Raw genomic sequence first — 217,806 nt, 5'->3', positions numbered from 1 at the left:
ACTGACTAGCACTTCGTCCAGGCTTTGGACCACTTCTTGCAAGGAAAAATATTCAGTTCTCAACAAGCTGTGGAAAACACCTTTCACAATTTCATGGCCACTCGCTCTCCAGGCTTCTTCGCTGCAGACATAAACAAGCTACTGTTAAGATGGCAAAACTGTGTCAATCGTTTAGGTACATACTTTGATTAATTGTACTGCTTCTTGTTTGAGATATAATAAACTAAAATTCTGATTCGAAATCAGACATTTCATATTTAATGACCTAATAATTTACTTCCCATCAGCGGTGCAGGAGAGTTAGTGGGGTTTCAGTTGTTCCACACCTTTGCTAACACTTTGTGCTCTTGACTTACAACTCTCAGTTGTAAAGATGAGTGTGTACATGTTGCAGAGTGCACCAGGGAGTGTTGGCTCTGTGAGCCAACAGAAGAAAGCTGGGACAATGGGTTTTGGCATCAACCTTTCTCCCTGACACCTCCAGTTAAGAGGCCAGAATTTAAAAATACAATCGCATATGTATATAATGTCCTATATTTTACATACTACTTTCACAATCATAATCTCATCTGAGCCTTCCAATAAAATAAGACTCTCACATAGGCAATGTGGAGATTACTGCCTCTGTTCTACAGAGAAGAAAAGTGACTTGCCCAAAGTCACACAGCATGTGTTGGAGCCCAGATGGGAGCTCAGGTCTTTGGACATGCAGACTGGCTCTTCCCACCAAGGCCCTCTCCTTTCAATGGCATTGTCCTGGTGGTAGTGGGCACAGAGACTGAGGGGACAGCGGCAGGTAGGAGGTGTTTGTTCCCATGGAATAAATGATATAGGTTTAAACAGCACAGACAGAAGGAACATACAACCCATTCCCACACGTTATCGCTCCAGGGTCGGCAACACAGCATCCTGCCCATTTAAATTAAGGTTCTGCACACAGCAAATTGAAAAGCCCAGCTTTGGGTGATGGAGGTTGGTGTCGGCTGGCACTGCATGTCCAGATACTGGACTCAGTTCATCTGGAAATAGGTTTTTGGTAACTGGCTAACTTCACCTGACTGATAACCGTGTAGATGTCTAAAATGAGACTACATGGAATGTTACCCTAGATTCACCCTAAGTGAAAAACACAGGTAACAAAACACCGCCATACAGCACAGTCCCATTTTCGTAAAAATATATCCATACGTATGTCTGTACATTCATACCAAAAGGCAAAAATACTGACAGCGTTATATCTGGGTATTGAGTTTAAAGATGAATTTATTTCCTACTTTATGCCTTTCTATATTGTTTGATTTTTTTCCAATAGGGATATATGAGTTTCATTTTTAAACTTATTTTTGAAATAGATAATACATTTACATAGCCACGATCAAGAGGACAAAGGTTATACAATAAAAATTCTCCCTCTCATCCCTGTCTGCCTTCCTCGGGCTCCCTCTACAGGTTACCAGCGTGACCAGCAACTAGTGTATCCTCCTAGAGCCATTTTATGCATACGTAAGCAAATATCTGTTTTTTCCTCCTATCACTTTTACAATCAAAAGACAATAAGGCTACGTTCATTTTGAAGAAAAGGCTGTAGAAGACTATTTTATGGTGTAGAAAGATGATAAGTGAAAAAAAGAGGCTATAAAACAGTACATAGAGTATGACATATTTTATAACTTATGAAAAATATATTTTTCTATATTTAAAATATAAAGAGACAGAAAAGTTATACATCCAAATGTGCGGGTGATTGTGTCTGTGTATAGGATTTCAGGTGAGTTTATTTTCTCCGTATAGGTAGCAGTGTGGCTTGGTGGTTGAAGGACTCTGGCACCAGGCTGCCTGGTTCAAATCCCACACTGCCACTGTGACCTTGGGCAAATGACTTAACCTCCGTGTGGCTTAGTGCCCTCATTTATAAAGTGGAGAAGATGACGACGGCACCTACCCCCAGAGCTGCCATCAAGGCTAAATTATAAAATTCAGGTGGAGCCCCCAGGATGGTTCCTACCATTGTTTCTAAGTGTCAGGAATTATTATATTCATCTGCATTTCCTAATTTTCCTATGTTGGACATGTATTATACCAAAAGTTAAAGAGTAAGCTCCCCTGAGGGGAGAGAAGCTGTAAAGATAGAGAGAGGGCACAGAGGAGAGGGGGAGTGTGGCCACAGAGAAAGGGAGAGAGCAGGAGGCCCGAGGGGGAATAGAATGAGTCTGCAGACCCAGAGAGGAGGGAGGTCTCTGGCTTCCTGATGTAGGCATTATAAAAGCCCTGGGAGAGTGTCCCTTTGCCACCGTTGCCAGCCAAGCATGACAAGAGCAGATGGACCCTGGCCCAGTAGCCTTCTCTCCTATCATTTGGAGAAGAACTTTGAGGCCTTCCTGAAAACTCCCTGGAACTTCCTTGTACAAACAGCCCCAGCCTATTCTTTGCCAATGTCTTCCCGGCAGAGCTCACCGGGAGAAAGGCTTCAGGATAAGTGTGGGCACCCACCTGACTGTGCCTGGGCCAACTCACACCCAGAACCTTCTGGGGGCCGGTTCCTGCCACCCTCATCTGGCTGGAAGTCTGGAGGGTTGAAAGACCAGATGCTTCATTTACAGACCAGCTGGAGAAAGCGCTGGCCAATTTCAGTTCCGTGTTTCTAAACATAGCAGCCGGCATGTGCAGAAGGTACTTTATCGTTCTCCCTTCAGCCCGTCCCCTGCAGACATGCACGGTAGCTGAGAGGGCCCAAGAGCTCACACACACTGTCCTCAGGGAAGGGGTGAGGAAGGCACTGGACCAGGGGTTCCAGCCTCAGCTCTGACATGTAGCCTCCATGTTAGCTAGGATAAACAGCTTAACTTTGCCAAAATTCAGCTGTTCCTCAAACAACTGTTTGAGTTGAGCTGAGAATAACTATGCTAGATGTGACCTGGTTCATAAGATAAAGTATGTGAGCTACATTACATTTGAAGAATATCTAGATCTTGCAGTTCCTGCTAAGTTTGAGGTTAACAAGGCTGGGAAATAGTACTGTAGCAGTGTTTCTAACTTTATGCAGTTGACACATTCTAAAAGTAAAATAATAAAATAGTCCATAACCCTTATCCACAATTCTATAACCCTTATCCACAATTCTAAAAGCCCCACACTCTAAAACCCAACATTTTTCACTAAATTGGTGCCACAATGTACCTGATTTTATGGTGTTTATTACTTTGGGTATCAGTGTGCACAATAAACTGCAGAATAGTAATGCATTTGATTATAGGGTGCTGCCCCAGATCTCATGGGGGGAGTCACTTAATATATGGTTATTACATCATCTCACCTTCCTAAAATATGGAAATTTCTGAATTCTGAAGCAAGTTTGGCCCCAAAGGTTTTGCATAAGGGATAGTGACTTACAAAACAAATTCAGATGACGCACAAAGCACAGTCAGGGGACGCCCGTTCCCAGGTTGGGATCCGCTGAGCCCTGTCTGGGGTGTCAGGTCCTTGGGAAGCCTTCAGGAATCCAAAGATGAATATATTCAGGATGAGTCAAAGAGCATGGAGTGGAGATATTTCTCCTAAGCCAGCACTCCTCACATTTTAATGTGTCTCCGATCTCCTAGGGATCTTATAAAAGTGTAAATTCTGCCTCAGTGGATCTGGAGTGGGTCTGAGCGTCTGCATTGTGAACAATGTCCATGTGATTCCTTCTGGAACTGTCCTAAACTCTGGACAGGCCTCCACAAGGCTCTGAGGGATGACAATCTGGTGTCCCTCCCAGGGAGAGTTGCCCCTGCCCTTGGCTAGGGCTGGCTAAACACTGACTTTCCCCTTCTCTGTATCCTTCTGCCTTCTGCTCTCTCTCCCTTCCCAGATGGGCCAACACCCTCCTGTGCCTCCGCTGCAGACCTTGGCCGGGTGCCACCAAGTCTCATGACTCTCCACTCACCCAGTTCCAAGGTACTGCTTAGGTGAGGTGCTTTTCCAGCTGGCTGACCTCGCCCCCTGAGCACGAACAAAATTAGTTTAACTCTCAAGTTCCCGAGAAGCCGCACTATCTTTTCTGGACACCTCCCAGAAAAGTTTTCCACTGTTTGCAAACTACTCCTTAGCCATGACCACCCACAGGCACTGTGATAATACATTTACTCACCAGACAATTAGCAACCCCAAAAAGGGCCATGGCTGATTTTATTTTTATTTCAATGCTTGCAATGCCCCGACTGAGTTTCTACCTGCCGTATCTGCAACTTACTTTCCAAGTGAACTTTCTGAATGCAAAAGTCATACTTATTTGAGAATTTAGAAAATATAGATGAGCAAGAAAAAAATAAAAATGCTAGTGGCCATCACCCAGAGATGACCACTGTAACATTTTGACTCATGGCCCTTCAGTCCTTATATATTAACTTTGCTTAACAAAATCTGGCTCATACTACATACACCGCTTCAAACCGCTTCTCCCTGCCTCCATTTGCAGTATTAATATTTCTGACCATTTTTATAAGTGAAAAAAATTCTTTCACAACATCATTTTAAATGATTATGCCCATTTAATTGATGGGCTTTTGGGATGTTTCCAATCATTTGTGGTTAAAATAAAACTGCAATGAACATCCTCATTCAACTAAAAGCTATCTTTTGATACTTCTTGGGAATTACATTATTAGTACATTAGTACATTACATCAAAGTATATGAACTTCTTCATGGTTTGCACTACTATTGCCAAAGCAGAAAGCATGACTTCTAAACTATCAAACATGGCTGGGCGCGGTGGCTCACGCCTGTAATCCTAGCACTCTGGGAGGCCGAGGCGGGCGGATTGTTTGAGCTCAGGAGTTCGAGACCAGCCTGAGCAAGAGTGAGACCCCCGTCTCTACTAAAAATAGAAAGAAATTATCTGGCCAACTAAAAAATATATGTAGAAAAAAATTAGCCAGGCATGGTGGCGCATGCCTGTAGTCCCAGCTACTCAGGAGGCTGAGCCAAGAGGATTGCTTGAGCTCAGGAGTTTGAGGTTGCTGTGAGCTAGGCTGACACCACGGCACTCACTCTAGCCCGGGCAACAAAGTGAGACTCTGTCTCAAAAAATAAATAAATAAATAAATAAATAAAATAAATAAACAAACTATCAAACATGAACTCACCCCACAGATCATTCATGAGGAAATTCCTCGCTGGCCTCCCATAGGCAAGGACATGCAAGTTGTAACTGTGCAGGCTAAGGCTAGCTCCTAAAACTAGTCTGTTTGATTCCACACGAATAATGAATTATAAGTTTATTTTCCCGGCTGCAGAACAGAGACAAGATAGGATCAAATATTCTTCCACCTACCCAGGGACAACCGCATAATTGGTGCTTCCTTCTCTCCCTTTTTCTCTTCTGACATTCCCCTTGTCTTATGTAAAAGGCCTCACAAGAATGTAACCATTTTGCCTCACTGCCCACTCCCCTTTTTCTTTCTTTCTGTGTGCCCCATTCCCCTTAAATACTGAAGCTCCCAAATTCCCCTTCAGAAAAACAGCCACAAGTTTGTTTGTGGTTTGTTTTTCCCAGACATGTTCTCAAACTTTGGCTAATAAACCTTCACTGATTGAGACCTTTGCCTGGGTCACTTATTTTGGGTTGCCATACCTATTTAAAAATATTTTTAAAAACTATTTTTCTTTTGCCCCTCTAGAACTTCACATCAAAAATAAATTAAATGTAAAAAACCATAAAATGAGAGAATTGGGGCATTTGATTACATCACCAATCAGATACACGTATTTGTTTATTCTCCAAATGCTGTTGAAAAGGTCAGTAAAGAATAAAAGGAGGGGACCATAAGTACAAAGAATGCGAGAGGGAACAAAGATGGGCCATGTGAACACAACTGATCATATAATAATAATTCTAGCTAACATTTACTGTGTTCCTATATGCCAGTCTCTACATATATCATCTCATTTAACCTGCAGTCAAGTAGAGAGATTGTTGTCCCCATTTTCAGGTGAGAAAACTGAGGCTTGCAGAAATTAACTAACTTGCTCAAGTTTCCATCTCTAATAGGTAGAGTCTGGATTCTGAGCGAGGACTTGACTCTGACCTAGAAGTCTGACTTGCTTGGGACTTCATGCATACAATTACCTGTTTCTCCCCTATTTTTCTGCTGGATTATTGCCCCTTTTCTTAGTATTGTGCAAGAGCTCTTTGTATTTTGTTTGTAGGGGCTCAGAGCAGGGAAGGATCTATCTGGGCAGAAGTGGCATCAGACATGCCCTGCCTTCCCACCGAAGTTAGGCTGTGCATGAGTCCAGGCGGGTCAGCACTCGGAGGCGAGTGCAATCTCAGATGGTGGCAGGAGATCAACCCGGTACACACAGAGGCTGCCAAGGATGAGTGGATTTTGACCCTCTCAGAGAAAAAGCAAGAGTGACTCATAGGAAGAAGACGAAACCAAAGCTTCCACTGTGTGCAGACAGTCCAAAGTCACCAGAAGGAAGAAGAAAACCTGAAACAGAGAGAGCTGGCCAAGAGCGAAGACCTATGCAAATGAGACCTGCCCACTCTGCCAGGAACCAGACGTCTAGAAGCAGAGATCAGAGCACATGCGTGCAGCCCTGCACTCGGAAGGGAGAAGGAGGAGGCTCTGAGGGAGCAGGTAAGGAGCCGGAGAGGGTCACGGAGGGGCTGTGGAGTCCCGAGAGGCAGCATCGCCCTGCACTCTGGCCTGGGAGGCTGGCTTCTGGGATCATCTCTCAAACTCCGCCACTCTTTACCATTCTGAGCCTTGGCTTCCCCGTCTAACAAATAGGTATAAAATAATCATGCTAACTATGTACTGAGCATGTGCTGTGTTCTGCTGGGCACATCACAGACTATTCCTTCCCCACAGCAACCCTGAGAGTGGGATTGTTAGCCTCTCTTACAGAGGAAAAGGAAGTTCAGAGAGGTTAAGCCATTTGTCCAAGATCAGCAAATAAGTCTGGTTCCAAAGCCAGCACACTTTCTACTCCCCATTCAGCCTGCTTCACTGGGTGGTTTTAGATGATCAAACATCCTTATACAAACAGGAAAAAAATGGTAAAAGGCAATTATACTATCTAGATGTATCACCATACCTTAGATCCTAGCAAGGGTCAGGGCCCTTTGTAAACTGTGACGTGCTATGAAAATGCCAGTTCTTCATCTTTATCATCTTGAGGTTGAAAACATTGGGGTGATGTTACAGACAATATTTAGTGATGACTTGTTCATCGACCAAGGTGATAACTTCGGGGTGGCATTTAGGCCCTACGGTAGCTGAGAAGTCCTGGCTTGGAGTGGGGTCAGTACAGAGCCAGAGTCTCTCACCGGCTGATCCTGAAATAACAATGGGCCCCCGCAGGGAGCACCCTGGATAAATGTCCAGGCAATAGAGATCGTTCCTCCTCTTTAACAGCCTTTTCCAGCTTTGGCCATGGAACTTCAGAGAATGTAGGTCTGATTTGGGTGGAAATGGGAGCTCTTTAAGGATAGTAATACAAGCTTATTACAGTTAGAATTTTCAGATAAGAGAATTAAAAAAAATTATAATCTTGCCCCCAGAGATAACCACAGCTGACATTTGGTTGTTTATCTTTCCAGACATATTTTCCATTGCGCACATATTTTTGAAAATTGGATTATATTGTAATATGGTTTTATTACTGGTTCTTTTTCACTTAATGACATTATATCACAGAAGTATTTCCATATCAATAGATGTTTTATCACATAATTTTAAAGGCTGCAGAGTGTCTCTTCGTATGGACGGAGCAGAGTTTACTGAGTCAGTTTCCTGTTACTGGGTAATGAGGTAGTTCTCCATACTTCACTGTTAGACCAGCGCCTCGGCGAGCAGCTCTGTAATCAAATCAACTCTTTGCAGAGGTCCTTGATTATTTCCGTGAGACTGATTCCCAATGGGGGAACTGAGGAGTCAAGGCCATATATATCTTAAGGCTTTTGATAAGTATTAAATGTCTGCTTCTGACACACCCTGGAATTCAGGGGCTCCTCAAAGTTTGATGCAGAAAATTTTATCATGGTCTTGAAGTCAACCTTGAACCTTCCTCTCTCAGATCCATTCGCAGCAACAATGCTAACTACCTCATATACAGTGATGCATCACATAATGATGTTTTGGTCAATGATGGACCACACATACGACAGTGGTTCCATAAGATTATAATACTGTATTTTTCCTGTACCTTTTTTATGGTTAGATATGTTTAGATACACAAATGCCTACCCTCGTGTTAGTTGCCTACAGTATTCAGTACAGCAACCTGCTGTGCAGGTTTGCAGCCCAAGAGCAACGGGCTGTACCGTACAGCTCAGCCGTGTAGTAGGCTGTGCCATCTGGGTTCGCACTCTATGATGTTCACACAACGACGAAATTGCCTAAAGTGATGAATTTCTCAGAATATATCCCCATTGTTAAGCAACGCATGACTGTATATTCTCTTTACTGGGTGCTGGGCTCTACCTAAAAGCTTTATTACGTCTGGCTTCTTTCACAAGGGGAAACTGAGGCACAGAGAGGTTAAGCAATTCAACTGAAATCACAGCCCTAAGAAGCAGTGATCTGGAGTCATGAGCCTCGACAATCTGATTCCAGAATGTATAACCTGGATCCCAAGAAGTCCACAGCTTCTTGGGAAGTGGCTTTGATTGTGTCCCCAGAGATATCTCCCAACACATCCCCTTTATCTTCTCCAGCGCCGCCTGACCTGCACTGACACCACCGTCACATGCCTGGGCCCCTACCTGGTCCTCCCTTTCCACTCTCATCCCTCTGCCTGTCCTCTGCTCTGCAGCTGGAAGAGTGTTTTTCAAATGGAAATAAGATCAGGTCACCCTGACCCCCAACTCACCCCTGGAATAAAATCCAGATGAGTTCCTGAGCCTGTGGCTCCCACCTCCTACTCCCCCTTCATCCTGAGCCACTTGCCCACCCAGCCACACCAATGATACCCTGGTCACCCTGGCCTCTTTTCACTTCCTCAAATAGGCAGAGCTTGTCTCACCTCCGGGCTTTGACACGGGCTGTTTCCCTGGGCCTGCAATGTTCTTCCTCAGCTCTGCATGGCTGGATTCTTCATCCTTCAGTCTCAGCTCTCATATCCCTTCTTTGGAGAAACTGTCCCTGGTGGTCTCATTGGAAGCTCTCAGCCCCCTAAGCCCATTTTCCTCTTTGTCCATTAAAATTGTGCATTTAGTTATCACCCGTTACTCACTTAATGTCTCTCTGCCTCACTAGACTCCAAATATCACGAGGACAAAGATGATATCTATTTTGCTCACCATTATTTACCCGATGCCTAGCACAGAGCCTGGCATACAGTAGGCACTTACTAACTACTGGATAGATGAATGGGCACAGAATATAAGGCATTGGTAGGGATCCTTGGTAAACTATCCTAGTTTTGGTTAGGGCTACTCAAGGGTCTAGAAGGAAACAGGAAGCCAGGGGTGAAAGGGCAGAAGCAAGTTTTGCTTCAGGTGTCAACTCAGTCGGGGTAGATGATGTAATATCAGGGGCCCAAGGGAGACTCTCTGTCTCAAATCCCCCTTTGTGCAGTTCCTGGACTCCTACCGCGAGAGTCTGATGGCCATGAGGGATTCCTGATGAAATGTGAGCACGTACTGTCTAGCTAATGACACGCATTCAGCAGGCGGACTGCACAGACGCAGCGTTCTGTCTTTATGACAGCAGCGTGAAGGTGGATTGGGAATCCAAAAACATGGGTCCCAGTGTCACCATTAACTAGCTGGGTGACTTTAGGTGAGTCACTTACTGTCTCCCTTCTGCAAAGTGAGGGGTTCTGACTGAGAATTCTTTTGAGACAGTCTCACTCTGTTGCCCGGGCTAGAGTGAGTGCCGTGGCGTCAGCATAGTTCACAGCAACCTCAAACTCCTGGGCTCAAGCAATCCTCCTGCCTCAGCCTCCCGAGTAGCTGGGACTACAGGCACGTGCCACCATGCCTGGCTAATCTTTTCTATATATTATTTTCAGTTGTCCAGCTAATTTCTTTCTATTTTTAGTAGAGACGGGGGTCTCGCTCTTGCTCAGGCTGGTCTTGAACTCCTGAGCTCAAACGATCCACCGGTCTCGGCCTCCCAGAGTGCTAGGATTACAGGCGTGAGCCACCACGCCCCTGACCGAGAATTCTTAAACATTTTCCCCCCTAGCAGCTTGACTCAATTCAAATGACCAATATGAGGAACAGACAAAAGCCAAGTGTTTCTGGTGGAAGCCAGGCTGGAGCGCTCCTCCCTCTTAACTTCCCCCTTAAATCCCCAAGGTTGGTGGGATGGCCAACTCTCAGACTCTAGGATCTGGGCAGGCTGGCCATCTGCGTTCTAAGAACAAAGCAGAAGGCAGCAAGGTTTGCACACTCTGGGAGCAGTTGCTTAAAGATCAGCAGGGGGCCAGGGAAGACTTGCTGGATCTGATATTCAGAGCTTTTAGGCTGCGAAGTAAGTGAATTTCACAGCAACTAAAGCACAGGGCAGGCAGCCCTTTCGTGCAAGAAGGTGGTTCCGGCCATTTTTAGAAAAAAAATGAGGGCCCAGGAGAGAGGAAACTCATAAAACTCATTTATGTTCTTCACATCTAGAATGAGGAAATTGCCACCCCTATTTTTGCCCCCAGCCAGGCCAGGGATTATGGGTCTTAAAGGGACTGCCCATCATCTTGCAAATACCTGGCTTCCGGGTTCCATGGGTTGCCACGCCCTGCCAGGGGATTGGGGGGAACTCAGGTCCCCACCCCACCACCCAGGAAGCTCTGGCCTTGGCTCCAGGCAGGTGTGCTCAAGAGGCTGCAGCCTGGGCCACCTGGCAGCTCCAGGTGCTACGTGCACGGCTGCCATGGAGACAGGCCCCAGGGCTGGTGGTGAGAAGGCAGTCTCTCAAAGCATTGCGGATTCAGGGGAGGGAGAGACTGGAGCCTCAGGCCCTTCAGACTAGTCTGCCTAACTACCCTAGAGCCCACAGAAACCAAGGTGGGTACCCTGAAGGTTTCCTGGGACAAAAGGAGGGAGGAGGAGCCAGGGGAGGCCGAGTATTATTGGGAAGAGGCTCTGGAAGGGCTGATCTGGGAACCTGGGCAGGGGAGTGTCTCTAGGGCTTCCAGGTCAGGGAGAAAAGCCTTACCAGGGGCCCCCTTGCCAGGCCAAGGACTGGGTGAGTAGGCTCTGGAAGGTTGGCCCTCTAGCCCAAGGGGAGGAGGAAAGAGGGCCTGGCATTTGTCCCCAGAGGAGAGGTAGAAAAGGGAATTCTCAAAGTCCATCTCTGGGATGGGACTCTGGGAGTCAGGGATTTGAGGTAGTAGAGAAGGAATTACTTGTCCTCTAGCAAAAACCACTGACTGTGGCTTACCACCCCCTGCCACCCCTGCCCGAGTCAGGGCAGCCAAGGGCAAACACACTGAGCGTAAGGAGCATTTTTATCTGTCTCCAAAGCCCAGTGTGTGGTTCCCTCCAATGCCAGCTCACTCAGGTGCTGTTGGGAGGGGTGGCCCAGGCCTTCGCCCTGGTACAGGGGAGGCTGTGGGAACATTAGATCTAACTCAATGGCTTAGGAACTGGGTGATCTGGAACAAAGCACTTTTGAACCTAAGTTTCTTCCTCTGTAAAACGTGGGTGATAATACCTTTTAACACCCACAGAACCCTTAGCCTCAGACCAGGCACAGGCACAGGGCTTAATGGGTGTTTCTTTGCTCCTTCCCCCTCTCTGCCAGGACATCTCCTGTGAGCCCCCAGCGCACAGCGTGAGGATGGCGGAGCAGCAGGGCCGGCAGCTCGAGGCCGAGTGCCCTGTCTGCTGGAACCCCTTCAACAACACGTTCCACACCCCCAAAGTGCTGGACTGCTGCCACTCCTTCTGCGTGGAATGCCTGGCCCACCTCAGCCTGGTGACTCCTGCCCGGCGCCGTTTGCTGTGCCCACTCTGTCGCCAGCCCACCGTGCTGGCCTCAGGGCAGCCCGTCACCGACTTGCCCACGGACACTGCCATGCTCACCCTGCTCCGCCTGGAGCCGCACCACGTCATCCTGGAAGGCCGTCAGCTCTGTCTCAAGGACCAGCCCAAGAGCCGCTACTTCCTGCGCCAGCCCCGGGTCTACACGCTGGACCTGGGCCCCGAGCCTGGAAGCCAGGCTGAGCACCCCCAGAACACAGCCCCTGCCACCGTGCCGATGCCCATCCCTATCCCCAGCCACTACTCTCTGAGGGAGTGTTTCCGCAACCCCCAGTTCCGGATCTTTGCCTACCTGATGGCTGTCATCCTCAGTGTTGCTCTGTTGCTCATCTTCTCCATCTTCTGGACCAAGCAGTTCCTTTGGGGTGTGGGATGAGCACTCTGCGCCCTGACGAGGAACCAAGCCTTTCTCAGTTGCTGCTGGGTTTGGGGACTGTCATCTTCCTTTGTTGTATTGTTCATTTACAATCCAGGGATCGGTTGGGCCATGTGTTCGCTTCTGGGACCAGAGAAGGGCCTAATACAACGAGGAAACAACGAAAGCTGAAGGGCTGGGGGATGTGGAGAGACCTCTGGGTGTGAAACGTGGGGTCGTGGAAGGGCAGAGAAGCAGTTCTATGACTACAGAGCTACACAGCAAGCTGTGCCAAAGGGCTGGACAACAGTATCCAGGAACCTAACCTAAACAGCAAGTTGTGTTTCTCACTGGAGCTGCTTTGGACTCAGTACACATTTTTTTTTTGAGTTGTGATTTTTACTATGGGCTGCTAAAAATTTTGGAAAGTGAGCTTCAACTCTGTGGGCGAATGTGTTTGTTTTCCCCTTTTCCCGTTTCTCTTTGGATGTTTTGCCACCAGTCACAGTAAAAATGTTCTGCATTCATGAATGCGTTCACTTGTTCATTCTACAACCATTTCCTGGGCTGGTGCCGAGTGCCAGGACTAAGGGAAGAGAAAAGTGAGATTTTCCAGGGGTGGCAGATGGCCCTTAACAGCAGGGAAGGCATGTTCATTCAGCTGCTTCTCATACAAGACCTCTTGCCAGCATGCGGTTCATGGAGTGTTAGGAGTATAAAAATCTAAAGGCAAAAGAAGCCAAAATCAGTGGATTAGGAGAAATCTGGGATTTGGAGGAATAGGTTATTCCTCCTGGCAGGGGCAAAGGCCATTATTAGAAAGGATAAGGTGGGCGCTCTGACTCCCCTCCCCCAAGCACGGTAATTCTGTTCTCAAGAAGGAAGACAAAAACCCTGGATAGAGGCGAAGCCTTAGTTCCCATCCCAGGCCATAGTCGGGAGAGGGGACCTTGGTTTTCACTTTACACGATAAAATTCAGGAACCAAGGAAATGAGATAGAATTTGGAGGCTCAGGCTGTTGCTTGACAAGTTGCCACCTTGCAGTGTCTAAAACCTGATTTCTGCTTCCCTAGTTTTAACTTTGCCTGGTGGCTCAGGGCTCTGAAACAATCTCAAAGTGGATAAAACACCATCAAAATTATGAAAAGATAATATTTTGAGTTTTTTTTTAATTTGTAGAATAAACTTTCAGAGGATAGAACCTGAGTTCATTTTATTTGGTGTAGATAACATCATGAGTTTAATGGAACTAGCTTCTATCAATTCCCTTTAGGGGTCTTAATATACAAGATATTCTAATAGAGCCAAGACATATTTCACATTTAATAAAACCAAACAGTTTTAAGCCCCAATGTGAAGAAAAATTCTCCATTACCAAATTGGAAAGCTGCCTACATTTCCCGCCAGGGGACAAGCAACTACCTCTACATTTGCGCCATCAAAGATAATTACCCTGAAGCTGGGACTCCACCTCTCCCCACTGACTTCATTTCTTTACACATCTTTGTTCCCTAACCTTGGAGCAGGTAAGTTAGGCAATGATCTCACCATGTTCTCCGAGCTGTGGAGAAGAGAAGGGACAGGGAGAGGAGTCGGGGGAAGCCCAGGAAGAAACACTCAGAGAAGGCACTAAGGCCTAATTTAGCTACTTTGTTCAAGGTCACCCATTGAGTAAGTGGCGGAGTCCTTTCAGTCAAAACAGAATGTATATTCTTGGAGTGGTTGATGCACCATCCAAATAAGAAAAGACATAGGTTTGTCATTTTCTGGATAGGGTATACGGTCGTCCCTCGGTATCCATGGGGGATTGGTGGACCCAGGATCTCCCTTGGATACCAAAATCTGAGGATGCTCAAGTCCCTGATATAAAATGGTGCAGTATTTGCCTATGATCTATGCAATCCTCCCAGGTACTTTAAATCATCTCTAGACTACTTATAATACCTAATACAATGTAAATGATATGTAGTTACACTGTATTGTTTAGGAAGTAATGACAAGAAAGGTCTGTAAAGGTTCAGTACAGCCCGATTTTTTTGAGTAGTTTTGACCTGTGGTTGGTCGACTCCAAGGATGCAGAACCTGTGGACATGGAGGGACAAACTGTACTTAATATTAGTGTCTTCTATTTTCCACATTCAGTTGTTCCTACCTTGGGCCACTCCCATCCTCCTAGAGGGCATTTGGCATTTCCCATGGGAGCATCTTTAGTTCTCAGCAAAGGGGGTGAGTTGTGCAGCCGGCATTTAGTGTCCAGAGGTCTGGGATGCTTAGACCTGCTGCGATGCTTCAGTTCCACACGATGAAATATCACCTAGCCCAGAATGCAAATAGTTACCCTACTGAATAGCACAATAGGCTCCTCTGAGTTCATGAATAAGTGGGAAGTTATCTTAACTCCATTTGACATGAAGTCAGAGCTGAAGTGACTTGTCAAAAGGGCAGTACACAAAGTGGAGTGGTTAAAAAGCTCAGACTGTGCAAGATACAGGCCATGCTGGCTGCAGTGTGGCCAACATACTCAATAAAGCCCTGTGAAATCTCTTTATATATAAGGTCACAAATGGTCAGACCAACCAGGGTTTAAATTCAGGCTCCACCACTTACTAGCTGGAAAACTTAAGCAAGCTACTTAACTTCTTTGAGCCACAGTTTTATTTATAAAAAGGGAATAATAAACTCGTAAGATAGTGAGGATTAAACAAGCTGTCTGAATATGCCTGGTACACTGCCTAGGCAGACTATGGTGGTGGCTATGATGTTTACTTTGTCATTATCATGAAAGGCCACCCCTGGCTTTGTGCTTAACCACCTTCTTACAATGACATTTATTTCCTGTGAAGAAATGGACATTCCACAAGATATTTGTTCTGCCAATGTCTTAGATGAAATGCTTTTACCTAACTGCTACCTCTTCCAACCACCAAAAAACAAACAAAAAAACAAGTCTAAGGGAACTAATAGTAAAATTTAAATTTGAGAAACTGAAACCTGTTAGCACACTATATCCAAACTGTATGCTAATACACCAACGTTCTTCATTATTTTACACATGTTCCAAAGGTGGTAATGAAAAATACTTTCTATCCTCTTTTGCAACCCAGAACTCATTGTTCAGTATGAGTTTTGATACATATAAGAAGGAATATTACGAGACAGTTTAAAGTGAGGGGTTGGCTGGGCACGGTGGCTCATGCCTATAATCCCAGCACTGTTGAGAGGCCTAGTTGGAAGAATCACTTGAGGCCAGGAGCTAGAGACCAATCTGGTCAACATAGCCATACACTCTGTCTCCACAGGAAAAAAAAAAAAAAAAAAAATATATATATATACACTTTCTTTTCATGGCAAACTATTAAGGAAATAGAACTCATTAATACTAAACAAAAGTGAAGTGCCCCAAAGAGGGGAGCCTTGACAATTCAGAAGCTTAACAACTACATGGGAAATGTAACTATTTGGTTATAATTGAAGTCAGACTAAAAACAGTATGTTTAGCTATATGTCACACATTCAGTTTACAGAAGAGTGCTGAACAAAGCCATTCTCCACCTCTCTGGAATAGCAAATGAAAAGAATTCTGAACATTCAAGGGGAAGCTATTATATAAGACTTTCTTTAATGTTTCCTCTGTCGAAAACCCTTCTTCTTCCAAATTCCTATCTTTTTGTGTGAATTGGATTTACTGTGTAATTTTAGAGCTCAGAGATGCATGACCAGTAAGAATTACAGAGTCAAGATACAGCTCACAGGTAGTCTGGCTCACAATGCATATAGTCCTCTATTTTAAAAAAATTGTTAACAGTGCTTACTAAGGAGACACAAATTGAAGTAATCTGTATTTGAGATCATCTGTCATATTCTAAACCAAAAGAAAGGACTTCTACGGATCAACAGCTGAGGTTCAGAAAATGCTTAACTACAGAAAATAATTCTTTAAAGGATAGTTTTTATAATAGGATTTTACTCTTAGCAAGTGTGTAATGAAGAAAAAAAGAAAAGGTTTATGCTTAGGAATACCTATTAGGGATTTTTTCCAGTTACCTGAAGATGAAGTACCCTTTAATACATGAAATACATTAAACAACCAACAGAAAAGAAAGTTGTACAACAGAGACATCATGTTCACTTTCTAAAAATTTCTTTGACTCCTGACACAATGGCCTTGCTTTAGGGTAACACAAAGGATGCCAAACTTCCAAGCAAAATGGAAGACATTTTCTGACAAGGCAAAGGTTCAGTTCTGAGTTTCCCGATGCTTCCTGATACAGTTAGCATTCCAACTGAAATCAACAGCAAGAAGTAGAATCTTCTTCACTGCACAACCATCAGCATAGCTGTGGTCTACTGCTTCATCTCCCATTCTCGAAGGAGAGGAAAGCGCTCGCTGTCAGGCACTGTTGAACCAATGAGTGCTGATATGTGTCTCTTTACCTGACGGCTTCAAGAATATAGTCCAGCCACCTGGCTCTGTGGGTCACATGTAGTCCTTCCCGAAGCATGTACCACGTTACAGAAAGCCAAGTTTTAAGAATTAAAAACAGAAAGAGTAAGTCCCAATCCTGAGTGCTGTGAGGAGGGAGGCTATAGGGCATTCAAACAAAAGATTAATAAAAACAATGTCTACACAGTTTGTGGCAAGGCCTGAAGAGGAGAATTAAATTTTCAACCATGAAAGGGGTTCCCCATCACCTAGAGACTGGGCTGTCCGCCTGCAGTGGGGACTGACATGGAAATCCAATTGTATTGTGGGTCTATACATGGTAATTGGCAGAAAACATGATAGAATTAAACAATTCAATTCTTTTCTTTTGAGGAAAAATGGCTCCTAAGGGAGTGTGTGAAGTCAGAGTCCTTTTTCCACGGTCTTGCCTATTCAGCCATCCAGAGCTTGAAGGTCCTGTCATATGAGCAAGTGGCTATGAGCTGCCCATCGGAAGAAATGTCTAAGCCCATCACTTTGCCTTCGTGGCCAGCCAGGGTCTTCAGTGGGGACCAGCCTGGGTGGGTCCAGATCTTGGCTGTATTATCGTAGGCACCAGTGAGCAAGAAGTTCCCATGGATGGCTACAGGAGAAGAGAAGGGGAATGGCTTCAGGAATTCAAATATTCAAAAAAGTGTAAGAAAACAAAAGCATGAAAATCTGCAAAAACATATTTCAAAAAAGAGTATTTCTACATTCAGAAAAACCCAGCACTCTGATTCTATATTCCTACTAGGCCTCCAGGAAAAGGTGACAACCACAGGTGACTTAAGGGAACAAGTAACATTGTTAAGGTCTTTTGGCTCTTTCCCTGATAGACAATCTGTTCAGAATATTAAGGATTCAGTGCTTAGAAAGTCCATGGAGGAAAGACTGAAGCAAAACATTCACGGAAGTCTTCTTTACTTCCTGGCAACAAGCTGCATGCTTTACCATGGTTCTCTCTAGGAGCATGGCAAAGGGAAGGAAATTATAATTCGCTCCTTTAATAGAGGTCAAATTCTCTCCTCTTCCACTTCTCAGTAAAACTAAAGCTTGGCCTCCATTTCCTGGAAGCACAATCCTTGTGTGTCTGTTACTTAGGGCCTAAAACAGAAGGAAAGCTTACGCTCAAACTTGACACCGGTCACTAAGTTCTGATGGGCAGGGATGGTATAGATGCAACGCCGCTGTCGAAGGTCCCACACTTTGCAGGTGTTGTCACCACTGCCAGTTGCAATGTGGTAGCTGTGGATTAGATGCATTATCGAAGTTAGAAATGAAGTACTTTCTTACCAAGAACTCTTTCCACCTCTCATTCAGTGAATTTATTTTACCCATTGGGGGAGAAATTTATTCCATAGATTTCCTTCAGGTGGCCTTCTAGGAACATGATACAACGTCCTGTGCGTAGGTCCCAAACTCGACCAAATGCATCCAGTCCCCTGATAAAATAATTTATAAATGAACACTTTGAATCCAGTTCTCTATGAGAGCAAAAATACATAAGAGGTGAGACTATTGAGCTACCGGGCTATGCAGAAGAAGCCTTACCCGGTGCCAGCCAAAGAGCCATCCTGATGGAAGGCAATGTCATACACACCCATGCTGTGGCCTTCCTGATGCAGGATCTCCTCCTGAGCCTCCAAATCCCACAAGCGCCATGAACGGTCATAGCTAAAAACAAATCACACTAATAATCAACCATCAGGTATTTATTCAGTTTCTAAAATGTATTAGGTACTACAAATAATTGTAGCTGAAGTTAATATGATTGATTCATACAATCACATTAACAGGAAATTCCTTTCTGGCATAAACAATGCCTCAACAACTAAACGTATCTATCTTAGGTGCTAAGCAGGAAACCATGGACTTGCTGTAAACCTTCCCAGTGGCTATTTTAAGAACAGAATTCCTAAGAATGGCCCAGCAATGATTCTATTGCCATCTTTCTTCCTCCATTCCACTGTTATGTCCCCGCATTCATTGAGCATTTATACTTTTACTGAGGCCTAAATTAGATGTTGGGGATATAAAAATCAATCACAGATCAATGGTACAGAACAGAGAGCACAGAAACAGACCCACACATATACAGTCAAATGATTTTCAACAAGGGCACTAAAGCAATTTCAACAGGGAAAGGAAAGTCTCTTCAATACACGGTGGTGGAACTGGTTATGCATGTAGAAATAAAGACAAAAGAGAAACTAAAAAAAAAAAAAAATGGGCAAAGCACATGGACATTGCACAAAGAGGACATGCAAACAGTCAATATGCATACGACAAAGTACTCAATATCAACGATCATCAGGGTAATAAGAATTAAAACTATGAGCTATCACTACACACCTGCTAGACTGGACAAAACAATAAGACTGACACCACCAAATGTTAACAAGGATGTGAAGTAACCACAACTCTAGGAATGTAAAATGGTACAAACACTTTGGAAAATTGCTTGGAAGTTTAAAAGGGGGGAAAAAATGGCCAGGTGCGGTGGCTCACTCCTGTAATCCTAGCACTCTGGGAGGCTGAGGCAGGAGGATCACTTGAGGTCAGGAGTTTGAGACCAGACTGAGCAAGAAGGAGATCCTGTCTCTGAAAAAACAGAAAACTTAGCCAGGAGTGTGGTGCGTGCCTGTAGTCCCATAGTCCCAGCTACACGGGAGACTAAGGCAGGAGGATTGCTTGAGCCCAGGAGTTTGAGGATGCAGTGAGCTATGATAGTGCCACTGCACTCTAGCCAGGGCAGTGAGACTCTGTCTCAAAAACGAACAAACATATGTCCACAAAGAGCCCTGTACAAGAATATTTATAGCAGCTTTAGTCTGACTAGCCAAAACCTGGAAACAGCCAAAGTGTATGTCAACAGGAGAATGGATAAACTGTGGCATAGTCATACAATCAAATAATCCTCAGCACTAAAAAGGAACTACTGACATATGCAACAACATGAATGAATCTTAAAATGTTATGCACAGTAAGCGAAGCCAGATGCAAATGAATTCATACAGTATGAACAGACAGAATGAAATTATGGTGATAGAAATCAGATTAGTGATTGCTTTAGCAGGGGGAGTTGAGTGGGAAGGGGCATGCAGGAACTTTCTGGGGTGACAGAAATGTTCTCTGTATTGACAGGGGTGTGGGTCACATGGTGTTATACATTTGTAAAGAATGACAGAATTGTACACTTAAGTAAATCCATTCCACTGTATGTAAATTAGACCTCAATGAAAAAGTTCTTTAACAGATTTTGGCTTCAATGAACTTACAGAACCAGAAAGGGAGACTGATTTGTTGGCAGAGAGATTATAATACAATGTATAGCAAAAATCTACACACTGGTCAAGAAAGAGAAGAAACAGTAAAAATCCTAGTTTTCTGGCAATTAGTGACTTTGAAATTTCAAATTAATTGCAATTTAAAAGCAAATACACGTAGCCCTAACTATATTAAATACTCTCCTCTGATTCCAATTCACTGCAGGCCAAGAAAATCCTACTTGAAGATCTCTGCTCTACAACTTTACCTGGCAGATAGTCATAAAGGGTTAACAAGATGCCACAGGCCTGTACAGATAAAACAACAACAGGATGGCTTACCAGGTGGTGCCCAGGAAACGCCCTGATGGATGCCACATTACCCGGGCCACACGCACTGTATGGCCTTCAATATCTGCCACCGGTTCATCACTGAAAAGGAACCGAACACATGCAAGTAAATGATTCTATAGAGACATAAATATTCATTAAGTTTATTAACTGTTGTGCAGACATACTCATTCTGTACAATATGAAGAGCTAAATTGTAACTATACTTGGAATTTGTTAAAACTTTAGGACTAACAATAATCTAAGCCACTTCCTAAGGTTTTAAAAGATTTGAGACTAGTACATGTGCTCACAGTGCACAACTGCCCACAGCACTTTGATAAACACTGGCTTTCTACCTTAATCCATTTCATTAATAAACTCTTAATCTTAATGGCACACCATTTAGGATTAGAGATAAACAAAAAATACGTTAGCCTGATAAGCAAATTGTCACTCTGCACCAAAGAAGTGCTTGGCTTCTAGAAAGAAAATATACTTTGGTAGAGATGTGAGCATATAGAAATCAGACAGTTTTGGTACAAGTGGATTACAGCTAAATCTTTCTTAAATTTAGGCCTGTTCAAAAATTCAAATGGAAAAAGGGACTTCTAAATAGATAGAGGCTTTGTCTCATTTTGGTGGCCATTAAATTCTGCTAACCATCAACCACAGAAAGAAGATCTGAAACTGTTTTAACAAAAAGGAAATAAACATGAACCCTAAAGAGGGCAATTAAAAAGGGAACTTTGTCAATGTGCATACATGGAACCAAAGCCCCAGGGGAATAAATATTGCTAAGTATTACCAAAGCCAATTAAAACTTGCTGTGCTCATATGTGAGACCCTGTCTGGCAAAGAGTGTAGACACTAATTAGCTCTTTAAAAAATTTTAGGAATAAAAACCTTTATATGTTTTCCCAAAGAAAGAAAACTAAGCAATTAAATTCAGATGTCTTTTAGCCAACAAGGTGCTTCTAAAATTTTCAGAAAACAATAATCATAACCACATTAAAAAAACTGCTGTAGTTAGGAAATATATTCTTAGGTAAAAGATGACGCTACTGGGAGGAGACATCACTTCCTTGGCAATAGTGCTAGACAGAAACTTGCTTTCTTCTCCCCTGTGGCTGTTTACCAAAACCCAACAGGCTGCCAAGAATATTATCTTCAGATAATCTACCTCTATTGTGTAGGAGGTAGGTTAGATCTTTTTGGAATAAATGAAGCTGAGAAACAGTGGCCACTAGGCTGGAGGCAAAAATCAAGGTCCAAAGTTAACAGTTAAGAAAAACATGGCACAACTCCTCTGGTGAGAAAAGGTCTAAGAAAGAAATCCTCCACTTTATTTTCACATGAAGTTACCTTGACTCTTAAAGCATCTCTCACGTTAACCCTGAGGTCCTGAAAGCTAACCAATCCACTAACTACTTTAGTGACAGCAGTATGGACCAGAGAACAGTAATATTCACCTGTCAAGACTCCAAAGCTTCACAGAGCCATCAGCAGCACAAGAAGCCAGGTTGACATCTTTTTGGTCCAAGGAGACAGTGGATTTGGGATGGAATACAATAGCTCCTACATTTGTGTTATGGCCTAAAGGAGTGTAAAAGATGAAAATTAAAGGGCTCCCACCTCCTTATAACCTTTGTACAAATACAGACTATGATGTATAACATAGATGAATATACATTAGGAAACATGTGGACATACAGAGAATTAAAGTGACCATTCAACTATTAAAAAATAAACTGTTTCAATGTAAACTATTTAAATTACATTAAAAAAAGCAAAACAGAAATAAACTTTTTGTTTTATGGATTATAAAGGGCCAGAGTGTGACTGGACATGAGAGAAAAGCGAATGCGTATGAAAGTCATTATATTCCAGCCTTGCAGCCAGAGAAAACCAAGTCAAATCAAATCAAGAATTAATGCGTGTACTCAGTCTGAGTATCAGGCAGAGTTTGCGGCGTAACAGAGCTCACCCTGGGAAAAAGACTGAGATGTACACAAAACTCTCACTTACCTCGAAGAGTGTGAAGGAGGTTGCAATCAGGAACAGACCAGAGCTTGCAAAGCCCACTCCTATCAAATACAAAGGAAATCATCTCAGCCAGGGTTGGTCTGGGAAGGAAAAGGTATCTTGGTAACATTACTAAAAGACAATCTTTTCTCACCCCCAATAAACGTTACAGTGGCCGACAGAAAGAAATAAATAAAAGCCTTTAATTTGAAGGGTTATAGAAGAAAAAGTTATAGTCAGGCTGCAAGCAATCAGAGGCCTCTACTGTACCATAATTAACATCATACAAGTTGCCATTCTCCTTAACTTTTAGACCAATTTGTGAGGGAGGGTAGGACAAATTAAACTATCCAGTAAGAATAATATTGATACCATCTCCTTAACTATGAATAGCATTTTGCCACTTATAAAGAACTTAAATTCTTTAAAGACCTTTTATTCTGGAAATTTTCCAACAAATTACTTTTTTATCTATTTCTCAAATGATCTTTATAACAGACCTGTGAAATAGATAGGCAGGAATTTCTACTTCATAGTTAAAGTAACTGAGGTATAGTTTCTTGGCCTTGTCCTGAACCAGTCTCAATTTCTGCATAGTCAAATAGTTTCTGTGCATTCAATGTAAGCCTTCTCTCTCACTCAACAGCCACGTCCCACAAAAAAAACAGAACCAAAATAAACAACAAAGTTACCCCATCCTAAGAGTTTTCTGCATATGCGGTAGTAAGCAGAAAACAAAATAAAGATAAAGCAGTAATTATTGTTTATTGGGTGCTTGCCACAATACTATCAAGGCAAAATGCTTTACAAACACTACCTCACCCTATCTTACAGGGATTAAGTATCTTAGCTAGGTCACATCACTGAAAAGGAAAAGCTATATTGAGGTATCGATACTAGTTGGGTCTATAACTAACTATGACCTGCTCCAAAACACTAGTATCAAGAACAAGACAGACTGATACATGTCATGGATCTCTGGAGTCTGTGTTAAACAGTAAGAATGGTTAACACATTGACTGCCACACCAGAAAAAAAAATTTTTCCTTGGGGCCACAGTGTTTTATTACGAAAATAGAATAAAAACTTTGAAAACCAAACGATCCTTTCTAACTGAATAAAAAATTTGTTATTTTTTATTGTCTTCTGCATGTGAGTTATACGCAACTTGAAAAATAGTTCTTGTGGCTCCCAAGGTGAAGAGACAAGAGTTACATATGCTGCACGAGGCTCTGGGCTCAAAACTCTTATGAGTTAAATACAACTCACATGGCAGTTAATGTGTTAAACAAAGGCTATACTGTATCATACAGCAGATAGTACACTAGCATTTGTGATCATGAGAAGTGGAGGAAAAGGACGTAGAAATAGACATCTAAAACAAATGCTAATTTTTTCCTGAACTTATCCCCCATTTAGGAAAAAATGTCACCTTAAAATGGAACTTACCAACAAGCTGTGGCCAGCATCTTGGAATTGGGACTAAAGTGACAGTAGGAGATAGGCCGATCATCCCCAATCTGACTGCAGAAATTATTCAAAGACTTCAAAAAAGAAAAAAGGACAGATGGTGATCATTGATAGTAATAGGTTAATCCAAGTGTTCTGAGGCTTTTCCATCATTAAAAAAAAAAAAAAAAAGCAACTTCCATTTTAAACCACCCCAAGATTCTTCTAGTTTTTTTTGTTGCTGTTAGGAGACAATTATATAAATAAATGGAGTCAAGGCCTATCTGAAACTCCAGCATACTGTTTTCTATAGCTTTAGTATCACTAGCTTCTGTGTCACCTAAATATAAACAGAACAGCCTGGAGAAATCTAAAGCACACCTTTGACATATTAAAAGGGATAATTAAGGGGTAGAACCCTTGGCCTCTGCTGACTACAAAGCACAGTAGGTTCCTGCTACCTTAGCTGATGGCTCCTTCCTATCACAACAGCTCAAGCAGGGGGAACAATAATAGCTGCCTTTACCTTCCAGAAGTGCCCAAACAGGAAAATCTAATAAATATTAAGAAACTTTAAATATTGTGCAATCACTGAGAGCATCTTACCCGCAGAGATTTGTGCAGCTCCTGCATCTGGGAGGTTCTAGTTGTCTCAGGAATCTCTTTATGAAGACGAGCCTCTTCCAAGCGCTTCATTGCCCTGTGACACAGAAAAAAACACTACTGTAAGTAAATGGGTTGTAAACAAGGACCCACACATGTATCTCCCTCAATTTCATTTAACAGCCAGTCATTATAAAGCAGACCCTCAGTCCCTGAGATGAAACAAAAAATATGCTTCTTTCTTCTCCTTACCTGGGCAGTGAATAATTAGCAATCCACAGTCTAGCCACCTTCAAGCTGTTTGGTCCTTCATGGTACCAGGTTTGCTGATACTGAAAGGAAAATTAAGAGCAGAAATGTTAAGTCTGAAGCAGTTCTGCCTCTCCCACAGCTGACAATTCTCTAGGATAACTGCCCAGAGAGAAGGTGAATTAGTCTGGTAATAGGATAATATCAGGCATATGTGCTTTCTACTGTATTTTTTTCTATGATGTCTTTTAGACAGTTTCTGGTTCCTTGTTAAGTTACACCAGGAATGTGATGATTCTTTCCTGACTGAAAAGCTTCCTTAGCTCCATTCATACCTACACAAGAAGCACTAGCTATTGCCAACAACTATTCCTGAACAGTAGAGCCTTCAAAGGCATTTTTCCCCTGATCCTACCTAAACAAATCATTGAAAGCAGAAAACGAGAGAACTATCCCCTCATTTCCTTCATGTTTATACTGTGAAGCCAAAGACATATTCTACCTCTTCTTTGGACTTCTTAGATTTCTCATCATCCTTCTTGGTCTTTTTTAAGGCATCAGTACCAACTACTGAGAGGATATTTCTTAACCTGTAACAAAAAAACAATTTAAACACTGTTGAGATAAGACTGTAAAAAAGTACATCTTAAATGGGAGCATGCCTCCACTATTCTCTCACCAAACCCTTAGCAAACTTCTTTAAGAATCAAGTAGGCATGTTTAAATTTCCAATGTGATTTCTTTTACTCAATCTTTTTTATTTGAAAATCCCTTAAATTGAACTACAAGCAATTACCCTTTTCAGTTTAGAGTCAGCTAGCCCCCACACTGCTACCACCTGGTCTGGAAAGACAGCCAACCTTCACTCAATGCCACGATGTGCTGGATACTGACTCAGGTACTAAGTATACCACAATGACTAAGAATCAGTTCTTGATTTCAAGTATATTAGTCTTGGGGGGAAGACAGAAAGTACTAGGGAACTATAGCGCATTATAGTAAGTGTCATGGTAGCAGTAAGCACAGAGTGCTAGAGGATCAGGGAAAGGTTCACAGAAAAAGTGTTAACTAAATTGAGTCCTCAATTAGTCAGTCCAAGAGGTCAAGAATGGGAAAATGACAGTCAAGGCAGAGCATTAAACAAACGTAAAGGTCCGGAGGTTAGAAAAACATGTTGAACTTGGAATCATAAATAGCTCAGTATGGCTAGAGCATGGAGTACAAGAGGAAGACTGGAGAGGAATAAGGCTGGAAATCTAAGAAGGGGACAGGTCACCAAGAGTTGCTAATGCCATGCTAAGGAGGGTTTACATTTGAAAAATATCTCTGAGAAAGTACAGAGAACAGATTGAAAAGGGAAGAATAAAGCCATGGAAATCAGACAGTATACTGTTGTAGGAATCCTGAGTCATAATGGTAGACTTCAATTAACACAGTGGCAGTAGTGATTCAAAATATTCACCTAAGGGGCATATTAAGGAATCAAATAGACTTTGCTGATGGAAAAAGCAAAAAATAAACAACAATAAAAAAGTATAAGAAAATAACATACTATGACAGAAAATAATGGAGGAGCTTACTTTGCAAGAGATCAGGTGTAAGGAAAGGCTTCTTTGAATAGGTGGCATTTATGCTGAAACAAAAGAATATAAAAGTTCTAAAAGACAAGAGAGAGCAAAAAAAAAGAGAACAATTATGTGGAAAGACATACAAAGAGCTACAGTATTCCAGAAGGACCAATGTAGCTAGTCTAGTAAACTGAGGAAGACTGGTACAAGGTAAGGCTGAAGAACTTAAAGGCCATGATTTGAAGTTTTTTACTCCAAGTATAATAAGACACTCTAGGATTTTAAGCAAGCAATGAACACAACACGTTTAGGGCTATCACAACAGTCTAGAAGTGAAAGCAATGGAGACAGAGCAAAGAAGACAGACTGGAGGTATATTTCAGAAGTAGAATAGACTATATTTTGCTGATGGATTATAAAGGAGGTGAGGAATGTTTTCAACTTAGAATTGTGCAAGGAGAATAGGAAAGGGGTGGGGAACAGATTTCAATTTAGATGTCTCAAGTTTGAAGTATCTATGGGATATTTAGGCTACAAAGAGAGATTCGGGAGTCATCAGAATATAACAATACATGGCAAATGATACCATGGGAAAAGATCTGATCGCCCAGGGTGAGTAAAGGATAAAAGGTTAGGCAAGAGAAAAGGTTTAGAAGTGAGAAGAAATTAGCCAGATAGATAGGAGGAAAATCAAGAGCATTTGGTCTTATGAGAGCGAAGGAAAGGGAGTATTTCAAGGAGGGGTGGTTTGCAGTGTATTAGGGCTATTCTTAGTAAAGATGGGTTGTTGATCTTAACAAAGAACAAATTCAATGTGGTAGGGGTCAATCAGTTTGCAGCAGGTTGAAGAGTAATTGCAGGTAAGGACTTCAAGAGAGTAAATATAAACCCTTCCAAGAAGCTTGATGATGAAGGGGCAAGATGGGGCAGTGGATAGACAGCCAAGAGGGGCTCCTCATAATTGTATACAACTAGCCCATCACTAAGAGACTTTGCAACCTCAAAATCACAAGAGGAGCATTATCTGAGGGCAGTACTCCTCTTCAATAATATCCAAAAACCATTTATCATTATGTCTTATGCCACTGACATGGAATGCATTTGATGTCTAAATTTTCAAAGCTCAACAAGAAATGTTTATCTAACTCAAAACTTCATGTTGGGGAGGGGAGGGAAGGGAGCATGTCAACAGTCTATAAAGAAAAATCAACAGTGGAATAAAAATTGGCCTAAGACTTAGAGTATGGGCTAAACAATATAAACATACCTTAAGATATTGTTAATACTATCTGAAACATTCTATTAAAGTTTCAACTGAAAGATCAACTGGAATTTGGACGAGAACTCTGTGATTAATAAAGAAAAAGTAAGTACTTAGAAAGGGCACCTTTCTCTTCTTTCAGCAGGGCCCTCTCCAAAAAGTGTGATGGGTTCCCCCAAGGCTCTAAGGCAAGCCTTGACCTCTGAGTCATCTGTGGAAACATTGATTTGCCGGGCTCGCTTCCTTCTTTCAAACTCAGCCAATACTTCTGCCTGTCGCTCACTGATGTGTTCCTCAATTTCAAACACTTCTCCTATTAAAAAAAAAAAAAAAAAAAAAATCAGATTTTTTCAAATGGAGGAAAGAAATAATTTCTAACAATTGGAGTCTGTGTATGCTCCTAGGGAAAGGTTACTGCCTAATAACACACTTTATAGATACAGTTTACTAAATTATGCCAAACACATGAATGTAAATGACACAGCTTTAAAAGGCAGAAGAATGGTTCAAGCCACCTCTTGTTTCATTTGGCAATCTTACACCTATATAAAAACACAGCTTAAATGAGATCAGAAAGAGTACAGAATATCTTTAACAAATACGTTAGCTAGGCTTTCTATCCAGAAGATAAAATAGAAATGTCATTTTAACAATTGCCAAAGCTATTCTCTAAACAGTCCCACTATAGGAACACTTATAAACATTAACTAGTAAACTTGAAGTAATTACTATGAAAATGAGATTTCTATGACCCTAAGGCTTTTGGACAATTTAGCAACTAGTTTTAAAACCCACACCAAATATAAGCCTTTGGATTAAAAATTGGAGGTATGGTGATGATGTGGTTATATTTAAAAACAGCATAAATGGACTCAGGCAGGGCAAAAGCAATATATGTAACCTAAACATTTGTACCCCCGTAATATTCTGGGGGGAAAAAAAAAACCAGCATAAAAAGTTTAAAAGAAAATGATGTGTGGGAAGATTAATAAGAAACCTGACAGATGTTCTTTCTGCAGAGGAGTCTTTCATTTTATATCCTTCCATGTTGCTTAAATTTTTTATTATAAACAGGTACAATTATATTTAAAAAATACAATGGACCTCTCACGACAGACATGGAAAGATATCCTCAACAGTGCATAAAGTGGCCAGGTGTGGTGGCTCACGCCTATAATCCTAGCACTCTGGGAGGCCGAGGTGGGAGGAAAGATATCCTCAACAGTGCATAAAGTGGCCAGGTGTGGTGGCTCACGCCTATAATCCTAGCACTCTGGGAGGCCGAGGTGGGAGGATCGCTCAAAGTCAGGAGTTTGAGACCAGCCTGAGCAAGAGCGAGACCCCGTCTCTACTAAAAAATAGAAAGAAATTAACCAGACAACTAAAAATATATAGAAAAAATTAGCTGGGCATGGTGGCGCATGCCTGTAGTCCCAGCTACTCAGGAGGCTGAGGCAGAAGGATCTCTTGAGCCCAGGAGTTTGAGGTTGCTGTGAGCTAGGCTGACACCACAGCACTCTAGCCCAGGCAACAGAGTAAGACTCTGTCTCAAAAAAACAAAACAAAACAAAACAGTGCATAGGGTGAAAATGCAGGTTACAAAACAATTTATATATCATGGTTTCATTTATGGAAAAAATTACATATTTTTATAGCTTCATTAAAAATTGTCAGAAAGACACACACCCAATTAATAATACAGGATTTTCTACTTTACACAATCATATAGTGTTAGATCTTTTAAAATAAAAATTACCATTACTTTTATAACATGAAAAGATATCTCATTGTGAGTAAAAAATAACTGGAAACTTCAAAAGGGAGAATATTGTGAACCACTCTAGCTCCAAACCAATGCCAGAACAATGTTAGTTCCCCAGAAGACAAATGGAATCAATTTGAATCCAAATGCATACTGAACTTCTGGTTAAATCACTAATTCATGGAAGAAAAACTGTATAAAAAGTTGTAAGAAAAAGACTCTTTGGATGATTCTACAGATCTAAAGATGCAAGTTTAAGAAGTGAATTTTTTTTTTTTTTTTCTTTTGAGACAGGGTCTCCCTCTGTCACCCAGGCTGGAGTGCGTATGTAGCTCACTGTAGCCTCAAACTCCTGGGCTCAAGTAATCCTCCCTCCTCAACCTCCCACAGTGCTAGGATTACAGGTGTGAGCCATTGTGCCTGGCCTGCAAAATTTTTTGACATTACAAAAAAGGTGATATTTAAGTTTAGGAAGGTATTCATTACAGAAAACTGGAGCATCAAATGTAAAGATGGGCTCACAATTTATATCTTACCAGAGGTTATATTAATATTTCCTGCTTCGATTCCCGCTTTAAGTCCTTCTTTTCCTAAAATCCCAGACTCTCCTTTGGCCAGACGCTCCCTCTCCTTCTCTTCCAAACTTCCATAATAGATGTGTGGTTTCTTCACAACAGGAGCGACTAAGTCATCAGGTGCTTTAGTTTTGGCTGCCTGCTAAATATCAAAGACCTGGATTAACCTAAGGCTTAATCTTAGCAAATTTACTGGGCTTCCCCAAAGGATGAAGCTCATTCCGAGCTTCAATTCTATTTCCTCCCCAAGTGAAAGGACAAGTTAGACACCAGTTAAGATGTTTTTCACTGATTTGTGGGGTTGCGGGGGAGGATGTTTCAATCCCTCAATCACCTAAGTTTGGTAGATAGGAAGTAAGAGATTGATAAAACTAGTATCATTCTCTTGGTTATTTTTATATCAAAGGTTTCCTTTCAAACACGTTTACTCCATTCTTTTGGAAGTGCAGCCTCTTCCTATGTTTTATGATACTTCCAGGGTTATTGCTCATCACTGGGAAATACCAAAGATAACTGAATAACCAAAGCGGTGCTAAGGGGGAACAAATTACAAAGTTACTGGTCTATACATTTCAAACATTTTCAGACGTGAGGCAGTAAAATTTAGGAGGCCTCATTGTAATTCCGAGCTCTGACAAAGACATCAATTTTGGCTAAGGCATTTCCCATTTCAGGGCACTGTTTTTGGACCAGTAGGAAGAGGTGTTTACCGTTCGGGGCAGTAGTGGGAGAGGTGCAAATGAGCTACATCACAGGCAGGGGTTTAGGGATAAGGAAAACGCTGCTAGGCTCTGTAGGACAGACACTACCGAGTACCGTAGCCTTCCTCCTGAGTCCTCCACCGCCTTAGCCCGTTCTCTAACGGCCCCTACCCGCAGGGACACCCAACCCTTCCGCGCTCCCTGCCAGAGTGAGCTGAGACCCCGAGCTCTGTACCGTGGAGGAGGCCCGTGAGGAAGCCATGCTGAGATCTGGAGCCGCCAAGCCCTGGCAGAAGCGGAGCTTTCAGACCATCCACCGCGCGCCCAGCAAAGCGGAACTGCGTCACCGACCGGAAGTGAGCTCAGAGCCGTCGCTGCGCCCGGGGCGGTGCAGAGCATGATGGGAGTTGTAGTAAGAAAGAGAGTCTGGTCGTATGGAGAGGCATGTCCCGAAGAGCCTCCAAGTAAAGCTCGCGGTAGACGAGGTTCTGCAAAGAGAGAGGCTCAGAGCAGTCTGGGAAGTGTAGTCCAGTTGCCTTGGCAATAGCTACGTGGTGGGAGCCGAGGTTCCAGGAAGGGGCTGAGCAAGCTTGAAAAGAGGTAAGTGCCTGGTTCCGGGCTTGGCTCCGGGCTGAAGTCTGGAGTAAATCAAGGGCTTTGTGGGCCTCCTTTCCGCCGTGAGTCTACGGGAGCCTTTACCTGAGCTGAGGATCGTGTTGCCATGGAAACCCTCGCCCGGGACTGAGGTGGCGGCCTGGAGCTGGGGGAGGAGGGCTGTTCTTGCGGTCCGGAGGCCTCCCGGGGGCTCCCTCTGAGCTGGGTGCATTTGCAGTGGATTTGGGCAGCGGCGAGAGATTAAGCTCGAAGAGCCCTCTAGCGCCAAAGTACGGTAAAGACCCGGCGGAGGAGGCGGCCTGATTTTGTTGCTGTTCGTTTTGTTTTGTTGTTTTCAGCTCGGTCTTTGTAACAGATTGAGAGGCAGGTGAGGGATCGGAAGGTGTCAGGTACCTCTCTGCACGGCCCTGTGCTCTGCTGGGTGCTGGGTCGTCAGAGATGAACAGGACAGGGTTTTTGCCCCCATGTGGGTGTGGGAGATTCTCAAAATGTTGGTGTTTCCCGAGATGGCCAGACTCCCACTCAACCCCCCAAAACAATTACAATAATAATACATGTTATTTATTGAGCGTTTATTAAATGCCAATTTATATTCCAGGGCTTACTGTGCATTGCGTCATTCAGTCCATATATCAACAGAGTACAGATAAGGAAAGTAAGGTCTAGTGAGCAATGAAATTATAACAGGTGTGCAAGATCAGTGGTGTAGTGGGATTAAACCTCTGTCCTTTCTCCTCCAGAGCCAGCACTTTTAACCGTTACTCTATACTGCTTCGTAGTAGTGAGGTTTTCACAGTTTGCAGAAAAATTAAAATGTATAGAAGATTTTTTTTTTTTCTCTTTCAAGTATGCCTCCCTTACCCCGTTTAGAACTTTGGCTTTCTCTACCATTTGTCTACATTGGAATCTGGTAGATAGTATAAGATGTAGTACAGAGCAGGTTGAAATGTAATATGCCAGTGTTTTGTATGTTTTCTTTTTTTCAGTGTTTTATATTGATAATATCACCTGTGTCTGTCCCAAGCTTCATGGGAGAAGGAAATATTTCTTCCTTTGTATACTTCCCACTCCCTATTTTCATCCTAGAAACTGTAATAATAATTTATATTTGCACATAATTTTAAAAAGCTTTCACTTACATCATTCTCATTTAATCTTCACCATGTTGACCTATGTATAATTTTTATAGGAGTCTGACAGTATTATCAAAACTGAGATAGCTGGGCTTGACTTCTTTATCTGTAAAATAGTGATAATTTTGCCAGCTTCACAGGGTTTTTGTGTTAAAATAAGAATGTAAAGAATAAGAATGGAAAATCCTAGCACAGTGCTCAAGAAAAGTTCATTGTACTGTCTATATTTGGATCTCTCATTCAACAGACATTTATTGACTGCTTATTATAGATACACTCTACTGGATGCTGCAGAAAATATAAAGATGGTGCCTACACAACTCAATATGGGGAGCTGTGTTTTCTCAAAAAAATGGTTTTTATTAACACAGTATTACCTTGGGATTTCAGACTGTAGAGTACTCTGTTGGGCTCTTTTTGCATTTGTTCTTCATGCCTATCTTTTAGAAGTCAACTAAGACATCATTTCCTCCAGGAAGCCTTGCCTGACATTCCTGTCTACCTTATACTCAGCCCAGACTGGATTTGGTGCCTGTGTAATGCCAGTGTATTACCCTCATCAGAGTTCTTATTACACTATATCACAATTTTCTCTTTGTCTGTTTTCCCCACAGATTGTGACTGTACCTTTTAACTCTAGCTGGAGCATGAGAAGTATTTGTCTAATGAATGACTTATCCGTCTAGGACTTATTTTGACCCTCAGGATAATCCTGTGAACTGGTGAGTTAGAGGGAGTTTTCATGAGATTTAGCAAACTGATTTTAGCATTCAGGAGTGATCACAAATCTCTGACAAATTCTCATGTATACATGAGTAGATTAAATTTAATGGTTTGCCTATTATCCCCCTAACTATACTGAATTAAGATGTGATAATTAACTTTATTCTTTTAGCTAGAATGTCTCTTTGAATGTGACTAGAGTATGAGGTTAAAGTGATTGTTGCCTAGAATTCTCTCTTACAGGCACCTGGCTATTTTAAGTTCTTACAGAAAGAGTTTTTTGAACTTACAGAGTTGTGGATCTCCATCATATAATAAAATGTAATAATCATATACCTAAAGACTTTAGAAGCCTATATGTAAATCCAAATGAGTTTTTTATACTGCCATTCACTTTAGTGTGCATGCTTATTAATGGATCTTATGTTTGTAGCTGAAACTTATCACGTCCAGTTTTTTCTCCTCTATGCCATTTTTAACAGCTAATAGTTCACTGGGTGTGGCCCTTAGTGTTGATTTCAGCATGCTGCGAAGAAAACCAACACGCCTAGAACTAAAGCTTGATGACATTGAAGAGTTTGAGAGCATTCGAAAAGACCTAGAGGTAAGAATACAACCCTTCGAACCCTTAGGAATATTTAAAACAAAACTCTAACTTCTTTTTTCTTTCTCTCTCTCTCTCTCTCTCTTTTTTTTTTTTTTTTATTTACTATCAGCTGAAAGAATTAACTCTAACTTCTGACTCTTAAACCAACAGTTTATTTGAAATTGCTATTTGGATGCTTTACAGGCATCTCATACTTATGTGTTAGTTTCCTATGGCTGCCATGACAAAGTGCCACAAACTTGGTGGCTTAAGACAACAGAAATTTATTCTTTCACAGTTTTATAGGCCAGAAATCTGAAATCAGTATCACTGGGCTGAAATCAAGGTGTCAGCAGGGTGACACTCCCTCTGGAGGCTCCAGAGAATCTATTCCTTGGCTCTTCTAGCTTCTGGTGGCTGTGGGCATTCTTGGCTTGTGAAGATGTCACTCCATACATCCATGGTCAAGTTGCCTTCTCTTCTTCTGTCTGTAAAATCTTCTCTGCCTCCTTCTTATACGTGGGATTGCTTTTAGGGCCTACCTGGATAATCCTCCTATCTCAAGACCCTTAATTTGATCATATCTACAAAGACCCTTTTTGCATATAAGGCAACATTTATAGATTCCAGAAATTAGGAACTGATAGCTTTGGGTGCCAATATCCAGCCTACTATACTTTAACATGTTAAAAAAGAAAACAAAACAAAAACTCATGATTTCCCCCTCAAACCAGACATCCCCCCATTTTCCTCTAGTGTCCCCATCTCGGTATCTACCCAGTTGCTCAGGCCAGAAACTTGGCAGTCATTCTTCAGTCTGCCCTTTCCCTCCCCCTCTGTGTTCAATCTGTCTGTGAATCCTTTGCTTTTACCACCAGACTGTGTCTAGAATCTCCCCATCCCTTTTCATCTCCACTGTTACAGCCCTACTTCAAGTAACCATCTCTCCCTGTTAATTTCTGTATCTTCAATTCATTCTCCATCAGGTATCTAGAATGATCTTTGAAAATTTTCAGATCATGTCATTGCCCTGTTTAAAACTCCTCATTGGCTTCCTGCACTTAGAATAAAATCTGAATTCCTTAGCATGGCCTATAAGATTTTAGATATTCTAGCCTCTGTCCAGTTTCACCTCATGCCACCCTTTGCTTTGCCTTTTATACCACAGCCACACTGGCTTCCTTTCATTTCCTTGAACATACCAAAATATTCATCACTTCCTTGGCCTTTGCACATGTTATTTCTTTCTATCTAGAATGCTCCCCCTTTCTTCCAGTCTTATTTAAATGTCACCTCCTCAGTCTGAGAGGCCTCCTTTGACCCTGTCCAAGTTAGGTGTGTCATTCCTATCCATGCTGCATCCATCTCATTAGCCTCTCACAAAGCACCATATTTTTTTAACAGCATTTATTATAATTTACAATTATTTATTATAAAATCATTTACATTAGGAACCTTGATTGCAGAAACCATATCTGTCATCTTCACCATTGAATTCCCAGTATCTAGCATGTAGTAATGTAGTAGGAGCCCAATATGTTTTTTGTTTTTTTTTTAAGAGACAAGGTCTCACTTTCTTACCTAGGCTGGAGTGCAGTGGTACAATCATAGCTCACGGCAGCCTGGAACTCCTGGGCTCAAGCGATCCTGCCTCAGCCTCCTGAGTAGCTAGGACTACAGGTGTGCACCACCATGCCTGGCTAATCTTTTTAAAAAAAATTTTTTGTAGAGACAAGGTCTTACTGTATTGTCCAGGCTGGTCTCAAACTGCTGGCTTCGAGTGATCCTCCCTCCTTGTCCTCCCAGAGTGCTGAGATTACAGGAATGACCCACTGCACCTATACGTATTTTTAAGTGTGGCCTTACCACATAGTATAGATATCTATTACTAAGACTTATATTCTTCAGTGGCCTTCAGAACAAATTCCAAATTCCCTAGCATAGCATTTGAGGCCCTTTGCGACCTGGTTCTTGCTTATCTCTCCACTTTATCTTCTGTTGCCGAGTTGTCTTTAACTTTAACCTCAGTTACCGTACACACTATGTTCCATTTGCCCGAAAAGCCCTTTCCCTATCTTTGCCAGGCTAACTGTTACTCATCTTTTCACTCAGCTCCTTCCAGTCTCCAGTGGGGCTGAATTCAACCTCCTCCTGTGCTGTCACTCTCTGTTATAATTGTCTGTTTTTCTGTTTTCCCCTGCTGGGCCTGAAGCTCCTAGAAGGCAGGGGTGGGTGTATTCATCCTGCATCTGTTCCCTGAGATACGAGGCCCAAAGGAGGACGCAGTACAAGTCTGTTTTCATTTGCTGTTCTAGTAGATGTTTTGTACCAGATGGCAGAGGACATTACATTTTGCATGCATTCATGAACATGATGGTTTTACTAGGTATTGTATCTGCTTCATGATAAGACCAATAGCTTAGATTTCTTTCCCCCCTTCTTCATCCCAGTAGAGTTTAGTGTTCTCTAAGCATCATCATTTTTTGCTTCTTAAAAACGCACATTGAGGCTGGGTGCAGTGGCTCACGCCTGTAATCCTAGCACTCTGGGGGGCCGAAGTGGGAGGGATCACTTGAGGTCATTAGTTCAACACCAGCCTGAGCAAGAGCGAGACCCTGTCTTTACCAAAAATAGAAAAAATCAGCTGAGCCCAGGGGTAGACGCCTATAGTCCCAGCTACTGGAGAGGCTGAGGCAGGAAAATCACTTGAGCCCAGGAGTTTGAGGTTGCAGTGAGCTATGCTGACACCACTGCACTCTACCCGGGGCGACACAGTGAGACTCTGTCTCAGAAAAAAACAAAAACAAAAACAAAACCACATATTGATAGTGTGTTTTTAAGGATGAGCTTTAAGTATGGTTTAAACTTCACTTGTAACCAGCCTCACAAAAGTTTGCATACTGAACTTAGGTCAGCTCGCCATTGAGTTAGTCTGTCCACAAAAAGCAGTTATCTAGTGGGTTTGACCTGTTGTAGAGTAACTTAGGAAGGAAGGAAAGTCATACCCTACACTAAAATGAAACCAGTAGAAAACTGGTATATTTCATTTTTTACTGAAATTAGTTTGATTAGACTACCATGACTAGATTCTGAAACAGTCAGCACTTGCTCATAGTGGGAAGCCTTTTAAATGATTTCATTCCATTTGGATATTCTCAGAATGATAAGAGTCCTTTGCCTTGTAGAACTTATTTTCACAAAGGTGTTTGGGTAGAACTTTCTAATGTCACGTATTGGTAGTGTAGACTAACTAGAGAGTAATCAGGAAGGTCATTATATTTGTAACATAAAAGGTAATACCTGATTTGATTCACTGTAGTACTTTGATGTTGGCATTTAAATGCTTGCAGTTCAGCAGTAAGTGATGAGGAATGGTGGTAATTTCAGTGATTAGAATAGTTGAGCCATTCTAATAAAGGAACAATAGTTAAAATAACTGTTCATTCTCTTCGAGAAAGTTATCTTTATAGTCAGGTAATGGTCATTATAGGATAAGTGTTAGTCTCTTTTTGAAAATAAACTAAGACATACTTTGTGAATTCTACAGTCACTGTCATGGAAAACAAAAAGAAGCCCTAAAACTCAGACCTTTTGATAGCATAAAACCTTCTAGTATTACTTTCAATCTCATGGGATCAGTCAGGTTATAGATTTTTAATGGTTATTGTTTTACCACTCACTTGATTTTTTCATTTACTCTTTTGAATAATACATTTGCTAAAATATCCTTAGCTTCCCCTTGTCACTAACTCTTATGTATCTTTCTAGTTGCAGCTTCCTGCTTTGAACCTCCACCACCACTCTCCCACCTCCTCTTCTTTGTGTCTCTCTGGCAGTGTGGGCTTCTCTCTGTCATAGCCCTAATCACCCTATAATTGTCTATTTGCCTAGTTCCCTATTAGACCGTGACATCCTGGAAGGTAGGGATTATACCTTTATCTTCGTTGTGCCCCTAACTATCCTAAACCTCAGATTTCAGTTTATTGTTCTTTAGACTCTAACCCTATCTTTTACCCCATGCCTAGTACATGATAGGTGCTAAATAAACATTTGCTAATTGAAAGAATTTTGCCTTAATCCTAAAACTTTTATACTTTCAGACCCGAAAGAAACAGAAGGAAGATGTGGAAGTTGTAGGAGGCAGTGATGGAGAAGGAGCCGCTGGGGTCAGCAGTGACCCCAAGAGCCGGGAACAAATGATTAATGATCGAATTGGTTATAAACCCCAACCCAAGCCCAACGATCGCTCATCTCAATTTGGAAGTTTTGAATTTTAGAGATGGATTATCTTGCATGTCAGAGCCCTGGAATGGAATCAATTGATGGCAGAAGTACAAACCAGATTTAGAGAAGTGAGTGCTCACAGACAAGCAGAATGTTTTACCTCCTGCAGAAATACTTTTGCATGGGATTACGGATGCTTAACTTTCACTCTAAGCTGGAATCCAAACTCTGGTTTGTCTCTGAAAAATTTAACTCTGTAAAACTTATCTGATTTTTGTTTTTAAAAATAAATATATTTTTGGAAAAATGTGAGGCATTGTTAATGAAGTATAATAACACTCTTAACCCCCAGACTTTAAAAGGCAATTGTTACAGAAGTAATATCATTCTTCCCATCTTCATTAAAAGACCCTAAGCACAGAACACTTCCAGTTGATCCCTGTCACTTTCATTCAACAAGCATTTATAGGGTGCCTACCACTGCCAATCAACAAAGATCCCTGCCCTTGTGGAGATTAAATTCTAGTGATTTTGTGTAAACCTGAAGAAGTTATAGGTGCCAGATGTTTACCGAATGGCTTTATAGCTAGTTTGGGTACAACTTTGGGAGGACAAGCAATGGAAGGAAACAAGAATGCTCTTAACAGTATTACCATCATTCCAATTTTTCTTCCTTTCTCAATTTATCTAAGAAGTTTTCCTAGCAGGAACCAATCTGAGAGGCAGTTTAGAGGATAATTTTTGAATCATATCCTATTGCTTTCACTGTTTAATTCAACTGTAGGGAACCACCAGCTGTGGTAGTAAGAACTTCTTGAATCATTGGTTCTAGAGACCTCTTAGCAGGATTTTACCTAGGCTTTTTGGAGTAGTTGAAGTCTGAATAAAAAGAATGTGGGAAAGGCAGGGATAGAAGGGAATAGTTTCCCTTCTTGCTCCAGACATTCTCAGAAAACCTTTGTTCTTCCAGTTTAATCTGGGACCTTCAACTCTGTTACTATCTTAAAAAAAACCTGAGTCAGACTCCAGATAGGGAAATCAAGTTATATTATCTTGAAGCCGGCAAAGGCCTTATGGAAGAGCTAACAGTCTGATTTGTGAATCCATGCTACTAAACTTTCTTACTACATTGCTTTCTTAGTCTTCCACAGCTAAGTCTAAGAAAGTAGAGGTAGAGGATAGAGTGAGAAGTTGCTGTTTTCAGGAAATTTCCATGCTATTTTATTTATAGAGAAGAGACAATTACTAGATCAGTAGAAAAGAGCTTAATTGCATCTGTAAACCTTTTTTGGCACAACTGAAATCACATGCATTGATTCTGTATTTCTTAGGTACTACTGTTCATTTCTGGATTACCCAAACTCAGGAAGTTGGTTCAGGTGCTTGTAAAGAGATACTAACTTTATCCAGAAGAATGTACTTTTCATTTTCCTGAAAGCTAGAGTAATAATAACCAGTATATAATAATACAAAAACCACTATAGCTTGGATGCCTATTTTGTGCTGGCTGCCTTATACATATTGCTCTTAATTCAAATATGTGCTATATTGCCCTTTTATAAATGAGAAAACTAAGGTGTGTTTTAAAAAAATTTTTTTTCTTTAAAAATTCTTTTATTTTTAATTATGGGTACATAATAGTTGTATATATTTATAGGGTACATGTGATATTTTGATACAGGTATACAATGTGAATTAATCAAATCAGGGTAATTAGGATATCTATCACCTCAGGCATTTAACTTTTTCTGTGTTAGGAACATTCCAATTCCACTTTTAGTTATATTAAAGTATACCCTACCTTGTTGACTATATTCACTTTGTTGTGCTATCAAGTATTGTTCATTCTAACTATATTTTTGCACCCATTAAACATCCCCACTTTATCCTCCCCCACGGCCCCAGCCTCTGGTAGCTGTCGTTCTACTTTGTATCTCCATGAGATCAATTGTTTTTAATATTTTGCTCCCATATATGAGTGAGAACATGCGAGATTTGTCTTTCTGTCATTGGCTTATTTCACTTAACATAATGTTCTCCAGTTCCATCCATGTTGTTGCAAATGGCAGGATTTCATTCTTTTTTGTGGCTATATAATATTCCCTTGCATATATGTACCACAATTTATCAATTCATCTGTTGATGGACACTTAGGTTGATTCTATATCTTGGCCATTGTGAATAGTGCTGCAAAAAACATGGGAGTGCAGATACATTTTGGATATACTGAATTCCCATCCTTTGGCTATACGCTCAGCAGTGGGATTGCTGGGTCACATGGTAGTTCTGTAATATTTTCAGTTTCTGAGGAACTTCCGTACTGTTTTCCATAACGTTCTCACCAACAGTGTACTAGGTTCTCCTTTCTCCACATCCTTGCCAGCATTGATTATTGGGCTTAGGGATTTTTAGAATAACTTTTCCTAAGGTCACACTGCTAGTAAGTAGTAGAGCCAGGATTCAAACCCATGGACTTCAAAGGCCATGCTCAACATATTACACTAAAGAAGAGACTAGCAGCGGTGTTAACTGGCAAGATGCCCACTGGGGGCTGGCGGGAAGAGCAAGTGACACCAGCACTCTGGCATTACCAAAGGGGTAGGCAGGGTCCGGTCTCCAGGTTTGCCAGTGAACTTCCTAGAGGCCTGACTCAGAATCTCTTGCCTAACAGAATAAACACAGGGAAGGGATTATGATGTGACAAAAAAATAGCTTTAAAATTCAGGAATCTCCAGCCAGATGAGGTCCACAGGAGGAAAAAAAATAAATTTCAAGAATCTTTGGTATACTGAAATGTCTGCAGCTCCACAAAGACTCTGACTCCTATGCAAAAGTTCACATGGATCTTCTGGTATGTATTAGCTCATCATTTTGAGCAGAGTAGGAGGAGAGTGAGAGGAAAACATAAAGGGATCAGACCACCTAAAAGACTTTGACATTTTAAAAACTGATGGTAATGGCTGGACTGTATGCAGACTATGAGGAGACTAGTTTATTCTGACATCACTCTGGGTGGAAAAATATGCATAGAATCACAAAATCAAAATATTTTGTTCTTTTGCACATGACACTGTTAAAACATTCCTACTACAGCAATACTGCTCTCCAGGAGCTTACAATCTATAATAGTCAACATTAATTATAGACCCAGTGATTAAGGCATTACATCAAATGCAGTCTTTGTATCTTTAGATACATCTTCTGAAGAAGCAGCTGGAGAGGGCAGGTTCAAAATTAAGTGGCCTGAAAGTGTACCCCCCATCACTCCCTCCCTCCCAGCTCCTTATAATGAACCCCTTGTGACTAGAACTCAAGACCAGTACCCATAGCCTGAAAGGGAATTCCAGACAACCCTATCATAGAAGTAGTGAAGAAACCTTAATTTCTAATCCCCTGGTGGACACAGTGAGGATTCCCTGTTTGTGGGCAATGGGGGTGCTGAGTGTTCCTCCATCATAGACTGGAGACGGCACTTAAGATTGATTCTACAATTCTGAGGAGGGTACTAGGTTTCCCTTTACCCAGCCTTATACAAGTTCCAGTGGGGCGATTGCTTCTTCTGTTTTTCTTTTTGAGTAAAAGTCTCACTCTCTTGTCCTGGGTAGAGTGCAGTGGCGTCATCACAGCTAATGGCAACCTCAAACTCCTGGGCTCAAGTGATTCTCCTACCTCAGCCTCCCGAGTAGCTGGGACTACAGGCGCATGCTACCATGCCTGGCTAATTTTTGCTATTTTTGGTAGAGGCCAATTTTTTTCTATTTTTTACTTTTTTGGTAGAGATAGGGTCTCACTCTTACTCAGGCTGGTCTCGAACTCCTGACCTCAAGTGATCCTTCCACCTCAGCCTCCCAGAGTTCTAGAATTACAGGCGTGAGCCACCACGCCCAGCTGGGGCAATTGCTTCTTGAAGCATGCTTAAGGTCTCCAATAGGTTCATAAATACCAACTTTTGGTTGGTATTTATATCCACAGCATAGCAATGTCCACTGCATCAGGATGGCTAGGGAGATTTAATAAACTAGACATATCAGATAAAAGACTGAAAGATAGGGACAGCAGAGTAAGAGACCAAAGAGATGGGGGTACAGTCTTCCAATAGATGTGAACAGGGAAGGAGGAAATGAGAAGTTTGAATCCAAAAGGAACAAAGAAGTCAGGAATTAAATAACAGGGAAACAGAAATGAAAGTTAATGATATCATGATAGTATCATAATCCCAGAGCTCAAGTAAGATGGAATTTAAGCTTTAATTTTTTTTCTCCTTCACTGGCTTCATCCTTAGCAATCTAGTCCCAAGAATCCCTGAAATTCAGGTTTTTCAGGAAATTATCTCTATCCTGAATACCTAAAGACCTATCGCAAACTGATGTTTCTCTCTGAGTTTCAAATTCATAGCACTTTGTCTTAACTGGCCTTGATTTTATCTTACTGATAAGGTCCTGTTCCTGGAAGGATACTCTATAGCATGCTGAGATTTCTAGAGAGCATCAGAGTCATTACTAAACACTGATTCTTATTTATGTCTCATGGTTTTATTATTCCTTGGCTTCTGAGACAACAGGCTATTTTTAAAAAAAATTTTTTTGTGGAGATGAGGTCTCAATATGTTGCCCAGGCTAGTCTCAAACTCCTGGCCTCAAGTGATACTCTCGCTTTGGCCTCCCAAAGTGCTGGGATTACAGGCGTGAGCCACTGTGCCTGGCCAACAACGGGCAATTTATAACTCAACACTGGACTCTGTCAGTACCTGTCATTCACTCTGCTCATGCTAAGTATCATTGCAAAGGGATGAAATGAGAGAAAAGCACAAAGCTCTAAATGTTGGTTCATGGATTTTAACCTCTACCACTAGGCTCATAACCCTCTCTTGGTTCAAAGCCATACAAGTACACATTCCTTGCTCTCCAATATTTAACTGGCACCCATAGAGAAAGTACAAACTTCAACAGGATAGTACTGTTTTGTGTCCTCCACCCTGACGCAGAACCGGATCTAGCACCAAGGAGGGCAAGATTTAACAGACCAGCAAAGGAAGACTCCCTTTACAGAGGTAGTTTGGACAGCCGTGTAGACAGACTAACAACTGAACAGAATAAATCCAATGTGATTCTTCATTGAGAAAAGAGGTTTTGGCCACTTGTGATCTAATTAAGCCCCCCCAGAGTAACAAAGACGGTCACGTGGAGGATGAGGGTCTGCCTGGGATGGGAATGGATGTGAGGAAAATCTGGCCATCAGCAAACCACACCCTCAGTCTCTCCAAAGAGAAAGCTGGACTTTTGCCCCTCTGGACCATGACTGGTGGATTTACACTGAAGATCAAAGGTTTCTCTCAACATTCAAACTACTTCCAAGAAACCACAGGTCTTTAAAAATAAGGACTAGTGATTTCATCTAGGCTAGTGAAAATATTCTGGCTACAGCCCTTCGTGCATGTGCGCGTGGGTACACATATACACAGCTGGAGCTGAATAAATATGGAATGATTAAGTATTGATCAGCAGCATTTACTAAGTGAGTTAAGCCCAGACATACCACCCATCAGTCAGCAATTCAAATGCCCAAGCCCAATATCAGGTAACCCACCCTGCCAGGTGACACTTTCTTAGTTTAAAGCACAGATTCCCAAACTGTGGTCCCCTGACCATCAGCAGGAGCATCACCTAGGAACTTAGAAATGCCAGTTTTGGCACTCTGCGGTTGAGGCCCAGCAACTAGTGTTTTAAAAAGCCCTCCAGGTGATTGTGATAATGCTAAAATTTGAAAATCACTGGCATAGAGGCAGACGTGAAAACAATAATGAGAAAAAATAATTCAAACTCTTTTGCTTCATTCAGCTGGGACAAACCAAGGTACCAAGTCAAAGTAAAATGCCAATGATTTTATTTTAAAATATCCATTTCTATATTCTCAAATTGATTGTCTTTTTTTTTTTTGACTGGCAAGTTCATTCTAATCAAAATGTTAAGTGGGAACACAAGTTGATGAGTTAATCATCCAAGAATACACACTCTGCAAGCTCTAGACCTGTATTTAGTCTCAAACCACCGCTCTGCACACTACAAAGATTTCGGTGCAATACATCACACCTAAAGAAAGGCACAATGTATTTCCCACTCATTAAGTCCAAAGACAGGACCTTATTTTCTAATGTTAAGTTTGAGTTCTGGGTTTAGTTGGGCAAGAATTTCCCTCAGCTGCCATTAATCTTGGCTGAAATTAATCCCTTTCCATCACTGACCCAGGGAAAATACCACCAAATTCACTTACTGTCTGTTTAAAAAAATCCAGAAGATTAAAAAAGGAAGCAGATGATCAAGTCATTGAATAGAAAGCTACCTGGATTAGACAAGAACACATAACTTAGATCTAGAATGATGGGGGAGGAAAAGACATCTCATGGGTGGCTTCTCCTCAAGAGAAATGGGAATCTCAGCTTATTAGAAAAAAGTTTGGGAGGTTACCACTTTAGCTCAGAGACTGTAAACTAAACCTCTGTTGAGCAGGGGTGTGTGTGTGTGTGTGTGTGTGTGTGTGTAAAGAGACAGGAGCAAGAAGGGATGATTGGAGCAGGAATCACACCTTCCAGTCTCGAACTGCTTCCCACTGCAACCGGTAAGGCCACGCCATGGAGTTTGACGTTAATGGCAATGTTCTGTGATGTCCACTACCACTGCCTTCTTCCAGCTGAAGAGAAAGTATCCCGTACCAGCCCCTGCTGCTACGGCAATGCAGAGGTACCCATTGTAGGTCATGAAGATGAGCATGAGGAAGTAGCTGATGACCACCTGGATGATATGCAGCACTGTTTGCAGGAGGTGGGGAAAGCTCAGCATCTGTTGCCTGGAGAGTAAACAGGGACACAACAATTAGGGACTCCAAGGAGCTCTGCAGATCAGGAGAAAGGGGATACAGCTGTAGCCACGAGCTCAGCTGAAACTGGACTGTGTCAAAGACACTCTGGCAACTCATGGGTACTTGTGTATATGTATATTGTCTATCGGTCCCTGGAAATGAAACAGCATAAGGCTGTCAGGTTTATAAGCACTGGCCAGATAGGGTTATGTGCTAGTAGGAGGAGCCCTCTTCCAGAGGAGAAAGGGATGAGGAGTAATCCCAACTTATCACCTCCTTAGATCCTGAAAGCGAGCCTTAAACTCTCCCACACTCATTTGCCTGAGCATTTACAAGCCTTCCACCTTTGCAAAGTTCACATTCTACGAAAATGGAAATAGAATTGAGGGTTGGGTGACGTAGTAGAAATGACTTAATTAGGCACCAGGAGACCTGGCTACCCATCCCCAGATAGGTCACGAGTTTTTGGAGCCTCAACAGGCTCCTCAGTACAATGGGAATAATACTGTTTGCTTGAAAGCAGGATGTTGGTCTATAGGAGTTCTTTAGGTCCAATCTAGTTTTGAGACCTACATTTTAATTAAAACCGAATCTCAAAAGGCTTTTGCCTACCTATGGGAAAAACCAATAATCATCCAGATACTTTCTTAGAACACAGAAATCTTTACAGTCTTACACTGTAAACAAAATAAGGATAGAATGGGCTAGGTACAACTTTTTATAGAAAGGAATTCATTGCACTCTGTCATTCTTTTATACTTTGACCTGACTTTCTTGTTTGTTATTATTTTGGCAAATATTTTAAAACACAGATCCCTCACTTACCTTCTTCCAAAGTGACCAATACTCACAAATCAGAACATTCACATTTGTAGAAGAGTTCCTATCACTCCTCCTTTGGCCTGCTTATGACTCACGACCCCAAACCTCCAAAGACAGTTTTGATCAAGGTCATAGAGAATCACCAACTCAGGAAGAAGGCTGCTGCTAATAAAATAGCTGCTTTGCTGCTTAATTAATCCAACTCTCTAGAATTTCATCTGAATTTGTTAAATCTTCTTACCCAACAGTTTTGTGAGTCTCCATAAGGATGGTGCCATTTGGTCCTGGGACAGGCATGGAATTGTACCGAATGCTGACTTGTGACTTACGCAGCAGGCTCTCTCGGGCTATCTTGAGTCCTTCATAGAACATTGCTAGTAAAAACACTGCCACAAAAGCTCCAGCCATTTCTAAGTAAGGAAGGAAAAGATGGTGTGCTGTCAAACGTGCAAACTCATTAGCCAGTGTGCTGTCCAGCTAGAAAGACACATAGAGAAAATGCTGCTCTCAATTTCTGAAGACATTATATTATTACCTCTTCATTTGCCCAGGTAGGAGAAGAACAGCTAAGATAGTGAAAACCATTGCCTCTGCTGAAGAACATATTTACTTTCTGATTAAGATAAGAAAAATCATCTGAACAACAATAACGTTTTGGTCTGACAGCTTGATGTCATTAAATTAGCTTTGTTATGTTGAAACAATGTAGAGTATGGAAAAAGGGGAATAAGAACAACTTAGTTTTAAAAAGGGGAATAAGAACAACTTAGTTTTAAAAGTGCTGACTACATTTCTTGAATAGGTATTTCATTTCTGAGTCTTTTACACTGTGAAGTATTGGTAATACTTGACATAAATTCAGATCGCTAATTTAACACACTACCTGAACTACATGCTCTCCTTCTTCCCAAAACTAACTTTGTGGATCTAAAGATACATCTAGTACCTAAAGCAGTCCAACTGACTACTGAGCTTGGGCAATTGGAATTTAAAGTATACCAATACAAGATAATAGGCACAAAGAGATGGGTGAACAGGTGCCCCAAAACTAGGAGTGACTCTAAGATGGCCATGACAAGAATTGGGAAGGATGTGGGCCATAGTCTGGTACACCAAAAAAGAACACTGTTTCAGGCAGCTCTACAAGGTCTGGGTCCCTGTCATACTCCTGGCAGACTAATTCTTTGTGACTTAGGGCAAGTCATTTCACTATTTGAGGCTTAATTTATCTTTAAAATAGAAGGATTGTACTAGATCAAAAGTTTTTAACCAAGGGTTATTTTGTGGCATTTGAACTTGACTGTAGTCTTTGTCCAGGACCAATAACTTACTGAACAAGGAAACACTCTGGAAAAGGATGAAAGGAAATGGATTGCAAAATATTTCTATCTGATATATAAACTATTTTTCAGAGTGCCAAAACATACACATTATTTAACAGAGGTTCACCAGAGGACCAAAAAAAGTATTGTGTATCCTACCTTCTGGGTAGGAACTAGGAACCAAAAAGGTTATATATCATGACCATATTGATTTAGTAACTAGGATGGAAAGAGGTGCTGGGTTTCTAAATTCTTTGTCACTGTCTCTCATGTGACTGTCACCTTCAAACAACACCTGATAGCTTACTCACCTCCAGCTGTATTGATCACCAAACCGGAAAACAAGAGTTCCACATTTTTAATGCCAAAGTAGAAGGTCATAGGCTGCCAGAAAACCAAAAGTCAGTTAGGAATGAATGAAAATTCTAAATGAGAATTTCAAGCAAAGCAGCTGAGAACATTTAAAAGTTCTGGATAATAAGTTAAGAAGAGACATTCTCTGAGGCCTTCACCCTCACTCTAGCATTACTACCACAGGTACCAAGCATGAGTACTCTCCTAGACCCCCACCATCAACTTTTGTCTTTTTCTCTTTTCCACACAAAGCATAAAGACCAGAACTTAATTCAGAAAAGAGTCAATTTTAAAAGAAGGGACTACAGAAGGAAAAACCCTAGAATCCTGGTTCTGGTATGATTTCTGTAAATAACTTGCCATATGATTTTGGGCAAATCATTTGACTTGTTTGGGTCTGCTTTAGTTTTCCTCATTGGTAAACTGATTTTTAAAGATAATAACCTTCTAGTACTAAAATTCCATATTCTATTCATTCCTTTATTTTTTAGAGACAGGGACCGGCTCTGTCACCCAGGCTAGAGTACAGTGGCATGATCACAGCTCACTGCAACCTTGAAATCCTGGGTTCAAGCAATCCTCCCACCTGAGCCTCCTGAGTAGCTAGGACTATAGGCATGGACACCACACCAGGCTAATTTTTAAATTTTTTTGTAGAGACGAGGTCTTGCTATGTTGCCCAGGCTGGTCTCAAACTCCTGGCCTTAAGCAATCCTCTCAACTCAGCTTCCCAAATTTCTGGGATTATAGGCATGAGCCACCATGCCTGGCCTAAAACTCCAATATTTCTATTACCCAAGGGGTCAGAAAGGGCATGCGCTGCTGCTTCTTTGGCACTCACCATCATCATCATCATGTTGTTGTCTCCTCCACCATGGGAGTGTGAGGCTGCAGTTGTCGGGTGATGGTGAGAATGATTCATTTTTCCAGGCAAAGTTGAGTGTCAGCAGAAGATTCTTTTAAGAAAAAGAATTATACATAATAACTTAAGGACATAAAAATCTTCTCAGTAAATACTCTGTCTATATGGAATTCATCCAATAAATCAATGCTCTCCTGGCATCTTTACTCGGAACTAGTTTTCATAATCCACAGATGGAGAGAGAAGTAATTAGTGCTAATATGGATCACATTTGGAGATTGTAGCAGAAAGGATTTGCACCTAGGGCTTCAGACACCTAACCCTTCCTTACTCTGCAGGATTGTTCCTTTAATAAACATGCTAAATATATGTTCAACTTTATATATATGAGATAAGGAGAAGAAAGCAGCTTCTTTGGGTTGCAGGAAAACAGAAAATTTGTAATAATGTATAAATGGATGCCACTAATGAAATTTAACTGCTTTAAGGCTTTCTGATCATAATTGTCAGTAGATAAAAAGCAAGAAGTTCAGACAATTCATCTAATTGGGATGGCCTGTGTTTAACCAGGATATTAAGATTACATTTTCACATATAGAACAACCAGCTTTCAGCTAATTTAAATTTGAAGAAAGGTCTATTACCGCCCTAGGCAAGTAGTGTGCTCAGACTCTGGACATTAGAGTGAAGAACATGAAAAACAAGGTATAAATTGAATATTCTATATTAAATTAAGTCTAGACAAGTGCATATTCAGCCCTGTATCTTTACAACCACATCACTGCTTTACTGCAAAAAGTCAGTCTGGGATGTAAACCAAGGAGCAATAACCCCTACAGCTGGAGGTGGGGTGGCAAAGTAGGAAGTTGGAGTGTGTGTGGAGGGGGAGGTGTTTGTGGGTTCTCTTTATGTGTCTCTCAAATCCAGTTTGTGGAAGAAAGAGTGGCGTTAGAAATTCCAAGCAGGTGTTCACGTTCATGAGCCTGAGTATGCATCTCATGATTCATTCATTCAATCAATATTTATCAAGCTCCTAGTACGTGCCAAACTCCAAAGTAAGTGCCAGTAATTCAACAGTGAATAAGACAAACAAGGTATGTGATAGGGAAAGAAACAATAGGGCAAACAGAACAATTTCATGCTGTGAAAGAAATAAACAGGGTAATGTGACAGAATTACTAAGAGGTAAAAAAGAAATAGACTTTAGATAGAAAATTTATATAGATTCAGGGAGCCATGTGTGTCTAGCTCAAAAACACCAACACTGATCCATCTATTTTCCTGTCAACTCCCACTCCATGATTCTATGACAGTAGGCTTAAGAAACAGGTTCTTATTTCTAGTGAAGGATAAGGCAAAACATCAGATACGTATAATCAAAGTTCCACTTTGAATTTAAATAACTTTCTTGCCAGATACGATATTATTTTATAATTACAGAGCTTGACAATCTGGTATTATTAATACCACTGACTAGATTAGAGGTACAAAGAGATATACAACAGGGTCTTTGTCTACAAAGTTTTAATAGTAAACACTAAAAAACAGAATACACAAAAAATAGAGCATGCAAAAAGTATCAGTGATGGGACAAATGGTAAGGGGCAACAGTTTTCAGATAAAGCGGTAATCACGGTAGTATGGAGACACCACTCATATCTGAATGATCATAAATTATGATTTTGAACCAAGTAAATAAAATAAGAATGAAAAGACTTTTGCCAGCCAGGGAGACTGATAACACATCCTTATAAAGAGACTGAGGTAGAAGGCACAAATTTTCTTCTCTTCCAATATAAGTCTAGAAAATGATTACAGCATAAGAAAACCCTAAGCGATTATTTCATTCCATATTATCAGCATGAATCCTGGCCATGAAGAGGCAGTGAATATTTGCAAGAGTGCTTTCTGTTGTAGGAGACTAAGGGAGATATAGAAATTAACAAGACATAGAGTTTTTCCTTAAGGAACTTCAAGGCTAAAAGCTAGCAAGGGAAATTGAACAGTTATCATTTTCATTTTGCAATGTAAGATAACACATAAAGGACTGTTAGAAAAGCAAAAATGCAGAACCACAAAGTAATTAAGAGTTGTTACCCTTAATTTCCTTGACGAACCTTTACATTATTACCATTAACAATTTTTGAAGACTCAAAGGTTCCTAATTTTTCAGGGCCCTCATTACCAGAGAAACGTCATCAAATCTCTTCCAACTTAATCAGTTACTCAGGAATTCATGTGTTCAAATCTCAAGAAAACCTTTCAAAGTGTGCACCTGTTTTGAAGTGTCCTCTGTGCAAGATACATTTCACATTCAAATATACTAGGAAATAGAGCAGAAACAGACTCTACTTGCTTGCATTGTCAGTGGACAATGCATTTCTTGTAACACAATCCTATGCAAGGCTTACCCAGTGGTCTATGAATAGGAAGGTACAAATATGATGAGAAGTAACCAAAAAAGTAGGCTCAAACTCAACCCAATACTGGTTAAGTCCTTATGCTCATTAAAAGCCTTATTCTAAAAAAAAAACCCATAGGGATAGGCCAAACCTAAATGACATCAAAAAGGGAAAAACTTAGAAATTATTAAAGCATAGCAAATAAAAGTGACTCTTTTTCTCTTCCCACTTGACTTTTCAGTGATGTGCCATATGTATTTGGATAACTCCTCTTCAAAAGCAATCGAACACACCCAACCCATTCTCTCTAGAATAGAAATTTTACTTATAGGAGATTAACTACTTGCTCTTTAAGAACTGTTCTCTCTAATTTAGCTCCATTCTCACTGTCTCTTTCTAAGAACTGGGTTCTTAGAAACCCAGTTTGTAGCTGGACTGTACTTTATGGAATCAAGGTTCTTAATTTGTAAAGCAATTACAATTAATTGAACTTATGGAAGAGTTAGTAATGAGGAGTGAAGATGGAACTTTAGCAAAATCCTTGTAAAATGGTATTTATCGAGTCACTGGGTCTCTGGTTTTAGGACAATACTATGTGCATATGTTAGCTCTAGGCTAAAACTCCTGTTCTTGTTTTAAGCCTCTGGTATTCACTTTTCTTTTATCATTATTCTATCATTCCATCAAATTTACAAATTATTTATAAAGAAGAATATTGTTTTTGTTTGTTTAGTGTTGTTATACCAGAATACCCGAGGCTGAGTAATTTATAAAGAAAAGAGCATGGCACCAGCATGGCATTCAGCTTCCAGCAGAGAAGCAGAAAGGTGAGCGGGCAAGAGCAAAGAGACACAGCTATGTTCGCTTTATAACAACCCGATCTTGTGGAAACTCCTGAGAGTGGACATTAATTTATTCATGAGGGTGGATCCCTCATGACCCAAATGCCTCTTAAAGATCCCACCAGCTCTTACCACCATTACACATACCAACCAAAAAATCTGCATTATAACTCAGGGATAGAACAGAAAAACAAACAACAAAAAAACCCTTAGGATTCCTAACTTACAATCTATGATAAATCCACCCACAATATTTTATTTGCCACATTGAGCTTATAACTAGGTTAAAAGATTAGAAATACTGTACTGTACTTTCATTTACATTTTTGCTAATTCAGGTAAGCTACTTTTCTTTAACAGAATTCAAGAGAGATCCATACTGGACAATCACCTTTACATTAGATAATGGAGTGACAGAACTTAACTATATAACTGGAAAATACCTGCCAAAGAATTTGGAAGGTGCTCTGATTGTATGACCTAGGATAAAGTTACTTAGCCTTTCTGGAGCAGGTTTTCAGCCTGTAGAACTTGGATGGCTGCTGGGAGGATTAAATGAGGTAACATACACAAAGCATCTAGCCAAGTGCCTGACCAAAGGGAGCTATTTCCATTCTGCGGAATTTTAGGGGATAAAAGACCTTGAATAGAGAAAACCCAATGAGTGAACTTCGTGGGAGAAGGCATTAATTAAAATATTAGCCTTTGTTAGTTTATCTCCTACAAAATATGCTAGCAAGCCCACTTTCAAGTCCCTTTCTGCCTATTCTGACTCCTAATTGAAACCATAAAGTGGCTATCAACACTCATGTGGATAGTTCATTAAGAGCTCCTTCTTCTAGCACAGAAAACTTGGAACTTTAAGGAAATATAAGAGAAATGACCTAGAAATTGACTATTAAAAAATTAAGCACGAGTTTATGTGGAACTTAGCTCATATAAAATAGTTAAGGAAAGAAGTTTCTTTCTCAGGGAAGCTTTATTACTATTCAGTTTCTAGGAAACACTTATCTTCAGTTAGGTAGCTCAAATTGGCTATATGCCAACTTTTTTCTATTACCCTGCATACTATTAAATATTGGAAGTGGAACATTCTACACTGAATGTCAAAGAGCTTTGCATTTCTTTCTGCTTCCCTCTTTCCCCCATTCAATAAGTATGGTACATTATTTATACAAATAGTTTTCAAAGTTCCCTTGTATTCAAGGGTCTTTCACAGTCTACCACTGAAGATTATCAAAGTTTTCCCTATTCCTGCCCTGTCACCCCCAACACAGACACAACATACAGCTTAACTGGAGGCCAGAGTCTGCAAAATCTAGTACCTTTAGCAAAATAAACATGAATTTATGGACAGAATTCACGAAATTAGCAAAAAGGCTAAATTTCGGTGCCCATTCTGAGTCTTAGCATTGACCTTACTTCTAATAGGTTTAGTCTAAACTTCAAATTCTCTTTTATTTTCCTTGTATTGCACAATGGTGGATAAAAACCAATAATCCATACGGACTATGGAGATTAGACTGCACAAAAAGCCTTCACGGAAGTGGTCATACATCTGCCACATCACGTCTCTTCTGTAGCTCAGACGGATGTAATCTGGAGCCTCAGATAATTCTCCTGGAGACTGCCTACAGTTCTTTCCTGATTTCCATGATAAGGAAGAAAGTTTTTATTCCTAAAACGATTAGGGTCATGTTCCTTTTTAGATTTGTAAAAATATTAAACAAAGAGAAATAGTTGCTCTTCTGCTTTCTGCAGTCATTACTTAGGCCTGCTGACTTAAAAGATTTTGGCAAGCACAGATATAGGAAATTCAAGGTCAAAGACAGTACACTATCATAAACAGGAATTCATGCTTATGGACTATGTCCACATGATCAAGCAACCAGTTTAACTGGGCTAACAGACTGTTCCCCTTGAAGGCTATAATGTTGTTCCACTCATCCCTTGGGTCCCGGCCTTGCATTCCTAATCCAAATTGACTGACAGAAATGTGACCATAATTGTATGAATATATCCATACAACCTCTTTGATATTTTAGCTGCCTTTCCTTGGCCTGTGTCTGTCTTGGTGTGCAATGATCATAAGTATATTTAATTTTATCAATTTCTCTTACAAAGGATAATTAGACTTGAGTAAAACATAAGTCTCAGCCAGAAACGGGAAAAACCTAAGACTCCTGAAGTTCTACAATACCAATGTATTAAAGACAGTAAGTAAAAGGATCAGTGGTGGCAGCAAGAAAATAGGTCAGGTCAACAAGAAAAAAAGAAATGTAAAATGCCTTAAAATTATATACATTCAAATACAAATTGTTCCCCCCAGATTAAGTTTGGCGTGTGATAGGAGTCAATATGGCACTTGCTACGAAAGTAGGCTTACAAGGACAATCAGCACTGAGTACATATCCCAAATCCACCACTAACATTACCTCTAAAACACACACACACACACACACACACACAGAAACATAGATTTTATCCTTTTAAAAATTCTCCAATAAAACAATGGCTACTGTTTTCCCTTCTGACTTTTTATCTTTGTTGATAATAATTGCAAGGGGCCATCTACAACAAATTCTCACTTGCCTTCCTTCATAGAAAGGTTGGGCTGATAAAGATGTTAAAAGAATTGGCCAAGAATTAATTTAGTGATTATCTGCAGATTTCAATAATCATTATCATAATATCATCTCTTTCTTTACCATATACCAAAGTGAGCTCTATTACTTCAGATAATCTGTACAGGATTCCCTGAAAGCACTTTTCATGTAGAAAAACCAAAGTATGCCGCACTGAAGTGATGGCAGAATTTATGTGGCTGAATTACTCATACATCTGACTAAAGGGCTACATCTAAAGTAACCAACTGCCAGACACATAAAAGGGAAAACTACTTTAATAATTACACTTAAAACTTAATGTACCTTCATTTATGAGTGGCCAATGATCCAGGCAAACAAGAAATGCTGCATGGATTGACAAGTTTTTGAAAGAATAAAACTGAAGCTAGGAATTAGTAGGAATATTTGCTCCTTTACTAAGAATCTCTTGGCTAAAAATATCTATTTTAGCAAAAAAGAACAATAACTCAGGAGGTACTCTGAGAATCTTATTCTACCTGTATGTATGGAAAGATAGAAAGAAAACCTGTGATTTGATTCTAATCAGAATAAGACAAAGAAACACTTTATTTCCAGATACTGGTTCAAGGTCATCCCCTTCTATCATAAATTTAATCTTTCTATATCACTCCACCTTATTAAACTGCTCAAACTGAGCAAAGAAAATGAGAAACCTGTTAGGGCAAGACAGATCCTGGGGGAACTGATTACATGATGAATTATACAGCCATTGAGGCTATCATTTTCAAGAGATGGCCAGGCATGATGGCTCACATCCATAATCTCAGTGTTTTGGGAGGACAAGACAGGAGGATTGCTTGAGGCCAGGAGTTCAAGACCAGCCTGGGCAACACAGGGAAATACCATCTCTACAAAAAAATTTAAAAATTAGCATGGTGGCATGCGCCTATAGTTCCAGCTACTTCGGGGGCTGAGGTGGGAGTTTGAGGCTGCAGTGAGCTATGATTGGGCTGCTGCACTCCAGCCTGGATGACAAAACAAGACTGTCTCTAAAAATAAAATAAAATAAAAATACCCATTGTCCAATCCCGACATCACCCATGTCTTCGGAGCAAACATGAATGGACCATGCAATTATCATATAAGCAACAAAATATAAAGGAAAAAGAACTAGTTTAAATGTAAGAGACACAAGTGATAAATTCTATATTGGGCAAGTTATTTTATATTTTAGACCTTCATTTCCTTAACTGTAAAACCACCAAACTATATCATTAATAAAGTTCCAGCCAGAGTTAAAACTTAATTCTACATTTTTTCAGTTTAGTTTCCAGGAGAACAGAATACCTCTTCCTCTAATGCGCTTTTTTTTTTTTTTTTTTTTTAAATCATAGCTCACTGTAACCTTGAACTCCTGGGCTCAAATGATCTTTCCACCTCAGCCTTCCAAGTAGCTGGGACACTAGGTGCATGCCACCATGCCGGGCTAATTTAAAATTTTTTTTTTTGTAGAGACAGGGATTCATTATGTTGCCCAGGCTGGTCTTGATCTCCTGGCCTCCAGCGATCCTCCTGTCTCAGCTTCCTGAAGCACTGGGATTACAGGCGTGAGCTACTGTGCCTGGCCTCTAATATTCTTACTATTAGACTGTAAGCTCCAAGAGGACCCTGGCTCATTTATTTTTGGATCTCCTGCATTTTCTAATACTCTGCACACAATAGATTACAAAAATGAGGCCTTAAGGCCACTTGTGGCCTTCTAGATCCTTTTGACTGTGGCCTTCTGACTGAATCCAAATATTACAGAACAAATCTTTTTACTAAAAGTGAGGCAGCAGAGAAAGATGAAGCATTTCTTGCCTGCTTTGGTGCTTAAAAAAGAACCACCTTGAAATCAGAAGGCCGCAAGTTCCCACTCCTAAGTCTTAGACATAAGACAGACTAATTCCTTAATCTTTTAAAGACACATTGGGCAAACCTCAATTTCCTCTCTACCACCTTAATGAGTCTGAAATAATAATATTAGGTAGATATGCTTAGAACTTATTCAATACCTTTATTTCAAGAAGTAGCAAAATGTAATTGATGCAGAAGTAACATGGGTAAGTTGAACTTTTTTTAAGAGTTGGAAGGGTATTACGAATTCATCTTGTTCCACTTACTCATTTTTTTTTTTTTTTGAGACAGAGTCTCACTCTGTTGTCTAGGCTAGAGTGCCGTGGCGTCAGCCTATCCCACAGCAACCTCAAACTCCCGGGCTCAAGCAATCCTTCTGCCTCAGCCTGCAGAGTAGCTGGGACTACAGGCATGTGCCACCATGTCCGGCTAATTTTTTCTATATATATTTTTAGTTGTACCTACTCATTTTATAGAAGCCTAGAGTATAAAACCACAAAGCTCTTGGGAGAATATGAACATTTACATTTTTTGACCAAATTTACCTTTATAGATACTTTTGTAAAATATTTGATTTGTGACCAATGTGAGGAGAGAGACTGACTGTAAACAAAATTCACACCCATTTCTAAAAGTAGAGGAAGGGAAGACAGCATATCAGCTGCTATTGACCTTTAAGTGGCCTGAGACTTCTTAAATGAATTAAGTCTCTGGGGCACTAAACCTTGCCAAATGTCACATAAAAAGACAGTAGAGGAAATGGAACAAACTGTAAGATAAAATTAACTTAAAAATGATTTCATTTTGGGCCGGGTGCAGTGGCTCATGCCTATAATCCTAGCACTCTGGGAGGCAGAGGAGGGAGGAAGGCTTGAGGCCAGGAGTTTGAGACCAGTCTGAGCAGAGCGAGACCCCTGTTCTACAAAAAATAGAAAAATTAGCTTAGCATGATGGTGCGTGCCTATAGTCCCAGCTACTTGGGAGGCTGAGACAAGAGGATTGCTGAGGCCAGGAGTCTGAGGCTGCAGTGAGCTATAATGATGCCACTGTACTCTAGCCTGGAAGATAGCGCAAGACCCTGTCTCAAAAAAAAAAAAAAAAAAAAAGAAAGATTTTAATTGTACATTTACCAAATGAATAATTGCATGGAAACTGAACAAATGATATGGTAAGAAACAATGCCATTTCCTTCCTATAAATCCAACTCTATTACCTTATTTTATCCTCATAATATCTCTTCTTTCTAAGATTGAGAAACCAAGGCACAGAGAACTTAAGTATCCTGTTCAATGTTATACTAGAAAGCCATGGCGATACCTTCACTAGAATTTAAGTATCCTCACTCCCAGCCCAAGGTTTGTTCCTTATTAAACCTGCCTTCCTCTTTATCCAATGTTGCATTTTGTATCCATAAGTGTCACAATTTTGGTCAGTTTTCCTAATCCTAAATTAGAGGAGTCACCCAACCTGCCTCTGTTTTTTGCCACTGGGAGCTCTGTTACAAATATGGGTTTTCCCAATAGTACTCTTGCCCTGTGTCCATTCTATATGACATATCAATGATAAATTAATTAAGGCATAGCTCTACTTACCTGATCAAAAAATTCCACTGCCCATTAACATCCTCAGTGTCTGTTAACCTCCTTGGTCTGAAATCACAGATCTCTAAAATAAAGATCCCAACCTACCTTTCAGCCTACATGTACTTTGCATTCCAGCCAAACAAGTCCAACAGCCCAAGTATCTAGCACTCCTAGGAAATATCTCACATTTGTCTCTCGTTATCTGTGTTCACTGCTTCTTCAGACTGGAATGCCCACTGTTATAATCTCTAACGCAACAAATCCTCCCCATTTTCCAAGGTCTAATACTAAGACTTCTGAACATCTGTAGCACATTGCTCATGTATTGTAATTTGCTTTTTAGGCCATACTCCCAGGAACTAATTTCTGCCTGCAAAAAGAAACCTATATATCTTCATCCCTATCTTCTGATACCGATACACTGATTTTATGCTATCTGGCATTTAAGTCTCTCTCTCTTTCTGTTACAGACGTATCTTTCCAGCCTTATCTCAGTCTAATCCTCTTCACATTTATATGTTGCACTGTAACTGATCTACTCACTTTTCCTGAATATATTTAGCACTTTGATACCTGTATGCCTTTTTGGGCTTATGTCATTCCTTTGAATTCATTTCCCCCACCATTTTCTGTATATGTACAAATCCTGCCATTATTTATTCAACATTTATCGTGCACTAAAATATGCTAGAAGTAAGGAAAAAGCTAAAACATGGCCCTTGCTCTTCTGAATTTACAATGTAGTTGCTCATTCTTTAAGGTTTAAAATGCAACCTATTCCATGAGGTTTTTCTTGAATTCCTAATGGAAGAAGTCTCTCTCTTTTCTGATTTTCCCTGACAATCTTCTCTTACGAAAATTTTGACTTACTGTTCTTAAAATATAAGTTAAAAAATATCATATATACACAGCTAGTTTCTTGAGGGCAGAAAACTTTCTGACTTCTACCACCTTACAGCATCCAGAAGAACACTCACCAAATATTCATTTATTCAAAAAGTTTTAATAATTCTTACAAAATCCACATAGGTTTCTAAATCCACCTATAACGTACTTGCCTTTGTGGAGCTACTCTAGAAAAGGAAACCCTCAGTAAATAAGTAAGCAAATAAATATGTGAAGGTATGTATAATTACAATTTGTGGTAACTGGTATGAAGGAAGTACAATGCAGTACTGTGGCAGAGAATTACAGTGAAAGAACTAATTTAGATGGAGTGGGGCAGGTGGGAAGAGAGAGAAAGAAGCCCTCTCTAAGGAGGTGACATTTAAACAGACTGACAAATTATTAGAGTTTGGTAGAAGGACAGAGAAGAGCCTTTCTGAGGCAAGAAAAGAATAAAGGGCATTCAAGGTCAGCATGAATTGAACACATTGGTGAGAGAAGAGGCCAATGAGGTTGAAGACAGACGCATAAGGGGTACCAGTTAAGAAGGCCCTCTAGGTCTTCCTAAGGAGACTAACTTGCATTCCAAGGGCAATTAGAAGCCATTTATGAGTAATATGCAGGGAGTCATATTTCCTGTTTAAGTTCTTCTGTGAGGCAGATTTACAGCAAGAAAAAAAACATTCTTACAGAGCCCTAGGCTATAACCGTTTAATTTGCCAGAATCCAGAAAGGCATCTGTTAAAACTTCAGAAGGATGAGGTTAACCATCTAATTTCTGGGATATAAAATGGTTTGAGGGGCAAAACTGAAGAACATTCTACAAGGACCAGTAAGAAGAATTTATTCCTCCTGGATTTTAAGAGCTTCTAAAGTTCCATGCCACCCTTTGCAGGTGAGAGTTAAGCATATAGAATATTGTTAAGAGTTTGGAATCAGACGATACTCAAATCCTGACTCTGCTCACTTCTAGCTGTCTCCTGGTGACATTCCCTATGAGATCTCACGGGTCTTTAGAGGTTGGCAATAGGTATTATGCATAGAGGCTGCTAACTTGTTCAGATTTCAATAGCACTTGGTAGGATATTTAACAGTATCCTTAGCCTCTACCCGCTAAATGCCAGTTGCATTGTCCCAGCTGTGACAACCAAAATTGTCACCAGGGGTGGGGGGAAATTGCCCTACCTCCCTTGAGAAGCACTTCATTCTCCAGGTTTCAGTGTCTCATCTCAAACCCATGGAAACGTGGAGATAATATCTGTTTTGTCCTCCTTCAGGGTTATTATATGATTCAAAATAAGGTAATGGGAAAATAAGAGGGAAAAAAGATCACATAATATATGTAAAAGCATTATTATTATTCTATGAGTCATTATTATTCTTATATCATTATGCTCTGTGAGAACTCAACAATGAGGTCAAAGAAAACCATTCACATTTTGTTTGCAGAATGCACTATAAGGCTTAAGTTAAGGCTAATATACCTTTTAGATGGGCATTCAATAAATATTTGTTGATTGATTCTATCTAAGTCTGGATCCAATAGTAACTTCATTTACTTTTGTGGCATGTCCTCAGGCACAGAAGTAAATTGCTGCGAATTGCGGAGCCAGAATAGTACAGTATGTTTCCAAACCTAACTCCACTAAAAGGATAGGCCTGGATTAAAATAATGGTTACTCATTTTACAGATGGAAAACTGAGGTACAGGTTAACTGACTAGCCAAGGTCACAGGGCAGTTAATCGACTGGTAGCCAGTCATTAGAACTCCAATTCTGACCTCAAGTCTAGTGCTCCTTCTATTATTTATAGAATGGTACTTCTATCCAACTATCTTATGTCCTTGTCTCTTAACACAAAGTTAGCTTTCTTGCTTTCTGGTGGTAACTCAGAAAAATTGATATAAGGAAACAACTGTAGTTTTGAGAGCAGCTTGGAAAGAAATGTAGATGTATTCCTATAAAGAGGCACAGTTGGATGTCCTCTATATTCAGGGTAAACCAATGTCAAGTTATCCAAGTGCTCTGCTAAGCCTATGAAGTCCTTGCCCATTAAGCTGTCAGGGAGGAACTGAATCTAACTGTTACCTACCCCCAGAGTAGTTGTGTTTTGCAATGTTTTATACTGTGCTTACGGCAGATAATATGTGCTAAAACTGTCACCTGCAGTATTCCCTGCTATACTTTTATAGGGCTCTAAGTGAGGTGAAATGGACTTCCATACAGCCCCAAGCTCCAGGCCATATTTCAGCATTCTGTTTTGTTTTGTTATGAGACAGGGCCTTGCTCTGTCACTTGGGCTAGAGTGCAGTGATGGCATCATCATAGCTCACTGCAACCTCAAATTCCTGGGCTCAAGTGATCCTCCTGCTTTAGCCTCCGGAGTAGCTGGGACTACAGGTATGTGCCCCCACACCTAGCTAATTTGTATTTTTTTTTTTTTAGTTTTTGTAGAGACGGGGTCTTGCTATGTTGCCCAGGCTGGTCTTGAACGCCTGGCCTCCTCTTGCCTTGGCCTCCCAAAGTGCTATAATTATATGCATAAGCCACCATGCCCGGACTCAGCATTCTGTTAATAATTAACAAAAGTGACAAATGCCATTCTACTATATATTTTCAGTGTTAGAAACAAAACTTTTAAGAATTCATAAAAATGTCACCATTCTACTTCTTTAAAATATCAGATCACCTCTGATAATTATGCCTTTGTGTGAACTTTCAAATGCAGAATATTGTCACAAAGAGTCATCATTCTCAATCATTGACACAACAGTTTTCTAGATAATTTTCAGTGAACATATGGGTTGGAGCCCACCAGAACCTTTATAATGATTATAATTTACAAGAACATGGAAATTTTAGTTCTAGCCTGGTTTTTTTATTACATTAGGTAATTAAACCTTTCTGGTCACAGTTTCCTTAGTCAAGGGACAGAATAACTCATCTTTAGAGCCCTGAAATTTCAGTTAGAAAAGTTTAGGTATGTCTCATAATAGTTTCAACGAGAAACCAATGCATACTTGTCTTTCTTAAATGCACTCTAAATAACAGTTGATATGTTTTAGAGACATTCTAACATTTCATTGGTTTTAACATTTATCAAACACATTTCAGAACATACTGTTCGTATTGTTTTTCAATTCACCAATCTTAAACAATCATCTCTTCTGAGAGGCACCGTGCCAAAGCAGAAACGGCAAGAGCAAGAGCTCTCCCTGCTCTTGGAGTCAGACTGCTGTTACAGGGCACTGCTATCTTTAAAACTGAGAACAAGTTACTAAAACTTTGTGAGGATAATACATACTAATAAAACTGGAACAATAAAATCTCACATTATAAATATCAAATATAAAAATACATATGAAAGTGACTGGGACATTAATAACATACATAGTATATTAATAAATGTTGTTAATATTAATACATTCCTCCTAACTCAAGTGCTTCTCAAAGTGTGGTCAAAGAACCACCTAGATTAGAATCACCACAAATGTTTGGCCAAAAATGAAAATTATGGACCCTACTCCACACCACTGAATCACTGACCACTCTCAGAGAGTGAGGCCTCAAAGTTTAGATATTTATCAAGTTACTCAGGCAATTCTTATGTACTGTAAAACTTGAGAACCACAGTTTTGAATTATAGAGATGTATAACACAGACACATAGTACACAGAATCAAAGAATTGGATGTTTAACAAATGAGAGCTTTAAAGAAAAAAAGAAAAGAAAAAGAAAATAAGAAAGCCCAAAAGAAAGCCAAATATTGCATGTTTTCACCCATATGTGGAAGCTAAAAGTTAATCCCATGGAGGTAGAGAGTAGAATGACAGTTATCAGAGGATAGGAAGGGTGTGTGTGTGTGTGTGTGTGTGGTGAGGAGGGATAAAGAGAGGTTGGGTACATACAGTTAGAAGGAGTAATTTCTAGTGTTTGATTTTAATCATTACACATTGTACACATGTATCAAAATACTACATGTACCCCATAAATATGTACAAATAAAAAGAAAGAAAGAAAGAAAGAAAGCAAGCAAGCAAGCCAGCCAGCCAGCCAGCCAGCCAGCCAAGATTCAATCAGGAACTAAAATAAAACATTTGTTTATTTTGAAATTCCAAAAAGGTCACGGAGTTAGCCTAGTCTCATTTAAAATTTACACAGACCACCACCTAATAATCAAAGAACCTTCTGGGCTAGCACTGGATTTAATACCAAATCACTCAACTTTGGGATTTGAGAGAGGTGAGTAAAATCTCTAAGTCCCAGATGAAGGGAAAGTTATATATTTTTTGTAGTTTCATTTTTCTAGATTAGTTGTGAAATACAGGGATTGAAACACCAGAAAGACAGACCTCAAACAGGAAGTACACTGTTTTGCTGAGACTTTTTAATTTGTTCCCAGCTGACCACTCCAGGATCTGCCCCTAACCATGAACTGCCTTCCTGAGATTGAGATTCCACCTGAGATCCTGAAACCAAAACAGAAAAAAACAACATGAGGAGGAAGCTGTGGGCTGAAAAGATATTTTCCCTTTTTTTGTTATGGCAGCTCTTCAGATACCCAAGGGGATCTATACTCATTCTCTAACTGGTAAAACTGTACCCACTGGTTGTGGGTCCTCGGGCAAATTACTTAATATCTCTATGCCTCAGCTCGAAAACTGGAATGATAAAAGTAATCTATCTTATAGGATTGTTTTAATAATTATTATCAGGAGTTAACTGAGGCAACAGTACAGAAGCCAAGTTAGTTTCCTCTAACATAGCGATGTTAGCACCTACCTCATGACAGTGTACATTTAAATACTTAGCACAGTGCCTACATACAGGAAGTTCTTGATAAATACTCATTTTTACTACTTCTTAATCTACTTTTCTCTCTAAATTTGGCATAAGTACAATTCTCCCAATCCTTTTTTTTGTCCTCCGCCAATACTCACAGCTAACCCTTCTTCCAAGTCTCTGCTGTTCTCATTTTGGGGGTTTTCAGGGGTATGCTAATGACTCCTATCCATTTAACTTCACAGACAGGGGTGTCCTTCACCTATGTTGAATCAGGTGGTCAGTCATTTTCTTCACCTTGATTCCCATCTGCATCATATTTTCTTTCAAATGCTTCAAAGTTTCTGGCTTCTGCCTCCCTGTTTTCCGACTATAACAGATGCTTTTTCCTATTATTATATTTTATGGTAATTTCACTAGGATTTGGGGAAGGAAAAGAGACAATGAGTTCAAAATGCCATCTTGAAATGGAAATATGATATACTATGCTAGGTTTTTGTCCATCTTATCTTTTCTACGTTCTAGTTTCTTAAGAATAATAATAATTCTAAGCTATAACTTAGCACCACGTACTCTACAGTACTGCTGAAACTATAATGAAGGAAATCTTTTCATGGCTAGCTTCTAGAAAGATTGTAAGCCTTTTACAACTTGTCCAAGTAACAGCAGAAAGAAGCCCAGTGAAGGACCTAGTTTCAACTACCCAGCAGCAATTTTCCCTGGGACTCTGGCATTGAAGAAAACTTATATTTGGAAAGCTAGGACTGCCCAAGTGAGCTGCAGGTTAGGCCTTATAATCCTGTCATCTATAACTTACAGGAGTTATAGTCTACAAGTGAGCGTGTTTATCGCCTATCCCACAGTTTATCAGACCTATTCTACAGAGAGACTATGAGTACCTAAAGTATGGCCCATAGATAAGTTTCTTAATTCTAAAATCAGAAAAACCAACACTAATCAAATTATGTATTCTAAATGTACTTCATTCATTTATAAGCCAGAGTTCATATTCATCTAATATTCACTTTGATCTTGATGATTTCATACACATAAAATGAGATTTGTGAGAATAAAGGGTACATGTGTATTTTGCATTGTATATCTCTATGTTGTTCCTACTGAGTATGCCTCACTCCATAGCTACCACTAGCACATAACTAAATAATTTCCCAAATTTTTAACTGCAGCACAAAGAATGGCAGTGGGAGCCAGAAAGAGATGTGTATGCGTACATTTACTTAGAAAACACACAGACGTAGACTCCTCTTTAAGGTAATTTACTTGGTCTCTTGTCCTTTCTTGAGCCATATTAAGTGTGCAAAGGGATGGCTTGATGAGCATATCAAGGTTGTAAAGGGGAAAGGAAGAATATGGTACCTGAGACGGTAGCAAAGTAGAGACTCTCACTTTCACATCTACCCTAACTCAATTCAACAAGTATTTATTTTATTTTATTTTATTTTTAACAAGTATTTATTTATTTTTTATTTTATTTTATTTTTTTTTTGAGACAGAGTCTCTCTCTATTGCCCAGGCTAGAGTGAGTGCCATGGCGTCAGCCTAGCTCACAGCAACCTCAAACTCCTGAGCTCAAGGGATCCTCCTGTCTCAGCCTCCCAAGTAGCTGGGACTACAGGCATGCACCACCATGCCCGGCTAATTTTTTCTATATATATTTTTAGCTGTCCATATATAATTTCTTTCTATTTTTAGTAGAGATGGGGTCTCGCTCTTGCTCAGGCTGGTCTCGAACTCCTGAGCTCAAACGATCCGCCCACCTCGGCCTCCCAGAGTGCTAGGATTACAGGCGTGAGCCACCGCGCCCAGCCAACAAGTATTTATTAAATAACCTCTGTCCCAGGGGCTACAGGGAATTCAGAGATAAAAAGGATGGAGGCTCTGGCTTAAACCTGCTATTGCACAGAGCAAATTTCACAAATGTACCTAGAAAGAGAATGAGAAGGGTGAGATAGGAAGGGAAGGAAGGAAGGTTATTAGGTATGGTTAAGAAGTTATGAGTGGCTGATGCCATTCTGATTTGCTTTATGGTGTCTAGCTTCTCAAAAAGACTAGTGACTATAGTAAACAAAATTATAGTGTTATATTTCAAAATATCTAGAAGAGGGAATTCTGAGTGTTCTCACCACAAAGAAATGAACAATGTTTGAGGTGATGGATGTATTAAATATCATGATTTGACCATTACACAATGTATACATGTATTGAAACAACACATTGTACCCCATAAATATGTACAATTATTATGTGTCAATTAAAAACAAAACAAAACAAAACAAAAAGACTAGTGATTGTTATGGTATCACACACTTCACAAAGTTACCATATACCCCATAACCATCATAAAATCTGGGAAGACAGGCTGAGTGTGGTGAGGCTGAGGTGAGAGGATCACTTGAGGCCAGGAGTTTGATACCATCCTGGGCAATATAGCAAGATCCCTATCTCTACAAAAAAAAATTAGCTGGGCATGGTGGCATGTGCCTGTGGTCCCAGTTACTCCAAGCTACTCAGGAGGCTGAGTCATTTGAGCCCAGGAGCTCAAGGTTATAGTAAGCTATGATTGGACCACTGCACTCTACCCTGGGTGACAGAGCAAGACCCTGTCTCTTAAAAAAACCAACAAACAAACGAACAAACAAAAAAACTGGGAAGATAGTAAAAAACACATACAAACAGATCAGTATTACTTAGGCTCTCTTTATCTTTCCATTTTCATTCTCTACACAGATTATATTAACAGCAAATTTTCCAAATCCTCTACTTGGTAAATACTGGTAAACGTAGTTGGGAGATAGTTTCCTTTTGTTTTGAGTTCATAATGTTCACCTTGCAAATTAGCTCTTTGGTAATACCATACTGAAAAGCATCAGAAATATGTGTAGGACCATGATGCAGGTGACTTTAGTGAAGTCTACAATTCAACATAATTTTTGTGAGGTTACCTATACTTGTTCCTTACTTAAGACTTAGTCTCTAAATAATAAGAAAGAAAACCTAAGACGTTTCCAAGAAAATAATACCCTTTCTTCTCTTTCAATACTCATTTATAATTAAAATCTTATAGAAGATCAGAACTAGAATAGTTCAGAGTTATAAGTCTGATGTTCATACCCTACAATCCAGCAATTCTACTTCTAAATTTTATCATATAGATATCCTGGCACATAAGTGAACTGTTATATGTACAAAGTTATTCATCACAGGACTGTCTGTAATAGCAAAATATTGAAAATACAACCTGTTCATTGATAGGGCACTGATTAACTTATCATATTTCCATACAATGGAATACTTTGCAGCCATGTACAAGAATGTGGAAGCTCTTTATATATGGATATAGACTGATCTCCAAGATACACTATAAAATCAAAAAAAAAAAGCAGAGTACACTAATGCTATAATTTATAAAAAATTTAAAAGGGGGAAGAAGAATATATATTATTTGTATATATCTATACTACCTCCGGGGGAAGAGGACAAAATAAGTGGCTAATATTGTGGCCCCTGGGGGGAACTAGTCAGATATGAGTAGGAGTAAAAGGAATATTTTTCACTGAATATCCTTGTGTACCTTTTTTTTTTCTTTTTGGAGACAAGGTCTGCCTCTTGCTGGGGCTAGAGTGCAGTAGCATCATGATAGCTCACGTTAACCTCATACTCCTGGGCTCAAGTGATCCTCCTGCCTCAGACTCCCAAGTAGTTGGGACCATGGGACTACAGGTGCATGCCACTACACCTGGCAAATGTTTTCTATTTTTTGTAGAGATGGGGTCTCGCTCTTACTCATGAACTCTTGGCCTCAAGCAATTCTCCCACTTTGGCCTCCCAAAGTGCTAGGACTACAGGCATGAGCCACTGCACCTGGCCTCTTGTGTACCTTTTGAATTATGAACCATGTAAATAGATTTCTTATTTAAAAAAAATTAAATTATCATCAAGTCCAAGTCCTTAATTTCACAGCTGGGGAAACTGAGGTCCATATTATTTAATAATGACACTGATATACCCTTTAGTCAACTGAACTCATGACATCTGCTTCTGACATAAGGCTCTATAACACTAGACTAACCACTTTCTTCAACCCTCCCATTTCCCCAGATTGCTTGCTGGGAAGCAGCTAAGCAGGAGGGGTTTCTGAGCTTCACATATCCTGTTTTGATGGCAAATAACACAGAAGCTCCTATTTCTCTTGCCCACTCCCACCTTTATGTACAAAGAAGATCAAGTGTACAACTACATTCTTCCCAAAGGCCTTTACAAAAACTTTTATTTGCCTGGTCCGAATAGGACAACTCAAATTTGATATGTCAAACAAACAAACTGAAAAGGTCTTTTAGTTATGCAACGATAGAAGGGCCTAAGTCCAATGGGGAGTGGCTCTTCCAGTTACTATACTTCATTTCTGATACCTTTTGTTGCTGGTTAAGCCACATCCTGGAATAATGCAATCACAAGAAGTACCCTTTCATACTCCTCTTACTAGATCCTCTTGTAGCCTTGACACATTTCCAGTTTGCTAACTATGAGTGTTTTAGTGTGATTTATGTAAAGATTTCAGAGTGTTTTATAGACAGTATCTTAGAGTAGAGAAAGCACTACACTAAGCATCAAAGACTCTGAGCTCTAGATCTAAGTTTGTCACATATTAGCCATGTGACATTAAGCAGATCACCCAAACCTAATAAGAACTATTTTCTTCATTTGCAAAACAGATATAAAAAGACCTATACTGCCATTCTCACAGGATTGTAAGGATCAAATACAATAATGTATGTCAAATATTTAATTCTAAGCTTTAGTAAATATGAAATATTATTAACTATATCTTGCTTGCTCCTTAGATGAGAAAATTAATCTCTAAAAGGAGATGTTCAAGTCACACATAGGGCTCATTTTCATACTTCTTACAGTATACAGCCTTTTAGAGTTTGATTTGAAGAACACTAGCTAGTCAGATACATGTATATTGGCAAAGCATTGCTTTAGCTGCCTTCTTGTTATAAGCAAAGGCAGACAATGGTCCTCCTTCTTTAAACTTTCTTTTAGCTATATTATATAGTATTTCAATTGTCTAGATTATAATGTTGGTTTATCTGAATATATGGTGTAAGGCAGAAACTGGGAAACATCTGAACTGTTGCTTTTTTTTATTCAGTAGGAAAATGCAATTAAATGTATTACACAAAAGAATAGGAACTTACGTCCCATCAAAACATTAATAAATGATGATTTAATAAAAATTGTAATAAGAGAATGTAAATGAAAATGAGAAAAGTTGTTTAATACCTCAGATAGAGATTGCATGGCATAGTAGAAAATAATACTGGTCTAGGAATTAGAAGACCTAGGCTCTAGGCTTTTGGGCCTTATTAGCTATATGACCCTGAGGAACTCAAGCAATTCATTCACTCATTCAAAATTTTTTGTATACCTACTGAATGAAGGTACTATCATGAACCCCTATCCTCAAGAAGCCCAAACTGGTGGAAGAGCAAAACATGTAAATAATTAAAATATAACACGAAATGTACTAAGATATATATTATGTGTAGGGTTATGTGGAAGCTGATAAAAAGCCATCAGAAAAGGTAGGAGAGAGGAATGAGGGCCTATAGGTACACAGTTACAGCATTTCTCTGTCTTTCATTTGATAAATTGAATGACTACATCCTAGGTACGCTAAACTGCTTCAAAATTACATAAACGCTCATCATAGTTCTAGAATAACTCTACTATCTAGGAAAAGACTCATCCTGGCTGAAAAAAGTCCTTTAACATGTCACTGGTTGCTAGAGTTTTGCTCTCTTTACATGTTCCCTCCAAATCACTTCTCATATTTACTTTTGAGATGCTTCCATCTCATTATGCTGTATTGCATAATGTCCTCAGCCTACAAAAGCAGGTTGTATACAAAAGCCTAGGGCCATTGTGTAAAGGAAAAGAGGTAGGGTGGACCCTCCTCAAGCCTTTCCTTCTCTGCAGGGCTTTGCATTCCTAAGGATGGGCCCCTCCTCTGCTTGGGGATGTTACCTAAATCATGAAATGATAATACTCAAAGCAATGGAACTTCAAAAGCATTTCCTTCCCACTCCCTACTATAAGATTTCTTTTGGCATGAACTGCTCATTGTAATGTATTAAATATGAGACTTTTGATGACTTGTCATACTTAAGTCACAAAACTACCGAAAACTTTTGAGTTTTCAAAATGGCTCTGTTACGCTAAGAGCTGCATGTGGGAGTACAGTCAAGTCCCTCCCCCTTTCCTTCTCCCCCACGTAACACCTGCCAACTTTAAAAGGTAGAGCCTGGTCACTGACTTATCTGACATCATCTAGTAGTTGAAATCATCTTGTTACTGTAAATACTTTGCTTTCCTAGTGATGATTATATCATCTCTTTCTCCCTTGTAGCAATTCTGGTAGGGAAGGTACAAAGAGGAATCAACAGTAGAGCCAAGTTAGAAATGAGAGGGAGAGAAACACTTAAGAATCAGAGACTCTGGTGAGTATGGTAAAAATTGTTACTTTTAGAGCACAGCAGTTATTTCATTTAATTCACATTCAGTCTGGAAACTGTATCTTTCTCAATTCAAAATTGGCATTATAATCCAAAGGAAAACTGAATTGAAAAAAAAATTTTTTTTTTTCACTCTGTTGCCCGAGCTAGAGTGCTGTGGCATCAGCCTAGCTCACAGCAACCTGAAACTCCTGGGCTTAAGCAATCCTACTGCCTCAGCCTCCAGAGTAGCTGGGACTACAAGCATGCACCACCACGCCTGGCTAATTTTTTTCTATACATATTTTAGTTGGCCAGATAATTTCTTTCTATTTTTATAGTAGAGACGGGGGTCTCGCTCTTGCTCAGGCTGGTCTCAAACTCCTGACCTCAAGTGATCCACCCACCTTGGCCTCCCAGAGTGCTAGGATTACAGATGTGAGCCACAGCATGGGGCCTGTGAATTGAAATTTTTAACAGATTAGTACCAGTGCCCCAGGTAGTGTTTACCATGCCTTCCCTCATTGGTTCTTACAAGAATCCCATGTTCTAGGGACTATGAGAAAAATGAAGTGATTACTGACGTGGAATGGGGCTGGGGAAACTTTTACTTCATACATTCCTAAGCCATTTGAATTTTTTTTTTTACATCAATCATGTCATTTAGAATAAAAAATTCCATTTCTTTCTGAGCTAAGTACAAACTTGTCACCTTGGCCTTCAAGGTATTTAACAAATATGGCCCTAGATTCCTTTTCAATTTTAATCCACTACTTCCCTACGGTGTACTGTTGCCTTATATTCTTAGCAAACTATCCCACAGAGCTCTCTTAACCAACTTAACTGACAACACACTGGCTGGGCTACTCTCCAATAGGCAACATTTCTGGTCTCTCCCTGAGTGAAGTTGTATGTTTATCAAGGGTGTCAGCTGCCTTTGTTCACAAACCAATTTATGCCAGTTGTGCTTATTATTGTAAATACGTAATTTAATTATTATGTAAAGCAATGAAGTATAAACAAGAAAAGAAAAATGATAGCAGCAGTTAACATTGAGTACCTACTCCCTGCCATACATTATTCTAAGTGCTTTTCATGAATTAACTCACATAATCTTCAAAAGAACCCTATGAAATGGAAACTATAATTACCCCTATTTTACAAAGGTAGAAACTGAGCAAACTGCCCAAGGCCTATACAACTAATAAAGCACAAAGCAATTTGGCTCCTGAGCTTAAGAATTTAACTACTATACTACATAGCCTCTCTAGTAGTTGTTTCTATAAAAAACCATGTTGAATGCTTTAGAAAGACTAGATAAAGGTGAGTCACACAGATAACACACAAGTTTGCTTGATATGGGAGAGACAATTGTAAGGGCTAGGGGAAAATTTCATAAACACCTAGAAAGACTGTACACTCACACTGCAAATAAACAAAAATGCTTAATTCAAACTTGAGATCAAAGTTGTGCCTTACTTACCTTTGTATTCCCAGCAGTACTCAGTAGATGTCTAGGTCTAATCTACTCCTTTTACAAAGTGTTTAGGGAGCCTGGAGCTCAGAGTGCCTGAGACAAGAATTCAGATTTCTTGATTCCTATCTAAAGATAGGCTAATTCAGGAAGACAATGGCTTTTTAGGTGTACTTAACCTTGCAGTTCAAAGCATAAGGAAGACTCACCATCTTTCCCTTCCTCATACTGCCTGCCAATGAGAATCAGCAGCTGTGTTCTTGCACATCGGGGCACGCACATTTGTGATGTTCCAATCATCAAAAAGGCTACTAACATCCAGGATAAAAACCCCTCCACCCAAGAATGCAAGATAAGAGCTCAAATGTTCCCTTAGCATTTTTTTCAAAGCACCACTCAGATGTTTCAGTGCTGCAATGACAATGACCAGTACTGGGGAGAGGGGTTAGAAAGCCCTATGGCACTTATTTCGTTCACCCCCCAGGTAGCCAAGTCAAGCTCACACTCTAAAAAGACCTACTGCAATGCGTTCCAGTTCTAGTGTTAGATTCCAGGTGCATCATTGCAACTGTCAGCCATCACTACTTTAACTATCTCAATCTATACAGTAAACACAAGAAGCAGACCAATAGCTTTATCCCCAGTTAAACAGAGGAATAATTTACTTACAAAATTTAGTTACATATGATATTTCTGGCCATCCTATTCCCCTCTTCTCCCTCCCCTGGAGCTTTAGACAGTGGTACTATCACCTTCAATTAACAAAAGAGACTAAGCAACCCAGAGACTTCATAGCCAGTACAGCGTTTTTACCCTTCTGAAGCTACCCATAAAAGTCAAGAACTCTCACTGGGTTCTCTGGGTCACACGGGGAAAAAAAGTCCTAAGATTGTAAATTAAGGAATAAGGGAACAAGGATGAAATTCATTATTCAATCTAATAAAGAATTATGAGACCCCATTATGGGCATGAAGGCTTACAATGTAGCAGCATGCAAACTATAATAAAAAGCAGAACTGGGGACATGCCAGGAGGTGCAAAGTTCTCTGGGAGGGAGCTACCAATCACTGCACTTTAATTTCATGCTAACAGATTAAAACATTCAGGTAAGAGACACCTGTAGTACCAACCTGATGGTGAGGGGAAGCCCTGAGTGTAAGACTCCAGTGAGATCTGTGGAAATGGAAGCTACACTGGGACACTATCTGCTTATCCACACCTTGGCCAAGCCAGGCCTACCCCAAGATTGATCCAAGAATGATACCAGGTTAACCAAAGAAATACTTGTGTAAGATACGGAGAGGGTAGAAATTGGAGGCAGAGGCGTCCGCAACAATTGATGTTGATTTAGGACTGTCGCAGGAAGACGCAGCAAAATCCAGGCCAAGGTTGTGGCTGGGAATTTTCTGCCTCCAAAGTTTCCTCCTTTCCATCACCCACCCCAGAAATATCTTGGTTTTCCTGCACCTCACCTGTGCGGCATACAGGTGGACTCTAGTAGGGGACTTTCCTCAAGATGTATGCCACAGTCTAGCAACAACCACTCTGTAAGGGCACATAGTGTTTATTAAGGGCCGGTAAGGTTCTTGTTCCCCCATCAGCTAAGACTTGAATCAAAGGACCAGGAGTCCAGTCTCAGACTGCCCTTTTACTCTGTGTGACCTCGGACTAGTCACCCAAGTGCTTAGTTCCTCCGTTTCCCTATCTGTAAATTCTGAGATTACCAGGAGATCGGGATGGCATTCGACGACCTCTGAGGTCTAAAAGCTTCTGGCCCAGCCAGCACGTAAAAGCACAAATGGTCCGTTGTCCAGACGGGGAAACTGAGGCACCGAGCACGCAGCCCCAAGGTCACTCCAGGGGCCAGGCCGGAGCTCAGGTCTCCAACCTCCCAGTCCCGAGCTCCTTCACCTTCTGCTGAGCTGAGAAGAGCGCGAGGAGGGTCCTTGTCCGGGAGGGAAAGGAGGGTGCCTATGCCAGGATTGCAAGAGGGGACAGGGAAGGACTTACCTTTCCAGGTCGAGTTCAGCCACTGGCGCCTTCCTCTCAGAATCTTAACCTCACCCCTTCACGACTCCTCAGAAGCCCCCTCCACTTCTGCCGGGCTCGACGTGTCCGCGACCGCCACCGAGGCCGAGGATTCCCGCCCCTTTCCCGCCCCCTGCCTCTCTGACCAATCCCCGCTCAGGACTTTGGAGTCCCGCCCCCTCTAAGGGCTGGAGAGGCCTGACGTCACGCGGCGTGCGTGCCCGCGCGAACCTCTCATTTGCCTTTGCCCCACCTTCTCCAGAGTCTAGACTGCTTTCGGCGGAGCAACCGTACGAGAGTTCGCCCTGCCGGCAACCAGCACGCTGTCGCGGCATTTTACGACGTCAGCGGTGACAGGCCCCTGGGCCTTGGAAACATTCAACTTCCTCCCTCCATCCTGGTGAAAGCTAACGCGATGTTCGGTGCTGGGGACGAGGACGACACCGACTTCCTCTCGCCCAGCGGCGGGTGAGTGACTGAGAAGCGTGAGCCACAGGGCGGATTGTTGGAGGGAGTTAATCTCTTCTCAGGCCTCTTCTCAACTTCCGGGTCCTGAGCCTTGCCACATTCCGGTGCTGTACACTTCTCAGAATCTGGGCAGGGCACGCAACTGTGCTGAGTTTGTTGATGTCACCTTTTTAGTGCTTTACATTCTTCCACAGTTCCAGGCAGAATAAATTGTTTTATCTTCCTTATTCCCACAGCTAGACATGTTTGCCTCTATTCTTGCACACCGAACCTCCTAGATTATGAGCCCTGACAGGACAGGGATTGCTTATGTTGTTCATCTCTGTCTAGCGCTCAGCACTGTACCTGGCACGTAGTGCTCAGGAAGTGCATGTTGAATGAATAATAGCTGCGAAATTGCACTTCGTAAACTCTAAAGCTTAAAACCAATGTAAGAGACTTTGGTCATTATTCCCTGCCCTCAAGCATTATATATATTAGCTTGGGATAGAATTCTTCATAGAGATGCGGGGTTTTGTCTCTTTCAGTAATCAGTTTAGCCTTTTTCATTTTTTTTGTGTCAGTGGGCAGCTTCACTCCCTCCAAACTTGTGAGCTGCCAAGCTCTAATCCTTGCAGAGTCTTTCTTTGAACATCTGCTTAACAAATTTTGTGCATGCTGAAGAATGTACTGAAAAATGAAAGTACACTAACATGTGCCCCGCATTCTGCTAAATGCTAAGAGGTTACAAAGATGATTAAGCTTCCATATTGTGCCCTCAATTTGCTTCCATATCTTTTGGAGAGGTCAATATGTGAATGACCATAAAGTGACACTGGCCTTCTTTTCGTCTTAAATAGGAGCTTTTGACTTTAACTAGCTCTGTATTACCTATCCTTAAGTCTTTTTACTCTCACCACGCAGTTCCACCCGTACCCCTACATTAGATAGCCCACATTCACTTAGTTCCACTTTGAATTCTTTCTTTCATTACTCAGTTATTTTAGAGTTAAGCTGTGTTTTGGTTCCTTTTTACCCCCTATTCTACCCAAAACATTCATTAACATCTCCACACCTTCCAGCCTCCGTGCTGCTGTTGACTCTGTAGTCAGCCTTTTGAATTAACCATGCTTCCTACAAACCTGTTTTGTGTACAGCTGTGTATTAGGTCACTATATAAAATTTCCAAGGTATACTTTAAATTCGTATTCCTAACTATGTGAAAGTATTTGGGAGAAGTCTGTAAAGGAATGTTAGGTCTTCAACTTCCATGCAACAAGCAGTCCCAGCTGACTGAAAATTACTGAGTAGGTAATGACAGTCATGTGCTCTTTTCCAGATTTCCTGGCCCAAGATAAGTTTTTAGTGGCTCACCAATTCTTCTTTCCTGAGCAGGCTTATCAAGGATCTGAGACACTTTATTTGTAGGCATGTGACTGTGCTCCTAGACATAGACAACAACTAATTTGATGATAAAAGACTCAACGGAGAAAGTTATAATTTATTTTTGTTTTTAAAAATAACCAGGAAAACAGAATCAAATTTGAGATTGAGAATATGGAAAGTTTCACCAGCATTCTCTGATTTAGCTATTCCTTCCTTTGTTTTCTCTAAGGAAATAGAACATATGACAGTGAACACTGCAGCTGCTTTTAGGTTCCTCTTTTATTACTGTACTTTACCGTAAATATGCTTGTTTAAGTTTCAAGTCTCTTGATTTATTTATTTATTTATTTCAGGATATTATGGGGGTACAAACATTTTGGTTACACGTTATGACTTTGCCACACAAGTCTCTTGATTTAAACATATGACTTACTTGATTCCATTAAGGATATTCAGGCCTAATAGAAGTGGGAGTATCTAGATGACTGATAATCTGCCTTCTGAGTTTCTGGGCTTCTTAAAGTCCATAGTTAACCTAGTAGTGGTAATCAGGAAGCTTGCTTTTTTTGTTTGTTTTTGTTTTAACCCTTTCCCCACCATTGTGTCTTTGAAATGAAGAACTATGTGAATGCTTGCTAAGTGCATGGTACTTGGCTTCAGCAAATACAAATAGGAATAAGGCACAGCCCTTAAGAAACTTCCATTTTAGTAGTAGAGTAAAATCAATCCAGTAATAATCATCCCAAAGCATTTTTAAGGGGACAGATTTATATATATTTTTATATATACTTACATATATATAAAAATACACACACTTGTTTTAGATTATATAACAAGTATATGTAAGCAAATCTGATTAGCATAGTAATGATAAATCACCAGTGTGGAGGCAGAAAAAAGATAAATTCAGAACTGATCATTGTAAGGTTTTTGGACGGTCGGTGCCAGAGAAAGAAAGACAAGCAGAGTAGAAAGGGATAAGCAACTGAGGCTTTATTTGAGCGCTCCCGGGCGAGGGTAACGGGTCCCAAGAGAGGGGCCCGAGAAGTCTCGCCACCCAGAAGTTTTGTGTGGGCCTATATATGTTTTAGAGCTGGGGGATGGGAATTTTTCGGTTCTGTTAAGGTTTTAGGGTGGGTATTGAGAACTAGGAGGGTCTGGTGGTATGTATGGATTCCAGGAACTGAGACCTTATTAAATAATGAAATTTGTCCTAGATGATCTTTGAGACCTTTCCCATTTCCATTCTTTGTATTTATGCTAATATTAGTTTACTGTTGCAGGTCAGTTTGTGCTTAAATCACACATGCTTCCTCCCTTACAGGAGTATCTGAGTTGAATGGGCATTTTAAGGTAGTAGGATGTGTTCACAAATGTATAAAACATGTATTGTGTGCTTGCTCACTACCAGCTATTATACTAAGGAATATATATACATTATTGTATTTATTCATCTCATCTGCTTTATGCAGTATTTTTAACTGTTATATCCATTTTACAAATGGGAAAGTTTCAGGGAGGTAAGTTGCCCAAGGCCACACAGCTAGAAAGTAATCGAGCTTGCATTTCAAATCAGGTAGGCGGATTCCACCAGACCTGCCCCTGTGCCATTATTATTGCTATTGAAGTTGCTGTTTAATGCCATAATTCATTAGAAGAGTACTTTACCAACAAAAGAATCCACGTTTATTAAAATATATTGATACAGTGTAAATGCATGTGTTTTTGTTTTTGATGAGAAAGAAAAGGATTATAAAACTGAGGTGAGGTAAGGACCTTGGTAACTAAATGCATTGGCTAACATTTATTTTTAAAATAATTAATGCTGTTGTGACTTTTCCTATGAATTATAAACATAGAGTCTCAAGTCCAGAGTTGTTAGCAAGCCCATTCTTGCTAACTAACATAATTAGAAGACTGTATACATTTGAGAGCATCTTAGAAGTGGAAAAATGTAATGATTTACAAGAAACTTACCCCCCTAAGTCGGTATAGAGTCCATTTAAAATATTAATAGGAAATGGAATTAATCTGAAAGATAATAGATTGACCTGGCTTTTGGATTGATTTTGCAATCATCAGTTTGCTGGCCTTTGGAACATCTATGGAAGCAGAGTTTACTTATGATACTTTTGTCTTTCCTTTGAAAAAGGATATACCCACAAAATTAAATCAGCAAACTCAATACCCGTGGTTTTCTAAAGCTAACAAGGTCATTCTTTTCCTATTATCTATGCATAGGCTCTTTTATCTTAATGCTAATCTTTAGATGCTAATCTTTGTACCTTTTCACTATGTTAAAGACATGGCCCAACTCTCCCAGAATCTTATTCCTTTAGGGAATCTGCCTGGATTGTCCTGCCTAAAAGAAGAAATCTTGGTTTGTTCTTCTATATTCCATTAACATTTGTCGATGTCTTACTTAGGCCAGCACTGCTCTCCCTCAGATATTACATTTGCAATCTCATTTAAGCTTCTCAGTCCTTGAAAGTAGGTATTTTGGGCCCATTTTCAGAAAACTTAAGAAACTTATAGTAGACCACTTGGAGGCCGGGCATGGTGGCTCACGCCTGTAATCCTAGCTCTCTGGGAGGCCGAGGCGGGTGGATTGCTCAAGGTCAGGAGTTCGAGACCAGCCTGAGCAAGAGTGAGACCCCCGTCTCTACTAAAAATAGAAAGAAATTATATGGACAACTAAAAATATATATAGAAAAAATTAGCCGGGCATGGTGGCGCATGCCTGTAGTCCTAGCTACTTGGGAGGCTGAGGCAGGAGGATCGCTTAAGCCCAGGAGTTTGAGGTTGCTGTGAGCTAGGCTGACGCCACGGCACTCACTCTAGCCCGGGCAACAGAGCGAGACTCTGTCTAAAAAAAAAAAAAAAAAGAAGAAGACCACTTGGAGAAAACAAGGTAATAGTTTCAAATCATATTAAATTTATTTTGCAAAATGTTAATATGTATTTTTATATATATAAATTTTTTTTTTTTTAAACCATAAAAGTTGTTGTGAAGTTTCAATATTTACTTCACCTAAAGGATGCCTTGGAGAAGAGTAGTTCAGAGCTAGACTAGACTTTGAGTTCATTTATTGAGACTAGTATACCGACCCTGGGCAAAATACAGGCATATCTCATTTTGTTGTGCTTTGCTTTATTGTACCTCGCAGATACTGTGTATTTTACAAATTGAAGGCTTGTGACAACCCTGTGTTGAGCAAGTCTATTGACACCACTTTTCTAACAGCATGTACTCACTTCATGTCTCTGTGTCACATTTTGGTAATTCTTGCAATATTTCAAACTTTTCATTATTATTATATTTGTTATGGTGATCTATGATCAGTTATCTTTGATGTTACTATTGTAATTATTTTAGGGCTCCACAAACCATACTCATAAGACAGCAAATTTAATTGATAAATGTTGTTTGTGTGCTGACTGCTTCACTGACCAGCTGTCCCCCATCTCTTTCCCACTGCTTGGGCTTACCTATCCCCTGAGACTCAACAGTATTGAAATTAGGCCAATTAATAACCCTACAGTGTTTCTAAGTGTTCAAGTGAATGAAAGAATTACACATCTCTCACTTTAAATCAAAAGGTAGAAATGATTAAGCTTAGTGAGGATGGCCTGTTGAAAGCCAATATAAGCCAAAAGCTAGGCCTCTTATGCCAAACAGGCAAGTTGTGAATGCAAAGGAAAAGTTCTTGAAGGCAATGAAAAGTGCCACTCCAGTGAACACATGAATGATAAGAAAATGAAACAGCCTTATTGCAGGTATGGAGAAAGTTTTAGTGGTCTAGATGGAAAAATCAATCCAGACACAAATATTCCCTTAAGCCAAAGGCTAATCCAGACCAAGGCCCTAGATCCCTTCTATTCTGTGAAGGCGAGAGAGGTGAGGAAGCTGTTTGAAGCTAGCAAGATCCTCCACCAGCAAAAAGATTATGATTTGCTGAAAGCTCAGATGATCATTAGCATTTTTTAGCAATAAAGTATTTTTAAATTAAGGTATGTACATTGTGTTTTTTTTAGACATAATGCTACTGAACACTTAATAGACTCCAATATAATGTAAAAATAACTTTTATGTGTACTGGAAAACCAAAAAATTGTGACTCCGCTTTATTGTAGTAATGTGAAACTGAACCCACAATATCTCTGAGGTATGCCTGTATACAGTCAAGTGGTGATTGTAATAAATAATCAATTACCATGTCATGTGATGAAGGATTGAGTTCTATTAATCTCTGTGGAGTACAACTCCATACAACAACTGCCCCTGTTATATATCTCATATTACAGTTTACAATTATGTATTACTTAATGTCTCATTCCCTCATTAGATTATAAGCTCCTTCAAAGTAAAATGCAGTTTTGCCCACCAGTGTATACTTAGCACAGTGTCTGACCTATTTCTTGAATGAATGAAGTACAGAGGACTATGGGAGCACCTGGGAAGATCATCTAACCTAGACTTTGAGATTAGGGGCAAATTACAGAGGACAGGAAGAACAAGAAGAATATTTCGGGCAGAGGGAACAGTATTTCCAAAGGCTGGAGATTTAAAAGATCTTGCTTCCTTTGAGAAACTGACAGTTCCTCAGGGTGGCTGTAGCACTCAGCTAGAAGTGAGAAATGGCCAGATATGAAGCTAGAGAAGTAAGGAGAGGTGAGGTCTTGAAGGGCCTTATAAAGCTATCTTGTGGAGTTTGTATTTTTATCTTGGTAATATTGAGGTGTCATTGAAGGTTTTAAGGAGGAGAAAGACTTGGTTAAATTTGGTTTTTAGAAAGACCACTGTGAATGGTCAAGGAAGTCAAGGGAAGAGTTTGTTTGAAGAAGAACAAATTAATTGACAGTATAAAAAGGTGGCATGAGGTCAAGTAGGATAAGGAGTGATAAACTGGATTTAGTGACAAAGAGGTTATTGGTGATCTTAGCAAGAGCAGTTTCAGTGGAATGGTGGAGGCATAATGCAAGGGATGATAAAAGAATGGTCCTACTTGGTAGATGATATGATAGCAGGGACCATGTTTGATAGGTAAGTTTGTAATATAGTTTCATTTTAATTTAATAAACTAGTAAGAATCAGGAGGGGGAGTAACCAATAGGGGTGACTAGAAACTATGATTTGCTAAAAGCAAGAATTTACAGTTTGAAGAAACCATAGAGAGCATCTAGACTAATCACCTCAATCTATAAATGGAGAAACTGAGGTCCAGAAAGAAAAAATGCCTTGACCAGAGTTTTATGGATGAGCAGGGTCAGATGATGATGTTCAGATCAGATATACAGTCTTGATTTCAAAGATACTTAGCTGCTATTTCCAGTATTGAATGGTGAGATATATAGTCAAGGAGGTATTTGTTCAAGGTTGGAGATAAGCTGTTTTTATAATGATTCCCATGTGGGATATGTCAATGAAATTTCGTTTTCTACTAACAGTGCCAGATTGGCGTCTCTTTTTGGACTGGATCAGGCCACTGCTGGCCATGGAAATGAATTCTTCCAGTACACAGCCCCAAAGCAGCCTAAGAAAGGCCAGGGAACAGCAGCAACAGGTAAGTATGGTTGTACCTTAACAGATTAGTTGGAAGAGTAGGCAGCCTTCTAAAAGTGACATGCCAGGTCATCTGTCCTTGACCACTCTGGCTAAGCTCACCGCCAATGTTGGGTGCCTTTCTAAAATCTGGGATCCTGAATTCCAGCAACTAGATTGTGTGCCTTTGTTGGGAACTGATGGAGAAGGTCGTAGGCAAGCTCTTCTGCCCATGTGGACACCACTCTCTAAAACTGCCCAAGGTACTCTAAGTAGACACTGTGCAATGTTTTGGAAATAAGGAAGAACTACTTTTCAGTTCTTTCACCTGGATGAGGTGAGTTAGCTATAGGCTGACTGAATTTTTCTCAACTAGACAGTTACATGCATTGCTGTATCCCCTGTACCTTTCACTGTGATGGACACGATGGACATTAATTGAATGAACATGTGTTCAATGAAAAGGCGAGAAGGAGGGACTGATATTTTTAAAATACCTGCTGCGTGTCTGGTCTCGGGTACTTTACATGAGTTGTCTTATTTCATTCACAACAATTCTGTGAAATAGGTGCGACTACCACCATTTTAGAGGCTCAGAGAGGTTAAGGAACTTGATCAGGGTCATACAGTAGTAAGTGACAGAGTTGAAATTTAAACTCTGATCTGACTGACTCCAAATCTTTTATTCCTTTCTCTATACTTTGCTGTCTTTGTGTAAGAACCTAAAGAGGAGTAAGGGACAGATAGTAATAGTTCTGAGAAGGACAGGGAGTGAGGAACATTAAATTAAATATCTGTTAAATGCAGATAAACCATTGAGCGCGTTTTACATGCTAGGCACAGTGCTGGCCCTGAGGATATCTGTCAGGATATTTGGAGTTGAGTAGTTATAATAGATGCCATGTGGCCCATGTAAGAGGATAAAAGAAACCATTTCCCCCTTTATTCTCTGCTCTCTACTCACTCGCAGCACACTTCTGTGACCCTGGATGTGGGGTCAGGAGTTTCCCCCCATACCAAGAAGTTCTCCAGCAGACATCAACTGGGCATCCTATAATTCAGTTTAATTCTGATGCTTTCTACCTGGAGATAGTGTCAGATCCCACAGATTGGGGGCTCAGTTCTACAAGACTGGCCCCATTTCAAATGCCAATCGCAAGTCCAGCCACTTGTTGTTCTGACCAACTGGCTATAAACCGGGATTCCCACTGCCCCCCCCTTGGATTTGATTAATTTGCTAGGATGACTCACAGAACCCCGGGAAACATTTTTATACCTTTTCTGGCTTATTATAAAGGATTTTGTGAAGGATCCAGATGAACAGCCAGTTGAAGAGATGGATAGGGCGAGTTATGGGAGGAGGGTGGAGCTTCTGTGCCCTCTCTGGGTACCTCCCAGCACCTCCATGTGGTCAGCAACTCAGAAATTCATCAAATCTTGTTGTTGAAGTTTTTATAGAACTTGGTTCCCCTCCACTCCCTTTTCTGGAGGCCGGTGAGTGGGGCTGGAAGTTCTAACCCTTTAATCCTCTAATCACTTTGTCTTTCTGGTAATTGGCTATCTAGGAGTCCCTCTCTAAGTCACATTAGCATTGTTAAGCATTAGCATTGTTAAAAGCCAAAATGATAACAAATTTAGTTTTAAGACCTTACTTGGCTTTCATTTGCAATTCTAGAATTGGGCAATACCTTATTCTATGCAATAGAATGTTCCAGTGAGCTGAGCAGAGGAAGTAGGCTTTATAGGAAGAAAAGGGCTAAAGAAAGTAGAAACAGAACAAAAAAACTGTTGCTCATTTCAAAGTTTCCTTGTACAGGTTAAAGTAGAGGAGAATTTCTTATCATGCTGGCTAAAACTGGTTTATTTGGGGATTTGGCTGTTATCTCTCTCTCTCTCTCTTAGAAAGTCAGATAAACAACTTAGTTTTGGCTTGTTGATGTGGAACTTTAGAATGAGTAACTCTATTTTGATTTGGTCTGTTGGGCCTAGTGCAGGAGCTCAGTCCAAACCAATGGCCTCCTATAAATTTTATAATATTTAAAAACATAAACTCAGATATAATCAAAAGGGCTGAAAACAAAAGAAACTCCTATCATTCAGGCAATTCTGAGGGTTTTAGGAACTTCATGCAAGAACCAAATATACAACAAAAGATGTTCTTATCACCCTTATCACTTAGGAAATTACAAGGGATTTAGGAACTCTGTGTCCAGAACTGGGGACAGAGACAAAACATATTTCATATTGTACCACAGCCCATTGGCCCTTTATTTTTTGAATTGATTGTGATCTTTTTATTTTACATTTTATTTTTGTTTATTTATTTTTTTTTCCCATTGGCCCTTTACAGAAAATGTCTGCTGAACCCTGCTTTAAATGTTACCTGTCACTTTTGGCAACTTTGCTATAGGATGCTTCTCTTGTTCTCCAAGCCATAACCTGGCCATATTTCTAGTAGACTATGCTTCTACATTTCCCTGGCATATCTTTCCATCAACTGTGTGCTTCTGAGTTAAAGTGGTAGAGGTAAAATGAGTGTGGAGAAAAAGAAACAACCTTAGTCCCCTCCTGATGAAATGACTTGATTTTTTATTTTTAATTTTAATTTAATTTATTTTTTTTAGAGACAGGGTCTCACTATGTTGCCCAGGCTGGAGTGCAATGGCTATTCTCAGGTGCAATCATAGCACCCTACAGCCTCTAACTCCTGGGCTCAAGCAATCTTACTGCCTCAGCCTCCTGAGTGGCTAGGACTATAGGCGTGTGCCACAGTGCCCAGCTTACTTGATTTTTTTCAAAATCAGGAAGTAGCAAGTATGAGTTAGTTATATAAATACTTTTAAGCAGGGAACTATATAGACATTTCAACTTAAAATTTACCTATACATTCTTCTTTAGGCATTTACAAATAAAGGAGCAATACAGGAGACCCTCTATGTTTAAGGGAAATATATACATCTTTGTGGGGAAGATGGCTGCAGCATAGTTCTTGAATCTCTTCAAATCTTATTATAAAAACAGGCAGAGCAACAACCATATATAAAAACAAACCTACAGATACTATTTACAACAAAACCAATTGAAAGGTATCTTCACGAACCCCAAAATACAAGCAGGTGTAGAAAAACCACTCATAGCCACAAGTCTTGCATGGTATCAGCATTTGTATGGGAAAAAACAGGGAAGTAATGGGGTATCTGAATCTAAGAATGGGAGAACCCACAATAGCCAACAGGTGTTCATGGAAAGTATGGCAGGCCAAGCTGAGACTGGAAAGAGTTTTGCCCACTCTAGTTGTGGGTAAGTGCAGGGGGTTGAGGATGGGGACTAAAAGAGCTGGAGCAGTCTTGTTCCTATGAACTTTTGAAAGTCATCTACCTGGAAGGGTGACCTTCCAGGATGGGCCCACATTGAGAAGAACCTGCTGGGAATGGAATAGAGATTCAGGAGGTTAGGGACATTGGAGGAGAAGGAAAGAGAAAGTCCAGATGAAAGTAGAGATGGAAACAGAGTCAGGACTTCTCAGGAGGAAACCACCACATGTTTGACCCTTACACTAAAACAACAGTTGAGGGAGCTGTGAAGTTAGAAAAGCTACTCGGAACCATGCCTCCTCTGAAAGTTCAGAAAAACAGATTTCACATAAAAATGGCAATAGAAAATTATCAAAGTCCTATGTAAAGGTATTATAAGAACAAAGAGAGCAACAGAAAAATAACAACTAGACAGTGAAAGCTCTGTTTTGTGAGAATCTCTCTCACTGAATAGATCAAAACTATACCCGCCTATTTCAAAACAATGTTAAGAAAATGGGAAATGAAATGAGATCATAAATGAGAATTAGAAAATCTCAGAAGTAAGTAACAGGGCAGAGGTAAGAATTAGAAATATAAGAAAAATTATTTCAGGAGTGAAGAATAAACTGTTAATAGAAGGAACACAGGAATGAATAAACACAACAGATTTTGCCTAAGAGAAATAGCAAGTTAAAAGGAGGAAAACTTTAAAAAAAAATACAAGTAAAAAGTTAAGAGATAAAAACAATTCAAGAGAAAGTGACAAATATTGAAGATAGAAAGAAGATCCAACATATGGAATATATGTATATGTATGTATATATTCCCTGAAGAAGCAAACTATGATCTAAGAAAATTTGCTTGGGGGAAAAAAGATTCAAAACCACATGTTAAAAGAGGTCCTCCTGAGTGGGAAATTCAAGAATCTGAATAATACTGATTTCAGAGAGGAAGGAATGCTGAACGGATGAGAGGATCCCAGGATTTCTCATTGAGTGCCTATCCCTCTGGCAAAACACAAACAACTTTCCCTGTCCAGGGGATTAGATATGGAGATGTTGGCCCACATGCCCTAGGAAAAGCTGAACTAATGTGAAGGAGGATGTTAGGCTGACTTTGGGGAGACAGTAATTTTTCTCAGTGTTCTAGACTCTTCCTGATAACCTAACTCTGGTGTTACTTTTTTCTGCCATAGACAACTTATCAGGAGTTATATTACATACAACTGGAAAGTACTGATTGAATTAAAAACTATGTTGCAGAGTTTTACAAAACAGTAAGGAAAACGTGAATACCTTACTAGGAAAATCAGCAAACAACATAAATAGGGATTTCATTAAAAAACAAAAGAACTATAGAAAATGTTAAATTTCTGCTTCAATAAATGCACAGAAAACAACAATGGGATGGCATTGCCCTTTTCCTACTGCCCCCATCACATTAGTAAAGATATAAAAAGATAACTCCGTCTATTGGTAAGGGTACAAAGTAGCATGCTCACACTGTTGGTGGAAATATAAACTGCTATGGCATTTCTGAGGACATTTGGGCAGGATGTAACAAAACTTTAAAATGTTTTATATTTCTTCACCTCATAATTCTATTTTTAAGAATTTATTCTAAGAAAATAATCAGGGGCACATACACAAATGTGTGTTTTAAGGATATATTATATATAATAGAAAAAACTGAAAACAGTCCAAGGAAATGTCAAATAATTGGAAATTGGGTAAATTCTGGTAGAGTCATAATATAGTATTTTATGTAGCCACTAGAAAGCATTTTAAGGACTATTTTGTTTTTGTTTTGGAGACTTGTTTTGAAGAGTGTAGGGATATGCTTGTACTAAGTGAGAAAAAAGAGGATGTCAAATCTTATTATTAATTTTGTTTAAAAACTCAAAAAGCTACAGAGTTAATGTGTTTAGAGAAAGGACTAGGAATAATTACATCAGATTATCAACACTGTTTATTTTTGGGTAGTGGGATTGTAGGTCATTTTTATTTCCCTTATGTGTTTCTATATTTTCTAAATTTTCTACAATGCATTTGTACTCTTTAATCAGAAAAAAAATGTGTCCATACAAAAAAAAATAAACCAAACAAGAGTACTTTGGAAAATAAGTTCTTGGTTGTTAACGTCCATGACAATATTATCTTACTACTCTTCCATCAACACATTTACATAGTGAACATAAATATGTGATTTATTCTTAATATGCTATTTTAAAACATTAGTGTTACTCTATAGCACTTTGTGAAGTAATGGATATTATTTGAATAACATCCTAAATTTCCTGCCCTAGAAATAAAGGAAGGGGAAATAACCTTATTTTTATTTATTTTAGCTGTCAAAATATTAGAAAGGGAAAAGTAGGTGGAATATGACCTTGCTTTCTAGACCATGCTCCTTGTCCAGCTCGAAGACATCTTTGTTTGACATGTATGGTTTTGGAGTTGGAGTCAAGGGTTCTAGTCCTAGGCTTGTGTAATTGTGTAAGGCACTTGAATGCTTAGAGCCCATTTCTTCACCTCAGCCTAGGTGATAGGGCTGTTTTGTGGATCAAATGAGGGTAAGGGTCATGAAAGCATTGTAACACTAACTATAGGATGTAAAGAAGAATTTTAAAGGTAATTTGACAGTTAAAGATCAGTTTCAAGCAAGAAATGAATGACAGCTTTTTCTTCTTCATCTTCAGGAAATCAGTCAACACCAAAAACAGCACCAACCACCATGGGCACTTCTACAGTACTATATGCAACAGCAGTCCATGCGTATCGCTAGTAAGTAGCTGAGAAGAAACACTTTCTGAAATTTGGTGGAGAGGAGTACAGTTAAGCTCCTATCTTTTCTCTAAAAACCTCTGTTCATTGCAAAATGGTTACTCAGCCCTTTCATAGACAAAGTATCACTAGTACTTTTAACATTTAATTGGGAATTTCTGTGCACAAAACTTGAAGAGCCACTGTCTTGTCTGCTCTTTTTAGGAAGTAATTGTACCCTCAACAACTGTCAAAGCTTTCAAAGAAAGCCACTCCACTGAGATAGCATGAGTAGCATATTTAAAGAGTAAAGAAGTTGTATAAGGGCTTTAAATTATAAACTGCTCACCTATGTCCCTTTCCAGAGGCGGAATGACTAGATTCCCCACTTCTATATGGCAGGAAAGAAAGCTGGTTCTCCATAGTTTAGGGGAATATTAATACCTGATGTTTTTCTTGCTTCTGTAGCACAAATGGTCAATATGTAAAGCAGGGCAAATTTGGTGCTGCAGTCCTGGGGAACCACACAGCCAGAGAGGTGAGAATGCCCCCACGTCCCTTTTATATTCAAGTGTCCCAAATAATACCAGGGCGCTGGTTTTTATCTGGGCTTGCCCAGTGTTTTATTTGTCAGAGGAATGACTGTATTAAATGTGAGTTTGTAATATTGCATATATATATTTGCTTAACATTGTGCATTAAAACAAATCCAACCATTCAAAATATTTAAATTGGACCTTTGTGATATGGTCCTAGCTTAAGAACTTGGAGAGTCCCTCCACTTCTGGGAGTGAATTTTAATAATTTGTTTTTTGTTTGTTTCTTTCATTGTGGTATGTGCGAGGAGATATAGATATATATATAAAATTTGCCTTTTAACTGTTCTTAAGTGCATAATCCAGTAACATTAATTACATTCACGGTATTGAGCAATAATCACTGCTCTCTGTTTCCACTTTTTCATCATCTCAAACAGAAACTGTAACCATTAAGCAATAATCCTCCATTTCCCTTTTTCCCATCCCTGTATAACCTCTAATCTACTTTCTGTTTCTGTGAATTTGCCTATTCTAGATACCTCATATAAGTAGACTTATACAGTATTATCTTTTTGTGACTGGGCTATTTCCTTTGGCATAATATCCTCAAAGTTTATCCATGTTTTAGCATATATTAGTACTTCATTCCTTTTCACGGCTGAATCATATTCCATTGTATGCGTATACCACATTTCGTTTATCCATTCAATAGCTGATGGACACATATTGTTTCCACTTTTTGGCTATTGTGAATAATGGTGCAATAAACTTTGACATTCACATATATGTTCAAGTTCCTGTTCTTGGTTTTTTTTTGGTATATGTGAGGGGTGGAATTGCTGAGCCATATGGTAATTATATGTTTAGCTTTTTTTTTTTTTTTTTTTTTTTTTGAGACTGGGTCTCCTGTTGCCCTGGCTAGAGTGCAGTGGCGTCATCATAGCTCGCTGCAACCTCAAACTCCTGGGCTCAAGCAATCCTCCTGCCTCAGACCTCCCAGTAGCTGGGACTATAGGCGTGTGCCACCATGCCCTGCTAATTTTTCTATTTTTTATAGAGATGGGGTTTCCCCTCTTTATTCAGGCTGGTCTTGAATTCCTGGCCTCAAGCATTCATCCTGCCTTGGCCTCTCAAAGTGCTAGGATTACAAGCGTGAGCCACTGCATCCAGCCCTATGTTTGTCTTTTTGAGGAACAATCAAATTGTTTTATATTGATTGATTTCTAAATGTTAATCCTAGCCTTGAATTCCTGGGTAAACCACATTTAGTTGAATATATTTGCATCTCTGTTTGGGGGACATTGGTGAGTAAAAGAAGTAAGACAAAAGAGTATACACTGTATAATCCCATTTATATAAATGTAAGAGTTGTAAAGTTAATCAGTGATAGAAATCAGAATGGTGGTTACCTCAGGGTGGGGATTATTAACTAGGAAGGGGCATTTCTGGAGTATTGGAAATGCTCTGGTTTTTTTAATTTGGTTGGTGGTCACATGGATGTATATTTTGTAATATATTAATATGTGTGAAAATTGAATTGTACATTTTAGATTTATGACTTTCCTATATGTTTTTCCTCAATTTAAAAAAAAGGTCCATTTTAAGTAACCAGTTACTATCTCTAAATGACCCCTCGTATAAATGAAAACACCAACAAAATAAAGACATTACCAATTACATTTATGGAGTAAGGCCAAAACAAGAGATTAAAATGGATAGTGAAAAGATATCATTTAAAGATCTAAGCATTAAGGGATGAACAGATTTTGAATTGTATAGCTATATAAAGCATAACCACTGACATCTGTATTGCTTTTTAACTTCTGTTCTCTTTTTTATCCTGTCCATCTTTGCTGGAGTACAGTATAGGATTCTTCTTTATATCAGTCAGCAACAGCCAGTCACTGTTGCTAGGATTCATCTGAACTTTGAGCTAATGGTAAGACTTCCTCATATTAGAATCATTAGCTCCTTTGGGATAGGTTTACAGGAAGGATTAGTCTGAATGTATGTAGTAGAAATTAGATCCGGTGCTTCAGCCCTGGGTGTCATTGTGGGAATCTAACAGTGCCTCTCAGAAAGGTCTGTTGGTTTCTTTTGGGAGTGTGGACTAAGGAGTGGTTGGTGGAAGATGGGAGAGAAGAAGAAAGGTCCCTGATACCTCTCTTTGGGTCCACCTTAGTCAGATTTAGGCAGTCAGATTTATCTGGTATGCTGCTTATGGATGAGTTATCTTAACATTTCTCTTTTCCCTAGGTTCGGCCCAATAACTATAGCACCTTTTATGATGACCAGAGACAAAACTGGTCCATCATGTTTGAGTCGGAAAAGGCTGCTGTGGAGTTCAATAAACAGGTGATACCATCTTACTCTTCCTGTGAAAAACCAGAATATGTGTGTGGATTTCCCTTAATTTTAGGAAAATATATGGAAAAACCCATAATCTGCCATATTTTGTTAGCAACAAGCATAGAAAACCCACTAAGGGCCAGACATGGTGGTGTGTGCCTGTAGTCCTAGCTACTTGGGAGGCTAACGTGGAAGGATTGCTTTAGGCCAGGAGTTTGAGGCTGCAGTGATCCATGATCGGGCCACTGCACTCCAGCCTGGGCAACAGAGCGAGACCCTATCTCAAAGACAAACAAACAAAACCTACAAAATTTGTCACTTGAGCTATTGTATGATTTCAAGAAAATAGTAGGAATGTTGATTGAAATTGCTTGACAATGAGACGTTTTAAGAGAAAAAAAGGCTAAATGTAAATTTAATGAAAACATTTTCTACTATATAAATTATTTTAAGGAATAAATAAAACTGTCTTTTTAAAATTTTTATTTTTCTATTTGTCACTGTGGTAGTTAAAACTATCTTTTAAAAATAGTGTTTTCAAAGAACTTTTAAAGTTGCTACATACTCATAGAAATTTAGAAAAGCATTTTTTTAAAAAAAATCACTTGTAATCTTACTACCCAAAGTAACCACTGTTAACATGTTATATTTCCTTTTTTCCTATGCATAATATATTCAACAGTTCTGTATCTTGCTTATTTTATTTAAAAATGCACAACGTGTCTTTTTCTATCTCCTGAAAAATTATTTGGAAATATTTTTTGAATACTGCATAATATGGATGTTGTCTTAGTACAAGCTGCTATAACAAAGAACCACAGACTAGATGGATTATAAACAACAGAAATGTATTTTTCATAGTTGTGGAGGCTGAAAGTCCAGGATCAGGTGCCAGTATGGTTGGGTTCTGGTGAGGTCTTCTTCTAGGTTGCAGACTGCTGTCTTCTTGTTGTATCCCCACATAGCAGAAAGAGGGCAAGAGAGCTCTCTGGGTTTTCTCCTTTATAAGAGCTCTAATCCCATTCATGAGGGCTCCACCCTCACTACTTACCCGCCAAAAGCCCCATCGCCTAATACTATCTTACTGGGAATTAGGATTTCAACATAAGAATTTTGGAGAGGCACATTCAGTCTATGACAGATATTCCAGATATAATCATTCCCTACTTCTAGGCATTTAGATTTTCTGTCTCTGCAGTAAATGGTAGTGTAGTGAGCACTTTTTAAAAATATAAGTCTGTATCCTTTTTCCCCCTTCATATTTCCTTAGGCTTTATTTCTATATAAGTGAATGACTGGGTCAGAGTCCAGATATTTTTAGGTTCTGAATACACCTTGGCATGCTGCTTTCCAGAAAGATGGTGCTATTTCACACCCATGTCAATTTTCTCATCATACCTTTGGCAGCATTTAGAATGATCCTTATTTTCTTTTACTCTTATTCACTTGGTAAAAAATGATATCTCATTATTTTAGTTAGCATTTATTTGATTGTAATAATGAAACTTTTTAAAAAAAAATGAGTAGCAAATTTCTAATGTGTACTATATTAAAATATGGACTATAGAATAATTTTTCACAAAGATGTATCTGATTCCTTTGTTTAAGATTTGTACTAAGATAATATATCCAAATCTGTAGGTAGTAGTGATGTGAGTTCTGGGAATATGACATGATTTTTAAAGGGCCTTCTTTCTAGTGTATTTTCTTTAGAGGTATCTTTTGAAATTTTTTAGAAGTTCCCCTTTCTTCCATTGGTTCCCAAACACTGAAACAGTAAATCAATATAGTAATCATAGCTAATGGTTATTGAGTGCTTATTGAGTTACTGAGTGGTTATTATTTGCCAGGTATGTTGCCAAGTACTCTACTTGTAATTAGCTCACTTGATTTTCATAACCACCATATGAGAAATGTGAAGCTTTTATCTCCATTTTACAAATGAGGACTTTTGAGTACATAGAGATTCAGTTATTTGGCCCAGTTCACAAAGTTAATATGTGGCAGTGCCTGGATCTGTACCCAACATTCTGACTCCAAAACCATACTCTGAGGCACATTGATTCCTACCAAGATTACTGACTTTGGGATGGTTTACTTCTAAACATGTAATCTGGTTTTCTTCAGTGGATGTAGCTGTTTGGGAAAGAGCAGTAGCAATAATAAAATGAGTACTTATTGGGCTAAAATTAATGCTGCCTGGATTTTGTCTTGTAGGTGTGCATTGCCAAATGCAACAGCACCTCTTCCCTGGATGCAGTGCTCTCCCAGGACCTCATTGTGGCAGAGGGCCCTGCTGTAGAAGTAGGAGATTCGTTGGAAGTGGCCTATACTGCCTGGCTCTTTCAGAATCATGTGCTGGGCCAGGTAAGAAAATGTACCCTGCAAGTTTTTTTTATAACTTAAATAGCATGAAGGCTATTCACAGTGAGGATATTATTACTGTGAATTGCTGCTATTGTCAAATAGAAATTTTTTAGGACCCCTGCTTTAGTCATTACAACTGCTTTTGAGGCATATTATAAAATGTTAATGTGTAAAATCTGCTCAATGCCACCCTTTCCTACCCCAAGGACTATTTTTGCTAATTGTTCATGTGTACATCTTGTCCTCTTACACCAGTTTTAAACTTCAATATATTCTTATGGGATTATGTCTTAAAAGTTACTTTTAGACCCTTCTCAGTTTTTCTTATGGTAGATGCTGTAAATATGTTGAGCTTTTTGTGTTTTAATATTATTAAGCCCTCAAAAGCAATACAGTATAAGAGAAAGATCTTTAGACTATGAGTTTTTAAAAAACATGGATTTAAGTCTCAATTTTATCCTAATTTGACCTTGATCAAGTCAGTTAAGCTCTTTATTTTTTTCCTATTTGTGAATGGTGGTTAACGATCCTTACTCTGCTTTCGTGGTAGGATTGGTGTCAACATCAGATAAGATCATTTATTTAAGAATGCTTTATAGATGAAAAGTGCGTAAATACATGGTGGTAGAGATATGTTTTTTAAAAACCTGGAAAATCATTGTTTCAGAGATAATGTGATAATACCCTTTAGCCATGATGTGGTCTCATCTTTTCAGGTCCTTTAAAACTATTTTGTTAGTATATTTGGTATTCCCTATTCCAGAAGCACTGTGCTTGTATGTAATTAGTTGAATATCATAATGATTCTTATTATTTTTGAAATTGGCTGACCTCATTTACTTTTTATCAAATTGCAGGTTTTTGACTCCACTGCTAACAAAGATAAACTGCTTCGCCTGAAATTAGGATCAGGAAAAGTCATGAAGGTAAAGGCTTGGCTGTGTTTTTGTGTGGCTTTATCAGTTGCAGTGGGCTTTAGATTCAATTTTGTGGAATTTTTCTAACCTGAATATATTTTCTGAGAGTCTGGAAATGCTTGGTTGAAAAATAGGAGGGGAAAAACATGTTACATTATCTGCGTTTGGGAGATTTTTATCTATGAGACACTATGAAGATGGGTACATATGTTTCCTATATTCCCTACCCTTTCTTTTCATCCTGTGACTCTGGGAGAGTTATGACATCCTTCCTGTACCCTAACAAGGAAAAAGATGAAACTTGTTCTTCTAGAAGTGTCATGATGAGTAGATTCTTATCTGTCTGAATTGCTTTGAATCAACATGTCCCTGTCCCCGTGGGAGGCAACTATGAGGACACAGCAGGAGGAGCACTGGGATTGGAATCTGAGGACCTGGGTTCACATTGAGTTGTTTTTCTTTATCAACTGCACAGGTGTCTTATAAAATAGAGTATTTTACACATGTGGGTATCATGTATGCATCACATACTGATGCATTGTGCTGTACTCATTCATCTGGGTGGAAAAAAGGTTTTCTCCATTGCTTTGTTTATGACTGCTTTTCCCAGAATCCTTTGGAGACTTTGTCCTGTAGATCATGACAGTTAACGGCATGATCTTTGAAGCTAGGCAGATCTGGTGTTGAATCTTAGCTTAACAACAGCTTACTAACTGTATGATCTTGGGCTAGTTACTTAAGCTCCACCATCCTCGGTTTTCTCATCTGTGAAATGAGGATAATGCCGTCAACCTTGTGAGGTTATTTTGAGAACTAAACAAGATAATGCATGTAAAGCACGTAGCACAGTACCTGGAATAATGTGCTTAATAAATGATAGCCTTTATTTCTTTCTTATTGTGATTCTTTTATTCTCCCCATTTTCTCTCATCATCTAAGAAAAGTATATTTCATATGCCAGCTTTTACATGATTTAGATGCTGTATTCTAGATATTCTTATATACATGGGGTGATAGTTGAACTTGACCCCTGGAGGCACTGACTAAACCTGAAGGTGTGGATAAGTGAAACTTGATGCTCCTGTACTTGTCTTATGAGGAGCTTCTTGTCTGATGAGCTGTTTCCCATCTCTGCTTCCTACAGAGCTGGGAGGATGGAATGCTGGGCATGAGAAAAGGAGGGAAGCGGTTGCTTGTCATCCCTCCAGCCTGTGCTGCTGGCTCGGAAGGGGTAATAGGCTGGACTCAAGCAGCGGACTCGATCCTGGTGTTCGAGGTGGAGGTCAGGCGGGTGAGTGAAACTGCTGTGTTGTGTTTGATGAGTCCTCTGTCTCTTTGCTAGTTAAGTAGAGTGAATAAACAAATGAATATGTTTGGAAACCAGGTTCTGACGACATAGATTTCATTTTAAAAGTAGAAACAGAATAGTTGGAAAGAACAATAGCCCTGGAACCTAAAGACCAAGAAAGGGGGAATAAAATGTATTTATTGCCAATGAACCATACACTTAAAAATGGTAAAGATGTAAATTATATATGTGTATATTACCTCAATAAAAAAATAAATTAATTTTAAAAAAAGAACAAGTTTATGTCCTTCCTGGCTCTCTATTCAGAGTTTAGAAGAGGTTATGACGTTGAGTAAATCACTTCTGCACACTGAGCTTCTTTTTATTTTGTCTATAAAATAGTGACTTCTGTCCAATGTATATACCTTTTTTCTTAGTAAGTCCATGGCTACAAATTTATTCTATTGATATATTTATATAAGGATACAAAAATATATATGTATGTATTTTCCTCCCTCTGCCATGTTGTGATCATAAAAAACTGGCAACAACCTAAGTGTCCACCATTAAGAGACTGGTTAAATTATGTTTTTTCATAGAGTGGTCTTTTGTGGAGCTCATAAAGAATATTCAAAATCCATTATTACGTGAAGGAAGCAAGTTGCAGAACAGGATAGTATGATCTCGTGTATGTGTCTGTGTATATATACACACAGTCATATGTACATATATGTGTATACACATACTCACATAAAAGATACATATATGCCCATATATTAATAGATATTTCTGGAAGCTTTAAAAGACACGATTAAAGGTGTTTTTTTTTTTTTTTTTTTTTTTTTCTGGAGAATGGACATGGAATTCAGAAACTTTTGCCTTTTAGCATTATGTCTTTTGTACCATCTAAAAATATTATCATAAATATATATAATTTCTATAATAGAACTGCAACAAGTTGTAGTTAATTAACTTAATACTACTCCTTATCCCCCAAATGACCCTATTTGCTTTACACTGTGATTACTAAGTTCAAATGTGATAGTGTTTGTGTCTATAAACTATAAAATACCATATAAATAAGGAATATTATGATCATCTTCATTGTGGCTGTTCCTGCCACAGAGAAAGGATATGCCTTCCTTCTCAGTGACACTTTTCTAACTGGACACCCTTATCTCTGCTGGGCCACTCTAGCCCTTTTTCCATGGCACAATCTCAGCTGCCTTTTTTCTTTTCTTTTTTTCATTCCCACAGCTATTGTATTCTGTCTGAATTTTCCTTTGAGTTTGAAGAAATCATGGCTGTTGATAGATAATAAACCAGTGTGAATCTACCAAGATTGGTGGTATTTTGTAAACAAAAGACAAAATTTTCTTTTTTCTTTTCTTTTTTTTTTTTTTTTTTTTGAGACAGTCTGGCTCTGTCACCTGGGCTAGAGTTCCATGGTGTCAGCCTAGCTCACAGCAACCTCGAACTCCTGGGCTCAAGTGATTTTCCTGCTTCAGCCTCCCAAGTAGCTGGGATTACAGGTGCATGCCACCACGCCTGGCTAATTTTTCTATTTTTAGTAGACATGGGGTCTCACTCTTGGTCAGGCTGGTGTCAAACTCCTGACGTCAAGCAATCCTCCCACCTCGGCCTTGGCCTTCAAAATTTATCCAACAGTTTAACTTCTGGGAATTTACACTTTGGAAATACTTAAGATTATATGCAAAGATACAGATATAAAGCTATTCATAGAAGAATTGTTTATGATAAAATGAGCTAAATGTACAACAGTGAGGAATTGGTGAAATATTAATATATTTTATAATAGCATGAGTATTTATGACTTTGGTTCCTAAAATCCTTTGGAGACTTTCCTATAGATCATAGCATTAAAAAGCTGACCCTTGAAGCTATACATACTCTTCAGTAGTTAAAAATAATGTTGTAAATTAATATCTAGTGACTTGGAAATACATTAACATGTCAGTGAGTGAGCAAAACAGGTTAAAAAACAGTATGGTCCAGTTTTATAAAAAAACATGTATACATATACACAGGTGATAATAATGGTAGTTGAGTTGCAGGTGATTATTACTTTTATCCTTTTGCCTAGTTACATTTTCTGATTTGCCTACCATGAACTGATAATGACTTATGTAATAGAGAACAAGTGAAATGAAAGGAGGAGGAAGGATATTTGTAGCCTGTTCTACCTGTGGTGGCTCTTTCCCTAGGTGAAGTTTGTCAGAGATTCTGGCTCTGATGGGCACAGTGTTAGTTCCCGGGATTCTGCGGCTCCTTCTCCCATACCTGGTGCTGACAACCTCTCTGCTGATACTGTTGTGTCACCACCCACATCGGTGCCTTTCAAATCAGGGTAAGGTACTGGGGTTGTATCAAGTACTTCTGTTATTCATAAGAATGATTCTTGAAGGGGTTCAGAAATAGGGATATTAAAAATAAAAATAATTTTAAATAACTGGAAAAAATGGAATCAGGGAGATTGGGAAAATATTTGCATCAGATTTTTCTGACAAAGCATTAATATTCATGGTCTATAAAAGCACCAACTCAGATAAGAATATCTGCAGAACTCTAGAAGGAAATTGATTGAGCAAAGGGCATAAATACAAAATATGTACCCATGTAAAATGTATAATAAATAATAAGCATTTGGATGGAAAGTCGTTCATCTTCACTAGCATTCAAATATTACACAAACTAAAGTGGAAATTCTGTTTTACAGCCATTAAGTTGACAAACATTTTTTTTTTTTTTTTTTGAGACAGAGTCTCTCACTTTGTTGCCCAGGCTAGAGTGAGTGCCGTGGCGTCAGCCTAGCTCACAGCAACCTCAAACTCCTGGGCTCAAGCGATCCTCCTGCCTCAGCCTCCCGAGTAGCTGGGACTACAGGCATGCGCCACTATGCCCGGCTAATTTTTCTATATATATATTTTTGGTTGTCCATATAATTTTTTTCTATTTTTAGTAGAGACGGGGTCTCGCTCTTGCTCAGGCTGGTCACAAACTCCTGAGCTCAAGTGATCCTCCCGCCTTGGCCTCCCAGAGTGCTAGGATTACAGGCGTGAGCCACCGCGCCCGGCCTAAGTTGACAAACATTTTAAAAAACAATTTGTTTATCTAGTATAACCTGGACTTGTGATTATGGATTTTATTTTTATCTCAGAGTATATCTTATTTGCTTTCAGGGAACCAGCTCTTCGTACCAAATCTAACTCCCTCAGTGAACAGCTTATGATGAATACAGTAAGTATAAGAGTCTATCTCCCTCTTCCCGAGTGTGCTGAGGTTTCCAGTGCCTAGCATATAGAAGGTTAGACCAAAAAAAAAAAAAAAGTTGAGTACTTTATTCATTTCCTCTTACTTAGGAGTCAGTGTAAGTTAGCCTGGCTTCTTCATAGCCAGACTTGGGTTCAAATCTTGATTCTTAATAAACATGTGTCTTTGAGGAAATTATCTAACTTCTCTGATCCTTAGCTTCTTCATTATTAAAATGGAAATAATTCTCACAGCCCCCTTATACATCTTCCTGTGAAGATTAGAGATATTTGTAAAGCTTTGCGCTCAGAGCTATGCATATATCTTTAATAAGTGGTAGCTAGGATTATTATTAGGAGGATAGTGTTAGATTGGGGGAGGAACCTTTCAGTTAAAGTACATTTCAATTTTAGAAATATTATTTATTCAAAGAGGAATATGTTAGTGGTTAATCCTAGACTCTCTCTGGTACTTACTTTCTGTGACCTTGAGTAACTTCCCTAAACCTAAGGTTTATTTCCTCATCTATAAAATGGAGACATTGCCTATCTCTAAGAGATTTTATGACTTTTTTTTTTTTTTTTTTTTTTTTTTTGAGACAGAGTCTCGCTCTGTTGCCTGGGCTAGAGTACCGTGGCAGCAGCCTAGTTCACAGCAACCTCAAACTCCTGGGCTCAAGTGATCCTCCTGCCTCAGCCTCCTGAGTAGCTGGGACTACAGGCACGTGCCACCAAGCCTGGCTAATTTTTTCTTTTTTTTTCTTTTCTTTTCTTTTTTTTTTTTTTAGTAGAGATGGGGTCTTGCTCTTGCTCAGGCTGGTCTCATATTCTTGCTCTCAAGCGATCTTCCCACCTTGGCCTCCCAGAGTGCTAGGATTACAGGTGTGAGCCACCTTGCCTGGCTCAGGCCATGACTTTTAAATAAAATGATGCCCATGGAGTTTTTAGTATAGTGTCTAGCGTATTGTAAGAGCTCAATAAACATTAGCTCTTGTTATTATCGTAATTACTGCTAATACTACATATCTTTACACTTTCATTCTCTCAGAGGAATTTGGTACTAATTTACCAACTAATTGACTTTGAGCAGGTCACTGGGCCTCTTTGTTTCCCATCTCTAAGATGAGAGTGCCAGCATACCTTTTTTAGTAAAATTTGAATTTGAATGCCTTAAGGAAGGATGGATGTGGTAGTTTGCTGCTGCGCTGCCTTGTCTGTGAAGGCTTCTGAGTTTGTAGCATATGCCCTGTGGCCTTCACCTACCACACTGGGAAACAGAATAGGTGCATGGGTTGAAATTGATGCTTAATATCTCTCCAACTCTAGTTTACTTGTTTATATTCAGCCCAAAGCAAGAATTATTAAGCAAATAATTGATCTGATATGTGTAAAAAGTGATCTCCTAAACTCAGAAGATTAAACCAAAGGATCAGAAGAAAATTGAAAAAATAATCTCAGATCTTTGAGTAGCCACAAAAATTGTCCAGTATTGGTTCCATTGTATTCTCTAGTCATAACTACTCTTGTCACGTGTTTCTAAGCCTCAGTAACTTCTGGTAGCCTGGTGATCTCCAACTTTTTTCTTTTTCTTTTCTCTTTCTCTGTCTCTCTCTCTTTTTTTTTTTTTTAAAACAATTTTGTGTTTTTAAATTGAGGCAAAATCCACATAAGATAAAATTAACTATCTTTCTTTTTCTTTTTCTATTTAAGTTTTTATTTTCTGTTTTGAATAGGTAATTACATTCATATGGCACAATTGTCAAAACAATATAACAAGATCTACATTGTGAGGACTCACTCCTATTCCTGTCCCCATCTTACCTAGTCCATCTCACACCCCTTAGGTAACTGCTTTTATTAGTTTCTTATGTATTCTTTCAGATTCTTTCAATGTTTCTTTATGCAGGTGCACACAGATAGGAATGTATATTTTACTCCTCCTTTTTTTTACACACAAAAAATAGCATGCTATATGTTTATTATGCACCTTACTTTTTCCATATAATACATATAAAGCATAATGTCTTTCATGTTAGTATATAGACAGCTTCCTCATTCTTGTTATAATTTGTAGATCAAGATATTCCATTGTGTATATGGTTTGTATAACAAGACCTTTCTTGATGTATCCAACTTTTTTTGATTATATACCTCCATTAGTTAAGAAAAAATGAGCACGCACTTCCAATATACGTCTATTGATAAATTATATACATAAAGCACTACCAATCCCTGTAAACAAACTTAATGTCTTACGTTTGTAGCTTAAAAATAATTCAAATGGAGGGTATGGTCATTTCTTTCTACACTGAACAGATCATCTCTGCATCTTCAGGTATATGTACTCTCCATTCTGAAACTACACTTTGGACTAGTTAATGGATACAGAAGCTTCTAGCACAAGGTCTAGTGTGTAGTCAATGGCAAGTTAGAATTACATGAACCTGAACAAAGATTTCCTGTTTCCTTCTTCCCACAAATCTCTTCTGAATATCTATCTACTGAATTGCTTCAGGCTTTTGAGAGTGTACTATCATCTAAAATGCCTCCCTCCTTAATCTCTCTACCTTAGTTTTTTATATGTAAAATGAGAATTATTATGCCTGGTTGGGAGACTTGATTGAAATGAGGTAATACATATGAAACCACTTTATCAATTCCAAACATGTAGGGAATTATTTTTACTGCTATTACTAATTGTGATCCATGTATACTTCTATGTAAGAAACCTTTAACTCCCATTTTCTGGAGGAAATAGTTTCAAATAGATATGGTAGGGGGATTTGTTGAAGGATTTGATGTAAGAACCAAAAGGATAACACTGCCTGAAGGTATTGAACCTTGCTCACAGTGATTTTTTTTACTTTCCTCTCTTTGTAGAGTCCTGATACAGTCAAGGCCAAGTTGATCTCTCGGATGGCTAAAATGGGCCAGCCCATGCTGCCCATCCTTCCACCACAGCTGGATTCCAATGACTCAGAAATTGAAGTATGTCCCCTTGGCTGAATTAGAATGAATAGTACAGATGGTGCCATTTTCTGTTCTTTTGGTTGAAATGATTACTTTTTCTGCTTTTAGCCCGGAATCATGTAAAGGGCTTGTAGGCAAAATGATACAGATTGCTGATGGTACATGTGTTTCTGCTGAGATTGGCACTTCCCCTAAGAGATGGAAGCAGTTCCGTACATTTACTAGAATCTCTATTGTCATAAAGATCATTCTTTAGGCAGCATGGTGCCCAATTCACAGCAGGTGTTCAATTTATATTAGTTGATTGAATGTTTAGATCCTTTTGGGAAACGCTAATCTTCCCACTGATGTTGCCTATTACTAAAGATCAAACTGCTATGTCTTTTGATTTTGTATGTGGTGGTTTTGTTTGTTTAATTTAAAAGTTCAAGAATTGAATTGAAATCAAATCTATCAATTTTGTCCCCTTGTTTCTTGCTTTTGACATTTTGCTTAGAAAGCCTTCCCACTTTCAGATATTACAAATATCATATATTTTAAAAAATATTTCATATTTAGATCTAAATTTTTAATTCATTTTGAATTTGGTGTGTGCTATGAAGTAACTTAATTTTAACTTAATTCTTTTTCCAATGCTTAGCTCCTTATTGAATAAAATCATCCTATCTCAATAGGATTGATATACATAACCAAGATCGATTTCTAAAATTCTTCCACTTCCATGTAAAATGAAGAAATGGTGATGCTCTTGAGAAAAATTTTCTGAAATAGGCTTTATATATTTTACAATTTTGGTTTATTTCTTCCTGGTAAAGCTCTAAGTATAGTGGATTTAACATTTTAAAGGAAGGTAGGATTTCTGAGGCTTATTGTTATAGGATTAATTTTTATCTGGTCTGGAAATGAAATTTGCATAAGATAATATTCTTATTAAAAACTTTATATGCTATTTATTCATTACAGAATAATTTAAAATTATAGATAAAGAAGAAATATACTTCACAAAAAGAGCGTTCTTCTTTATATATTGTTTTGTAACCTGATTTTATTTATTTATTTTTATTTATTTATTTATTTTTTTGAGACAGAGTCTTGCTCTGTCGCCCGGGCTAGAGTGCTGTGGCATTGACCTAGTTCACAGCAACTTCAAACGCCTGGGCTCAAGCAATCCTCCTGCCTCAGCCTCCCGAATAGCTGGGACTACAGGTGCTCGCCACCCACACCTGGCTAATTTTTTCTATTTTTAGTAAAGATGGGGTCTCGCTCTTGCTCAGGCTGGTCACAAACTCCTGAGCTCAAGTGATCCTCCCGCCTTGGCCTCCCAGAATGCTAGGATTACAGGCGTGAGCCACTGTGCCCAGCCTTGTAACCTCACTTTTTAACTTAAATTTATATCATAAACATTTAGTTAACATATATAATATAAGTAAATAAAGCAAAACATTGTTAGTTTAAAGGTAGCCCAGTGTTCTAATATATCAGTTTATCATAATTTCTTTCACTCTATTGTTAGACATTTAGGTTGGTTTAGAGCTGTAATGATCTAAAACTTGGATGCTTTTCCAGAAGAGAATATCATGGGACAAGGGGAAGTTCTAAATTAGTAAAAGAATGTCAAAGATACTTCATCCCTTGAACTATAGCATAGCAGATTACAGTCACTACATATTGTGTCTCAAGATTTTCTGTTTCTGTATGAAGTTGGAAGATTTAAAAATAACTTTATTTAGAGTTATAGCTTTGATTTTGTAAAAAGAAAGAATGGGGGGAAAACAGTCTAAAACTATAAAGCATGTTATGAGGTACAATGAATCCCACTCTATCTGATTTCCATTGAGTACCTTGAGGCCTGTGGAGATTATTTGGCAGAAGTGAAGAGGCTGGATTATTCCTTGCAAGAGACCCCTCTTTTGTGGGAACAGATTAGATCAGTTTCAAGGTAGCTACTGGTTTGGAAAATGATATATTCTAGAGAGCAGTTAGTTTACCTGCTTCAGAAAATAAAACATCAACAATTTAGGATATTTGTACAAATGAACTATGTTTAATTATTTGATATGATTTACAGGGAGAAGGGCATAGTAGAGTGCTTTCTCCCCACAACCCACACTCCAAACTCTTGGGTTTCGTTTCTTGCTTGCCTTTTCTTCTTCTTCTTTGGCTAGAAACCCTATTTTGGAAGCAAGTTTGAGGCAGTCAGCCTCAGTCTTCAGTGAAGGACTCATACATAGTAACCCAAACCTTCCTGCCTGTTTCAGGAGGTGAATGCTCTGCGAGGAGTTGGTCAGCCCATGGTGACTCCGTCCGTCCAGCCCTCTCTTCAGCCAGCCCATCCAGTGTTACCACAGATGACCTCGCAGGGTAAGAAACCTCTCTGAGCTCTGTGCCTTGATTTGGGTCAGCACCAAGATTATCATCACTGTTCCTTAAATTGTCAGGCTACATGGTTTTAGTACTGAAGACGGGACTAGAAATGTAAAAAACTTGTCAGTTAGTCCCTGGGTAGGGCGTTTTCAGACCTGGAGATATATTTGACCTGCTTGTTGTGATTTCTGCTGTGTTGCGTTGTCAGTTTTGGAAGTCTGCACTCAGCTATTGAGACATCTCCCTGCGTGTTATTCTGTGCTTCCTGTCAGCTGGTGGGATCATAGGGCTGGCTGAGTCAGAAGCACATGAGAACACCCAGTTTCCTTGCAGTGGCCCACATTGCTGAGATGCCAGTAGAGCTGGTTTTAGGAGACTAGGTGAGGAAAGTGGTAGAGTCTGAAGCATGATGGTATGTAGGTGCTGGCCCAGACTCATACCAAGAAGCAGGGATGGATAACAGTGAAAACATCTTGCTTTATCTTAGCACCTCAGCCACCTGTTTCTGGGCTCCAAGCACCTTCTGCTGCCTTAATGCAAGTTGCATCTCTCGATTCCCACTCAGCTGTATCTGGAAATGCCCAGTCCTTTCAGGTAACATTTTAAAACCATATCAATTATATGTTATAATTTCTTATAGTTCCAGTCAGTTGCCTTTCTTCTTCTTGCACAATTCATACAGTAGCAGTTCCCCAAAGTCAGAGTTTTGTCATTTTTTTTCCCTTCCTGAATCACCACTTTCTCATCTCTAAACCAGGCAAAGTATTACTTACCTTACAGGTTGTTGTAGAGATTAAAGGCAAGAACAACCAAAGCACCTGGTACAAGGCCTGGGCCTGGCACATGGTAAAGGTCCAATCAATGTTTGTTTCCTTTTCTTTCCATACATATCTAGTTGAGAGGTGTCTATTCATGTCTTCTGTGTTCTTTTCTATCAAAAGTTGACAGGCTAACATTCTGTACTATACTCAGCAGACAGGTTATGGGTCTAGGATGGAACTGTATGGGAAATAAAGCTGGACTCTGCTGTCTAGTTATCCTCCCAAAGTGATTTTTTAAAGAAGGTTTTCTTCCTGTTATCACAGAAGCAATGGTAGCAGCCTATCTGCCTCTGCTGACTCTTTGCCAGGGTAGTAAACTCTTTCTTCTGCTTCAACACACTCTCAATGATAACAGGGATTCACTTCCTCGCTGATTTTTTTTTTTTTTTTTTTTTTGAGAGACAGGGTCTTGCTCTGTCACCCCGGCTGGAGTACAATGGTGTGATCATAGCTCACTGCAGCCTTGAACTCCTGGGCTCAAGTGATTCTTCTGCCTTAGCCTCCTGAGTAGATGAGACTACAGGGTGTACCACTACACCTGGATATTTAAAAATTTTTTTTGTAGAGACAAGGTCTCACTATGTTCCTCAGGCTGGGCTCAAGTGATCTTCCCACCTTGGCCTCCCAAAGTTCTGGGATCATCGGTGTGAGCCTCCGCACCCAGCCCCTTGGTAATTCTTAAGGGAGAGGTGGGAGTGATGGTGGTTAGGCTGTGCCCCATTAGGATGGGGAGTATCAAAACTGACATAAGTCCTATTATTGCCCTCTTTCTACTTACCCCTCTACCCCTCCGTGGAGAATAACTATCCTATACACTAAGACTTTTTTTAATGGATGGATAGTTATATCTGTCCCTGAAAATGAGCTAGATTTCCTTATTTCAAGGAAGAATAGCCATCCTTTTATCTGCCAAGCACATAACTTACCAGCTATTAAGAACTTTACCTATATTGCTTCATTTAGTCCACACAGCAGCCCTATGAAGTGATATTATTATACCTTCATTTTACAGTTAAGGTGACTGAGGCTCAGAGGAAAATGAGAGCCCTTGGTCGCACAGATAAGCATCAGACTCTAGCATGGAAGAGGCATTCTTTGCAAACTGGCAGATTTGGTTTAGAATCTCAGTGAATACTTTGTCTTCTAACTCAATGGAAATCTAACAGTATAATTGGTTTTAAAATTTCTTAGACAAGAGGCCTGATAGCAGGAACTTAATTCCTACTTAATTAAATCATATCTCTAGAGGACTGGCTAGTGACCCAAGATACCCTTCACTCATTTTCTGAGTAGGACTTCGGTGACTGAGTTCCGCTGGGTTACATAGATAACTCCCTTGCTGAGGATCTTACCCACTGCCAAACCCTGATCTCGCTCATCTCCAGCTTCAATGAGTTTGAGGCTCCTCCCAGCTTACCCACTATATTCCACTGAAGAAAACTATAAGCAAAAAAGAGAGCCCTGAATATTTTATAAAGGAGTGGTAACTTGGCACTTTCTCAGCCCTATGCAGGTCTGCAAGCCTACGCCTATCCCCAGGCATCAGCCGTCAACTCCCAGCTGCAGCCTGTTCGGCCCTTGTACCCGGCAGCGCTCTCCCAGCCTCCCCAATTTCAAGGTAGGGAGCGAGTCCCTCTGTTTCTCATCTTCCACTCTTGCTGTGCTCTCCTTCCCATTTCGTTTTCATTTTTACTCCAACAGCTCTCTACCTGTTATTTCTTCTATTTTTTTAACAGCTTTTTTGATATTCCCTATAATTCATTCATTTTAAGTGTGCAATTCAAAGATGTTTTAGAGAATTTGTCCTATTTTAGAACATTTCCATCATCCTCCAAAGTCCCCATGTACCTACTTTCTGTGTTTTGTTTCTTGCATTTTCTCCTACCAGCTCTTTTAATTCCTCTGTCAGAATGGCTAGAGTTTGTAGAAAATAGTAAAAGAGCAAAACATTAGAGGAAATTTGGAAAAAGCATGAAGACTATGGTGTTCAATATCTCAAATGAAAGCTACTTTTTAAAAATTTTTAAATTATGAAAATAATATGCTTTTATTAAAATATCAGACAATACAAAAGAGTAGAAAGTGAAAAGTTACTGTCCTTCCCATCATTAAGCCCCGCTGGCCATGGGAAACCATTGTTAACAGTTACTTGGGGCCGGGCGCGGTGGCTCACGCCTGTAATCCTAGCACTCTGGGAGGCCGAGGTGGGCGGATCGTTTGAGCTCAGGAGTTCGAGACCAGCCTGAGCAAGAGCGAGACCCCATCTCTACTAAAAATAGAAAGAAATTATATGGACAGCTAAAAATATATATATAGAAAAAATTAGCCGGGCATGGTGGCGCATGCCTGTAGTCCCAGCTACTCGGGAGGCTGAGACAGGAGGATCGCTTGAGCTCAGGAGTTTGAGGTTGCTGTGAGCTAGGCTGACGCCACGGCACTCACTCTAGCCTGGGCAACAGAGTGAGACTCTGTCTCAAAAAAAAAAAAAAACAGTTACTTGGGTGACTTTTCAGATATTGTGCATGTGTGTACAAGTGTGTCTTATGTAAAAAAAACATGACAAAATAAAATATAAACTGCTGTGATGGAATCCTGTCTTGTTCAGCTGTTTGTCTTTTGCTTAGTGATCACCTTTGGTATAAGACAGTGGTAGGAAGAAGCTAATATGTCCTACAACATAATTTGTGGTTCTAGAGTGGTCAGGGGTCCCTGGATGCAGCCTTTGTCTAGAAGCTCTCCCCTTCTCCATCTGTGAAACACTTTTTTATCCATCAAAACTGTCATCATCTCTCTGAAGCCTTCCCTGTTACCTATCCCTCCATCCTCTCCTCTCACAGACTCAACTGTGTATGTGTATTGCCAAAGAGTTAATCTTGCTTTTCTCTGTGCTACTTTTGTACCTAGTACAAGGTCCACTTTTGCACTTAAAACACTCTGTTGTAATGAGTTGTTTACATGTCAGTCTTCCCACCAGACTGAGAACTCACCAAGGGCAGGAACCATCTTTTATTCATTATTGTATCCCTGGTACCTAGTACAATGCCTGGCATGCAGTTGGATGAATGGGGAAGCAATTCGAGCTGCCAGTGCTGTGGCAGTGCCAAGTGGGCATTCTTGTGCTCTTGGACCAGACTGTAGCCCTCCATGCATTTTGCAGGAATATAGCTTAGTTATTGTTCACTTTGGAGCCATTTTACCTTCACTGTCCCCTCTACATCTCTTCCTGACTGTGTGAAATCACTTCTAGCACTTCCTGGTATATGCAAGAGTTCATTTCTTTCTTTCCTCTGCTAAAAGAGCTATCAGCTTTTCCTCACACAGTTTCCTCTGCTCTAGTTTTATAAGTTTCCTTTTGGCTTATGTCTGTTTAGGATCGGGTGATATGGCTTCATTTCTCATGACTGAAGCCCGGCAACATAACACGGAAATTCGAATGGCAGTCAGCAAAGTGGCTGATAAAATGGATCATCTCATGACAAAGGTGACTGAGTCAGGGTTGGGGCCGTGTTGAGAGTGGGGTTATAAACAGGGTATATGTAAACAGGGAGCAGCTAGAGCTATAGGTAAACTCTTCTTTGGTTTCCTATATTCATAGTAGTTAGTAGTGATTTCCCTAGAAGGATAGCTATAATTATTTTGGGATCCAGTTAGTAGGAGAAAACTCTAGCTTACATTTGGTGATTATCTCAGAAACTCATTAACCCCCTTAAAAAAGTGGTCAGATCTTGGCTAAATTGTATTTCTTCATTTTAAACTTTCTCACAAGGTCTTTCTGGCATCCTTTTTGTAGGTTGAAGAGTTACAGAAACACAGTGCTGGTAATTCCATGCTCATTCCTAGCGTGTCAGTTACAATGGAAACAAGCATGATTATGAGCAACATCCAGCGAATCATTCAGGTGAGGGTGATCGCGGACAGAGCACTCAGCCTCAAGTCTTGCCCATGTTCTCTTCCCAGATATACTACCCTTTAATACCTCCAACCCAGAAATAGCACGTGATAAATGCTACACTGAGTTAAAAAAAAATTCTGGCAAATTCATTATGGCTTAATTTGGTCCAAGTGACTTATCACTACATAGTCAGAAGGAAACATTGCTTTTTGACCATACTTCAGAATTTCACTTCATTTTATAGCTATTTATATACTCAATCCAATGGACCTAGTGATTTGTATCCATCAAGTATAATTTGATGTATTGTTTTAATTAGTCTATCTATGTGGAAATAGTTCTAGTTTTTTGTCTCAAAATATATTAACAATGTTGCCTGTCAGTTCAAGTTTATTCCCTTTTATCTGACACTTTTCTCTTAAGACATTTAAATTGCACATCATATATTTTGACTTTAGGAAAATGAAAGATTAAAGCAAGAGATCCTTGAAAAGAGCGGTCGGATAGAAGAGCAGAATGACAAGATTAGCGAACTAATTGAAAGAAATCAGAGGTAATGACAGGTATGGGGCCTGGCTGGGATGGACAAGTTACATACACGTGTTTATTTAGGGCAGGACACATTTCTGCTATTTCTGTTTCTACCTGCCATGTGAATTATTGCCTGTTTTCTGAGAGGCATTTTGATAGAAAGAGCTCAGTAGGCTGTGATGTAAGGCAGACCTGTGCTTGACTCCTGCTCTGCCCCTCAGTCATTGTGTGGCTTTGGGCATTTTATTTATTCCTGCTGGCCCCACTTTCCTTATCTGTAAAATTGGTATTAACACTTAGAAAATTCTGGTGTCAACTCTTCTTTCTTCTGTGTGGGCTGACTCTATTTTATCAACCAGAACTTAGCCAAAACTTCACTGATTCTCATATAAAACCCAAGGATTTTGTAATTTTTGTAGATTCTTCTGAAGATAAGAGGGAGTCAGTGGAACTTGTCACAACACAGCATTTCACTTTAAAAAATTATTCTCCTGTATTTCTCCTCTCTGATGTTTCATCTCCCACATGGCAGGGTTGGGGGAGTGGCTTTCTCTTGTACTCTCCTCCTTCTTGCCGCTTTCTTACTCCTGTCTCTTTCCTGCCTCATTCCCCGTTACCACACACCCTTCAAATTCCTCTCCTCTGGCCCAGGTTCCTGCCTCCAAACTGGATTACTACAGCTCTAAGGAAAGCACTGCTTTCAGATTACTTTTGATAAAGGTATAGAGCAATGCGGAGAACTGAATGGGCATTGGGTTGTGCCTGGCATTCATTCCGTGCTTGATACATGTTATCTTTTTCTCTGTTTCTTGCGTAGGTATGTTGAGCAGAGTAACCTGATGATGGAGAAGAGGAACAACTCACTTCAGACAGCCACAGAAAACATACAGGCAAGAGTATTGCATGCTGAACAAGAGAAGGTAAAGTAACTGGGGAGAGAAAAGCCCAGGTCAGGATGGGTGGAGCTAAGGAGAGGCCCCATCTACATACTTACCAATCAGCTTTCCAGCAGAATTTCTGCCATCGTTGGGAAAAGAACTAGAAATCTCGCAACAGGTTTTTCATATGTCCATCATCCACATTTCTGTTTTATAATACGCTTTGCAGTAAGTTGACTCAAAAACAATTACTGATCTCAGTAATTTGATTAGGGTAAGAATTACGCAGCTTATTAGAAATTAAATTTATTCTGTTTTCAAAATAAACAGAAAATTTCTGTTAATGCCAGATAACAAATGTGTAGGTTAAAGTTGTTTAGTTTGTTCCTTTATCTGTGTTCAGTTTGTTCCTTCATCTGTGTCTACCAAAGCATTTTAAAGTACTACTGTTTGACGTCAGTCCCTTTGGAATTAGGAATTTTAAACTGTTCCTGCAGTAGAGTAAAGAAGACTCTAGTGGGTCTAGTGATTCTGAAGCCCACTCCTTCTCTCCTTGCTCCAGTGACACTGTTTATCCAGAGTGGATTCCTTCTTGTTTGGGCTGCCATAGGAGATCTTGAACCTTTCATCTGCTGTTTTCTCACAGGTTTAAGAAATAGTTTGTATTTTGTATTTGTGTTTTCCTTGAAAGTGTGAAGAATTGAAGGGAATGCACTTTATACCTTGTGAAGTTTACTCACTGTCTTATATTCTGGTGATGTTGGGGATTCCTTACTTATATTAAATATTTTATGCTAATCTTTGTGTTCCCTTAGCCATAGTATCCAGGCAAGTACTGGCTTTGACCCCTTATCCTCAGATAAGCGATGTGTAGCCCTGCACAGCCCTGTCCAGTCCTGACCCTGTTCTATTTCCACTGCTCCTTTACACCATCCCTTGTATATGTAGCTGACTCCTAATGCCCATGTCAAGATCACAGCCTGTGACATTGCTATTGTTGAGTGGTACTCCCCTCCCCACTAAGTGCACTGTTTACTATTTCTCCTCCTTCTACTTTTATTTCAGAATGAAAACCAAATATTCTTAAGCCCCACCTCTACAGATTCTAATTTAGCATATCTAGCCAAAGTCTGAATCTAGATGTTTAAAAAGCTTCAGGAATCACTGCTCTTGTCAGTGATTTCTTTTGTTACAATCTCTGGAGGTAGGAGCTGGACACCTTTGTTTTTAATAAAGTGTTCAGCATTTGACTCTCATGTTAAGTATCACTGGTGTGTGTGTGTGTGTGTGTGTGTGTACACGCACATCAATAAAACTTTATTTATAAAAACAGGCAGTAGGTCAGTTTGGCCCATAGATCATAGTTTTCCAACCCCTGAATCAGCTCATTTATCTACCTAAATGTTTTTGTGTTGATAAACCCCAAAGATGTCTGGCACGGTGCATTGACCCTGGTCCATGCTCTATTTATAACAGCAGAAACAGTAGTAGTAATAATAATAACAGTAATCACCACTTACATCTGCCAAATACCCACTATGTTCTAAACACCATGCTTCACACAGATCTGTTTGAGGGAATCTTCTGGGCTGAGTATTACTGTTCTTGATGGCTACTCTAGGGTACCAAGTACCACATGCTTCACTTGGTCACCTTTATCTCAGTGAAACTTTTTAGGCCTTGGCTCTTCTTTTGATCAACTTCTCACTTAACAGTCTTTTCCCTGTGATCTCTCCTTTTAAAGGGAGATATGCAAGGTCTTTTCATCCCTGGATACAGTTTTCTGCCTTTAAATACAGCTCAGAAAGGTATGGTTAAGTGCTCAATAAATATTTGGTAAATGCAATTATTTTTGTCTATGATAGGATTAATATTACCACATAAAACCATGGGATAATGGTTAAAACTGGAAAGGTTATTAGAGATCTAGTTTAATCTTATTTTACAAAGGGACAAACTGAGGCCCAGAAAGGATAAAAGAATCTCCTGGGACCATACTTCCAGTCAACTGTGTTCTTTTTCCTATGTCAAATTGCCATCTCTCTTTGGTGCTATTTTCCTGCTTCTAACTTGAATGCTTTTTTCACTTGTTTGTCTGAACTGTTGGTGCTTCCTATCATCGTTTTTTTCCCCCGGCTCTCCATGTCAAGCATTTGATCCAGGGTGGGATTCAGAGAGCTGTCCCACCCACTGTGTAGGTTTTTGGTGTTTTCCTTTCTCACTTGATATAGCATATACTATCTTTTAGAAAAAAATCATAATTTTATATATATAAATACACATATACATATGTATACATACACATATGCACATACTTTTTTTCTGATTATAAAATTTATATCTGTTCATTCTGGAAAATTCAGAAAATACAGATAAGCAAACATAAAATAGAAGTCATCCATAATCCTTTCACTCAAAGATAATCATTGTTATTTAATAATATATTTTTCATTCCTTTACTGTTTTAATTTTTATGCTTCTTTCATTTTTTTAAAATATATTATTTACTTATTTTTAAATTTTCATTATTTATTTAGTTAGTTAGTTAGTTATTTCTAGAGATGGGGTCTTGCCATGGTGCCTGGGCTGGTCTCAAACTCCTGGCCTCAAACAATCCTCCTGCCTGAAGTGATCTTCCCTCCTCAGCCTCCCGAGTAGTTGAGATTATAGGCGTGAGCCACTGCACCCAGCTGGCAATTTTTATGCTTCTAAGAGGCCTTTCTAGCTAAAGACCTGAGATAAAAAGAGCTTTTGGGTGACCTTCTACTCTGCTTGTCTTTTGGCGAGAGAGTGACTGTCCACTCCCCCATTGCCTCTCCTTTGGAATTTATCCCTCCTAGTGATCTAGCTGCTGCAAGGCCTTGTGAGAGTGGTACTTGCTCGACATTAGTGAGCTCTCTGAGCTCTGAGTTACTTCAGTTTTCATTAGGCCATTTGAAGCAGGACAGTGAGTAAAACCTTCATCTTGGGACAGATGGAAGCCACTCATATCTGGAAGTTCTAGATGTCATTTGTGTTTAACAGGTGAAAACCTAAGGCTGCTGAACAGCAAAAAATAAGTATCTTAGAGCTTACTCTAAAGGTCACATATACTCTCAGATACACATGCATAGCCTATTTATTTTAATTTTATAAATAATTTTACTAAGAAAGTGTACAACTATAAAAATTTGTGTATAGTAGAAAAGTATAGCAGCAGTATGCTTTTGGTATAAATGGTAGTAGCAATATAATAGTAGAGGAGAGATATTCCAGCCCCAGAAATACATAGATTTCAAAATTCAAGACTGGTTGTCTGCAGAGCCACCACTCACTGTCTTTTCTGTCATCTGATTTCTCCTATATGTGATAGGAACATGTCAGTTCAGGTGAAATGGATGTGGTATTTGTCATTTGTGTACCATTCCTTTTTATGGACTATTCTTTAATCATCATCGTTATTACCCATAACACAGAATATCATTAGAGGGTTTTCCAGAGTAGTCATTTCAGTTTCATCAGACATTCCTTGAGAGTAGTTAGGTCCTTTAGAGTGAAACAGAGCCCCTGTTTGGCTAGTACAGAGCACCATTCAACATCCATTGAGCAGTCAAGGAAGTTGAAGCGTTCCCTTCTTTTATTAGCTCTGTTCTTGCCAGGTCACCCAAAGCAGTTACTCTCATGTGACTGGTCTTTACATTACAGTACTACTAGTAGTACAGTACTCCTAGGAGAGAGATTGTAGACTCAGAAGTTGACTACCTTTGAAGGCATTCAATTTAAATTTAAAAATATCCTTTTCTTATTACAAAAAAATACATGTTCATCATAGAAAAGTTAGAAAATATCAGGAATACCATTTTGTCATCTATCAGACTGTTAGAAATCCAAATTTTTGACAAGTTTTGGTGAGACTGGTGGGAATATGGAATGGTTCATGGAGGGGAACTGATGTACAAAATTACAGAAGCATTTACTACTCTTCAATCTAGCAATTTCTGCTTCTGGATATCTCTTAAAGACACACCTGCACTCAAATGAAGCAACATGTGTCCAGGGTTACTTGTTAGTGTCTTGTTGTGTAATGAGAAAATACTGGAAACAAGTATTTTATAGTAGTGTCTTATAGTAGAGAATAAACTACGGTATATTCACATGGTAGAATACCATGCAGTTATTAAAAAAAAAAAAAGGAGGAAGATCTATATATACTAATACAGAGTGTTTGCCACCTTTGTATGTGAAGAGGGAAGAAATAAGAATCATGTTAGTATTTGAATAAAGAATCACTTTATACAACTGGAAAAATGCAAAATACATTATTATATGGTTACCTTTGTGAGGCAAGGGGGAAGAAATAGATGGGGATAGGTATGGAAGCAAGACTTCCCATTGTTTACTTTTTTCTATCTTTTTAATTTTTGAGGATATGAAACATTAACTTTTCAAAAAAATTTTTATAGAACAAAATATATATATGTGTGTGTGTATATATTTATATATATAAATAAAGTCTAACAAGCAAAAAGAAAACATAAAGAACCCATAATTCTATCTAGATTTCTACTAAAAAGCATGTCATTCAAGCTCTCTTTTTCATATAAATAAATGTTCCATTTTATAAAAATGGAATTATACCAAACATATTATTTGATAATCTACCTGTGTTCTTCATTTAACAATAGATTGTGACTATATTCCATGCCACTTAGTATTCTTTTACAATAGCTTTTTTAATAGCTGCATAGAGAATAGATGTATCATATAATAATTTGCTTAATCATACCCATTTTCAGCATTTTATTTTAGTTTTCCATGCTTTTACAACTATAAACAATGCTGCATTTGAACATCCTGTAGTAAAATATTTTGTATTAACAATCTTGTGTAATATTTCCTAAGGAAAAATTTCTGCAATTCTTGAGTCATGAGACTTTGTACATTTTAAGGCTTGATTTTGGTTTAATGCAGGTTGAAGGTAGCCTTAACTCCCTGCCTGTCTACAAGTTCAGTCAGCATAGAATTATGTGAGGTTGGGTCATCACATAGAGACAAAGAACATTTATGTTTAAAGTGATGTCTTACTTTCTTACTATTCAGGCCAAGGTGACAGAGGAGTTAGCAGCAGCCACCGCCCAGGTCTCTCATCTGCAACTGAAAATAACTGCTCACCAGAAGAAGGAAACAGAGCTGCAGATGCAGCTGACAGAAAGCTTGAAGGAGACAGATCTTCTCAGGGGCCAACTCACCAAACTGCAGGCAAAGCTCTCAGGTAAGTACTCAGTGTGGCATGCTGGGATTTTTGCCATTTAAATTTTAAGGAATTAAACTATTTTCTTCCTCTCAACCCTTTTTGGCACAATGCTTATGAATTTTATGAAGAACTGAGCCAAAAATTAAAGTGGACCAGGATAAAACCTGCAAGGTTGTTATATGTAAAGAACAGACTATTCATTTGGAATTGATCAGTTGCCATGGTTCCCCTTTGTTTGGGGAAGTGTTGCCTTCAATATCTTTCGTATTTATGATTGGCCTCAAATGCCTGGAATGTTGTTCCGACTCATGACTCACTGGAAGTTTAAGAAAGAGGTGCTTCCTCTCCTGGTTTCCTCTTTCCTAGAAGATGGATTGCAACTCTTCAGCCTGGCACTCGCGGCCCCTCCAGCTTGGCTCATCTCCCATTATACTGCCCAATTCTTCCTGGCTCTGGCCATACCAGCAAACCTCCTGGCGACTCTTCAGCACGTTCTATAGTTCTTGTCTTACTTTTTATCTGTGCTCTTCTCTGGACTTGGTATACCCACCATTACCAGTATTTGCCTTCAGTCTTCTCCAAAATCTGCCTCTTTCAGAAGCTTTCCCAGTTTTTTCTAGAACATTTGATCTCTTTCTAAACATCTTTCTCTCTTAGTGCATTATTGTGACCATTCTCACAGTTAGCCTTTGATAAGCACCATTTATGTCTCTTCCCCTCCAGAATGCAAGCACTTTGAGGGCAAGGATGGTATTTTGCTCATTTCTATAAAGTCCTTTCCTCCATATTAGTGTTAGTTCAGTGCCCGGCATAAAGGTAGTGCTCAAGACATGGTGATTGGACAGAAGATTTTTGAAGAGCAGCAGGTTAATTCATCTGCACTGGTGTATAGAAGCAAATGTGGAAGGCACGGATGGGACTGGTGGCAGCAGGTAGCTGAAGCAACAGCAGAGTTGGGCAGAAGCAGAAGTTCATTTGCCTAATATAGAGAGCTCAGAAACAGTGACTGTTGATGGTAGAGTGCTACCTTGTAGAGCATGACGTAGGCCCATATGAGACAAACATGTGTTGGATAATCTTAGATTTGAATATTGTACAGATATCTCATTTCTGCTTTTGTGGTGCCTTATGACAATTACCTCAAGGGCCATAAGAATCAAAAGTGTTCCAAACAAATAAATTTTGGTTAATTAAATTTAAAAAAAAATTCCAGGTAGCTTTATTTGAGAAGGGATGTATTGAAACCAAACTCTTGGTAGACTGTCTCAACTACCAAGAAAGTTGAGACTATCTTACCTAGGCCATGAGAAAGGGCCTGAATCTGTTTTGAAGGTGGTCCTGACTACTTGGAACATTTCTTTTCCATTTTTTATGTGTAGAAGGTGACACATAGATATAGAGATGACTTTCTACATGATAAATATGGGTTGGTGGGGAAGTCAGCTTATGGCTTGATAAACCTTATTGCTGGTCAGTGAGGTAATGCGGAAAGAGTGAGCAAAGGCTGCTTGTGTGGTGGGATTGGGAGATGGAAGCGTGCAGCTTTGAAAGCTGCTGGGATAACACATAGCCCATTGCAGCTATGGTTCTGCAGCCAAGTCTCTCTGCTCCTATACCCCAGAGCTGGAAGAAACCTCTGAGCAAGCACAGTCCAAATTCAAAAGTGAAAAGCAGAGCCGGAGACAGCTGGAACTCAAGGTAACATCCCTGGAGGAGGAACTGACCGACCTTCGAACTGAGAAGGAATCCCTGGAAAAGGTAAGTTCTACAACCCAAGTTTCTCTGTTGGACCCAAGTGGCCAGGATTAGCTGTTTAATAACATTTCAATTTTCCTTTTAAAAATTACAATAGTATGTGCTCATTGTAACAAAAACCAATAATAAAGAAAAATGTAAAATTAAAAATTTTATCTTTTATCTTTTTCCCCTCTCTAATCTCATGCATTAGAGGTGACAAATATAAACAATGTATGATCATTCCAGATTGTTTTCTGTATGTGTATAACATACATATACACTCACACATATACATATACCAATAATATTTTTTAACAATGGGATCATATTTAATGCTTTTTAAAAAAATACTGTGGACATCATATTACATATTAATGAGATCTTTCTCACTCTCATTTAACTACTGCATAGTAGTCTAATATGAGGCTGTACCATAATTTATTTAATTATTGACCTATTGTTGGATATTTGTGTTTCTATTTTTTATTATTTCAAACATTGCTACTATGAGCATCCTCATATTATATACTGTTTTTGTGTATTTGAGTATTCCCATATGATGGATTGCTTGAATTAGATCATGGGATCAAAGGGAATGTTACACATCCAAATTTTTTATAAATATTGCTAGATTATCCTTAAAGAGGATACACTTCTAGGACTATGTGAGTGAGCCCATTTTGCCATATTCTTCCCAACTACCTATATTACTTTTTCTGATCTTTATTAGTCCAATAGATAAAATAATTCTATCTTATTTTTAATATGTATTTTTATTAGTTGTAAAGCTTTCACATATTTAATACCTATTTGTATCTCCTCTGTGAATTCTCTTTTTAATGCCTTTTACTCTCTTTACTATCATTAATATTAGTTTGATTTGTAAACCCTCTTAAGGGTATAAATCCTTTGTCAGTCATAGATGTTATATTTTTCTAGTTTGCTGTCTTTTACCTTTATTAATATCTTTTGTTGGTTAAAATTTTAATATCAGGGTTATACTAGCCGCATTGAACAAAGTGGAAACATTTCTGTCTTTTTCTATGTTCTGGAACAGTTTAAATATGAAAAGAACAAACTGCTCCCAAGGCTTCAGTAAAACTCACTAGTAAAGCTGTTTGGGCCCAGTGCCCTTTTAGGAGGTAAATCTAGGTCTGTGTTTACAGTTTCTTCAATGTTTTTTTTTTTTTTTTATCATTTTTGGGTTTTTTTCTTAAAATCAATACCTGCTGATCTTTTCACTGTTTTCAGTTTTTTTGTTGTTATAGATACTACTACAGTAACCATCCTTGTAATACAATCTTTATGAACATGACTTATTGTTTCCTTAAGGTAAATTAAAATTTGTAGAATTTCTGATATACCTATTTTTAAAGGCTTTTCACAGGATTGCCATCCAAATAAATATCCATTTCTTTTCCTCCCAGCAGGGTATGAGAGTATCTCATTTCTTATACCCTTACCAAAGTTAGGATGTTCCCCAGCTCTGAATAGAGTGGTAGATAAAACTCTATTTACTTTTCTTCTCCTTGTCACAATTTTCCTCACCTAGTAGCCAAGAATATTAAATACATAGGGAAAAGTTAAACTAAAAAATGAAACGTTTCCAGAAATGGCATAAGGACCCAGCTCGGTCAATGACCACCACCACCACCACCATCCCCTTTTATCGTCTGTTAACCAGTTAGAGCTGATGATGGTTTTCTTGCTCCTAAGAACCTTTCAGAAAGGAAAAAGAAGTCAGCTCAAGAGCGTTGTCAGGCTGAGGAGGAGATAGATGAAATTCGTAAGTCATACCAGGAGGAATTGGACAAACTTCGACAGCTCTTGAAAAAGACTCGGGTGTCCACAGACCAAGCAGCTGCAGAGCAGGTAATGGGAAAATGAAGTACTTTGGAGAGACATGAAAGGAGTGAAGGACTCAGAGAGAAAAGCTTCTAGTTTCTTCCTTATCCTTTAGGATGACATTTCTCATAGTTGATACTCTCACTTAGGAGAAAGGTGGAAAAAGTAATCCAAATATATGCAGGAGAGGCCAGGCACAGTGGCTCACACCTGTAATCCTAGCACTTTGGGAGGCCAAGGTGGGAGGATCGCTTGAGGTCAGGAGTTGAAGACCAGCTGAACAAGAGCGAGACCCTGTCTCTACTAAAAATAGCAAAATTAGCCAGGTGTGGTGGCACGTGCCTGAAGTCCCAACTGCTCAGGAGGCTGAGGTGGGAGGATCGCTTGAGCCCAGGAGTTTGAGGTTGCAGTGAGCTATGGTGACACCACTGCACTCTAGCTGGGCAACAGAGCTAAAAAAAAAACCAAAAAAAAACCACAAATATATGTAGGGGAGCCAGGAATCAAATGGTGAATCTTATCAAATGATGAATCTCCTTTCCTTTTTTAAGTGAAAATGAAAAACAGTCTCTTTACAAAAAATTCCAAACACAGTAAGTCCAAAGTCCTCAACCACCAGACACCATCCTTGACACACATTGTCATCCTTGAAAAGAAGGGATTAATTTAGGTAATCAGGAAGGAAAACCAGGAATAGTGGCCAGACACAACTGGATCTCTAGTCCATGTGATGGCAACCTTTGTCATTGTAAGTTTAAAATTCATATGTGTAGATCTGTTTAATTACTGCATGTATACCCTCAATTTGATCACCTCTGGGAATTTTAGCAAAAAAAAGTCTGAACCTATAAAATTTAGGGTTGAGACCCTGAAAAGTCATTAGGGCCCTGCCTTTGCCCTGGTTGAAGCACCTTTGGGGGCCCTGACAACCATGACATCTTCCTACCTACATTTAAAAAGTACAATTACTATAAAAGTAATGGGGGTCTTTTAAACAGTTGTTCCTGGTTAAATCTGGGCTATTACCTTACTCTTTTAGCTTATGAAGGGTAGGCTTCCCTAGGTCAACAGGACCCCTCCAAGATGATACTGTTGTTGCTTTCTCTTGGCAGCTGTCTTTAGTGCAGGCTGAGCTACAGGCAGAGTGGGAAGCAAAATGTGAACATTTGCTGGCCTCTGCCAAGGATGAGCACCTGCAGCAGTACCAGGAGGTGTGTGCACAGAGAGATGCCAACCAGCAGCAGCTGATACAACTTCAGGAAAAGGTAGATGTTTTCTTTAGGCCAGACAGCTTAGGCAGCTCAGTTCATTTGAGGCAAGCAGGCTGTTTGAGTCCTGTCTATCCTTTTGTACCTAAAAGATGTTAATAGCTAGAAAACAAAACCACACTTGTTTAACTCTAGATTGTTGATTATCTTTCATATACTTATTTGGGGTGACAGATTAGTGACTTGGAAAAAGAAAAAAAACAGCACTAGTGTTCTGGAACATGTGTTCCATTATTATTTGATCCTTCGTTTATTAAGCAAATATTTCTTGAATGTCCATTGTATTCCAGCCACTGTGTTAGAGAAAGGGAATACAAAGAACTCTGCCTTCAAGTGTCTCAGAGTCAAGAAAGGGAAACAAAGAGAAAAACAAGATACGCCTTAAGGGCTCTGGGGCCCAGAAGAGAAAGTACCTAGGGAAACTGGGAAGGCTTCCCCAAAGGTGGTGACATTTGAGCAGAGCCAAGCAGGACAAGTAGCTTTGGTAAGGCAGAGATGAAGGCAGAATGTCCTGCGCAAAGGCACTGAGATGGGATGGGGTATGGTGGGATCATCAGGCATAAAAAGGAGAGAGATCGGACATGGCTTAGGGTCATGGTATGACAGTCCCGTATCTGGTGGTCAGTTTCTTTCCTTCAAGTATCCAGATAAAAACTTTTGACTCAGAGATGTTGGGAGGCAATCTTGTAGGTAAATAGTTCGCTGCTAATGCTGAATATTTATGTCTATATGACTAAAGTTACTACCCGCTTCCCCCTGTGTTCTTTTGGTCATTATATTTTTGACCTGATTGGGAACAAGGCAAGTGACCTTGTTGGGAAAGAGGAAGTGAAGTTGTTAGTTGAAACTGAGTGATAAGGAAATAGAGTGCTCTGATTCAGAAAGTCTGGCTTGGGTTTGGGGGTCACCAGCAGACCTAGGTGAGGTTAAGACTTGATGCTTAGGATGGTTCTCCTTGCCTTGGGTTTTTTGACCTTCACCTGGTAGTCAGGGTTTCTGAAGCCACAGCCACAGTCTGTTGTTTTGCAGTGTTCAGCCCTCCAGGCCCAAGTCACAGCCCTCACAGAGCAAAATGAACAGCACATTAAGGAATTGGAGAAGAACAAGTCCCAGACATCTGGGGTTGAAGCTGCTGCTACTGACCCCTCAGAGAAGGTGAGCTGGTGTTTCAAAGAAGAAGCAAACCCTTTCATATCAAGGATTGAATGTGCATATGGAGCATTCAGAAGGAATGTGGCCAATATGTTGTGTTGGTAGCATTTTTTCTAACTTTAGTGATGCACCACTTGTCTAACTTAAAAATTAACCCTTTAGAACCTACCACCCTGGTGGCAAACCCCAAAGGGCCCCATCCTTCTGAGATTTTGACAGATATGGGAAGTGCCTCTAAGTCACAGGAGAGGAATAGAGGATGGGGAGTGTGCCGAGCCTCCACTGGCCACTAATCCCTGTAGTCTGTGGCAGCTCTCAGTAGTGTTCATGGTAGGAGGTATCAGTAAATGGTCTTTAAGCAGTCTTGGGCTCACATACCACAGCTTGCCTGCTTTTGATAGGTAACTCTGATGGCTAGCCCTTCTGTCAAAGTCCCTCTCATTGTTTAATACTGTTCTTTCCACGGTGACAGTGTCTCTGTTTATGACCAGCTGTGTCCCACAGAAGAATTCTAAGATGGCTTTATTTTAGCCTTCCAAACCCCTCTCTGGAATTTAAATGCATCCCTAATTACTTGATTTTGGCAGCGTATATTTTGATGTTCACACAGGTCAAGAAGATCATGAACCAGGTGTTCCAGTCTTTGCGGGGAGAGTTTGAGCTGGAGGAGTCTTACGATGGCAGGACCATTCTAGGGACCATCATGAACACCATCAAGGTATGACCAGCCAGCCATGGATTATTTCATTGGAATGGGTATTGTGTTGCTGAAGGACCTTCTAAGAGGTCATGAATAAAAAATTACTCAAGACCGTTCCTCAGTAATTAGGATGCCTGGAGTGACTGGACAGATGTGGTCAGCCTTTTATGATAGAAGAAGCAAAGTCATTTGAGCAGTTGTGTCGATGAGGATGGCAGAACTAGGAGCGACTGCTGTGTTCCTTTCAGTTACCATCTCCTCCTCCTTGGCTTTTGAACAGATGGTGACTCTTCAGCTGTTAAACCACCAAGAGCGAGAGAAGGGAGAGAGCAGCAGTGAAGAAGAAGAGGAAGAGGAGCAGCCGCAGAGCCCTTCCCAGGAGCAGTCAGCTGCAGACAATTCCGCGCTGCCTCAGGCACCCCTGGGTGGGAACAGGCAGGAGCCACCCATGGTGCCGTCAGAGCAGATAGTGGAGGAAGCTGTCCTGCTGTCCCCTCGGGCCTTCCCCACTCCCCAGGACGATGCACAGAGAAGGGAAGGGGGGCCCTCAGGAGCAGAGCTGCTCTCAGAGCTGCGAGATGGTTCCCTCCCGCCCGACCTGGCTTGCGTCCCATCCCACAGAGTTCTGGGGCCTCCAACTTCAATTCCACCTCAGCCTCCCGGCCCTGTAACTATGGACTCTGAGTGTGAGGAGACACTTGCCGCCAGCCCGCTGGCACCTAAGCCCGATAGCTCATTGGGAAGCGTCTGTGTCAGGGAAGTGACCCCAGAGGGCCCACTGCAAGAAAGCTCCATGGGACTGTCCCTGACTTCAGACCCCGAGAAGGGGGACCCACTGGCCGTAGGGCTGCCTGAAAGCCCAGGAGGAGAGCTTCAGCCCCCAGAGCTTAGTAAAGACGAGGATGTCACTGGCTCTGCTGGTCCCTCCGAGCAGCTGTCAAGCACAGCGGCAGGATCTGCAGCCGCAGGAGCAGCCCTCAGCCTCAGCCATCATTCTCAGCGTTCCAGGTATGTGCCTCTGAGCACAGTGTCAGGGGTGGGCGGCTACATGTGGTGGTTTCTGTTTTTTCCAGGGCCAGCCACTCTTCCCTCAGAAACTGACTGATTTTACTTATCTGATCGTCCGTTCCCCCATTCATGTATTTATTCAACAGTACTGTGTACAAGGCTCTGTGGTAGGCACTGTGATAGTGTGGTAGGCAAGGCACATTTGGTTCTTGAGTTTAAGGAGCTTATAGTCTAGTGGGGAAGATAAATACATACTTATATAGCATAAAAAATATAAGTGCTTAAAAAAAGAAACACTATAATAAAGATAAAAGGGGAGTTGTTCTACTTCAGACAGGGTGGTTAGGGAAGGATTCTGAAAAGGTAACATTTAAACTGAGACCTAAGGATGGGAAGGAGCAGGAATAAGAGAGTGTGGAAAGCGAGAACCGCACATGCAAAGGCCCTGTGGTGGGAGGGGACATGACACAATCACGGAACTAAAAGAAGACACAGCAAGGAGGAGAAGAGTGGTGTTAAGTTGAGGTTGGAAAATTAAACAAGGGCCAGGGTACATGAGATTTTATGTTGCTGTTAAAAGTTTGGACTTTAAGTACAGTGAGAAGCTATTGAAGGGATCTAAACAGAAGACTGATGTGTCTGATTTCTTAGTTTTACAGGATTGCTCTAGCTGTCTGTAGGTTACAGAGGGGTCAACAGCGTAAGGAGGCAACACAGGTTATGGGAAGAGACAGTGGCAGTGGAGGTGGGAGGAATTCCTGAGCAATCCTTGCTCCAGCGACCCTTGTAGCTGCTGGGTACTGTGACCTGGAGTGGGAACAACAGTTTCTATGGCTTGATTTTCCTTCAGTCTCTCTGAGGATGAAGATGATGAACTGTTTAAAGGGGCGACTCTGAAAGTTCCAAGGCCTAAAGCACAGCCTGAGGAGGAGGATGAAGATGAGGTGGTAAGGAGATCCCAGGCACTGCCACGTCCTCATACCATCACCTGGGGGCCCCTCCCCACTGGCTCTGAGAAGAGAAATGGAGTCTGTTGGTGGCCCAGTGCCTGGACTCTGTGTGCAGGGCCCTGTGGGAGCGGGCTTGGGGCTGGGAGGGGGCAGCTCTGTAAGCAGAGCGGGGATAGTCAGATACCACTTTTCTCTTGAAAAAGAATCATAGTCTCTGACTGCGCAGGAATTAGTCCCACTGGAAGTGAGGAAAGTTGGGCTGCTTAGTCCTACATTGGAATGTCAAAGCCTCAGGTTTCCCCAGATCTGCCTGGATATTAATTTTATTTAATCATTGGAAGGGACTTTGGAGATGATCTTGTCTGACATCATCATTTGCAGACAAAAAAATTGAGGCTCAGAAGGATGATTTACCTAAAGCCACAGAGTGAGTTAACGGCAGGACTAGGACTAAAACCCTAGGCTCGTATTAAGACCATCTGTTTCTGAGCTTTTTCTGCTTGCTCAGCCTGCTTTCCAACCTGCTGCCTTGTTTTGTCATCACCATGTCCCTGGGCAGGAGATGGGTTCAGGACTAATAGCATAGCCTTGCTTTACAGAGAACGAGAGTGAAACCCAGGAAGGGAAGTTGCTGCTAGAGCTTGAATTAGAGCCCCAGTTCCTCCATCTGCTGTTCCCCCTTGTGCTATGTCACGGTTCTGGCTGTCACTAAGCCATTTTGACTGATATGATGGGAAGTTCACTGGTGTGAAATGTGTGTGGGGAATACAGATGAGCTTCGGGCTCAGTCCATCCCAGGGACACAATATGAGGGTGAATCGGGGCAAATTCTGTCCCCTCATGTATCAGTCAAAGTGGGTTTTGCCTTTTGCCCAAACCTTGGGAAGATAGCTGTGACAGATCTGAGATCCAGCTCATATGTACCAGAGCCCTTCCCTCTTGCCTGTGTTCCTTTGGGAAAAATGTACCAGTTTCTTCTATTAGCCTTTTTCCCAAGAATTAAGTTTTCATTTGAGAATCCTGAACATAAATTCTGCATTTAAAAAGAAAAAAGGAGGCCGGGCGCGGTGGCTCACGCCTGTAATCCTAGCACTCTGGGAGGCCGAGGCGGGTGGATCGCTCAAAGTCAGGAGTTCGAGACCAGCCTGAGCAAGAGTGAGACCCCGTCTCTACTAAAAATAGAAAGAAATTATCTGGCCAACTATAATATATATATAGAAAAAATGAGCAGGGCATGGTGGCGCATGCCTGTAGTCCCAGCTACTCGGGAGGCTGAGGCAGTAGGATCGCTTAAGCCCAGGAGTGTGAGGTTGCTGTGAGCTAGGCTGACGCCACGGCACTCACTCTAGCCCGGGCAACAAAAGCAAGACTCTGCCTCAAAAAAAAAAAAAAAAAAGAAAAAGAAAAAAGGAAAAAAAAAATTGAGTATCCTAAGTGACTGCCCTAAATATAGTTGAAATTTTTAAATTAGCAGGTATATTGTTGGTATTAATACTAATGCCATCAAGTTAACATCTATTTCTTAGGTATTCTGAAAACCACTACACAAATATGCCCATTAAATCTTCTGCTACTCCAATGAGGGTAGGTACTTTTATCCCATTTTATAGATCAGAGGACTGAGGCTCAGGATGATTAAATAATGTAACTAAGATTAAGTAGCTGGTAAATGTAGAGCCAGAACTTTAGCCAGGACAAAACAGAAGCTGTGAGCCACATTTGAAAATCCTAGGCCAGGTGTGGTGGCTCACACCTGTCATCCCAGCACTTTGAGAGTCCTAGGCAGAAGGATCGCTTAAGCCCAGAAGTTTTCGGCTGCAGTGAGCTATGTTTGCGTCACTGCATTACAGCCTGAAAGCAAGATCTTATCTCTTACAACAAAACAAAACAAAAAAAAATCCTATGCTGTCAGAGTTTAGAGATCACTTCCTTGATGCCCGGACAGAAGTAGTAGGTCTGTTAGTTGGTAGTGGTGATAGGATTGGCCCAGAGGCTGCTGTACACACCTTTGTCCTGGCTTTGTGAAGACTGGTCCTGGCCAGCAGTAGCTCACCAGAGCAGAAAGTACCTTAGTAGAGACTATTCATTTCGTGCTTGTCTCTGGCATAGATCCCTGCTATACACTCCCACCTCCCATAGGACCTGTTTCCTGCTGATCCAGAGCTTTGAAAAGGGTGGGTTTCTCATGGCCCATTAGTCCCCTCTATCCCCCTGGTTGGAGGGAGCAAAGGTGGGGCCAGAGAAACAAGGCACCTGGGAGGCTGTGGCCCTGCGCTCTTCACTTCTTGGGAGTCTCCACGTGGGAATGTGGCCAAGCCTCTAAATTCAACTCTGTCTCAAATGATGGGATCACATCCAGAGCCAGTTAGGCCCCCTTAGGCCACAACAACAGTGTTTTTTCAAATGTGACTGTATTCTGCCCAGCCTCCCTTCATCTTCCCACATCCTGTCCCTATCTCAGGCCTGCTCTGCTTCTCGGTTTCTTTCTCCTACTCCCATCTCTCCTCTTTGACCCTTCTTACTGTACACGAAATGTGTAAGTTATCATGAGAGGAAAACCTGTCAATTCATGTGCTTCACAAATAAATGACAAAATTAGCCAAACAAAGTTGGTCTTTTGTCTCTGTTGAAAGAGTGCCTCCCTTCTCAGCATGCTTGTCTCAGCTTTATCGGGAAGCCTAGGTTTGCTGGCCTCAGAGTCGGTCCTTCCAGTGCAACTTCTTTTGCAACCCGGAGCCAGGAACAGAAGTTGGATCACTTCACCTCACAGGTGGGAAGTCCAGCTGGTCAGGGACAAGTGAGGACTGACTACTCTTTCCTGTTTTGTCAGAGCATGAAGGGACGCCCACCCCCAACACCCCTTTTTGGAGATGATGATGATGACGATGACATTGACTGGCTGGGATGAAGACCCAGGAAACTGGTGCAAAGATTTCTCTACGACCCTTCCCTAAGCATGATTTTGCACAGCCAACCCTGGGTCTAGGTGAGCCACAGGGTGAGGTCAAGGTGAGCATTCAGGGGACAGTAGTTCAGGTGGCTGAGTTAGCCACCTTCTGAGCCCCCTGTCCAACCTGGTGAAGAGGAGCATGACCCTGTCTTCAGAAGCCAGTTGGAGAAAGGGCTGGTAGGTTCCTCTCCAGCCTGTCACCTGCAAGATTCCTGCCCTCTTCCAAGCTTTTTATTGTCTTCATTAACTCTCAGACCTGGGAGCCCTCCTCTGCCTGCCTCCCAGTGCTCGACTGTGTCCCAGCAACAAGACCTGTCACCTGCTCCTGAGGTCTCCCTGGTAGAACGAAGGGGAGTTGACACCATCTAAGTCTCAGTGCAGTTAACAGCCTGGCCTGCAGTCCTGGGACATGTGTCTTTTTCTCTGCCTTAAATCTGATACAAGAGGTCAATGAATATTTGCAAATAAAACTAAAATAAATGTCTGTAATGGAACTTGACTCAAGCCCGTGGGAAGAAACTGAATTTGGTTCCAAGGGCTGTCTGTGTTCCTCTTTGGGATTCTAAGGGTAGGAGTCCTGACTGATCTGGATCAGTTAACATGCACAAAAGCATTATGACATACTCCCTTTGGTACCTAACCATGAAACTTTTAGGCTTTCACCATTCTGCTTTCCCAGCTCTTCTTTGGGGCATTGTGGTTATCCGAGGACCAGTCCTGTTGTTTTCTTGCTCCTGCAGGCTTGGTCCTACAGCCCAGGAAGCCATGCAGAGAAGGTGGGAGGGTTCCTACCTTCCATCATTCATAGTACTTGAGGGATTCTTCACTTTGAGAGCAGTTTCCATGCCTCTGAACTCAGGGGGCCGGGACTAATGCAGAGAACAGCAGCAGGAAAATATTTGTGGTCATTTTATTTATTCCAGGATCTTCTAAAAACCATGCAACCAGTCTTAAAAAATAGAATAATTGTAATAAAAATGTTCCCTGATTTCAAATGTTTATAAGATAGGAACTCAAATTCCACTCTATCTGTCCTGACATCATCCTTGAAAACTTTGCGTCTGTCTCCCAGATGTGGGCCTGGGAGGCAGTGAGAACTACCATTTATTAATTTTTGTTGAACAAATAGGCACTGCTGTCTGGCACTTCACACAGATGACAGCAACACTGCCAAGACACTACTGGCAACCCATTTTACAGAAAAAATTGAGGGCTAGAGAGATAAAGTAACTTGTCCAAAGTTACACAGATAGTAAGCAGCAGAACAAGAATTCAAATCCTGGCCATCTGATTCCAGGGCCTGGGCTCTTGGCCAGCACAGCAGTGTTCCCTGCCTCACTGGCACTGGGCCGGGGGAAGGGACAGTGATGCTTTCAGAAATATAGGTTCCTAGGCCTTACCACGAATCTCCTGAAATGGAATTTCCACCGTAGGATAAAATGCAAAGAGCACAGGCTTTTCAGTTTCCACGATCTGCATCCACATCCCTGCTCCATTGGGTGCTGTGTGGCATTAGCCAAGTTACCCCCTCAGCCTCCACCCCCTCATCTGAGTTGATGAAGAAACAGACTTGGGGCCAGGCTGCCTGGTTCTGAACCCTGGGTCTGCCACTTATTAACTAGTGACTTTAACTTCTCTGTGCCTGTGCTTCTCATCTCTAAGGTGAGGACAGGAATAGTTTCTACCTTATTATGAGGATTAAATGAGTTAATATTTGTAAAGTATTTAGAACACTGCAGAACACTGACAATAAACAACCACATAGGTGGTGTTTGTTAAACTAAAAAAAAAAAAATTTAAGTAGGGGAATTATCATCATTTGTGACTAGGCTCTGAAGAATGTGGAAATGAGGGCAATGGATTGCCTACTAGGTCTAACCCTATGATCCCTATCTCTAAAGTACAGATTCTTAAAAAAAATTTTAAGCCCCCTATACTATAAAAGCCACAAGTGTATTATACTTCAAGAGACTGTATCAGACTGAAGAGATTGCCAGTCATCCCTGGAGAGGACATCTCAGCAGTGCCCCAGGGAAAGCAGCCTTAGGAAGTTCCATCAGCAAGACTACACTGGACTTTAGGAATCTCGTATCTATTAAGACACTGGGCAGCTTTCTAATTCCCTGCAAACATGGGGAAATGCATTGATCCATCCTAAAGGTGTCATACACTCTACTTCCTATGACAATTATTTCTTATTGTAAATTAAAAAGTGGTTATTATATTTTTGCTTCTGCCCTCAGGGAGAGAAGGTACTAATTAATAATCATGCCAACACAGGTATTTACAGGCCGTGTGACAGTTACTTATAGCAGGCATCCAATTAACGCTTGTTCCATGAACAAAAGGATGACTGTTGCCTAACTTGGCATTCTGAAGTGTCTACCTGTGGGCACAGTGTTTCAGGGCTGGGTTTCCCTGAGCACAGTTGTCTTCGTAGCAGATGGACAGACTCCATCCTCGGACAGCCCTATATAAAGAGCACTACCAGCTCCATTCACTCCACTCAGCTCCTGTAGGTGTTACACATGCTCATGTGCTTCCTGCTGGAATGAGGAGAAACAGAAGAACAGTCACAACTGTTTAAAAATATATATTTATTAAAATGTATGTTTTTAATTCCCAAAGTTTACAATCATCTTTTCATCTGGCCTGTGAGGTCCTTGAGCATAGCTATTACGGTATCAGCAGTGATTTTCTCTCCCTGGGTCTCTGTTTCCTTTTTTGTAAAGTGAAGAGGTTCAAATATCCAGAGCGTCCCGTCTAACTCTAAAAACATAGTGGCTTTGGTTGGACTGCTTATTGCGTCTTCAGTCAGTACCCCACCGTGGCTTAATGAGTATTTTAAGTGAATGAATCATGTTTCCCCACCAGATGGTTATGAGTGAACAGTAATAAATAGCATTGAGTATTTTTAAATGCAGTTTTCTCTCCTGCATAAAAGAAGGATCAGGATAAGAGAGAGCATTAAGATCATGAAGAGCTTCCCAGACACCCAAGGCCATGAGATGATCTTCCTCCTGCAGGCAGTGCCGTCTGCTGGGAGAAGCTCAGTCTATCCAGAGGATAAGCCAGGAGCCTGGATAACAGTCCTGCGTCTCTGCCTTCAATCAGCCGTCACTTATTCTTCCCTTAATAAGGGGAAACGGTCTCAGAAGATCCTGCCATGCATCATGAATAAAACAATCATTTCATTAAAAATTTTGTTTGTATGAATGTGCAAAATTGCCAACCAGGAGTTCAAAGGGAAAAATTTTTTTAAAACTTAGTTCGTTAATATGATCCATAGAAGAGACTATCTTCATGTATTCCAAAGGCAGAAAGGTGAGAAAAAGGAGCTAGCTTGGTCTCTGTCCCCCAAAGACAGAAAAGGTCAGGAAGTCCAATGGAAGGTGCTCCTGTAGATAAGGCACAAAGCAGGAGACTGAGGGCATCTAGGGTCCATGCCCTTCATCGCTCAGAATCCATCTCCCTGTCTTGAAGATCTTTGGAAATTCTTAAGTTTTAAGTCACAGAGATGTGTTGTCATGGGCTTAGCAACCCTATCCCCCAGTTCTGTTCTCTCCATTCTCCCTTTGGTCACAGCAGCCTTACGGCACAAGACCGGGCCCGGGCCTTATGCAGGCTGGTTGAGGAGGGAGGTTGCTGCAATGGCCTCTGAACTCCAGGAGGCAAGTGCTGGCTTCAGTTCAAAGTTTCCAGAGGTTGGGAATAAGGTGGAGGAATAGATCTCAGAAGAAGCAGCAGCTGGAAGCTGGGCACGGTGGCTCACACCTATAATCCTAGCACTCTGGGAGGCAGAGGTGGGAGGGTCACTTGGGGTCAAGAGTTCAAGACCAACCTGAGCAGGAGTGAGACCCCGTCTCTAGTAAAATAAATACAAAAATTAGCTGGGCATGGTGTGTGCACCTGTAGTCCCAGCTACTCAGGAGGCTGAGGCAGGAGGATCACTTGAGCCCAGGAGTTTGAAGTTGCCGTGAGCTATGATGATGCCAGTGTACTCTAGCCCGGGTGACAGAGGGAGACTTTGTCTCAAAAAAAAAAAAAAAAAAGAAAGAAAGAAAAAGCAGCTGGAAGTAGTTTCTGGAAGTGGCCTCAGCTTGCTCTAGCCTCAGTGTCTGCACATCCCTTGCCAGCTAAACCATGCGGAGAAGCGGGTATGCTAGGTAGTAGCCCACAGCAGAGCCCAGGACCACACCAAGGAAAATCCAGGTGTTGTAGGACATTACAGCCAGCATTATGAAGTAGCCAATGACCACTTGGATGACATGGATTAGAGACTGGCCAAAGTGACACAAATACCACCTAGATAAAAAGAAGAATCAAGTTAATGCTGGTAATGAGCTGAAGCGGGGAGTTGGTATCAGGAGTAGAAAGCCACTGAGTTACAGGACCAGCTTATTTATCACATTATAACTCGTATGCTTAACCCAGGAGAGCTTTCTTTTTAAAGAGACATATCTCCACCACGTTTAGTTCTGAGCTTCCTAGCATCCTAGGCCAAAGAGAAAATGATGGGATATGTAATCTATCCTGTCTGATAAGGGATAAGAGGAAATTGTCATCAGTAAGGCAGGTTCCCCCCACCCTGAATCTACTGTGGGAGGCAGTATGACGATGGGAGGAGCATAGACTTTGGTGGCAAATCAATTCCTACTCCTAGGCCACTTATTAAATGGGGCCTAGCACAAATGTCTTAACCTCTCTGGACTTAAATTTCCTTATTAGTGAAACAGGAATAAGAATAATTCCCTTGCAGGGGGGTTGTGAAGATTTGGGACACCCATGTGGGGTGGCTGGTGATGCGGCAGGCAGGCTCATTAAGCACGAGTGAGGCTAGGCTGGAGAGAGGGCAGAACGGGGACCCTAAACATCTGCCTGATCAGAGTGGGAAGGGAGGAGAGCAGAGGGGAGGGTGCCTCCCTCCTCCCACCAAGCAGGATACATCGCTAACAGCAGTTTTTATCACTTGCTTCAGGACAGCTGCAGATTCTCTCTGACCTAAGAAACCTGGTGAGATTTGGGGGAGGCTAGGTGGCCACCCCTGATGCTAGACAGAGGCCAGCACCAGGGTTCTAAAGATCACAGTTCCCTAAAGAAAGCCTCTTAGCCTCGCAAGCAGCTGGTCAGAGAGAGGTTTTGCCTGGGCATCCGGAGACCTGAGCTCCGGTTCACTTGACTAAAGGTAACCGCTTTGGTGAGTCCTGGTCCTTCCCTGGGCCTCAATTTCTTTTCTGTGAAGTGGGGCTAATGCTCTCTGGACCCAGACTACCTCTCAGGGTGCATGTGAGTACTCTGCCCACTCCCCGCACCCAGTGCTTGTACCTGTGGTGGGTTCTGCTGACGGGAGGATCTGAGGCTGCAGAATCCCAGTCTGTCTCTGCGATGACCTGCTGGCTGATGGAGGTGGGCAGGCTCACCAGCACCTGGTGGAGCAGCTTGGCTTTGCCAACCTTGATGCCTTCGTACAACACAGCGAGGAGCAGGACCACCAACACCGAGAGGGCTATGCCTGTCAAAGGAGGCTGGGTTGCAGAGACCTGGCCAGGCCAGCACTGCTTCACTCCCATCACCGCCGCCCCCCCCCCCACAACCGAGACTGGCCCAGCTGGCAGAAGAGCACCTCCACTCATTCCGTGGAGTGACCTCTCTTGCATCTTCTTCCCCACCTTCACTGAGCTCAGAACTTCTTCAGTCTCTTCCCCCCTCCAGACCTTTCTGGGTAGGGTTGGCCTACTGGAATGTGGCTTTGAGATCAGGAAGATAAAGCCACTTGGAAAAGCCAGGGGCTGAGGGTGAAGAAACCATATACTATCGCCCCAGTCACTCCCCCAGCCAGCTGCACACATCTCTGTCATGACTTCTTGTCAAGGGATGAGTACAGCAAGGTCCTAGTTACATGTAGGGACACAAAGTCTGGAAAGAAGGATATATAGCACATAGTCATCTCAGCAAAGTATGATACAGGTGGTTTTATTTTCTTCTTGCCTAATTTTCTAAAGTTTCTTTTGTGAGTGTGTATTACTTTTATAATAGGGGGGAAAAACCAGTAAGTTATTTTTACAGAAAACATTAAGTGCTTACTAGAGCTGCTGTGTAAAATTAACTACCAATTGCTGCTTCTATTTCACAAATGGAGGGATAATAAATGGTCCAGCTAAAGTATTTTATTGGGCTCTGTGACATAATATATATTTGGTCTCTGCCCTGGTTTCCTGGCACTCAGCTCCTAGAACCCTTGAAAACTCTGAAATGGTGTCTTTGGATGCCAATGAGATGACTGGTGGCTGGGGCACCTGGATGGCCTCCGGATGGCCTCTGGATCAGATGGCCTCTGAATCGGGGCTGGTTGCCAGGGAAGCCAACCTTGTGCTTAGAGGGTTGGAACTTTCAGCCCCACCCCCAACCTCTGGGAGGTGAGAGGGACTGAAGATTGAGTTGATCACCAGTGGCTAAAAATGTAGTCAGTCATGCCAGTGTATGAAGCCTCCATATAAACCCAGAGAGCTTGTAGGTTGCTGAACACATGGAGGGACCTGGAGGGTGGCGAGCCCAGAAAGGGCATGGAAGCTCCACACCCTTCCCCATGACTTGCCGTAGGCATCTCTCCCATCTGGCTCTTCATTTGTATTCTTATAATACATGGGTATATGTAAATAAAGTGTTTCCCTGAGTTTTGTGAGGTATTCGAGCAAATAATCAAACCCAAGGAGGGGGTCATGGCAACCTCGACTGATAGCTGGTTGGTCAGAAGTACAGGAGACAAACTGGGACTTGCTATCGGTGTCTGAAGTGGGGGCAGTCTTGCGGGACTGTGCCCTCAACCTGTGGGGTCTGCACTAACTCCAGTTAGTGTTATATTTGAATTGAATTGTAGGACACCCAGCTGGTATCAGAGAATTGGTCGGTGTGGGGGAAACCTACACATCTGATCACAGAAGCGTGTTGAGCATAAGAAAAGGAGAAACAGTAAGTTGGTTTTTTTCCTTCATAGGCTCCCAGGAGGAAATCATCCGCAAAAGATGCAGGTTTTTAAAATACAGATTTATAGATAATTGCATGCACATGGTAAAAATTCAAACAGTGCAAAAAGGTATACAATGAAAAGTAAGTCATCTTTCCACCCCAGATCCCAGTTCTCCCCAGATCAACCTCTGTTAACTCAATGTACATAAAAGCCCCTATTTGTCTAAATGACAGCACCCTCTCTGTGCACACTCTTCTGCATCTGACTTCATCATCCCTTCTCCTTAGCTCACACAGGTCTACCTTATTTCCCCCAGAGGCTTCATAGGATCGGAGATAGATTATATTTTCCAAAGACAGCCCCACTCCACATGCTCACTCCTGCCATCAAGTGGTAGGGTCCATGTTCCCTCTCCTTTAGCCTAGGAAGACCTCTGCGACTTAACCAATAAAGGTGGAAGGAATGCTTCCAAAGTTGGGTCTTGAAAATCCCATGCATTTCTGCATTGTGCTCTTGGGACACTCGCTCTTATGATCTAGCCACCTGCTACGAGGAAACCCAGGCCAGAGGAGACACCACATGTAGATGTTCAGCCAGCAACCCCAGCTGAGGTCCTAGCTAACAACCAGCATCTACCACTAACCATGAGAGTGAGAACTTTTCAAGTTGACTATGGTTCCAGCCGCCATCTGACTATACCTACAGGAGAGACCTTGAGTCAGGACCACTTAGCTGAGCCCCGGCAACTCACAGAACCTCTGATAGAGTGAACGATAAAATGACCGTTGTTGTTTTAAGCCACTATTTACTCAGCAATGGATAACCAGAAGTGGTAACCCATTGTAGGGATGACCAGAGTTTATTTGATCCCCACCTGCAATGATGGACATTTGGGTTATTTCCAGTCTGTTTTTTAAGATGCATTTATTTAAGTTGAAAAATAATTCCATCGTGAATTAGCGCCACACTCTGCCTTTTCAGGTCAAAAGAATACTCTTCCCTTTCAAATTGGTGTCTCATCTGCAGCAGCTGCTGTGGGCTTCTGAGCTGGTACAGGACAGTGAACCCTGGATGAGGGAGGTGCCAGGTGGCACCAGGAGGCCTTGATCTAGTTCTGTCTCCAATGCTTACCCACTGTGTGACCCTGCACGAATCTCTTCCCTCTTTGGGCTTCAGTTCTTTCCCCTATAATAAAGGGAAAACTTGCCTCCCTGCCTCTCTCTCTCTTGGCCTTTGTGAGAATCAGTAAGATAAAGGAACCATTTGCAATCTGAAGGGTAGTGGTTGCAAATGGAATTAGAAATGCAAAGTTTCCACTCAACATTTATCCTAGGACAGTCAGGTTCACTTAAGTGCCCACAGAGAATAAAGAGAACCCAGGTTCTCCACTGCCTGGTGCTACAAGGCTTTCCAAGCTGCAAGTTTGAGCATCCCAGTTCCTACCTGCAGGACTGTGGACACTCCAGAAATCAAACAGAAGCACCACCTTGTCTGAGAAAATGAAATGCATCTGAAAGAGAAGGAAACCTGCATCACAGGGGGCTTAGGGCAGCGGAAGTCGTGGTCATTAATGGTCTCCACCAACCTCCTCTGGAAGCCCCAAAAAATTAGGTCACTGGACTTCAGTGCTGGAAGGGCCACCAGAGGTGATCAGGGCTAACTGAGGCCATATGGAGCAGGGACTGGCCCAAGCAGGTCAGCAGCAGAGCTGTAACTGGGCTGGCTCTGCTCCATGTGGAAGTGAAGGTCAGGGAGCGCCCATCCTCACTGGGCCAACCAGACTCGGCATGGGACAGTGCCCTGACTACGTGGGGACGTCCCTTCTGTGCCCTCCAAGCCCGATTGCCTCTTCTTACCCCAGGGCCCCAGCCACTCTGCTCCAGTGCTGAGACAGGCTCCCCCAAAGGGAACAATGTGGTTAGAGCCTGGACTTCTCTTTGTCCTGGAAAATCCAAGGAGATCCCGCCGAGTTTATCCTGGAGGGGCCCAGGGACAGCCATCTTCAATCCACATCCACATCCCTCCACTCATTCACTACACCTTTGCTGAGCCGGGTTCTGGGCCCAGGATTATGGAGAAAGGGTAATGTCTCTGGCCTTGATGAGTTCACAGCCTTACAGGAAAGACTGCAGGTAGAAGCAGTGGCCATGCAGTGCCTGTCTGACGCCTTACAATGCACAAAAAGCACCGTGGGTGTTTCCAGGGCAGATGTCTGTGAGGCCACGCTTTGAGAAATCATCTGAACCATGATGCTCTCCTGCCAGCCAGGAGGGACTGGTCACGCAAATTATGTTAGAGCCTCAACATGGAAATTTAGGCACTTAAAAATCATGTTGAAAAATTTAAAAATAAAAGTAGCTTTTTATCTCCCTAATATGAAAGTGGTACTTGGTCAATGGAAAAAGCTAAAACAGTACCAAAAAGAAAGTAAAAAAATCATGGAGTCCTACTACCCAGAGATATCTCCTGTTAGGATTCCAAAAAGAATATTTGTCGACATGGCAAAATGTTCAGAAAAGACTGAGAGACAAAAACAGATAGATATGAATAATCCTGTGAAGCTCCACCTACCCTGGAGTTGCACTCATTCACCTGCAGCGGAAGCTCTGGCACCCTCTCTGCCAGGGCAGAGAGTTGCACCCATTACCCGTTCCCTGAGTCCACCTGGTAAAGCAGCTGACATGAATGGAATGTCCTGTGGGTAATTAATCAGCAAGGGAGGCTCCATAACTGGTTTCCTTCTATCATCCTTGGGCTGGGCCAGCTATGTCAGGGTGCCCAAGCAGCCCGGACACCTTTTGCTGTAGACCTGAACACCCACAGGATAGTAAAATGAATTAAACCAACAGTTCCTTTTGTTGTGCTAGGGATGTGCAGCCCCTGGAGATACAGAGATGAATGGGACAAGTCCCTGGCCCTGTGAGGGAGCTACCCTCTACGAGGGGAGACAGAGGAGCGAACAGGTAATTACAACAGGTGTAGGTCAGAAAGAGAAAAGCACAGAACAGGTCCCCTGGGGGGGGGGGTGCTGGGAACCAAGCCACCTGAGAGACACCTGACCTGGCCAGGGGCCAGATGGCTAGGACAGTTCTGAAGCCAGAGGAGCAGGAAGCAGCCGGGGAAGACGGACTGAGCAATGTGCTCAGAGCTGGAAGTGCCCACAGACACCATCTGGTTCCACCTCATAGGGAGTTCGACAACCTGGAGGGGCAAAGGCGCTCCTAGTCCCTCAGACTTCCCTACTCTGGCCTTTTTGCTAGAGGAAAAGATTCAAATCAGCACACTCAGACCTGAGGAAGGATTTAAGGGACTTTGTGGTCAGATATGCAATTAAAGGGCTTTGTGGTCAGATAGTCGAAGGACAGGCCCGCCCCAATCTTGTTTTCCCACTCGGGATGGATCTCCGCCTCTAGCAGTTTAACGTATCTGTGCTTGACTCAGGGTGCGGTGGGGCGGGGCCCTGGGCAAGGAGGCAGCAATCCCAGGGACTTGTTTGCTTCTTTATCTTCTCATTGGGAGTTACTTACACTTGGAGAAAATCTCCCTCATTTATCAACCAGAGTTGAGAAGGAGATTAAGGTACCGGTGCCAGGCTGACTGGCTTCGGAACTTTTTCAAAGCTTCCCATCTATTTCCCCTTTTAGAGGACGGGCAGGAGGTGGGGGTGGGCATCTGACTAAGTGGCCTTTCTACGCTTCCTATATCTTAAATTCTGTGACGGTCTTCATGGGGATGAAGAAAACGATATGACTTCTTGAGAGACAAGAGTCTTGCAAGGTGTGATTCTCTCCAGCCCAGGTGAAAACACCCAGAAAAACAGCTTGCCCGAGAGCTATTTTCCGACTCAAAGTGCAGGGAGGATGAAAAGTGGCTGGGTGTGTTTTATTCCCCAAAGAATGAGACTTCTAGCCAAGGGCAGGGCCTGGGCAAGGGGTGTGTACTCAAACTGGGGCTTTCCTCTTCGTGGAAGCCTCCCTGGAATCTCCCCAAGTCCCTGCTCCCCGCCCCCGGGCGCCGGCCAGAGCTCAGGGCTGGGGACCCCAGACTCGGCTGTCTTCACCCACCGCGCCCCCACTCTCATGCCGCGCCACGACAGGTGCTCGGGAACTGCTCGGCGAGCTGCACTGGCTCCCAGCAGGAGGGACAAACAAAAAGGAAACCCCAAAGCCACTGCAAGCTCCACCGGCAGCCACACACCCCCTCACCAGCGCTGGGCCAGCCGCGGCGAGGTTCTCCAGGTGCCCCGGGAGGTTGCTCCAGGGGACCCCTCTCCCGTCGCCCACCCGCGACCCCTCCTCCCCGTGGCGACCGGGATTTACCGCCATGGTGAGTGCGCGGGGCGAGCGCAGGGACGCCTCCGCCTGCTCGGGTCTCCTCGCGCCGAGTGCCTCCCGCCGCCGCCGCGATCGCGACCCGGGCCGCGCGGATCACATGGCCGGGCAGGCGGCGCGCGGGCGCCTGGGAGTTGTGGTCCCCACGCGCGCCCCACCCCGGCGGCCTCGGGCGCGCACCCCGGCCGGGACCCACGCGCCCAGCCAGGTCCCCGCCGGCCGCGGCGCCGCGTCTGCCAGGTCGCAAGCAAACGGGGACGCTTGCTGCGTCCGTCTCGTCCCTTACTGTTTTGCGCTTGACTTCGTCTTGGCAATCACAACAATGTTTATTGCTCCTTGTAATAAACCACGCCGAGCTTAACACAGGTTGAGCTGAAAATTGAAAAGTCCATCCTATGGACATAATAGCAACAAATTTGGAGGAAATTAAATCAAATATGCCCCAGACTTTTAATGTAGTCATTAAAAGATAATTACATTTTCTTTCTCAAAAATCTTTTCCAATCTGATAAGCGAAGAGCAATTTACTGTTGTAACTTTAATTTGTTTTTCTCTGATTGCAAGGGTAGTAAACTGTTTTCTTATTGGTATTTCCATTTTCATGTATTGCCAATTCCTTTCATTGATCCAGTTTTTTGGGGGGGACTATTTTGGAGGGAGGGTGAGGGACTTTTAACAGTTTTTAATTATTTAGTAACCCTTTGCCAATCATCCTATAAGTAAAGGGGCTCCTCAGAGAAACCCTACTAGGAACAGTGTTAGGAGACACCTTGAGCCTGGAGCTGACCTCAGTTCAAATTCAGAGCCATTGGCTTTGGGACCTTAGGCAAATAGCTTTTCATTTCTGAGCCTCGGTTTCCTGGTCAGTAAAATAAAAATAACAATAGAACCTATGTCATAGGGGTATTGTAAGGAAGGAGTCAGTGAAAACATACGTGTTAAATTCTCAGCATAAAACCTGGCAGTGGGAGCTTGCTCAATAAATGGTAGCCATTGTCATCATTAATGGCAAAGATTTCCTTCCTACGAAAGGAAGCTGTCTGCAAAAGGTCAAGCCAACTCCTCAAGCTCACAGGGCTTCTGAGAGCCTCCATCTGAAAACTAACGGGGGTTAGCGAGCAGTCACAGATTGGGGCAGCCTCAGGGAGAGAACAGGGGCACAGCCACCATGGTGAGTCGAGGTCAGGAGGGAGGGCTGCGGTCCTGGATGTGCCAGGTGGTTGGGAAGCAGTGGGAGAAAGGGTAAGCATGTCCTTGAAGCATCTGGCTTCCAAGAGCTGGGGAGGGGTTTGGGGATTAGGGTGTGCTTTTTCTCCTCTCTGGGCCTTAACCGGAAAGCAGGAGTAAGAAGATTTGACCTCTGCACAAGCTGGGGCTCCTGTGCAACACAGCCTTATTCATTTGACTGTTTTTGTTGGCTTTGTCACAATCTGATGACCTTCACACTTAGCTCTAACTTCCTCATGGGTGTTGTGGTTGCAACATTCAGCCCTAAAGGGACTTTAAGTGCCCATTTCTTTCTGAGCCACCGGAGAGCCCCCTCCTCCAGCCCCTAGGCAGAGAACTTGGTGCAGACCCCAGGATCCTAGCTCATAAAATCACACCACAGCTACCCTAGCCTCGGTCCATGGCAAGAGATTCTTTCCAGATTCTGCATTTTGACAGCCCGTGGACTCCCCTCCTCTCATGGAACAACAGAGAGTCTGTCATTGACTTTCCAGCACATACCCAGAGCCCCTGGGACAGAATCCCTAGTCAAGAAAGATGGTGTTGGTCTTGGGTTGTCACAGAAATCATTGAGGGGCCCTTTAACCCTGGGTGCTGAGCTTGTAGTCAGTTGGTGGAGGGGAAATCCGACCAGTCATTTCTCCGTCTGAAGTTCAATAGAGGAACTTGAACTCTTACAGAAAAACCACATGCACAAAATGTTATTCCTATAGAATATCAGGCCTTTCTGTGGCTGTGTGAGCCCAAAGATGCCACTGCCCCTCTCCGGGCCTCAGTTTCCCCATCTGTACAGTGAGAGGTGGAATGGATGACCTGTAACTGCCCCTTCACATGCTGCTGATCTGCAGTTATAAGTGAGCTTGAAGGTGGAGTCCAACACTTTCTGGCCAGGACTTTTGCATGTTTTCCATGCAGCTCCATTCAGCCAGCCTCCCGTGTCCTCCTACATGTTACCATGTTATTTTATATTTATGCTATGAGTACCATTATGCATCTGATGTGTGTGGAATGGGGAGAGTGTGCACATCCAAGGTTGGCCAGAGTGTTGGGACAGTGTGGTGTTTGTGTGTGTGCTGGGCCGTGATTAGTGGACTTTGTGCTGCTAAGGCGGAAGAAAGCAGGAGCCAGGCCACCAACAACCTGAAGGCCAGGTTAAAAGTCAGGAATTTATTCTCAAACAAGGAGGAACCACCAAAGGGGTTTTTTTGGAGACTGAGTCTCGCTCTGTTGCCCGGACTAGAGTGCCATGGCGTCAGCCTAGCTGACAGCAACCTCAAACTCCTGGGCTTAAGCAATCCTTCTGCCTCAGCCTCCCCAGTAGCTGGGACTACAGGCATGTGCCACCATGCCCGGCTAATTTTTTCTATATATTTTTAATTGTCCAGGTAATTTCTTTCTATTTTTAGTAGAAACGCGGTCTCGCTCTTGCTCAGGCTGGTCTTGAACTCCTGACCTCAAGCTGTCCTCCCGCCTCGGCCTCCCAGAGTGCTAGGATTACAGGTGTGAGCCACCGCGCCCAGCCCAAAGGGTTTTTAATATGTTTTTCTCCCTGCATTTTTTTCCTTTTCTTTCCCAAGTGTCACTCTCCTAGAGAGGCCACCCTGACCTCCCAATTTAACACTGCAATCTTCCTTGTGTCCCTGGTCCCACTTACTCTGCTTTATTTTTCCCCATAGTACGTATCACCTTGTAGCATACTAGTTATTAACAATACACTTATTCATTATTCCTTTCTCTCCCTTCAAATGGCAGCTCACCGAGAACAGGGATTTCTGTGTTTTTGTTCAGGAATGCATCCTTAGTCTCTAAAACAGTGCATGTCACATAGTAGATTGTCATGAATATTGGTTGAATGAATGACTGAAGCCAAGTAGACAGCTGTTCCGTGCTTCGTTGCTTCAGAGGGCGGAAGTGGCAGAAACAGAAGCAGCCTCTGCCACATGATGGTTTTGTTTCCCATGAACGTTGTGGCCAGTTTGGAGTGGTTTGGGGGAAAGAGAAAATAAATTACGAAGAAGCAGGAGGAAGAGCAGCTTCTCCCCGGCCCCCGCCCTGCTGCCCCCACCTGAAATATCTGAACCTAGAGGAGGAAGCAAGACCTGAGGGTCTTAGAGCAATGGGCCTGGGCCAGCTTTGGGCAGGGTCACCGGGGAGGCCCCGGAAGGAATGGGGCAGGGTGAGGCTCAGCAGACAGGACAGAGTATGCCATGTCCTATGCCTGGTGTGGGGAATGAGCAGCAGAAACACCCAGAGGCCTTGCGGCCTGGGACAAAGGTAGCAAACCCAAGCATAGCCCTGCCTCGTGAGCTCAGACCAGGGGGAGAGAAACAACCAATCATACAAATAAACAAACAATCCATTTAGAAGGGGCTGAGAAAAGGGGAGAGGACTTCTTCAGAAGCCCCAGCCTTGTGTTGTGAGGTCTTAGGAAAACTTATGCAGAAGCGAGGCAGGTGGGGGACAAGATCCTGGCAGGTATCCTGTCCTCTGCCCTCTCCCTTGTCACTTCCTGGGCCTTGAATGTCTTTCACTGCTCACCGAAGGCAGTTAGATGGGCCTGATTCCTCTTATGTCAACATCCAGCTGGGTCTACATTGACAATTCCCCTGTAACCACTTTCCTTCCATTTGCAAAGGCTTTTGCTGTCTCCCTGGATCCTCGCAGCAATGGCTGGACCAGAAGGAGGTGACCAACCTAGAGAGGGAGTGGGACTTACTCAAGATCTACCATGAATCAGTGGCAGCTCCAGGCCACCCAACTTGTCCCAGCCCAGCACTGTGGCCAACTCCAGAGGGCTGTGAGCAGCTTTGGCAGCCTCAGACTCGCGTGGCTCAGACTAGCCTCAGACTAGGATGCAAGAGGAGCCCCCAACTACAGTGAGAAAAGGGTCAGCCTCTGGCCTTGGAGAGGACTGGACATTTTGGCCAAATGTTTCTTAGACACTTCTTGGAATAACCCCAGACAGGACCTTGAGCCCCCATGCTTCACCTGTGTGGTGGTTTTAAAACTACAAATTCTTTGACATTCCTTCTATCTTTGGGTTTCTGTTCTCTCTAGGCCAACCTCAGTGATGAACTTACGACCAATAAATATGGCAAAAGTGATGCTACACAGCATCTGAAGCTAGGACATAAAAGGCAATGCAGCTGTGCAAGACGGAAAGAGTTCTGGAGACTGGTTGCACAACAATGTGAATATACTTATCACTACTAAATGGTACACTTACCATGGCTCATTTCCTTTTGCTGGAAAAAGAAAAAAAAAACCTGTACACTTAAAAAGGGTTACGATGAAAAATTTTATGTTATGCGTATTTTATCACAATTTTAAAAAATCAGACACCATTCATACAGTGGAATATTATTCCCACATAAAAAGGAATGAAGTACAGATACATGCTACAACATGGATGAATCTGGAAAACACACGTTAAGTGAAAGAAGTCAGTAACAAAAGGCATGTTATAATATATGATTGCATGTATATAAAATATGTAGATTAGGTAAATCTGCAGAGGCAGGAAGTAGACCATTGGTTGCCAGGGGCTGGAGGAATGCAGAAATGGGGGTGACTAGTAATGGATATGAGGGGAGGAAGTTTGAGTGATGAAAATGTTCTGAAATTAGATAGTGGTAATGGTTGCACTATACTAAGATCGTACACTTTAAAAGGGGGAGTTTTAGAGTAATAAATTTTATCTCAATAAAGTTATTTTTTTAAAAAGGCAATGTAGTTTTCACCTTGTACGTTAGGTCTTTCACTTTCAGAACTCTGAGCTTCCAAGTATAAAACCTCTGAATTCTCTGAGGCCACCATGTTGTGACGAAGCCCAAGCCACATGGAGAGGCTGCAGGGAGGCGCTGCAGTTGAGAGCCTGATGGGTCTCCCAGCTTTCTGCCAGCATCAACTGCTATCCCTGTGAGTGGTGCCATCTTGGACGTCCAGCCAGGTCGAGCCTTCAGAAGATGCAGCCTCAGCTGACATCTTAGTGAAATGACATGAGAGACTCCAAGCAGGAACTGTCCAGATAAGTCTTTCCCAAATTCCCATGCCACGATATCTTGAGCAAAAGAGAATGGTTGTTTTAAACTCAATTTGGAGGTAATCTGTTGATCATTAATAGAGAACCAGAACACTTATAATCCAGGAGATTTCTTCTTCATCCTTTGAGTTCATTTAGTGGAGGTAAGATGAGGACAGGGGTGGGGAGTGTCTAACATTCCTTTTTCTGAAGTTCTTTTTTTAGTTGACCATTTGTTTATTTATTAATGTATCCTGCCTCCACACAAAGGCTTTGAGGCAGCTCGCAGAGAGACAGTCAAGAGAGGAAAACAAAATACGAAATAAATGAGGAAAAGATTCACAATGATCAGAGAAGAAAAGCAATGAAATTACTCAGAAAAGTCCACAGGGATAGTCACCTTAGCATGAAGCACACAGTGGGTGCCCACGAACTGGCAGCTGCAACAGGATTCTGATGTCAGGGTCCCAGGGAGGACTCAGAGTGGCATCAGGGAACATGCATGGAGGAGACACATACGGTCAATCATTCATATCTTCAAACCTGGAGACTCTGCCCCTGTCAGAGACCTGGAGTGTTGGTTCTGGCCCTGCTCTTCCTAAGAATGAAGGTCAGAGCCTGAGTCCCTCGCTGCATGGGACATCCTTCTGCACTGGCTCTGCCACCACCAGGATCTTGATGACTTTCTTTTATCCTGAACATAACCGTGCCATCCTGTGGCTGAGCACTCAGAGGGCAGCTCCTCAGGGTTCCTATTGCATGTTTCCTAGTTCTCAGGGAGCCAGGACTATGCCGGTGCTCCTTTTCCCTGCTGCACACCCCAGCTTCCAGGAGAGAGCCCCAAGGAATGCAGGGTGCACCTAAGTGCTTCTGTTCCTGGAAGTCGACTCCCCATCCATCCTCCTCTGGTGGTTCCGAAGCCTGCTGGAATACGGGAGAACATGGGCCAGCCTGCCTGCCTTGGTGGATGGGGTGGGGGCAAAATATTAGCTTCTTATGGCTGCTGTAAACAATTATCTTAAATTGGTGGCTTAAAACAACATGTATTTATTGTCTCATGATTTGGAGGTCAGAGGTTTGAAATCAGTTTCACTGGGATGAAATCAATGCATCAGCAGGACTACTCCTTCCAGAGGTCCAGAGGCTCTAGGGGAGAGTTTATTTTCTTGTCCTTGTCCTTTCCAGCTTCTGGAGCTGTATTCCTTGCACTCCTTGGCTTGGGGCGGGGGGGCTTTCTTCCATCTTCCAAGCCATCTGCAGTGCAGCATCTTCAAATTTCACACTGTCTTCTGATACGGCTTGGATATTTGACCCTTCCAAATCTCATGTTCAAATTTGATTGCCAGCATCGGAGGTGGGGCCTGGTGGGAGATGTTTGAGTCATGAGGGTGGATCCCTCATGAAAGGGTTGGTGCCCTCCTTGTGATAATGAGTGAGTTCTTGCTTTATTAGTTCACAAAGAGCTGGTTTAAAAGAGCCTGCCATCACCTCCTCCCACTCTTACGCCTTCCCTTGCCACGAGACACACCTGCTCCCCTGCTCCTTCCACCTTGATTGAAGCCATCACCAGAAGCAGGTGCTGGTGCGATGCCTCGCATACAGCCTGCAGAGCCATGAACCAAACAAACCTCTTTTCTTTATAAATTACCCACTCTCAGGTATTTATAGCAACACAAAGGGACTAATACACCTTCTCTCTTCTGTATCCAATCTCCTTCTACCTCCTTCTTTAAGGATCCTTGTGGCTACACCTGGGGCCCACCCCAGTAATCCAGGATTCTCTCAAGATCCTTAATTTAATCACATGTGCAAAGTCTCTTTTGCTGGATGAGATAGCATTCACAGGTTCCAGGAAATAGGACCTGGATATTTTTTAGGGCCACTAGTCAGCCTATCATAGGTAGCATCAACATTTATAACTTTCCTCCTGTCTGCAAGGGCCTTCAGCCAAACCAGAGCAGACAGCAGAACCATAGACAGCTGAGAAGGGAAAGAATGGTTTGATTTAGCTTCCCTGGGAAGGTTAGTTCTGTGTGGATCTTTTCGTTGTTGAAGCCAGAGCTGAGGAAGGTGACACCCCTGAGAATTCACAGGCACAGGCTCCTTCCACACCTGCTGTGAGGTTGTCCCCTCCAGCTGCCAAGACTCCCAGGCCCTGCACACTTGTCTCCTGCAGGAAAACCGAGTGGCTGTGAAGTGTTCCCACCAAAGCTGCACCGCGCTCTAGAGGCCAGCCCCTCAGACTGCCCCCCATTTGCAGGTAAGCAGGTCTGAAAAACAGAGTTATCCATATCCCACCCAGCCGATGACAGCAGATTCACAAATGCTTTTTTAAAAAACTTGTGGCAAAATACACGTAACATAAAATGTACCATCTTAACCAGTTTAAGTGTACGATTTAGTATTGTTAATTATATTATATTCATATTGTGCAACCAATCTCCAGAACTCTTTTCATCTTGCAAAACTGAAACTTTATAGCCATTAAACAACTCTCTATTCCTTCCTCCCTCAGCCCCTGGCAACCACCATTCTACTTTCTGTCTCTATGAGTTTGATGACTCTAGATAACCTCATACGTGGAATCACAGAGTATTGCTGCCTTATTTCACTTAGCATAATGTCCTTAAAGTTCATCCATGTTGTAGCAGGTATGAGAATTTCCTTTCTTTTTAAGGCTGAATAATATTCCATTTGCCAACCCAAAATAAGTGACTGAGACAAAGATCTCAATCAACAGGGGTTTATTAAACCAAAGTTGAGGACACATTGGGAAAAACATAAACCACAGACAGTTCTGTGGCTGTTTTTCCAAAGGCAAATTTGGAAGCTTCAGTATTTAAAGGGGAGTAGGGCATATACAGAAAGGGGAAAAAAAGGCAGGAAAGGAGTAATGAGACAAACTGGTTACATGCTTGTGAGACCTAGGAAAATCTTCATTTTACATAAGATAAGGTGAGTGTTAAAAGAAAAAAGGGAGTGAAGGAAGCATCAGTTATGTAGATGTTCCTGGGGGGAGTGGAAGAATGTTGATCTTGTCTTATCTCTGCTCTCACCTGTGAAGATGAACACTTGGATTGCTTCCACCTTTTGGCTATTGTGAATAGTGCTGCAATGAACATGGGTATAGAAACAAAGTTTTTTTAAAAAAAATTTCAGAATATTACAGGCGTACAAATGTTTTGGTTACATGGATTGCTTTTGTACTGCTTGAGTCAAAGTTGTAAGTGTGCCCATCACCCAGATAGTGTGCATTGCATCCATTACACAAATGCTTTTTTACAGTGACTGCTTGTCGAGAACCTTGGCCCTGCACTGCCAGAAAAGAAGATATGGATGAATGGATCCCCTCTCTCTGTCCAGGGTCCCTGCTGCATTCAGAGTCTTGAATGTGGCCCAGAAAATCTCAACGTGATGCTGACTGTACACTATTTCCTAATCTAAGGGAAAGATCTGGCAAAGCAGGTTACAGCTTGTGTATGGAAATTCTCCTCTGCAGTAGGTTTTTCTCTGTTGGTAAGAAAGAAACAAACTAGAAAACTTAAAACAGGTCAGACAGGAGCATCTTGTGATATCCACTTGTCTACCATGCACAGTTTGGCTCCTGATGTATCATAAATGAAATGATCATTTGGTACTGGGGGAAGGACCCTGCTGGAAAATGTCCTTATTCACCCTGTCTCTTGAAGTGTGATAAAATATTCAACTGACCAGATGAAATGGCTGACATTTGAGTGTTTTTAACCTGCAAATATGGCAATTTCGTATGGTTCAACCAATATGTGAGGCAACTGTAGGAAGACCCCCCTTCCTATGCCTGAGTCTCAGGAGGAAGGAAGCCTATGCTACACAAACCACCTGGCTCTGACACAATCACAGTGGGGGACACAGGTAGGGAGAAGCTGGTTCTGCTCTGATAATAAAAGGTGTTTTTCTGAGTGTGTGTGAGCATGTGGGTCTAGAGTGTGGTACTTCAAACGAAGGGGGAGAGGAGAAATGGGTGGATGCTCCGGCCATGAGAAAGCCCTTGGGAAGCAAATCTGGGGCATGGATGCTGCAGGGTTAATGGACAAGCCACAACCTTAGTCCCTTATTTGGCAAAACCCAGGGCTGGCACTGCTTCCAGCCAGAGCCAGGATTGGTTATGATGTGTCTGTCTAGACCTGAGGCCAGTCTGTCTGGGTTCTTACTCTCATATCAGCTCTTGAATAGTCTGCTCCCATTTCTTCATGCTCTGAGACACCCTTCTTTACAGACTATTTCCATCTGTAGGCCTCTGTCTGCTTTCCAGAGGGGAAGATGGGGCTGTCAGCTTCCAGAAAGCAGCCTAGAGTTGCTTCTGTATAAATAAGTTGAGTGCAAGGTCTAGGTAAAGAGATCACCTAACCTGCCTCTCCAGGAACTGAGAGAGAGCTGTTCCAGAGAGCCACAGCCAGAGCTCTAAAGAATTCAAAAGAGCAAGAAGATTACATAGCCCTTTACTTCAGAGGGATAAACTGTAGTGGATGTCCCCTTGGACTGAGACTCAAGAGGCCTGACTCCAGACTGTGCTATTACCCTGAAAACTTTGGAAAATCAGTTTCCTGTTATGGGCCTCTGTAGGAATAAATATAATCTGTAGCACAGGATCTCTAAATTTCCTTCTTTGTCCAAGTCATTAGCACATAATATTGTAATGATCTGTCAACTTCGTTGTCTCTGCTACTGTAACATAGAATTTCCTTCTCGATTTCCAGGGCCTGCTTGAATTTCTGACATATATTAAGGACAACAATAAAAATAATAGTATCTAACAGTTATTGTGCATTTGCTGCATGCCTAATTCTATGGCTACCCACTTCATGTGGATTATTTTTTCTAATTGCCACAATAACTGATGATGTAGGTACCATGATGATCCCCATCTTTTTAGAGAGACCAAGTAGCTTGCTGTAGGGTGTACAGCTGGTGAAGGAAAGACCTCAAGAACTCTGATTCTGGAGGACCCCTCTTAGACTAAGTGAAAGAGCCTTCCTTAGGAGACATATCAAGGTGCTCAAGATATGAGGATTAAATGTTGGTTGAGTGCAAAAAAAAGCTGTTTCCTGAATTTGTGTGCTGCCTGTCTCTGCCTGTGAATACCATTTCAAGGCTATTTCCCTCACCCTCAGTCAGGACACTGCACTGTCTTGTGGATACTTTTTGAGAACATTTGTGGGTGCTTTTTCCTCATTCTTACCTTAGTAATCCTTAACTTCCTATATGCCATTGTGAGCTCTTCCAGGATGAGCCTGTGTCTTATTTATTTCTATATTCCCAATCCACTACCTTTACATGCTTCCAGGCACATGTTAGGTGCTCAATCAACACAAGCTTACAAGGTTGACCGAATAGATAGATAGATAGCTATACACACACACACACACACACACACACCACTGACCTATGGAACCATACACAGAACAAAGTGTGTGATAAGTGGGGTTATGGGGAAAACACATTTTCTTTAAGTGACTCTTACTCTTCCCTCAACTTGGACTTTAAAAATGAGATATAATTTAATGAGGTTTAATTAGTTACTCATTGAGTTATAATGCACACTTTGGTGAGTTTTAACAAATGTAAACATCTATAAAACTGTCATCCCAAACAAGATATTAACTTCTCCGCCACCCTAGAAAGTTACCTTGTACCCTTTTCTAGTCAATTCTTCCCATCACCCCTCCTGCCTTCTACAATCATTGTTCTGATTTTGTCACTATAGTCTAGTTTTGTCTGTTTTAGAACATCATCTAAGTAGAATAGAATCATACACTAATGTACTCTTTTGTGTCTGGCTTCTTTTGGTAAACCAAATGTGTCTGAGATTTATCAATGTTGCTGTGTGTAGTTCATTCTTTTTTATTGCTGAGTAGTGTTTCACTGTGTGGATACATTTTTCCTGTTAACATGTATTTGGATTGTTTCCAGCAACAATGAGCTCTCATTTTGTGGACATATGCTTTCATTCTTACTGAGTGAATTTCATCTGGGAGTGGAATTGCTGTGTCAGCCATTTTCCTTGACATCCAGAGGTCCTTTATAATTGTTAGAAATATTACTTTACTAAAAAATGTGATTACTTAAAATTGCAAGTCATCATCAGAGTGCCTGGGGATTTCCTGGAGCACAAATGCTTTGTGATCCTTTAATTATGTTGAATGCCTCCATCCCAGCACGCCACGCAGTATATTCAGGGATCTGTTATAGTTCCATGATAGCTCAGAGTAAGCACAGAAAAAGAGAGAACAAAGAAAGAACACGACCTTTACAAAGAACTGTATAAAGTATCTAAGAGCATTTATGGCTTAAACAGAGCAATGGTCAGTGCAGTCCTTTGGAGTAAAGATTTGGACAGGACTAAATAGGGAATCAAAGACCACAGTTTGGGTCTTCAGCTAAGGCATGTCTTAGCTGTGTGACCTTATATAAAATTGTACAACCAACTCTGCATCTCAGTTTCAAGCTTGTAAAATGGAGATGTAAATCTTGTGAAATGATGACGGACATTCTCTGCCCCCTGCACAGGGATTCTGTGAGGATGAGCTAAGATAAAGTCTGCTAACTCTCTCTCTTGCTGAACTGTAAACTGCTGTGCAGTGTGAGATAGCACCATGTGGAGAGAGGCAGGAACACACACAGAGCCTGTTTTGTACTCTAATGACTGGCACCTGTTGCCACAAGCACTCAGCTGCCCTTCTTTCAGGGGACTTTGGGCAAGGTCAGACACACAGTGACAATAGCTCTTTGTGAGCTGCCAGCTGGGCCTGGATGTCCCTATCCATTGCGTTCATCTTTGCAACAGGGGAATGTCAAGCTCTCTGTTCTTCTAAATCTGTAGGAGAATCTTTCCCAATACCACAACTACCTTCTCACCTTCCAAACAATGGGGTTTTGGTTCTTTCAGCCCTGACTAATCTATATTTACCCAACCCATTCTCAGTGCACCACTGCAGATGACAAAAGGTTGAATATTTTATGAAAAGTCTGTTTGGGGTAGTTCTAGCCAAAGACATCATGGATAAATCTTAAACGGATATAAAAGATTACTGCAGGCAGCATCATGTAACAGCTGTTATTTATTGAGAACTTACCTTTAAGTGCTAAGTGCCCACAACTATCCTACCCTATAGGTTGGGTACCATTATCATCCTCAGCTTACAAATGAGGAAACTGAGGCACAGTTTTATGGGAAGAACTCAGGACAGGGAGTCTTGGAACTTCAGGGTTCCACCATTGTCACTTGCAAGGCCTCAGTTTCCTTATCGGTAAAATGACAGTGGGGATTATCTTCCTTTAATCTCTGACATTTTTTCCAGCATTAACATCCTGTGGATCTTTGTCTGATTCTGAGTGAGTCAAGTAGCCTTTCTAAAACTCTTTCCTCGTCTATTAAATGGGGAGAATCGTTACCACCTGTCTGATCTTTCCCATAGTGCTCCTGTGACAGTGCCCTGTGAAGAGGGAATTGTGCTGAGGGGCTGAGTGTGTGTCTCTCAGGCCCCTGAGCCCCTAGGAAATGAAGAGTACCTGTGATAAGCAGAAATCGGGCACTGCCTTACAGCTTCCCCCATCTGAGGGGAACATGGGATGTTTGGACATGAGGAAGCCTTGGGGATCACCTTGTTGAATACTCTCTATCTGGTAGAAGAGACAACTGGTGCCAACAAGGGCAGTGCTTTCCCCATAGACACTTAGACGACAAAGGGAGAGCTGGAGCTGCAGTTCTGGCTCCCTGATTCCGGGCATTCTGGTCTTTCGGGAACACTTCTAAGCTTCTTACCTTCCAGACACTGACCCAGTGTGAGATCTGATTCTCTGACAGGACACCACAGTAGGGGCAATACCCTGGCTCTGAACTTTCAGAAGGCTAAGTGGGGGGGGCACTCCCCATTCTTTCCCATTTTAGGAACCCACTGAACACCTGGTAAGCTATGTGAAAGAAAGCACAGTGTGAGTCCCACATCTGCACTGTGACCCTTCTTTGAGCTTCTTGGATTTGGTGGGAGTCCCTATTCAAGTTGGGTTCTCTCCTAGGAGGCAGCCTATTTCCTCAAGTGTGATTCTCCAAATGTGGCTCTGTAGGTGAGCCCAGGTCAGTGGTACAGCAGAGGGAGGAGGAGCGCTGGCCAGGGATCTAGGAACTAGGTTTGCCAAGAACCCAGCAGCACTGGTGGCAGAGCTGATTCACCACCAGAAGGCTTCCACCTGCCCCTGGCAGTTTCTCCATTGCATCTAGTCCCACATGAGTGCCATGAGTCAAGGCCAGTGGAGGGCATTTGAGGAGTGGGGAGGGTAAAGGAAGAGATATTCAAAGACCTGACTTTTGTCTAGACTGTCAACTTTGGTAATCTGAGCTGAACATTGCTGGGAGATGAACCAGAAAGTGAGAGTCAGAGCAGGATGTTGGCACTGTTTAGACTGGCTTGGCTAGAATAATAAAGAATCATAATCCCGGCTTCTGAGATGCTTTAGAGATCATACATTCCTTTTCTGGATTTTTTAAAACCCAGATCCATGGACTTATGGTGTCAAGTAGCCACAGAAATTATATGTAAAACATTACGTGTATGTATGCAGGGGAATTTCTGTAGAGAGAATCTATAGATTTTTATCAGATTCACAAAAAAGGAAATAGTAACAACTCCTGAATTAGAGGAATTCTCTAAGCAAAAAAGAGAAATGATGTCAGAGTGTTTTATTAATAGAAAGATCACTTTGACACTAGTTCATGGAAGAATGAAGATCTATCAGTTTCATTATTGGAAAAATGGGCTTCATGACAAGGCAGTGTCTAAATATTTAAGATTTGACAACTGTTTAGTAAAGGAATACATTTTGCTTCCTTCCTTCCTTCCTCCCTCCCTCCCTCCCTCCCTCTCTGCCTCCCTCCCTCCCTCTCTGCCTCCCTCCCTCATTCCCTTTCCCTCTCTCCCTCCCACCCTCTTTCTTTCTTTCTTTCTTTCTTTCTTTCTTTCTTTCTCTCTTTCTTTCATTCTTTCTCTCATATGTTGCCCAGCTGGTCTTGAACTCCTGGGCTCAAGCGATCCTCCCACTTCAGCCTCTCTTGGGTGGGATTACAGGCATGTGTCACAGCACTGGCTTAGGAACATAGGTTTTTATGCATCATTTCAGTGACCCTCCCAAAGATGACAGTCCAGAGAAGCTAAACAGCTTGTCCAGGTCACACAGCTTCTAGTGATCAGTTTCCAGATCTCCTGACACCTGTTTAGTGCTCTTTCAACTTCAACACTGAGATCCAGGCTCTCTCTCCTCCCCTGGGCTGTAGCTGGTCCTCTTTTTCTGGATTGTGAAGCTGAATCAACAATTATTTCACATCAAGAGATACCAAGACGTGACTACTGCAGCCAGAGTCTTCTGTTGAGGAGTCTGTCATGCTCTTGAGTTAAAGGAGACACTGGGCCATGGCCTAAAGTGCCCGGCATGACTGTGGCAGCTTTCTATTGAGCAGTTCTCTCACATGCACATGGAGAGGGGCTGCATGTGGCCCTGAGATGGAGGTGTCCTCATATGTGAGCTCTGGGGTGGGTATCTGGAAAGGGAGAGGGGAGAAGGCCTGGAGAGCCTACGTCCTACATCCTCTCTCAGCTCACACAGCTACTGGTGCTGCCTGGAAACAGCACAGGTTTCCCAACTCCCAGGCCACAGAACTTCCCCTCCTACCAAACCACACTACTGGAACATCTTCCCCAAACTACTTGAGCAATCCTGACAGTTGGAAGCTTAACCCCTGCTCTTAACTTCCACACAAGCCCCTCTACTTTCAATGTCATTTGAGGAATGTGTGAATGATCTGTGAGATGGAACAATATCTCCAACAGAGAGAAAAAAGTCAAAATAAGATTATGATTTAAGCTGAACCCATTGAGTTTTATGAGTAAAAGTGTCTTTCATTTCTAAAACAGTATTTTAGAGTAGACAGGCTATACTTACATACTTAAAAAATATCCACGGAGTGGAGTGTGCCCATGTGCTGAGCACAGTGCTACGTGATTAGAATTTGGCAGTGAACAAGGCATTCACAGTCCCTGTCTGTGTGATTCACAGCCTCAAGAATGAAGCCCAGAGGACAAATGTCTGGCCTAAAGGTACAAAGTTGCTGGTAAAGACAGGGGCATCCTCAGCATATCACGCCCATATTGCTTCCTCTTCAATATTGGTCAGGCTGAGGCAGGCAGGGTCGAAGACTCCAAATTGTCTGTTTCCATTATGTATTTCCTAGGCCAGAGGAAACCATTCCCATGGAGTATGGGAGTCACGTTTGGGAGATGAGACCGGTGTGGCTAGGAATGGCATTTCCTCCCTCAGGCACTGGCTGGGTGCTGGGGTCAGGCTGGGGATAAGAATGACCTGCCTAACTCCCATGGGAATGGTTGTGTCCCTACCCAGGTGTTTCATCCTGGCAAAGGAGTGAACCCATGAGCCCCTGGTGGATTTTAGTAGCTCTCTGAGAAGCCACCTGGCCTTGCTGGCTGGTGGGGCTTTTCTGCCCCTGCCAAGTTGCTGCTGCCCAGCCCGTGCAGTGCCCAGGGTGCCATGTAAAGGACTGCAGAGTGAACAACAGTGCCTGCACTGTCACTCTGAGGCCCAAATATGTGCAACTTCCGCAAATGCACGCTGTCCCCAACTTCATTAAGATGATGGTTTAAATTTCCGCATTTCTCTTTAGACTTTGAGATCCCAGCAGAGAGGATATGTACTCTACATACCTCCACATACCCTTAGAACCCTAGTGCTTAGAGCTAGCAGTGATTAAATATTACCTGCCTTAATCAGAGGGAGAATGTGTATACTCCTCATATCCCAATCACAGGGGCATAACTGCCCAAGACGAAGGAGCCATTTCAGATCCATGGTACACTGAGACATATTACATGACTGAACTACACCAGATGGTGCAGATGCTAAGATGAATATATCATATTTCCCATCCTCTGTATGTAGCCTAGAGAGGCAGGTCTTCACGTGACTGTATTATAATACATCAAGATAGAAGCATTTGGCCAGGCGTGGTGGCTCTTGCCTGTAATCCTAGCACTCTAGGAGGCTGAGGCAGGAGGATCACTTGAGCTCAGGAGTTTAAGACCAGCCTGAGCAAGAGCAAGACCCCTGTCTCTACTAAAAATAGAAAAAATAGCAATCTCATAGTGTAAGGGTGAAAGTTACTTTAGTAACATATTTTATATATATATATATATATATATATGAGAGAAAGAGAGAGAGAGAGAATGTTGTCGTTGAAGAGCAGACAATTGCTGGTGGAGGGGGTGAGCAGGGGAAAGGGTACTCAAATCCAAACTACCTGTGCTTAAAGGAACTCCTTTGGTTCGAAGTGTCTGAAAAATCCAGCCATCCTTGGAGCTGTCCTTGGTGCTGATCTCACAAGGCTTGACACTTGTTATCTTGCGCAGGCCCGCCAGGCTTTTCGCCCTGTCATTTTGCTGCATTCTGCTGGAGTCTGAACTGTTGCCCCCATCCCAGCCAGAAGACTTGGCTACAGCAAGTGTGCCCAGCTCCCTAGTCCTGTCAGCTGCCCCACCTCACCTCCCGCTGCCTGTCACTTCAGCCCGTATTGTGGATAAAGGGCTGACTCAGAACCGTTATGATGGATGGGACTTCCCAGCACCCACACTCCTGGCTCTGCAAAGGTAGGACAGGGCAACTTGATGGATTTGTCCACGTGCTCCAGCTGCCTGAGAGCAGTGCCAGGCTCCCATTCTAAACTTCTGCAGAGGAAACTCACACCACTCCCACTCCCACAAAACCCTAGGAAGGCTCTGAGCCTGCTTCCAGATCTCTAGAGTGCATCATATTTGTAACTTGTTCCTCTTCTAATTTCAAAAGAAAAAAACTTCTAAGTGTGTACAATATGTGGGAAAAGCAAACCTTGGGAGAAAAACACTCAATTTTCTGGTGTGCACAGGTTATCCCAAGAACATCTTAACTGAGGAAGGAATTCAAAAATTAAAATCCCTAGAGGAGAACTGAAGCATTCTCAATCACTTCTGCAACCAAACCATTGTTAATGTCCTACTTTGTTTTCTTTTTTTCCCTCAGAGATACTTAAGATCCACCTATTTTCATTCTTATCATTTAATCATAATATTTACAGGGAATAGGATTATATCCCTTGACAATTAAAAAAACAAGTATTATTTTTAAATGCTTTATTGCACATTTCTTTTTCACTTTTCATTAGCATTGCACATTTTTAATATGCATGATATGTTACAGCAGTAGGATGTATGTATACAATAATATTCATAAAACAGACATGTTGCAGCTCTGTGCTCACATTTTCTGAGAGGGGCGTTACAAAGGGGAAGGAGTCTGCATCTTATCATTCAGCACCGAGACAGGCCCTTCTGGGGCTTTGTTCACAGTCAGCGACAACCACATGCAATGCTGCTCTGGGCCTGCTATACAGGGAGAAAGGAGGCCATGACTCATGCACCACACCTGGCCTCACTTTCCTGCTGTCCTCTGTGAAATGGAGAAGAGAATAATGGTCCCTAACCTGCCACTTAGCAGCTGTGCCCCTTGGGAAAGTCCCTTCCCTACCCTGAGCCCCCCACGTCCCTGAGGCTCTGAGCTGCAGAGACAGACTGGAACTCAGGGGATGTGCAAAGCTCTGCACAGCCAGGTGGGCAGGCAGCGGGTGGGCATCAGCACCTGCCCTCTGCTGTGCTGGTCGGTTTTCCAAACTGCTGTTGTATGTTTCACAGCCTAGGTCAGTGGGGGACACCAGGACTGTGCTAGAGCTCCTGATTGGAACCCGGCTCCACCTTTTGCTGGCAGCATGGCCTTGGCAAGGACACACCCCCATGTCCTCTACTTTTCTCCTATCTCACGTGGCACTGATAGTCACAGTTATCTCATAGGGTTATGATGTCCATTAAATGGCAACATTAGCAAGGGTATAACACTGTGCCTGACAGAAGCAATCAGTGCTGTACGAGATCAGGAGAGGGTGACCCTCAGGGCTCAGGGATTGGACGGGAGCAGTGGTCACAATGAGCCACCACAGGGAGCATGAGACAGGCCCCTAGGTCTCTGGACATACCTAGGTTTGGATAAAGGTCAGACCTGCATTTTGTTTTCAGTGTGAGAAAATCCATCACACTATATGCTTAAGATACTTGCACTATATGTTGGTTGTATTGTTCTTTCCAAAGGTGTTTGTGTGTTTGTTTTCCAGCAGGACCGGAGAATGAGAAAAAATTCTTGGGACATATTCAGACCTCTGTAGGTTGAGATGGGGTCAAAACCTGTATCTCTGAGGAGAAAAGGGGAACCCATCTAATATTGGAGGTACGGGTGGAACAAAGAAAATCACACCAGGTGTGGGGGTACAAGTGCGCATGCATGTTTGTGAGCACACACATACTGAGGTGCTGGAGGAAGAAAGCAGCAAGGCCCAGAGAAGGGCAGAAGGATCTAGAGGCCTGAGTTACCTATGGTTCAAGGGCCACTTTTCTCCCTTCCCCATGCTCAGAGACTCTTTCACCAACATTTCAAAAGAACACACAACCCTGGGCCCAGCCCAAGGAAGCAGCTACTCTTGTGTTTCCTCTTCCTCTTCCCACTACTCTGAACTGCTGCTGGAACCGAGGGAAGCCAGGCTGGGCATTCTCAGGGAAGAAGAGCTCATGCCCTAGGGGGACACCTAGGGCAGGCAGGCCTTGGACTGGGACTAGGGCTTCCATCCCAGTGCCACTGGCCACAGACCTAGTAAGGGCCTGCTCTGCCCCTGCCTCCCCTCACCACCTGCCCTCCATCCCCCGGCCTGGAGAGCTCCCCTGCGGGGCCCTCAGTGGCTCAGGACCAACTTTCTCTTCAGCAAAGGTGACCACTCTGCTCAGTCCTTCAGGCCTCCCTCTTCCTGGCATGTCCCTTGGAATTCCAGGGACAACCTGGTCTTGACACCAAGAGGAAAAGCCCCAGGGAAGGGACAGTCAGAGCAGCCTTGGGATGAGAGTAAAAGAGTGTCACAATGTCAGGGACTTAGGGACACAGACCCCACCAGGCACTCCTGTCCCCATCACACTCCTGGATGCAGGTAGAGCCTCCTGTCACCTGCAGGCACCTGCTCAAGCCTCCTTTTGAAGGTGATTCCAGGAGCTGCTGTAGCAACCCTGTGCTCTGAAGGCTGTTCCAGGGCCACCATGGAGGTGACACTGTGTATGCAGAGGAAGGAGGAAGTCTGGTCTATCTTTGTCACCTGGGTCCCAGGGCATGAGCACTTGATCTGGCTCCACATGTCCCTTCCCACTGCCTGTCCTTGTGCACCAGCGTGCTCTGCCCAGGCATCATGACCACTGGATCCCACTCCGACCAGGGAATGTCAGTCACCATCTCACAGCCCTTCTCTCCAGGCCACAACCAGGTTCTGGAACCTCTTCCTCAGGCACACCCCACTATGTCTTTGACCTGCTATGGCCTGAGTGTGGGTGTCCACCAAAATTTGTATGTTGAAACCTAATTCCCATTGCACAGCGTTAAGAGGCAGGGCCTTCAGGAATGTCATGGGAACAAATCCAGTGAGAAGAAGACAGGGGCCAGAACCTCCCATTTATGCAGCCACGAGAGGGTCCTGCTCTGTGCAGAGCCCAGGACCACCAGAGAGCAGAGCTGTTTCTATGGACAAGAGGTATATTGGCACTCTGAAGAGCAAGTCAATTATTGATCATATCCTGTGCTACCAACCATGGCCACTTCCTAGAACTAATGCAAGAGAAACACCCACACATCTGGGCAAGGACTGGCGGGGACCAAACCTCCGTGCCATAGAGATATCTGGAAAGCATCATGCCTCAGTAGAAAACCACAGAGATTGGTTTTTGAGTTTAGCAAACAATAATCTGTATAATTGAATAGAAAGAGTCACAAGTATAGTGTCCTCTAGGGTTTTTCTGTGGAGAATGTCCAATGAGCAAAAAGCACACTTCAGTTTCCCTCCTGAGCATAGACTGTATATCTTTGCCTTCAGATGGGGACGATTTCTTAGAACAACCTCTGGACAACAATTCCCAGACAGGAACAAACCAGAAGATTTTCTTCTTTCATCTTCCTATTTGTGATCAAGGCTAGGGGGAGATTTCTCCAGGAGATTTAGCTGAAGCATCACTGAGCCCTCTCTGTCCAGCAGTTGACGATCTGGAGGATGTGATCGTGGGAACAGGCGTCTTGGGTCCTATGGATTTGGATGCTATATCCTGTTTCCCAAGTGAACTAGAAGCAGGTCTTGACATTTGAGGCATGATGCTTTCCGGACATCTCTACGGCATGCAGGTTTTCTGGCTTTCGAAGCCATGGCTCTGGGCCGCGTCCTAGGAAAGGGAACAGGCACGGCTGGAGCAAGGCGTCCCGGCGCCATCAGTGGCAGAGACCGGGTGAGGGGAGGGAGAATTTCAACGACTGGGCGCGAGGCCGCGAGGGGGTGCGCAGCCACCGTTCCCCCGCGAGGGGGCGCGCGGCCACCGTTCCCCCGCGAGGAGGCTCAACGCTCCCCTGGCTGCGCTCCAACGGCCGGCAGAGGGCGCTCGCCTCGCCCTGTGCCCAACCGGCGGCTCCTGCGGGGCGAGATGCGGCCGCGGTCCCGGTGAGCCGGGCCGCTGGGCCGCTGGGCCGCTGGGCCGCTGGGCCGCTGGGCCGCTGGGCCGGGTGAGCCGCGGGCTGTGTTTGCCGCGGGGCCCAGGCCGGGAGCTTCTCCGGGCGGCGGCAAGAGTGAGTAAACCGCTTTCTGTTCCCCGGCCCTGAGACACTGACAGGAGCTTTGCCGGGCCGAGAGGTCCAGAGACGGTTTCCTTACACCTTGAGCAAGAACCTTTCCCTTTCTGGGTGTCGCCCGTGTGTGCTTTTCTGACTTCCTCCTCCATCATTGACGGAGACTTGTTTTACACCCGTATGCGTTTATCAAGGCGTTCGCAGCCTAAGCAGAGCTCGCCACTGTGGTGTTGTGTTTTGTTTTGTTTTGTTTTGCTTTTTTTCACAGATTAAGGATTGTTTCCCGGGAGAAATCCCGACGCAGATTCAGGGAAAGGGGAAATCTCTTCCATCGGGACAACATGGTGAATATCAGGGCCTTCCAGCTGAGCGAGTCCAGGTCGAGGCCATCGCCTGGCAGACGGCCACGTGGCGTAGTCACTCGGTCATCGTTGGGAATAACGGATGTTACAACCTTGTGTTCTGCTGCCTCGGTAGTGTCTTACCACATAGTTGGTCACTAGCATTTTCATCTCAACGTCCTCATTTTCCCCTTTTTAAATCATTTCAAACATTAGATCATAGTCACACTTTCCTTTCAACGATGTCAGAACGACTTTCTTCTGCGATTAGGACCACATTCTCATTGCAAGCTGCCTAGTAACCTGACACACTAGACACACTAGTTGCTGATGCCCTACCTCTGCCCTACAATCAAAGAGTAAAGTAGCTTGATTCTTATGTTCTCATTAGTATTTCAGACCAGGCATGATTTGCTAGTGGCATTATATTTCCATTTGCAATGTTATTACACAAAGAAGACACAGGTCCCTTTGGGTCAATACTGACATGGTTAACTGTATAGGCATTATAACATACTATTTGTGCAGCTCACTCTAATAACATTCCAGGAGCTGAATTTCAAACAAAGTTTTGTGATCTTGTCAGAGTTAAATGATGTTTTGCACAAAACATAACATCTAAAGTTACTTGAATGTGTTCTAGTTTGCTTCCCTGATTTTATTGCTTTCAGAAAAGCATCATCTATTAAAATATCAGGTTGAATATTTCTGAAGCCCTTCAGTTTTAGAAAAGCATGATGAAACAGAATTTTCATGGGCACGAGTTCTTTTCAAATTCTTCCAATCTGTGACTATGTTTTAAGGAGCAAATATCTGTATGATACAGCAGAACGCATATTTCCTATTCAAAACATAGTCACAGATTGGAGGAATTTAAAACCAGGCCGAGGATACTTTGGAACAAGTCTATGGAACAAGCCCCAGTGCATCCACTCTCCATTAAAATATGTTTTCCAAAACTCATCCTTTGAGTATGTTCGGCCCTAATGTGAAAGACATTACCTAAGATCTGCATCTTGTCTTGGTTCTAGAATGATCACCTTTTCAGAGAGCCAGCACAGACACACTCGTACCAGACCAGAAAAGAAAACCCAAAACCCATAATAATATGTTATAACACATCATTATATATGCGTGTTTTAGCTTTAACATAAACATATGACAAATGGGTTTTTATATTAGGGAATCTAATATTTCCCTTTTCTGTCCAGAAATACTATCATCTAAACAAAATAACAACAGGACAAGATAACAGTGGTGATCCCTAGTAATTAATACTAGGTCCAAATGAACATACAAGATATGTGACAAAAATATAACAATATTCTGATCATGTTGCTTTTTATCCACGGATATACCCATTTATTTTAATTCATTTTCAACTTCTTTATTGGATTTTTAACTGTAGTAGGCCTTATCACGGTGCGTTCCTAAAATTGATTTAGGAATTTGGAACATTTCTAATATACATGTAAGAATTATGAATGACATTAAAATAGGACTCATCAAAGAGATAAGATTTTAATTATGATAAATTAAAACATAGCAATGATGTTTCTTTCATTTTGTCTGTTACATAGAGGATGGTTTTACTCTTTCTGTCTGCTTTGATAGTAGGCGACAGAAAGAGTGACGTGCTTCCCTGAACAGCCTGCAGACTTTGAGACAGGATTCTTTTTTTGTATGTGGTAGTAAAACAATATCGTAAAACATAACATTCATTTTCACTTGCTGTTCTGCTCTTAACGAGCCCACATTAAACGGAGTCCTCATGTCAGTGCAATGTGAAGACACCGAGGTAAATATTGTCTCAACAGACGTGTTTGAGCATGAAATACTTGGGCTGTTAGTTCCCAGCAACAGCAGGTTTTGACACTTGTGGGGATCAGATCCCAGCTTTCCAGAACGTCCATCTGCCTCCCTCCTACAGGTTTGTTTGCTGGACCAGCTGCTGGCAGTCCAGTCCTTTGCATCTATAAATTCATCCTGTAAACTACACATGTCCAAATGCCCGTGATTTTTAAACATTATGGAGGACATTGGATGTCATCACAAGTTAAACCTCTCTTTCTCAGAAAAAAAAGTTTATAGGACAGACGTAATTTCCACTTGTGAAATTGAAGGTGGATTACAAATCAGTTATGTGTGTAGGAAGGAATTCTGTAAAGTCCTATTTACATTGACTGACCTTTTCTGGTGACTCTTTTTTTTTAAGTTCTGAAACAGTCACATTTCCAAAAAATGAGTACGTTGTTTATTGCATGATTTTTGTCCCAAGCTCATATAAAAGCCAGCAGCAATGATAGCAACCTCGTAGGCACATGAGGTTATCTCCTTTAATTTTGGATGAATTTGAATATTTCTCTAAGTCCTTCTGTACATGTAGACAAAACTGGAGGTGACCCCAGACTTCATAATGAAAGCCCCATTACTATGGGGAACAAATCCCACCCCTTTCTAGCACGGTGAGTAGGAGCTGTTTTGGAGATTTAGAGGGGAAGTATGTTTCATTTTCTTAGGTAACAACATCAGAGGCCAAACAGGATTTGCCAAAATTTACTTTTTGATGACATCCTGAGCACCCTGCACTTATACAACTCTGAGTGTTGCAATTACAGGGTCAGATCCTGTGTTAACTAAGAATTCTGATGTTGTGTTCCTCATGGAATATTTAGCATTCATCTTGATTTTTAAAAATATTGCAATAACGATGGGGCATGGCAGCTCACACCTGTAATCCTAGCCCCTTGAGAGGCGGAGATGAGAGGATCACTTGAGGCCAGGATTTCAAGACCAGCCTGGGCAACATAGCTAGACCCATTCTCTAAAAAAAAATTTTTTTTAATGTATCGGGGTGCATAGTGTAAATTGCATTAATATATTATGTTCCTTGATTACTGTGTCATTTGTCACCCCCTTACACTTTGTGTTTAATCCCTGCCCTGGAAATAGCTTTTGACATCAAGTTGGGATTTTACTTGGCTGCATAGTCTGAAAAGAAGCCAACATGTCATTTCCCAAAGCCTAAGGTACATTCTTTTATAGTGTTTGTGGGTTTTTTTATACTTTATCTTATCCTTGTAGCAAGTTTTCACATGTGCCTTGACAAATATCAGTGGAGGTGATCTGAATCTCTGAGGGAGGGATTATGTATATCATGAAGTCACACATTTCACAGAGAAGCGGGGCTCTGCCAGACATCAGCTGAGATGCTGTCCCCGTCAGAGCCACTCCTTTCCGTGCCAGGCACCGAGAGGGAGAGACAGTCCGGGAGACAGTCCCTCTCCCAGAGATTGACCTTGGGAGGTGCCATCGTGCCTGACCTGAGGGTGTCAGGGGCTGCCCTCAGACTCCAGCCCAGCCTCTCCTGGCTGCCTCCAGACTGGGCAGAGGACGACTCACTGGCGATGCTGGCACCAGCGGGAGTGCCCCCTGACTGCTCCGATTCGCAGCCGGTGATTTGCAGATTTTCTTCCATCCCTCACAATTTTCTTCAAGTTCCATGAAATCCTTTAAAACTGTCTTTAATACTTGGAATTTTGTAGTCGAAAGTTAGGAAAAATTATCCTTTTTTGCAAGATGAGGAAACAGAAAACTGTGTCTGTATCACTTTGCAGAACCAGGGATGTCATCAAAAACAAGACCTTCCATGGTCCGTCCCACCATTCTTTCCTGTCTCCCTTCCATTGTCCCCTGTGGGAAGTGACTGAGCCGGGGCACGACCCTGCCTGCTCCCTCATGGCACTGAGAGGACCTAGGCGTAGAAATGTGGAAGGAGCAATGACTGTGTCAGACCTTGGTTTCAAAAACCAACATACAACTTAGGGGAGCCAGTGTCCATAGAGAAATGACAAACTCTGGGGCTGTGCCAGGCCAGGTCCGAGATGACCAGGTAGCATCCGGTGCAGTGGAAAGTGAGGCAGACTCCATAACTGGGGGGGGCCGTGTCTCAGAATGCCAAAGCCTTGTGGAAGGAGCTCCCACTGGCCATTGTGAGCATCAAAATAAATAAGGACGCTACCAGATTGTTTCCCGCTAACTAACATAGCAAGTCACGAACCCACAGTGCTAGCGGGTGGGCTGGCGCACTCTCGCACTCCGGCACATACTTGCGTTTTCGCTCTCCCCGCCCCCGCCCCATCTAAACGGGTAGAAGAGAAATATGTTTTTTATTAATACTTAGGATTAGTAAGTAACGAATGTGGGAGGCATGGTGCGATTCCCACATGACAGTGATAACTCAGTCAGGGTTGGCTACTCTGCCCTTCCCCTCTCACTAGGTATAAAGGGACCCTCAGTGGCTCCAGTGGTTTTTCCTAGACTTCTCTCCTGGGCACTCCCAGGCAACCCGTGCCTCCTATAGGTGACGCTACTTCATTCTGGCTTTTCTTCTCCAACAGTCACTGCATACCCTTCAATGGCCCTGAGCGGATGACACGGATACATGGGGGAAAGAAGATGCATTGGGTGGTTTGGCGAGAAGAGCGCAGTGGGCTGAGCGCTGTCCAGGATGCGCCCAGGAGCCCCGCACCCTCCTTCCAAATGGCAGGACCTGCCTGTGTGCATGAGCATGTGTGTCCCCAAGGGGATCCCCAGTGGCTCTACCTAGAGCAGGCAGGTCACAGAGGACTTCTCAACCCTGAAGGACAGCCAGGTGCACCCAGGACAAGATCCAGCAGGATTTCATAAAGAACAGCCACAAGGAGCCACGTGTCACTTACCAAAAGGGGAGTTTCCAGGCAGAAAGTGTCCCTGCAGCTCTGTCGTTCTGCTCACAGAGAAGAGCTGCGCACTTCTACTGAGAAGGAGCCACTGCACTCCACAGGGTCCTTGTGAGTACCAGCAGGTGACCGCTACCCAAAGCCTCCTCCTCCCTCTCTGCCTCGTTTTCTCAAGGTGCTTTGTTTGACTGAAAGGACACTTTCTCCCTTGATCGTGGCTGATGCTGTTGATCTGGGAGAATGCCATTCGGCTGCCGAGGTGGAAAGTCTCCAGGCAAAGACGCCTCCCTTCCTCAAGGTACGCACTCAGCAGAGAGACCTCATTGCCAAGTTCCCAGTTACACTGCAGACGTGCCCGATGCTTATCCAGCACCTGGCCTGTTCCTAGGACCCACTCTGGTCTGCCCGGGACGCTCCACAGCAATGTCCTCCCCATCCTGTGTTCACCCAGTCCTTGTCCGTGGCCCTGGAAACTTGCTGCTGTTCCTGACCCCTTCTGGGCGTGGGGCCGGCAGGGTCACATGGCCCGTGCACAGGTGTAGTGTGGTGTTTCCAGCTTGGACGTCAGTGCCCACAGCAGGAGCTGAAAAGGAAGCAAAACACTTCTTGTGGCACGTGGAGACTCCACGTTCAAGCTTCAGAGGGCATCGCTCCTCCCCTCTAGGTTTGGCTACTAGACCATTCCCTGCCCTCCCTTCCCTGTGGCTCCCTCTTACCGGGACAGAGGAGGCAGACAGGCTCTTGCTTCCCTCACTCCAGCCCCATCCTGGGCAGGTGGGGGTCACACCAGCTGGCCTGGGTCCCTCCACACATGGTGGCACACCTGTGCCGTCATGCCAGACGGTCATGCCCTCTCCAGGGTTGGGAGAGGAAAGGAAATTCGGGGCCCTTAACGGGGCCATAGGGTGAGACAGATCATGTGGAGCAGGGGTTGGGGGCGCCAGGCCTCCCGGTGTGCTCCCCCTGCACACAGAGCAGGATGACCGGTCCCCATTGTGGCTCCTGCCTTCTCCTGCCACTGTGCATGCAGGGCCAGCAGGCCTGAATGGCCTCTCCAAAGGGTGGGCAGGGAGGGCTACTAGGTTCTCTTACCCATCCCGAAAGCCGACTGGGGGATTTCCAGTTGTCCCAGCCTTGGGGGCCAGGATCTGCGCCCGCACCCCTTCAGCTGGGTGAAGCTAAAGGGCGTGAGGGAGCGGGACACACATCTGATTTATCTATGTCTTTGGTCGAGTCTCTTTTACCCTCCAGAAGAAAGGCGTCTGAACGTTTACATATGATTTTTTATTTGTTCTATTAGAACCATATTATGCAAAAGGTGAAATGTTAAAGTCTTTGGAGCCCTGGGCAGGTCCAAGGAAGGAGCCTAGAACTGGGTGGGTGTGGACTTTGCTGTACCCTCTTTAGCCAGGTCAGATGAGTACTCGAAGCAGCTGTCAGGAAGAGTGAAGTGGCCCCTCCACGTCGCCGGTACACAGTGCAGGGATACCCTAAGCCTGTCCCCACATGGTGCCTGAAGCAGCCAGCACATGGCTGTTAGTAGAAGTGCTATCATTAGGAGCTCTTACTGCTGGTGCACAGAGCGTCACTGGGGAGTGTGGCTGTCCTGGGGGTGTTGGGTTCTGTCTCCTGCATGTAAACATTGCCTGTGGAGTTCGCATCTCCACACAGGTAAGGTCGAGGATGATTTCAGGGTAGTGATGGAAAACATCCTCCAAATGCAGCCAGGGGCAGGTGGGGGTGTCCCGAGAAACCGGGTGTCCTTGATTGGGTGCCACACATAGAGCTCTGCTCGCAGGCCACCCTCTGCCCAGAGCCCGAATGTTTTGGCTGGACCATGGCTCTTTTTGTCCTTCCTCTTCTCAGTGCATGAAGACCCTAAATCAAATGCCTCATTGTGACTTTTATTTGACCCTTGAGGGAGTGTGTGGCAAACACTGGGGCTCTGTGTCTCCCGAGTCTCTGCTGACTTTTGGTCCTGGGCATGGAGACTCTTCGTCCTGGGGCAGAAGGCCCTGAGGACCGTGGACAGTGCTGGCCTGGGACACAGTGGCTGATCATGGGACCTCTGATTTTCTTGGCATTTCCCACCCTGTGTGTGACCTTCTCATTGATGGTCACAGCATGTGACCTAGGAGACTGCTGGAATCCATAGAATGTGCCTCCATCCCCTCCCCCTGCCACGGAAGGAGGGGACCTTGTTGTCACAGGAATTTTGTAGGTTTGGTCCCCGCCGGGTCCTTGCCCAGATGTGTGGGTAAGTGTTTCTCTTGCATTAGTTCTAGGAAGTGGCCATGGTTGGTAGCACAGGATGTGGTCAGTGATTGACTTGCTCTTCAGAGTGCCAGTATCCCTCTTGTCCATAGAAACAGCTCTGCTCTCTGGTGGTCCTGGGCTCTGCACAGAGCAGGACCCTCTCGTGGCTGCATAAGTGGGAGGTTCTGGCCCCTGTCTTCTTCTCACTGGATTTTTTCCCAGCATTCTCTGCTCCCGTCTTGTAAGGACCTGCTGGGGGCTGACTCTTGTGAACTGGTGATAGATTGTTGTCCTACTTGCTGTTCCCTGGCCCCCATATGAGGAAAATAGGACATCTTAGAGCCTATGGGAAACACAGAGGTACCTCTCATGGCCATGTATCCCCATGGCCCTCAGAACCACAGGGATGCATACATTTTTGGGAGAATTCTGATGCTGACACAGTGTAGTGTCAGCTGGGAAAGCAGGGTCCTGCCCCAGTCTATTTGGACTGCTCTGACAAAGTGCCTTAGACTCATAATTTATTAACAACAGAGAGTTTTTGCGAACAGTTCTGGAGGCAGGGAAGTCCAAGATCAAGTTGCCAGCAGATGCAATGTTTGCTGAGGGCCTATTCCTTGGGGACAGTGCCCTCGAGCTATGTCTTCACGTGACAGACTGGGGCTGAGAGGTTGCTTGAGCCTCTTTTGTGAGAATGCTCATCCCATGCGTGAGGGTAGAGCCCTCATGACATTCCAGAAGGCCCCGCCTCTTAACGCTGTGCAATGGGAATTAGGTTTCAACATACAAATTTTGGTGGACACCCACACTCAGGCCATAGCAGGTCAAAGACATAGTGGGGTGTGCCTGAGGAAGAGGTTCCAGAACCTGGTTGTGGCCTGGAGAGAAGGGCTGTGAGATGGTGACTGACATTCCCTGGTTGGAGTGGGATCCAGTGGTCATGATGCCTGGGCAGAGCACGCTGGTGCACGAGGACAGGCAGTGGGCAGGGGCTGGTGGAGCCAGATCAAGTGCTCATGTCCTGGGACCCAGGTGACAAAGATAGACCAGACTTCCTCCTTCCTCTGCATACACAGTGTCACCTCCATGGTGGCCCTGGCATAGCCTTCAGAGCACAGGGTTGCTACAGCAGCTCCTGGAATCACCCTCAAAAGGAGGCTTGAGCAGGTGACAGGAGGCTCTACCTGCATCCAGGAGTGTGATGGGGACAGGAGTGCCTGGTGGGGTCTGTGTCCCTAAGTCCCTGACATTGTGACACTCTTTTACTCTCATCCCAAGGCTGCTCTGACTGTCCCTTCCCTGGGGCTTTTCCTCTTGGTGTCAAGACCAGGTTGTCCTTGGAATTCCAAGGGACATGCCAGGAAGAGGGAGGCCTGAAGGACTGAGCAGAGTGGTCACCTTTGCTGAAGAGAAAGTTGGTCCTGAGCCACTGAGGGCCCCGCAGGGGAGCTCTCCAGGCCGGGGGATGGAGGGCAGGTGGTGAGGGGAGGCAGGGGCAGAGCAGGCCCTTACTAGGTCTGTGGCCAGTGGCACTGGGATGGAAGCCCTAGTCCCAGTCCAAGGCCTGCCTGCCCTAGGTGTCCCCCCAGGGCATGAGCTCTTCTTCCCTGAGAATGCCCAGCCTGGCTTCCCTCGGTTCCAGCAGCAGTTCAGAGTAGTGGGAAGAGGAAGAGGAAACACAAGAGTAGCTGCTTCCTTGGGCTGGGCCCAGGGTTGTGTGTTCTTTTGAAATGTTGGTGAAAGAGTCTCTGAGCATGGGGAGGGGAGAAAAGTGGCCCTTGAACCACAGGTAACCCAGGCCTCTAGATCCTTCTGCCCTTCTCTGGGCCTTGCTGCTTTCTTCCTCCAGCACCTCAGTATGTGTGTGCTCACAAACATGCATGCGCACTTGTACCCCCACACCTGGTGTGATTTTCTTTGTTCCACCCGTACCTCCAATATTAGATGGGTTCCCCTTTTCTCCTCAGAGATACAGGTTTCGACCCCATCTAAACCTACAGAGGTCTGAATATGTCCCAAGAATTTTTTCTCATTCTCCGGTCCTGCTGGAAAACAAACACACAAACACCTTTGGAAAGAAAAATACAACCAACATATAGTGCAAGTATCTTAAGCATATAGTGTGATGGATTTTCTCACACTGAAAACAAAATGCAGGTCTGACCTTTATCCAAACCTAGGTATGTCTGGAGACCTAGGGGCCTGTCTCATGCTCCCTGTGGTGGCTCATTGTGACCACTGCTCCCGTCCAATCCCTGAGCCCTGAGGGTCACCCTCTCCTGATCTCGTACAGCACTGATTGCTTCTGTAAGGCACAGCGTTATACCCTTGCTAATGTTGCCATTTAATGGACATCATAACCCTATGAGATAACTGTGACTATCAGTGCCACGTGAGATAGGAGAAAAGTAGAGGACATGGGGGTGTGTCCTTGCCAAGGCCATGCTGCCAGCAAAAGGTGGGGCCGGGTTCCAACCAGGAGCTCCAGCACAGTCCTGGTGTCCCCCACTGACCTGGGCTGTGAAACATACAACAGCAGTTTGGAAAACCGGGCAGCACAGCGGAGGGCAGGTGCTGACGCCCACCCGCTGCCTGCCCACCTGGCTGTGCAGAGCTTTGCACATCCCCTGAGTTCCAGTCTGTCTCTGCAGCTCAGAGCCTCGGGGAGGTGGGGGGCTCAGGGTAGAGAAAGGACTTTCCCAAGGGGCACAGCTGCTAAGTGGCAGGTTAGGGACCATTATTCTCTTCTCCATTTCACAGAGGACAGCAGGAAAGTGAGGCCAGGTGTGGTGCATGAGTCATGGCCTCCTTTCTCCCTGTATAGCAGGCCCAGAGCAGCATTGCATGTGGTTGTCACTGACTGTGAACAAAGCCCCAGAAGGGCCTGTCTCGGTGCTGAATGATAAGATGCAGACTCCTTCCCCTTTGTAACGCCCCTCTCAGAAAATGTGAGCACAGAGCGGCAACATGTCTGTTTTATGAATATTATTGTATACATACATCCTACTGCTGTAACATATCATGCATATTAAAAATGTGCAATGCTAATGAAAAGTGAAAAAGAAATGTGCAATAAAGCATTTAAAAATAATACTTGTTTCTTTTTAATTGTCATGGGATATGTCAGAATCCCAGGTTTCAGCAGCAAAGATGTCAGGGTGGAAGTCTGACCTCAGTTCTTGGTGTGTTCTTGGCATGCTCTTGGCTGAAGTATGACCAGGCATACGATAGTGTCAAGTCTGGACTACTATCCTGGTCCTCTGACTCCTTTCTTGCAAAAATCAGCAGCCAGTACGATGGAGTAACCTCAGGCAGGGAGCAATTTCACAAGAGTAGCTCTATTGTAGAACAAAACAGGTCTGTCTCTGTGATGGGAGAGAGACAGACCAACTCACTCACTCGCTGACCCACTCACTACTCACTGACTTCTCAGATTGTTTCCTTTTATTAGCCTAGTCTGGAGGAGGGCTCCTGGGAGGTGTAGGATGTTATCAAATGATCAACAGGTGTCCTCAAAATTCCATCTTCATGTACAGCTCCCTCTAAAAGAGCCACGGTAGGGGGAGGGGGGGTTGAAGCGCAATGCAGATTCAAGCTAATGGCATATTAATTACTCTTATGGTAGTCTAGGTCACTTTGTAAATTCTATCATGCCTGGGCTGCAGAATTCCCAGATTGATAAAGCATTTCCTGCTTCCTAGATATACCAGTTGGTCCGGATAGGATTAAGGGTGGGACAACACCAAAATGGAATGCCTGCCCTTATCCTTCTTCCCAGGTGGAGCAATTGCTCAAAATAGCACCAAAACAGGAAACCATTGTCCTGAGAAGAGCCAGAGATCCTAACTATCTACCCTAACAGATATAATCATGTTCTCTGTAAAATATTATGATTAGAAAATAAGAATGAAAATAGGACATTAACAATGGTTTGATTTCAGGAATGATTGAGAATGCTTCAGTTCTCCTCTAGGGATTTTAATTTTTGAATTGTTTCCTCAGTTAATATGTTCTTAGGATAATATGTGCACACCAGAAAATTGGGTGTTTTCCTCCCCACCCCAGGTTTGTTTTTCCCTTATATTATACACACATAGAAATAGTTTTCTTTTGAAATTAGAAGAGGAACAAGTTACAAATATGATGTGCTATAGAGACTTGGCTAGGATGCCCTCATCTTCTGTAGCCCCCTTCCACCTCATCTGAACAGCCTTCCTCAGCCCCTGAAATTAGAGTCTGCATCACCAGAACCCCCTGGAGGGTGAGTGACAACACAGATGGCTTGTCCACCCCCAGGGCTTCTGATCCCGTAGGTGTAGTGGAGTCTGAGTACCTGTAATTTAACCAGTTCCCAGGTGATGCGGATGCTGCTATCCTTTGGCCACAACTTGTGAGCTGCTCACCTACTTGGTAGAATTGAAAAGCTCAGGGCACAGACTTCTTGAGTTTCCTCATCTCATGTGTTCCCATGAGACACTGGAAGAAGAGAGCTTCCCATATGGGAGATGTTTGCCAAGGACAGGTTGTCACTGTTTTCTCTCTCTTCACACATGGTCGTTTTTCTACCTAGAGAAGCTATTTGTAGAGGCTATAAAAAAAACAAACTCAGGTGCCTGCATATGAATTTTAAGACAATTTTTGCAGTCCTCTTAAGGAAAATGGTCAAAAGTTGTTTTTTTCCCCCAGAAGAGTTCTTTGTTGCTCCTATATATGGTTGACTGAAATCAACATGCTACCATAACAATACAAAGTAAACCAAAACATGGTGCAATGATCCAATAATCTTGTTGGCAGTACATATGCTTGGTCAATAAAGAGAAAGAAATGTGGGTGTTATAGGAGCTACACTAGCTATTGCTCTGGTCATTCCTTGAGTCCACAGTGCTTCCTGTCCCGACTATTCTGAAATCTGCAGGGTTCCTACAGATGCAGAGTGCCCAATGGCAGTTGGATGTGATACAGAGAGGGTGAGGGTAGGGAGGACAGTACCTGTGGTCAGTGCAAGTCTAGTGCTTAATAATTTAGTGATAATGTTTTTATCTGTGATGTCGTGGGATCTAAATTATGTGCCCAATAAAGGCAAGTCTTTGGGTATATGAAATTTGTAATTTTGAACAAAATTACAAAAAAACCTGACTCCCTTGGGTGAATCTATTTTGGGAATCATAGTGAATTTTAAAACTTCAGGAAGTCTACTTTTCACTGAGGCCAATCACCATACTCAAAATTAGAAAACTTATTTCCAAAGACTGGGATCCAAACAATCATAATGGTAACTTTTTGATGATGGGAGATCAGGAGCTTTTTATCTTGAGCACATATTATAGATTGTACTTGTGAGCACAAAGAATTGTACACTTGAGCACATAGAATTCATTCCTATTCTCACAGCATACAACGTTTCTAGGAATATGTGACCCTCTGTATCAATATGGTGTGCAAGAAAATGATTGAAAAATTATGATGATATCTCACAGAATCCAAGTAAAGGGTAATGAAGCTTCAGAACAGGTGAGAGCTACCTCAGCCCATGCAATCACAGAACGTTCTCATTAATGTGAATGAGATCCTAACTCTCATTGAGTTTAGTTTTTAAGAACAGATTCCCAATTGGCTTGTACTGGTTTGATCAGCCATAGGCAGCAGCAACCTGATCTGCAGGTGTAGTTGCCATGGCTGGAGGCTGTTTTTCTGGAACAGCGGCTGTGCAAACAAGGTGATTTCCTTCACTCCATCCCTGGGCTCCCCAGGGTGTACAATCTTCATTCTATTCCCACTATTTCAAAGATGAACAATCCAGTTATCCCATATATAACTGCAGTGTCCTCAATTAAAGACAACAAATATCATGTCCATGAAGGGCTTCAAAGGAGCATCTGGGGGCCACTGTCCTCAAGGTGCACTGTGTCCTGGGCCATGTCCTTCCCACTCCTGATAACTTTAGGGAACAAATTGAAAATCTGAGGATGACCATACCCAAGAAGAAAGAGGAGAGAGAAAAAATAACTTATTTTCTTAATGGAATAAAAAGTTAAATTATAGTTAGATATTCAAGTGTTGTATACTCCATGAAAAAAACAGAAGACACCTGGTGGAGACTGCAGACCTAATTTTTGTACCTGGCTGTGAGGCACTAACTGGGAGGGATGGTGTGTATCTGATGTTGTCTGTCCTGTCCTCTCCATGTTTAATGTGCTCTCAGTTGGCCATTTTTCTTTCCATGGTCTTATTTTTCAAGCATTATCCCAGGACCAAGGGCTTTTACATGGGTAATTAGAATTGACATAGAGGAAGCTATTTTTTTCCTAGAAATTTGGGGGAAGAGAGATGTTTAAAGGGAAATACTACAAGCATTCTGTGTCATCAACCTATCCAACCTCCATGGACCCTTCTTAAAGAAACTGACATTAATGTTGTACTTAATTCTTCAGGCAGCGTGGGCTAAAAATAAAGCCAAATATATATTTAGTGTGCAAATACAAATCTTTTTTTTAAAAATGCCAGATATCTTTTTTCTTTTTTTTATTTCAGAGTATCATGGAGATACAAACACTTTGGTTACATAAATTGTCTTTGTCCACCTTAGTCAGAGCTACAAGTGTGCCCATCCCCCAGACAGTGCTCTGCATCCCTTAGGTGTGAATTTACCCATCCCCTCCTCCCCTCTCCCACTTGCCCAACCCTATGAATGTTACTACCATATGTTCACGTTAGTGTTGATCAATTAATACTAATTTAGTGGGGAGTACATGTGGTGTTTGTTTTTCCACTCTTGTGATTCTTCAATGAGAATAATGGGCTCCAGCTCCATCCAGGGTAATATAAGAGGTAGTTCACCATTGTTTTTTATGGCTGAGTAGTACTCCATGGTATACATATACCACATTTTATTAATCCACTCATGGCAAATACACATCTAATCATATTAATTTCATGATTCACTTGTTTCCTATAATCCTATGAATAAAGTCCTATACTTTGGCATTTATAATAGACATGTTGATTCACAATTAATGTATTTATGTTCTCCCTGGGGGTGAAAATTTTAAGTGGATATATTTTCTGTGCTTTGAAATCTTATTGTTTCTGTGGTTCTCTTGATTATTTCTTCCCCACTCTCTGTGCACATAGAAAGAAAAGCAAATAGGAATAGCAGAGTTCCTATCATTCAGGAAAATGAGTTAAAAGCTGATTCTGCTCTGTAGGTAAGTCTCAGTAGCAGAGAGAGATAGAAGGAGAAATATATGGGATAGAATTGTACTTACTGTCACTCCCTTGGAGAGATCATGTCTTGGAGAGGAGCAATGGAGTCCCAGATAAATCCAGGAAGGTGGTCTTGCTCATAGTTTTCAGGGCATTGCTTGAGATACAATCTGTATTACACAAAGAGTGTTATGCCAGCTGCTATTACAGACAGCTCCTCACCCTGATTCTTTGTGGGCCGTGGATGAACTGGGATGGGATCTATAAGTCAATCTAGGTGCCAGGAAAATTATGTTTCATGATGCCATTTTCTTCAACACGTAGTCTCCCATTGTTACAGATGGAGAAGAGAGAAAAAAGGATCACACATGGAATATATATATATATATACATACACATATATATATTATATAAAATTTCCAAATATAAACTTGGCATCCCTGACTTCTCTCCATGTTGTATTGATGAGAACGCAGTCATGTGGCTCCAACTAATTGCAAGAGATGTAACGTTTCATGAGTAAGTCCAATAGTCCAAGAGGAAAGTGATCTGGGCTTGGTGAGCATATAGACAGGATAATCATCATAAAGGTCCCCACGCAGAGTAGGAATGCATGGGAAACACACATAAATTGTTATTGCCTACTGGGTGAACACTGTAAAGAGTGAGTATCTTCCCTAATGAAAAATACAAAGAGAACTAGGCTCTCACAAACACACACAAAAGGCAAAATGGTTCTTTTTTTTTTTTTTTTTTTGAGACAGAGTCTCACTCTGTTGCCCAGGCTAGAGTGAGTGCCGTGGCGTCAGCCTAGCTCACAGCAACCTCAAACTCCTGGGCTCAAGCGATCCTCCTGCCTCAGCCTCCCGAGTAGCTGGGACTACAGGCATGTGCCACCATGGCCGGCTAATTTTTTCTATATATATTTTTAGCTGTCTATATAATTTCTTTCTATTTTTAGTAGAGATGGGGTCTCGCTGTTGCTCAGGCTGGTCTCGAACTCCTGAGCTCAAATGATCCGCCCACCTCGGCCTCCCAGAGTGCTAGGATTACAGGCATGAGCCACCACGCCTGGCCAAAATGGTTCTTACAAACTCCAACTACTTATGCATTTTAAAAGTTGCTTTGTCAACTGAAATGTATGTATACATGCATGCATGTATTAATGACAGCCTGGAATAAATGGTGACCTTAGCAGCAGAGGAGCATGAATTGTGTCTGATAATCAGCCAGAAAGAAATTTGTTTTTATGTGTTTACTTTGCAGATGTTATTTCTTAGTATTTATATTTCTACAAAACAAAAGATACTCATTTACATATATCATAGTTAGTTTTATTTAGTAACATGAAATTGCAGGCTCAAGCTGAAGGCCTTGAAGCCAATACGTGGACATGCATGGTAGCTGGCAGAATTTGGTCCCGATCATATCTGTCCCCATTGTTACTCCCTGATCATATTCTGTTGTGTAGCCAAAGGAATTTTGCAAATGTAATTAAGGTTACTAATCATTTGACAGCCCAAAGAGGGCCCAACCCCATGGGCCTAATCTAAGCACATGAGCCCTTAGAAACAGAAAGCTTGCCCTGGCTGGCAGAGAAAGGGAAGGTGAGAGAGATTCCAGATTTGGGACTCCACAAGTTGTAGCTGCTTTGAAAATGGAAAGAGCCATGTTAGAGGGAATGAAAGCAGCCCAGAGGAGGAAAAATGGGTGCCTCAGACCTGTAGATACAAGGAATTGGATTATCCCATAACCTGAATGAACTTAGAAGTCAATTTTCTTCTGAAACCTCCAGATAAGACCCCAGCCAGCTGCAACCTTGATTTCAGCCTTGGGGACCATGTGCAAGAAAGCCTAGTTGAGCCCATCAGGTCTTCCGAATCCACCTACAGAATTGTGAGACAATAAACAGGTGTTATTTTAAGACACTAAGTTCCTGGTGATATTGGAGTGGTCATGGAAAACGAATATAAAAGTCAATACTGTTGCTCTTATTATTAATATTATTATCATCTCCATAGAGTTCCACCAGAGAAGGTATGTTTCATCTGCAGCAAGCCCAGATCAGTCAACAGCTCTGAGTACACTATAAAGCGAAGGCATGCACAGAGCCAGAGATGGGGCAACTATCAGAAAGGGCTGCAAAAAGCTCTAGGAACCCGGAAGAATCTTCCAGAATCTTGTTTGTGAGGTCACATTCCCAACTCTTGTCTTTAGGAAGCCATGAAGGCACAGCTCAGGTTCCTGAGGTGAAAACTTCAGTGACCTCCACTAGACAGCCTGAGGTGGATGCCCCTCAGGCCTCATCCCAGCCCCCTTCAGGATGGCTCCATCCCAAGACATGCTGGGTGAGCCCTCTCCCCAGCTGTCCCTCCCATTGCTCATTTACTCCCCTAAATGGCTCTAGAGCACCACCTAAATGCTAAGCACTAGATGTTGGTGATATAGCAGTGAGTGCCATACATAAGATGTATGAGCTATAGGAATGCCTGAATGAGAGGCCCCAGGGTGCTACCAAGCACACACAGATGATAGGGAGCACCTTGACCCTCTCTCTTGTACACACTATGGACAACATCCTGCACACTGGAATAAAGTATGGCTGGAAGGAGAGCAAAATGTCCAGGCATGAAAATACTCCTGCAGACATTGTGTTTGTGTTCCAGACAAGTTCACACATCCTTCAGCCAAAATGGCACCAATGTATTCTACAGTATTATTTTAGTCACAACCAGTAGGAAAACAAAGTCAGTGTGTATGTGTGTGTATGTGTGTGTGTGTGTTTGTGTGTGTATGGTTATGTGTGTGTCTGTTTGACAGAAGGGGAGATGTCATTATTAGTGGCTATGCAAATATTCCCATTTTTCCACCAGCTGGGGCATTCTCTACACTCCTCACTGATTTTCCTCACGCATTCCTAGATGTTCACCCCCAAACTATTCTTATTTGCTCCGTTTATCTGCAGGCACTGTGTGGCTGCCCGAAAAACCAACCCACTATTGATGATTGTGTGAGCACTTTACCTGCAGTGATGTCATCAAGCCAGGCACCGTGGAGAGTCCAAGGTGCTCAGTACTAAGTTTATTTTAAGGTACATGGACCCAGGAGACACAGAATATCGTTAAACCGCAAATAAACTATTGCTTGGTCTTCCCTCATCCCCTTAAAGCTCACCCATCTCTGTGTCCACTGGAAAGTGGATATTTATTTGCCGCTATTATTTTGTTTCTTCTGTTGTTTTTCTTTCTTTTTTTCTTTGAGACAGAGTCTCCCAGTGTCAGAATAGCTCACTGCAACCTCACAATCCTGGGCTCCAGTGATCCTCTTCCATCAGCTTCCCAAGTGGCTGCAATTACAGGCACATGCCACTATTCCCAGATAATTTTTCTCCTTTTACAAGAGATGTAGACTCACTCTTGCTGAGATTCATCTCGAAATCCTAACCTCAAGAGATCTTCCCACCTAAGCCTCCAAAAGTGATAGGATTAGAGGCAGGACACACCCCACCCTCCCTATTAACATTTTCAGCAAGACAAGCAGAGGGTTTCAGAAATGCATGAATGACACAGCAGGGGGCTGGTGGGATATTCACAAGCAGACTACCATACTGCTCTATTAGACACAAGTCAAACGACATAAGAGGAGGCTGCAAATGAGAAACTTAAAGCTTGATAGGTCACTGGCAAAATGTGGCCTGCTGGCTGAACATCCCTGTCACCTCTGTTTATAAATAAACCTAATTGGGAACAGAACCACAAACTTTCCTTCCCTAAGGTGCACGGCACCACTCCTGCACCCTACACATGGCAGACTCAGGAGTTACCACACAGACTGCAGTAGTGAGAGAGCCTCAAAGTTTCTATCACCCTGCACTCAAAGAGTTGGCTGGCCCCTGGCATCAAGCACACACAGTCATTGACACACATGCACACATATACACATGCACACACACACACACACAAAGACATGGAGAAGCATGGAAACCAGTGAATAAGGAAGGCCTTCGAGCCAACAACAAAATAATGCACTTTCTTGAAATGAACACCCAGTACAGAACCAATTTGGTCTCTCTCCTGCTACCCAGAAGAAATGCTCCAAAATGAGTGGAGATAAAAGAGTCGCTGGGGCCTAGAAAGCAAGCCTAATACCCATCAGATTAGTGCCTAATCTAAGCAAATACTCCTCCCAGTTAGGGTGTGGTCACAGCAAAGGACATTGGGAAAACACAGCAGGAGGCCCCAGGGCCTTATAAAAATCCATCCCCTCTGCCCACCTGGAGACTTGCCAGCTGCCTCCTCCTGCAGAGGACGTAAAGGCAATTCCTCCTTCAGACAGGCGGATCCTGTCTATCCGAAGAGAAGTGAGAGGGTACCAGTGCCTATCTAGGAAAAAGAATACAATACAGAGGATGATGGAAATGCACAGGAGCCGGGAAGACCCTCAGGAAGGACCAGGTGGGGCCCAGATTCCTGACTGTGCAGACTGGTTTGGGGAGACTGTTGTGCGGGCTAGGAAAGCCAGGGACACAGGTCTGGGGTGAGAAAGGCGGCAGGCTCCAGTCAATGTGCCATGGTGCCGCTAGAGGTGGTGGGGAAAACTAGATGCTTTGTGGGGGTGGCTCTGCCAGCTTAGCCATGTCCTGGGGACTGGGGGAGCCACTCGGGACTGGAAGTCCCTCTGGGGGGCTGGCTTTATTAAGTCTCCCCCAGACGTCCAGGGATGGGTCAGGGGACACTCACTACTCATCTCCTCTGTACCCACAGCTGTCCTTGGGCACAGCCCGGTAGCCACCGGCTCCAGGCACAAGAGGCGGAGAAGCCCGGCTGGCTCCCCTGGTGGTCGACACCAAGAAAGGGGAAACCGGGAAGAGAAGATGAGGCCACGACCGACCCCGGCCCGCGACAGAGCAAAGGAGAAGCCTGACTCCACCAGAGCAGGAGATCACCGCAGAGGAGGCAAGTGTCTGGGCTGGGCGTCTGGGGGAGGTGGGGATGAGGGCGCAGCGCCTGGCTCAGGGAGCTGCGCTTCACTGCTTTGAGTTATCAAGGGCCGGGAGGAAGGCACTCTGCACTTGACACCGGGTTCCACAGGACGCAGGAAGGGGCCCCCAGAACTGGGCGTGGAGGCGAGTTGGAGAAGCCGGGAGCATTTAGGGAGGGGCAAGGCGGGGCTGGGAGGGGGCTGTGAACTCGCAGATGAGTCCCATAGCGCTGTGCGCGGTCAGCCTGACACCTCCATCTCCCACTCCCCTGCAGGTCCTAGGCACTGGGCCTGGCGCCCACGTGATAGGAAGAACCGGCCGAGATCCCCAAGGACCACCACCGGCCCGCGACGCCGGCCTGAGTTCCGGGAGGACCGGCCCACCTCCCCGAAGCGCCGCCGACGCCTTTCCCCAGAAGCCGGAGTCTCCCTGTCCACTCCGCTGTCGCGTGTCTTCAACCACCTGGGCGGGCTGGAGGTGGCCCTGGCGGAGCTTCGGGCTCCCGGGGGCGCCTTTCTGCCAGGGCCCGGCGGCGGCACGCAGCCCACCGCCCGGCAGCGCGCCTGGCTCGCCTGGCAGCTGGCGCACGCCGGGGCCGCCCTGAACGGGGCGCTCGCCACGCTCCACGCCCTGCTGGCTGCGCAGCCCTGCCACGCGGGCCCGCCGCCCTCCGCGCCTGCTCCTGGGTGGCCTTAGCCGGCGCCCGGCAGCCAGCACCCTCGGCTTTTGGCGGGCCCAGTCCCTGCGCCCCAAAGACAACTGCGACTCTGCTCTGCAAACTGACATGGCAGTGGTCCACAGCAAGTCGCACAGGGAAGCCGGGAGCCTCCCGCAGCCAGCAGAGCAGAGATAAGCACGTCGCCCCCACCCACACCCCCACAGTTGAGCAGAAGCAGCCTCCCACCCCTGGGGGAACCCATCTCTGGAAATGGCTCCCTGGCTCTGCAAGCCAAGCTCCCCTTCCGTTCTGGGCACCGGAAGGGAGACGCGGGTTTCCTTCCGGGGCTCCCCTCCAAGAAGAGCCGCGACTCTGATGGATTGGGACTCTTCCACCATGGCATTTTATCGTGTTTTATTTGAGAAGAACAACTGTGGTGCTTGGGGTTTCACTTGTGATTGGCTTTGTTCAGTCGGAATGGCTCAGCAACCTCCCTGGACTTACACCTTTATAGGGAGCGCACCGTCTTTATTCGACGTTCTGGGTGGACTGGCCTTGACGTTACAATGCCCTGTTCTTTGAATCCTGGTCCATTAGCTTCTTGGTGTGTCCCAAGAAATTCCCTTAATATTTATAGCCTTTGCCACTTGGGTTAAGTAAATGTCATGCAAGTGTTCTCTGAGCCTCTGAAATCTCTTACTTTTCTCATGTTCCAGTTGTCATAATTCTTGTTTGTGCCCTCTGCCTTGGCACGTATTAACTGGGCAGAGATGTAATTTGTATAGCTACAAAGCACTTGTTTGGATCTCAAACCTTAATAAAATGTTTTCAACGGTATAAAGACTCCTGTGATGACTACTTCTAAGAGTTTTGAGGGCAGCATCTGGCTTTTTCTAACTGAAAGATGGGAGCTTTTCTTCCTAACCGGTTGTGAGCACTTAACCAATTTCGGAGAAGGAGCTGGAGCAGAATGTTGTGCTGCCTGCTTGAAACAGGTGCTTCTTTCTCGTGAAGACATGTATGACAGAGTGAATCTGTCTGAGCTCTTCACAAAGGAGCTCCCCTGTGGGTGATGGGGGAAATTCAGACAGGTACCTTGGGCTCATAGGAGCAGTCAGACTTCAGGCAGAAAGCAATGCACCCAGAATATTAAAGTGCAATTTAGAAAGAGTCAGAGATGCAGACAAAACCCTCCAGGTCATAAGACGATTCATGTCAACTCCAGACTAGCCGTATGACCATTAGATTTTTCTCAGTACCCTTCCTTTTTTCTTTCTTTTGGTTTTTTTTTTTTTTTGCCTTCTACTTCTTCTTCTTCTTCTTTTTTCTATAATCTCATACATTCCCTAATATTGAAGGAGAAATAAGAATAAACGTTGAATATGTTTATAACGTATGATGTGACTTTTGATCTATATTATGTATTCACTGGGATTGGATTAAGTTAAGCTAATTAACATTTCTATCCCCTCACATACTTCTCCTATACCTATTGTGAGAATTTCAACATCTACTTTTAAGAGTTCTACGCTCAGAGTGATTTTCAACTGTCCAATATATTCTTTTCAATAGAACTTATGTTGCTGTACCATAGATATCCCAGAACGTATTCAGCTTGTCGACAGGAAAGTTTCTATCACATGACCAACAGCTTCCATTTCTGTCCTCCCAGTACCCCAGGCCCTGGCAACCACTGTTCCACCTGCTCCTTCTATGATCTTGACTCTTTTTGAAGACTCCACATACAAGTGAGATCATTGAGGTTTGTAATTTTTCTCTTCCATTCTAATTTCATCTTTTCCCAATGCCTGGTTCCTGTTACTTGGCATCACGGCCTTCTGTTTTATGCAAGAAGTCACAAAAAACAGGACTTTCTTTCTTTCTTTCTTTCTTTTTTTTGTTGTTATGTAAGGTTGAATAACATTGCATTTTGTTTATCCAGTCGTCCCTGGATAGAAACATAGGTCCATTTCACTTCTGAGCTACAGTGAAGAATGCTGCAATGAGCATAACAGAGCAGATATCTGAAATACCGATTTCATTTCCTTGGGATATGTACCCAAGAGGTGGGAATGCTGGGTCATGATTCCTTTTTTAAATTATCTGAACCACCTCGATACTGTTTTTCATAATGGCGGGACTAAATTACAATCCCAGCAACAGTGTTCAAGAGTGTGCTTTTCTGCACATCCTGGCCACATTTACCTTTTTGGCTCCATCCACACCAATCTGGCCTCACCCCACTGCATGCCTACTCAAACTTGGAAAGAGCCTGAGAAGTAGATGGAAAGGTCCAGGCTGTGAATCAGTCCACCAGACCTGGCCCCCCGTGCACATTAAATTTCCTTACAACTGCTTCCTTTCTGGTGGAGCTCCTGATGCCTGTGTCTTGTGGGGCTCGACCCGCACAGGCTGGGACTCACACGTCTGACTCTACCTTTCTCTTAGTCATTTTTCCTGTCATCCTGCCTAGAGTTGTGCCCTTCCTTTTATTCCCATTTTCAGCAAGTCCAGCAGAGGGTTTTAGAAATACATAAATGACCACAGCAGGGACCTGGTGGGATATTCACAAGCCAACTGCCATACTGCTCTATTAGACAGAAGTCAAAAGATAGTAGCTGGAGGCCCTGAAGGAGAAACTCAAGCTTGATATGTCACTGACAAACTGTGGCCCTCTGGCTGAATGTGCCTGTTGCCTCTGGCTGTAAATACACCTAAGTGGGAAGAGAACCACACACTTTCCTTCCCTAATGTGCACGGCCCCACTCTTGTACCTTACACGTGGCAGGACTGAGGAGTTACCACACAGACTGCAGTAGTGAGAGAGCCTCAAAGTTTCTATCACCCTGCGCTCAAAGAGTTGACTGGCGCCCCACATAAAGCACACACAGTCACACACACACACACACACACACACACACACAAAGACATGGAGGAGGATGGAAACCAGTGAATAAGGAAGGTCTTGGAGCCGACAACAAAATAATGCACTTTCTTGAAATGAACACCCAGTACAGAACCAATTTGGTCTCTCTCCTGCTACCCAGAAGAAATGCTCCAAAATGTGTGGAGATAAAAGAGTCTCTGGGGCCTAGAAAGCAAGCCTAATACCCATCAGATTAGTGCCTAATCTAAGCAAATACTCCTCCCAGTTAGGGTGTGGTCACAGCAAAGGACATTGGGAAGACACAGCAGGAGGCCCCAGGGCCTTATAAAAATCCATCCCCTCTGCCCACCTGGAGACTTGCCAGCTGCCTCCTCCTGCAGAGGACGTAAAGGCAATTCCTCCTTCAGACAGGCGGATCCTGTCTATCCGAAGAGAAGTGAGAGGGTACCAGTGCCTATCTAGGAAAAAGAATACAATACAGAGGATGACGGAAATGCACAGGACCCAGCAGGACGCTCAGCGAGGACCTGGTAGGGCCCAGATTCCTGACTGTGCAGACTGGTTTGGGGAGACTGTTGTGCGGGCTAGGAAAGCCAGGGACACAGGTCTGGGGTGAGAAAGGCGGCAGGCTCCAGTCAGTGTGCCATGGTGCCGCTAGAGGTGGTGGGGAAAACTAGATGCTTTGTGGGGGTGGCTCTGCCAGCTTAGCCATGTCCTGGGGACTGGGGGAGCCACTCGGGACTGGAAGTCCCTCTGGAGGGGGGGCTGGCTTTATTAAGTCTCCCCCAGACGTCCAGGGATGGGTCAGGGGACACTCACTACTCATCTTCTCTGTACCCACAGCTGTCCTTGGGCACAGCCCGGTAGCCACCGGCTCGAGGCACAAGAGGCGGAGAAGCCCGGCTGGCTCCCCTGGTGGTCGACACCAAGAAAGGGGAAACCGGGAAGAGAAGATGAGGCCACGACCGACCCCGGCCCGCGACAGAGCAAAGGAGAAGCCTGACTCCACCAGAGCAGGAGATCACCGCAGAGGAGGCAAGTGTCTGGGCTGGGCGTCTGGGGGAGGTGGGGATGAGGGCGCAGCGCTTGGCTCAGGGAGCTGCGCTTCACTGCTTCGAGTTATCAAGGGCCGGGAGGAAGGCACTCTGCACTTTACACTGGGTTCCACAGGACGCAGGAAGGGGCCCCCAGAACTGGGCGTGGAGGCGAGTTGGAGAAGCCGGGAGCATTTAGGGAGGGGCAAGGCGGGGCTGGGAGGGGGCTGTGAACTCGCAGATGAGTCCCATAGCGCTGTGCGCGGTCAGCCTGACACCTCCATCTCCCACTCCCCTGCAGGTCCTAGGCACTGGGCCTGGCGCCCACGTGATAGGAAGAACCGGCCGAGATCCCCAAGGACCACCACCGGCCCGCGACGCCGGCCTGAGTTCCGGGAGGACCGGCCCACCTCCCCGAAGCGCCGCCGACGCCTTTCCCCAGAAGCCGGAGTCTCCCTGTCCACTCCGCTGTCGCGTGTCTTCAACCACCTGGGCGGGCTGGAGGTGGCCCTGGCGGAGCTTCGGGCTCCCGGGGGCGCCTTTCTGCCAGGGCCCGGCGGCGGCACGCAGCCCACCGCCCGGCAGCGCGCCTGGCTCGCCTGGCAGCTGGCGCACGCCGGGGCCGCCCTGAACGGGGCGCTCGCCACGCTCCACGCCCTGCTGGCTGCGCAGCCCTGCCACGCGGGCCCGCCGCCCTCCGCGCCTGCTCCTGGGTGGCCTTAGCCGGCGCCCGGCAGCCAGCACCCTCGGCTTTTGGCGGGCCCAGTCCCTGCGCCCCAAAGACAACTGCGACTCTGCTCTGCAAACTGACATGGCAGTGGTCCACAGCAAGTCGCACAGGGAAGCCGGGAGCCTCCCGCAGCCAGCAGAGCAGAGATAAGCACGTCGCCCCCACCCACACCCCCACAGTTGAGCAGAAGCGGGCCCCCGCCCCGGGGGGAACCCATCTCCGGAAATGGCTCCCTGGCTCTGCAAGCCAAGCTCCCCTTCCGTTCTGGGCACCGGAAGGGAGACGCGGGTTTCCTTCCGGGGCTCCCCTCCAAGAAGAGCCGCGACTCTGATAGATTGGGACTCTTCCACCATGGCATTTTATCGTGTTTTATTTGAGAAGAACAACTGTGGTGCTTGGGGTTTCACTTGTGATTGGCTTTGTTCAGTCGGAATGGCTCAGCAACCTCCCTGGACTTACACCTTTATAGGGAGCGCACCGTCTTTATTCGACGTTCTGGGTGGACTGGCCTTGACGTTACAATGCCCTGTTCTTTGAATCCTGGTCCATTAGCTTCTTGGTGTGTCCCAAGAAATTCCCTTAATATTTATAGCCTTTGCCACTTGGGTTAAGTAAATGTCATGCATGTGTTCTCTGAGCCTCTGAAATCTCTTACTTTTCTCGTGTTCCAGTTGTCATAATTCTTGTTTGTGCCCTCTGCCTTGGCACGTATTAACTGGGCAGAGATGTAATTTGTATAGCTACAAAGCACTTGTTTGGATCTCAAACCTTAATAAAATGTTTTCAACGGTATAAAGACTCCTGTGATGACTACTTCTAAGAGTTTTGAGGGCAGCATCTGGCTTTTTCTAACTGAAAGATGGGAGCTTTTCTCCCTAACCGGTGGTGAGCACTTAACCAATTTCGGAGAAGGAGCTGGAGCAGAATGTCGTGCTGCCTGTCTTGAAACAGGTGCTTCTTTCTCGTGAAGACATGTATGACAGAGTGAATCTGTCTGAGCTCTTCACAAAGGAGCTCCCTTGTGGGTGATGGGGGAAATTCAGACAGGTACCTTGGGCTCATAGGAGCAGTCAGACTTTAGGCAGAAAGCAATGCACCCGGAATATAACGTGCAATTTAGAAAGAGTCTGAGATACAGATAAATCCCTCCAGGTCAAAAGAGGATTTATGTCAACTCCAGAGCAGCCATATAACCGTTAGATTTTTTTTTTTTAGTGCCTTTCCTTTTTTCTTTCTTTCCTTTTTTTTTTTTTTGTAATTTCATACATTCCATGAGATTGAAGAAGTGAGAATAAATCTTGAATATATTTATGACATCGTGTGTTTTTTATTCTATGTTATGCATTCATTGGACTTTCATTAAATTCAGCGAATTAACATATCTATCTCCACACTTGCTTCTCATATATGTATGTAAGAATTGCACTTCTTCTCTTAAGAGTTGTACCCTCAGAGCAATTTTCAACTGTCCAATACGTTGTTTTCACTAGTACTCAGGTGTTGTACCCTAGATGTCTATACTTCATTAAGTTTGTGTGTTCGAATCTTTTACCACATTACTATTATCTCTCATATCTATCCTCCCTCTACCCCAGGCTGTGGCAGCCACTGTTGTACCCTCTTCTTTTGTGAAGTTCAGTCTTTTTCAAGACTCTACATAGAAGTGAGATTATTCATGACTGCACACTGTCACCTTTTTGAGCACTTCACCCTTCTGCCTCAGAAGCATTTTAGACTCTGCAATGGAAATTTATTATGCAAGGGCTGATGAGGTCATCTGGTATAACTTGTTAAGGTGCTGCCTCAGTCTAGCAGAAATATGCATGTTTCAGCAGTAGATGAGCAGGGAGCAGTTTGCCACCCATGGAAGTGGTACTGGAGGAGAATGTTTTCTGTGTCTGGAATAGGTCTTTAAGTATAGGCATTTTAAGGAAGAGACAATTTTCTTTGGGGGGGTATCAGTTTATTGGGGACCCTTCATTTTTTTTCATTTTTATTTAAAATTAAAGCCCTCATAATTAAATCACAAAAAGATAGATTATACATATTTTTCCTTCTCTTTTTTTATTGCACTGCAATGATCAGTTATAGTGTTGTTTTTTTTTTTTTTTTTGGTTTTATGTTCATTTGAGTTCTTAGTGTTGATCATATAAAGACTTACCTGGAATCAGGCCTTTAAATTGCTTGCCCATACTGATTATTTGGGGAATTCTGTAAGTGTTGTGATATTAAATCACGTCTTCCTTTGTTCATAGGCCAGTAGGATCTCCATGTGGAACATTCAAGAAATAAATTTTGGTTAGATTTATATATTTATTTTTTCATTTCAATTATTTTTATTTTTACTGGAATCTCTTCCATTGTTTCCACATTGTTTTTCAATGTTTTCCTCTGTTTACTGAAATTTAATTTACCTACATTAGTGGAGACATGTAAATTTATGCATCAATAAAATATTTACAAATGTGTACACGGCCATGTAACCAGCACAGCAACCAAAACATAGACTATTTCTATCATGTCACTTATCATTCATTACTCCACCCCAATCTCAAAATAGGGAACTTACACCTCTTCTTTAAAGGAACTTTTTGACAGTTATAGTGAGATTTATATCTCATTTTCTCAATGGGTTGTACCTACTCAGAAATTTTTCTATTAAGTACTTGCTTTGCACACCACTCCTCATATTTTACTTCATTATTTCTTCTTATTAGTAGAATGACAGATACAGATGAAATAGAAGGGTCTACAAATGGCAGGAGCCCTGACCATGTGAACTCAGAGAGGCAAGGTCCTTTACACAGGAAATATGAAGGCATTTTCACCCAGCGAATCCTGTGTTTTGGAGCGAAGGGAGAATATTGACGACTCTATAAAGGATGGAGAAGGCAGGGATGAGTTGAGACCCTTTAGGAGGGCTCCAAAAGGAGACTACATAGGGTTCCAGATTCTTCTTTGAGGAGATCAAGTTTGGAAGGTGGCACTAGCATTTGCACTTCTATCTGAAGTGCCATCTTAGTTAACTCTCATTCACGTTTCAGATGTTAATTCAAATGTCCTTCAGGAAAAGTTCCTAAATCGCTAAGACTATATTACAAGCTCTCATACTACCAGGTATCTTTTCTTTAAATCAATTACCCTAATAATAATTTTACATTTTAGCTTTGTGTTTATTTGAATAATGCCTATCTCCTCCCCTGGATCCTAATCTCCATATAGCGACAGCGTTTTAGGTTTTTTCTCATTAATGTATCAATTCCTAGCATAGTTCCTGGCACATAGGAGATGCTTAATAAATACTTGTTGATTCAGTAATGAGTTATTGATTGAATGGATGAGAAAGCATTGACATATAGGATCACACAGTTCTCTTTCCTTTTGTGAACCTTACACAAAATCAGTTTGTGGGACATTTCCTAGAGACTATTGTAAAAACTTCCTTCTAGTCAAGAGCCAAATACAGGGTAATTTGGAGAACGGAGTTAGAAACTCACATATCTAGAATGTAGAGATCATACAGCATCTCTACCATTGTTATGGCACAACAAAGAATGCTCCAGACCACAATGTCAGGCTGAAGGAAGAGGAGAGACTCTTTTCCTTTCAAGGAGCTCCCATACCTTTCCAAACCTCAGTATTTATTGCAGGGAAAGGCATGAAAGATCCAAGCAAAGAACATATAGATAGAATGTCTGGAAAGAACATACAGATATCTCTGGCATCAGTAAACACATTATTTTAAAGAAATCTAGTTAGTGATACGCAATAAATCTATGTTTATCTTGGTATTTCCTTGTGGATCCTTAAGGCTACAAAGAAAAGGGCAGGGACCCAACATAAGTCATGCTCCCATGCATTCCAAAGCCTGCTGTATGCAGCTGGCTGATAAGCATTCATATCCCAAGTCCTGTTTGCAGTACTGCCAGATTTCCACTTTTCTCACAGTCCCTTTACCCAGGCCTTTATGCTTTTTCTAATATAGTCTACATAGAATTGTATATATGGTAGAATCAACTGACACCAGAGGAGATGACAGAGTTTATAGAAATCTGAGACAAATTTCCAGGGGTTTCTTTCATATTGCATTTTCTTTTACTCTCTTGGAAATGTTTCCACATATACAAAAACTCACACACAAATATACAACCCACACATGGACCCTTACAGTCTTACAAAATTGATTAATGTACAAGATTTTTTCCTTTCCTTTTTATCCTGAACTAGGAAACTGACTTTGCCTTGTGGAGAAGTGATGGAACTTCTTTAGTAAACTGAAAACTTCCTGGTCATGATCCCATGTCCTATTCTCACCAACCTCCTTTTTCCTAGTTCCTTCTTCCTTGATTCTCTTTTCCTCTTCAGCACAGGAATATATCCTTACCCTACCTCTTCTAAGGTCTCCACCCAGTTCTTTCCCTTATCACCCTCCTCCCCCCTCCCTTACCTCACCAGAGCTGTCTGCAGATGACTGTCAATTACTAGAATCAAGTTATCTTGGAAGACTGTTAAGATTTAGAACAGCATTTTGTTTGTAATTGTGTTGGAATTTGTGAGGTAATACTTGGGTTGTTGAAGAAAAGCCTGGAGAAATTGGCCTGCCTCTCCTGCCTCTGATCTATCTGTGAGGAGAAAAGAAACAGCTATTTTAAAAAATGTAAGTTTTGGATTTGATCAGGACTGTGGTATCAGGAAGAATTAAAGTCAAGACCATATCTGGAAAGGCAATGAAGCAACTGCTTACACCCAGAAAGATGAGGATCAAAGAATACTCTGTCAGAAATACAAGAAAGTGGGCTGTGTCCCAAGTACGTGAAGGGGAATCTTAATCTAGCAATTATTTTTCAATCTTCACTGAGTCCTTAGTTTTCTACTGCTGCATGACAAATTATCACCAACTTTAGTGGATTAAGACAACACAAATTTTTAATCTCAGTTTCTGTAAATTGGATGTCTGAGCATGGCATGGCTGTTGTGACATAGTTAATTTTATATGTCGACTGAGCTAAAGGATACCCAGAGGACTGGTAAAACATTATTTCTGGGTATGTCTGTGAGGGTGTCTCTGGAAATAGATTAGCATTTGAATCAGAAAATTGAGTAAAGAAGGTCAGCTCTCACCATTCCACATGGGATGTGGGTGGGCATCATCCCATCCATTGAGGGCCTGACAAAAATGCAGAGGAAAGGTGAATTCCCTATTTGCTTAAGCCAGGACATCATCTTCTCCTGCTCTCTGACATTTGAGCTCCTGGTTTTGGGGGTCTTTGAATTCTGGGACTTAAACAACCCTCCCCTATCCCCCACCTCTGGCCTTCAGATTTGGACTGATTTATATCACCTGTTTTCCCAGTTTTCCAGCTTGCAGATGGAAGACCATGGGACTTTTTGACTTCCATAATCAAATGAGCCAATTCCCATAATAAATCTCCTTGTATATCTATATATCCTATTGGCTCTGTTTTTCTGGAGAATGCTGACTAATACAGTAGGGCTCTTTGCTCAGTGTTTCACAAAGCTGGAATCAAGATATTGGTTGTGTTGTATTCTAATTAACTGTTTTTCTCCACTAGAGAAAGATATGCTTCCAAGCTCCCTCACGTTGTCAGCAGAAATCATTTTCTTACAGTTGTAGGACTGAGGCCCTGTTGTTTTGCTAGTTGTAGACCAAAATCCACTCTCAGCACCCAGAGGCCACTCTCTGCTCCTTGCTATGTGGCCCCCTTCACAGGCCCTCCCACATTTGGAATCTCTGACTTCAGGAAGGGTCCAATCCCATTTATAGGCTCATCTGGTTTTTAGGTCAGGGCCACCCAGGAAAATATCCATTTTTATTAACTTAAAGTCAACTGATTTGCGATCTAATCATGTGAGTGACATACGCTCAAATCACAGGTTCCTCCTGCACTCAAAGTGTGGGGGTGTCAAAAGGGTATAATACTAGAGGGCAAAGACAGAATTTTGTTTACAACAATCTTTATAACACACTTTGCTAGGTCCCAGAGTTGATGTCAGAAGATCATAAAAAAACATTGTTGGAATTGTTTTCAAATGAATGGGGAACATATAACTGTGATTTGTAGGACAAAAAAAAAATGTTAGGAAAAAAATTCAGTAATAGGATAGGGAAATTAGGCATAAACTATCCTGAGGATAGGCAGTCTAAGGGTGTCTTTCTTACAAGCTCCGTGAAGAAGCACTGAGAATTATATTCAAATAAAAGATACAGAGATCAAGGACGACAGATGCACCCACTGCTGACTGAGAGGTGATTACTCCTTTATTCATCCAACTAGAAGGTGCCAAACAGGGTGTGTTTGACTCTGGAACAAGGAACAACGTATTTGGGATAACTTCACCACCTCTCTGGCCCATTGTAATTTATAGCAAGGAAGGCAGGCTGCGTGTATGAGTCTCCACACTTTCCCCAGGACCCAGCACAGCACAGCACCTAATCTGCACATATTTGTTGAGTAAATGCTCAACAAATAATTGTTCAATGCATGCAGTTAACACAGGAAATAATTGAGAAATTATTTCTGCTCCAATTGCTCGATTATTCTGATGATTTGTCTCCTCCAAATCCAGGCTCTCACCGAGGAATTGTGTGTTCACTTAAGCTGCTGTTTCATTTTTTTCTCATAGTTCTCACACCATAAATCAAAGGATTTATCATATGTCTTAAAGATTAACGTCTCCCTATAAAACAATGTTATCTGCCCGACCAGGTTTTCTGCCTTCTCCCTCCAATTTCTGCCATCCTAGCGTTCTGGAGTCCGCACTAGGCATTGCGATTCCCGAGTTTCCGGCAGCTGGCTGCGCTGACTTACTCCGAAATGCAATTCCAAATTCTGTAAACAGTCTTTCTGCGGGGAAACGTCTGAGAGCCAGGGGCGAGGTGTCAGGGCCAGCGCTTTCCTGCAGTGAGTAACCCACTCGGGTTCCCACCCGCTCGCATCTCAGGACGCTCCAAGTACCCTCCTCGCCCCGCTCCGCCCCCGGAGCCGGTCCCTGGGGCTCCGCGTTTCCGCTGTACGGCGGGGCCTCTGCCAAGATGGCCGCCCCCGCGGGCCATCACCCCGGGCGCCGCCATCGCAGCCGCCGGACCAGCTGAGGCCGCGCTCGGGGCAGCCGCCATGTCGGTGTCCAGCTGCAGCCAGATTCTGACAAAGCCGGAGACCGTGGGCCGGAGGAGAAGTGCAGGAACGGCCGACAAGGCCAGACATCCACCGGAGATGGCTTTGTCCGAGCCCGGGGCTGGCGCCGCGGTAAGGGCTCTGATGAGGCGGGACGGTTTGGCGTCAGAGATGGTCTCACTGGGGGGGCGGTGATTGGAGGGTTATTGTAGTCTGTGACGATGGGTGATTTGGGAATTGACGGATGCTAGAGGGTCTTTTGGGAGGTCAGTATTCTGTGGGATCTGTGGGGTGGTGATGGGGGGAGGTGTGTGGGGGTCAGTGACTTAGTGTCTTGAGGGATCTGCGGAGATAACGATGGGGTGGCATCGGTGGCCGTCGCTGAAAATCAGGGTTTGGAAAGCTACGAGGATCCGAAGTGGGCCTTTGAAATGTGTCGGAGATTGGGAAGGTCTGTGGGGGTCCGCGGTTTGGGATGTCTTATGGGTGCCTGTGGTGGTTAGAGACTGGATTGTCAAAGAGGATCAGTGATGGTGATGTTTGTGGAAGTCTGGCAACGTCTTTGAGAGTTAGTGATTAGTGTGCTGCGATGAGTAATGGAAGAATCTGGGGCTCAGTAGGGGAATGGTGGTTGGTGGAATGTGGACAGTCAATGCTCAGGTGTCTCTGGGGGTGGTAGATGATTTGTATGTCATCTGGAGAGAAAAGGTAATTGGGGATTTATGCAGGTCAATGATTAAGTGGTGTGCAGGAGTCTTAACTGTGATTTCAATGATGAGGTGATTAGTAGGAATTAATGATTATAGGTCCTCTATGCTTCTGTGACTAGGAGCCTGAGAGGGTCGGGAATTTGGGGGGATTGCAGGATTTAGTCATTGAGGGTTCCATAGGGATCAGTGATTGGAGGTCTGTGGAAGCTAGTAATTGTTCTGTGGAGAATGGTAGTTGGGAACTTGGAGGAATTGGGGGAAGTTTGTGAAGGTTAGTGATTGAGGAGTATTTGGGTGTCAGTGATTGGAAACTTGTAGGAACAGACAGACTATAAGATAAGCACCTATTTTATGCCAGGGAGTGTTTTAAATGTTGGTGATACACTAGGAAACAGAGCCAGAGTCCCTGCCTCAATGTCTTCACATTCTAGAAATAGGAAAAAGATAATAAAAATATGAACAAATAAAACAATTCTGGCATTAATAAGTGCTATGAAGAAAGTAAAAAAGGATAATGTGGTAGAGAGAGATTGCAGGTAGAGTGGGTAGGCAGGTTAGCCGTGGAAAGCATTTCTGAGGAAATAACAGTTGGGTTGAGGCATAAATCATAATGAGGAGGCAGACATGCAGAAATCTGAAGAAAGAGTGTTTCAAGAAAAAGGAACATCAACTGCAAAGGACCTGAGGTAGGAGTGAACCTGGTGTGCTTAAAAAACAAAAGGAAGATTAGTGTAATTGGAGCATAGACAGAGGGAAAGTAGAAAGATGTAAAATCAGAGTGGTAGGAAAGTATCAGATCATGCAGGATCTTACTGGCTGGGGTAGGGATTTGGATTTTATTCTAGTTGCAGTGAGAAACCATTGACTTTAAGCAGGGGAGAGATCTGATCTGACTGATACTTTAAAAAGATTACCATGGCTACTCCATAGAAGATGGACTGCAGAGGGGCAAGAATAAGTGGAGGGAGGTCAGTTAAGAGTTTACTGCAATAGTCAAAAGCAAGGGATGATGATGGTTTAGAAGAGGGTCATAGCTGTGAAATGAAAAGAAATCAAATTCAAAATACATCTGGAAATGAGTCAAGAGGACTTACTGATGAGTTGATATGTAGCCTGAGGGAAGAGAAGAATCAAGATTTGCATACAGACTTTTGGCTGGAGGAGCTGGATGGATGGTGATCCCATTTTCTGATAAAGGGTAATGTTGGAGAAGACCAGGTTTGGTAGATGGAAATGGAATCCAGGTGGATGACAGTGGCTCTATATTTGCCATGTCAGGATGCCCATTATACCTCCAATTAAAGATATTGAGTAACCATTATATATATGAATATATTAATATGGAACTTAGGAGAGGTCTGGGCCAGGGAACCATATTTGAAAGACATCAGGATAAAGATGGTATTTAAGGCCATAATATTGGCTGAGATCACCTAGGAAGAGAAGGCAGATAGGGAAGAGAAATGGTCCAAGGACAGAGGCCTGAGTCAATCTGACATATAGAGGTCTGGTAGAGGGCAAAAAACAAGGAGAATGAGCAGTGGCCACTGAGATAAGAGAAAAACTGTGTAAGTATGGTGTCAAAGAAGCATAGAGAAGAAAGCTTTTCAAGACAATGAGAGTAATCAATTATGCCGTGTGCTCTTTTGGGTCCCAAAGTATGACTAGAAAGTATTTAACTTTGCAAAGATAGCGCTCCTTCAATGGAAGGATGGGAGTAAAATCCTGTTGGAGTGAGTTGAAAGAATGGGAGGTAATGAAGTATAAACAGTAAGTATAGACAACACTTATGCAGAGTTTTGCTGGAAAAGGAAGCAGAGAAATGGACATTAGATAGGATGTGAAATCAAGAGGGAGTTTTCTTCAGATGAATGATGTTAAGGCAACTTTGTATACTAATAGGAATGATTCAGTAGAAAGGGAGAACTAGACGTTACAAAAGAGAAAGGTAATTACAGAGTGAAGTCCTTGGGAAGGCAGTTGGGGATGGGATCAAGAGCACAAACGGAGAAACTTAAATGAGAGAAAAGAAGACTTTTTCCATTTTCAACAGAAGGGAAGGTATATTATACATGGGCTTAGAAACAGGATGGTGGAATTAGTGGCAACAAGGCAAGATCATTTTTGTCCATTTGCATTTGTTTTCTCTTTAAAGTATAAGGCAAATTCATTAGCCTGGGTGTGGGAAAGGTGGAGATTGCAGATTAGAGATTTCAGAGAGAAAGAGGAGAAGGTTTGAAATGATCATATTGGAAAGAGGAAAGGTGAATTTTCCAGGGATAAGTAGTAGGATTGCTGACAATGTTCGATGCCCATTTGAGATACGTGTTATAAATATAAAGTGCTAGGCAGCACAGTTTGATTTTTCTCTTGCAATGTTCAGCTTCAAGTTTGCAGGCAGAGATTAAGAAGAGACTTGGGTTTAACCAAGGTTGAGGCTTTGATAGATGAATATGGCAGAGCAAAGGAGAGGCAAAGAAGTTAAATCTTTAAAGTTTTCAATGGAGTGTGTATGGTACTAGACCAGGGAATCTAAACAAGAAAGCAAACAAGCAAGGCTATGTGCAGGTGGAAGATTGTGAAAAAGTGGTTAGGATCAGTGGATCAGAGGGCTCAATGAGTTGGGAGAATTACTGGAGTGAAAGTACTAGAGAAAGTGAGCTGGCAGGATAAGTAATGAGGTCAGAGGGCAGAATGTTTTAAGTAGAGACCACTAAGTGATATAGTGATGACAAGATGTAAGATGTGGATGAGCAATGAGTAGGTGGCTGAACTGGGGTTAAAGAAAAGATTGTTGGCACCAAGAAAGAGAAAACTGCTACTCTTAGGCCTGCTTGGAAGGTTGAATTTTTGCTGACATCTGGGAAATTAGATTTCAGAAGGGTTCCCACCATCCCCAGAACTGTTAAGAGTGGCTCCCTGTGCCTAAAGTACATAAACAATGTGGTTTCTACTGAATACCTGCTTTCCTTCTTGGAGTTGGGATTTTTGGTACATGCAAGCAGAGGTTGCCTACATGACCAGTCCCCAGTGAAACCCTTGGGCACTGAGTCTCTAATGAGTTTCCTTGGTAGATAACATTTCACATGTGTTGTTATAACATACTTCTGGAGGAATTAAGCATGTGCTGTGTGACTCCACTGGGATAGGATTCTTGGATGCTTGTGCTTGGTTTCCTCTGGACTTCATCCCATGCTGATTAGCTGATTTTGCTATGTGTCTTTCGCTGTAATAAATCATAGCTGTGAATACAACTACATGCTCAGTCCTGTGAGCCTTCCTAGCAAATCATCGGACTAAGCAGGGCTTACGGGTTAAAATCTGGTGAAGCTCTGAACAAGCTAGGGGCAATTAAGGAAGAATGAGAAATGGTTGAAAGTAATCATTTATCCCATCTTTAGACACTAAGGTATATGGATAATGGGAAAAAATGAAAAAAGACAGATAACCTCCACTTGAGGCTATTGTAAGGAAGCAGGATCTTCAGGAGACTGGTAGATTTTAGTTAAAGCATGCAAGAGAAGGGAATGGCTAAAGAGGTTTAGGGTGGAGTGGGGCTTACTGGCAGTGATTAGCATTTCTGTAAAGGCCACTGTTTGAGAGTTCTGTTGCTATCAGTGATTGGGGGTTGAAAGGATAAGGGATTTGGGGTGATATGGGAGATAGGGATCTGTGTGTCCTGTGGGTATCAACGGTCGAGGAACCAGTGGGTACATGTGATTGGAGTGTCTCTGGGGAAAATTAATGGGAAGATCTGCTGCTGCTAGTGTTTGGGAGGTTTGTTGGAGTCAGTGATTTTGGAATTATAGGTTCAGTGATTAGGGAAGTCTGAACTGGTTCAGTGATTGGGAGGCCAGTGACAATCAATGATGGAAGCTTATTAGAAGTCAGTGACTGGAGGTCTGCAGGGCTACATTGATGACATATATGGATAATTGACTTATGGTCTGTGGGGTAAGGGATTATCTTTAAATGTTAATCAAGCATGTTTTAATGTATATTTATTAATATCAAAATTTTCTAATAGCAGTGTTGTCCTCCTGTCACCTGCCTAATAAGAGAACTTTAACATGCTTTAATTTCTCCTCTACCCTAAACCCTTCCCATTTATAGTTCTGCTTATTTTTCTTACAACATACCCCTTAATGTTAGGATACTTTCATAACAGTTGCACAAGCACATTATCAAGGTACTTAGCTTTGACTAAACATTTGACTGGTTTTATTATTCACAGCTCTCTCTTGTATATTAAGTCTTTCCCAATTTTGAAATTTTTATTCTGATCCACTTTTACTTCTTTTAAAGAAATCTTTCTTTTCTTCTCTTCGTTTTCCTCCTCCTCCTTCCCTCTCTTCCCCTCTCTTCTCTCCTTCTTTATTTCTAAAGTATATAAGTAGTATACTTTCTGCATTGTTACATGCCTAAAATATCTTACTTTTGTTGCCAAATATAAATGATTTTTTGATTGGTTATAAAAACCAAGGGTCTCAATTCTTCTACTGCAGAACTCTGTAAACTCTAAATACTACTCCATAGCCTTTTAGTGTCCATTGCTGTAGAAGGAAAGATTCTGTTTCTCTCTTTCTTTCTTTCTTTCTTTTTTTTTTTGGTTAATCATCTTTCTCTCTAATGTTTGTATGATTTTATCCTTTTGAATGAACAAATTCACAATGAGGATATTTCCTTTTTTGTTTTTCAGACAGAGTCTCGCTCTGTCTCCCAGGCTAGAGAGCTGTGGCATCAGCCTAGCTCACAGCAACCTCAAACTCCTGGGCTCAAGCGATCCTCCTGCCTCAGCCTCCCAAGTAGCTGTGACTACAGGTGTGCACCACCATGCCCAGCTAATTTTTTCTATTTTTAGTAGAGATGGGGTGTTGCTCAGGCTGGTCTCAAACTCCTGACCTCAAGTGATCCTCCTGCCTCAGCCTCCCAGGGTGCTAGGATTACAGGCATGAGCTACTGCACCTAGCTGAGATATTTCTTAATATGTTTTTTTTTTTTTCAAAACAAAATGCAAAATTGGGCAGACAGTAGGTATCCTGTGTAACATCATGATGAACAGTGAGTCATCAAGGTAAGAACAAATATTATCTTCTCCAAGTCACTCACTGAACATGGATAACATTAGACTAAATAGGAATATGCTATTACAGGGATCAGTAACATTCAAAGATGTGACTATGGCCTTTACCCAGAAGGAATGGGAGCAACTGGATCCTACTCAGAAGAACCTGTACAAGGATGTGATGCTGGAGAACTACAGCAACTTAGCCTCAATGGGTAAGTATAATTTCCTTCATAATTCGAAATGTTTCCACTGTGATACTTACTCTCTGAAGTCCTTGATAAGTTTGGCCTTGATTTTTATGGGTCAAAGAGTTTTAATCCCTTTTGGATATTAGGCAGGATATTTTTGCCCCTGCTTCTGAGATGAAAGGTCTACTCAATTGAGGTAGAGGCGTATATGCATTGTGAAACTTCAGAAGTCATGTATTCTTTAGCCTTTAAAGGCTCTGAAGTGCAAATGCTAGGGTTTGATTTCTGGGAAGGTTGTTCTAACATTCAATTTCTGCCATTTCTCCTGGGCAGGGTATCAAGCTCCAAAACCAGACATGATCTCCAAGTTGGAAAAAGGAGAAGAGCCATGGTTGGGGAAGGGGAAAAGGCCCAGTCAGGGTCGTTCAAATAAAAAAGCAAGACCCAAGCAAATAGGAACCAATGGAAGTAAGTTTCTAGTTTCTTGGGGGTAACTTTAGAATTCTTCAAAAAATAATTTATTCTTAAATTCTTTTTTTTGAGACAGGGTATTGCTCTGTTGTCTGGGCTAGAGTGCAGTGGTGTCATCATAGCTCACCACAAACTCAAGCTCCTGGGCTCAAGTGATCCTCCTGCCTCAGCCTCCCAAAGTGTCTTAAATTCTTCTTACCAATCATAGATCTTTCTTTCTTAACTAGGAAATAACAGTAGAAAAATATCAGCATCTCCTGGGGGAAAAAGAGTTCAAACTACAAAGATTCTCTAACATTAGAGATTCTAATATCTCCTCCTTCTGTGAACTTGTCTACATGAGAGGTTCTCATGTGAGGTTCACTATAGTAGTGAGCCAGTGTTAATTAAGCGAGTGTGGTTATACCACTTATCTTGGTCAGCTTTGACTAAGGTTTGCTCTGAATGACCCCCAAATCTTAGTGACTTATAACAAGAAAGTTTTATTTCTTGCTCAAGCTGAAGCCCTATCCCACATTATCTTATTTGACTATCTATGCTAAAAGAGCATCCTCCACTTGTCAAATTCTAGTTTTATGGCAGAGGGAGAAAAGGATATAACTCGTAAAAATCACTGCTTGGAAGTATGGATATCCCTTTTAGCTCACATTTTACTGTTCAGACCAGGCCACCTGGCTACTCCTGATTTTAACAGGATAGGAATATATAATCGTTCCACAAGGAGGGGTGCTACAATTCGTATGGCCATATATTTGGGAGAGGCTGGGAGGTGTAATCCTTCTACAGGGAATAATAATACAGCCTATTGCACTAGTCAGATTGTGGTAAGAGAAAAGGTGAAAACCAGGGCTGTAAACCTTTGGTACCAGTCCCTCAGATGCCTAACCAACACCTCTGTATAGCCACCTGTCCTTATCCATGTGCTCCACTGCTCAATTTTCATAAAGAGCAGTGACCTCTCTTAGCTGTTCTTTTAATCCCATTCCTGTTTACCTTATCTGAAGCAGTGCTTTTTTTTAAAGCCTCCTTTTCCTAATATCCTCAGTTTTTCTCCTTTCCTTCACTAACACTCCAAGGCCCCAGGGTACCAAGTTGTCTTCTATGTATTCAGACATTCTTAGATCTGTCCTCTTTCCAAATCTCTTGGCATTATGCTCCTACCTTGAATTACTTTTCATTTCTGTCCTTTCACTATGAAATTCTCTAGACCCATGGTCTATAACACATCATCATTTCCATTTTCTCCTTAACCTCTGCAGTCAAATCCCACAGAATTTATGCCTCTTTGTAAATTTCTGACTTTAAAGTCTTCACTGCTTACCTTCCAATACATACTTTAATAGTTTTGATTAGCCTGAAAGTGTTCTCCCACCTAACTTGAATTGCACAATTTGAATCAGATCTTATCCTCTGTTTCTAAGGGCTTCTTTACCATTTACTCACGAGCTGCTCTTCCTTCTTACTTTGTTGAGGTGTCCCTAAGGTTTTGTCTTCTACGGTCTGTTCTTTCTTTCTATTGTATTTCCCTCAAAGGGAATTATGCAATTAATTATTATTAATTATGCAAAGACAAGGTATTTCTTTTATACTGATGACTTCCAAATGGACATCTCCAATTCCTTTATTTTTATTTTTTTATGTCAGAATATTAAAGGAGTACAAACATTTAGGTTACATACATTGCCTTTGCACTGTCCAAGTCAGAGATGCAAGTGTGCTTATCCCCCAGTGTGCACCTCATCCATTAGGTGTGAATATACCCATCATCTCCTCCCCCCACCTGCTCGACAGCTACTGAATGTTACTTCTATATGTGCACATAAGTGTTGATCAATTAGTACCAATTTGATGGAACCAGAGAAGACTCCGTATAGCTATTTGCAACCTTAAACAAAAAGAACAAATTGGGAGGGATCAATTTACCAGACTTCAAGCTATACTACAAGGCTATAATAACCAAAACAGCATAGTATTGACATAAGAACAGAGACATAGACCAATGGAACAGGACTGAGAACCCAGAGATAAATATGGGTATATGTGGTACTTGTTTTTCCATTCTTGTGATACTTCACCTAGGATAACGGGTTCCAGCTTCATCCAGGATAATACAAGAGGTGTTAGTGCACCATTGATTTCTGTGGCTGAGTAGTATTCCATGGTGTACATACACTACATTTTATTAATCCACTCAGGTATTGATGGGCACTTGGGTTGTTTCCACATCTTTGCAATTGTGAATTATGCTGCTATGAACATTCTAGCGTAGATGTCTTTATTATAGAATACTTTTTTTTCTTTGGGTAGATGCCCAGTAGTGGGATAGCTAGATCAAATGGTAGTTCTACTTTTAGTTCTTTGAGGTATTTCCATGTTACTTTGCATAGACTCATTTGCAGTCCCACCAGCAGTGTATGAGTGTTCCTATCTCTCCTCATCCATGCCAACATTTATTGTTTTGGGACTTTTTGATAAAAGCCATTCCCACTGTAGTTAAGTGATATCTCACTGTGGGTTTGATTTGCATTTCCCTGATGATTAGAGATGTTGAGCATTTTTTCATATGTTTCTTGGGCATTAGTCTATCTTCTTTTGAAAAGTTTCTGTTCATGTCCTTTGCCCACTTTTTAATGGGGTTGTTTGATTTTTTTCTTGCTGATTTTCCTGAGTTCTATATAGATTCTAGTTATCAGCCCTTTATCAGTTGTATAGCATGCAAATATTTTCTCCCATTCTGTAGGTTGTCTGTTTGCTCTAGTGACAGTTTCTTTGGCTGTGCAGAAGCTTTTTAATTTGATCAGGTCCCATTTATTTATTTTTATTGTTGCTGTGATTACTTTTGGGGTCTTCCTCATAAATTCTTTGCCTAGGCCTATGTCTATAAGAGTTTTTCCAGCATTTTCTTCCAGAATTCTTATGGTTTTATGCCTGTTATCCATCATGAGTTGAATTTTGTGAGAGGTGAGAGGTCTGGATCCTGTTCCAGTCTTCTACATGTGGCTATCCAATTTTCCCAACACCATTTATTGACTAGAGATTTTTTCCCCCAGTGTATGTTGTTCACTGCTTTGTCAAAGGTTCGATGGCTATATCAGGATGGTTTTATATCCAGGTTCTCAGTTATGTTCCATTGGTCTATGTCTCTATTCTTGTGCCAGTACCATGCTGTTTTGGTTACTACATCCTTGTAGTATAGCTTGAAATCTGTTAAATTGATGCCTCCCAATCTGTTCCTTTTGCTTAAGGTTGCTTTAGCTATGTAGGGTCTTCTCTGGTTCCATACAAAGCATAGAATTATTTTTTCTAGACCTGAAAAAAATGATGTTGGTATTTTAATAAGGATTGAATTGAATCTGTAGATCATTTTGGGTAGTACAGACATTTTAAAGATGTTGATTCTGCTGATCCGTGAGCATGGTATGTTTTTCCATCTGTTTACGTCCTCTACTATTTCCTTTCTTAGTGTTTCATAGTTCTCCCTGTAGAGGTCTTTCACCTCCTTAGTTAAATATATTCCTAGGTATTTTATTTTCTTTGTTGCTATTATGAAAGGTATTGAGTTTTTGATTTGGTTCTCAGGTTGACTGTTGTTGGTGTATATGAATGCTACTGATTTGCATACACTGATTTTGTAACCTGAGACTTTGCTGAATTTATTTATCAATTCCAGTAGTCTCTTGGCAGAATCTTTGGGGTTTTCTAGATATAAGATCATATCATCGGCAAAGAAGGATAGTTTGACCTCTTCTGCCCCCATTTGGATGCCCTTGATTTCCTTCTCTTGTCTGATTGGTCCGGCTAGGACTTCCAGCACTATGTTGAATAGAAGTAGTGATAGAGGGCAACCTTGTCTGGTTCCAGTTCTAAGCGGAAATGCTTTCGATTTTTCCCCATTTGGTATGATGTTGGCTGTGGGTTTGTCATATATGGCTTTTATAATTTTGAGGTTAAGTCCCTTCTATGCCTATTTTGTTAAGCATTCTTATCATAAAAGGATGCTGAATTTTGTCAAATGCTTTTTCTGTGTCTATTGAGAGGATCATATGGTCTTTGTTTTTACTTCTGTTTATGTGGTGAATTACATTTATAGATTTGTGTATGTTGAACCATCCCTGCATCTCTAGGATGAAGCCCATTTGGTCATGATGGATTATTTTTTTGATGAGCAGCTGAATTCAATTTGCTAGGATTTTATTGAGAATTTTTGCATCTACATTCATAAGGAATATTGGCCTGTAGTTTTCTTTTTTTGTTGAGTCCTTTCCTGGTTTTTGTATCAGGGTAATGTTATGTAAAACATGGTAGGGAGGATTCCTTCCTTCTTGATGTTGTGGAACAATTTCTGCAGGATAGGCACCAGTTCTTCTTTGTATTTCTGGTAGAATTCCTGTATGATGAGTCAATAAATTCAGTAAAAGGGCATGCAAATTGATCTTCCTGTCAGTAGGTGGTGTTTGCCAGCAGTAAAAAGCTGCAATGTTGTTTTTGGATCCTGTGACCAGCTCTAGTTCCTCAGGAGACACATTCTAATGCCCCAGGTGGTGGGTGGGGCCCTGGAACTTCCAGCTGTGTCCTTATTCTCCACCTCAAAAGGGGCAACTGGGGGAGTGAGGCTGGACATGGCTGTGTTGGGTGAGCTTGCCCTCAAGCTTCGTAAATGTTTTTAGCAGGGTTCAAAGGTCTGTTCTTAGCCTCTGTGCAAAACTGTCAGGGAGGCACTGAAGTGGCCCCATTCAACCAAAAAGTCTGTGTGTGGAGGCAGGGCGGTCTGAGACCCAAAATCTGGCAGTCTGGAGCAGGCTTCACTCCTTTCCACCCTCCTCTATTCTGCTATTTCTCCTGGGCCTCTGTGGGCAGGCAGGACCTCAATCCAGCTGAGTTCCCCAACAACTGTGATGCAGGCTGGGAGGTTCCCTATCCAGGATCCCAGCTTGAACTAGGATTGCAGCCCTCCCATGGGAGGAGGGTTACCCCGTGAGCATGCTGCAGCTAGAACCCACTCTGCATTCTCACCCCTAATCTGCCCCTGCAGGCACCCACACCTTGTGAGACTAATTCACAAATATCCCCTCTGTGCCCCTGGTCAATGCGATTGAGACCTGCATGTACAGGATCTGGCCTGTGGGTCCATCCCCCGGGCCCTGAAGATCAAACCCTGACCATGCCAGGGAGAAGGATACTGGTCCCAAGTCTCTCTTACAAGGTGCCCAAGCTGATTCAATATCCCTCCACCTAGGGCTATGTCCAGCTCTGCTGGAGTCACCAGGCAAGCAGCACCAAGGAGTGCCAGCAGGCAGGTAGCTCACAGTCTGAGCACCCCTCAGTCTACTTCAGGACCCCCGAAAGAAAGGTCTGAGCCCTGTTCCCTGTGGAAATGTCTGTGTGGTGATTCATTTGTCTCTCTTGGCAGCTGCAGATAGGGGAGGGGAAGGGGCAAAAAAAGTCTAGGTAGAGGAAAGTCCACCCTCTGGTCATCTCCAACCATTTCTCTGGGATGCAGTCTGCCCAGAATGATAGGGTTCTGGAGTCACACAGATCACGTGGGACCCACTGGACCCCTGTGGCTCCTGCAGTCTGGTCTGCAGTTGGGAAATGTCTATGTCAGGATGAGCAAGGTGGAACCTGAGGTGTTGAGGCCCCCTGGGGAGAGCAAAAGTGCCCAGTGGGTAGAGAAGCGATATGGTGCCTGCCATCCAGCTCAGGTCTGTGGGGCAGTAGGCATCCTGGGGGATGGGGGTGAAAGCCTGGTGCCCTGTCTGGAAGAAACTCTCCACTCACTGGCTGCAGCAGTCTCTGGGCTTGCTTTGGCAGAAGGATTCTCCAGCAGCTTGTGAGCCTACCAACAGTCCAAGATGAGAGGGAGGGTGATGTTAGCTAATCCACCTACCCTTCTTGGTGGTCTCTGAGCCTCTCTGGGCTTAATTCCTGCCAGTTCCTTTCTCCTTCCAGTTCTGCTCCACAACCTCTTCCTGTGGAGTCTCCTGTAGGTACAGGCACCCTTCCTTCAGACCCTCGATGTCTGTCTGTCTGTTTTTTCTATTTCATCTAAAATTTCTCCTTCTCACAGAGACGCTCTGGTCCGTGGTGTCTTTGGTCTGCTATCTTGTCCTGTTTCCTCCAATGCCTTTATATTTGACCTGCTTGCATGACACTTCATTCTTAGGGTGTCAGAAATTGAAAGCATTATCTTTCTTCCTAAATAGAGGTTACTTTCACCTTCCTATTTTTAGTCTACTCTAATTTAGGCCTGTCCCCTATAAAATGACTATCCTGACCTAAGTTTCTCTTTGTTTGTTTTTCTCAATTCTCATTAACATCACACAAATCAGATTTCTCTCATACCTAAATTGCTCTAATATTTAGGCAGATTTGTTAAATTCATCTTTTCCTAATTCATCTTAAATGTTACCACCAAGCATTAAAATATTTAATTATTATTTATGTCAGTATAGTCCCCAAATTAGCTGAAATTTGCTGTATCTTTTTAAGTTTCTTCTGACCCTTAATTGTTCAAGGGCCCCTGAATTTACTGAGAACAGAGGAACCAGTCCTTCAAATGAAAAATGAAGAGATTCCATGGAGTTTCTGATCCATCCATTAATGGCTCCAGTTTTGGCCATCCTTACTTTTTCTCTTTTTGGTTCAGGTTCTTATATAGTACTTGGAGGTTCTTCAAGGAAAGAGTATTCTATCTCCTCCAGTGATTTTCTGGGCCTAATGAGCTACATACTTAAGTTTCTGAAGTCACAGTTGTTTTAGCTTAAAGTTTATGTTTTAGTTACTGTCTCAAATTCAGGAAATTCTTCCATCCTTAATCTAATACTCTGCCAGACACCAATGTTCTCTAGTATTTACCCTATTATTGTATCAATTAACTAGTCCAAATTCTCCTCCGTTCCCTCATGGTATATTTCTCCTGTAGTGCTTTATCTTTCCTGCTGGCAGATGTCAGTTGGGACCAGCCTAATACATCATTATAAGAGGTTCTTATAATGTTACATGTCAAAGAGAAAGGTTTAGTTTTGATTCCTTTCTTCCCAAAAGGAAATTTGCCTCCATCTTTCCCATAATACTTGGGCATTGGAAGACACAGCTTTGTCATGCTACCTAAAAGTCTCTGTTATACTCTCTCCCAGGGTACTGCATCACTTAAAATTTATTAAGTGAAAAAGTAGCCAGCAACTCCAGTTGTCTAAGCTTTTTATTATATCTAAACTTCCAAAAGCTGATCTTCTACTCTGTAGGAATTTATTCCTTAAATGTTCCCCATAAAAGTAATAGTATTTCCTGACTGTTTGTTCAGATACCATAACTCTTTTCTGTTTGAGTCCAATTTTCACTTTCTGTCTTTTCCTTTACCACCAAGGTGTCTATTTACTTTCTGTCTCTTTCTTTGTGAAATCATGGGAACTCTTATATCTGCTTCTCTCTATGACTCTGTTTAATTCTCATGCTGAAGCTTTTTCTGCTTTTTCATGTATATAGCTGAAAAAGGACACCTTTAAATAGCAGCCCCAGGTCTTAATTTTATAAGTTCTTATACATGTAATATCCATCACTAGCTAAGAGATGCCTTTGAATTTCAGTTCCAGAGTCTTAGGAGAAAGAATATTAGACTACCTGTTGTTTACCACTTTCCAATCAATTATTTTCAGCCATAAGTTGGATCACATGGTACAAACATGGCTGTCTGCACTGTTCAATGTAGATAGTGGTCTCGGAGAAGGGAATCAGGGGTTGAGAAGACATGTCAAAATGTATAATTGAATTATGTGTGGAGGAAAGAATATTAGCAACCACTTAGAGCTGGGAATAAACTTAAAATTTATACTTGGCAATTGGAATGACCTGACAAAGACAAAGATGTACTCCATAGTAAACTGTTGGAAAACAGGTGTACATGTACACTATAAATCAGATAATGTAAAGTTTGTTTGCTGTGATAATTACTGTGAATTTTGTCATTTGATAACAGCATCAAGGAGCTTAGAGAAACTGTAGGCATTTTTTTAGTACAGAGATATCATTATTTTATTGGTCATAGGTAGTAGCATTGGAAAGGAAAAGGTCTGCCAGCAGGAAAAGATATAAAGCACTACAAGAGAAATTCACCATGAGCAGTGAAAAGGTGGGACCTTTTCTTACTTTTTCCTTCAGCTACTTGTTAGCTCTACAGATTCCTTGGTAGACTCTTTTATTTTCTCCTTTCTGGCTCTTTTGGATACAATAATAAAAATTTACTTTAGCTAGCCCACATGAATAGAGGAATTTATGATAAGGACATGAGTGTATCCATTATAACCTAAGGACATATATTTCAGCCAAACCTCACCAGGGACTAGAACCAGGAACTGGGATGCCATTGGGAATTATGCAAATGATCTATTTGAGGACACACAGTCTTATGTTTCTGCTTCTTTATGTGTGTTTGTTTCATTCTCTGGACTGATGAGCTTTCTCTTTACACAGGGAAAGTATGGCTTTACTATTAGTAGTACCTGCTTTATATTATTTTTAAATTTAAACACTGAGGGGAGACTAACTAGAGTCTAAATTTTTAGGAGGAAGAATCTTATTGGACATCTTGGTTTCAGCCAGATATGTCTTCAACTGTGACCATGAACAGTTGGAGTAATACAGTATAGGCTGCAGTAGACAAATACTATGGGCAGGTTAGCAGTTATCAATCAGAGTTGGGCAGCTTGGGCTGAGGAGAAACCTCAAAAAGTGTTAACTACAATAATATCCTCTTTTGACTTCATATGTTCTCTTCACTGCTCTTTGTGTTTATTTCATCTTCTATTCCAGGTTGCAAATTCATATTTTTAAACAACCAAAGCTGTTGTCAATTTTCTTTCCCTCTTTTTACTACAGCATTTTCCCCATCAAGTTCAAGAGGATAGGATCATTTGGCCTTGACATTTCATTCATTTTGGGATACTAGGCTTGAATAAAGATTCAACCCCACAACAGATCATTTCTTTATAAGTTTTATTGTAACAGGTGAGAGTATAAAAATTCACAAGAATGTCTCGTTTAATTCCATTTTAGAACAAGTCCAGCAAGATGATGATCAACTTGACAGTAACCAGAAATCTCGAAACAAAGTCCTCAGGGAAGTTGCAATCAAGAAGAAAACTCTGACTAAGAAGAAAAGTAGTGAGTGTGGTTCATTGGGGAAAAAAAATAACATGAGTACAAAATATGTTCCTTCAAAAAAACGGTTGCTTAAATTTGATTCACGTGGAAAGAGCTTGAAACAGAATGTAGACTTACCTGATCATATAAGAAACCGTGCAAAAAAGAAACCTGATACAGCTAAAGAACAGAGGAAGTCATTCAGCCATAGCTTATCTGATACAAAGAAAATCAAAAAACAAACTGGAAAGAAACATGAGAAATTATCCAACCATAAGTCATCTGACAAGTGTGAAAAAACTCAAAGTGGCAAGAAACATGAGAAATTATGTCATCGTAGCTCATCCCATGCTAAGCAGGACAAAATTCAAACTGGAGAGAAACATGACAAATCATCCAGGCTTCGCTCATCTACTAAGAACAACAAAACTCAGGCTTCTGTGAAGCCCTATGAATGTAATCAATGTGGGAAAGTTCTCAGCCATAAACAAGGACTCATTGACCATCAGAGAATTCATACTGGGGAGAAACCATTTGAATGTAATGAATGTGGGATAGCCTTTAGCCAAAAGTCACACCTTGTTGTACATCAGAGAACACACACTGGAGAAAAACCATATGAATGTATTCAGTGTGGCAAAGCCCATGGTCATAAACATGCTCTCACTGACCATCTAAGAATTCATACTGGTGAAAAGCCCTATGAATGTACTGAATGTGGGAAAACCTTCAGCCACAGCTCAAACCTTATGCAACATGTGAGATCTCATACAGGTGAGAAGCCCTATGAATGTAAGGAATGTGGAAAATCGTTTAGGTATAACTCATCTCTTACTGAACATGTAAGAACTCATACAGGTGAAATACCATATGAATGCAATGAATGTGGAAAAGCCTTTAAGTATAGCTCATCTCTTACTAAACATATGAGAATTCATACAGGTGAGAAACCTTTTGAATGTAATGAATGTGGAAAAGCTTTCAGCAAGAAGTCACACTTCATTGTACATCAAAGAACTCATACTAAGGAGAAACCTTATAAATGTAATGAATGTGGAAAAGCCTTTGGACATAGCTCATCGCTTACTTACCATATGAGAACTCATACAGGTGAAAGTCCCTTTGAATGTAATCAATGTGGAAAGGCCTTTAAACAAATCGAAGGCCTTACTCAACATCAGAGAGTTCATACTGGGGAAAAACCCTATGAGTGTAAGGAGTGTGGGAAATCCTTTAGCCAAAAGTCACACCTCATTGTACATCAAAGAACTCATACAGGAGAGAAACCCTACGAATGTAATGAATGTGGAAAAGCCTTCAATGCAAAGTCACAACTTGTTATACATCAGAGATCCCACACTGGAGAAAAACCCTATGAATGTAATGAATGTGGAAAAGCCTTCAAACAAAATGCATCCCTTACCAAACATGTGAAAACTCATTCAGAAGAAAAATCTCATGAGAGAAATTAATGTAAGAAATCTGCTAACTAAACTTAAAGTTTTGTTTAACTTTGGAAATATTCTGAACTTAAAGAATGTCAGAAAGCCTTTAACAAGAAGTCACACCTCGTAACACATGAGAAAATTTGAAAATCGGTCTTCACATAGAAGTGATGGATGGAAACAAGGGTTTAAACTTGATATTAAAATGTTTATAGAAAACAATGTTTTGAAAATGCTCAATTATTTAAATGTTCTACATGTTCAGATTGATGTATAAAGCTTCAAAAAGTTGTCAATAAGTTGAATAATCAGATCAACGGAGGAATAAGTTACATATGCTGAACAATTCCCAAGTTGCATGTGTGTTATGTATTTAAGCACCATGTTTTAGAATTGAATTTGTGTATCTCTTTTTTTGCCTTGCATAAATGAGTGTGGCCGTTTGTATATGTTGCCTCTTTGATATTATCTCCTAGCTCCGTCTTAATGTCTGTATTAGCTTCTGCATCAGCAGAAATCTTTATAAAAGTGTTGTTATTTATGTAAGAAATGTTAACAGAAAATTGAGAGAAAATGACAGAAAGCAGCTGTGGATACAAATGCGCTGGTAGGGAATGATGTCCAACATATACTGTGATGTATAAAAAAATAAGTTGCTTAAACATGTATATAGTATGTTCCCATTTGTGTATAAAAAGTTGTGTTTACCTGTCTCTCTGTGTCTCTCTCTCTCTGTGTATATATGTATGTATACATACATAAATTGTTATGTGAATAGGCCTTGAAATAGAAGAAAATTAATGGTGGTTGCCTTTGGGCACAGGAGTACAGGATTGGGGTCTGGGATGAGAGCAAGACCTCCTTTTGTTGTATACTGTTTGAATATTTTATCATATACGTGTATTATTTTAATAATTAAAATACTTTTAATATGCATAAATGAACACTTAAGATTGTCATTGAGCCCCTTCCACAATGTTTTATGACAAAGTTTAAAGTTTCTTTGTTTATTTATGAATGATGATGACTCTGAGGTCTATAGTATTAAACTTGGTATTGAATCACAAAGACTTTTCCTATCACACACAGTTCTTCCATTAACATAATGAATTAAAACTATAACAGCACTGTGTTTCATCTGTTCACCAGTTTTTAAGACTGATGGTCAATTCTGATCACAAGTGAATGAATGTGATTGTCTAAACATTCTCTCCATTTTATCTCCTATTCAAAGCTCCAACGCACAAACACCTCAGTCAGGGAGTTCAAATGTATTGTAACAAATGTCACTCCTCCCTGTTCTTGGCAATAGCAAACAATTTTAATAGATCATTGCAGTCTTTTTGAGTGAACCCAGAGTTGGCCTGCGAATCATTCTTAAGCATGTATTCTGGAAGTTTCTGTGAATCAATCTGGACTTGTATGGGAAAACTTTTGCCATTGCATACCTAGATTTCATGTTTTACTCTTGAGCTATACGTAGAGACAAAATACCTCTGAAGTGTTTTAAAATTTAAGTCATTACACTAAAAACAGACAAAAGTACAAAAATGGTTTTGTAAATCATTCTACTAATATTTTAATACAATATTGATTATGCAATTAATATAAGATTTATAATAATATTTGGTATGTGTGTTTTTTCACAGCACATTAGCTACATTATCTTGTTTATTCCTCAAAGTTAAAATATGAATCAGTAATGAGAACTTGTCTAGTAATGTTCAATTCTGTTCAATAAATATTTCACCTACGTAGTAATTTAGTAATAATGATGAGCCCTAAACAAATATGTGATTAAGAGTCATCTTTGAAAATAGTTCCCATTCAGGCCGGGCGTGGTGGCTCACGCCTGTAATCCTAGCACTCTGGGAGGCCGAGGCGGGTGGATCGCTCAAGGTCAGGAGTTCGAGACCAGCCTGAGCAAGAACGAGACCCCGTCTCTAAAAATAGAAAGAAATTATATGGACAACTAAAAATCTATATAGAAAAAATTAGCCGGGCATAGTGGCGCATGCGTGTAGTCCCAGCTACTCGGGAGGCTGAGGCAGTAGGATCGCTTAAGCCGAGGAGTCTGAGGTTGCTGTGAGCTAAGCTGACGCCACGGCACTCACTCTAGCCTGGGCAACAAAGTGAGACTCTGTCTCAAAAAAAAAAAAAAAAAAAAAAGAAAATAGTTCCCATTCAAATTCCTTCCTTCCTGACCTCATTTCAGAGAATTATAAAATTTAAATATTATAATGAGAATGGAATGTGTGTTCATATGTGTGCACATGCATGGGTTAAAAGATCAACTTATGAATATTATGCCCTCATTTCCAAGTAACTTATTTACTCTTACGGGAAGAAAATGCAATATGAAAACCATTTCCATCAGTAATTTCTTACCAAGTGAAATTCTGGCACTATGTACAGAATAAGTCATCACCATACAAGATATAGAAAACCTGCACTTTTTAGAAGGATAAAACAGTTGCAGGATATGGCTATGCTGAATTTTTATTTCTCTTGGCATACCCATAGTAGTTCCACACCTGGGACAGGCAGAAATATATGTATGCTTGAACAGTAAAAACGAATGCTGAAAGCCATTTTGTGCAGTAAAAAATGATTTAAAAGTTAGCATTTATGAATGAGAAAATGATGTCTAAAAATTATTAGAGGTGAGTAGTGAAAGAAAATAGACACACGGAGATGAGTCTAAATCAATGATACACAAACATTAGTGTTGGTCAAAACTGCCTTAAGAATTTGTTAAAACACAGACTTTGGAAATGCAAGTTTGGGGGCCTGCTACAGACTTACTGAATCAGCAACTCTGTGGGTGGGACCCAAGAATTTGCATTTTTAATAAGTTTCCAGGGGATGTTCATGCTGCTGGTCTGGGGCCCACACTTTTGAGAACCACTGATCTAAATCACTGCATAATTAAATTTTAAAAATTTTAAAGTTTTTGATGTCTTCTTCACTATAAAGAAATGAAATGACATATATCCATACAGTAAATTATTATCACTTATTATTCAAGTAGTACTGATCTTCTATATGCTAGGCACTGTTCTAAGTATTTGAGATACAGCAGTCAACAAAACAAGAAGAAAGAAAAAAAAAACCTGTCCTCATAGAGCTTAATACTAGAGGGGGAGACAGGCAATCAGATCAGGGAAGGGGGCGGAAGTATTGGAAATGCCATTTTAAATATGGTGGTGGGGAGAAGGCAGTGAGCTCACTTAGACGGTGACAAAAGCAAAGACCCAGAGAGGATGAGAGAGTAAACCATGTTTATATATATGATGAAAGAGTATTCCAGGCATAGATCTTTTTAAAATCTGAGAGTGTGGGAAGAGAGAGAAAGATGCTGAAGTCCTCTGACATGAAGAAGAGGGAAAATATAGGAACTTTTAAAATTAAATCAAGATTTTTGAAATAATTACATTTGCAGGACAGGTAGGAAACAATTCTCTCATACATGCTTTTGGTAGTTGTACAAGGTCATACAACCTTCTAAAATGTAAATGTGACAGTATACATCAAAGCCTTAAAATGTCTGGCAATTCTACTTCTAGGAATCTGTTCTCTTACATAATCAGGGTGTGCTATAATATTTATCACAGAACAGAGATAAATTAGATATAATGTACATTACTAGTTAATTGAATAAAGTATGATACCTTCAAAAATAGAATAATATGACACTAAAATGGAATAATATGACATTAAAATCATTTAAAATTATATTTAAGAAGATGCAAGAGATCCTATATTAATATTACATATTATTCTCAGTTAGAAATGTGTGATTTCCAGGTATCAAGTGAGTAATCTAATATTGAAGAAAGTTAAAGGTTTCCACAGAGTTCCCCTTCCAGTAGAACATGTTCACATTTTTTGACTGGAAACAAGTCACGTGACCACCCTTAGTTTCGAGAGAGGCTTGAGGAAATTAAATCTTTAGCTTCTTAACCTTTACAGTAAAGGAAGGAAAGAGACAGGGGCATTAAAAATGGGTGTTGTGTTAACCAATTTATAACATATAAAATGATTACTAAATGAAAAACAGATTACAAAGTTGTACATACATTAAGATCTCATATATGTATATTGTTTATACACACAAATACATATGCTGGAAAATTCATATCATCATCATTATGTGCACAATGATTCAGGACTGTGGGTTTGAGAGGAAGTTTTATATTTTTCTAAATATTTTTACATTTTCATAAATTAATTTAATTTTTTATAATGGCTCTCCATTTCTGGTATGGCCAAGAAGATTCCTACTGGGACTGGCCCTCTCACAGATAACACTTACAAACTCTGGGCAAAACACACACATACACACCAATGACCCAAAGATACTGGAGAGTGAACAAAAGCAGGCAAATTATGTGAAATAGTTGAAACTTGGTAGAAGGGAATGGTAGGGCACTAGATCACGTTTTTATGACTTTTATCCTGAGGACAGAATGAAGTTAATGTGACAGAGAGGGATAATTTGATAGAAAACATCTTTTTTCTTTAATTTCACATATTATGGGGGTACAAATGTTTAGGTCACGTATATTGCCCTTGCCCCTGATCCTGAGTCAGAGCTTCAAGTGTGTCTATCCCCTAGATGGTGCGTGTCGCACTCATTATGAAAACATCTTTTTGACGTGAAAAACCAAAGGATGGAGTTCAGGGCAACCACAGTCACTGGAAAGTGAGAGGAAAGTCCCAGAAAAGAGACTCAAAGAGTGGGCAACCCAAATTCCGTCCATTAACTCCACCCAAGTCTCTGTCTGAAACATGATAATGCATGCATAGCATAGACCAAGGACAAAAGAACTGAACTTTCATTTGTGCTACTAACCCAGAGACAGAGTTTGAAGTTTGAGTTCAATCAAGTTAATTGCTTAATAATACAAAAACATTAGGATACGGAGTCTGGAATCTCCACAATTTACCATTCATGATATCTAAATAAATAAAAACTGCTGGGTCATTTTGTCTACTTGATTGTTTAATGCCCCTTCCAAGTACCTGCTCTCTGGTGAATATTAACACATGAAAAATTCTTTATATTTTATGTCCATCCACATGCAGATCCACATCCAGATTTTCTTGTTTCTGTTCTTTCACTCTGTTTCCTTCCAGGTCTCTGATCATAGGGAAAAGCCATTTGCCACTGCTCATGAGTCTCTATATATTCTAAGCTTGGACTATTCTCTTTCCACACAAAACGGATGATCAGGTATATCAACTGAAACACTGTGCATTGGGAGGATTTTTCCTCACGGCTGACTTTCAGAGCCATTCCTGAATGAGGCGATAATGCAGCTGCTATTCATTTTCCGCTTACACTCACATACCAAACCAACTATAGCCAATTGTATGGAATCCTTCATACAGCTGTAGATATGAGCTGAGATGGGGTGCTGACATAACAGTAGCAGATTCCATATGCTTGCTTAGGTCTGCTGTTTCTGGATGTACCATTACTATCTCATGAGGGATTTTTACTGAGCCCACTGACCCTATGATTTGATGGGTTTGGCAGGTTATTTCTCATAATGGAAAGTTCTGATAGGGTAGTCATTTAGTGTCCCATGATCACACATTCCATTTTTACTAGGGGGCAATAGCAGACCAGGAGATATTTTGCAAAGGCATATAATTCTCCACTGTAGATGGCCTGGCCCTACTCCAGAAACTCAGTAGCCTATGTTAGAATGCTTTCACTGGGGCTTGCCACAAACTCCCAATGACATCTCTTCCTACCACTGCTACTTCCAAAACCAAATGTTAAACGTCAGTTGTATATGTGTGTGGGGATCTATTTCTGAACTATATTCTGTTCCATTGATCTATTTGCCTATTTTGACACCAATATTACACTGACTTGATTACCATGGCTTTATAGTAATTTTTAAGTTCAGGTGGAGTAAGTAGAGTAAGCTCTCTAACTTTGTTTTTCTTTTTCAAAGTTGTTTTGGCACATATTAAATTTTGAGAGTATTGCCAAATTGTCTGCCACCTACAGTATATGCGTAAATAATTCCATACTTGATTCTTTTCACGGTGGATATTACCAATCTTTTAAATCTTCATTAATATGAAAAATATTCAGTTTTTAATTTATATATCTTTAATTATTATGAAGCTTCCTGTCTTTTATCTGTTGGGTTTTTGATTTATGTCTCTATAATTTTCTGAAGAAATATGCTTTCAGATAATTTAAATTTTGAAATTTTTGACTTTGTTTTGGGTTCTATTGTGAATTTTGAAATTTTTTATGTAGTCAAATTTTGTTTTCTTGATTTCCCTCTTGTTTTTGATCTCTTGCATACATGGGACCTTCCTCCTTTATATGTTAGGATGATTCTTCACTACAGAATCTACTCTCTTCTGAGCCTTTTACCTCTCCTGCTGTAGCTTTCCCCCATCAGTCTTTGACTTGTTTAAATTCTCTTAAATTAAATTATACCATCTTGTAACATGCATCCTCATCTTTCTCTCCCTTAACGCACAAGCTTCTTGAAAAATGATATTATCTTGGTGTTTCCCCTTCCTCAGTTCATAAACACACTTCAGTATAATGCAGTAGGGCTTTTTTTCTTCATCATTACTCTGAAACAATTTATACAAAGAACATCTTCCTGTTTCAAATCCAGGGAATATTTTCTTGTCTTATCTCAGTGGAGTTTTGTGTTGCATCTAACATTTGATCCTTCCCTCTTCCTTGAAATATCTCACCATTTTTTCCTCTAAGAGCACTTTGCTTCATCTGCTGCTCCCTCTGTTTCTCCTCTATTTCTGATATCATCTCCTCTTTCTTTTCTCATCCTCTCCAGTTGGTAATTTCCAGGGCTCCATCTTTGGCACCTTACTTTTTCTAAACTATGTGCTTTTCCTGATTGATTATATCTCTTTCCTATAATAATCCATAAGAATCACCACTTTCAGATGTATCTTTATTACATTTATTACATTGCTTGACTTGAGACAATGTTGGGATTATAAATTTGTATTGTACACATGTGCAGCACATAAGATTCCACACATTTTTTCTTCATATGCGTAAACAGCATTTTCATGTAGTATCTGATTCTTGCCACTTCTCACCTTATACCCAGCTAAGGGTGGAATGGAATGTTGAGCAGAACATATCCCCACAACATGATCATCCTGGAGTGTTTGTACAATAAGAATTACTTTAAAAAAAAAAAAAAAGAATTACTTTTGTTGTTTAATGTAAGATAAGCATCATAAGCTAGTGGGAGTAACTTAAAAATACACCAGAATACATTCTTTAAAAACATTTTTTTTTTTTTTTTTTTTTTGGCCGGGCGCGGTGGCTCACGCCTGTAATCCTAGCACTCTGGGAGGCCGAGGCGGGTGGATTGCTCAAGGTCAGGAGTTCGAGACCAGCCTGAGCGAGACCCCGTCTCTACTAAAAAATAGAAAGACATTATATGGACAACTAAAAATCTATATAAAAAAATTAGCCGGGCATAGTGGCGCATGCCTGTAGTCCCAGCTACTTGGGAGGCTGAGGCAGTAGGATCGCTTAAGCCGAGGAGTCTGAGGTTGCTGTGAGCTAAGCTGACGCCACGGCACTCACTCTAGCCTGGGCAACAAAGTGAGACTCTGTCTCAACAAAAAAAAAAAAAAAAAAAAAAAGAAAAAAGAAAATAAAAACATTTTTTATTGTGGTAAAATATATATAACATAAAATTTACCATCTTAACCACTTTTAAGTGTACAGTCAAATGTTATTAAATATATTCATAGTGTTGTGCAACCCTCACCACTATCCATCTACATAACTCTTTTCATCTTATAAAAACTGAAACTCTATATCTTTTTTTTTTTTTAAAGGCTGGTCAAGTGAAGCCATGGGAGTGGAGAAGGAACAAAGGAATCTATAACTGGTTGTGATCTATTAGTTGTAAACACCACTGCACTCAGACCAACCAGAAACTCTATATCCATTAAAAAGTAATGCCCTATTATCCCCACCTTCATCCCTGAAAACCATCATTCTGCTTTTTGCTTGTATGTTTTTGGCTACTCTAAGTGCTATGGTTTGAGCAGAATTCTCATGTTGGAAATTTGGTCCCCAGTGTGGCAGTGATGGGAGGTGGGGACTTTAAGAGGTGCTTACGTTGTTAAGAGCAATTCATACCACTCTCCTGGGACTGGGTTAATTCTTGCTGGAGTGAGTGAGTTCTCACTCTTGCAGGACTAGATTAATTACCACAAAAAGCCATTGTTATAAAGTGAGGCTGTCCCTCATGTTTTGAACCTTTTGCATGCTTATGAAATAAAGTATCTTTCTTAATTTTATCTATCTATTTTACTCTATCTTGTGTATCTCTGTTCACTACTTCTAGGGTGACATACGTTCTAGATTGCCCAGGATAGGTTTTATGCCTGTTGTCCAAGTATAGTTATTAATAGCACCGTTTTAACTATCAAAACTGTCCTGGCTTAGATGAAAAATTATATAGATATCTTTGCCTCTGTACCAAAAGAAACTGATAGTCATTTAAGACATTCATAAAACTGTAGTGTAGTGCAGTGGTTAAGAGCATAGATCTTAGTCAGATTTTGGGAGTTTACATCCTGGCTTTACCACTTAGCAGCTATGTGACCTTTTGGTGCCCCAGATTCCTCCTCAGTAAAATGGGGATAATAATGTTCTCTTTCTCAGCACTAAATTGAGCAGCCAGCAAATTTTTCTGTAAAGGGACAGAGAGCAGATATTTTAGGCTTGGTAGGCATATAGTTTGTGTCACACTATTGGACTCAGCTGTTGTGGCACAAAAGCAACCACAGATGATACATAAAGGAATGAGCATGGCTGTGGTCTAATAAAACTTTATTTATCAAAACAGATACCAGGACATATTTGCCCGAGAGATGTAGTTTGTTGACTCCTGAATTAGAACTATTTAAGTCTTCACCAGGCAAAGGAGACTCCCTTGATCTTTGGCAAGGAATTGACCCCAAACAGGAATGCGTGGAAAGTTGAAGCAGAGAAAACCACCTGAACAAAGATTTGCAGGCAGGATTAGTCTGCTCTAAGATATGTGAGGGAAAGTAGTGGCTGATGTGGCCTGACCATGGAAGGCTGACTACTTGCTCCTATAGCAAGCAAAGGCATGAAAGGTTCTTGAGTAATGAAGGCATGTTAGAGGAGCTGATTTTTTTTATTATGAATGCAATACTAATTAGAGTGGGATATGATTCTGGGAAAAGTGGGTTGGGAAGGTAACCTGGAGTCCACCGAACTTTACCTCCTGTTCAAGGAGAGGTGAAGCTGAGACTAGGGGGAGTGGTTTGCTAACAAACCACTGCTGTTGCCTTGTTGCTGTTGGCCACAGAGGGGTGGGGACTTGAATCATGGCTCTGCCACATAATAGGAGTCTGAGATGGGACAGTGATTAAACTTGTCAAAGGCTCCTCTTTAAAATGTGGTTCATGATCCTTAACTCACAAGGTTAGAATGAGTAACGGATGGGGGTATAAGTAAAATGTTAGAGCAGTGCAAGGAACCTAGTAAATGTTAATGAATGGTAGTTATTGGTGTTGCTATTATTATTTGGGTAAAGAAGAAAGCCAATGACAAGCTGAGTGAGATCCATTGTGAGTACTGGTGGGACCTCTGCAGAAAGAATGGACACATGTAGGTAACATTTAATTACATTCAGCTGCAACCACAAGTAATCATCCAGGAGCTGCTGTGTGTACAGTGCTGTCCTAGGCAGTTGGGGAGGGCAGATGGGAGAATCAGATAAAGTTTCCATCTTCACCCGCCACCCCCAAATCCTGCCCTTAAATCTTGGCTTCTAGCCATCCAGGGTATTTACAGGTAAACTCTACAGGTTGTTTTCTGCTTGTGGATCTTTATATCCACTGTTCTTATGCTGATACTTCCCTTTTCCACCTGGTTTTCCTGACAAATTCCGGGTTCTCTTCCAAGACTCAGTTGAAAAAATCATGTCCTAAGTCTTCTGAGAGCCTCTAACCCCACCCCCACCACAACTATCCAGCCCCTGGAAGAGGTAGTCACCTCTTACTGTGCCCCAATAGCACCAGTTGTGTCCCTGTCAGATCTCTCACTATCCAACACTGAGCTCCTCCCTTGCATTTCCAAGCATGGCAACAATAAATGTGTGTAGGCAATAAATGTGTATGGATTGAAGGAATGAATGAGCTTACATTATGGAGGAAGAGTCAGCAGACATAAATGTTTACTGAACAAAAAAGCACAGATTGCAACATAGTCTTGCCCTGAGTAGCTCTCAGACTGTCTTAGTCCATTTGGGCTGCTATAACAAAATACCAAAGACTGGGAGGCTTGTAACAACAGATATTTATTTTGTCATAGTTCTGGAGGATAGGAAGTCCTAAGATCAAGGTGCCAATCGATTTGTTATCTGGCTCCTCCTGTATTCTCACTTGGCAGAAGAGGCAAAGGCCTCTCAGGTTTATCTTACTAGGGCACCAATCCCATTTATTCTGCCTTCATGACCTAATCACCTACCAAAGGTCCCACCTCCTAATACCATCACCTTGGGGGTTAAGATTTCAACATATGAATTTTCGTGGGACACAAACATTCAAATCATAGCATACACAAAAGGGGAGGAAGACACAAACACTAGAAATCCCAGTTCCAGGTGACAAGGTCTGTGATAAAGGAAAGCATATACAGCTATGCTCATTAAAAAGAACATATGCTCAGAGCTCTGGAAAAAAGGCCTAGAGGGAAGGAATGTTGGAGGCAGCTTTGAGGCATGCATAGTAGCTTTCCTGGCATATGGTTAGGAAGGACATTCCAAATGCATGAAGTCCACGATAGCTGGTTTTAAAGAGCTTAGTGGACTCTGAGAGTCCATAGGGTCTTCAGGCATTAGTTAGCATTGGATATTTTGTAGTAATAACATTATATGGCATTTATTATTAACAAATTGTGTGGATTCTAAAGTGCTTTTCTCTGGCA

At 42.0% G+C, this 217,806-nt stretch overlaps 7 protein-coding genes and 1 pseudogene across 11 annotated transcripts; 5 read left to right on the top strand and 3 right to left on the bottom strand.

Annotated features, from left to right (window-relative positions):
* Nucleotides 1-6,582: 6,582 nt before the first annotated feature.
* Nucleotides 6,583-12,400, top strand: RNF183 (ring finger protein 183). Its single transcript, XM_069474571.1, has 2 exons — nt 6,583-6,622; nt 11,732-12,400. Exon 2 carries the CDS (start codon nt 11,768-11,770, stop codon nt 12,344-12,346), a length of 579 nt encoding a protein of 192 aa, XP_069330672.1. The 5' UTR covers nt 6,583-6,622; nt 11,732-11,767; the 3' UTR covers nt 12,347-12,400.
* A 2,963-nt stretch (nt 12,401-15,363) lies between these two features.
* On the top strand, nt 15,364-15,476 carry LOC138389008 (small nucleolar RNA SNORA40; annotated as a pseudogene).
* Nucleotides 15,477-16,341: 865 nt separating this feature from the next.
* On the bottom strand, nt 16,342-30,882 carry PRPF4 (pre-mRNA splicing tri-snRNP complex factor PRPF4). Of its 2 annotated transcripts, none has more exons than XM_069474569.1 (14): nt 30,816-30,882; nt 29,841-30,021; nt 27,669-27,855; nt 25,216-25,303; nt 24,717-24,796; nt 24,468-24,561; nt 23,862-23,956; nt 22,416-22,474; nt 21,860-21,983; nt 20,400-20,489; nt 18,343-18,465; nt 18,126-18,233; nt 17,918-18,036; nt 16,342-17,392 (listed from the first exon to the last, which is right to left on the bottom strand). In XM_069474569.1, exons 1-14 carry the CDS (start codon nt 30,840-30,842, stop codon nt 17,199-17,201), a joined length of 1,569 nt encoding a protein of 522 aa, XP_069330670.1. In that variant the 5' UTR covers nt 30,843-30,882; the 3' UTR covers nt 16,342-17,198. The 2 variants fall into 2 exon arrangements, with proteins under 2 accessions (XP_069330670.1, XP_069330671.1); XM_069474570.1 differs by having other exon boundaries at nt 29,841-30,018.
* A 107-nt stretch (nt 30,883-30,989) lies between these two features.
* Nucleotides 30,990-38,184, top strand: CDC26 (cell division cycle 26). Of its 2 annotated transcripts, none has more exons than XM_069474567.1 (4): nt 30,990-31,180; nt 32,943-33,050; nt 33,534-33,655; nt 37,738-38,184. In XM_069474567.1, the coding sequence occupies exons 3-4, from the start codon at nt 33,575-33,577 to the stop codon at nt 37,912-37,914; spliced, it is 258 nt and encodes an 85-aa protein (XP_069330668.1). In that variant the 5' UTR covers nt 30,990-31,180; nt 32,943-33,050; nt 33,534-33,574; the 3' UTR covers nt 37,915-38,184. The 2 variants fall into 2 exon arrangements, with proteins under 2 accessions (XP_069330668.1, XP_069330669.1); XM_069474568.1 differs by lacking the exon at nt 30,990-31,180 and adding an exon at nt 31,280-31,469 and having other exon boundaries at nt 37,738-38,112.
* A 1,332-nt stretch (nt 38,185-39,516) lies between these two features.
* On the bottom strand, nt 39,517-73,183 carry SLC31A1 (solute carrier family 31 member 1). The gene is made up of 5 exons (XM_069476685.1): nt 73,057-73,183; nt 48,056-48,170; nt 47,172-47,244; nt 45,780-45,948; nt 39,517-44,704 (listed from the first exon to the last, which is right to left on the bottom strand). Exons 2-5 carry the CDS (start codon nt 48,134-48,136, stop codon nt 44,503-44,505), a joined length of 525 nt encoding a protein of 174 aa, XP_069332786.1. The 5' UTR covers nt 48,137-48,170; nt 73,057-73,183; the 3' UTR covers nt 39,517-44,502.
* A 195-nt stretch (nt 73,184-73,378) lies between these two features.
* Nucleotides 73,379-126,013, top strand: FKBP15 (FKBP prolyl isomerase family member 15). Its single transcript, XM_069476681.1, has 28 exons — nt 73,379-73,542; nt 80,356-80,471; nt 86,444-86,528; nt 86,976-87,045; nt 88,911-88,985; nt 89,303-89,401; nt 91,613-91,762; nt 92,620-92,688; nt 93,824-93,970; nt 96,193-96,335; nt 97,168-97,225; nt 100,117-100,224; nt 102,465-102,567; nt 103,058-103,164; nt 104,895-105,009; nt 106,763-106,872; nt 107,182-107,289; nt 107,742-107,836; nt 108,632-108,734; nt 113,772-113,943; nt 115,547-115,683; nt 117,379-117,534; nt 118,620-118,772; nt 119,805-119,930; nt 120,538-120,645; nt 120,908-121,635; nt 122,486-122,582; nt 125,416-126,013. Exons 1-28 carry the CDS (start codon nt 73,490-73,492, stop codon nt 125,491-125,493), a joined length of 3,669 nt encoding a protein of 1,222 aa, XP_069332782.1. The 5' UTR covers nt 73,379-73,489; the 3' UTR covers nt 125,494-126,013.
* A 2,157-nt stretch (nt 126,014-128,170) lies between these two features.
* Nucleotides 128,171-136,893, bottom strand: SLC31A2 (solute carrier family 31 member 2). Its single transcript, XM_069474566.1, has 4 exons — nt 136,822-136,893; nt 133,946-134,012; nt 130,861-131,047; nt 128,171-129,840 (listed from the first exon to the last, which is right to left on the bottom strand). The coding sequence occupies exons 1-4, from the start codon at nt 136,825-136,827 to the stop codon at nt 129,672-129,674; spliced, it is 429 nt and encodes a 142-aa protein (XP_069330667.1). The 5' UTR covers nt 136,828-136,893; the 3' UTR covers nt 128,171-129,671.
* A 52,900-nt stretch (nt 136,894-189,793) lies between these two features.
* On the top strand, nt 189,794-206,840 carry ZFP37 (ZFP37 zinc finger protein). 3 transcript variants are annotated; one of them, XM_069476684.1, is made up of 4 exons: nt 189,794-189,925; nt 195,702-195,783; nt 196,093-196,227; nt 205,282-206,840. In XM_069476684.1, the coding sequence occupies exons 1-4, from the start codon at nt 189,794-189,796 to the stop codon at nt 206,838-206,840; spliced, it is 1,908 nt and encodes a 635-aa protein (XP_069332785.1). The 3 variants fall into 3 exon arrangements, with proteins under 3 accessions (XP_069332785.1, XP_069332784.1, XP_069332783.1); XM_069476683.1 differs by having other exon boundaries at nt 195,699-195,783; XM_069476682.1 differs by having other exon boundaries at nt 195,657-195,783.
* Nucleotides 206,841-217,806: the final 10,966 nt, after the last annotated feature.

This window comes from Eulemur rufifrons, chromosome 7, assembly GCF_041146395.1.
Source record: "Eulemur rufifrons isolate Redbay chromosome 7, OSU_ERuf_1, whole genome shotgun sequence".
Lineage (NCBI taxonomy): Eukaryota > Metazoa > Chordata > Mammalia > Primates > Lemuridae > Eulemur > Eulemur rufifrons.
This window is presented reverse-complemented; position numbering and strand designations above follow the sequence as displayed.

Coding starts and splice junctions, on each gene's coding strand:
- RNF183 (XM_069474571.1), top strand. CDS start 11,768: ATGGCGGAGCAGCAGGGCCGGCAGCTCGAGGCCGAGTGCCCTGTCTGC.
- PRPF4 (XM_069474569.1), bottom strand. CDS start 30,842: ATGGCTTCCTCACGGGCCTCCTCCACG. Junction 27,856..29,840: donor AAATATTAATATAACCTCTG/GTAAGATATAAA, acceptor TTTTTTTAATAG/GAGAAGTGTTTGAAATTGAG. Junction 24,797..25,215: donor CTAAGAAGTCCAAAGAAGAG/GTAGAATATGTC, acceptor TTTTCCTTTCAG/TATCAGCAAACCTGGTACCA.
- CDC26 (XM_069474567.1), top strand. CDS start 33,575: ATGCTGCGAAGAAAACCAACACGCCTAGAACTAAAGCTTGATGACATT. Junction 33,656..37,737: donor GCATTCGAAAAGACCTAGAG/GTAAGAATACAA, acceptor TTATACTTTCAG/ACCCGAAAGAAACAGAAGGA.
- SLC31A1 (XM_069476685.1), bottom strand. CDS start 48,136: ATGAATCATTCTCACCATCACCCGACAACTGCAGCCTCACACTCCCAT. Junction 45,949..47,171: donor GGTGATCAATACAGCTGGAG/GTGAGTAAGCTA, acceptor TTCCTTACTTAG/AAATGGCTGGAGCTTTTGTG. Junction 44,705..45,779: donor GAGACTCACAAAACTGTTGG/GTAAGAAGATTT, acceptor TTTACTCTCCAG/GCAACAGATGCTGAGCTTTC.
- FKBP15 (XM_069476681.1), top strand. CDS start 73,490: ATGTTCGGTGCTGGGGACGAGGACGACACCGACTTCCTCTCGCCCAGC. Junction 103,165..104,894: donor GAAATGCCCAGTCCTTTCAG/GTAACATTTTAA, acceptor GCACTTTCTCAG/CCCTATGCAGGTCTGCAAGC. Junction 118,773..119,804: donor TGATACAACTTCAGGAAAAG/GTAGATGTTTTC, acceptor GTTGTTTTGCAG/TGTTCAGCCCTCCAGGCCCA.
- SLC31A2 (XM_069474566.1), bottom strand. Junction 131,048..133,945: donor GAGTGTCCACAGTCCTGCAG/GTAGGAACTGGG, acceptor CTCCTTTGACAG/GCATAGCCCTCTCGGTGTTG. Junction 129,841..130,860: donor GTCAGCAGAACCCACCACAG/GTACAAGCACTG, acceptor CTTTTTATCTAG/GTGGTATTTGTGTCACTTTG.
- ZFP37 (XM_069476682.1), top strand. CDS start 189,794: ATGTCGGTGTCCAGCTGCAGCCAGATTCTGACAAAGCCGGAGACCGTG. Junction 195,784..196,092: donor CAGCAACTTAGCCTCAATGG/GTAAGTATAATT, acceptor TCTCCTGGGCAG/GGTATCAAGCTCCAAAACCA. Junction 196,228..205,281: donor GCAAATAGGAACCAATGGAA/GTAAGTTTCTAG, acceptor ATTCCATTTTAG/AACAAGTCCAGCAAGATGAT.